This window comes from Pecten maximus, chromosome 3 (genome assembly GCF_902652985.1).
Source record: "Pecten maximus chromosome 3, xPecMax1.1, whole genome shotgun sequence".
Classification (NCBI taxonomy): Eukaryota; Metazoa; Mollusca; class Bivalvia; order Pectinida; family Pectinidae; genus Pecten; species Pecten maximus.
The window spans coordinates 38,495,538-38,745,842 of NC_047017.1; the positions used below are offsets into that span (position 1 = coordinate 38,495,538).

The window sequence follows — 250,305 nt, forward strand, 5'->3', positions numbered from 1 at the left end:
CACGTGATCTCAGTACACGTGACCTCACTACCAAATCACTACACACACCAGTCCAAGTTTATCACTATTGACATGTGATAGCGCGCAACTCACCCGAGAACCCGAAGCATACATCTTCGTCAGAAAAATTGTCAGAAACCTGTATAGTGTATAGATTTTGTAACTTGTAAACAATGTAGAAGGTAATATATTCGGCTACGTATCCCTTACTAATTAGCAATAATCATTATGTGTGTCGTACTTAGTGCATAGTCCAATCGTCTCGATTCAGAGAAGGCAAAATCGTTCGCGTTCGACTATTAAACTTTTTTTCGAATTCTTCTTAAACAATGATCGAGATACTGAATCAATGTGTCAACATGCACAGATAAACCATAAAATAGATTAGTAATGTTTACAAAATTGTAACTTACCGGCAAAGGCGGCCACAAGGGTCACAAATCCGAGGGTGAGTGTGGGCCACATACTGGTATCAGGAAAGTGTTTTGGACTGTAACGTTGGTTGTCTTTATATAGCACAGTGATGATTTCTACGACAATCCTGTCCCAGGCTCTTTATTCTCTTTGGCATTCATCAGCTGTCACCATCAGGGACTATTACGACTAGTTCGCCATGATTAACAATACTTAAATGTATAATTTTAAAATTGTCAAGTAATTTGGTGCTGACATTTAGATCTGCACTGTTGAAAGAGAGATTTAGTCCAGATTTATATCGGACTACTGGTACATAGTTCATTTGGATATTGCATCCTAATTTGCTTTCTTTCATTATTTTTGTTAGTGTTATTGTTTATATTTTGAAGAAGAATGACTATATATACGCTACATCCGGTTTATTATAATTTAGTTATGTATATATAGTTTATATTTCTATACAATCTGCTGGTACAACTGTACTATAGCATTGGGGGTATTTATAGGCCGACTAAAGATCCACAGACAACATGGTATAGTAATTCATAGTATTATCTCATTGATGCATGGATAGAGATATCAGAAACACTACATTTACATTGTTTATATTAAGTTGACATTCATTTTGCTGATAACCATGTTCTCGTTACCAGACAGAATGATATGATTACGGAACAGGCATGCATATAATAAAAAAATTAACAAAAATAATTAAATAAATAAATATATAAATACATTTTTACATCCGAATAAAACCAACAAGCCTCTCAAGGAAACATAGTAAATATTAGGGGGCACTCCATGCGTACTTTAGTAAATGATAATAATATAAAGTCATAAGGTAACCTACCCCAGGACTTTTGTGAAGAATCAAGGTGAAGTAGAATTTATCTACATGGATTGCGCCTGGGGTACAATGTTTGTTTTCTTACCACTATTCATTAGCGTTCTGGAATATAAAGCATGTTACATTTAGAACTAGGGTATCAGTGGCACTTCTTCCAAAACGACTGCGAATTTCGTTTGTTGTCAAATGAATGCTCATATAATTTGCTACAAAATGACCCGTTATCCGTTATAATAGACTGAAAATGGAAGGTGAAAGATTTAAGAAACAGTCACATGGATTTACATACGTAGAATGAAAGTCAAGACGAGTTGTATTGAATTAGTTGTGGGCCGCTGTGTTCAATATCATTTAAACATTAAGACCTTCATAGATAACTTCTGATGGTCTTGATTGAAACGCAAAACGAATGAGATCCCTGGGCAAAATTCTCATGGAATAAAAAACATATTAACGAAAATGTTAAGTTGTCAAAACTCTAAAAATCAAAGTTCGCGCTGACATATACAAGTATTTGATGCGTCCCGTACTAAAAGTCAGATGTAAAGGATTCCCTGAGAATGTACGTGATGACTGGTACGGACGACGACATAATTGCGTGAGAATATATTTAATGTTTCAAATTGGAGTAGATTATATCATACTGTACCACATATTGACCCTAGAAAATGTCTGTGTTTTGATTTGCGATTGTGGATGAAAACATGCATGATGATAATACTTCAACATATAAAAAATGACTTGTGTATTTCCGGTAACATAGCAACAGTACATGTATATCATTGTGTAGGTTTCAATGGACAATTTAATTCATCGATAAAACTATATCTATACTGCGACATTCCTTATGAAAACAGCAATATCAACCATTCAAACTGAATAACGAGAAGTCTGTTTTCGTTGGTTGGACGTTTCAGTGGCTGTTTACTACATTTAACAACTCTAGCAGTCTACAGTCGGAGCGAGAACAGGTGCTAACTATGATTCAATAATCGGCAAAAATAAACGACAGGCAAGTTGGGTTTAAATTCAATTACACACGAGGTATTTTCTCACGTGAGATTTTAGTTAATACCATATTATATCATCACATGACAGGAACCGGTTAAGATTTAGAATCCAACCAAATGGAAAATGAATTGTGACCGCTACCTGGGTCTCGATATTGTTACATGTAGTGATTATTCGAGTAATCATATGTGGATCTGCAGAAAAAAATAAGGGACTTTTTTTCACACGGACCCAAATGTATTATAGCATTTTCGAAAAGAAGAATATAGTTAAAATTTCTGTATTATTGTCATTTAAGGAACGAAAGCTGATGTTAAACAACTTAAGAGTTTGTTGAGAGTCTTTAGTGGCGAGAGCCGTAGACAAATATTACCGTAGTCCTGACCCATCAAATCAATTCAAGCCTTCTCCATCAACAAAAGGTCAAAAGTAAATTACATCTGAAACCAGGCCAGTAAACTAGGAGGACCAGAAAACTGTCATGTGCTGTGTCAGTGGGACAGTTAGGTCAGCGTCCGCATCGTTATACAAATGTACATTGTAGTGTTCAGACGGGTTTTTTTTAATGTCGTATGTATCAACATGTGATACTTTTGTCAATAACGTCTTAAAAACAGCAAAGAATCTCGAGTCGTAAAATCAAATTATAACTAATGAAGAAAAAAGTAATCAAGGTTACACGTTCATGCTTCAATGATAGAATTACGATTCCATGTGTTAAAATGTGTCATAAAAAGATGTTCATGGTTCATGGTTTTTTTATTTACTTATTTATTTATTTATTTATTTATTTTTATTTATTTATTTATTTATTAAACATTACCATTCTTATTGATTTATAGCATCGGGGATAAAATTGAACACTCGTAATTTAGATAATCGCCGACACAGATTTACCTGATTTCTATGTAATCACATGTGTTATTGGATGTACGTGTATATATTCTAATGTTTGTTAATCACATGTATTATTGGATGTATATATTCTTATGTTTGTTAAGTATCAAAATGCAAATCCGTGCCGAGTTATAGGCGTATAAACGTCCACTGCATTACAAAGGGGAGTCATCGGCCCAGCTATACAAAATGTACATATATTTATTGTATCGTCCTAGAGATATGTTGATATGTAGACACGTTTCCCCGATTTCTCTGGACAGTAGGATGACGAGGCTAGGTATTCCACAGGTATAGTACGATGGTGTCATTAAAATAAAACGACCTTGCTCTTTCCAGAGAAAGTAAATAGGGTGAAACAAAAACCCGACCCTTTGCAAATTTCAAGAGTATTTAATTTTTTGTTTCCTTTGACTTTAGATTGTATTGTAAAATAATACAAACGCATTGGGCATAGACGTTAACAATCGTACGAAAGTCGGGAATACAATACGTATCCATAGACTGGGAAGAAGTACATGTATACAATACCTAATGTTGATTCCACAATTTTGAATACAGAGTCACACAGAGTATGCCATTTTACATGTTTGCATTATTAAGTACCAGTAAACCAACAGAAACATTTCACATTACATATCCAATATGAATCACTGTATCGAAACCTCTGACCAGGGATTCGATATACCTCGGTACCTCTCATTTCTGAATGACATTTTTAAATGTAGTATGGATCTTTCTGAATGATATTTCTAAATATAATATGCATCTTTCTGAATGATATTTGTAAATGTAGCATGGATCTTTCTGAATGATATTTGTAAATGTAGCATGGATCTTTCTGAATGATATTTGTAAATGTAGCATGGATCTTTCTGAATGATATTTTTAAATATAATATGCATCTTTCTGAGTGATATTTTTAAATGTAGCATGGATCTTTCTGAATGATATTTTTAAATATAATATGCATCTTTCTGAACGATGTTTTTTAAAAATGTAATATGGATCTTACTGAACGACATTTTTCATTAAAATAAATAACATAAATAAGGCATTATTGTTTAGGTGTAATATCGTGTGATATGTGTGTGTGATAGTGTAAAACTGATTCCACAAGTCATGTTCAAGTCTCCAATACTACTAAAGCGTTTTGAAAATGAAGAGACGAATGAATATTGGTCAATTAACTCCCACAAAAACTTTTTAACATCCAATCCGTGTATTTACACCAATGTACATATCGTATCGTCTTTTTTATTGGGAGCAAATAACAAAAATATGGCCACTAGAATGGCAGGAAAAATTAACTAATTGAGTTGTATGAAGATCGCATCGATAATTAGATCCTGACATTACACACTATAATGACAATATGAAACAAGAAATGTCTTTAAAAAAGATAAACGACATAGTTGTAATGCTGGTGGTTATAATGTAAAACTGCTGGTGAAATAAATTGACGATCTAAAGCGTTTCAGCACGGATAACAAAATGATATAAGTTTGAATCATTTTTGAATCAGGAATATAATTTTATTAATATGTCATTTGAAAAGATTCATCGACTTATTCAGCTTGTATTCAATCTTAACTTTAGTTCGTTTCTAACTGCATGTCTGCATTTTGCATTTACCGCTTCATTGACCAATCACATACTTCATCTTGACCAGTAACGTAACGCCACCTGTCGCGTCATATCCGGGGCCAAAAGAATATTATACGGCTATGCCGAAAAACAAATTATCTTAAAGAATGAAAGCTACGTTTGTAGAGCATTGTACAAAAGACACACAGGACTTATTGTATGACGACAGATAATCTTAATTAGTTCTGTGAATTCCTGTCATGAAACATACGAGTTGTCTCTCTTTAATCTACTTAAAATACAGAAGAGAACAAATACTTTAAAATATGCATGTATGTACAGATTTTTTATAATACAATATTCCAATTACATTAATATATGAAATTGCAAAACTGATGTCCGTTTGTAGCACTCTTGTAGTGTTCGTATAATAAGCACTACCATGGTCCAAGGTGTTACTTACTGGGTGGTTCAATACAGATTAGTACTCCTGCTGGTGACAAATCAGTGTTACTTGTTTCCATCACTGGCACGCGCCGTTGTGTGAATGTTGTTTGTTGATATTTACAAGTAAACAAAGGCGACATTGGCGATTCTTCCAAAGAATAACTCTGTATCGCCATTGGCATTGAATCAGAAGACACAGGAAAACAATTTCCAGGAACCGCACAATCACTTTCTAATCTATCAGTTAGAATGAAGTCGTCACTAGAAGGAACCGACACTTCGCCTACAGACGTCGGTAGAGTTCCAACAGAGCACGCCGATGATTGAGAACTTCCGGAAAAGGCTTCGTCTTTGAATCCACTCCCATCTCCCCCTTGTGACTCCGCTTGTATACCGTTTATGGTTTCACCAAACAGTACTTCCGTTTCCTCATCTATTGACATTTCCATCAACAGTTTTATGTATGATGTAGACTTTCGAAGAATTTCGAGTTTACTCATTTTTGGGGTCGTCCAATCTGAGGGAAGCCTGCTCTTTAGGGCATTCAACAACTCATTAATCCCCTCCACTCGGCGTCTTTCTCGCTCATTTCGTTTTCTGCCAATTCGTTTAGGTGTTAATATGTTCATATCAGAAACGTTTGACATCACCAATGAATTATGTTCCAGATTAAAGTCAATCAACCGAACTCGATATACAGCTAATGTCTGAAGTATACGTCCGTTTGACCATATGAAGAGACGAATAGCATATTGATGGAATTTTGGAATGGGAATTGATAAGGAGGCGGAACGCGCTGGAACAAGCAACAAGAAGCACTTCTGTCAAACACATGTCGGACGCATGTTTCGCCGATAATCGGCGACTTGTAGGCGACCAAATATTCAGTGTATTCTAGCTCAGCTAATTATTAAATGCAATTTATCAGCAATCTTCTATATTAGTTTGATCTTGGTGCTAAATGTTGCAACGTTTACAGGTAAACCGATTTTCGGCACATTTGATGTCCAGTTAATACCTCGTGCTGTCTCGACAACTACGTGAGTTCGTTGTCGCACGTGACTCCCGCCATTATCACCTCGTTAGAACGTTTGTCAACTTCATACCTTCGCGCAGACGATATGTTGCCGAAGACCCGTTACGGTGACAAAACAAGTGTGAATGTAGGGGAAACTGTGGCAAACAGTCAGTAAGGTTGGTCCGCCATCATAGGTAAACACCTAGCTCCAATCGCCGAATATTTCTTTGAAGATTGAAATAATGATTATTCAAAGGTTAATCGAACTGACCACAAACTGTTTGAATACATCGACCGGTCGTACCTGTGAGCTCTCACTTATCGCGTCATTATCTCTCCATTGTGTGTGGAAGATTTTTGTGGACAGAAGCTTTGCCTTGTTGACACACAAAACTGTAACAATACATTTGACGACCTCCATAAATGTTTCAGTAGGATAGTCTGTAAGTGATTGTATTTTGTTGATTATAAATAATGTGTGTATTCAAATGTAACGGCAGTTATCAATACAGCGCGATATAAGTTGTAATATTACGAAAGCCGGTTGGGACCATTTTTGTAGAAGAAAATAAAAAAAAATTCGCGTTATATCGCGAAACTTTCGCGTAATTACGCGAAACTAACGCGTTATATCGCGAAACTTACGCGTTATTTCGCGAAACTGACGCGTTATTACGCGAAACTTTCGCGTTATTTCGCGAAACTTACGCGTTATTACGCGAAACTAACGCGTTATATCACGAATATATATTGATAGTTATAAGAAGTATCGGCTACTTTTAAAGAGTATTGACATGAGGCACGACAGTTTAGTGAGTTTTTATTTTGAGTTAAGCCTCCTATCCCAAGCTGAAATTTTGAGTTTTTTTTAACAATAGTGGATAGTGCTGTTTTAAACAATTCAACACGTAAACGAACTTTGAAACGATAGTGTTTAACAATAAGGAAATTAGTTCTCGGATATATACGATGTTGCATTATTCATTCTCAAAGAATTACAAAATTCTGGACAGAAAAAAAAAATCTTGGTTCTCGCCCTCCATCTTTACAGTCAGTATCTGATACTCTGAAACCATTTCATCGTCTGATATAACCTGCTGCGCATTATAACGCAAAAGTTTCGTGATATTATACAATTATCGACCTGTTTTCAGGTAAATATGATGATTTATAAACAACTCGAGAAAATGATATTTCCCGAGGCCGAAGGTCATCGTATTCACCTGAAAACAGGTTGATAGCTGCTTTATTATATGACAAAACTGCAACATTTTCATATTACAGAATGATTATCATTACCTGTCATAGGATTGAAAAAATAATAGTGATCGACTGGAGAAAGGTTCAAAATGACATTTAAAAAGTCAAAGTCAACAATGAATTTAAACTTCATTATTTATTATTGCTTAAAATTCAACAAAATGTAAATGCTAAAACATCTAAAAATTGAGTCTATTAAACTCTGTCCGGGAGTACATACCTACACGTACATGTAAGCATGCATTTTTGACGACACGGATAGTTGGACATTCCCTTGTTACTATATTTGGGTGTGTAATCGAGTTGTTGGATTGTTATGTCACCCTGGATTTGACGTCACGGATTGCGGGAGAGTCCCTGTTATTATATTTGGGTGCGTATTCGAGTTATTGGGTGGTTGTATCACTCTGTAGCGAGAGAGGGTACGGACAAAAGCCTCCCCCCCCCCCCCCCCCCCCCCCCCCCCCAGACATTAGCCTCTAGGACAAAAGCCCCTTCATACTAATCAAAAAGTGGACAAAAGCTCCTTTATATAAAAAAAAAAATTAATTTCAATATATGTACATTTTCATTGATGTTGTATTCTCATGAAAAGAAATATATCATTAATGTCTTCATGTGTATCAACAGTGAAATGTCTTTATTTGCACAGGTATCAATTTGTTTTTTTATATGATTTCTTTGATTTTAATCATTCCTAAAATTAAAATGATTACAAGACAGAGCAGATTTACTAATAGTATATAACGTATACCAACTAAATTTATATAGAAGGGGCTTTTGTCCGGGGGGCGGGGGTAAGGGACGGGGGTGTTTTGTCCTACACTGAGGCACGGATTCGGGGTTGATAATAATATTTGATCAAAGGGATAATGTTTAGAATTGCCCAATCTGGAAAGGGGGGAAATCACAGTCATATAATAATATTTCGCGTAATTACGCGTTAGTTTCGCGTAATAACGCGTTAGTTTCGCGTAATAACGCGTAAGTTTCGCGATATTACGCGTTAGTTTCGCGTAATAACGCGAAAGTTTCGCGAAAAAACGCGTTAGTTTCGCGTAATAACGCGAAAGTTTCGCGATATTACGCGATAGTTTCGCGTAATAACGCGATAGTTTCGCGTAATTACGCGAAAGTTTCGCGATATAACGCGTTAGTTTCGCGATATAACGCGATAGTTTCGCGTTATTACGCGAAATTTTTTTTTATTTTTTTCTACGAAAATGGTCCCAACCGGCTTTCGTATAATATACTGATTTCTAAAATAATAGAAAATAAATTATCAAATGAATAAATAAATAACATTGACCAAGGACCAAGTATGCCAGGCACAGTTAATCATTTTTCAAACAGTATCATTGGTCATGTATTCTTATATTACATGAATATTGTATAGACGTTCAGTTGATAGTTCAATACTACAGATCCCCAAAATATTAATTAGAAATGTTACAGAAGTGTTACAAAAGGCTGTACTGCATTACACGGGAAATGTGACTGCGAATGGTTTATTGATGATTTAGAATTGAGTTAGGTTTATTGATGAGTTAGAGTTGAGTTTGGTTTATTGACGAGTTAGAATTGAGTTTGGTGTATTGATGAGTTAGAATTGAGTTTGGTTTATTGATGATTTAGAATTGAGTTTGGTTTATTGACGAGTTATAATTGAGTTTGGTTTATCGATGAGTTGGAATTGAGTTTGGTTTATTGATGAGTTAGAATTGAGTTTGCTTTATTGACAAATTAGAGTTGAGTTTGGTTTATTGACGAGTTAGAATTGAGTTTGGTTTATTGATGAGTTAGAATTGAGTTTGCTTTAGTGACAAATTAGAGTTGAGTTTGGTTTATTGACGAGTTAGAATTGAGTTTGGTGTATTGATGAGTTAGAATTGAGTTTGGTTTATTGACGAGTTAGAATTGAGTTTGGTTTATTGATGAGTTAGAATTGAGTTTGCTTTATTGACAAATTAGAGTTGAGTTTGGTTTATTGATGAGTTAGAATTGAGTTTGGTTTATCGACGAGTTAGAATTGAGTTTGGTTTATTGACGAGTTAGAATTGAGTTTGGTTTATTGACGAGTTAGAATTGAGTTTGGTTTATTGACGAGTTAGAATTGAGTTTGGTTTATTGACGAGTTAGAATTGAGTTTGGTTTATTGACGAGTTAGAATTGAGTTTGGTGTATTGATGAGTTAGAATTGAGTTTGGTTTATTGACGAGTTAGAATTGAGTTTGGTTTATTGACGAGTTAGAATTGAGTTAGGAAACACACTGTTATTTCACTAACAAAAGTATACGTATTGTCTCCCGTCGTCCATTTCCCACGTTATATTAAAACATTCACTTTAAAATAAAGGATCACGGCACTCGATTTCTATTTGTCATACTCTTCATTAGTGAACGGGTTTTGTAAATGTATTACATAGAGGATATTTAACAGTGTCTTCAACAATGCTAAATATATTTCACGAGTGGGGCTAATATTTTGATATTTTTCACGAGTGCGCATTATTACATTTTTATGTCAAAATATATCCCATTGTCATTCTCTACGGATATATCTGTCCCCTCTCTACGGATGTATCTGTCCCCTCTCTATGGAGATATATGTCCCCTCTCTACGGATATATCTGTCCCCTCTCTATGGATATATCTGTCCCCTCTCTATGGAGATATCTGTCCTCTCTCTATGGATATATATGTCCTCTCTCTATGGATATATCTGTCCCCTCTCTATGGATATATCTGTCCCCTCTCTAAGGATGTATCTGTCCCCTCTCTATGGAGATATATGTCCCCCCCCCCCTCTCTACGGATATATCTGTCCCCTCTCTACGGATATATCTGTCCCCTCTCTATGGAGATATCTGTCCTCTCTCTATGGAGATATATGTCCCCTCTCTATGGAGATATCTGTCCCCTCTCTACGGAGATATCTGTCCCTTTCTATGGAGATATGTATCCCCTCTATGGGGATATCTGTCCCCTCTCTAAGGATATATATGTCCCCTCTATAAGGATGTATCTGTCCCCTCTCTACGGACATATTTGTCCCCTCCCTACGGATATATCTGTCCCCTCTCTACGGATATAGTTGTCCCCTCTCTACGGACATATTTGTCCCCTCTCTACGGATATATCTGTCCCCTCTCTACGGATATATCTGTCCCCTCTCTACGGACATATTTGTCCCCTCTCTACGGACATATTTGTCCCCTCTCTACGGATATATCTGTCCCCTCTCTACGGACATATTTGTCCCCTCTCTACGGATATATCTGTCCCCTCTCTACGGACATATTTGTCCCCTCTCTACGGATATATCTGTCCCCTCTCTACGGATATATCTCTCCTCTCTCTATGGAGATATCTGTCCCCTCTCTAAGGATATATCTGTCCCCTCTCTATGGAGATATCTCTCCCCTTTCTATGGAGATATCTCTCCCCTCTCTACGGATATATCTCTCCCCTCTCTACGGATATATCTCTCCCCTTTATATGGAGATATCTCTCCCCTCTCTACGGATATATCTCTCCCCTTTCTACGGATATATCTCTCCCCTCTCTACGGATATATCTCTCCTCTCTCTACGGATATATCTCTCCCCTTTCTATGGAGATATCTCTCCCCTCTCTACGGATATATCTCTCCCCTTTATATGGAGATATATGTCTCCTCTTTATGAAGATATGTATCTGTCCCTGTAGGTTGAGTGTATCCTCTATGAGAGATATACGCCAGCTATATATTTGTAGCTGTTTTTTTAGTGACAATTGTAATGATTTTTTTTTCTTTCAAAATCAAATTTTGTATTGATCTAGTTTTAAGAATTTCCTGACACACATATAATGATATTAGGTATGCTGTAGAAGGTTTAATAGGATTTCTAAGGAATTACAACTGAATCAAATGAAATAAAATCTGCATTTCAAATCGTGAAAATAAAAACATGATGCAATTTATAGCTCCTGTTTTTCAAAGGAGCCTTCTGAAAAGCTTGATATGATGAGATAGTCGGTAATCACGGAATCGTTTTATTCAGAAGTACAGAAGTACTAATGTAGTTTTCTCGAATGGTGAAACTGTAAAGATCGACTTCTATCTGCCTCTACTCATCCAACAGGAAAAACACGAAGAGAACAAAAACTTGTCGGCGAACACACGACGGAAAGGGAGCGAGAACACGACGATAAGAGAGCGAGAAAACAACGGGGAGAGGGCGAGAGCACAACGGTGAGAGGGCGAGAGCACGACAGTGAGAGGGCGAGAACACAACGGTGAGAGGGCGAGAGCACAACTGGGAGAGAGCGGGAACACAACGGTGAGAGGGCAAGGAAAACGAAGAGAGAGCGATAACACGACGATGAGAGGGCGAGAGCACAACGGAGAGAGAGCGAGAACACAACGATGAGAGGGCAAGGAAAACGAAGAGAGAGCGATAACACGACGATGAGAGGGCGAGAACACAACGGTGCGAGAGCGAGAACACAACGGTGAGAGGGCAAGGAAAACGAAGAGAGAGCGATAACACGACGATGAGAGGGTGAGAACACAACGGTGCGAGAGCGAGAACACAACGGTGAGAGGGCAAGGAAAACGAAGAGAGGGCGATAGGCGACGATGAGAGGGTGAGAACACAACGGAGAGAGAGCGAGAACACAAAGTGAGGGAGTGAGAATACAACGGGGAGAGAGCAAAAACACGATGTTGAGAGAACGCGAACACGTCGGTGAGAGAGTGAGAATACGACGGTGAGAGAGTGAGAATACGACGGCGAGGGAGTGAGAATACGACGGCGAGGGAGCGAGAGCACGTCAGTGAGAGTGAGAATACGACGGCCAAATAGTAAAAACACGTCGGTGAGAATACGTCGGTGAGAATACGACGGTGAGAGAGTGAGAATACGACGGCGAAGGAGTGAGAACACGTCGGGAAGAGACCAAGAACATGTGCGATAAATACATCCTTATCTGTACCGTGTACGGCGGAACCGAGTCACTCAAGAAATAAATATAGTAATTGTATCCTAATGCGGACCGAGAATGACGGAACCGAGTCACTCCAAAAATAAAGTATAGCAAATATACCTTAGCTGCGTCGTGTGCGACGGAACCGAATGATTACAGAAAAAAATATAGTTGAAATATCCTAATGCGGACCGTGTACGGCGGAACCGAGTCACTCCAGAAATAAATAAAGTAAAAATATCCTACGGTGGCTGCGAACGGACATCATATAAAAATATTATTGCATGGGAGCGAAATATTACTTATTTGAAATGTACTTGAAGCAAAGGGAAATTGCGTCTTTATGGAAATGCATGGGATTTATTATATCATAAAGACACCTTATATACTTACTCAAAGTCGCCTTCGGAGAAGGAACAACTATTTGGATAGGGTTTTAGCAATATTCTTTTATTCGTATGCATTTACAAACATCAGGTAAACTACAAGGGTATCGCTAAATGCATGAGAAACTACGAAACAATGTCAATATTCGGAAAGATGTGCGAAAAATACTTACAATTATGGACCAAGTAGGATGCATGTTCAAAACACAAACAGCAGCTACATATAATTCTTAACTGAATATCCCTAAAGTGATTTGTCGTCACTTCTGTATATGATGGAATGATACTCATTCGTTTTGATATTGCTATCACTGAATGAAAACTAAATACGTATGTGTACAGTTACACTGTCTTCATACCTAAAACTTGTGTTAGATTTGAAAGTTCTTTAGTATTACAACAACATCCATTTGATTTATTACGATATTTGCCTACATTTAAGATTAACCTGTTCATGCAGTAGTCGAATGATTGTCAGTTCAATCAGGATTTATTTCAGTCGTGTTATAATGTTACCACAAAACACGGTATAATTTGAAGGATATGTCCGATACTAGAAAAAATCAGTTCAACACTTTAAAATGTGCGATTATGCATTCGGTTTGAAAGTTATAATATTGTCTATATTGTCTATATATTGTCTCTAACTGCCTTATAAACCTACAGGGAGGTCATGGACTATACATACAGTTTGAATGACTCCCTTCATGAACATTTGCGGAAATAATTCGGCTGGGAATGGTATAAAACGGTGATTACCTGCAGTTTGCTCTTGTTGATACACAAATAAGCCTGATGTTGTATGCTGTTATATCACGGCCACGAAATAGTATTTGTGTTCCAAAACAATAATATTTGTGTTCCCACGCAATAACATTTCGTACGAACGCAATAATATTTCGTCCCCACTCAACAATATTTTTAATAAGATGTCCATTCTCAGTCACCGTATTATCGGGTCGTGCTCTTACAAATCTCATCAAACTGGGTTAGAAAAAAGGAAATAGGACAATCATCGTCCTATTTTATACCTCGATCGTTGCAACCGCATACATGTACATTCTGTAAATGTTATTCACACACTTCTACAGAAACCTAAAAATTCGCGTGTAATTTAATATGTGCTCGCGTGTAATCAAACTACTGTATATACTCGCTTGTAATGTCATGCTTTTGCTCGCAAGGAAAATGTGTTTTCTTTGGTGGTTATATTCGCTACTAGTATCTGAAAATCCATGATTAATGTGTGCTTTTGATGTAGAGATGTATACCTATCATGTATTATTAAGTGTACGTGTAAGGTAAAATGATGTACATGTACTTAATATAAGTAAGGTGCTACACCTTCGACAGATAGTATTTTTTAATTAAAAACACGAATAGACTCGTATGTATTTTTCTTCAGGAATAAAAGTTACACACTTGACATTATTACCACCCTCGGAAAGTTTCATCTTCTTATTTATCTTTAAAATTAAAAAAAAAAAATCAATTAATTGCGTCTCGAAGAAATTCCATTTCGATCCGCCTCCATATTGAATGAAATACTAATTACGCATGCGCTGAAAACAGAAAGTACATGTAGGAACCACATGGCGAAGCGAGGAAGGCAATATGCTAGCTTAACATCTCCAGAAAGAAGGAAGCATAAATTAGATTATGAAAAGAGAACGAAGAAAGGGAAGGATATCAATCGGAGACTGCACAGACCGGTGGAATTATAACCGACAATGGAATCAGAACTCATGCGGACATGACACAGTTGAGTTTTTGTTGGAGAGGAAAGTGTGTAACGTACACACATACGTACAATGTAGTGTAACGTTCGGTCTGTTGCCATTTTACTGAAACCTCTAAGCATATGATGCGATTAAATCAATGGTTAGGATTTCTTTTGTGATATGTAGTGATTGCAGATTCACTATTTATAGTTCACCAGCTTAAACCTGTTGATAAATCACACATGTATCAATCCAGCGAAATGGGGTCGAAAGGGGTAAAGCTAAGAAAGCGTTTCGGTTCGTGGGCAACAACAGGCACAGGATCGTGATTTTTCGCAACGGATAATATTGAAATATTTTCTGTTTGCATTAAAACATCACAATTAGTTGTAGTTATGTTAGGCAACAGGCAATATATATAGTTGTCCCAGCTGAATGAAAATAAGCCCACCATATTAGTTTTCTTCTGTATGTAAATCTCTCCCAGAATGCACTGCGATCAAGGTCAAGTGTATGCAAAGTAGATTATAATGTTCAAAAGTTCGAATCTTCTTGGTTTTATTCCGACAATTTTTGACGTTATAAAATTATTTTTTTTAGTTGTAGGTCTTAAATAGGCATATATATATATATGGACTAAATGTCATTTATTGTCAAAATAATAGCAATTTATTACACTCTGTCGGAGGTGTAGCATCTTTAAGTAAAACCGTGTTTATATTATGAATATTATAATCTTGCAAAAAATCGATTCGTAGGAAAACTCCGCTAGAGTGGGGGAACGTAATTTCGCACACTTTCGGTATGTATCTAAATACATTTCCATCAAATTAATTTCAAATCGAGAAAAAATACCTCACATTGTTAGATGTACAAATGCTTCGTAACATACAAGCGTGTAACCTGATATGCGCACACGTATCACTGCGCATGGGAGCCTGTTGTTAACTTGTGTTTATTGCTTGATTCAAAGACGATCGGGAACGTAATTTCGCACTCCCATCAAACTTCTTTAATTTTGTTGGTAAAATTAGTTTTCGGACATTTAGTATACAAACAACATCTTTAACTAAGATTAAGCCCAGTGCCATGATTAAAATAATCTTTAAAATCAAAATAATGTAAAATTGGAAAGTGTCAATTTACCGAAATTTTTGCTTTGAATAATGACCGCTCCCTTCGGAGGTAATGTAAACAAGGCGGTGAAAATGATGGGGTGTCTGCAGGTCAACACTGTTATTAGTTATACTTTAGTGGGTTTGTATTCAGTTTTGATTATAATCTGATCAAATGATATTTTCCCTAAATATTTGCATATTCACATCCAAATCAACAACTGGGATTATTCTAAATAAAATATTTGATCATCCGGTATTCATTTTATCAGAAGAGAGTCGCATCAGTTAAACTTTGTTATCAAAACGAACTTTATCTGAAAATGGAAAAGGTCCACGAAGTTTGACATTAGTGAACATATAATCAAAAAAGCACAGTCCTCGACCATTTGGAGGAAAACACGCCAAAAATCCTCAGGTGTGCGAATTTACGTACTGTTCCTCCACATAGCATGGCATCTTATCATGGTAAATGTATGGATTATTTTTCACAAGTGAAAAGTATCATAAAAAAACTTATATTGAATGAATAATTGTCCAGTTTCACTGGTAAAAATGTAATAACATGAATTATTATGACTTAGTGGTGCTTTTCAGTAAGAGTTATTGCCCTTTGGTACTTATCTTATCAAAGTCCCTGGCAATATGACGATCAGATTCACTTATTTCATATTTAATACATCAAGCCCATTGTCAAATCCTCATGTACCCTTCTCCCTCTTATTCAACAATTCTTTCTCCACACTGACTTTCTTTTTTCTTTTCTTTAATTTCTTCTATCCCTCGTTCTTTCTAACAACCACAACACTATCATTTCAGTATCCATATGCATTCTGAAACCTTATAAAAATCGGGGGTATTGTTTTTATACATCGATAACCCCGATTTTTGTAAAGTTCCAGAATATGTATGAATACTTATAATTAATTCATAGTGTTTTGGTCGTTACTCGAAATCCCTAACCCGAGTCCCTGTGATCATTGCACGGTATTCTGTACCAAGTGTGTCGTCCTCGTACTCATAGTATATACATATAGTACACAACACATAACACGCAAAACGTCTGAGCTTCATAAAAAGTTTATAAACAATTCAAACATGAAACATTCATTTTGAAATGATAAGGGGAACTTACACACTATCTTAGCTGAAACATAAGTACACACGTCATTGGATACCGTTACCCACGTTTATATAGGTATACCGGTGTTCTGGGTCATCATTAAGGCGCTACTTCATACCTATATGTCTGGCTTTACATTAACATTACATAACACGTGTAATTAACAAGAATATTAGCCTAATTAAACCCGTCTTTTATAATAAACTTACACATTTGTTCTGACACTTTGCATTAATTGAGATCGTCCTAATATAACCAGGCAATACGCTACCAATTTCACTGTCTGGGAGAGAAAAACAAAATCCTTGTTTTGTGTTAGGGAAGTAATTTCGGACTAATAGTGTATATTGTTTCAGACTGTTTTGTGTATAGAGGAATTAACGGTCACTCATGAAATGTACAGCCTCGATTTGGCGAATTATCGTTTCATTAGATCTGAGTTTGTGTGTCCTTAGGGAAGAAGGCGGTCTGTAGACTTTCGTAGTTTTGACACCGTTTTGAGATCCATTGGTTTACCCCGAAGAAGTTCATGTCGATTTTCGGACAGACTGTGTTGGCACAAACGCCCATCAATTGGATCTGAAATTATAAACATTTTGCACTTTGGACTTAATTGTGAAAATTACAATTTGTCTCGACCATATCATGTAGCAAATCTTCATATAGGAAATCTAGAAAATTGTGAAATGCTTATAGACCATCACACTTTGATTACAATATATAACTTACAATCGATTAAAAAAAAAAATTAAACCGGGGATCAGAATATCCCTTATTACAATCATAAACATTCTTGATCAATTATGAACACATATCGGAACCAAACTGATGTTTTAACACTGTTTAATTATTAGACCGATACCTGTGAATGGACTTCGGTATACAAACTGTGATATTTCGTTGACTAGACAGAAATCTACCTGTCACCTTCATTCAGATCAGTAAGCAGAAATGTACACGTATGTGTTACTTTGGAGTTATGTGTACGAGATTGTAATCAAATCAACAGGTCTTCCCGTCTACACTAACATCTAACTACACCGGGGCGGCAAACAGTGAAGAAGTCAATTCGGCTTCGCTTCGTTATAATTATATTGCGGTAAATTTAAAAGGTCATCACGTTATGGTTGAGACCTTTCGGTGAAGCTGAGGAATGTGACCACTACTACAGCGTTCTCATTTAATGTCCAAACAGTGTACATGGATAACTACAATTTTCCTACTTTTACTGTTTTATTAGACGTCATATTTTAAAAATAAAATTGAGAATTTTTTAAAGCTAAATTGCTCCAAGATTGTCAAATTTGGAACTTAAAATAAAGAAATGGCACGATAGGTATTGTTTCATATAACAAAAAAAACAAACAAACATAAAACATTAGTAGCTTCGAAAGGTGTTGTTTCCCTCGGCCTCAGGCCTCAGGGAAGAAGAGCATCTTTCTCATGATAGCAATTTACTGGATTCACCTAAACAAAGTCAGTAATTGTGTGATTTTAACCGATAATGATGATGTTGACTGATATTGATGAAGGCGTTGATGATTGATACATTTATAATGTGTTGCTAAGTTATCATGTGTTGTTAAGTTTGAAAAAAAATGAAAAATAACAAAAATATAAAAATGAATAAATAAAAATGCACCACCAGTACTACCCTACTGAATTTCCGGATTTTTTTACTCTGATTACTTAGAAACATTTTGTTGTATTAGACACACACATGTAATCTGACGGAAACAATACTTACATAGGATAACGTGATTCAACGTGTCACCACTCGTCACCTCTAACGATTTGGAAGCATTTTCGGTAACTTTCCTTGACAATTTAAACATCTATTACTCATGAACGAATTCGGGAATTTGAACTTAACTATAATACAAATGCATACCTTTAATATATAACTTACTTTTTGGTCAAAGCAAATATTGCAGAGGAATAGACAGCGTTCTTCTAAGGAAAGGAACTGGATAATATCAGGATGAGCGAACACCGGAGTGGCTCGTGTAAGGCTTGCACCGCAAACAAGGGCGAGGAATAACATCACATGTGGCATCATCATCGTCATACCTGTAAGGGAGAGAGTGAAGTTACTAAGACTGAGTTATTGTATTCTGATGTCATAGTGACACTAACACGTGACCTCACCATCGTCATACCTGTAAGGGAGAGAGTGAAGTTATTAAGTCTGAGGGACTGTATTCTGATGTCATAGTGACACTAACACGTGACATCATCGTCACACCTGTAAGGGAGAGAGTGAAGTTATTAAGTCTGAGGGACTGTATTCTGATGTCATAGTGACACTAACACGTGACATCATCGTCACACCTGTAAGGGAGAGAGTGAAGTTATTAAGTCTGAGGGACTGTATTCTGATGTCATAGTGACACTAACACGTGACCTCACCATCGTCATACCTGTAAGGGAGAAAGTGAAGTTACTAAGACTGAGTTGTTGTATTCTGATGTCATAACAGCAATACCTTACATCATCGCTGTGATTGTTTTTTTTTTTTTTTTTTTTTTGTTGTTTAACGTCCTATCAACAGCTATAGTCATTTTAGGACGGTCTCTCCAGTGATGAGTGTGTGAAGTGAATATGTGTGTGTATTTTGGGAGGCTGTGGTATGTTCGTGTTTCGTCTCCTTTTGATAGAGTACCCTACCCAGTCACATTTAGCCAAATTTAGTCGCCTCTTGAGATCTTGCAGGGGCAACAGGCACCACGCCCTACCTACAGGACAGCCGTTGTTACATGTATGTGATCGAACTGATTATGGGACTGTGTTACATGTTCGCTGGCCTGAGTTTAAGGTTGATGGGTTGTTGTTGTATCTTAGATAGTCCATTGTTCCTTTATATTTATATGCTTCATAAGATCGAAGACTTTGGACACCGCAATATGTGGATAATAAAACATTATAGATGAACAAGCTACATAAGCCATGTATTTAAAAACAACAAGACGACAGGCTTGATTATATTGGGGTGCTGTAGTCCGTCAGATTATATCTGTTAAGTTTGCATTGCACTTATATTTTTATTGACACATTGAGGTGTCTCATCATGCAATATCAAAACGTGTTCTTGAGATTTTATCTGTCTGTTTTAAAGGTGTGTTGTTGTCTAGAGACAATGTGTAGTACGACCCTTTAATGTCCTTACGATATAAAAATCCAGCATTGCTAGATCTTCAAATTCCGATGCATAACTCACCTGATACATCAGTTTCACGTGAAAGAAATAAACATAAAAGTCAATATTTTTTATTCATCACGTAACACGCCATATGTATTAATTTTAAATTTCAATTCCTCTTTTATGTAATAATTAAACGCAATCAACACATAACGTAAACCAGATTAGACTACCAGTCCAACTGAAATGATCCCTCGTGTACATATTTATTGTTGAATAGTTCGTTCATTAATTAGATCGGTTGATAAACCTCCCCCGAATTTGTTTTAATGGTCTTGCGGATTTGTTTGCAGTCAACATTTGACTAATCACAGATCTCTCGTGTACAGGTAAACAGTAACTAAGATCTCTGTCGTGTACAGGTAAACAGTAACTAAGATCTCTGTCGTGTACAGGTAAACAATTGGGAACTAAGATCTCTGTCGTGTACAGGTAAACGATTGGGAACTGATATCTCTGTCGTGTACAGGTAAACAGTAACTAAGATCTCTGTCGTGTACAGTTAAACAGTTGGTAACTGATATCTCTGTCGTGTACAGGTAAACAGTAACTAAGATCTCTGTCGTGTACAGGTAAACAAGTGGGAACTAAGATCTCTGTCGTGAACAGGTAAACGATTGGGAACTGATATCTCTGTCGTGTACAGGTAAACGATTGGGAACTGATATCTCTGTCGTGTACAGGTAAACGATTGGGAACTGATATCTCTGTCGTGTACAGGTAAACGATTGGGAACTGATATCTCTGTCGTGAACAGGTAAACGATTGGGAACTGATATCTCTGTCGTGAACAGGTAAACGATTGGGAACTGATATCTCTGTCGTGAACAGGTAAACGATTGGGAACTGATATCTCTGTCGTGTACAGGTAAACGATTGGGAACTGATATCTCTGTCGTTTACAGGTAAAGAGTTGGGAACTAAGATCTCTGTCGTGTACAGGTAAACAATTGGGAACTGATATCTCTGTCATGTACAGGTAAACAGTAACTTAGATCTCTGTCGTGTACAGGTAAACAGTTAAGAACTAAGATCTCTGCCGTGTACAGGTAAAACAATTGGGAACTAAGATTTCCGTCTTGTACATGTAAAGAGTTGGGAACTAAGATCTCTGCCGTGTACAGGTAAACAGTTGGGAACTAAGATCTCTGTCGCAAGTCCTTGGTGACTTCTTCGTGGTAAGAAGAAAACATTATATAAATATCCGAACACGGCATTCTTCTCTGGAACAAGCGCCGAGGGATGTCTGGGATACTGCATTCATAGTTTCATAGCAGTATCTAATTACAGGGCAAAGCCAGAAGTCACTTCGTGATGTCACAAAAGAGGTCCATTAGAGACTGGCATTTCAGCAGTGTTCTCGTTAGGCTCGGGGCTACAAACGATACATTGGAAACACAGAAACTACTCCCACGTGGTAGAGAGTGAATGATCCCTATTTTTATGAATTCTTCAAATAGTGCCGAAATTAGCATTTGCTGAACCTCAAGAGACCAGTACAGAGTGTCAAGAGTCACGTGTTTACCAGAGATTGGGCTCTCATTGTCCCAGTCTCGATTAGTACATGATTAATACCGCAGCTCTGACAAAGCTGCTGCCACAACGCGCATGCGCAACTGTCGGTCCCTTGTCGGCACCAAAGGTCGACACCAAAGTGAGACAATGCCAACGCTTTATTTATGAATTACAGTAGCTTTGTTTCGCAGTGTTTGACCAATCTCTCCACCTATGAATACTTTATATATATGTAGATCAGACGATTACACGCGCGATCATCATACGTGGTAATGTCGCGCCCAGGAGTAATGATTCCAAAACATATAGTTTTTTAATCAACGATATTCCTTATCATTTTCTCTATCAAACAAGTAATAGGAGTAGAAACATTTGGATCAGTTGTACGCAGCTCTCAGTTTCTGGATCTAATTTTCAAACCGTACACGCAATGTTTACCTCTGTCGTTGTAACAATGATATATACTGTGTATGTAGATATCGCTAATAGGAATGAATGCATGAATCAGTATTAACTTAAACCAACACATTCGCAATTTGTACATTTTATCAAATCTCTATCTCTCAAACAAAACCGTGATTCTGCGCAAAAACGCTAGCGTCATCAACTGTGGGGAAAACGCCCTCAAAGACTAGTTGTTCTATAGCACGTCTAGACGTGCAATTGTATCAATATGAACGCAGAATGGACGCACTCTATCAACAAACAATGCCAGTTCATTTGTGACAACTTATATTGTTCAATATTGTATCGCGGATGCTCAACCCAAATCGAGACAACAGTGTCGTGCTCCTTTCTCGCCATACTCACGAGAATAAAACATACTGTAACTCGGTGTCGACTCAGAATCACTACATGTATGTCTGTACTTGTAAAAGTAGAGTACGATTGACGATAAGGTAAACGTGCACGCGACTTTTGTTGTCGGTTGTGCTGAATTCTAATATTGATCATGATCTGAGATATCGACGAACAGTCAAATCAGATTTCAGTTATTCTCTCCATGTATCGTAGCACAGGTACAGAACTACATGTGCTGTAATAAGATACATTGTACCCTGTGGATTTCCTTATATGTCCTTTGAACTCTTCATGAGGTATCTGCCAACGTGCTGTAGCGTGTATTGCGCATGTGCACACCAAAATGGCGACGAGGACACAACTCGCTGGTAACGAAGAAGTTTTATTTTTTGTTACAGTTATCTACGATCGTTTCCGAAGTTTTTACCACTGGGAGAAAAATTGACTGTTTCATTATATGTATGAAAGTATTTTTATGTGGACGTCACGCCACTGCAATAATAGGTCAAACAGCTGGTGAAGGTTCCATGTTCGTGTGGTATTTGCAAAAAAAAACAAAAAACAAAAAACAAACAACAAAAAACCCCGAAAACTAGCTTGTCCACAATATCTTTATTCTTGTGCTAATCATCATTTGCACAAACATGTTTCACTAGTGTGATGCTCAGAGTCGAATTTGGACGTCAAATCATTTAATTGTGATAAGATATATTTTTATTTCAGCATGTCGGTTTAAGATACAGTTATATAAACTTAAATACACGTGACATCTTCTAGCCTTTGGTTCGGTTCATATACGTATGTGTGACATAAATCAACATTCCATACAATTACCGACAACTTTAAAATACTGCTATCAGACAATCTAATTCAGTACTCAGGGGAGGCAATCAAACATGTGGCTTTGAAGTACTATAATAGCCCTTCGTTGTAGTAACCTTTAGTTATACCAAAAGTTACTATAACGCATTACTGTGACATTTGGCATATGAGCAATATGCATAAATTTTTTTCATGAGTTATTCATCTCAAGAGTCATTTTGACACAATCTTTACCTAACATTTAATGTCCCCCTGTATAGAGTCCGACCAGATATTATTAGATTAATCATTGTGGTGGAGGTTTAAGTTTTGTGAGGTCCCCTGTGTAGAATCCGACCAGATGTCATGATTTGTTCTTACAATATAAACACGCGCCATTTGATAGTGGAACGGTCTTTGGCGGATGACAGTTGTCATTTTGGCTGAATTTGTGCCGCTCACCTTTGCGGTTTACATATATTTACATTCCTTTATCTAATCTGGAATTATTAAAGAATTCATTACCATGCAAAATAAACTGCAAAGGCCACTTTAACAAGAAAGTGTGCTATTTTCCGCCATATATATTTGTGTTTGAGTTTTTAATTTCCATGCGCAAACAGAGCTTCACAGCATTGATGTGGATTAGGCCAGTGGTTTTTTAAACGAACATTAATGTTTGTTAATTATTTCTTATCGCAATGCAGGGAAGGCAAAAATGCCTGTTGTCTACACTGTGTTGTAACTATCAGGCTTCTGGGTTGATGACATTCCAAACCGATAACATATCAAGACTTTGATATTTCCGTGAACATTAAGCAAATGTCTTGTTACAAACAATAAGGCAACGTACACTTCTAGGAATAGTGTCAACAGTCAGAGTGTACGTCTACTGTATACTGTACTAATCTTTCTAACCCATATACAAGTTATATTGATTTAAAGTTTTCAGATAGATGGTGTATGTTAAGTACGATCTTTAACAATCTTGGTTCCATGTCGTCAAATGAAAAGCGAAATTCTGGTTGAATTTACAATAACTAGATGTGATTATAAATCATGATTATTTCTGTACGCAGGGTATCGAACCCGGCACCTCCGGATCGCTACTCTCATCAAGCTGAAGAGTAGTTCTCACTAGCCAAACGGTATGTCGCGACTTCCTGATCGACCTACTAGAAAAAGAGAAATAGTGTATAACTTAGTTAGCTGTCATAGTCCTATTTCATTGGTAGATAATTAGTAAGCGACAACATTAGTAATTGTATGATTGTCACTTCATAACCAATTGTCAATCCTAAGTCAACATAGCCTTCGAATTAAATTGGCAATGATTTGATACGAACAAGTATGTTTCTTACCATGGACAGGGATATCCACATTTTACCAGGGTGAAATTTTCTTTTCTCCCATACTTCACAGGGTTATCCGGCGGTTGCTAGGGAAAAGATAAATCGATAGTACACAGGGTGGGTAAAGACAGCTGGCACGCGTTATATGACGCTGTCACAATAACGTAACGTCATCATTTTACGTTGAGTAACCAAGTCGTAAATGATGACGTCATAAATTTTGACGCACATTCCAAGGAGCAGTGAAGATGACGCGATGAAAACTTTCATAAAAACTTACGTTTGGTTGCAAGTATGTGAGAAAAATAATCAATCATGGGTCTGATCCGCTAACAAGGATATCTCAACCCTCGTGTAAGAGTTTGGCTGGCCAGCACTCGGCAAGCCTCGTGCTGACTGGCCAAACTCTTACACTCGGGTAGAGATATCCTTGTCCACGGAACAGACCCATGGTAGATTATATTAGTCTCTTTCCCTGGATAGGGATATCCACATTTTACCGTCGTGATATTTTCTTTTCTCTTACCCTGGACAGGGATATCGACATTTTACCGTTGTGAGATTTTCTTTTCTCTTACCCTGGATAGGGATATCCACATTTTACCCGTTGTGAGATTTTCTTTTCTTTTATACTTCATAGGGTTATCCCGCGGTTGCTAGGAAAAATATTAATCGAATCTTTCACATCCTTGGGTTTGAGACAGAGGAAGCTCAACCGGAGGGAGAGGATTCTCAAGTTGACAAACACGAGGCTTGCTGAGTATCTTACCCCGAAGGGATGGGTGATATGTTTTCTCTTATCCTGTTTACACTCTTATATAATACTGACGTTACATCTATATAAGGAAATGTTGGCGTGACGTAATTGAATCTTGTGTTTCCGAACAAGAAGCTTGCCGAGTGTATCTTACCCCAAGGGGTCTCACTTCCATGGGGGTGAATGATATTTACCCCTTACCCTGTTTACCCTTTTATGTACATGTATCTAATATGGACGTCACATCAGTTCAAAAAAAAATGTTGACGTGATGTAACGTGAGGTGATTGAATTGTCGATATGGCGTCATGATTATTGTCGCCGTGACGTCATGGTATATTGTTAATATGACGAAATGCAATCGTTGAGAACGTGCAAATAACACGTGTAGCTTTTCTTGTCCCTATGTTGCGACCAATAGAATATTACATGGGTCTGTTCCATGTACAGGGATATCTCAACCCGAGTGAAAGATGCTAATGTAAGTGTTTATGAAAGTTTTTCATCGCACCATCTACAGTGATCCTCGGAATTTGCGTCAAAATTGATGACATCGTAATTAACGACTTGGTTACTCAGCGTAAAATGATGACGTTACATTATTGTGAGCAGCGTCATATAGCGCGTGTCAGCTGTCTTTACCCCCCTGTGTGAGATCGATTTATCTAGCAGTCGCGGGATTACCCCGTGAAGTATGTGAGAATAATAGAAACGTTCACCCCCTTGGGTGTCAGACAGGGGAATCTCAACCCGAAGGGGGAGATTCTTAAGTTGCAAAACACAAGGCTTGTCGAGTGTTTGGCAGCTTAAAAGTATCTTACACCAAAGGAAATGTGGAACTATATTTTGTTTATTCCTGTAGTTGACAACCTTTCCTGGCTGTTTAGCGATTCAGTTAACAGTCCGGCTGTTACGCAGAAAAAAAGAATGCCGATTTAATCTTTTCATGACATTAAATGAAATCACAGGTTAACTTGTTTTTTTTTTATCCTTTAACGGGGTGTAAACTGCATTTTTAACTGATAATGTCTATAAAAGATGCAGTTAACATACAAGTTAACAATAAAAAATAAGAATTATTCCGTAAAGGTATCTCATATGGTCGTTACATCAATGCAAGGCAATATTGACGTGACGTCATGGTATTGTTGAGGTGACAAAATGCAATTGCTGAGAACGTGCAAAGAGCACGTGTAGCTTGTCTTTTCCCTATAGCATGAGTAAAGAAAATCGCACCTGGGTAAAACTGCGGAAATTCCTGTCCAGGGTAAGAGAAAAATATAATCTAACATTGGTCTGCTCCGTGGACAGGGATATCTCAACCTGACTGTAAGAGTTTGGCCAGTCAGCACGAGGATCTCACTTCCAATGCGATGAAAGATTCTATTTATCTTAAAATAACAGAAAAAAACCAAGAGATCCCAGAGGAATCTTGGCACCCACCACTGAATGATACATATCAATCAAATGAAAAACTGATCTTTGTCTCTACAAATGTGAAAAAGACCTATAATAGCCATTTAGTACTTAAATTTGAGAACTAGCAGTAACAGAACTTCAATTGTCAAAATCCAAGATGGCTGGCTATTGACCATGTTGTTCTCTGATCGGTCCCAAACTATAATATTCACAACTATTGACCAAGGGGGAACCTACATTTGATATTTAAGGAAAATCCCTTCATCACTTTCTGAGAAATAGCGATAACAAGAATTATTTACGGAGGGTTGGAGGGAGGGACGGCCACGGGCGTAGTACGGCAGGGCGATTTGAAAAGTCCACCATTTGATGATGGTGGGATAAAAACTAATTATGTTGTCGGACAATAAATGACGTCCAACCTCCGGAATGACAGTACAGGTGTCACTCGAGATCACGGCGTGGTGAGTGGTACCATTTAACGTTAAAATCAACGCCTATACTGAAGTAAATACTAGTTTACCAGTGTTGTAGGGAACTTATAATTATATACGCTAGTTTCGTTTTCCTTTGAGGCTGTGGACTGTTAACGACGTTTGCTATTTGAAATAAGATAAATGATACATTTCATTGACACTAATATTAACAACATATCGACAATGATTGATACGAATCGTGCGATATCATTCCAAGGGAAGATCACTTTGACAGATGAGACCGACATTTAGATTTCAAAGTGAGCACGCGCCACTAAGCCAGTAAGTATCGGACATAAGGAAAACCGTGTCTGTCAGAGTCTCTTTGGTTGGAGTTATATCAGATTTAGGTATATGCTTTCTTTTCTTAATTATATATAGTAATAATGTATATCGCTTGAACACCGCATCTAACAGATAAGTTGTACTTCGTTTTTGTAGTAACTACCTATATATAGTCCAAAAATATACACAGTGATGTAGAAAATACTGTTGTTGTTTTTTTATCAAAATTTTATCATTAGTAACATGATTCTCAGTTTTGATAGGTGTCGGGATATAACTTATTTTCAATTACTGAGTAAAAAAGGAATATTTACATTACTTCCACTTGAAGAAGACTATATTTTCTGCATTGATTACATACCTGGGACCCGTTTTAAATAGTTTCTATACTTCCAACTTCGACCAACAATGTATTAACGCATCTACTGTGCGAGTATTGCGAAAGTTGAAACTTAATTTATTTTCACTCTGTTTTGAACATCCCAGTACAGTTTAATAACACTAACATGTAAAACATCAACATCTTATTGGTGATATTGTCTTAAACCAAAATACATTTATACATCAATATGGGTACATGTATACATCATATTGGTACATTTATACATCATATTAGTACATTTATACATCATATTAGTACATTTATACATCAATATGGGTACATTTATACATCATATTGGTACATTTATACATCATATTGGTACATGTATACATCAATATGGTACATTTATACATCAAATTGGTACATTTATACATCATATTGGTACATTTATACATCATATTGGTACATTTATACATCATATTGGTACATTTACACATCAATATGGGTACATTTATACATCATATTGGTACATTTATACATCAATATGGGTACATGTATCATCATTTTCCTCAAAGAAGAGACATGCGTTTTAGTCCTAGCGTAGACAGGAATTTGTGTTACAATTTCAATCTATATTGTCCAGATACAAATCTTATCGGTTACCCCGTGTAGGAGTACTATATATCTGTTCCAAACTTGTCCTCCAAATATAACGATTTGATATATATCTTTGTCTAAAATGAAGTTCACTGTCACAGTCTAAACTGTAAGAAAAAATACCATATCATATATAGAAATAATAGTAGTTACGGAAAAACAGCCAGTGCTGTTCATGTCCAAACTCGAGAATAGACATTTTCTGAACACAGTCAAATACGTTGTTTTTCCCCCATGAAGAAACCAATACCAGCAATATATAAATATACAGAGAAAGAGAGAGAAATGATAAAGCAAACTCACCTGCAGTCGTGAGAGGAAAGCGTCCTATGTCTTGTGACAGTTTGTTGGGAGTGAGACTGACATACCTTCCGTATAATTAGCCACTGCAGCCGTGACGTCACACACCATCCCTCGCCAGGATACGTAGCTGCTGCCATACAATTTCTATGTAGATTAAGTACTGTTTATAGATCGCCATTAGTTGGATATAACAGGCATGAGGAACAATGGATTATCGAGTTTATATACCTAGTCACGAGTACTGGTCAATGTCTGAGAACGTTAGGAAGATAATCAAAGAAAAATTAGAGTTGAATCAATGGTTGTTTAATAATCATAATATTCAAATTAGAAGTTACGTGGTGGAATTTTAAGTGATCACCCCGAGATGGGATAACTTTTTATATATTCATACTTCTGCAGACAAATTTTCATCTGCTCAAAATGAAATTCAATAAAGGCAATGAGAAATGGTGATAACTGGGTTAATGATTTAAAAAAGGCCGACAAATTATACCCATAGAAAACATTGTAATTCTTTTTTGTGAATATAACCATATATTTTCTAATAATTAAACTTTGCGTTGATCTCACATTGTTTCAATACGTTCTTAATCACATGACTATAATGCATCATTCCGGGGCAATGTTGACCTACGGTTGTACGTTACGTCAACGCTTTTCATGCTGACTCAAATATCAGTCTGCTTCAAGCATTTACATGATAAAATTTTTAAGATTTAATTTCAGTAAATAAAATAAACAAACACTAATTTATGGACAGTTCACAGCCGGTAATATAACAAAACAAAGCTATGTGATTTAACAGAACAAAGTCCTGTGATATAACAGAACAAATCCCTGTGATATAACAGAACAAATCCCTGTGATATAACAAAACAAAGCCATGATATATAACAGAACAAAGCCCTGTGATATAACAGAACAAATCCCTGTGATATAACAGAACAAAGCCCTGTGATATAACAGAACAAAGCCCTGTGATATAACAGAACAAATCCCTGTGATACAACAGAACAAAGCCCTGTGCTATAACAGAACAAAACCCTGTGATATAACAGAACAAATCCCTGTGATACAACAGAACAAAGCCCTGTGATATAACAGAACAAAGCCCTGTGATTTAACAAAAGAAAACCACGTGATATAACAGAACAAAGCCCTGTCATTTAACAGAACAAAGCTCTGTGATTTAACAAAACAAAGCCCTGTGATATAACAGAACAAAGCCCTGTGATTTAACAGAACAAAGCCCTGTGATTTAACAAAACAAAGCCCTGTGATATAACAAAACAAAGCCCTGTGATTTAACAAAAAAAACACGTGATATAACAGAACAAAGCCCTGTGATTTAACAAAAGAAAACCACGTGATATAACAGAACAAAGCCCTGTGATTTAACAGAACAAAGCTCTGTGATTTAACAAAACAAAGCCTTGTGATATAACAGAACAAAGCCCTGTGATTTAACAGAACAAAGCCCTGTGATTTAACAAAACAAAGCCCTGTGATATAACAAAACAAAGCCCTGTGATTTAACAAAACAAAGCCCTGTAATATAACAGAACAAAGCCACGTGATATAACAGAACAAAGTCCTGTGATTTAACAGAACAAAGCCCTGTGATTTAACAGAACAAATCCCTGTGATATAACAAAACAAAGCCCTGTGATATAACAGAACAAATCCCTGTGATATAACAGAACAAAGCCCTGTGATATAACAGAACAAATCCCTGTGATATAACAGAACAAATCCCTGTGATACAACAGAACAAAGCCATGTGATATAACCTAACAAAGCCCTATGATATACCAAAACAAAGCACTCTGATATAACAGAACAAAGCCACGTGATTAAACATAACAAATTTAAAAAATCTATTTCAAAGAATGCAAAATAGAAAAAAAACGTACATGTACGTCGTCTGGTTTAAGAGATATTGCATTATTGTGTGCCATATAGGAATGAGCTCCCGTGATACCGTCGGTATCCGAGAACTGATAACCGAGAGCAAAATGTAACCAAATCGAGCCCATCTTTGTTTTCAAACTCATTAAGATAGCTAGAAATGTCATCAGTTATCACTGACAAACAATATCCAAGAATGTCTTTTTCGAAGGTTTGATAAATGTTGCTCTGATTCCATGGTCGGTTATTCACTGTACTCACGAACAGAGACCGTGGGAGGATAGGTACAGTGAATCTCATTTAGGTTCTAATAGAAACAAACCACATACTACCAAACATATCAATCTTTAGAACTTTTCTGTTTGAAACATATTTTGGGGTCCCCGTCCTGAGATTCGCAACCAAAACATGCAATACATGTGTTACTAATGGTCAATGAATTTAACGACAAATACACATCTTGTTTTTTCACGACAGCATCGATGTTTGATTTTTGAAATTTTTCAAAATTATGTATTTGAAATAGTTTCACCATCGAGAGGAAAGCTGTGGAGGCGGCCGTCATATTGTGGAACTGAAAACACCAAGACAGCCGTCTTATGATTGTTCAAAATTCCCGAAGAAACAACTTTCTGGAAACGACAAAAAGTGTTCCAATCGTCCCATGGCCTCTATCTGTGAGCGCCAGGACCGTTCTCTGATTCATTAAGAGACAAACACCTGCATTTTTAAATAAATAAAAACGACACGGTTTTTCTTGGCGACATCATGGTTCATTGATTTAATAAAATCACGTCATATCTAGTAGTCTTACTGACGCATCATCCACAAAGTAAGTCATCCAGTAAAATTAAAGAAATGATCGTAGTTATCATCATGTTAATGTAATTGAAATAGAATTGATAACCTGTGTCTGTTCGGGGTCAAATCACCTCATCCTTGGCATGATATTCTCCAACATCTTATAATGACATTCTCGGTGTCGCCTTGAACGAAATATTGGAACAGAATGTCAGTCTTCGACTGAGATAGTCAATCTCGAACACATAACAATTTCTATTGTTTTCTGGTTACAGTTGATGTGACAGAACTTTGGCCCGGGATGTGACTTTTTTTTGTTACAGTGTATTAACGGCGAGGGTCTTAATTTAGGCTTAATTGTTTTATTCAAGATTTAAAGTATTTCCATAAAAGTTTAAGATAAAACAAAAAACAAAAGAAAAGCAAAAAAAAAAAAAAAAAAACTGTCTAGTTTAAAGATTAATGAAAATCTACAGTATGATATAGATTAATATAAGAGTAAGAGTTTGGATGGCCAGCACGAAGCTTGCGGAGTGATGTTTAGCCAAACTCTTAAACACTCACTTACACACCAACAACCTACACACCCGCAAAGCCTACACACCTTCACAACCTACACACCCTCACAGTAACCACACTCAATTGCACTCCTTCACATCAATACACACACACTATTACACACTTATATACTGGTCCTCTGTCTCTAGAATATTAAAATTATTAATAAAATTGAGCTATACGATGTTGATCATTTGGATATGTCTGATTCTAAGTTTCAAACGAGATGTATATAATCTAGTATTAGAATTTAGCTTAGTAATTCCTAAAAAAAACTGGTGGCCAGTCTAACACACCCTCACAATCTACACATCCCATATACCCATATAACTTCAGCACACCCACAACCTACATACCGTCACATCCTACACACCGTCACATCCTACACACTGTCACAGCCTACACATTGTCACATCCTACACACCGCCACAACCTACACACCGTCACATCCTACACATTGTCACAGCCTACACACCCTCACAGCCTACACACCATCACAAACTACACACCGTCACAGCCTAAACATCCACAACCTACGCATTGTCACATCCTACACATTGTCACAGCGTACACACCATCACAGCCTACACACCATCACAAACTACACACCGTCACAGCCTAAACATCCACAACCTACACATTGTCACATCCTACACATTGTCACAGCCTACACACCATCACAAACTACACACCGTCACAGCCTAAACATCCACAACCTACACATTGTCACATCCTACACATTGTCACAGCATACACACCATCACAAACTACACACCGTCAAAGCCTACATACTGTCTCAGCCTAAACATACACAACCTACACACCGTCACAGCCTACACACCCTCACATCCTACACACCCTTACATCCTACACACCGTCACACCCTACACATCGACAACCTGCACACCGTCACAACCTACACCCCCTCACCACATACACGCCCTCACAGCCTACACACCGTCACAGCCTACATACCGTCACAGCCTACATACCGTCACAGCCTATACACCGCCACAACCTATACACCGTCACAGCCTACATACCGTCACAGCCTACACACCCTCACAACCTATACAGCGTCACAGCCTACACACCGTCACAGCCTATACACCGCCACAGCCTATACACCGCCACAGCCTACACACCCTAACAACCTACACACCCTAACAACCTACACACCGTCACAACCTGTACCCCCATCACAACCTACACACCCTAACAACCTACACACCCTAACAACCTACACACCGTCACAACCTGTACCCCCATCACAACCTACACAGCTATGCACTGTCACAAGCTACATGCCCTCACAAGATACACACTTTACGACCTTGACATCATCACAACCTACACACCCTCACAATATATACTGTAAGCAAGTACATTTTTTTTAACATCGCACTCATTCCTTTTTTCTTTTTTTTTTAGTTTTTAATTATTTGTTTATTTATCTATTGTTACATTTTAAACTATCTGCTTCTTTGGAAGTGTTGCTAGGCACACCAAATACGATCTCTCTTCTGTAGGCACAGCGTTCATCATGAGTGACATTTCATACAGTTTGATGTAAATATACAGTCATGTAAAACCATTCAATGGTTTGAATATTTCTGAAGTGCAATCCATGCCAGGATAGAACATGCAATTTTTTTCGTTCTCCGGTAATGTCAAAATTCTTGTATAGGTCTTTATATTATAACATGATATGACTCAGACCCTGTATGATTTCAGTGAAACACTAAGAAAAAAATAAAAACTTAAGATAAAAACGATTTTCAATAAAGGATAAGAGCAGATATGCCATAAATTTGTATCGAAAGAATGCTTCACGTGCATATAATGATACATTTCGTATCTTGAGGGGAGACCACGTGACCTTTGTGTAACTTACAGAATCTGTACCCAATATGTCGTGACGACAATGACGGGGAATTGGAGCGGCTATAAGGTCTCTCGCGATTAATTCTAATTAAGTAAGTCAAAGATTTTCTCTTTGTCATGTCAAATTCTTCTTTTTTGAAAACGATTTTAATTACTTTTACAAGAATATGATACCTTTTTATACCACAAAGAAATAAAAGTGTATCCCCTTTCGGCACATTCAAGAATCGATCTTTCTCTTCGTTGCTCAAATTGACAGCTCTTGATGGGTCTAATGAACCAAGTTTACGGTTGTGTGCAAATATGACAATCCGATTTCCTCAGTGACATTCATAATTAGAATCGTAGTGAGAAAAAACACAAGTGTGAATTTGGATGAAAGAAAATATATAGAACATGGCACTTCCGATAGGTTATACCAAATCTATCACAGAATACATTGCGTTCTCCCCCATTCACCTCTTCCTGAAGACATGTACACTTCATGTGTTGACTACAAAAATCGTATAATATCAGTTATAATGTTGAGTCTTCTTTTTAAACAAGAAATACAACTTATCCACGACATTTTCATGTTTTTCCAGATTTTGCTGTCTTTAACATAGTCTATTTTGTGATGTGAAATTTTAATCTAATTAACCTACCAATATCTTGTACCGATGATATATACTGAGCATTGTTTATTGAGGAGTTTTTAACCCGACAAAGAGATCGTCTGTTATTGGTGTTTGTGACAGAGCAACGCTCCTGGCGTTCGGCCTTATTTACAACAGAAATATTCATGAATCGCGGTCGTCCCTATTGATAAGTGGTAAGCCATTGTACAATACCAGTGATACCATACCTATTATATACGGCCTTCCATCGTACACTAGCTTGTTAATAAGGAAGTCAATCCACTGAATTCAGAGTACATCATCCTAAATGATTAGCAATTAGCGATTCTGATGTCGGAATTACACGTGGCGACATACATTATATAAACGTGGTGGTTCCTCCAGATAAATCATTCGATACTTGTCGCCAAACATTTCCCTGTTTACAGTTCGACTCGGTAGCCAAGAAAACTTTACCTATACGCGACGTTATCCGTAAAGCTCCATTTTATGTATAAGTTATGATATTCTAGAGACAGGAACCAGTCTACTTGTTATATAACATACCTTATACCAAACTAGGGAACGATTCGGCCCTCCTGTTATTGGGGAGCTGTCTTTTCTTTGAGAGGTGAACGGCGAAACATGTCGTGCACATACAACAGAAAACTGTAATGGTAGGATCTAGCAAAATATCCGAAAATAATACATTGTACCACGAGCTTCATTTCAGGATGTAATGCTTAAAAACACAAAACAGCTTTGTATTAACATACTCGTAACCATGGAAACAAAACGAGCCTGTGTCTTCCCGACTTGTTTTAATTTCATATGATATTGACTTAACGAAGAATTATTAGACAGCGTTGCAACTAAACCTCGTCGAGTCCTTCAAATCTATCTATGTATTGACGATGTGATGTGTTTAGATACCAGGAAATATCCCGAACAACATTAAATAAAGTGTTTCACAGACTCGTCCACACACCACGTATCAACAGCTTACAACCAAGTTACAACGATATCCGCAATCTGGCTATTACCCGTCAATTTTTCTATGACATTCGTATATTTCCCGTCCAAGTTTTATCTAATTCTGTCATAACCACATTGGTGACCAGACAACATTCGTACCACAAAGAACAACTACATGCCATGGTTAAATCTGTTGTAAAATTTATATTACGCAATGTTATTATCATCCGTGTCTAACTCGTGATTCTGGTAGAACGTAGTTAAATGGTTGTCTTTGTCACCTAACAATTCTTGGTGCTTTTGTCTTCGTGTAATGAAAACGTATTTAACCAGATGATTTTACTTGCAAAATATATAAAGGGGATATGACAAAGCGAACGAGTTATCGGAAACTGCTCGGCTCGACGCCAAAATCATAGCCTATCGTGTTATAATTTGTCTCCTCGGCTTTAACAGGCATAACACAGTCATCAACATGCATTGCATATGAAATAAGCCAATTCCTCTGATGCAATTTCCATTAATTTTGATCTTTTGAACTCGCTCGCATCAGCCCTGGAATAGCAATGACTACAAGGAGTGTGACTTCCTGCTAATACATGATGCTGAGAATTACTACGGAATATTGTGTATATGACAATGGAGCTAATTTCCTTCCAAGTAAACATGATGTTATACTATGGAAAATGATGTATGAAAGGACACGACACTGTTTAACGCTGTAATTAGATAAATAGGGACGATTCCACGGGGCGTTAAAAGTACGATGCTCTTTCGAGCATTTTGAATAAGAAATGTTTAAAGTGCATACAGAGCGTGAGTGTCAGTGCCACGGAACGAATCAGATATTTACCGTGGCTTTTTAGGTCAACTGAGACGAAGTCTCAGTTGACCTATTGCAATCGCCTTTTGTCCGGCGTCGTGCGTCGTGCGTCGTAAACAATTTACATTTTCAACTTCTTCTTAAAAACTGCTGAACTAAATTCAATGAAATTTTACAGGAAGCTTCCATGGCTGAGGGTGAACCAAAATTGTGAATTATATGGTCCCCACCCCCCAGGGGCCTGAGGGGCGTGGCCAAAAAGGGTCAAATTGACTAAAACCTCAAAAATCTTCTTCTCTACTCTCAGATAAGGTGGAATCAAACACTCTTCATAGATGAAAGGGTCTTAAGGTGCTTTACCAAAATTGTGAATTTCATGACCCTGGGGTCTCATGTTTGCCCCTGGGGAGGGAGTAAACTTTACTATAGTTTATATAGGGAAATCACATTTATGACTATTATTTGTTGGATTTGTATTGGAATTCATTCTAACTTGTATCAAATTATCAGCATGGGATGACAGTTTGATGGTATGTACATGTTGGCCCTAGTTGACCCCCAGGGGCTGGTGGGCGGGGCCAAAAAGGGTCAAATTGACAAAAATTTCAAAAATCTTCTTCTCTACTCTCAGATATGGTAGAATCAAATACTCTTCATAGATGGAAGGATCTTAAGGTGCTTTACCAAAATTGTGAATTTCATGACCCTGGGGTCTCACGTTTGCCCCTGGGGAGGGGGTAAACTTTACTATAGTTTATATAGGGAAATCACATTTTTGACTATTATTTGTTGGATTTGTATTGGAATTCATTCTAACTTGTATCGAATTATCAGTATGGGATGACACTTTGATGGTATGTACAGGTTGGCCCTAGTTGACCCCCAGGGGCTGATGGGCGGGGCCAAAAAGGGTCAAATTGACTAAAATTTCAAAAATCTTCTTCTCTACTCTCAGATATGGTAGAATCAAATACTCTACATATAATATAGTTATAGGGAAATCACATTTTTGACTATCATTTGTTTTATTTGTTTTGAAATTCATTCTTTCATTCAAATTTACTGAAATATTTCAAAAATCAGGTGACCGTTAAGGCCCATGGGCCTCTTGTTAGATTTAAACTACTACTGAATGAGACAACAAACATGTTTACCGTGGTTTTTTAGATTTAAACTACTACTGAATGAGACAAAAAATATGTTTACCGTGGCTTTTTAGATTTAAACTACTACTGAATGAGATAACAAACATGTTTACCGTGGCTTTTTAGATTTAAACTACGCCTGAATGAGAACACACATGTTTACCGTGGCTTTTTAGATTTAAACTACGCCTGAATGAGAACACACATGTTTACCGTGGCTTTTTAGATTTAAACTACTACTGAATGAGAACACAAATGTTTACCGTGGCTTTTTAGATTTAAACTACGCCTGAATGAGATAACAAACATGTTTACCGTGGCTTTTTAGATTTAAACTACGCCTGAATGAGATAACAAACATGTTTACCGTGGCTTTTTAGATTTAAACTACGCCTGAATGAGATAACAAACATGTTTACCGTGGCTTTTTAGATTTAAACTACTACTGAATGAGATAACAAACATGTTTACCGTGGCTTTTTAGATTTAAACTACGCCTGAATGAGATAACAAACATGTTTACCGTGGCTTTTTAGATTTAAACTACTACTGAATGAGATAACAAACATGTTTACCGTGGCTTTTTAGATTTAAACTACAACTGAAAGAGATAACAAACATGTTTACCGTGGCTTTTTAGATTTAAACTACTGCTGAATGAGATAACAAACATGTTTACCGTGGCTTTTTACATTTAAACCAGTACTGAATGAGATAACAAACATGTTTACCGTGGCTTTTTACATTTAAACCAGTACTGAATGAGATAACAAACATGTTTACCGTGGCTTTTTAGATTTAAACTACTACTGAATGAGATAACAAACATGTTTACCGTGGCTTTTTAGATTTAAACCAGTACTGAATGAGATAACAAACATGTTTACCGTGGCTTTTTAGATTTAAACTACTACTGAATGAGATAACAAACATGTTTACCGTGGCTTTTTAGATTTAAACAAAGGGATAACATTTAACCTAAAAGTAAACGTTTGCCCTTCCCTAGTACCCTGCCTTTATTAGGCTGTCTGCGTACATCCCCATCTTTCTCTCGTTAAACCGATAAAGAGTAAGGGTTTGATTGTGTTGACAGTCCTTTTATATTTGATTGTATCGACATTCCCTTTATATTTGATTGTATTGACACTCCCTGTTTATTTGATTGTATTGACACTCCCTGTATATTTGATTGTATTGACACTCCCTGTATATTTGATTGTATTGACAGTCCCTGTATATTTGATTGTATCGACATTCCCTTTATATTTGATTGTATTGACACTCCCTGTATATTTGATTGTATTGACACTCCCTGTATATTTAATTGTATTGACACTCCCTGTATAATTGATTGTATTGACACTCCCTGTATATAAGATTGCATTGACACTCCCTGTATAATTGATTGCATTGACACTCCCTGTATAATTGATTGTATTGACACTCCCTGTATAATTGATTGTATTGACACTCCCTGTACAATTGATTGCATTGACAGTCCCTGTATAATTGATTGTATTGACAGTCCCTGTATAATTGATTGTATTGACAGTCCCTGTATATTTGATTGTATTGACACTCCCTGTATATTTGATTGTATTGACACTCTCTGTATATTTGATTGTATTGACACTCCCTGTATATTTTATTATATTGACACTCCCTGTATATTTTATTATATTGACACCCTGTATATTAAATTGTATTGACACTCCCTGTATATTAAATTGTAATGACACTCCCTGTATATTTGATTGTATTGACAGTCCCTGTATATTTGATTGTATTGACACTCCCTGTATATTTGATTGTATTGACACTCTCTGTATATTTGATTGTATTGACACTCCCTGTATATTTTATTATATTGACACCCTGTATATTTAATTGTATTGACACTCCCTGTATAATTGATTGTATTGACACTCACTGTATATTTAGTTGTATTGACACTCCCTGTATATTTGATTGCATTGACACTCCCTGTATAATTGATTGTATTGACACTCCCTGTATAATTGATTGTATTGACATTCCCTGTACAATTGATGGTATTGACACTCCCTGTATATTTTATTATATTGACACTCCCTGTATAATTGATTGTATTGACACTCCCTGTATATTTTATAATCTTGACAGTCCCTGTATATTAAATTGTATTGACACTCCCTGTATATTAAATTGTAATGACACTCCCTGTATATTTGTTTGTATTGACACTCCCTGTATATTTGATTGTATTGACACTCCCTGCATATTTGATTGTATTGACACTCCCTGTATAATTGATTGTATTGACAGTCCCTGTATATTTGATTGTATTGACACTCCCTGTATATTTTATTATATTGACACTCCCTGTATAATTGATTGTATTGACACTCCCTGTATATTTTATAATCTTGACAGTCCCTGTATATTAAATTGTATTGACACTCCCTGTATATTAAATTGTAATGACACTCCCTGTATATTTAATTGTATTGACACTCCCTGTATATTTGATTGTATTGACAGTCCCTGTATATTTGATTGTATTGACACTCCCTGTATATTTGATTGTATTGACACTCTCTGTATATTTGATTGTATTGACACTACCTGTATATTTTATTATATTGACACCCTGTATATTTGATTGTATTGACAGTCCCTGTATATTTGATTGTATTGACAGTCCCTGTATATTTGATTGTATTGACAATCCCTGTATATTTGTTTGTATTGACACTCCCTGTATATTTGATTGTATTGACAGTCCCTGCATATTTGATTGTATTGACACTCCCTGTATAATTGATTGTATTGACACTCTCTGTATATTTGATTGTATTGACACTCCCTGTATATTTGATTGTATTGACACTCCCTGTATAATTGATTGTATTGACAGTCCCTGTATATTTGATTGTATTGACACTCCCTGTATAATTGATTGTATTGACAGTCCCTGTATATTTTATAATATTGACAGTTCCTGTATATTTGATTGTATTGACACTCCCTGTATATTTGATTGTATTGACACTCCTTGTATATTTGATTGTATTGACAGTCCCTGTATATTTGATTGTATTGACAGTCCCTGTATATTTGATTGTATTGACACTCCCTGTATATTTGATTGTATTGACACTCCCTGTATATTTGATTGTATTGACAGTCCCTGTATATTTGATTGTATTGACAGTCCCTGTATATTTTATAATATTGACAGTTCCTGTATATTTGATTGTATTGACACTCCCTGTATAATTGATTGTATTGACAGTCCCTGTATATTTGATTGTATTGACACTCCCTGAATAATTGATTGTATTGACAGTCCCTGTATGTTTGATTGTATTGACACTCCCTGTATAATTGATTGTATTGACAGTCCCTGTATATTTTATAATATTGACAGTTCCTGTATATTTGATTGTATTGACACTCCCTGTATAATTGATTGTATTGACACTCCCTGTATATTTGATTGTATTGACACTCCCTGCATATTTAATTGTATTGACACTCCCTGTATATTTTATTATATTGACATTCCCTGTATATTTGATTGTATTGACAGTCCCTGTATATTTGATTGTATTGACAGTCCCTGTATATTTGATTGTATTGACAGTCCGTGTATATAAGATTGTATTTACAGTCCCTGTACATTTTATAATATTGACAGTCCCTGTATATTCTATTGTGCGTGTACATACATCAAGAGTAGAAAATATCGTATCATGTTCGCGCCCCAAACGACTAAGGTACCTAAGGAAGACTACACTTACTGCGAGTCGAACGTAGGTCGGCAAGTCTGCAGCCAGACTGGTTTAGTATGTAATCTCGTTAAAACAACGGATTTGTAGTTGAATACAAGCTCTAATCTATGAACAGAAATATATTTAAAACCGGCGGCAATTCGTCTTTAATCAGAATCTGTTTTTTAGAATTAATGAGCTAGGAGGCAGCAAAATTTAGAATAACGCCAAACACGCGTGTTGTGTGCTAGAAAATTCCACAGAATCTTAACTACTTAAAATTGTACTATTGTGGATATGTCATCACAAAGTGCATCTTTACGTTTCCTGTAATTTTTCAATTTGTGCGTGTCAGTAATCTTCATTTTGTCTATATTTTTAATTAGCTCCTTGACACGTCATCTGTTCTCCAGCGTAATGAACCACTGATTAGCACTCAGGCCTCATCAGATGGGAGTGATTTGTAGAAATGTTCGACAGGACCGTCACATTAACTTAGTGCGCACTAATAACACGCCAACGATCCGTACAAAATTAGCACAGAATATCTGTCCATATATATAGTGTATGTTAATTTTGTACGGATTGCCAAATGAGTAATGGTTTCTAGCTTTACTATAAATTATCTCGCTGCATACCTTGTATACATGTGTTGATTACAGTGGGTTTTAACTACGGCCTTATTTAGAGTTTAATTAACACGATTACAGTGGGTTTTAACTACGACCTTATTTAGAGTTTAATTAACACGATTACAGTGGGTTTTAACTACGAGGTTATTTAGAGTTTAATTAACACGATTACAGTGGGTTTTAACTACGAGGTTATTTAGAGTTTAATTAACACGATTACAGTGGGTTTTAACTACGACCTTATTTAGAGTTTAATTAACACGATTACAATGGGTTTTAACTACGACCTTATTTAGAGTTTAATTAACACGATTACAGTGGGTTTTAACTACGACCTTATTTAGAGTTTAATTAACACGATTACAGTGGGTTTTAACTACCACCTTATTTAGAGTTTAATTAACACGATTAAAGTGGGTTTTAACTACCACCTTATTACGAGTTTAATTAACACGAATACAGTGGGTTTTAACTACCACCTTATTACGAGTTTAATTAACACGATTACAGTGGGTTTTAACTACGGCCTTATTTAGAGTTTAATTAACACGATTACAGTGGGTTTTAACTACGGCCTTATTTAGAGTTTTATCAACACGATTACAGTGGGTTTTAACTATGACCTTATTACGAGTTTAATTAACACGAATACAGTGGGTTTTAACTACGACCTTATTTAGAGTTTAATTAACACGATAACAGTGGGTTTTAACTACGACCTTATTTAGAGTTTAATTAACACGATTACAGTGGGTTTTAACTACGACCTTATTACGAGTTTAATTAACACGATTACAGTGGGTTTTAACTACCACCTTATTTAGAGTTTAATTAACACGATTACAGTGGGTTTTAACTACGACCTTATTACGAGTTTAATTAACACGATTACAGTGGGTTTTAACTACGACCTTATTACGAGTTTAATTAACACGATTACAGTGGGTTTTAACTACGACCTTATTTAGAGTTTAATTAACACGATTACAGTGGGTTTTAACTACGACCTTATTACGAGTTTAATTAACACGATTACAGTGGGTTTTAACTACCACCTTATTCAGAGTTTAATCAACACGATTACAGTGGGTTTTAACTACGACCTTATTACGAGTTTAATTAACACGATTACAGTGGGTTTTAACTACCACCTTATTCAGAGTTTAATTAACACGATTACAGTGGGTTTTAACTACGACCTTATTTAGAGTTTAATTAACACGAATACAGTGGGTTTTAACTACGGCCTTATTTAGAGTTTAATTAACACGATTACAGTGGGTTTTAACTACGGCCTTATTTAGAGTTTAATTAACACGATTACAGTGGGTTTTAACTACGGCCTTATTTAGAGTTTAATTAGCACGATTACAATGGGTTTTAACTACCACCTTATTTAGAGTTTAATTAACACGATTACAATGGATTCTAACTACGGCCTTATTTAGAGTTTTGTAACCCCCTGTTCTTTATCCACTTGCCTGACATTGCGGCGCCAATGTTAATAGGTAGAAAGGTACCGTTATGCGCCGACCTGTGATACACTGTGATACACGACTACCAAGCTGATTGTTAACATACATATAGTGTTTGTATGTCGATAAACTGTTTCATGACATTCCTAGGAGATGTAATTAGGTTATTTAGAATTTTGATTCACGCCTTCGCAGTATTTGAAGTCACATGACAACAGTGTACATCACACCCAACGGAACAATGTCACGTCTGCTAATTAAAAATTTACATTTATTTTCTTCTCCATTTGTTGCTCGGTGTAATTATCAATCGTCCTATTAAAATATCAAACAGGTCAAGTACTTTATTCTTTCGTCAATCGTCAATAAAATCATAAGGGCGATCGATGAACTTCGAAAAATATACAGTACATTTGTATATAGTATATATAGTATGAACGGAGAGTAGCGTAGTGGACAATGTACATCTGATTTTAATTATATTGTCTTGGTTAATAATTATTCGAGAGAGTAAAAGTTCGAAGTTGCGAAATTTCACCTAAAGGTTCAAAGCAGTGGCAACACATGTACGCACAGTTTTGCCTCGCTTTCGACGATAAATCGTGACAGCGAGACTACATGTACAAAATGTATATACTTTTTTGGGTGGCGACGTTGTCAATACATTGTATTTCACTTTAAGAATTTTGTGTTTAAATCCGTTGTTCAAAATGTGAAAGTTGGGCTGTAACAATTCTGGTTTATAGTTAGAATACATAGTGGACATATCAACACACCATTTTCCCATGCAGAATTTATGGTCCAGAGACTCTGGAAAAATTAGGGATGCTGGAAATTTGGACTTCGTTTAGATCTGTTAGTTAAAAAAGAAATATCGGTATTACTCCACCAAACAGGTAATTATGATATAACATTTTGGCACACTTGTTAAAAAGACCATAACATTTCTCGTTGCGAAAAGCGATCACATATCTATCTAACTGAAAGGGTTTTGACGCTCATAAGACATTTCTTGAAAAAGTCCACTCAAATATTAAAGTTCTATAGACCAAAAATCGATTCCTGGTATAAAATACTTCACCTCGGTCTCGGTAACGCTGCTGGGTGTCATCGCTTTTTTATGTAGCAATATAAAGGGCATTAGGTAATTAGCATATGAAGATTCATTATCGTTTTGTATGAATTTTAGTTACCACTAATGGGTCCTCTTACCAGGAATTTCGGGCATAAGGATGAATTTAGTAGCTATAGGTTCGCAATAATATTGTTCAACACGTAGTTATGAACTTAATCCATGATGCACGTTAGTATGCATGCTTGAACGGGACCGCTCGAGTCATCTTTGTGTTTAAAAAATTGTAATGAAAAGGCCATTTTCCCTTTCTGTGTGGTTCCTTATAGTTGCAGCGTATGTTACATTGATTCACTAAGCGCAAGAACAGACATATTAACAGGAAATAACATATGTACCTGTACTTTATAGTGTAGCCATAGAGACCTACCAATCTGATTACAATGCTGTTCACTTTTATGCTTTAGTCAGGCTTCACTGGTCACTGATCTGATGTAGACCACGGATCTAGTCACAGAAATGTCACCTATAAACCCACTACTGGTTGCAATACACACAAAATCTTTATTCATGTACTGGTATAATAGTTTAGGTTATATCTGATCCAAATGGTGGCAAAAGTAGATAGAAACTCATTCCGGAATTTTTCCAATTAATTTTTTATGTCAAGCTGCATGTGTATATCACTGAATGCCAGTTTCCCTCTAAGTGTTAAGGAAAGACCCAAAAAGCTTTGATCTGATGACAACATTCACATGTATATAATATATAGTTATATTATGATAACATTGTAGGGATGTTTTACTATACATGTATATGTAATTCTCATATTTTAGACTTAGGCTGTTACAACTTGTCTGAACAAACACACCAGCGTCTGTTGTCTTCCTATACAGGTGTGGATTATTAGTTACCAGGCACCATGTAAAAACAATAGTAGGCAAAAACAAATTACATTGTTTTATTGTCAACTTTCACCGTATTACAAAGTTTAAGAGTCATCATTACAACAGTCAATGTAGCTGCATAAATGGACAGCTCTTACTTACTAATCCTTACTAATACAATAGATTGACAGTATTCTACTACATTTACTGCTAAACAGAAAATAAGGGACAAATTTCAATGCTGGGCCCATCACTCTACACACAAGCTGTGATACAACGTCAACCAGAGATACTCAAAGTTTTGATTTGATTGGGGTACTATTCTTATAATGGATAAACTTCAACTTAAACATGACCTATCATCTATGGCTAGTGCTAATAATCACATCATGAATTGGTCCTACACATAAAAAGACATTAAAAGTTTGGAATATGAAAAACTTCAACATTATAATTTAATGTTCATTATGAAAGCTTGATGGTGGCTATTATTACCATTCCGGTCTTCTTACTGGGGGTAATCACCATAGTATACGTATGACACTCATAACATACCAACTTTTAAATATGTAAACACAAATAGCTCATGTGGACAAGGTATGGAAAAGACCGTAAGAGATTTGGTATTATTTGTTTTCAGTAAACTCTGCCTCAGCTGTATGTTTACATACAAGTAGACAGAAAATAATAATTAATAACACATCAATTTATGTAAACAAAGGAGAACAAGGAAATTTAAGATAACCTACTTAAGGTAGTGACATTTCTCTCCATGGTACACATATCAGTTCATACACAACACATAAACCCTATTTCCATCTAAACTTCACACAGCAATTTCCTCCAAATCTAATATACACTTTTTTTTACTACCATAACACTGAACAGGCCACACATCTCACACAGATTTATACTTAAAGAACTGGAGATCTGCTCAGAGAAAATACCTCTGTTAGATTCCCGATAACAATCATTTCATTAATTCATCTCACAGATTTATACTTCAATAAAGAACTCAAGCTTTTTTTAAGGAAAACATCTTAGTTTGGTTTCCACTGCAATAACATCAATCTTCAGAAAAACATGATTGGACAAATATAAATACCATACAGAAGTTTTCCTTAAGTGTGATGGTCTAAGATTAAGAAGAATGGAAGAAAATTAAAGATACAACTGGTCTTGGGTCACATGCAGTCCATGATCTTCTTGTTCCTCAGAAACCCTTTCAACATTTGAGTTAACCAGTCCTTTTCCAAGATGAAATGAACGACTTTTTCTCACATCACTTGGCTCCAGCCTCAAAAAAACGTTACATATCAAATGTTTAAATTGATGATCAAAGTTAGACTAGATGTTTCCTGGTTCTTGTCAACCTTTGGTAGCTAGTACCCACACAATAGCCTGAAACTCCTTATAGATCATGTATTTCTGAGTCTGGCCATCCTTGTAAAGTCCGAGACTGGCTTCCCCAAACCAACCGTTTGTGTTTTTAAAGATCACTGGGTGGCTTTTGCTTTGCCCTTGGCTGCAGACTTTTTGTCCTTTTTCTTCAGTCCATCCATATTACCTTTCAGTACATTGGTATAAGCCTGAAGTAACAGAAAATTGAGTCTTACGGTAAAAGTACTTGAAGAATTCTTAATATAACAAGACATGCAAAAGGTCTTATTGAAAATTATGTTAAAACACAAAAAGTCAACTTTTAAAAAAAAAACAGACAAAAAAGACAACATGCATACAATTTCATTTAAACCAAACTACTGAAAAATCTATGTATATGGGTCAGGAGGTAATCACACGATATAATTTATATCTGGTGCAATTTGTTATAAAAGAGGTGTTTACGGTACATGCACCCATTACAGCAAGTGAAAACTCCAGATTAATTTACCATTGGTCATCAAACATGTAAGATTTTATACAAATCTTAATTTACCATCAATTACAATTTTTTTTAACTTACAGTTACAGTTTACATTAAAGGTCAAGATTTATTTTATGGCACTTCCGAATCAGTATATTTACATGACAAGTTTCAAATGAAAATATACACTGTATTTTTTTCAGGAGTAATGTTCACATAACTGACATTTACATAGAATCATATCAACATAGCAGAATATAACATGTATTTTACTGCATCAAGACATCTACGTATAGAAATAAAAAAATAATGTGCACTTACCATGTGGAACTTATTTACATCTTTTGGATTTACCTGAAAAAGTAATCAAAGTGTCCATATATCATACTACACAAAATCTTCAATAATCAATCGTGTTATAACTGTGAAAATGTACCTGGTTATGTGTGGAGAAGGAACATCAAAATACTGTTAATGTTGTCACACTACAAATGAGAAACCTGTTAAACTACTGTTACACTACTAATGAGAAACCTGTTACACTTCTAATATAATGAGAAACCTGTTACACTACTAATGAGAAACCTGTTACACTACTAATGAGAAACCTGTTACACTACTAATGTAATGAAAAACCTGTATCACTACTAATGAGAAACCTGTATCACTAATAATGAGAAACCTGTTACACTACTAATGAGAAACCTGTTACAATTCTAATATAATGAGAAACCTGTTACACTACTAATGAGAAACCTGTTACAATTCTAATATAATGAGAAACCTGTTACACTACTAATGAGAAACCTGTTACAATTCTAATATAATGAGAAACATGTTACACTACTAATGAGAAAACTGTTACTCTACTAATGAGAAACCTGTTACACTACTAATGAGAAACCTGTTACACTACTAATGAGAAACCTGTTACACTACTTATGTAATGAGAAACCTGTTACACTACTAATGTAATGAGAAACCTGTTACACTACTAATGTAATGAGAAACCTGTTACACTACTAATGAGAAACATGTTAAACTACTTAAGAGAAACCTGTTGAACTACTAATGAGAAACCTGTTACACTACTCATGAGAAACCTGTTACACTACTAATGAGAAACCTGTTACACTACTAATGAGAAACCTGTTACACTACTAATGTAATGAGAAAACTGTTACACTACTAATATAATGAGAAACCTGTTACACTACTAATGAGAAACCTGTTACACTACTAATGAGAAACCTGTTACACTACTAATGAGAAACCTGTTACACTACTAATGAGAAACCTGTTACACTACTAATATAATGAGAAACCTGTATCACTACTAATGAGAAACCTGTTACACTACTAATGAGAAACCTGTATCACTATTAAGGAGAAACCTGTTACACTACTAATGAGAAACCTGTTACAATTCTAATATAATGAGAAACCTGTATCACTATTAAGGAGAAACCTGTTACACTACTAATGAGAAACCTGTTATACTACTAATGAGAAACCTGTTACACTACTAAAAAGAAAACTGTTACACTACTAATGAGAAACATGTTAAACTACTAATGAGAAACCTGTTACAATTCTAATATAATGAGAAACCTGTTACACTACTAATGAGAAACCTGTTACAATTCTAATATAATGAGAAACCTGTTATACTACTAATGAGAAACCTGTTACAATTCTAATATAATGAGAAACCTGTATCACTATTAAGGAGAAACCTGTTACTCTACTAATGAGAAACCTGTTATACTACTAATGAGAAACCTGTTACACTTCTAGTGAGAAACCTGTTACACTACTAATGAGAAACCTGTTACACTACTAATATAATGAGAAACCTGTTACACTTCTAGTGAGAAACCTGTTACACTACTAATGAGAAACCTGTTACACTACTAATGAGAAACCTGTTATACTACTAATGAGAAACCTGTTATACTACTAATGAGAAACCTGTTACAATTCTAATATAATGAGAAACCTGTTACACTTCTAGTGAGAAACCTGTTACACTTCTAGTGAGAAACCTGTTACACTACTAATGAGAAACCTGTTACACTTCTAGTGAGAAACCTGTTACACTATTAAGGAGAAACCTGTTACACTTCTAATGAGAAACCTGTTACACTTCTAGTGAGAAACCTGTTACACTACTAATAAGAAACCTAATACACTTCTAGTAAGAAACCTGTTACACTACTAAAAAGAAAACTGTTACACCACTAAAGATAAACCTGTTACACTACTAATATAATGAGAAACCTGTTACACTACTAAAAAGAAAACTGTTACACTACTAATGAGAAACATGTTACACTACTTACAAGAAATTTGTTACACTCCTAATTTTAAGCTGTGGAGGCGATAACTTATTTGATGTCATTTCTTTTAATGGTATAAATTAAATCCACCACTTACAACTGTTGTGATTTTCTTGTTTCCTAAATTTGCTCTGATCAAACATTTATATTCACTCGGCTCTGGAAGTTTCCCTTTCCTTGGCTCTGGTTTGGTTCTACCATCATCTTCAAATAAAAACAGTTCCAGGTTATAATTAACCACAGGAAATTCAAATAGATGTTGTACACTGTGATGATGAATCATTATTTCTTCAGATATCATGGCAATTATGGTAATTTCATAAATATATTTGAGCATGAATTTAGTTATAACCAGCTTAATGGTACATTAACACTGCAATATTATAGTCATTGAATCTCAAATTATCAAGAACTTAAAGCAGAATGTACAACTGCTCCTACAATGCATACAACATGCTTACTACCCTTTATTTTGTTATTTTCTAACCATGCAGTTACAATGAATCTATATTGTGGTACATGAATGTATATGCTTATGTATCTTGACTGCAAGTTGCTTGTAAAGATGGATGCAAGGATGTGTTTGAACTCCAGTGTCCTTGATCATAGCAGAGGAGAATAATCCTCTGAAGTCAAATTGGTGTACAGCTAAGTGATAAAGTGTGTTTTAACAGTAACCAGACAAAATAGCATTTTCTCACAAAGTCATCGATATATTCATATTTTAAAGAGGCATTCCTTTTTTTGAACAGCAGATATATATATGAGTTGCACAGTAATTTATTTTCTACTTTTTACACAAATTGATAAACGGTACCACTATTCAATATTGCCATTGACAACAATGAAATCTTTTTGTCAGAAAAACAATGGTGAACACATTCCAAAAAAACGTTTTGTTTTACTGTGGCTGTTTATTTACAAATGTAGCTATATATAGTTTATCATGTGAATATCTCAGCCTATAAATGAGAAAATGCAATTTTGTCAGGTTATTGCAGTTTACAAGCACTTTATTACTTAAATGTTTACCTGTACTGCTTCAGTACACCAATGTGTCTCCAGTTCAGAAAATGTTTCTCCTTTGTAATGAGCAGAGGGTGTGTGCACAAGGTAAATACATTTGCTTTATTATTTATCCAACATTTTCATCTGGACCGAGTTGCTCAAAAGGTGATTAGCTTAATCACTTACTTAGTGAAAATTTCATTTCTCATTTATATAATTACTTCAAAACCACTGTGCCTGTATTTCCTAATTGTTGTTAAACTGTTGTTGGCTTTATCACCTTTTGAACAACAGTGGGCCCTGAATTAGAATTCAACGCCACTTAGTGGATTGGTATTTAATGTATCTGAATGTTATGTACAATTGTTCTTTTGTTATATACATGCACAAAATGTGTACACTTTTTCTTTCTCTTTTACATGTACATGTACAGAGAACATATGTCTTCTACACAGTAGCCTTTGTACTGTATACGTGGTATCTAATCTACTTTATATAATTAATATGCGGGTCTAAATAATACATCGACTTTGATTACTATACTCCTTCACAAGTAAGTTCATTTTTGTTAGATCAATTTGAAATAATACAAATCTTACATCTCTTCATCGTCAGCATTACAGAGCCAGATGATCGACCTTTCTGAAATAACCGAGTGAGTTCGCTGAGAAACTGAAAACGAAACACAAAATATATTAAGTAAAATAGAAATTTATGTTAAAATATCGGTAAAAGATTACCAAATAACACTGAACAAAGTCATTCAATGTTTTATATATATCATACCGCATCATTTTCAAGGAGCACCATGTTGTCGTCCACGTAAAAATCAGCAGGAAGTGTCAATCAGTCCCAAGGGTCCTGCCAGCCACAACCGTTCCAGCACCGGAAATGATAAGCGAGACACGAAAAATCCGGGATTGAAGCGATGCGAACGTTTCGAATAAAAAGTACAGATAGCATTATACACAACTCAAAAAAACAAACAATTCAGTTTTCAAAAACACGCTTCCAACTGCACGAAGGATGAAGAAGCTCTATTCGAAAGCGGAGACGTGTATGTGATATACTGAACACGTCTCTGTCGAAAGGTAAGGTATTGAATATTAGTTAAACTTCCGCATAAAATATTCATTAAATACAATGTTCCTATTTTCATTCTTTAAATTATCAAGAAATAGAAGAAAAAAATGCACCAAACATTACATCTAAAGCGAAAGATGTCAAATATCGATTTATTTGTAATACCAATGAAATATACTTCCGGTATTTAAGGGTACACCACGATTTTGAGGTTGTATACGAGTGGTCAGTCACTTTGGAAGGGAAGAATAACTCTCCATTTCCTGTTGGGTTTGAAGGTGTAGGCTATTGTGCTGACACGATGTTCTATCACGTAAGTTCATCTGTTCGTTGTGGTTTTGAAAGACGTGGGCATTGATATGTGACATTGTCACAAATATTGAGTAAAACTTAATCATAAAATCATTAAAAACTTTTACAGATTAAATTCAATTCTCGAATAAAGGGTAGATCAAAAGGCGAAACCTTGTTTGACATTTTCTTTTCCTTCTAATAGCTTTACAAATCAGCTTTCTTTAAAATCAATTTAATGTGTTACAATGTTTCCTTTTCTTGATATTAGACCTATGTCCGTTCTCGACATCAGTGATAAATGAACAGGTTTGTTCAGTTTTCCAGTACATATACATATGCATGTAAATTATATAATATATTGTTATATATTGTAAAGAAATGTGTGTTTGGTATGTTTTATAACTTATTTAATAATTTGTACAAAACTATAAACCACCTGACGAAAAAAATAGGGCGAACAAGATTTGGCGCAAAACGACCCTTAGGGCGAACAGGATTTAGTGTGAAAGGCCCATCACCAAAAGCACACAATCACTGGGCATCCAGTAGACCCTTGAGAGTGTGTTTTTGACTCCACAAATTGATATCTGACTCTTGGGTTTGAAGGGACTTGTCTATTTGACATATGGTTCGACCCTTCAGATTCTCATAAATAGTTATTGACTTTTGAAATTGATAAAAATCATTGATTTTTGTTTTATATGGTTTCATAAGACACACAACTATTTATACATGTTTGACATTTTTCTTTAGGTGTCTTTAGAGCATGAAATTCTTCTCCATCCAAGATACTTTGGACCAAATCTGCTGAATATAGTCAAACAGAAGTTGTTCACTGAAGTAGAGGGAACTTGCACAGGAAAGTAAGTGAAGTCACAAGTATAGCATTCTGAGACATTATGAACTACATGTATATATGCATAGTCCTATATAGTATCTTTCACGAGGGTTTATTAGGATAAATTATGTCCATATCAATAAAATTACAAAATATTAAACTATAGCAAAAATTAACATAGAATATAGATATGTCAATTACTTTTTATTAATGATAAAAATCATATTTTGTTATCAAGATTACAACTCTATTGAAAACTAATTTGCAAAAATTGGAGCCTAAGTTTCAATATTCATGGAACCTATTACAGTTTTATGTAAAATCAACTTAAAATCTAAAATAATATGGTTATAATTGCCTACTGTTATTGCTATTGTAAAGTAATAAATGTATATATTACAGCTCATCTCATGACAATGAATACATATATACTGGGTAATACGATCAAGTTTAACTAAAGAAGTCTATATTCATTATACGATTATGTTTCTCCCTTTGCCAGGTATGGGTTTGTAATAGCAGTAACCACAATTGACAACATTGGTGCAGGTTTGATCCAGCCCAGTCGTGGCTTTGTTGTCTATCCTGTCAAATACAAGGCCATTGTGTTCAGGCCTTTCAAAGGGGAGGTGTTGGATGCTGTCGTCACTCAGGTCAATAAGGTATGTAAAGAACCAAGGGAACTCTCAACATGGTACATATAGAATATAAACTGATATGTGTATGAGTATTAAACAAATTAACAGGTCAGTAACGCCTGAGAATATATGTGTGTTTTTGCTTAAATTATATACATAACATGTCAGAAAAAAAATAGGTGAGGAGAAATTAGTTTTTAATTTTTTCAAATTTTATTAAACTTACCAGTATATGGACAAGGAAGCTAAAAAAATAGTCCATTTTTGAAAATGGCCTAAAAAATCTTCAGGTGTGTGGGACCAAAAATATAGGGTCAATGTATTGCAAATGGTTGCCATAGATAATAAACAGAAGTGTTATATAATCAAATTAAGAATAACTAATGCAATATCAATTATGTGATAAAGAAATCTGAATGCATTATTTACTTGTCTTGTTTAATTTGTACTGTATGTTCAGATATAACATGATATAGATTATCTCCCTTGGTGGGTTTTACTTTTGGTTTTTTCAATAATTATAGCACAGTTTATGATTAATGTGTACATGTTGTCTAGAGTAAAGGACTCCGGGATCCCTGGATTTAAAAGAACGAACATATCTGTGTACCAATTTAATTGTAACTGAAATTAATTTTTGTTATAACCAATTACCTTCATCATTTACATGTATATAAAGTCAAATCCCAATTTTCTACAAAAATTTTGAATGTGTCTGTCAACCAGAGACATTTGTAGTAACTGTGAACAACAAATCCACACAAAGTCTCTTTCATTGCCTGGTAATTCTGTTTTGTTTTTTGTTTTGGTTAGGTTGGATTGTTTACAGAAATCGGACCACTGTCCTGCTTTATATCTCGTCATGTAAGTCACATCTTGTCGCCTTTCCTCCCACACATACAGGCTGATTAATTAGTACACAGCATGATTATTTACACTTGAAGTTTTAATCAGGAAATAAACAAATAAAAATACATTAATATCATTAATTTTGTGTTCAATGACAAAGACTAATATTAGTTTTTTCGGCAAATATGAAATAAAAGAAACACTTGAAAATTGTCTTTAAGTAGCTCTGATTGTGAATTTGAAGAAAAAGGTTTGTGTTCGGTATATATATGCTTTGCAGTGTTTAGAAAAAAATCCTACAATTTTATCATCTGAAAATTCTAGGTTTGATCGGTATACATCAGGTGTTGTTTCCACATTCTATCAATATTCTTTGTTATTTCAGTCCATTCCAGCTGACATGGAATTCGATCCTAATTCCAACCCACCTTGTTATAAGACTAAAGATGAGGTATGTTAAGGTAACTTACTCTGTAAATCCCTAGAATTTCCCAAAAACTGTATTTTCTCTGTCATAAATAATCAGTAGATATGTTTCAGAAATGAGAATGAAGTGCAATAGTTTAAGTTGAACAGCATCATGATTATGTTTTTGGCAATAAATATAATTGTGAACTGATTATAATACTATCAAGCTAAACTTTATATCTGAATTCTGTTTTCACATTGTTATTTATATACCGTATATCCACATTTCCAGTGTGTGTACATTATATAACCTTACTAACGAAAACATCGTTTACAAGTGTACATGTGTAAATATCAAATTTGACGCGTTGCACACATGTGCAATTAGTGTGAATGAATAATGACTATTTTTGTTCATGTTTTGACTTATTTTCCAATGAAATATATGAATGGAATATGGTAGAATTAACTAAAGTATAACAAGAATGAAAAAATGATGTTACTGTGGAATTATATTTTGTTTATTTGTGTAGTTGACAGCTTGTCCCACTAAATAGGAGTCAGCTGTTTAGCGATTCCATTAGTTGTCAGGCTGTAACGTCTATTCGTATAAGACCAAAAAAAGAATGCCAATATAATTTTTTGGTAAACTTATATAAAACACCGGTTAAAATGTAAATATAAGGAACAATTGTTGTTGTTTTTTTATCATTTACTGGTGGGTAAAGTGCATTTTTTTTACAGATATTTTTAATGATGCACATTACTGGTGTGTAAACCACATTTTTTTACAGATATTTCAACTTGATGGGCTAACATGCCCCATATGTAAAAAATAAAATACAGTTTACACAACAGTAGACGATAGAAAACAAGAATGATTCCTTAAAATTATTGTGAACATTTACTGAAATAAAGACTTTCAAAATGTAACCAAAGATATTTTTTATTGGTGTAAAACCTGATACTGTGTGGAATCATTTTCTTGATTTAGAAAACATAAGACTTGACGTTTTTGTCAATATTTACACAGGATGTGGTCATACAGCAGGATGATGAGATCAGAATAAAGATTGTTGGTACGCGTGTGGATGCCAAGGACATTGTAAGTACCAAAACTTTTACAGTAGATTATTCAAACTTGTCCCAGGTACTGTCAGCTGGGTTCACGGATAAAATTTGAATCTCCAAATAAAGAATAAATGTACTCTACCTCTTTAAGACTACAGCAACAACTATCTCAAATAATAGTCAAGAAATAGATGTACCCAGAGGAGGATGAATTGAAGAGTGCTGTAAACTTGGGAAGGGAGACAAGTGATATAGGTTACTTATTGGTGGATTAGATGTCATAGTTAGTGTTACTATAGTAGGTTTGAGTAATTGTTACTATAGTAGGTTTGAGTTAGTGTTACTATAGTAGGTTTGAGTAATTGTTACTATAGTAGGTTTGAGTTGGTGTTACTATAGTAGGTTTGATTTATTGTTACTATAGTAGGTTTGATTTATTGTTACTATAGTAGGTTTGAGTTAGTGTTGCTATAGTAGGTTTGAGTTGGTGTTACTATAGTAGGTTTGAGTTGTTGTTACTATAGTAGGTTTGAGTTAGTGTTACTATAGTAGGTTTGAGTTAGTGTTACTATAGTAGGTTTGAGTTAGTGTTACTATAGTAGGTTTGAGTTAGTGTTACTATAGTAGGTTTGAGTTAGTGTTACTATAGTAGGTTTGATTTATTGTTACTATAGTAGGTTTGATTTATTGTTACTATAGTAGGTTTGAGTTAGTGTTACTATAGTAGGTTTGAGTTATTGTTACTATAGTAGGTTTGATTTATTGTTACTATAGTAGGTTTGATTTATTGTTACTATAGTAGGTTTGAGTAATTGTTGCTATAGTAGGTTTGAGTTAGTGTTACTATTGTAAGGTCACATATAGTTTTACTATAGTAGGTTTGAGTTAGTGTTACTATAGTAGGTTTGAGTTAGTGTTACTATAGTAGGTTTGATTTATTGTTACTATAGTAGGTTTGATTTATTGTTACTATAGTAGGTTTGAGTTAGTGTTACTATAGTAGGTTTGAGTAATTGTTGCTATAGTAGGTTTGAGTTAGTGTTACTATTGTAAGGTCACATATAGTTTTACTATAGTAGGTTTGAGTTAGTGTTACTATAGTAGGTTTGAGTTAGTGTTACTATAGTAGGTTTGATTTATTGTTACTATAGTAGGTTTGATTTATTGTTACTATAGTAGGTTTGAGTTAGTGTTACTATAGTAGGTTTGAGTTAGTGTTACTATAGTAGGTTTGAGTTAGTGTTACTATTGTAAGGTCACAGCTAGTGTTACTGTAGTAGGTTTGAGTTAGTGTTACTATAGTAGGTTTGAGTTAGTGTTACTATAGTAGGTTTGATTTATTGTTACTATAGTAGGTTTGATTTATTGTTACTATAGTAGGTTTGAGTTAGTGTTACTATAGTAGGTTTGAGTTATTGTTACTATAGTAGGTTTGATTTATTGTTACTATAGTAGGTTTGATTTATTGTTACTATAGTAGGTTTGAGTTAGTGTTACTATAGTAGGTTTGAGTTAGTGTTACTATAGTAGGTTTGAGTTATTGTTACTAAAGTAGATTTGAGTTAGTGTTACTATAGTAGGTTTGAGTTATTGTTACTATAGTAGGTTTGAGTAATTGTTGCTATAGTAGGTTTGAGTTAGTGTTACTATTGTAAGGTCACATATAGTTTTACTATAGTAGGTTTGAGTTAGTGTTACTATAGTAGGTTTGAGTTAGTGTTACTATAGTAGGTTTGAGTTATTGTTACTATAGTAGGTTTGAGTTAGTGTTACTATAGTAGGTTTGAGTTAGTGTTACTATAGTAGGTTTGAGTTGGTGTTACTATAGTAGGTTTGAGTTGGTGTTACTATAGTAGGTTTGAGTTATTGTTACTATAGTAGGTTTGAGTTAGTGTTACTATAGTAGGTTTGAGTTGGTGTTACTATAGTAGGTTTGAGTAATTGTTACTATAGTACATTTGAGTTATTGTTACTATAGTAGGTTTGAGTTATTGTTACTGTAGTAGGTTAGGGTTATTGTTATCCCCCGCGAAACGCGTTTGCGGGGGATATTAAATTGGACTCCGTCCGTGCGTCCGTCAGTGCGTCTGTCCGTGTGTCCGTCCGAGATTCTTTTCCGGGCTATAACTCCATAACCGTTCAACGCAGCTCCTTAAAACTTTCTGTATATCTCAGACTAGTGCCCTAGTTGTGCCTTTTGCTATTGTGGACCTTCCATTTTCAGTATTTTTCCTGTCACCATGGAAACTTAGTCAAAAATACCAAATTACTGTTTTCTTTTCTTTCCGGGCTATAACTCCAGAAACTTTCTGTATATATCAGACTAGTGCCCTAGTTGTGCCTTTTGCTATTGTGGACCTTCCATTTTTGGTATTTTTTCTGTCACCATGGAAACTTAATCAAAAATACCAAATTACTGTTTCCGGGCTATAACTCCAAAACTGTTCAACGCAGCTGCTTGAAACTTTCTGTATATATCAGACTAGTGCCCTAGTTGTGCCTTTTGCTATTGCTGACCTTCCATTTTCAGTATTTTTTCTGTCACCATGGAAACTTAATCAAAAATACCAAATTACTGTTTCCTTATAATTAATAACTCTTACTTTGAGCTTGATATATACATGTATTTGGGTTTTCATACCAACGGTGGGGTGCAGGGGATAATGCCAAGCTTTGCGGCTCCTTGTTACTATAGTAGGTTTGAGTTAGTGTTACTATTGTAAGGTCACATATAGTTTTACTATAGTAGGTTTGAGTTAGTGTTACTATAGTAGGTTTGAGTTAGTGTTACTATAGTAGGTTTGAGTTATTGTTACTATAGTAGGTTTGAGTTAGTGTTACTATAGTAGGTTTGAGTTAGTGTTACTATAGTAGGTTTGAGTTAGTGTTACTATAGTAGGTTTGAGTTAGGTTTACTATAGTACGTTTGAGTTATTGTTACTATAGTAGGTTTGAGTTAGTGTTACTATAGTAGGTTTGAGTTAGTGTTACTATAGTAGGTTTGAGTTAGTGTTACTATAGTAGGTTTGAGTTAGTGTTACTATAGTAGGTTTGAGTTAGTGTTACTATAGTAGGTTTGAGTTATTGTTACTATAGTAGGTTTGAGTTAGTGTTACTATAGTAGGTTTGAGTTATTGTTACTATAGTAGGTTTGAGTTGGTGTTACTATAGTAGGTTTGAGTTATTGTTACTATAGTAGGTTTGAGTTAGTGTTACTATAGTAGGTTTGAGTTAGTGTTACTATAGTAGGTTTGAGTTGGTGTTACTATAGTAGGTTTGAGTTAGTGTTACTATAGTAGGTTTGAGTTAGTGTTACTATAGTAGGTTTGAGTTAGTGTTACTATAGTAGGTTTGAGTTAGTGTTACTATAGTAGGTTTGAGTTAGTGTTACTATAGTAGGTTTGAGTTAGTGTTACTATAGTAGGTTTGAGTTATTGTTACTATAGTAGGTTTGAGTTAGTGTTACTATAGTAGGTTTGAGTTAGTGTTACTATAGTAGGTTTGAGTTAGTGTTACTATAGTAGGTTTGAGTTATTGTTACTATAGTAGGTTTGAGTTAGTGTTACTATAGTAGGTTTGAGTTGGTGTTACTATAGTAGGTTTGAGTTATTGTTACTATAGTAGGTTTGAGTTAGTGTTACTATAGTAGGTTTGAGTTGGTGTTACTATAGTAGGTTTGAGTAATTGTTACTATAGTACATTTGAGTTATTGTTACTATAGTAGGTTTGAGTTATTGTTACTGTAGTAGGTTAGGGTTATTGTTATCCCCCGCGAAACGCGTTTGCGGGGGATATTAAATTGGACTCCGTCCGTGCGTCTGTCAGTGCGTCCGTCCGTGTGTCCGTCCGAGATTCTTTTCCGGGCTATAACTCCATAACCGTTCAACGCAGCTCCTTAAAACTTTCTGTATATCTCAGACTAGTGCCCTAGTTGTGCCTTTTGCTATTGTGGACCTTCCATTTTCAGTATTTTTCCTGTCACCATGGAAACTTAGTCAAAAATACCAAATTACTGTTTTCTTTTCTTTCCGGGCTATAACTCCAAAACCATTCAACACAGCTCCTTGAAACTTTCTGTATATATCAGACTAGTGCCCTAGTTGTGCCTTTTGCTATTGTGGACCTTCCATTTTTGGTATTTTTTCTGTCACCATGGAAACTTAATCAAAAATACCAAATTACTGTTTCCGGGCTATAACTCCAAAACTGTTCAACGCAGCTGCTTGAAACTTTCTGTATATATCAGACTAGTGCCCTAGTTGTGTCTTTTGCTATTGCTGACCTTCCATTTTCAGTATTTTTTCTGTCACCATGGAAACTTAATCAAAAATACCAAATTACTGTTTCCTTATAATTAATAACTCTTACTTTGAGCTTGATATATACATGTATTTGGGTTTTCATACCAACGGTGGGGTGCAGGGGATAATGCCAAGCTTTGCGGCTCCTTGTTACTATAGTAGGTTTGAGTTAGTGTTACTATAGTAGGTTTGAGTTAGTGTTACTATAGTAGGTTTGAGTTATTGTTACTATAGTAGGTTTGAGCTAGTGTTACTATAGTAGGTTTGAGTTATTGTTACTATAGTAGGTTTGAGTTAGTGTTACTATAGTAGGTTTGAGTTAGTGTTACTATAGTAGGTTTGAGTTATTGTTACTATAGTAGGTTTGAGTTAGTGTTACTATAGTAGGTTTGAGTTATTGTTACTATAGTAGGTTTGAGCTAGTGTTACTATAGTAGGTTTGAGTTATTGTTACTATAGTAGGTTTGAGTTAGTGTTACTATAGTAGGTTTGTTATAAAAGAGTAAAGTATCCCTAAACGTCACACTCTGGCTTGGTTTTGTATTTATTGTTATGTTTATATTGTAAAGTTTATATTTAGAGTTTAGGCCATTATCTAGTTCTTAACCAAATGTCATACTTCAAATGTAAAGGTCATGGAGCATAATCAGACATTTATAATAGATGATTGTGTATCTACTCTCCATTCCTTACCTTCATGCTAAATACATTGTTGTTCTCCGTGAAGCATCAGTGTATTGCCACTTTGATACAAGGTTATTATCATGGAGTTGGGATATTGAACCTGTTTCATTTAAGTATTCCTTATCATGTACCTGTATGTGTTTATAGTTGACAATGGTCACTACCTTTAGTACGATATATTTAATAGTTTTATTGTCCACTAACTAAAGGGAATATTTCTCCTTATGCTGATTACTATGTCTCTCTTACTTGATCACATTTACTAGAATTAACTTTATTGCCTATGTTCTGCTTTGTGATTAAATTAACATGAACAGCTTGAAATATTATGTTTGGCAGAGTTAATTACCTTTGCTGACTCTTGTCCAATAAAGGCTTTGTTTGGATCTGAGTTACCTCCCCTAGTCCACATTACATTTATGTTCTGTTATTTTTCTACAGTTTGCCATAGGGACATTGATGGATGATTATTTGGGTGAGTACACTTCCTTATTGTTAATTTTTGCTGATTGTTATCTTTGTGTTGGAAAAATAAGGTATTGTTTTACAAACATTTTAATACATGTACCAAATAACACAGTGCTAAACTTCCATGATCTGAAATAATCTGGTTTTACTGTACAGAAACATCTCTTTCTGTAAAAAAGGAAACAAAAACTGAGTAGATAAAAAGTTATGTTACTTTGAAAAGTTTCTTATTGATTCATATTTTTGTCAAATAAATTTTTTGGATTCAGTGCCTTTTCTAACCGTTTTGGGTGGGATCTTTTTACCTCATGTTGGGAAGGAAATTAGTGGATTTTTTTCTGTAGTAAACTGCGATGACGATGTCAAATGATCACATAACTACCCTGTTATCAGTGTTATTACACCATCACATAACTACCGTTATCAGTGTCATAACACCATCACATAACTACCCTGTTATCAATGTTATTACACCATCACATATAACTACCCTGTTATCAGTGTCATAACACCATCACATAACTACCCTGTTATTAATGTTATTACACCATTACATAACTACCCTGTTATCAATGTTATTACACCATCACATAATTACCCTGTTATCAATGTTATTACACCATTACATAAGTACCCTGTTATCAGTGTCATAACACCATCACATAACCACCCTGTTATCAGTGTCATAACACCATCACATGACCACCCAGTTATCAGCATTAAAACACCCATCACATAACTACCCTGTCATCAGTGTCATAACACCATCACATAACTACCGTGTTATCAGTGTCATCACACTATCACATAACTACCCTGTTATCAGACTCATAACACCATCACATAACTACCCTGTTATCAGTGTCATAACACCCATTACATTACTACCCAGCTGTTATCAGTGTTATAACACCATCACATAACTACCCTGTTATCAGTGTTACTACACCATCATATAACTACCCTGTTATCTGTTATTTCACTATCACATAACTATCCTGTTATCAGTTTTATTACACCATCACATAACTACCCTGTTATCAGTGTCATAACACATCACATAACTATCCTGTTATCAGAGTCATAACACATCACATAACTACCCTGTTATCAGTGTCATAACACCATCACATAACTACCATGTTATCAGTGTCATAACACCATCACATAACTACCCTGTTATCAGTGTCATAACACCATCACATAACTACCATGTTATCAGTGTCATAACACCATCACATAGCTACCCTGTTATCAGTGTCATAACACCCATCACATAACTACATGCACCCTGTTATCAGTGTCATAACACCCATTACATTACTACCCTGTTATCAGTGTCATAACACCATCACATGACTACCCTGTTATCAGTGTCATAACACCCATCACATAATTTTAAGTTACAAATGATTGTGATAAAAAAATGCTGTGAAACCTTTGAAATTATGAGAGAAATTTGTGTAAATATTTTAAATCAGTAAGTTTCCATAAAAAAAGTAAATATATTCTTCCAAAACCTAGATTGCTCTATGTCTGTGTCTGCCATAAACATGAGTATTGAATTGTTTTCTATACAATATTGTAATGAATTCCTTATCTTGAACCATGTCAGAATCATATACTGGAATTCCACTGCCAGATAATGTGATTACTGTGCATCTGTAGGTGTGTATGAGGTCAGATACTGGAACAGGAAATCAGACCGTGTTGGACCTCCAGTGTGTAATAAAATTTACATAAAATACAGATGTGAATATTCCACCGAAAGTCGACAGAATTTGTAGTGTGTTTGATCAAGTCCTGTGGTCAGATACAAGGTGTACAGATTTGACTTAAATTTTATAAGAACTTTAGTGCCTAGGAATGGTGGAGTTCTATACATGGGGGTTGTAGTGGCCGAGCGGTTAATATGTCATGACACTTTCATCACTAGCCCTCAACTTCTGACTATATATGTTGGGTAGTTGCCTGGTAATAACAGTAGGCCTTTGGTTTTTCCTTGGGTACTCGGGGTACTCCGGCTTTGGTCCATCTCCAAAACCTGGCACGTCCTTTAATGACTCTGGCTTTTAATAGAATGTTAAACAAAATAAACCAAATCTGTACATGGACCTATCAGATGCCAGGAGACATATATGTGACATATAGTAATTTCAATGTCTGATAATATAACTATCAGTATGATAATCAGCCTGCCTCCTGTACATGGACTAGTCAAATCATCAGATTGAGGTGCACAAATATGAAATATATTAATTGTGCCACATATAAAAGGTTAATCAGATCCAGAGAATGTTGAGGTGTGATATACTTACTGAACACAATGATTAAGGAAATGTTGGGTTAGAGGTTTCCCTATCAATTACAATCTGATTGATTATACAAAACATAATACTGAGTGAATTTTAAGTTCAAGGCCACATTTGCAACACAGGGATTGCTATCTAGATGAAGTCCAATAAAAAAAATCTAAGGTCAGAGTTCAGGACCTCGTAGAATGATTTATCTTACTACTCAATATAAATAGGTTGAAAGTTAGAAGCCATCACCTCATGTACGGAGAGGCATTAATTCTTCTACTCCAGTACATAACATTCTCTCTATTTGCATTTTTTAAAAGAACTCTCTGAATGTTTTTTCGTGTTGATTGCTAAGGTCAGGGTTGAGTAGTTTACACCACTATGGACAAGAATCAATACCAGAATAAGAGGCATGTGGCCAGAATTTCCCTGAAATTGGCTAATGAACACAGCTCCCCAGAATCTTGGCGTAGAGTGATTGGTTTGGATGGAATTCATTGAAGGTGATGACTATGATGCCCAGAAATAAATGGCTGACATGTATTTGCATGTCAGAATACATGAATGGACAAATATTTGAATTGCAGCTCTTTGTAAGACTTTGTCAGTTGTGCGATTGTGAGGTTTTTCATACAACAGGTTTGTGGACAGTATTTGCCTTTGTGAACAAAACTAGTGTAGTACTCACACATGTCCGCTGATGTATTATGAGAATTTCTTCATGCTTACATGTACCAGCTGCCAATATTGCCCTGCAGTGACAATCCACAAATTTTGATTGTTGTGCAGCATCATAATAAACAAAAAAGACAACACCCACATGACTTTTTAAGGCAATATTGGAATTATTTTTCCTCCATTGCATATGAAAAATAATGTTTCCACATATTCTCTTCAATTTATTTAGTTGGGTTCCATCTTTCATCAGTGTTCCGCCACAACTCGCCACAACTCCTAATATGCTTGATAGTATGAAACTCTCTACATGGTGTTGTTTAAGCAATGAACAGTGGTTTTAATGTTGTTATTGTCGATATGGCAGCAAGATGTATGGTGGGCAAATGGCATGGGAACCCGTTAGGTTTCCCATGCTACATTTATATTTACATTGTCTTACCATTTCCGTCAACTTTGAAAAAAAACTGAACCAACAAAAAAAAATCCCACCTTTAATGTCACATGACCCACTGGGTGTTATAGCCTGAGGCACTGGGTGTTATAGGCGTATGATGGCAACTGCCTTTTAGCATTGTGTCAATGGGGAAATGCGGAGCAAATGTAAATATATACTGTTAACCGCACACTTACCAACGTTCAACGCTTTAGAAAATATCATCTTCCCCTGGTTGGTTAATCAAATGAAATGGATTTCATCATTGGTTAATAATTAATCCTCCAATATAATATACTACATTATGAATATATAGTGATATAGTGTATAATAATGAGATGTATTTTTCTCTGTTTTTTTTTTTTTTTCTTTTATGTAAAGTCCTGATTTCTGAGTGTATTAATTTAGCTACAGTGAGTCACACTTGACTTTGCAAGTTATTGACCGACTTTTTACATTTAGATGGAATTATTATATAATGGGCCGGACTTTTTACATTTACTAGATGGGATTATTATTTAATGGGCCGGACTTTTTACATTTAGATGGGATTATTATATAATGGGCCGGACTTTTTACATTTAGATGGGATTATTATATAATGGGCTGGACTTTTTACATTTAGATGGGATTATTATTTAATGGGCCGGACTTTTTACATTTAGATGGGATTATTATATAATGGGCCGGACTTTTTACATTTAGATGGGAAAATATTAAACTAGAAAGTAGACATTTATGGATAGAAATGCTGTTATGTCCAATATTGTATCTCATATAGAACTGGATGTAGGTAGGGTTTAGGGTTTATGGCAGCCATTAATTGATTAATAATTCTTAAAAAGACTCTTGGTGTAGAGTGAGTTTTGCCACCTGCTGTTACTAGTCTAACAACAAACATGCCTTTGACTCCGTAATGTTGATTTAAGGAATATTATATCAGATTTGTCATTAAAGCCGTGACAGGAAGCCAAATGTGATATTTAAGGTAACAGATATGGATTTTGGTGTGATTTAAAACCATCATAAAAGTCCAGAAATAGAGCCATCCATTTATAATGTGCTATACTTGGACACGTGGGAGGAACTTGGTCAGAATGTCTAGGACAAGCTAGTGAGAGATGACTGCAGGTGGTTTGTACATTGATAGCCAATTATGGCATGTTTATCAGTCCTGTCATAGTTTTAGGTGCAGTCTATTATGGGTATACAAGTAGCTGCGATGATATCAACTTCCCCATCCACACAGCATTAGTATTGCTTGTTCATACATTTATAAAAGTAATGTAATTGTATTTTTTGTTTATAGTTCATTTATTTCAATGTTAAATGAGGCTCATTATTTATTGAACAACATTAAAGTGTTTTTATTTATCATAAAAGTATTTCCTTTATTGTGATTGGTTGGTGCTGAATGCCCAATGACATCATCAGAAATGCACACAATCAATCAAGTCCTACCCTCCCCTGGTGTCCTCACAGTGGAATCTTTCAACCTTTCATGAAGGCATACAGAGGTTTGTCTGAAGGGGTGTAGACAATGTTTGAGAGGAAAGCCTTGGGATCAATTGGCATGGATAAGAGAAACTTCTCTCATTTAATCCGGTTAAAAGATGTAGGGACGAGCGTATTGCTACTGTTATTTATCTAATCATGAGAATTAGAGTTAGTGCAATCTAATTTGTCTCTACTGGCTACACAATTGATTGGGACCAGTGTTGGCCAGGACGTTATGGCAGTGCTTTTTCTCTTGGCTCTTAAGGGGTACGTATGTTAACACCACATGGCCGGTTGATAGATTGGCTGAAGTGGCCCTCTCACAGAGTCTGGCAGGGGGAGCAAAGTCTGGGTTGATAGACCTCTCAGGCCCAGGAGAGAGCAAAGTCTGGGTTGATAGACCTCTCACATGCCCAGGAGGGAGCAAAGTCTTGGTTGATAGACCTCTCACAGGCCCAGGAGGGAGCAAAGTCTGGGTTGATAGACCTCTCACATGCCCAGGAGGGGGAGCAAAGTCTGGGTTGATAGACCTCTCACATGCCCAGGAGGGGGAGCAAAGTCTGGGTTGTAAGACCTCTCACAGGCTCAGGAGGGGGAGCAAAGTCTGGGTTGATTGACCTTTCACAGGCCCAGGAGGGGGAGCAAAGTCTGGGTTGATAGACCTCTCACAGGCCCAGGAGGGAGCAAAGTCTGGGGTGAGTCAGACCTCTCACAGGCCCAGGAGGGGGAGCAAAGTCTGGGTTGATAGACCTCTCACAGGCCGAGGAGGGGGAGCCAAGTCTGGGTTGATAGACCTCTCAGGCCCAGGAGAGAGCAAAGTCTGGGTTGATAGACCTCTCAGGCCCAGGAGAGAGCAAAGTCTGGGTTGATAGACCTTTCACAGGCCCAGGAGGGAGCAAAGTCTGGGTTGATAGACCTCTCACAGGCCCAGGAGGGGGAGCAAAGTCTGGGTTGATAGACCTCTCACAGGCCCAGGAGGGGGAGCAAAGTCTGGATTGATAGACCTCTCACAGGCCCAGGAGGGGGAGCAAAGTCTGGGTTGATAGACCTCTCACAGGCCCAGGAGGGAGCAAAGTCTGGATTGATAGACCTCTCACAGGCCCAGGAGGGGGAGCAAAGTCTGGGTTGATAGACCTCTCAGTGCTGGGTGAAGCAAAGTCTGGGATGATAGACCTCTCAGTGCCAGGTGAAGCAAAGTCTGGGGTGAGTCAGACATCTCACAGGCCCAGGAGGGAGCAAAGTTGTAGGTGACAGACCCCTCACGGAGCCTGAAGGGAGCAAATTTTGGGGTGATAGACCTCTCAGGGAGCTTTGAGTGATTAGAGTCCGGGATTGAAGACATTCAGAGAACTAGGGCTAGCAAAGTCTGGGATGATAGACCTCTCAGAGAGCCAGGGCTAACAAAGTCTGGGATGATTGACTTCTGAAACCACCAGGAAGGAGCAAAGTTTGGGGTTAGGTAGACATTTCACAGAGCCAGAAGAGAGCAACGTCTGGGGTAATGTACTTCTCACAAAGTAATGGAATGTATTAGACTCTGTAAATAATTACCTTAAGTAGCAGGGAGTATTGGTAGGAAGGATACCTAAGTAAGAGGTTGCTGGGGTGTAGGTGTAAATTGGCATTGGTTAGAGGATAGATGTGAATCTCTTAAGCCAGAGGTGGATGATAGCTATGAGTGACTGTGGTTAGAGGATAGCTGTGAAGCTCTTAGGTTACAGGTAGAGGATAGCTATGAGTGGCTTTGGTTAGAGAATAGCTGTGAACCTCTTAGGTTACAGGTAGAGGATAGCTATGAGTGGCTTTGGTTAGAGGATAGCTGTGAAGCTCTTAGGTTACAGGTAGAGGATAGCTATGAGTGGCTTTGGTTAGAGGATAGCTGTGAACCTCTTAAGTTAGAAGTAGAGGATAGCTATGGGTGGATTTGGTTAGAGGATAGCTGGTTGATTAGGGAGTTTAGACTGAATTGATATGTTAGTTAGAGGAAGGGGATTGCTGTAAATGTATGGGTGGCTTTGCTAAAGGGTTCCTGTAATCTCTAAAATTATAGGGTTTAGGATATGCCTGGATCCAGGGGGGCCCTAAATGACCCTAGTTGTTGATGGGCCGTAAAACATAAACAAACAATGGATCCAGGGGATCAGAGGTTCCAAGAGTCAGGTGGTGGCTAAGACAGTAACACAGATTTAATATGAAGGTGGGATTCAACAAGACACAAAGACACAGAACAATGAGATATAAATATCTATGTTTGATCATACAGAGTAGGTAAGGAGCTAAAGACCAACAGTCAGACATCAACCCACAGTGTAAACCAGACCCTGCACACAAGATGTATCCCTATAGCTTTGTTTACCCAACCTGGTCCCATTGTTTATATAATGTCAGCTTAGTCATTTTATAGGGATATCATTTGTTTTTATAATTCACATTGGCATTTTTCTAAAAATAATATCTTTAAATGAATTACAATAAATTCCTGATGTAAGATGCATTGTTTTAAAATCCTTTGCATTTTGATATACATATACATGTATACGTGTGTTATTTGAAGGAAATATAGCAAGCCATAGTAAAAGAAACACATACCATATATATTAATCATTTCCCTTCAGAAAGAGATAAGAGAAATGTATGCTACAGATGGAAGAAAGAAATTTCATAAAAACGGAAAACAGATATAGAAACATCTGCCTGTGACCAGTAAAAGTACACTGAGGAAGTGTTTAGACAATGTTAGTGGTGTTAGTGGATGCCAGATATATGGGATGAATGACATATGTCTACAGAGATACAGATCTCTGGCTGACCAGATGTTAATGTAGATCTGTATCAGTGTGTACCACACATCTGTATACCTACCTAGCACTTCAAGTTAGGAAACAAGATGTATGACCTTGACCTTGACATGGGAACCTTCACTTTTGTCAGGAAGGAAATATTAGCCATTGTATGTAATACATTTGTAGTATACATTGGTTATACACTACACATACAAGATATTGTACAATTGTCAGTAACCTAAAGTGGACATGATGACCTTGAACTGGCACCATCCTGTAAAAATCATGTGAAACTAGTCGCCATACCATTTCTATACTGTACTGTATACAGGCCTTGCTCATATAATAGCCTGTTAACTTTATGTTGCTTCCTGTATATGTATACAAAGATAATTGTTTATTTGTGATGTATACTGGTCTTTTAAGGGAGTTTTTAAATATCCTATATCATTGTTTTGAAGAATCCTTGTTTCATGTCATATACTATGTGCTGTTTAATAGTTATAAAAAACAGAAATACCATGCATATCTACTTCACTGAAATAACTAATTTCTCACCAATGATCTTATGCCCCTGCATTTTTAGGTCGAAGGACGAAGTCTCAGTTGACCTATTGCGATTGCCTTTTGTCCGGCATCCGTCTTAAACTATTTACATTTTCAAGGCCTTCTCAATCTCAACTGGCCCAGAGACCTGATATTGTAGCATGCTGGGATGAAGGGCTACCATTTTTCAAATGGATGACCCTGACCTTCATTCAAGGTCACAGGGGTCAAATATGCTAAAATCTTCAAGTGACTTCTTGATAGCCAAAAGTCCCAAATATTGGGTTTATAGCATGCTGGGATAAAGGGTTACCAAGTTTGTTTAAATGGATGACCTTGACTTTCATTTAAGGTCAAATGGGTCACATATGCTTAAATATTCGAATGACTTCTTTGGGCCTCTTGTATTGAGTCATATAATACTGCCCTTCTCTTTTATTTTTTGGAATCAACTTCACTTCTGAAGAAAATTGAATAAAACTTGAAACATAGGTGAACTCAGCTTGGAAACATGGTATTCATCAGCTTTATTCAAGGTTCTGACTAAATGCAGACATTATTACACTGATGAAGTCTGTTCCTCTATTTAACCATTATGTATGTTATATATTACAGGACTGGTGAGTTAACCTGGACTCTCCGACACGCATGCTTCATCTCCATCAGTGGACACTTGTGGTTTGACAGGGATCATTCATTACATTATCTATAACAGAGAAGGATCAAGGATTGACATGTGTCACACCACATTTCTACAAATGAAGGATTGATACATGTCACTCCCCACATTAACATCAGAGGAAGAGGTATGATTGGCACATGTATGTGTCACTCACAAAATCTACATCTGAGAGGTCTAGGATTGACGTGTCATTCAAAATCTACATCTGAGAGAGGTGTAGGATTGACGTGTCATTCAAAATCTACATCTGAGAGAGGTCTAGGATTGACATGTGTCATTCAAAATCTTCATCTGAGAGAGGTCTAGAATTGACATGTGTCATTCAAAATCTACATCTGAGAGAGGTCTAGGATTGACGTGTCATTCAAAATCTACATCTGAGAGAGGTCTAGGATTGACATGTGTCATTCAAAATCTTCATCTGAGAGAGGTCTAGGATTGACGTGTCATTCAAAATCTACATCTGAGAGAGGTCTAGGATTGACATGTGTCATTCAAAATCTACATCTGAGAGAGGTCTAGGATTGACATGTGTCATTCAAAATCTTCATCTGAGAGAGGTCTAGGATTGACGTGTCATTCAAAATCTACATCTGAGAGAGGTCTAGGATTGACATGTGTCATTCAAAATCTTCATCTGAGAGAGGTCTAGGATTGACATGTGTCATTCAAAATCTTCATCTGAGAGAGGTCTAGAATTGACATGTGTCATTCAAAATCTACATCTGAGAGAGGTCTAGGATTGACATGTGTCATTCAAAATCTACATCTGAGAGAGGTGTAGGATGGACATGTGTCATTCAAAATCTACATCTGAGAGAGGTCTAGGATTGACATGCGTCATTTACCACGTCTACAACTAAGAAATATCTAGGATTGACATTATGTGATATCACTAATCTTCATCGACATCTTCATTTCACCATCTGGCAGTAATTGTCTACAGAAAAAAAGTGATGATTAACATGTAATGCATTATATCATTTTTATGATCATACATCGGATGAGGAATCTATGGTTGACTCATTTCATTGACCACACCTACATCTGAAAAGGACTGATCAACATATGTTACCCACCATGTAATAAAAAGGGAGTAATTAACAAGTCATCACTACATCTACATCTGAGAAACAAATCCGTTTGTTTCTTGTCACTCACAGTAGCATTATCTTCACAAAAATACAAAAAATATCATTAACAACTTATACCATATCATTATTAACATTGGAGCCGTATCAAGGATTGGCATGTAGATTGACATGTTAATTTCAATTACTATACAAGAGGACTGATCTTGTCTTGACACATGTCAATTGCTGGTTAATCTTGCAGTGACACATGTCTATCGTCACATCATCTTTATAAGTGAACTGTATGTGTTAACTTGGACTTAGATGATGTTAACATCATATAAAGCGAGTCGGTCAGAAATGATGTTAACATCATGTAAAGCGAGTCGGTCAGAAATGATGTTAACATCATGTAAAGCGAGTCGGTCAGAAATGATGTTAACATCATGTAAAGCGAGTCGGTCAGGAATGATGTTAACATCATGTAAAGCGAGTTGGTCAGAAATGATGTTAACATCATGTAAAGCGAGTCGGTCAGAAATGATGTTAACATCATGTAAAGCGAGTCGGTCAGAAATGATGTTAACATCATGTAAAGCGAGTCGGTCAGAAATGATGTTAACATCATGTAAAGGGAGTCGGTCAGAAATGATGTTAACCATGTAAAGCGAGTCGGTCAGGAATGAAAGGATAATTGTGTTATAATCAATATAGACAATGCAAGGTAAAAGAGATAATGTTAGCATCAAGTGTATTAAAGATCTGTTTAATTTCATTTCCACTGGCCGACAGCTGGTATATATGTTTTATTCGTAGGTAATTTTACAATATTGATATGTAAAAGCTTTGTATTGTAAACATAATTAATGTTTTTATAAATAAATATTCTCAGTCTTATCATGTTTTCTTATGTTTATAAGATGTACATTAAGATATACATGTATATACAAGGGCTGATTGATATGTTGTGAGTCTCATATTGAAGTATTTGAATTTTGCCGGACATATTGTGTTACTTTTTACATTTATATATACATGTAATCCCCTTCAGCATCTATACACTTTTGCCAGCGGTGTTTAAGGGCCTCAATGCCACTTTTATAAGATCCTTTTCTTGGCTAATCAGAGAGTCATCCACTGCATGTATGACTTCATCATTGGACGGAAAGTGGGTGCCTGAAATAGCTGTTTTCAGTTTTGGAAATAGATGAAAGTCTGATGGAGCGATATCAAGTGAATAAGACGGATGGTCAATCAATTTAAAGCCACAATCGTGAATGGCAGCCATGACAATTACAGACCTGTGAATAGGAGCATTGTCCTTATGAAATAACACACCTTTAGTGAGCTTTATGCGGCGCTTAAGTTTAAGTTTCCCGTAACTGCCACAGAAGTGAAGCATAGTTTGTGCCTTTGATGGTTTGTCACTTTTCGGAGATAATCTATCAGCAGAATACCATCTGCATCCCAAAACACCGAGGCCATAATCTTCCCAGCTGATGGAACAGTCTTTGCCCTCTTTCACAGGGGGAGAGTCGGGTTGCTTCCATTGTTTCGATTGTTGTTTGGCTTCTGGGGTAAAATGACGGACCCATGTTTAATCCAAAGTGACAAGTCTCTGAAGAAAGTTGGCAGGATCTTCCTCAAAAAGGTTAAGATTAGCACGTGATACTGTGCGCCTGGTGTACTTCTGATCAACTGTAAAAAGTCTTGGTACCCATCGGGCCGAAAGCTTTCCCATTGCAAGATCCTCGGTCAGAATGGAATGTACTCTTTCCTGTGAAATACCATCTCTACTGGCTATATATCTTTCTGTGACTCGTCTGTCAGTCATAACAATATCATGAACTTTATTGACCATTACTGGGGTTGCAACATTCACAGGCTTTCCAGGACGGGAGTCATCCTCAAGGCTCTGTCGGCCACGCTTAAATTCCGCCACCCACTTTTCACTGTACCATATGAAGGGGCATCTATCTTAGTGTTGCTACCATATCATTATGCATACCCTTAGGTGTTAAACCTTTTTATGCAAATATTTGATCACTGCTCTTTCACCGATTTTGTCTATTTTGCAAAAGCCGCTTGTCTTATTTACTTAGAGTGCTTCCTCATCGACATAAACTAACCAAATGAGACATGTCCTTGGGTACACGGTTCTATATATAATAGGACTCAAAAAGAACATCCCTGAGTGCCTCCTTTAATACAAGGCTCACAACATATCATTCATCCCCCGTACTAGCGGAAAAAAGAAACGTTTTATTTTCGATAGTTATTATTTTACATGATTCTTTGATGTGTTCGTGGTGTGTGATTCTCGATTATTTCATCATTGCTGAATACAGTAATACGCTGCTCCTACTTTCCTAACATTGACCCCATCAAGGTGTTTATTGCCATATTAGGGATATTATTCCACTCCTAAATAAGAGCCTGCGTGAATTGACCGACGTTATATGGAATGTTTGACGCTCTTCCTAACCCTCCTGTCTAGCTGGTACCACAAATGCTCGATTGGGGACATATCTGGACTGAATGGTAGCCGATCAAGAACTGGAACGTTGTTTTGAGCCAGATAGTCACAACAAACCATAGCAATATGGGCCTTACGTTGTCCTGCTGCAAAGTAAGGTTACGTTGATAGATAAGGGGAAGAACGTATTGTCTCCAAACCTGATCCCAATATGTTACTACTGTAAGACTACCACCGATAACCGCAAGAGGCGTTTTTACGCCTTGAGATATCCTTGCCCATACCATAACAGAAACCCCCTCCGAAACTTTTGCTTTCCGTTACGCAAGTGTCGGAATATCGCTCACCATGACGTTGAAGTCGTCCATATGACCTGTAAATGATAAAGCGGGACTCGTCAGTGAGCAACACGCGTCTCCAATGGGCCAAACGAAATCGATTAGGTGCATGTGTAAGCAGCCACTGCATTCGATGTTGGCGGACCAACAGGGACGTCTTGGCTTCTAGCCGTTTTGTTTTTGTTTTTTGTTTTCAGTTTTAAAATCATTTCATTCATCCTTTTGCATATTATATAGAGGATATTGAATGGTTTCCCGTTTAATATAACATATATTTCACGAGTATGACAGAATATCGATATTTTCACGAGTGTAACGGGAAACCATTCAATTTTCTTTTTATTGCATTTCTTCATAGTGTCAAAAAGTGCGGGAATCAGTAATGACGTCATCTGTTTGTGACGTTACCCCACGTCAACTTGACGGCGCCATTTTGAAAGGACTCATCAACGCAATATTTAAGCGTTTTCTATTGTTATAGGCGAATCTGTGCATGAATAGCTAACGTTAAGTGAGTTTTTTGTCAAAAGCTAGTCTGAAAATTTCAGAAATACAGCAAAATAACCAATTGATCTATATCCGCTTCGATTGAAAAAATCGGCAAGTTTCAACGAGTTGAATACAAAGGTCCGCTCTGATTGGTCAAAAACGGAAAACTTTTATCTTCACTGCAAAAGTTATATTTTCACTGCAAAATCTGATATTTTCACTGCTCATCGCTGCAGTGAAAAAATAAGTTAATTTTTCTTTGTTTTCATGGTAAATACTCAAATGTGATTAGTCGAAAAATTCTTTTCATTCTTCTATGAAAGAAATTCCCGAGAATGGCGCGAAAAATGTGACGTCACAATACGACAATTGACGTTGCGTATTGATTTGAGAAAAAAAATCCCATTTAAAACCAGTAAAATTTTACATAAAACATGTTTTAAATTAGAAAATCATTTTCAAAAATTAATTATAAGCGTTGATGTCAATTTTTTTAAGTTTCATCGGGGTATGAAACAAATTTTGTTTGCAAACTTCTGTAAGAATCCGCTACGCGGATTCATACAGTTTGCAAACAAAATTTGTTTCATACCCCGATGAAACTAAAAAAATGACATCAATGCTTAAATGAAATACATAGAAAAAAACATCAATTATAGATACAGTTTTACAGCAACACAATATCATTTTTTGAGAAGAGCATCAAGGGTGACAATTATTTGGTATACATACATAATGTAATAGTAACATTTTAGAAAATGCGTACATGTATATATATTGAAACCATGTTTAGTGGCTAATAGAAATAAAGTTTGTATTGAACAATTAAGATAAAGATGTACCATTGTTGAATTATAAATAGCTTACAGTATTAAGAGGTTGATAGGTGTACATATATAGTATTGAAGAGTTATGATATATAGCCTTTTTATATTATATGCAGATCCAGATATAGCTTTTAATGAAAGGGAGACAAGTCTCAAAATAATACTCGGGTAGCTTGCATTTCTGCTGTTTCTTAAAACAATTATATATGTATTCTATACTATACAATCATGCAACACCTCCAGTTTATGCAAGTGATTGTCAACTTACTATACATATATATGTCATAACTCTTCAATTTCTAGCCGTTCTTGGACACACTGGCTGACCATGAGTGCCGACAACTTATTGTGCCGTCTCCGTCGCCAACTAAAACGGAGATGGAAGAGACGTATGCCTCTATCTTGGCGTTGCGACTGGGACAGCCAACCAATCTTTCTGTGACTCTGAGACGCCTAACTAAACGGGATATTGTTGTCTCGTGTACTCCATATTGTTTGGTTCCATGACGTTGCGAATGCCCCTGCATTATCAGAGCAATGGCCCTACCCTATAAACTTTACTCAAACGCGGCATTTCGCTGTGCAATCACACCGAACAGAAATGTGTAACTGACCTGTACTGTTCCAATGTTCGATTTGTAAAGATTTACCACCACATATGATGCAAGAGTACCCCGAATGCACGCTTTCTTGAAAAAATCTGCTGAAAGCATGCAGCGTCGAGTTTGGGCACGGTCGACTGAATTTTAACATTTAAAATTTTTACAATGCACGGAGCCAGCTCAGTGTGAAATTTAATTGAATTTATCTAAAAGTTATATGAGAAAAACCGAACTTGTGTTCCTTTTTTCCGCTAGAATAAAATTTGTTTTTGGTGAATATGTAGGACGAAGTTCCCTTTATGAAAGGTCTGATGTCGGGGTCAAATTCTGTTGAAGTTGAATACTCTATGATAATGCAAAGCTGATAGCAGGAAAGGAAGAAGTGTGTGATCAAAGGTCAATTATCTAATTAAGAGGTCAAGGTCATATTTTTTCTGTCTATTTTTCAATTTTTTTTTGATATTATGAAGTAGATACATTAATTGTAACAAGGAATTTGGTAGCTGGAGGTCAAGATCACTGGATCGGAAAAGATCACTGGATCGGAAAAGGATCAAATGATTTGTCACTTGATTATTTTATAATAAATAAATTGGATGGAAATTGATATGATGTAAAGGTGATTGGAATGTTGGAAAGTTCGGTAATTGATCAAATATTTAGTTGATCATGTCAAAGATCAAGATACATTGTATATGTTTTATCTCCTCACTAATGAACAATACCTGTAACATGCATATATAAAGCAAAATTTGTTGTAAATTTCCCACTTTTCCAAAATATGCCTTCACCATATAATCTTTGATACATGTATCTGCTTTTTAGCACCCATTCCTCTTTCAATAGCAAATATATTTGCTTGCGATGGAAGATTTACAAAACCAACAACAGCAAAATCTAGTTTCATAAAAACAACAACAGCAAAATCTAGTTTCCTCTGCGTCACATCGCACCATCTAGGTTGACATCTGTTTATATTTTGATGATAATTGGTCAAGGTTAAAGGTCAAAGTAAGCACTTAAGCATTTAAAGTAAAAGGGTTGTGGACAAGATATCGTATGGTATAGAGGTACCGTATATCTATCTATTTGGGCCTCCGTTCGCTTTGTTTTCATGGGTAAGTGATGTAATTTGTGTCCCTTTAATAAACAGATGTGGCGGTGGATCACCATACTTGGAGATAGTGATTGCTTGGTTATCCAACAAACAATTACTGTTTTTATTTTTGGTTTTCTTTTCTGAAATCGATCTTAACTCTGAAGATTAAAGCAGATTGAAAGGGTCGTTTTCTGTAATCAGAGACTGAAGCTAAATAGTGCCAACATTTACTGAGTGTTGTCAAGCAATTGGTAAGGACATTGTTAGTGTATTGAACTAGAATTATATTTACTGAAATAATGTACCAATATCGCTGGGAAATTGTTTGCCTCAAAAGATACAGAAGTGACCAGTTTGGCTTCGAACTTCAGAAGATGGTTTGTCCAGAACCAGTTAAGTCTGTTTTGAAGGTATTCACCTTCAGAGAGTGAGTAACCCTAGAGCTGGTAGTCCCACTTTACATGTATGAAGTCTCTCCTGCTATGTTGGATGTTTCAGGTTACACGTAGGTACACGTTTGTGGCTGTGGAATTTCAGGTCATTTTACATAATGACACCAACTTTCTTTTTCTTTGAAGTAGTTGTAATATATATCGCTGATTGATCTTGTTTGATGAAGAATCGTTTATGGTCTTTGGGGCTTTTCTAATTGCTGTTTACAATTTTTCTGTATTTTATTAGCCATCGACAAGTAGAAGTCTTGGTTAAGTTGACTTTATAATACCCTATATATATTTTCAATCGCCCTCAGAAAGCCTAGTTGTCATCGATATAGGGTCTGGCCTGTGTACATTCCCTAGAGAAACAGGCTTGGTCCTTGTAGGCTCCCTAGAGAAACAGACTTGGCTCGTGTACACTCACTAGAGAAACAGGCTTGGTCCTTGTAGGCTCTCTAGAGAAACAGATTTGGCTCGTGTACACGCCCTAGAGAAACAGACTTGGTCTTTGTAGGCTCCCTAGGGAAACAGACTTGGTCTTTGTAGGCTCCCTAGAGAAACAGACTTGGCTCGTGTACACTCCCTAGAGAAACAGACTTGGCTCGTGTACACGCCCTAGAGAAACAGGCTTGGTCCTTGTAGGCTCTCTAGAGAAACAGACTTGGTCCTTGTAGGCTCCCTAGAGAAACAGACTTGGCTCGTGTACACTCCCTAGATAAACAGACTTGGTCTTTGTAGGCTCCCTAGATAAACAGATTTGGCTCGTGTACACTTACTAGAGAAACAGGCTTGGTCCTTGTAGGCTCCCTAGAGAAACAGATTTGGCTCGTGTACACGCCCTAGAGAATCGGGCTTGGTTCGTGTACACTCACTAGAGAAACAGGCTTCAATTCAACTTCATTCCGTAATTTTAAAAGACAAAAGCACCCACTCTTGCATAATGATTCTTACTACGTCATGAAAATCCTTTTGGTATTTTGTAAGAAATCCCGAATACAGTTCCAGACTTCACCTACAACAATAGCTCCTGTATTTTGCGCGTCTTCCGTGTGATACTTTATGGAAACCTTTAATGTTGTCCAGATAAACAACATGGTCATCTAAAGCGTCTTATAGTAACTTATAGTAAAGTGGTACAGGAATGCCGTTTCCTATATACGTGTTGGCACTCAGATATTCTTCCGTATGTTTTAAAAGTTCAGCCTTAACTATTTTTTGCAATATTTTACTGGCTGCAGATGTCAAACTGATTGGGCGTTGTTCTGAGGATTTCTTATTTTCACTTTTTAAAATAAGTATAATATTGGCTAACTTCCATGATGATGGGTTGTGCCATATGCTGTAGTGATTTCTTGAAAAAAGTTTCGTTAAAGGGATTTTTAGATCTGATGTTACCTGGACTAGGAGCTTTGGGTGTAGCCGTCGGGTCCTGGGCTTTTGTTTGGATTGGTATGTCGAATAGCCTTCCTCAATAGGTAATGTTACTCTGTGGTGTATCCGTGTCCCGACGGTCATTTGGCACAAAATCTGTTATGATATATCTATTTAAGGGTACGTCGATTTGAGTGTTGTTTAGGCTCAATACTTTTTAGTATTTATTTTTGGTCGTATATGTTTCCAGAAACGTCAGGTATTCCCTTTGATGTTTTCAGCTATATTGTGTTCATTGCCTTGTTCCTTGCTGCACGAAAGCGGTTGTAGGCTTCTGGTGAGGTTTGTCCATACTTACTATTTCTTCCTTATTATTTTAATGTTGGTTAATTCAGAGCGCATGTTAAATGTTTTTACTGGTACCATTATGTGTTTTACTATTACAACAGGTAGCTTTTTAACAAAGACAGTCGATGTTTCCTCATAACTATCCATGGTATCTAGCTGGTCCGAGCTGACTTGACTTCACCACAAACACAGTTTCCTTTATGTCTCTATGGGCTCATGTTTGGTCTCCTGGATGCAGTAATAGCAGTCTGATATGGTCACTCTTTTACGCACCTCAATGTCATTTTATTGGTAACATCAATTCCAAAACAGCTAACTGATTTTCCTCTCGATAACGCGTCGGTTTCGTGAAATGTTGAAAAAAATGCCTGGATAATTTCTTGTGTGTATGTGAAAGATTCCACGTATACAAAATCAAATATGGATTTTCATGTTTTTTTTATTTCCTCTAATTCTGTCTTTGATAGAGCGTTCATTTCAGAGTAAATTATTTACATATCTACATGTTCCTCTGCACCTGAGATCCGGAGATTTTAGCTTGTTTGTATATATTTTCCTGGCTGTAGATATAAGTAGTATCTTCGTTCTCGTCGAGGACACACATGGGTAATTTTCTATAGCCTCGTTATGGTGTTATTTCCTATTTCAGATTCCAGATGTTATGCACCCCTGAAATCTACCTTCATTATCTTCCTTTTGTTGATTAAAATGGGACTAATTTCCCAGCTCGTCGGAACTTTTTGTGGTTTTATTTTGATGTAGAGTTCTCTCTGAGCTTGCTCTTTTTGAAATTGCTGCATTTTAATCATTACATCTTCCTGTTTGGTGAGTGACATATTTACTACTGATTATGACTCATTTCAGTTTTCAAGATGCAACAATTCATTCGTCGTTTCTGCTTGTAGATGGTATTGTTTTGTTCGGGATTAACGCCCTTAATAGTAACATCGGATCCAAGGTCATATGACGGCAAACCCACTTTGAGAATGTTTCTTACCAATCATTTGAATGGTGTCGTCTATGTGACGTAGATTTGTATGGCGGGTGTCGTCTATTTGACGTAGATTTGTATGGCGGGTGTCGTCTATTTGACGTAGATTTGTATGGCGGGTGTCGTCGATTTGACGTATATTTGTATGGCGGGTGTCGTCTATTTGACGTATATTTGTATGGCGGGTGTCGTCTATTTAACGTATATTTGTATGGCGGGTGTCGTCTATTTGACCTAGATTTGTATGGCGGGTGTCGTCTATTTGACCTAGATTTGTATGGCGCGTGTCGTCTATTTGACCTAGATTTGTATGGCGCGTGTCGTCTATTTGACCTAGATTTGTATGACGGGTGTCGCCGTGACCTAGATTTGTATGGCGGGTGTCGTCTATTTGACCTAGATTTGTATGGCGCGTGTCGTCTATTTGACCTAGATTTGTATGGCGCGTGTTGCCGAAGAAACAGAAAACTCTTATTCTTAAGGAGAGCATTTCTTTAGCAATATTATTCTTATTGCACCAATTAATAGACTCGGCGATGTCAAGACATTTTCAAATCAAAGTAGTAATTATTTTAGAACATCCTACCACTTAATACCTGTAGTGGAAAGTTGTCCTCTTGCCCCAGGTGATCATTACTCACGCCCCTACGCTGAGTAACATCTTTGGCAAGGAAACATGCGATATTTGTAGGCGGCCACTGGTCAGTGCTTTACGACAAATAAAGATAATCAGGACGTTACCACAGTCCAGTACCTACAGTGATAAACCGGCAGTGACAGGCAATTTCTGTCTCTGACCCGATGGCGACCTAATAGTTGAGGGAGGGGGAGTGGTTCGATAGACAGAAACGTGAAGTCTATTCTCATACGTCGGTGTGATATGTAATAGAAATTGTTAAAGAATAAACGTTATTTGATTAATATTGTGGTTTTCAAGAAAACATGGTCCACTGGAAAATAGCACGTTGTCCTAATTAAATATTAGCGCAAGCAGCAGGCAGGTGGATGGTTCACTGAACCTGTAGCTACTGATAGATATACCAATTTGTACCTGACGAGGTTCAGGATTCTTCTAATATTTCTTTGATATTGTACACATATATTTCATTCATTTATATACTAATAAATATTTAGGCGATATTCTTTGGTATATCCAGATACCTATTGGCACTTAATGGGCGGTGCAATGGTACAATTACACACTACATATTCATCTTGTGCTTGACAACATGCACTGGAATGTATACATGTACTACCATGAGGTTGACAATTATATGTGAGAACTACTAGAAACATATTAAAGGAATTATCACATCTATCTCGACCTCGTAAAAACCAATAAATAGTTTACCATCTGTTAACAGAAAGCACACCGAGGAGACTCAGCGCTGTCTAACAGACTGTAATAACAATGATAACATATCTTAATAAAATCTAAATGGTTGGATAGAGAATAATAAAACGAATGTGGATGTAATCTCTACATGTAAATGCTATAGGATCGAATATACCGTTACATGTTAGACCAAGGCCATTGGGTATAGTTAAAGGTTAGTTTCCTATAGAATGAATATCCTATGGTGGTGTGTACGTTATAAACCATTATTATATATATACCAGTTCATTGTACTTTGTATATTGTATAGTTTATCGTCATGTTTTTACACAATTTAGTTTGTAGTTTATTATCGGGATGGTTAGAAAACTTGGTATGTTCTGTCTCTAAGAAAATACATATGCATCAGATTTGAAAGGTTAACTTTGATTTGAAAATGCGCTTGGAGATCGATTGTTTCTTATTCATTATGATGCGAAAGTTGGCAATTTATACTTAAATGAAATTAAATCAATGAGCGTTTTGCTATACTATAGAACCATGCAGTTATGCTTTATCATAGAACCATGCAGTTATGCTATATTACAGAACCACGTAGCTGTGCTATATTATATAGCCACGCAGTTGTGATATATTATAGAACCATGCAGTTATGCTATATTACAAAACCATTCAATTATGCTATATTATAGAAACATGCAGTTATGCTATATCATTGAACCATGCAGTCATGCTATATCATTGAACCATGCATTTGTAGGGGGCGTAATTTAAGCGCGGTCGACAAAGCCTTGAAGATGACTTCCGTCCTGGAAGTCCTGTCAATGTTGCAACACCAGAAATGGTCAATAAAGTTCATGGTATTATTGTGACTGACAGACGAGTCACAGAAAGATATGTAGCCAGTAGAGATGTCACTTCACAGGAAAGAGTACATTCCATTCTGACCGAGGATCTTGCCATGAGAAAGCTTATGGCCCGATGGGTACCAAGACTTCTGATATTTGATCAGAAGCACACCAGGCGCACTTTATCGCGTGTTAATCTTAACCCTTTTGAGGAAGACCCTGGCAACTTTCTTCAGAGACTTGTCACTATGGATGAAACATGGGTCCATCATTTTACCCCAGATCCAAACAACAATAGAAACATTGGAAGCACCCTGGCTCTCCCCCGCCAAAGAAGGCAAAGTCTGTTCTATCAGCTGGGAAGATTATGACCTCGTTTATTTGGGATACAGATGATATTCTGCTGATAGTTCATCTCCAAAAGGGACAAACAATCATTGGCACATATATATTATGCTTCACATCCGAGGTAGTTACGGCAAAATATTAAACTTAATCGCCGCGGAAAGCTCACTAAAGATGTGTTATTCCATCAGGACAATGCTCCTGTTCACCAGTCTGTAACTGCCATGGCTGTCATTCACGATTGTGGCTTTGAATTGATTGAATATCCACCTTATTCACCTGATTTCGCTCCATAATATTTCCAAAACAAACTGAAAACAGCTATTTCAGGCACTCACGTTCTGTCCAATGATAAATCATAAATGCAGTGGGTGACTTTCTGAACAGCCAAGAAAAGGAGTTATATAAAAGTGGCATTGAGACACAAAAGTGTATAGATACTGAAGGTTGATAAATAATACAATATGTCCGGCTAAATTCAAATCCTTCAATATGAGGATCACAACAGATCAATCAGCCCTCGTGACGCTGTCTTTATTACATCACTTTGATCATCACGTAATAACCGGCCGAACATTTGAAGCTGAAAGAAGAACCATGAGGAGATCGAGACCGAAGCTGATCCTCTGAATTTCGTTCACGAGTTTATTTTCAAAATGTGTCCAGCAATGCTTGTCTAAGCCTAATTGACTTTTTTTATGATGCTGGATTATTTTTTTACTACAAGTGTAGGGTAAGTCCTAAAATTGAAATTCACAATTGGAAGAGTGTGCTTAGAATTTGAATTAAAGGATCGAAGCAATATGTGTCTATTTCCTGATTTGACATTAGCTGTTATTAGTTTTGCCATTAATGGAGACAGTGTGACAATTTCATATTTGTTTGCTTGAAATCGTCCATAAACAATCTTTTTCGGTTTGTCACGAGGACAAAACGCCAGCTAGGAAAAACACACACACAAAAAAACAAAAACAAAAACAAAAACGAAAAAACAAAAAACAAAAAAGAAAAATGTCTTAGTCAGCTACTACCGTGAATATTTAATCCTCATACACTACCATTAATTGTTTCTCCACAAAACACCTAATAACAGTGACAATTACCTATTGTGTCCCAGCAAGTCTAAATCACCTCGGAACTATAACACTAGTTTATTGTCTCATTCATCCATCACGGACGTCTATATTTGATTTGTATATTGTTTTACAACAAATTGGTCTATTCGAACGTCGTTACCCTAAATGAAACGTGTCTGTTACAAATGGCCGTGGAATCCAGTACATACGCTCGGTAGGGTTCTACAAGGCTGGTGACCTTGTGGTGTGTGTAATTTGGTCATACAATGGTAACTGTCATCATCATTCCAATAGTAATATATAACAATCTCGCTAGGTAACGAGAGTAGGGTTTGTACCTAGAGGACAGTCCACGAGCCCACTCTTATGTTTCCACAGTCAGCACCTTCATCATCTAACTCGCATATATTTTGGTATGAAACGAGATTCTGTAAAATGAATCAAATTCGCAATATCCCGCCATAATGGATTGCGTCGACACCACGTATTGTTGTTTCCGCCATTAATAGCCGCCATTGGTAACAGACAAGGAATGTGACACCATTTCTCGATAGCTTTCGAATGTCTGCCACGCGCCAGAAGCTGCACTTCCGCACGTGGCGTGAGGGTACGATTCACGCGGCAAGGGACACTCGTGTCATGTTGGGTAACGCTTGGTTCAGCGATAGATGGTTGTCTATGATTGTTGTCTGTACAATCCTTCTTGTTCAAAGGATATTCTAGCATTTATTCCATTCCTACATTTTATTACAGGTCCATGTGGGATATCAAGTTAATGCTTTTTCCGACTTAACACTTATGCATGTGTATTTTGAACAAGAGTTTCACCAATGTCTTTACTAAATACATAGTTCGTGACTCCAAACTGCTTCAATGGTAGAGCTAGACAGCCAATCTGTTGGCATTTCTAAAATTCCGTAGAAACTTAAAATGTCTAAATATCTTATCAAAAACGGTAATCGTTTTTGCTGTAGGAGATGACCTTTTAGGTCAGGTTTTACTATACAAAACTGTACTGAACTTTGATAAAACTACCGGAAAATAGTTAATTGAATATATCCGTTTATAATTCCTTGCAACAAACTTGTTACAACGACAACTGTTATTGTTATCACCGATGATAGTGAGATAGTTGATGTTTAGTGCTTAAATCTTTCTCGCACTTTTCTTACATTTAACACAAACAACAATAACCAGTATTGTCTGGCGGGGGCCGTTTCACTATTTATTCTCATTTAGTGATATCGCTTATTGAATAAGTGAAATCAGAGACATATATATCACATATCTACGTCTCTGGTGAATTCACTAATTCACAGTAAAGATTTTACTCTTCAGTTCAACGAATCTCAATATTAGAATTCGTTAATATTTACTCATGTTACTGTAAAATCCATTTGACGTTTTGCTTTTTATAGGGGACCTACTCACTTTATAAATTATTTGGCCATAAAGTAGGAAGAAAAAAGAAATGCTTCTTTTAGAGGACCTAGTCACATGATTAATTGTTGATTAATAAAATATGAATAAAAAGATATTTTGCTTCCCTTACATTGAATTGCCGCACAGAAGATTGTATATAGTCTACACAACCTTGACGCCAACGACACGCACACAGCGCTATCTCAATAGGGTGTTAATTAGAGAAAGAAGTAATGATACAGTCATACCAGGAATTGTCGAATATCCATTTACTTATATAGATAATCCTATCTGCATAGCCTAACTCTCACTTCCCTCATTATTTATATAGCACTCCAATCACTTTACAATTTGTTGAGACGCATAAATCGATGCCGCAGTATACTATCTCTGTTTCCGGGTCTCGCGCGGTAATTTCCCGCCATCACCGGCTCTCTATTCCCAATAACATGAATGCTTCATTAACCCACTTTTTTGTACGGCATCCTTAAGCTGTTAATTACAATGAACGTTTACGTCATTGTGACGTCAATTTAAATAGGTTGACTAACATAATGGCATTTATTATGTTTTGTATTAGCTTTGCTTGATGAAAATGTAATAAATATTAGAAACATTCAATTATTGAGTATAATTATATGCGAATTTAATTGCTGGAATTTATGTGAGGAGTATTTCATAGTTTGATTCAAATCGTGCTGTGTACAAAAGCTATTACGTTGCTGACATTTTCCCTTTAAATTATGATATAGAAGGACATCCCTACATTATAAAACAGTAAAAAAAGTCATGTTTGAATTGAGTGTTTTATCTTCAATCTACTCATACACATGCCTGTGTTGACAAGTTTCCCCTCGTAATGGCATGTGCCCTTTCAATAATTAATAGTTATTGTATACAGCAACACATTTTCACCTAATCACGACTAGATAAAATACATTTAAGGCCACATAACTCTACTAGATAAACATCAATGTGATGCAATGGTTGCTATATAATTAATGATAAGGTCTATTACTAGAGTAAATATGGATTTGTATCATGTATGGAAGCCGATATCGGAAACTTCAGACTGGTGTGTCACACACTTCGGTGAGGCTAAACTGGCTTACCACAAAATCGTGAACATACACCAAATCAGAAATGTATGTATGGTCGGGCTCTTTCCATTTTAATCAATTTACAAAAATGTCCTTCAGTCATAAGCTTGTATTTCAGAATAATTTCACTTTAAAGGTTTTAGATACAAAAGGAATAGGGCAACAGGTAAATTCTATAAAACCTCTCTTCACTGCATACATGCATCACGTTATTTACAGAAATATATTGAATAATATGTGATATTTTGACAATTAATCATGAAACTCAGAATAAGAGGTGATATTATGACTATCAAACTCAGAATAAGAGGTGATATTATGACTATCAAACTCAGAATAAGAGGTGATATTATGACTATCAAACTCAGAATAATAGGTGATAATATGACTATTAACTATCAAACTCAGAATAAGAGGTGATATAATCACAATCAAACTCAGAATTAAAGCTAGGGAGTCACTGGTCCGTACACTCGATATGTTAGATAAAACATAAAACATATATTGGCATCAAGTGTTGGACTTCCATTGAGAAAAGTCTTTTACATAATATTTTTCATGTAGGTTGTGACTAGGCATGGTATCATACTGCTTGATTCGGACAAATTTTTATTTCAGTTTCCTTTGACAAAGTTATAGGCCAATTTTGAGGAATTGGGTGAATCATATTAATGTTGAAGGGATATTGATACTGACCGATATCGACAGGGTAAGATCGTCGTTTAAATCATGTTCCGATTCAATATACATGAATGTTATGATGAGTCTACTCGAAACGTCTTGTGAGACAACTCGTTGGTGTCTGCACGTGCGCGCGGTGCTTTGGTACACGTGTTGATATGGTTACCGCCATCCGGGGGTGAAGGTCGAGCCAACTAATCATCTCGCTCTGATTACCTTTACATAATGACATTCTCTCGCCGGATATGGACGCATAACGTTGTAAACATGCAGTAAAACTGAGAATGAATTTTCTTTATAGACTCCCAGAAATTGCCGTTTTTGAAATCAATTTCGAGTCTATTGTTCCATTTTCGTCCCAAGCGCCATTATGAATGTGTGGTAATCATGCTCAGACACTGTTCATAACCACCTTAACTTATGGCGGACATGACACTTCCAGCGCTACGTTTTACACCAACACGACCCTACACAAGTACTTATATGTCCTTGACAGGATAATTTCAGCTGATGAAAAAGTACCATTCCCGGTTTTGTCTTTGTTATGAGTTTTCTGTGCTGCCTACTTTATGACGACTTAATATAATAAACTTTACATAAACCAGCATAACCGAAGCAGGTCTTATCTATCAACTTGATGGACGGTTGTGCATGTGATCGTACTTTCGTGTTGTAACTGATAGATGCAGAATCGTTTATTTACTGACTAGGGGTACAGGAGAAAATGGATAACACGCAGACCGAAATCAATCATACGGGGAGTTTTAAAATGTGTTCAATGGAGACTAATTATAATCCGGTAACGTTGACATCAGCATGGATATTTATACACATCTATCTCTGTCTGGTTCAGTGCTAGAGAGTGACATCCAGTTTGTCACTGATGTTTATATACATTATCTGGTTCAGTGCTAAAGAGTGACATCAAGTTTGTCACTGAACTATTTTGTTTTCGGTTTTAAGTTAAACGAGAAAATCACATTTTAATCATTACATGCTAGTATTAGAAACCGTCAATCGATCTGGCGATTCTGACCAGACTCCGGATATGACCACCTCCATTGCCCCGCGCTCAGATCTAAACCCTTGCACGATCAGCGCTGCCACCTTGTGGGCAGAATTCAAATCAATCCAAAGAACATGCTCTCGTGACAGTTTGTCCTAATTTCCACGTCTGACTCAGACGAGCGTTTGAATAAGGTGTTTTTAGTAGACTTACTGGTAGACATGGGAATCCAGGTCAAAGCTTTTTCTTCGACATTAAGACACCGGCACTTTTCACCAGTCGCTTCATGGGTTCGAGCCTGACAACGCCAAGTTGATCAATCTGCTATTTTCTGCGCCGTCCTAGAAACGTTAAGATCTGGCGTTGATGAGTAGCACGGTAACAGGCTGTGTACTGTAATACGGAGATGTATGGAATACAGGGTTTATGTAAAGTCAGCCGAGTGAGATATTGGCATGTTTAGGGTACATATCGATACTAAGCCTGTATCAAGATATAGGTTCCAATGATTGACCAAGCTCCTAAACAAACAATGAAATAATTCCACCCATCTGAAGTACATGTACTTTTACTTCGTAACATTTACTTTATATCGAGGGTACGATATTTTGATTAACTTATATTGTGACTTTTAACATAACACAGATATTTTTATAACTGAGAGTGGCCGACCTTCTTTTACCTTAGTTCTAGTGAAACTTGATGTGGTCCGAACACTTGTTCATGTACCAAGCTATAAAACTATTATTCTACAAGAATAAACAAATATAACAGAAAATACAGTTAAGGGCAAACGACTTAAGTTGATGAAATGCTGAAGACGTCCTTGTAAATTGTCATTAGGATTGTCTCAGGAAAGTAATTCCATGGAAAACGAGATGTGTCGACAGTAGTTTGATCATATGCTGAGTAATCATACGTTAAGGTATTACCACGGTAAGAAAATAGACCACGGTCAGGAGAAATCTTTATTAAACTTTGACCTTCCAAGTGAGAGTTTTTGTTACACAAACCATGACAGATTCCCACATATCAATAACGTTTTATAAACATTCAGTTTGTAGTAAAGTATTCTTGAACGAAAACACAGAGCAGACTTCAAAATACTGGTATGATGCAGCACAACCACAAAATGCATTTCCATTTTACAAGTTGTCTTCAGAACTTTTAGCCGTCCAAGGTCTACATGAAACCAGTGAGATTGGTGTTCTGTTACCATAATAATAATCATAAATGCGTTTTGGGCATTTGTCAAACGTCAGTTTGATAAATATTTTAATATATCTACATATATTGCCATATTACGACTCAGAAACGAGGATATAAATCCACAAAAGGACCAGGCATTGAGCTACAACACCTCAAAAGCTTGGTTGTAAAGATCCAGTCGGTATATGTCCCTACGTGTATCACAGAGGGGCTAATATTGACTGTTCACAATTACGGCATCAAAACCTGCTTTGAAAAGGTGGAGGTGGAGTAATCGGTATCAATGATGGATAATTTACGACTAGACAATTTGGTGCCTTTAGCCCGGATAACACATATTGAAAAAATAAATATTAATGATCGAAACACGCTTTTCAGGGATTTCTTTGTGGCGCAGTGGTCGTAGTAACGTGTACAAATATTTCTTGTCCAGACGATTTGGTGACGTAGATCTTGATATCGCGGCCAGAACAGAACACGAGTTAAAAGTGTATTTGGTGTTTCTATATAATGATATAAAATGTTAAGGTATATACTGATGATGTGACAGTCGTTGTTCTAATGGTATAATATGTGAATTACCAGTCTTTAGTATATTGTCTTCAGTATACATATAAACAATTATAGTAATTATTAAAATCATTTCTTACTTTCAGAGTGACTTTATATTCTCTGGTGCTTTAATATGGTCCGGCAGTTTTAATTCGTATCTAAGGAGTCATATTATCCTGTTATTTAAATTCACCAGTTAATCATTTCGCGAATTTGTTCGACAAATATTATTGACATGCAGTTTTGATAAATTATTTACTTTTCTGATGAAAAGTGCAAACTGTTCGATATAACTCGAGCCAGGTTACGGAATTGAGTAGTTTACACAGACCAGCCCACCTCGTGAATGGGGGTTCATAACGTATATAACTTGTGACAGCATTATCTATTTTTCTACAATGGAATTATTGTCTGACCTTCAGTTCTCGTTGGTGTTATGGAAGGTTGTTTCGCAGTCTGTTATTCTATTTCTTTTCAGCTTAAATATAACTCAATGTATATTTTATATTGGAATTTATCTTTTGTGAGAGAACATTTTGTTTGTTCGTTAATTCCCAGGCGATTTCTTTTCCGAGCCCTAAAACGAAATGATATTATACATAGATGAAAGATGTCGGGACAACTTCTGTTGGGTCCCCCAAAGAAATGTAGCAGACAATCAATATGGTTCGGACATCTTCAAAAAAAAAAAAATAATAATAAAAATCCCATATCGCTATACATGTACATGTATATCCTTCCGCGTTTTATATATTTACAATTTAAAAGGATGTATGCATCCGCAAAATAGTACATTTGATAAAAGAGCTCATACGTAATTTGACAATCGGACACAAAATCAAAATAAACTGTGATAAAACTCAACCCAAGACATTCTTCAGATAATATTTTTTCAGAATGATGTTCTGAAATCATTCCTTGTCCTTTTCTATTCCGTTGGCTATAAACGTGATATGCCAGACGCCCGGACAGATCGTACTTCATGTAAATGATTAACATTTAAGAACAGTATTAATTTACAAAGCTTTGTTTTACTTCATCAGTAAATTTATCTCCGGATCTACGTTTGACGTGTGTTTGAATCAAGTATCATTTGTTGAAGAAATTCCTGTTCTGACCAATTCATTGCTCCATTTCCCGCTCTCTCGTGGTAACTGCACTTTAGTCTATCCGAATGCCAAGCTGTTCACTGTCTATAAATCCGTATCACAGAATGACGCTGTCGTTAATACATCAATACAATAGCTGGTACGGTTTATATTGCGAATATGTGTTTTCATTTTCACAATTATAAATGTATGTAACGCAAAACCAACCGGTCAAAATTTAATAAGGTACCATAATAGTATTTGACTGATATTAATGTGTTGATCAAACTCCGCATTAACGATATTTTATTTTTTTACCTTCCCGTGTACGTAGATATGTCAGGCTGTTGGTTAGAACATATTTGTCGTGTTCAGCAGCATTATCTACGTAGGATAATTGTGTTTATATTTAGGTATATCCGCCTACCCACTGTTACTGTGTATAGAAGTTTATGACTATATTATCACTTTGAACAATTGACCTGCCTACATTCCCCGTATTAACATTGACTATTCAGTATCAGTATGACACATGGGATACCTTTGGGCGACAAAAGAACACTGTTCTTGGCTGTTCTCGAACAATGTTCTTATCACCCTAATATCAAACAAAGTGCAAAACATGTTTCGAGGACAAAATACTCACACCATCTCCACAACAAGAACAGGAAGAACAAAAATGGCGGCTTTGTGACAGTGTAAACGGCCAAAACGTCTGTATTTTAACCATATTGTGGTTAATAAACACCGTTAAATTCGGAAATTGTTATATATTTTTTTCATTTAAATGGTGTCTGGTCAACAAAAATAACCGAGTAGAAATGAAAATTGATCTAAGCATACTGACCCGGGCATTTAACAGGACGTTAAAAAGGTAGATAACGTATTAAGAAGGGTGAAGTGTGTTTTTGAGATTGCTCACTGCCCAGTGTTATGGTTTGTGGACGCTATGTTTTGTGTTCCTGTCATGTTCCTGGCGAACATTTAAAGGAACGTGGTCTATATTGTACCCGAATCAACGAGAAGGTGTTGCCCAAAGACAGCCACAGAGATCACCACGACAGATCATTGTGGTCTTACTATACAACAACAAATCCGAGTCATCAGACAGTTTTAATATTCACGTAGTGTGGATCTATGTTTAAAACTACACTGTATGTATGCATAATGTAGTCACGTGTTTGATATTTTGTTTTCCAAATCATTGAGGGAAAATACATTTGTATCATAAACCTTAACTTCAAGCTATAGCTAGTAGACACGTTTAATCACGAAAATAATGTCTTTTTCATTCGACCCGTCGTCCAGATGTGGCATTACGGTATGTTGATATTGACGTAACGGGAATGGATTTTGTTAGTTGTGTCGCTTCGTTAGAACTGTGATATTTTGTGTATATATGAAAGTGTTTTATCAAATTATAAATAAATTATTGATGTTTAGTGCGTGTCCAGAATATAGCTTATATATATATAGCATGAGAGTATCTAGTTTGGGATAGTTGTGAGTGATAATGTTTGGGTATTTTACATTTGCGAATTGATATTGTAATTTTATGTTAATGTATGTGCACCATTGTAATTACAAAAGTGTGATAGTTAATATATGTTTGGTTGTATCAAGTATTTTGGGGCAGGTGGATGGATGACAATGTAGAAGCCATTGGCTGGTACATTATTGGAAGGCGGTTTAGTTATATTTCCCTAGTAGTGTTTTAAAGTAAAGGTTTAGGGATATGCAGTGTTATTTATAGTTGTTGTTAATTGTCATTAAGTAAGGTTAATCCCGTTTTATATCGTATACCTACTATCTTCATTGCATGGTGCCTTAAAGTCAAATGAACCTGGGTTGTAAAATCGAACCGTTGCACGAAATACACAGTGGCCTCATAACCAACGCATTCTATCATCATATGACATAAGCTGTTAAATTGTCTGATTGAAATATGCAGACAGAACACAAGCTGTCCTTCCCTATCCTTCTTCGCTGGTGATCTTAAGCGGATGTGAAGCCATTGGCGCCTGCGTCGTTACTGAGTTGATGTTTAGCGCTAAGAACCAAGGCTACTCTGCACTGTGATACATCAATGCCAACCGGAAGCAGCCTAGTAGCAGTGGAAGCCTGAGTAAATTTTAATTTGTGTCACCAAGAAATGTTTCTAGGAGATTTGTGAAATGTGATCGCGTCCCTGAGGTGGCGGAATGTGGTCGATACCGGTAGATCCTTCCTGTCATCACAGACAACAAAGTCTCATTAAAATTGATTCGGAGCGCCCGGCGCTCCGCAAAAATGCTGAGAGTTATAAGATGATAGGGAAGTATTTCATTTCCCTTCCGTCAATATAGGAATGGTTTGTAATTGGTTCAAGAGGTCTACTCATTAATTATTATTTTCTGGGAAGCCTTCGTAAAAAAAAAAAACAAAAAAAAAACAAAAAAACCCCGAAGTTTTCGCATTCATGGCCACAGAGAGAGAACATTTTTAACATTGTAATGTAGGTTTAACTGCTTCATAACATACTACTACCAACATAACACTGCTAACAATGCTGGATTCATCATACAAGGAAAAGAAAGAAACGCCGTTTTAGCCTGAAGCCATCATGTTCGTTCGAGTGCGGCTGCATCTCTTTTTTATAACGATATTTTTACAAATATAGGATATACACATATATAATTGTATATCTCAACAGCAGTTTACCTGATATAGGCGGTATACAACCTAATTACCATGCTAGAGAGTTACTTAAGTAACATTTTGAGTAAATATGACTTTATTTCATTTTATGTATTACACACTAAATCTAATTATTAAAGGCTAAAGAGGTGTGTTTCATCAATGGATATTGACGACGGATTTTTTTTTTATCTAAATGGACATTGATGACAAATCGTTATAATATAATGGAATTTCGGTTATCTGTATCGCCCTGGGCATCTTACGAAAATAGAGAATACTGACAGGGAGCCGTAATCATATCTCACAATTGATAAACCGTAGACTACGATAAAATTATACAGTAGATCTACAGGGCGACATTTGAAGTTCTTGAATGGTTAGCGTCATCTGCTTGATTTGGGCAATACAAATCTAGGTCACGATGACACCAGCCATACAAATCTAGGTCAAATCTGGCATCCCACACGTCTGTAAAGAGGACATAAAGAAGACATATAACAGACAATATTTCCCCGATCCAGATTCTTAAGACTTGTGACGAATTGATGAAAACGGGAATTAACACTAGATCGAGAGAAGGAAAATGTTGTTTTAGATATATCGGATTGTTCGCGATGAGGGTAAAATAAAATACATGAAGTAGCGGGAAAGTATATTGACTACGTTATCTTGTCACAGCTGACAATGAAAGTTTACAGATGAAATATCTATTCTCGAAAGCATCCCTGTACAACAGAAACAATAAAGAAACACAGGGATTGTGACAAAGACATCGGCCTTGTGACGTCATCAGTTGCTATCTATCACCCTACATAACTAACGGATCAAAGAGTAACACAACGTTATAAAATGGACTATTGACTTTAAAGAAGGAATATGATAGAGGGCATCTCTCACCAACATCACACAATACTTAGAGCAAATAATCGTTTTACTGTCAATTACACTGGTTAGTTGGTTTCGTGTTTTTGTCACAGTAAGCGGTTGTTGAGATGATAATGTTACGACATATGGAGTTAATAAAACAAAATCAATAGTGTCTATATATATAAACAATAAAATGTTTTACTATTTATACAAAAGACAGAAATATTGATCTATATTCTCTTTGATCATTTCAGCGGTTTATTACTACATGTATTTCATAGATTATGATATACGGAAATACTGCAAATGTACATATTTTAGCGGTGGTCTAACTATTCTAGCGCTTTTCGCCACACTTGTAGCATTGCGCTAAATTATGATTGCGCTAACTAGCGCTTTCTATAAAATATTGTATAGAAAAAAACTGCGGAGGCTTCTGTTTTTATTTAGCTTTAGTAGTGCGTAAAAATTTCAGTGCGTCGAAATTAGTATACTAGCGGAAAAAAAAAAGAAATTTTATTTTCGATAGTTATTATTTTGCATGTTCTTTGATGATGTGTTCATGGTTTGGGTTTCTCGATTATTTCATCATTACTGAATATATTTTGATGCTTATTTGTTGTCCTATCACAAACGGTTTTTTGCGTGAATACCGTTAACAGAAGAGTACCCTACGCCGTTTCCTGATCCAAATCAGTAGTGTGTGTGCCCCTGGCATCAGTCGCTGCTCTTACTCTCCTTAACATTGACCGCATCAAGGTGTTTATTGGATATTATTTCACTCCTGAATAAGGGCCTGAGTGAGATGAGTTAAGCAATGTTATATGGGACGTCGATGTGCTTCCTTACCCTCCTGTGTAGCTCGTCCCACAAATGATCGATTATGGACATATCTGGACTGAATGGTGGCCAATAAAGAGCTGAAACGTTGTTTGAGTCAGAAAGTAATGACAAACCCTATCGACATGGGGCCTCGTGTTGTCCTGTTGCAACGTAAAGTTACGTTGATGGATAAGAGGAAGAACGCGTGGTCGCAATACCCGATCCCCATATCTTACTGCTGTAAGATTACCATCCATAACCACCGGAAGTGTTTTAATGCCTTGAGATATGCCTACCCATACGATAACATACCCTCTAACTAATCTGTCGCTCTCAATGCAACAGTCAGAATATCGCTCACCACGACGTCGATAGACACGTTGTCGTCCATCTGACATGTAAAGCGTAAAGCGAGTCTCGTCAGTGAACAACATGCGTCTCCAATGGGCAAAACGAAACCTGTCAGGTGTCTGTGCAAGCAGCCACTGCATTCGACGTTGGCATCGCCTCTGCGTAAGTGGCGGACCAACATAGGGACGTCGTGGCCTTAAATGAAACTCACCCAACCGATCTTTGACACACTGGCCGTCCATGAGTGCCGGCAACTTGACGTGCCGTCTCCGTCGCAGTCTGAAATCGGTAACGAAGATGCGAGAAACGTATGCTTCTATAATGGCGTCGCAACGTTATGCATAAAAACATGCAGCGTCGTGCGGGGTCACGGTCGACGGAATTTTAACTAAAGAAAAGTCTCATAGTGCATGGAGCTAGCTCTGTGCAAAATTTAATTGAATGTAGACCACCTGCCTAAAAGCTATATACGAAAAACCGAACTTTCGTTTCTTTTTCCACTTGTATATATAAAGTATTAGTTACACGGTCACGTGGGCATTGTAATTTCTGTTTGAGGATACCATAAATGTAGGGATATAACAATGTCAGGTAAATGAGCCCAAGTGGCTTTCACTTCAACCAGAAATATGATAATATTTTGCACAAAGAACGGTGGATGTGGCCTTTATTGAGTCTTCCTCACTTATAGAACTTTAATGTTTGAATGGTGTTTTTTTGAGAGTTAATATAAGCCCCTAAACATCTATACCAAGGACTCCGTACTGAAGACAGCAACATTACATTAGTCTTCAGATGACACTGCTGAGCCCTATATTGGTGTAATGGCTGTAATTAGTACTCGGGAATTTGTCCAGTCTAATATGCAGTAAAACTACATTAATGCTTTTCTTCACACGCAACAGACAATGTGATCATAGCCATAGACCTCGGCGCTACGAAAGTCCAGCTGGGTAAAATGAAAAGTTGAAAGGCCTTATGGTAACTCAACAGAAACAATTACATGTCCACTACACAGACTATTTAGTATTGACTTGACTTCTTCGTAACACACAATCAAAGCGATTGTTCCTTGTGACCTTTTGGAAGTCGTTTTGAGTCCTAATATAACCATAATTAAAAATATAAAATATAATTAAACTATTTAAGTACGTTCGAGTGGATAGTCATCAATTTCCAGGTATTTGCCATGTTACAAGTGAATGCTATTTACATCCAATATCGTAGGTAGGAAATAACACACCATCATACTTTCAATACAAAAGGTACACTGACATTTGCTCAAGCGAAAGCCGAAATAACTGAATTATTATGATGCTTCAAGAAAAAAATGTCCTTTCAGAAACTATGGTAACGTTGGTCACGTGGTCACTGGCGACCTACTCACTGTACGATTAGGATGGAATGTACATTTCAATATACCTAAGGATTCCATGGAATACATGTACTTCGCCAGTTCTTAAGTAAAATGAGAGCATCCTGCATTGACGTCACATTCAGAATCAATTTTAATTCGATTGATTTCAATTAATGGTGAAATGACTGAATTATCGGTGGGTAATGTCCTTGTATATTTTGGTACATATATCTCCCAGAAAACATGCAATACTGTCTGCAGAGCCAAACGGTGTCCTTCTCCCGGCAGACTTGTTTCTGGTTTCATACGAGGCCGAAATGAGAATTAAAATGACTTATTGGAGCAGGTTACAAAACATTGTGCTTCATTTGAGATGTATAGATGATTTATAGTATTTAGATAATGATACATTAATTGACCGTCTTGAAATGAAAACCAATGAATTCCATACACGACCCGTACGATACACCATGGCGTGCACACGACATCTATTCTATCGTACGATACACGATGGTGTGCACACGACACCCATCTTCTCGTACGATACACGATGGCGTACACAAGACTTCCATCCTCTTGTACGATACACGATAGTGTGCACGAGGCATCCATCCTCTCGTACGATACACGAGGGCGTACACAAGACATCCATCCTCTCGTACGATACACGATGGCGTACACAAGACTTCCATCCTCTCGTACGATACACGGTGGCGTACACAAGACTTCCATCCTCTAGTACGATACTCGATAGTGTGCACACGACATCCATCCTCTCGTACGATACACGATGGTGTGCACACGACACCAATCCTCTCGTACGATACACGAGGGCGTACACACGACACCCATCCTCTCGTACGATACACGATGGTGTACACACGACACCCATCCTCTCGTACGATACACGATGGCGTACACACGACACCAATCCTCTCGTACGATACACGAGGGCGTACACACGACACCCATCCTCTCGTACGATACACGATGGCGTACACAAGACACCCATCCTTTCGTACGATACACGGTGGTGTTCACAATTTCTATGTGTGGTGTGCTCCTAGATTTATAATTGGCTGTCATCGAGAAGTTGTTATGGTTTTTTGTACTTCATTCTTTTGCGTTTTGTTTTGCCCTTGTTTTGAGTTAGATTTACGGCTTCGTCCTCGAGTCGGTATTCTCTATAGTTCGTTCTCAGGGGCCATGCTAGGTATTGAGTTATCGATAAATACAATCTTAAGTCCTGTTTCGAAATTGCCTTCCCAGCGTTCTACTTTCCGATTTCGCAATCTATGTTCAAAATTAGAAAACTACAAATGTACTTGTAACTGCGAATAGCGAATAACAGTCATTCGATGGAAGGTATATAAATAAGATAAAATTACTTGACGTTAGTATACTGATAGTGTCGTACCTATTTGCATACAATTTACGCCGGGGATCCTTTAGAAATACGAGACTGTAAGATTGGTATTTTTCCCATGTGTGATGGTTTATATTGGTGACATATTTACATTCTACAAGTTGTGTTTCTGTGTATCTTGTTCAAGTAGAAGCTGTTGTTCTAGAGAGCCCCGGGGGTATCCTTACAGCAGTGATCATTTCAACCAACACGTGTTGTTATTCGAATATACATTGATTTTTCCTCTGTTGTGATTCGGCTACAATTCAATTTTGATCCCCGGAAAAAGTTTTATTACATCACGAGTAAAATATACAATTATCAGTTTGTTATTCACACAAATTCTACGCTTTACGATTTCCAACATAATTAGACAAATTCCGAAGGAGAAGAACATCTATGCATATAGATTAGATAGATTTGTGACTGGATTTTGTTTGCATACCAAGAGGGAAAATTATAGGGTTGAATTACCATTTGTACTTTACATAGAATGGCCTATATTCAGCGACAAATACACGTGGGCGGTTCGTCCCCCCACCCCAAACACACACATCCCGGCTTTCTGGGCTCCCTAAGCTTCGCTGATTGGTGGTGCCATTGTAAGGACTTACTGGCACGGCCTGCATTATGCCGAACATACGTCCTGACCGATATCTCCACGCGACAACTGATCTCACCTTCACTGATTATCGCGTAGTTATGACTTTATTTAAATCGAACATGAAATGCTATTTAATATACTTTATGATACAGTTTTACCGACAACAAATTCAAAATTGCAATGTCTGGCTAGATAGATTGCAGACAAATACGATATTCCTCGGTGGAAAACATCACCGTGATCTTTGATAGATATAGGCTCACACAATAAACGACAAGAAACACATATAAAAGAACGGTTTATGGAAATGATTATACTGTCGCCATATTTAACATTGGAATGGAAGGTATACTCGTTCTATTGATCCTAACGAACATGTCTGGCAAACGCAGATTTACTACGTAGATATGGAAATTAATTGGCATCTAAGGATATGACTCGGACGGCTAAGTTGATAGGTTAAATGTACGTCTTAGTAGTTGTAGTCTCGTAAGCAAACAGGCACTCACTAGATACGACGTTGGCGTTCGGTACATGGAATACACATTTTAACTGCATTTAGTGTCATCCCTGATGACTCTTATTGACCAATACTGACAATTCACGCATGTATCAACCGCACTGTTATTAGCCAGCACTGACAATTCATGTCTGTAACATCCGCACTGTGATTGGTCAGCACTGACAACGCTCGACTGTAACATCCGCACTGTGATTGGTCTCGACTGACAACGGTTGTCTGTATCATCCGCACTGTGATTGGCCAGGACTGACAACGGTTGTCTGTATCATCGGCACTGTGATTGGCCAGGACTGACGATTCATGCATGATTTGCTAGGACTGATAATTCATGGCTGTATCACACTTTGGCTTCATAACCACCGATAAACAACATCCACTGATAGAAAGCGAAATAGGAAATGAGTAGGAAATTCTTACCTTTAAATCAGTTAAAATGGAAGTATATAGATAGAGAAAAACGCTGTAAAGACTACTGTGCATAATAAATTTAGTTTTATTTTCCTTAGTAACCAATATGTTTGTGCATCAATCGACACATAACTCACAACAAGCACAAGGTCACCTTCGAACATGCCATTCCTCTCATACCTCACATACCTCAGTCAGAGAAAAATGTTACGTATATCAAATATGGAATAAAACGACTTTGAATCCGGTTTTTAAATCTAGAGTTTTGTTCTAAAATACACCCTATATTAACATCGATTCCCCAATATCAAAATATCATATCTCTGTCAGAAGGATATGTTGATAAAGTGATCGTCATGGAATTGGTCATACACGATGATCAAACATTAGCTGGAAGTTTCAACAAATGTCTCGGTAGGTGTAAATAGAACTAAGTGTTTGGAGGGTCTTGTGTGAATAGCGCGCATGTTCCTTCGAAGCTCAACCTCCCCTCCCCTCCCCTCCCCTCCCCTCCACACACACACATCATGGAACAATCCTTATTGGCTCTACTTCTTGGCCTTAGACTAATGACAATTTGACAATTCTACGTCATACAGCAAATACAATGTACTACGTCATCAACAAACTTTGACTGAATACAATCCTAATAGAAATAATTGATTTAGAACTATAATCGAAATGTTCACAACGTGCAACCAGAACTGACGCAACGCTGAAGGAGCACTTTTAAGGAAATCGCTTTCATCTATTATTGGGGTGAAATATTTCACTATCAACGGTACATTTATTAATGGTGGGTAATGTGATAGTATATACCTATGATATACATACATCACGTGATGCTTCATACTCCATCACCAACTGTTATGTATGGAGAGCGCGACCATATACCGGAAATATTGTAATAACGAGCTTTACATCATTCACAATAGCGTTAACATAAAGTGTTCACGTACTGTGGACTCTTATTCAAACTAGTTACGTTATTTTCCTGATGCTCACATACAGCAGCGTGTCGCAGCATTCTCTTTGTTTTCCATATATACACACGCAGCAGGATTCAAGCTGTTTATATTTATCGCAGCCTTGTTCAAAACATTCCGTATCTGAACCGTTATCATGTAATAGCTATGTCACAACACCGCTAGTAGTGTCATGTGATTTCAAACTTGTTTGGTTTTACACTTCAACATCCCAGCTTTTGACAGAACTGTATTCCGAAGACGTTTTGAATGAATCTAAATAAACGAGATATGGATATTTCGAAAAGTGATATCTCCATTAGATTAACGTTCAGGGTCGATTGCTCAAAGGATATTGAACTTAATACATTGGGATGTTAAAACATGCCAATCGCCAACAATAAAACTGTCATTATCAATATAGATCTATCTGAATGGTAGGAAATCGTCAGCACTGAAAGGATACAGCATTTTCTCCAATCTTTGTTTTCGGGTTCTATATTTGAACCAACCAACGAAACAATATAAACAAATTTTGAGCGACAGGGACCAAATATACATTTATCGACAACAGGCGTTGTCAGAAATACTGTAATTAAAATGTATCCTCTACCGCTGGGCGACTGAAAAAAAGCTAGCACGTAATTTTGGTGGGAGCATTCAGTCATCATTCTTTATCTGTCATCCTTAGGCCCGACTCACTTCCGGTAAATATTTGATTGGGTAACCAATGCAGATTACGAACAAGTACAAATGGATTCAACACCTTCAAATGGCTATATGTGAATCGAAATGTTATGTTATTGCCTAGAAACACGACATTAATATGTTAAACAGCACAATGTTAAAAATAGTCTTCAATGAAATGTTTCGTTACCACAGTAATATAAATAATATCCAATGATATTCCTCGGAGCATCACAGTGACATAAATAATCTCCAATGAAATGATCCGGTACCACAATGATATAAATAGTCTCCAATGAAATGATACGGCACCACAATGATATAAATAGTCTCCAATGAAATGATACGGCACCACAATGATATAAATAGTCTCCAATGAAATGATACGGTACCACAAAGATACAAATAGTCTCCAATGAAATGATACGGTACCACAATGATATAAATAGTCTCCAATGAAATGATACGGTACCACAATGATATAAATAGTCTCCAATGAAATGATACGGTGCCACAATGATATAAATAGAATACAACAATATCCACTTGAAATGTTATGGCCTCTATCTGTTGGTGAATGACATAGCTGAAGCTGTTGTACGACTGCGGGTGGTGCTCCTTTTTGTGAAACTACAGGTAAGAATCTTCCAGAAAGTCTTCCGGAAATTTGCGTTACACAACGCGTAGCACACCGGGTTTACTGTACTGTTGATGTAACACAGGAAATAGGCTGAAACAGACAAAAGGACACAGTCAATATCTGACAACTAATTACATAATCTGTCGATAATTATTAACTATAGTTCAATAAAGATTCACTTTTAGTCATCATGTTTTGAATTTCCTAAAACCATCACACAGGACACGATGATTCGTCGTCGATTTTATGACGCGAGCTTTTGGTGTTTTCATTGTTGAGAGCAGTGGCGAGCAAATATTAAAGCTTCGACACGGGTTCCGTAAAATATCATTTGAATGAAAACAATTAATGTACAGATTTTTATTACATAACTTAGAAAAAGTACCAAAGTATAATTTGACAGGTTTTAAAGTCAAAATATGAGTGACAAAATGATGATAAAAAAAAAGAAGAAAACGAACGCAGCTTTATGCTGCGCCATTTTCAGTTCAGGACATGACATCTTTGTACATATGACGTCATAATCGATTTATAACTGTCACAGCCAATGAAAAGCGCTTCATGGTATACAACACCATATAGTGACATATGCAAAAATAGTACATGGATGAAATTTGGAGGACAGGCAGATTATGTGATGAAATGGTGTTCGTCGACAAATTGAACCTAATTGGCAACGTATTATATATGCTGCATTGCCGACAAATGCTTAAACATCGTTCATCAACAAATGTATTCATATTAGGTCGAATATCATTGAGCATCTCGTTGGTAATGTTCGCTCGAACTTCTCCCAATGCTATACCGCTATAAAAGTCAGTATAGGTTAACGTTAGTTTGAAATGAACATCACTTCAAACTCGTCCTTAATGGATTTGATAGATGAAAGGTTATCGTAAACACGTGTTATAAACTGATACAGATCTAGTACAGACATTGATGTTTCCGACCTAAACGTAAATAACCAGTATGTCTGTAAGTCAAAATACTCATCTACACACTAAAGGCACGTGCTTGTATTGTGTTACGTCAATAAGAACACAAAATTCCTTAAAAGAATTACGGCACGTTTGGATTCATCTTTACTTCTGTTGCATAAGTATCCCGAAGATTTAAAAAGTATATAATGTACATGTGTCTAAGCATTGCCATTATAAACCGCTAAACCAAGAATAAAAATAAATTTCTACTGACATTATTTTGATTCTAAAGTTCAAAAATACACGAAAATTCCCATACAATATCTTAATGAATTATTCAAATCCAAATACCGGCCGGTACCGTATTTTTTAAAGTTAAAATAGAATGTTCGTTCAAGCTGTTTTAAAACCCGATAATTCGATGCAAGCTGTCCCGAACTGTATGTCTACCATGACTTGATTTGTTATACACAACGTCATCATGATATACACCAAATTTAGTACCACACAACAGTATACACCGTCACCATGATATACACCAAATTTAGTACCACACAACAGTATTTGTTGTACACACCGTCACCATGAGACACCAAATTTAGTACCACGCAACAGTATTTGTTGTACACACCGTCACCATGATAGACAACAAATTTAGTACCACGCAACAGTATTTGTTGTACACACCGTCACCATGATAGACAACAAATTTAGTACCACGCAACAGTATTTGTTGTACACACCGTCACCATGAGACACCAAATTCAGTACCACACAACAGTATTTGTTGTACACACCGTCACCATGATAGACAACAAATTTGTTGAGAAACTAAGCTAAACAAAGTCCCAAAACATAATGGTTCCCCTCAAAACAATTTCAATTGAACAAACAAACAAAGAAATATGTATGTTATTCATCCTTTATTATAAAAGAGCTAATCTTTTTAAAGTCAATTGAAATCTACAGTATTTGAAGGAGTTGCCACCAGTTTTCAAGTCCAATCTATTTTCATGGTTTTACAGCCAAAGAAAATGGCCCATAGAGGACCACACAATGCTCTAAATCAACCATTTTGGTTGTTATATGATTGATAAATGCAAACTCTGAACGTTGGTTAGGACGCCAACATGACGGGTAAGTCCCCATTCTACTCCTACGACATACTGACCCGAAACAGGAGAATACGTGTAGCTTTTGTCACAGAAAGTATGACTATCATGTATATCGAAGATAGTATCTGCTATGTCGGGAAGAGTGTGTCTTAATCAAGAACAACATACTGGAGCAGAGGTTATTGAAAAGAAGAAGAAATGATAATATCCGGATTATGATAATCCAGCTATGAATTTATGTTTCAGTTTAAATCATCAGCTTGAAATGAAAGTGATATACACCTGCGTTTTAAATCGATAAAACACTTCACATAAAATAACAGTTGTTTGACCCTAAGAGCTCAAATATATCCGATGCATATTGAGTATTTCTCCTAAACAATGGATTATTCTTTTTTATTTTACGCTAGTGGACATTAAACGCTTTTCACATTGACCGCACGCGCCAAGTGAATATTCGGATTTTTCCTGTACCGCGCAGTAAATAGACTACCGCTGCTGGGGCAGTGAACTCTTTCATCCTCCGCCACCATCAACGTGAAATACGGAGTGAGGAATCACTTCACGCACCAGTGTCTAGCGCGTCATGATGAATGGAGGCTGTAATGCGGGAAGCTGTCCCGGACAACAAGCGAGTCGTCTACCATGTCTAGCTGACAGGCTGATGCAGAAATTATTTACATTGCGACACTTTGATCGAGACGTGTGAATCTATATGACAGCTATATCTATCAGGATAATTCCCCATCCACGTTAGATTATAGCCTGATGGCTATACAAGTATGTCCATTTCCACACCAGTAACAAACGGACACAGCAGTTACCATAGTAACAAGTATGTCCATTTCCACACCAGTAACAAACGGACACAGCAGTTACCATAGTAACAAGTATGTCCATTTCCACACCGGTAACAAATGGACAGAGCAGTTACCATAGTAACAAGTATGTCCATTTCCACACCGGTAACAAACGGACAGAGCAGTTACCATAGTAACAAGTTTGTCCATTTCCACACCAGTAACAAACAGACAGAGCAGTTACCATAGTAACAAGTTTTTCCATTTCCACACCAGTAACAAACAGACAGAGCAGTTACCATAGTAACAAGTATGTCCATTTCCACACCGGTAACAAATGGACAGAGCAGTTACCATAGTAACAAGTATGTCCATTTCCACACCAGTAACAAACGGACAGAGCAGTTACCATAGTAACAAGTTTGTCCATTTCCACACCAGTAACAAACGGACAGAGCAGTTACCAAAGCAACAAGTATGCATTCGTTTGTTACCGTAATTTATATGTAGAAAAAAATGTCTACTTCATTTCCGGTCTGATATTTTAAATATACTATATAGATATTAACTTGGTACATTTAAAGTAATGTACCGTCAGGTACCGTAATGACGAAAGGAAGCAATACCATTATACCTGTCTAATACAGGGAGCAGAAATGTATTCATTTGTTTTTCATACCCTCGCCGAATTTTCTAGACATATAGGACCAACATGTAGTCATTAAAATAAAGTAATAACACTTCTACATTAATTCCCTTTGTGCGCAAGATGTAATTAATGTGGATCTGGCCTGATAATCTAACTATCACTTGAACACGATAAGGTGCCCTGCGACAAGGACCGCCAAACACACTTGCATAGATTCAGGTTCAAATGATGCATGAGTATCATGTGTTAGAAAGACACCGTTATTTCTATTTTTGAAGGTCGCAGTAAACAAACTCTTTGTAAATTAAATTTAACATCTTTTACCATGAAATGCAAACATATCATGTCGGAGACAATACTGTGTGTAATTCGGTAACGCGATCGAGCTGGTTTATACCAGCAAATCGTGCCTCTGTTCCACTGCCTAGCCATCCTTTCGAACGACCGCCGAAAGCCATTCGGAAGTAAGCGACGCCTCGTGCATCACTACCTTTGGCATTAACCTTGCCCTTGTGTCACTAAACATGCATCCATGGGCAATAAACAGATCTGACTGATTGCAATGCAGTCTTCCAATCTACTGACCGGCCCATAAAACCCTAGAATCTTCCTAAATGAACGGAAAGAGGATTACCCGCGCTTATCCACTCTTATTGTATATTGGAAATGAGCAATGACTCATTTGTTTCAGAAATATGTTAACCTATTAATCCAAATTGGAATCGAGATGATTAAATTCTATATAAACAGAAAACCATTTTCTCCCTAGCAGCATGTATACTTATCGGAATGTCATTGAGTTTTTACCAGCAAAAGTTTTCATTTTTCCCTTCGGCTACATTAGTAAGCTATACTCGTCAGAAGAACAATGGTATATCGATACAGTGTTTTGATCAGCGTGATATATTGTAGTGGGTTTCAACTCGTAATCGTTTCAATAAGAAATCGTTGGTATCCTGTTTATGTTTAGATCTACAAATGTCGCGATGTTTGGTATTCTTTCGGCACGCCCCTACCAACATATCGGATTAGCTGTCTTCCATCCATCGTTAATCAAGCTCCTAAAGACTTTCCATGTCAAAAGCAATTTTTAGAAAACTCATTTTGATTCATTTCGTTTTCTTTTAAGAACTATATGAATCATTTTTAATACGTACTCTGTTGAAATTCTGAAATTTAATGTCAGAAAAGATAGATTGAATCTTTTAGATACATTATTATGGTTTTTACTAAGAATGAACATGTCGAACCCACTTAGGCGAGGCAGATGAATCGTCTAAATATTAACACACAAAAATGGTTTTGATGTTGGAACCAAAGTATAATCAATTTCAAAGATGATTTTTGTTTCACCTACCACAGTAAATCATGCAAAACTCAAAAACTCAAAAACTGACATCATTTTACATGCGCACAGGCATGATAAAGTCTCGTTCAGACAACACACTAAAATACTTCTCCGGACACAATATCTAACGAGCCTCGGTGACATATGTGTCGAGGATACGGTGGCCGGTGGACATTATTTAACGAACATGAAACGATTTTTTCTGTAGGTTTTATCACTAATTCTCCTCCAGAACTTTTACACGACAGACAAAGGTTACGACGTTCTTTTTTGGACACGTCCTGAAGATTTGTCGTACCAAGACGGTGATTAGATCTAACTGGGCCTAATTACCGCAGATACTCTCCTGCCTTAACGCACACATGGACGATATCGGCTCAGGACCGAGAGGGTTAAGTGCCGTCTCAAGTGCAGCCAATCCTAGACCGGGACGACGGCACCAGGGGGCGTGTGGGTCTGTCGGGTATTCTACGAATATTCACTGACACAGAAAGAAAATAATGACAAGTTTATACAATATACAGAGTAGATATACGAATTTATACTATATATACAACGGATATATGAAAGTGTATACGATAAACACAATAGATATACGGAAGTTTATACGATATACACAATAGAGAGACGAACGTTTATACTATGGTAGCAGAGTACAGTAAAAATGCCATATTCAGAAAAATAAGGCACATGTTTTATATATTTTTTCTATGTTTTTCAGACCTGTGAATACCATAGTAACCACTTCGAAAAACCTTAAAAATTGCAAAATATCATGCTTTTTAAGCCTAAATGACACAATTCTCTTAGATTTTTTTTTTCTGAAACCTATTTGAAACTATTTACATCTCTCCCTTCTTCAGCTTAGTAAACTCTGACTGCGAATAAATTAGCGTATACGCAGTGAAAAAAGGCTCAGCGTATTAATATGCGCTGCAATCGGTAACACCAAAGTTATGACGTCGTTTACTTGTGACGTTACCGGAACGTCAACAAGACGGCGCCATTTTGAAAGGACTGATCTACGCAATTTTTCGCGTTTTCTCCTGTTACCCGATGATCTTTGTACAAAAAAACTAATGTCAAGTGAGTGTTTTCTCAAAAACGAAACTGAATATTGCGGAAATGATTGCATATCTAACTTCTTAACGAGGTAAGGTAACAACAAATTGCTGAAGCGTACAGTTCCAAGAGAACATTTGACTACGTCACTACTCAATCGTTGTCAATACACGATATGCTTGAGAATCATAATCAATCCGAAACGGAAATTGTGGAATGTGAATATATCAATTAATTAAAAACATAAATAGAGGTTACACAACGAGAAGTTGTTGGATATGGAATTTATTTCACACTTGCAAGTTATTTTGTAAAAGTTACAAATGACACGAGCGTTAGAGAGTGTCTTTTGTAACTTTTAAAAATAACTTGCAAGTGTGAAATAAATTCCATATAAAAAAATCACGAGTCTTGTGACCTTTTTCTACCACCAAAAATATCGGCTTGAATCGAAGGGAGACGTGGTAGTATGCCCGCAGTTGGCAATGCACATTTCCTATGGTTAGCGCGTTAGCCCTCCATAGGATATGTTCCATATACAAATGTATCCTATGGAGCGCTAGGAAATGTGCATTGCCAACTGCGGGCATACTATACCGTATACGCAGTCAAAATGAGGTACAAGCCTTAATTAAATACCCCAAAGACAGAATTAATCTTGTTTTGACATATGTTATACAGTAAGTTTTCCCGCTACCTTACCTTGACTGTGAGGCACCATTTTTACACTTTCAGAAAAGTCGAAATTTCAAAATCCGAAGCAAATTTATTTATTTTAGTTTTAGCAAATGTGAAGCCTGTATTTACTACTTCACAATTAATATACCAATTAAAATAAATATTTATTTTTTAAATATTTTTTTTTTGCATCAAAAGTCATCATGGCTAGGCAGGCTTTCTGTGGTCTGCTACCTATATACATAATAGACATACAAATGTTTAAACTACTGGTATATACATGTACACAACAGATACGAAAATGTATACTATACCAGTATACACAGTAGATGTACGATTTTTTGTACAATATTCACAATATATATCCGAAGGACGTCACTACAACAATTGTGTAACCTCAGAGTACATTGATAATACCCCTCCCCCCTCCCTCTCCTTCCGATTGGTACAGAGCTTATAAATACATTGGGGTTGGCAAGATATCTGTACCATTGTTTTTGACAAAAAACATAGAGTCAGTCTACCACTGGTCGAATCGTCATATCTTGGTAGTTATTTATATAAACATTACACTCCAATATGAAAACGTAGTCAAACAGTCAAAACACCAGGGACAGGAATTAGGGAGGAAAGATAACGCTATAGGGAAAGGGCGATGTTTGTGTGTGATTTCCTCTAGTAAGTCCGCCGGGATTGGCTTGTGCACAATAACTCGTTCCTCAATAAAATTTGCATTACCACAACCAGAAAGCTATAGTGCAACTTTTAACTGTAATGGAGATATATTGGTGTAAAAAAGTGCAATAAATGTGAAATGTGGCGTAATGGAAATGTGTCCGTGTCTGTACCGGGTGTTGATATAGTCAGTCGGCTTCACATTAACACTCATACCATCAGTTGAACGGTTTGCTCTCCAGGCCATCAATGTCTTTGGAATTTCTAGTCAACCCGAAACAAAGGTTAATTTCTTATTTAGAAGTACGTTGTTTAACGTCTGGGATTTGTATTCATGTCGTCGGTAGATATTAAAATAGTCATACGGGGGGAGTATATAAATGTTAACACCAATGATGGCCATTTAATTCAGATTACTGACGTTTCATCAAGATAACAAAAATCATAAAAACAGCGATGTTCACAAAACTGGTCAAGTCGGGCCTATCGCCATCGATTATTACATCTGTCAAATACATAAAAATGTAGACTACAATAACCTAACAAACTGGTATAGAGTAAAACCAATGATACTGCTCTGAAGGAAGTTTGACGGGAGACGAGTCTACTGCTAATGGAAGTCCCGACTCAAGGATAGCACATTAGTTATCTACATGTGTGAGTTGGCATCAGTGGTAAGGTTTGTATACAGAGCCAGGGGCTATGGACATGATACATGATGTCTTGTTTGATGTGATACAGTCACTGACATCCAATTACATGTCTCTGGTGCACGTGATTGGTCTACCTTGTACGTATATCGCATCATTTCCACGAGAAATCTACAAACGATCGATGTATCAAAACTCACCCTACACCACATCTAGGTCAGATTTTACGTTAGATTGTGTGGACGAACCATTCATTTTATAAGTGTTGTCAATTATAAATGACTTAATTATTGATGGTTATACATATGACAAGTTTACTTTACATAGGTAAAGACAGAACCGTGCTATAGTTGATAATTCATATAATTAGCGATATCCATTACAATATTGTAGTACATGAAGATAGTGCATGTTTAATTACAACATCCACAATAGAAAACACCCATTGTCAAAATAAAGGGGGAACTAAAAAAGCAAAAAGACACACAGGATTTTAGTATCTTTCGAAACAAATTGAAAGTCGAATACAGTAGAGACGAAATTAATTCAAATGCACCATAGAGGCAAAATAAGAAGACAACAAAGAGAAAGAAAATTAAACTATTCACAAAATGCAAAGGAAAAAAACCAAACAAAAAACAAAACCAAACCAAACAGTACAAAAAACAAGCAAAGCAAAAAGCAAAACAAAAACCTACAAAAAATGTATTACTTGCATAGATATATTGCGTAATATGTCCTGGATAATATGACCGATATCTTATAACGTCGCCTTGTCCTGGGTAATATGGCCGATATCTGCCAAATTCGTATTGTCCTGGGTAATATGGTCAATATCTACAAACGTCGCCTTGTCCTGGATAATATGGCCGATATCTTATAACGTCGCCTTGTCTTGGATAATATGGTCGATATCTACCATTCACCTTTAATAATACCTTATATACATTTATTAAACAACAAGCATTATTTATTTAAATGATCCACGGATGTTACCTGACTCCATGTTAACTGAAATCAAATATAGTAACTTGGAAATGAGGCATATCATGAAGGATTTGTTTCATCTCTAAACAATCTGGATAGCTCTCTCACTCTGCATCCCAGCGAACCAAGTGTGGAATTCACATTTATATTAATAAAAAGTTGTCGTGTATATATACCTGTTATATAAATAATAACATTTAATGCTATCGTATAATTGAATTTTGATTTCAAACCCGCCATTACAGCGTCTGTCTCCAGTTAACTATCCTGACATTCCTCTACACAGGTCAACAGGGACCGTAACGTGGCCTATATCATCCTGACATTCCTCCACACAGGTCAACAGGGACCGAAACGTGGCCTTTATCAACCTTATAAACATCAAATCGAATTTCATTTTTTTCTATGACTTTCTTTGTGAACGTTTTATCTCAAAAAAATCGGTTTCATTCCGTTCTACTAAGTGTGGAATTATGATATGATGGCTCTATTGGATCTATGCTACCTCCAGAAGGCATGGACCAAGTTGGTTCGGAGGAGATATCATTGTTCCTGCTATTACATAGGTCAGAGTGTCAGGTTTCCATATACCGAAAGTTTTTATAATATCCTAGTACAGAATACTGTATAACGTGAAATGTTCGTGTGTACTTCTTTTCGTGGTTTGGAGCTTTAACATGTTCAAACTTTCGTGGTTGGCCCATTATACATCAGCAACATAACAATAATAACTATAGTAATAACATAACTATAATATGTAAAAAAAAAAGTTTTACACATGTACAACAATAATACATACAACAATAATATAACAATAATACATAATGATACAAAAATAGTATAACAATAATACATACAACAGTTATATAACAATAATACATACAAATTATATAACAATAATACATACAACAGTTATATAACAATAATACATACAAATTATATAACAATAATACATACAACAGTTATATAACAATAATACATACAACAGTTATATAACAATAATACATACAACAGTTATATAACAATAATACATACAACAATGATATAACAATAATACATACAACAATGATATAACAATAATACATACAACAATAATATAACAATAATACATACAACAATGATATAACAATAATACATACAACAGTTATATAACAATAATACATACAACAATGATATAACAATAATACATACAACAATAATATAACAATAATACATACAACAGTTATATAACAATCATACATACAACAGTTATATAACAATAATACATACAACAGTTATATAACAATAGTACATACAACAATACATACAACAATGATATAACAATTATACATACAACAGTTATATAACAATAATACATACAACAATGATATAGCAATAATACATACAACAGTTATATAACAATAACACATACAACAATGATATAACAATCATACATACAACAGTTATATAACAATAATACATACAACAATACATACAGCAGTTATATAACAATAATACATACAACAGTTATATAACAATAATACATACAACAGTTATATAACAATAATACATACAACAGTTATATAACAATAATACATACAACAGTTATATAACAATAATACATACAACAGTTATATAACAATAATACATACAACAGTTATATAACAATAATACATACAACAATGATATAACAATAATACATACAACATTTATATAACAATAACACATACAACAATGATATAACAATCATACATACAACAGTTATATAACAATAATACATACAACAATACATACAACAGTTATATAACAATAATACATACAACAGTTATATAACAATAATACATACAACAGTTATATAACAATAATACATACAACAGTTATATAACAATAATACATACAGCAGTTATATAACAATAATACATACAACAGTTATATAACAATAATACATACAACAGTTATATAACAATCATACATGTACATACAACAGTTATATAACAATCATACATACAACAGTTATATAACAATAATACATACAACAGTTATATAACAATCATACATACAACAGTTATATAACAATAATACATACAACAGTTATATAACAATAATACATACAACAATAATATAACAATAATACATACAACAATAATATAACAATAATACATACAACAGTAATATAACAATAATACATACAACAGTAATATAACAATAATACATACAACAATGATATAACAATAATACATACAACAGTTATATAACAATAATACATACAACAATGATATAACAATAATACATACAACAGTTATATAACAATAATACATACAACAGTTATATAACAATAATACATACAACAGTAATATAACAATAATACATACAACAGTTATATAACAATAATACATACAACAATAATATAACAATAATACATACAACAGTTATATAACAATAATACATACAACAATGATATAACAATAATACATACAACAGTTATATAACAATAATACATACAACAATAATATAACAATAATACATACAACAATAATATAACAATAATACATTTTCCTCTGTTAGTTGCACCGATTTAGATCGATTATTTAATCACATAAATGTCTTCTTGGAATACTTTATATAATATTCAACATATACAAGCATTTCAAATAATCGAACTTTTGTTGGCAAATAAAAACAGATGTTTTAAAACCACCATTCGACCACGTGTGATGTTTTCTGTGGCACGCGGTCCATGATAATATTACTCGTTATACGTTATATAGGGGCGTGTTGGATAACATGACTTCCCAGAGAGAAGATCAGGTTTACCAATTCCACCCAATACGACAGGCACGTGTACGTACGAATTATTTTCAAATAAAACCACACCATGCAAAAAAATGTAAGCCTTACGTTACACATAGCGTATATGGTCCCTCTCTCTATTCAATAAAAAAAACTTTTACTTCCCCATGTACTCCACAAACGATAGTGATACACTAGTTATCTTTGCTATTGAATATCATTGGTACAGAGAATGTACACATGTTCTGATCTAAATGTCCATGATAAAACAGCACATGGTCCTGTGAATGTCTGGTGAGGACTAATTGTACAGTATATATGTAACATATCATGTCTGTATGTAGGCACGACCGCCATTCTGTCGCTAATCCAGGTCTCACGGGAACTAGTGTTTACGGGATCTAGGGCCCAGAAACCCATTATCGGAACCTGTAAATTGGTTTGATTGACACGTTCAAGGGAACGATCTGTTTAATCACCGGCACGTGCTATGACGTCACATCGTATGTCGGTCTGACTATTGAGTAATAATACTAAGATGTGTATCTGCCGTGTTCAATCTGATTGATTCTTAGCACAGCGGTCGTATATTTGTTTCGTACATAACAAAGCGTTTGTACACAAACTGTACTTTGTCGGATGTGAACATAGACATTTATTAGTCCAGTGGATGGTAGCGTTGAGAACAATAGATGAACATTGTCATTTAGTTCAATGGATGAACAATGTTATTTAGACCACTAATTGAACAGTGTCATTTAGACCAATAGATGAACATTGTTATTTAGACCAATAGATGAACAGTGTAATTTAGACCAATAGGTGAACAGTGTCATTAAGACCAATAGACGAACATTGTTATTTAGACCAATAGATGAACAGTGTCATTTAGACCAATAGACGAACAGTGTTATTTAGACCAATAGTTGAACAGTGTCATTTAGACCAATAGACGAACAGTGGTATTTAGACCAATAGTCGAACAGTGTCATTTAACCAATAAATGAACAGTTTCATTTATTTATTTTAGCGAGGTGGATATTTTCGCCATTTTTTTTAGTTTAACAGAATACTTGCTTTTATACGCGTCAATCGTCACTTGATCTCGTTGCGCCATACTGGTTTCTTCAGTTGTGCAGGATTTCTTTAACAATGGATCACGTATTAAACAGATTGTATTTGAACACATGGAAGAAAATTCGCGAAAATTAGAAATCCTCTCTTATAGCCAGATCGCGAAATATTAATTTGTTAAGATTTCGTTTAAAATGGAAATCGCGAGATTTTTGATCGCGAAAAAAAATCGGCTTTACCGTAGTATCATTTAGACTAATAGATGAACAGTCATTTAGACCAAAAAATGATCATTATTGTTTAGACCAATAGATGAACAGTTTTATTACGACCAAAAATTAACAGTTTTATTAAGACCAAGGAATGAACATTTTTATTAAGACCAAGGGATATCGGTTAACCTATTTGAATAGACACACAAACAAGAATAATCATATCTGGGTATCACCTCAGGACCGAAAAGATAAAAGAAAACTATCATCACACAACGGACGTCAAAAGCCCGAATAATCTGGTAGACCAGGTGGTCATGATACAACACCTAACGTATTCACCTAACATATTCACCTAACGTATTCATCTAACATATGCACCAACCAAATTCACCCAACGTATTCACCTAGCACGAGATTATATTGACCCGTATTAGTATGGATTTTTTAAAATAGCAAACCGCCAAAGGACGACTGAGGTATCTACTCGCACCATGCATTCTGAATATTTTACAACTGAGGACAAATGCGGCTTTAAAAAGCATTACCAACTAACTTCGACTTGACAGCTACGATCTAACGACATCGACTTGACTACCACGATCTAAGAAGATCGAATTGACAACCACGATCTAACGGCATTGAATTGACAACCACGAACTAACGAGATCGAATTGACAACCACGATCTAACGGCAATGAATTGACAACCACGATCTAACGACATTGAATTGACAACCACGATCTAACGACATTGAATTGACAACCACGATCTAACCACATTGAATTGACAACCACGATCTAACCACATTGAATTGACAACCACGATCTAACGACATTGAATTGACAACTACGATCTAACGAGATCGACTTGACAACCACGATCTAACGACATTGAATTGACAACCACGATCTAACGACATTGAATTGACAACTACGATCTAACGAGATCGACTTGACAACCACGATCTAACGACATTGAATTGACAACCACGATCTAACGGCATTGAATTGACAACCACGATCTAACGACATTGAATTGACAACCACGATCTAACGACATTGAATTGACTACCACGATCTAAAGAGATCGAATTGACAGCCTGAGCACACATGTTAATGTAACGATTAAAACCTAGGTTGGAATCGGCTAGTCACGGTTTCTAATTTGTCAAAATAACAAAGATAACACTAATGGGAATAACGTATCCTTGTTTGGTCAAATTTCAAATGTAGTATGTATAGAATTGTACCGAAAATGATACAGCGATCTAAACAGAAGTCTACCGGAATTAATTAAATCTTTCATCAAAACGAGTTATTCAGACACTATAACGTATTATCTAATAACCATTTTATCAGTTACAACTGGCAATGCCAGAGGTCTGTGATTGGGTTTTAACTTGGTATTATGAGTTTTATTTGTCCAGACACTATATAGTTAATACGTAAACCTAAGCCACGACAGACGAATCCGCGCACGTTCCGTCTCCGAGACGATAAAGATATTAAAAATTAAAAAAAAGTCTGTGCCACAAAGTTATAACGTCAATCGTTATCTTACGAAACCACGACTCATCACCGCCGTACATGTCCGCAAGCTTATCACCACTCAATAATAATTCGAGCGAATTAGGAGTCAAGTAAACGTCATCAGGATCTTTATGTATCATCGAATAACCAAACGGCATTAATTTCTGAAGTTGGGCGTGCAATATTCTGGTTATATCACAGAGAAAATAATCGAACTTGGCGTTCGCCTCAAACACTTTCTATCGTCCGTAACCGGCAATGATGTACTGTTACGTCTTCTTATAGATGGAAGTGGCAGACCAATACCTTTCCAGACGTTATCCTAACATGTGCAACTCTAAAATAAACACAAAGGTTTGCCTCAAAACAAAATTTTATTGAAAATATCACTTATTACCTGAACAAAGATACACGAATTACCCTAACCCTAATTCCATTGAGCTTTATTGTATTGCAATAACTTGATAGACTTTGCTAATGTTTTTCCTGTGTGACAAGTTTGGGTGAGTTATACAGGGTTAGCATGGTCAACCCCAAGGACGGGACTTATCATTACAACTACATTGATAAGTTAGAGAAAAGTGTAAGTCATGCATCAGAAGCACCATGCTATATTTGTTTTTTACTCGTGATCCCCTGATGGTATGGACGGAGTGTTACGGTCAACTCGCATTTATATCAAGAGTTTGTGATTTTCTAGCATAATGCAGCATACATTGTTCATCAACAGCTCTCTTATATTGTTTTTAAGACAGTTCTTCAGAACCCAACTCAATAATCGAGATAATTCTCCAGTAACTTTTAGTAGTATTTAAAGATAAATACATCTGTATGTGGTTAATCTTTTCATAAGAAATCCTTATGGCCTATTTTCAGGGTCAATAAGTTTACCAGCTATCCAACTTAATTGCTCTAGTTAATGACCATACCGTCATTCATGTTACTCAACAACTAACAAGTAAGGGTCAAAGATGACAATTTTGTTAAAACAAACAACCTTTAACTTATAGAATTCATATATGCAAATAATTATTACAAAGCAGTTTAAATAGCCAGGCTAGGTTCATGTTTTGATCATTGATGTTATGATCCAGTTAAGGACTATCAAATGTTCTTTTCAATATCTCATAGGTCAACTTAAATATTGATATAACTTAAATCCTCCGACAAATTGTCACAGTGTCATCAGGATCAAGTATGGTTTTTATCACCTGTTTATCGTCTACAATACTGCTTTGCCAATCGCTGTTCACATGCCGTCTTTGCCTTCTGTTATCTGGTTCCAATCACTTCTTTGTCTATGGACCAATTCAAGAAATTATCTAAACAAAGCTAAATGAAAATAAAATCATCAACAGACAAATCCGAAGAGACCTAAGCTGACAACAATGAAACATCAGGACCAATGAAAGCAAATACAAAGCGATCGAAATCGCGGAGATGTACACGTAAGTGTTGCCGGGGAAATGCCAAAATACGAAATTTGTCAACGAGAATCCACACAATAATGCATATAATGCAGGTCATATCTATAGAATCTGGTTTTTAAATTGGTTACTAGAAGAGTGTGGCTTTTATGCGAGAAACAGTAATATTATGTGGACATAGAAAGTATAGGACCCGCATCGATTGACAAATAACATTTAATTTACATTACATCATTTTGGTTGTCTCCCCCTGATGTCAACGTGACACCTGTGGAACCTCGGAAATACATTCTCCAGAATCTAGTGTAATCCTATCTTTTTAGATTAACAATTAAAAGTTCACTCAATATATCAAAGATAGCCCATCCATCATTCTGGCCTTCTGGACCTCAGTCGTAGTTATATTGTTTTACGGACATTATCACTAGACAGGGGCACACGATGTAAGGAACAGACAAGAAAAGGTTTAAAGACTCACTATCACATCATTTGAACATAAAAGTAATTAGCCTTTTTCTATGACCCAAATTTGCTTGCCTTAATTGACGGAAGGGGAAGCATTTGTAATTCACCGGATGAATAATTTATAAAGTACGGGAAAATTGGCAGCTATCCTCCAATACCAGTTCACGTACGGGGATACCTACCAAGTGAATTGATTGGTACAAGGGCCACAGGTACACTTACACATACAAATGCCAATATATACGGGGTCAACGCCATATACTCGGGGTGAATTACCATGCATAAGGGGTCAAAGGTAATCATAAGAGGGTCAAAGGTATGGGGTCACTGTTAAACAATACCAGCAAGCTTCTATTCTGCGCATTCTGCATCATATTCGTTTAAGGCTCCACAATATTCACATTATATTTGTCAATACGGCGTCGGAGCGTGTTATGAATATAAAATAGACTCTTCTCCTTCTTTTTGCAGCAAGGTGTGTAATTGGAAGAGAATGCGATATGACAGATATTGATATCTCTATAACAGAAATGATATCCACTGCTCGCCCTGCACCCCAGCATTCACACGGTGGCATATTCAAGATACGACCACGACCGCATAGATTAGGTTACATGTTGCATAACCAAACAAGGTACGGGTCGCTAAACTTCAATCTTACAAATGAGCTTGTGATTCAAACTGACCAAACAATTACTCATTTTATTGATTCATTTCTAACAACAGATTTTTTTTTCATTTTGATAATTATTTTTGAAATAGTCAGCAGTACTAAACGGCACTGCTTCATAACGTTTGATTCTATTTGATAAAATCATTATTACATTCGCCAAATTCCATGTATAAGAACTTTCGCTTCGCGAAAATTTAGTACCTTAGACCATATATAAATATTGATGCACTGGACAAGTTGTTGATATATATCTCAATCAAAAGTTGGCAGGAAATCGTGCTCATTAACTACCTATTATTCCTGTCCCACTAAGACTACAACAATACATATGGCTGTTATGCTGGCGTTTGCACATGTTTGCTCCTGCGAAAAGTACATAAATTCAACCTCGTGTATCGCCCTGGTAATAAACAGGAAGACAATGCCACTAAATTCTGGTGAGGCAAAGATTCAGTTTCGAGAGGCATCGAATACCGCATGGAATAATTAACATGCACAAATGAAATGATTTTAAAATCAGTTCAAAAATATAATAGGGAAATGTTGAGAACAGGCGCATCATAAATATTTTTAAGCTGACGAACTGAAATATTTTTGTTTTAAAACCCAACGATTTATGAATGTTCTAAGTTTGTGAGGGTTACCATGGTAGCAATTAAATAAACTCGTTCAGTCATTTCCTGTCTAAGATTTATTATTGTGTATATGTTTTTCTCTGACAACGCAGATTTACATGGCGATAGTCTACAAACTCAGACTCTATCTCGCATTGATCTTCACACACAATATATTCCGGATCCCCATCTGACCGCCTTTTTTGTTATAATGTTTGCACTTCCGGACGTATATATCTGTACGTGGGCATACGACAAGAAACTTTAAGCTTGAGGAGGCTTGCGATCTGACAAGAGATATGTCTGTCATGATACTAGTACTTCGCAAATCCCTTAATATACCTTTTTGTGGCAAAACCGGCTAGTCAGGTTTTTTTGTTTTTAAACTGTGGCCCTATAGAACGACTTGCTCCTGTGTTCAGACTTTTAAATGCAACATCCAGTCAACATGTCATCCGCGAACCTCTCATCACATGACCTTGGAAGTTATGAGCACGAAATTGCTAGCGATCACAAACCAATGCCAAAATATTGTGGTTCTGATCACATTATGTAAATCAATCTAGCGGTAGTATTCTCTTAACTCAAAATAAGGAGTACCTGAACAAATCTAGGTTTGTCGGTAATGGATATCTAATATTATATCATATCTGTAAATTAACATAAAGTATCAATTTTCAATGATTCAAACAATTCAAAGCAAAAATATGTATTCATTTGTGATCTGTTTTAACACGTACAATTGTTTCATACAGACAATCAGACCAGTTTTTTGATTGAAAGAATATTCGTCGATAGTTTATATCCTTTTTATTCGTATAGCTGCGAAATTGTTCACAAACTTGTAAATTTCGTCAAAATGATAAACATTGGATTGATCAATAAGATTCTATTAGAGAAGTACTGTAAACTGTTCCATCTGATCCATGTCAACCATTTCATTTGATGCATTCCTAAAATGATAATATGACCTTAGAAGCCAGCCACCAAAGGTCGACAGTGCAATGGTAGGAGCAGAATAGGAAGAACCTACGGCAGGCCATGACCAATATTATACATCAATGATTGAGATAGACTAATGTGTAAGGAGATAAACCCTTAACCAAGTTACAGAAAGCGATACTTCCGTACCCGATTTACGAGTCACATGTATACTACAGTACAATATGGTTAGGAGAAAAACGCTCCTGTATATCGTAATCAAATTGTCCCCGTATCAGTCACTGATCATTCTTATCTGTTTTCAATATGGTTTCGGCTAAAGCAATTTCCGCCTATCAGCATAAAACTCTCATATTATGATATAGCTTATTGTTCTTCAAATAATAACTTAACTTCGCCGTATCTTACGTAAACTTAATCAAAAACACTATTTGTTAGGAAACTGGCGTCGATAACAAAACAGTGCCGGGATATGATATGTTTGATTGTCTTATAAAACAATAAAAAATGCATTGCCCTCTTCAATTCAGCTCGTCACATATATTGCAAAGAGTCTGTATAGCGGTATTTATCTTTAGAACTATGTCAATATAAATAATATATGCCTCAGATCATATCGTATTCTTATTGAAAAATAATACATGATAATAATATTTTCTAGGAAATTCTGATCGTCCATTATCGTTCGATATCGGTAATGCCAAAGAAACAAATCCTAGAGTCGCGTCAAACGATTGCATTATTGTCTGTGTTTTTGAAATCATTGGACGTTACTATGTTAATACGAATACGAAAATGCCAAAAAGTGATTTTGACTCAATAAAGATGAAATCGGGGTGAATGTAAACCACGGAAAAATACAATATACGTAAGACCATGCGTTCCGCAAGTCCACCGTTATACTGACATTACCAGGTAAATATACACTTGCGTAGGTCAAGTTCTAGTCCTGAATAGAAGGGGCAGTGTAGAAACAAAGAAACCAGACTGCTAGTGAGGATAACTAAAGTGATATTAACTGACGGAGATATTCGGAAATTTAACCTTAATTACTAGTAATCGACTAATTTTGTTCTCATAATTAATAATGAACTTACCGGAGAGGAGTGCGATATTTTCTAAACAGCGTTACCATTAGAAAGTTGTATTCCGACAGAACTGCATTGCACAGTTAGCATATACATGCCAATGTAGTAACTGGTATAGATGTAGATCAATGATTGTCAACTAGAGGATATTTTTTTACTGTTACAGATGTAACTAGATGATACCTTTACTGTTACAGATGTAACTAGTGGATACCTTTACTGTTACAAATGTAACTAGAGGAAACCTTTACTGTTACAGATGTAACTGGAGGATACCTTTACTGTTACAGATGTAACTAGAGGATACCTTTACTGTTACATATGTAACTAGAGGATACCTTTACTGTTACATATGTAACTAGAGGATACCTTTACTGTTACATATGTAACTGGAGGATACCTTTACTGTTACAGATGTAACAAGAGGATACCTTTACTGTTACAGATGTAACTAGAGGATACCTTTACTGTTACAGATGTAACTAGAGGATACCTTTACTGTTACAGATGTAACTAGAGGATACCTTTACTGTTACAGATGTAACTAGAGGATACCTTTACTGTTACAGATGTAACTAGAGAATACCTTTACTGTTACAGATGTAACTAGGTGATACCTTTACTGTTACAGATGTAACTAGTGGATACCTTTACTGTTACAGATGTAACTAGAGAATACCTTTACTGTTACAAATGTAACTAGAGGATACCTTTACTGTTACATATGTAACTAGGGGATACCTTTACGCTTACAGATGTAACTAGGGGGTACCTTTACTGTTACAGATGTAACTAGAGGATACCTTTACTGTTACAGATGTAACTAGTGGATACCTTTACTGTTACAAATGTAACTAGAGGATACCTTTACTGTTACATATGTAACTAGTGGATACCTTTACTGTTACAGATGTAACTAGATGATACCTTTACTGTTACAGATGTAACTAGATGATACCTTTACTGTTACAGATGCAACTAGTGGATACCTTTACTGTTACAGATGTAACTAGAGGATACCTTTACTGTTACAGATGTAACTAGAGGATACCTTTACTGTTACAGATGTAACTAGAGGATACCTTTACTGTTACAGATGTAACTAGAGGATACCTTTACTGTTACAGATGTAACTAGATGATACCTTTACTGTTACAGATGTAACTAGTGGATACCTTTACTGTTACAGATGTAACTAGAGGATACCTTTACTGTTACATATGTAACTAGAGGATACCTTTACTGTTACAGATGTAACTAGATGATACCTTTACTGTTACAGATGTAACTAGAGGATACCTTTACTGTTACAGATGTAACTAGTGGATACCTTTACTGTTACAGATGTAACAAGAGGAAACCTTTACTGTTACAGATGTAACTAGGGGATACTTTTACTGTTACAGATGTAACTAGAGGATATCTTTACTGTTACAAATGTAACTAGAGGATACCTTTACTGTTACAGATGTAACTAGAGGATACCTTTACTGTTACAAATGTAACTAGAGGATACCTTTACTGTTACAGATGTAACTAGATGATACCTTTACTGTTACAGATGTAACTAGAGGATACCTTTACTGTTACAGATGTAACTAGAGGATACCCCTACTGTTACAGATGTAACTAGAGGATACCTTTACTGTTACAGATGTAACTAGAGGATACCTTTACTGTTACAGATGTAACTAGAGGATACATTTACTGTTACAGATGTAACTAGAGGATACCCTTATTGTTACAGATGTAACTAGAGGATACCTTTACTGTTACAGATGTAACTAGAGGATACCCTTACTGTTACAGATGTAACTAGAGGATACCTTTACTGTTACAGATGTAACTAGAGGATACCTTTACTGTTACAGATGTAACTAGAGGAAACCTTTACTGTTACAGATGTGACTAGAGGATACCTTTACTGTTACAAATGTAACTAGAGGATACCTTTACTGTTACAGATGTAACTAGAGGATACCTTTACTGTTACAGATGTAACTAGAGGAAACCTTTACTGTTACAGATGTAACTAGTGGATACATTTACTGTTACAGATGTAACTAGATGATACCTTTACTGTTACATATGTAACTAGAGGAAACCTTTACTGTTACAGATGTAACTAGATGATACCTTTACTGTTACAGATGTAACTAGAGGATACCTTTACTGTTACAGATGTAACTAGATGATACCTTTACTGTTACAAATGTAACTAGAGGATACCTTTACTGTTACAGATGTAACTAGAGGATACCTTTACTGTTATAGATGTAACTAGAGGATACCTTTACTGTTACAGATGTAACTAGAGGATACCTTTACTGTTACAGATGTAACTAGAGGATACCTTTACTGTTACAGATGTAACTAGAGGATACCTTTACTGTTACAGATGTAACTAGAGGATACCTTTACTGTTACAAATGTAACTGGAGGATACCTTTACTGTTACAGATGTAACTAGAGGATACCTTTACTGTTACAGATGTAACTGGAGGATACCTTTACTGTTACAGATGTAACTAGAGGATACCTTTACTGTTACAGATGTAACTAGAGGATACCTTTACTGTTACAGATTTAACTAGTGGATACCTTTACTGTTACAGATGTAACAAGAGGATACCTTTACTGTTACAGATTTAACTAGTGGATACCTTCACTGTTACAAATGTAACTAGAGGATACCTTTACTGTTACAGATGTAACTAGAGGATACCTTTACTGTTACAGATGTAACTAGAGGATACCTTTACTGTTACAGATGTAACTAGAGGATACCTTTACTGTTACAGATGTAACTAGAGGATACCTTTACTGTTACAAATGTAACTAGATGACACCTTTACCGTAACTCCGTGTAAAGACTCATCCACCACATCTTTACTAATCATTTACCTACATTAAAGTGACCTTGTAACATGCGGCTTTTATCCAGAGTCAGCACTTTTCTAAAGAATTGTATGTCCATTTGAAAACATTTAAAGAAAATAATACAATTTTAAAGGTACCATTATATAGTTCTAGAATGGATTCATTTTCTATCCTGGCCGTTCATCACTAACTCACACAACCTCCCAATCTGGTGATATTTTTACGATAAATAAGGCTGTCTTATATGACATGATAACCTAGTGCCGTCATCAACTATACAACAGTGCAGTCATGCCGCTATAAAATGGTTTTCCTCGCGCTTGTCAACCTAACGGCGATTATATTTTCCAGGAAGATAAAATTTTACTGTCATTTCTAGAATAAAACCAATTCAAAATTGAAATTGACTTACATCAAATCTTAGGGGTTATTCAATGAATAAACCGCATACGATGGAATGTTTTCACGGAAATCAATTCTAATGCTATATATCAAAATTGATTTCCTCAAAAAAGTATATTGCTATTATTTGTGATTGATGTCGGATTGATAGAAAGATGCTAGCAGTGTGAAGTCGCCTGTACTTTTATGGCCGAGAGTGGTGGTCGTTTTTGTTACAGTGACGGAAAACTGAATAATTATTATACATTTGCAGATGAATGTAAAAGAAAATTCAACATTTTTGTCATTCTACGTATTCGATGAATCACTAAATCTAACATGCCCACAGGTCTTTTGAATTGAGAAAATATTAACATTTTTGAAAAAAAAGAGTTTGACGTCAAGCATAAGATCAAATTAGTTTCAAAATTGTCTTTAGTTAAAATCAAATTTAGTACGCGTTAATTTTTAAATGGTTTTGAAATATTAAATGCTGTTTGCCCGCAGGTCGGTAGAAGTACTTTTGTTTTGTCATTTATTAGTTTTCACATAGGAACGACAACCGAAAGTCACTGCGGGTAATCATTTTAACGATTTCTAACAAATCGACAGAGTATTACTGTTGTAAGAGGGGAAGAGACACAGAAAAGGAAATACAGTTTTACTGTGTAAACGTATTTACAGAAATTCAGCGGAAATAAACGCAATAATAGAACTGTTGTTTTTTGAGATTTTGAAAAAGTTTGAAGCTAGAAGTCATATATTTTCGTGAATAGATTGAAGCTTATAATAGTTTTATCTACTTATTATATTTTTGAGGTATCCGTTTTTCGACATTTATTCTGTCCTAGGAACTGGCTAATACTGAATTACTGGAATATAATTATCATAGGTACGGATCTCTGTATAAAACATGGTCCAGCACCAGAATGTATACTGATAGCAGTATTCAATAGTTTTTGTGTATAAAATGATGCCATTACAAAAGATATACATTTATTATTACTCTACAACTAAAACATTTCCTTTGACGGACGTTATTTCAGTATGCAGTGAAATACTGTTGAAGGCTCAGCAAGCTCTAAATATGTTAAGAAATCGGTGTACGTTACTGTATCAACAGAGACAAGGTATCATAACAATTGTAGAAATCGGGAAAGACGGACAGGACGCAGCTGGTGCAGACTACTCTTTGTCAATGCCCCTTAGAGCTGACGACACATAAGAATCCCGTATTTCATTGGTAGATGTCCCTACATCAGTTTCCTCCTACGATCCCTCAGTGGGACATATATCAGCAGGTCAGTTAATTTAGGAAGCCGTCTGGAATATACTTACCGTAATGCTAAAATAAAACGCAGAGGAAACATTTTACAGAACATGAAGATTTCTTGTTGTACTTACCGAAGTTGTAGAGTAGATGTGGCACACAACCTTTACAGAATATTTCTACCAGCGTCACAATGTTGTATGGCGTCCATGTCACTATAAATGCCAACAATATGGCACTCAGTGTCTTTGCGGCCTTTTTTTCCTGTTTCTTTTCCGATCGTTTTTTCCTTGCACGTTGTTGCTTCACTTTGTATGCAACCTGTGCCGCCAACTTCGCGTTTTGCGCTGATCTCTGTGCATCGTTGGAACGCGTTCTTCGACCTAATGCCGGCGTCCCTTTAGGTGGGGGTAAACAATTCTCTCGAGTCCGTTCTAAACTTTGAAATGAAAATGTAGATTCTTCCCGTGCTAAGCCCTCGTTCGATAAAGAATCGCTATCATCCTCTGATATTTTTGAATGTCTGTTTGGTGACACGATGTTCGTGTCCTCGTCATCTGAAAGCATTCGTATCGAAGGCCCGATTTCAGAATCGGATTTTGTATTTGGGAAATTAATAACTATTGTATATAGATCCTCACATTCTTCTATAAGAGGTTCGTCACAATCTCTGCTTTGTTGCGGTGTCAAACCTTCCCGTCGATTGTTCGGTGCAAAATGGTGACCGGTCATCACGTGGTGTCCTGGAGATCAAAGGCGTGAATCTCGCAGCCTCCATCGCCATCAGCGGAATGACCAAATTACTGGTGTTGCCACTTTTCTTTTTACCGCTTGATGTTCGTCCATTCATTTGTTTATTTATCGTTCGATTTTGATCAGTGGTGTAAATCTGGGAACGCACTGACGAAGAATGTGCATCCGAAAATGAACTGTTAATAGCTGTCGGAGACGCAGGGTCGCTAGCGCTCGACTCGTCCGCCTCATAGTCACGGTCAATCTTACAGCACGAGCACCTTGACCAGATGGATTTATCGGGTTCGACTAGCATATCAGCTAGGTCGTAAACGTCATCGAATTCATTTTCGTAACGCCGAGCATAGAAGTCGTAATCATCGATGTCCGACGCCTTTTTCTTTTTAATCATTTCTTTCATGCCCTGTAACATTGGCATACGTTTCTGTCTTTTTCGCGTTTCTTTGTAAATCTTAAAATACAGAACAGTCATAATAGTCACTGGAATATAAAACGCAATCAAATGGGTACCAATCGTGACGTAGGCATTTGTGTATAGAAACTGGATATAACAATCCGTTTCCGGTACAGTTCGTTTACCTTCGAGGTATGGCCACGCGAATATCCAAGGCGTCCATAACAACGCAGATATCACCCAGGAGAGTCCTATCATAATAAGCACCTTCTTGGTTGTTCTTTTGGCTCGATACGTAAGCGGCCTCGTCACTGACAGGTACCTATCGAAACTGATGAGCATCAGGTTGGCCGCGGAAGCGTTACTCATTGTATAATCTATAGAAAGCCAAAGATCACAGTAGAGAGACCCGAGTGGCCAATAACCCATCAAAGTGTACACTGTATATAGCGGCATGGACACAAACCCTATAGCCATGTCGGCAACGGCCAGGTTCAACAGGAAGTAATTACTTATCGTCTGTAGTTGTTTGTCGATCTTGAACGCGATTATTACTAACAGATTACCGATTATCGTCGCCGGAGCAAGTGTTATTACAAGTATTGACAGAGCAACGATTTCCGGAAGTGTTTGTAGGGGTCCGGGTGCTGACGTCTGGTTGGTCCAGTTTCCAACATCTGTGACGTCAACGGTTATCAAGTTTGAAAACGAGGACGACGTAACCAGCTCACTGGCGGAGGATAGCTGATCGACTTGTGCGGAAATGTTTAGTGGGGTGAGATTGGAAGACGTGGTAGTTTGTAGAATTGCTCCAATAACTGTCGTCAACGATTTTTCCGTGGTTTCATATACTCCTGCGGGATCTAAGATCCGAGTGACGTCACTTGACCAGGAAGTAGACGAAGCAGAAAACCTTCCGGAGTTTTCTGCTGTGGCATTATTTACCGCCATTTTTCTATCGCCTCCATTTTAGTTTAGTTTTAAAATATTTCCACACTCTCCGGGCTTTAAAATAAACACTCTCACAATATCTTTTGAGGCCTCATTTGGTGTTTCCTCATCAAATTATAGTTCCGTTCTCGTATTTGCCTCAAACATGACTCTTCGATCAATGTCGAGTTTCCTGTAGGTATCCTTTATTTTACCTCATCCAATAGCCGTATTCCATATCCTTACCCACAACAGTTGAATACTTCGTTGCATATTTCGTCCACGTTAGCTCAATAGCGTGAAACAGCCCTACGTTTGGCAGAGTATACAGGCTTTCCTGCGTTCTTTCCAATTGATCGTCTGCTTCTTCGATAACGGTCTTCACTCGTAACACGCAAAAGCATCTGGAAAAAATGAAATTTGAAATTAAGATAAAATCTATCAATGAACTATTGCCAGTGTTATAGCCAAAGTCGCATGGTTCAGACTGTATCTCCCACTGACAATACAAAATCGATAATAAGTCTCCTTTATCTTTTCCCGCCAAATTGATTCATGAATGGGGATGTCGATTTCGTCGACCCACACTAAATCATTTTTGGGTTGGTCAGGAAAAAAGGCGCAATGTCATGTTTATAGATGTTTGTAAAGCGGATTTAAAAACTTGCAATCTAACATCATTCAGCTTATGTCGAGACCAGACTATCACGATCCTATATTCTTTCACAGTTAATGTATTTTAATAAAGGATTCGATACATCAACCAGGCCAGTGTTGAGGAGACGGAGCGGGAACGTTTCCAAATCGTGGGACAACTTCATTACAGCAGTAATGATTAACTATAGTCTGTATGATGTAGCAAAGATGTAGTATAGCAGATTAATTGGCGATGTCCAAACAAACGACAGCAAGTTCATAGGGAGACCTAGGCTAAGACGCGGTGGTCAATATACATAGATTTCACTCTGCACGTGGCGGACAGAAATTGTCAGCCATATCAACATCAAATGTTTATTCTAAACGATAATATATTTCAAAGAACGAAAGCTACTCTTGTTCTGGTATCGTATATTAACACTGTATGTATCGGTACTAAGAGGTTAGTCCACACGAGTATGTAGTATTTAGGGCTACCAGTAAATCATTAAACAAGCACCTTGATAAAGCTTCTTTTTTCTCAAATTTAGAAAAAATTATTTCCTTAATTTATTGGAATAGATACTTCTGTTCTAAATGTTTTTCTATATAACTACATCCCGCTTCCATGGCTAAATGATATAAGAGACCCACAATCCCATGGCATTTCCATGATTGAAGGGTATTTTAACTTCGCTAACCAATAATTTTCAGTACGATACACTTATGAAACACCCTTAACTAGCAAAGATCGGATACTTGTAGCAACGGGGAAAGGTGGTTTATAAACACTTGGCCGATTTCCCTCTCTCGTTGGGGAGGATATTGGGTTTAGAATGTCATATTATGCTATGTGTGGTGTTATGTTAAAGCGGTGTTCTAAGTCTTCTTTCCATTAGTCTACTCTAATGTAATCTCTTAAGAATGTGACTTAGACATTACACAGGAAGAATAATTAGTAAGTACAGATGTAGCTCTGAATTGCTGATTTTTGATAATTCTGGACTGTTGTTTCTACAACAACAAAAAATTGTTTTTGGTAAAACTGTATTAGAATCAATTAAATATTACAATTATCAATTTCCAAACACATAAATTTGATTAAATGATAGAGTTCCTGTACATTCATTTCTGTGTGATAACATTGTTTCTTAATTATGTGGCCGAAGTTTTAGCTATGTGGTAATACTGTTTAGTTACATATGATAACATTGTTAAGGTCCATGCTGATTTTTCTGAGCTCTCATCTTGATTTCTACACTTCTGGCCTTCGTATCGCTGACGAGTTACAGAAGGATGAAGCAGCTGTATGATGTAGCTTTATATTCTTTATATGGCATTTAATTTAACTGCATTAATATTTACAGGGAATGTGCAAATCATTTGTGTTACTTTTGTAAAATCATCCATATGCATTTGGTGATCGATGATTTCTTTCTTATAAATTTCACTTACAGTAACGTGTCCCCAATTGAGGTCGAGGTCAATGTGGACGAGGAGGTAGAAACCACTGATAACGAGCTGCCTATGTTATAAGTGAAATCGTCAGGAGCTATTGAAGTTAACGTGAGGGGGGATCAGTAAGGACAATAGTCATATTTGTCTGTAGGTACACGTAATACAACATAACCAAAAGGGTCAATCGGTTTTCGAGTTACTGAGAATGATTAATGATATTTCATAAAATGAAATATTGCACTAATGCATATCCAATATGGTGCATACGTGTATATTTGATAGCGAGTCTGATGTTTACTTTATTGCTCTTAAGTCTGTCTGAAGAATTTAGTAACAAATTAAATCAATGAGATGTAAGCAAGGTTTCAAAACCTGTCGTCATTAGATTATATGAAAATGGTAGTCACCTTTAGGTGATATGCTGAAATACGCTAGATATGTTTGGTTTCGACAGTGAATTCTAAGTAGCAACCCTGTACTTAAGCAGTGCGACAAACTTCGTGAGCTTCAACATTAAACGCCCACAAAATCGTAAATCACATGTAAGTGAAAATTTAATAGGAATAACTTGAGAATATTGGGCTGGGCAGTTTTCTGGTTAACCAACGACTGTCGTACAAACCTGCGTTATGGATTCTCGAGGACGGGAATATGACAATCTAACTTCATATATTGCAGTGTAAATATTATCAAAATTTTCTCATATATTTTTTTGAAAATATTATCAAAACTACGCCATATATTATAATGACAATAGTATTACAAATAAGCTCATATACCTGTCATAATAATGTTATAACTGAGGAGGAGTGGGATTTTGTTATTTTCTGTATTCTGTGCCCAATCAATTTGATGTTTTAAGCACTAAAACATCTTTGATAGTAAAGGAAAAGTGGATTGGAATAGCATCACCCTGTTGGGGTCAAACAATTTTCCATGAGGTAATATAGCTGTCCTTGATATTAAGGGTACATTTTCTTTCCATCAACCGATTAAATATAAATCTTGAACCATTTCAATAACTGGACAGAAAGTGTGTGATTATGTGTAAAAAAAAAAACAGGGGTAGAATGCAAAAGAAATATTATTGAAAAATCGGGAAAGTTATCTCCCTTGGTTGTAAATCGTTCTGCACGTGAGCTCGTAAATGTATATAATCCCGCGGGTAGTCAGAGAGTGGTCTCTTTGATCCTGAACCCCGCAATGAAAATGTATAACCACAAAACGTGAGTACTCATCACTGCACTGTCGGGTTTTTAGATACGAGAGCACTTCATTAGTCTTCAAGGGAAGACTTGTGAGCTGTCATACACAAGTTTTCTCTACAATATTTCGCAAAATTGAACAACCACATTTAATTGTGATACGTGTGTATAGTTTCAGGCTATAACGAATCTAACCCACCGTGTCAGCACATAAGCATTAAAAAGACAAAGATTTTACATCACCATGACAACGTTTTAAGTCATAACACACAAATATAGCCTCCATATCTTTTGGTGTAATACAGTATCTCCATATAAAGGCCTTTGATGTCTTTTTTGGTCGGAACCAAATCGATCTGTGGAAATTTGATGACGTCAGAGAATTGATTAGCAATCACATCTAACCGTACATGTATGGCTACTGTCAAGTATATACGTTTACGGCATCATACATGATGATTAGGTCACTATGATGGGTGTCCTTTCAAACCTTTATGTCCGATAAACTACTTCAGAAATGGGATTTCCTTTCCCCTTATTTAAGTATTGTACTGTATAAAAACAATCATCTGGAGTTTGTTGTGATATATACACAGTAAGTACTTACGTGTAGTAACCTAACATTTTACTGGTGTCATGAGTATGATCTCGAGTGTAATACTACACACGACGGTTCGTACTACAGCCGTGATCAGGGTAGATTGTTTCTAAAAACAGAAACCGGATGTGAAGACCTATCGATCGTGTTGAACAAATGCACACAGCTGTTTTAGACAATGATGAGCTTCTGTACAATATAGCCTTATCAAATTTAAAGATACGATATGTCCCAAGGTGTAGAGTCCATGATTCCCAGTTAACTACTGACGATTATCGATATCAGTTTCGTCTGAGTAAGAAAATGTTTCACGCCGTAATTAACACGGGGAACATCAGTGATCACCGTAGAATGGACAGTCTGCAGACAACAAATGTTCTGTTACATTATTTTTTAATACAAACGTTTACCACGTGATTGCCAGTGTTAATATCACGTGATTAAGTTCACAGAAGGGGAGATTCTGGTATTAGAAATCTACATCAGGTTTGAAGTTACGTTGAAAATCAGCATCAACAAGATCAACATAGGGACAGTTCAATAGCATTATTAATAACAGGGTCAAATAAAAGGTCATCTCATTTTGACCTAGTGTGACCAAATGAAACTTCAGAATCTCAGATATATAGTCCCATCACCGAATGGTTTGGTATTGTATTGTTTAATTAACGTCCTATTAACAACTAAGGTCATTTAAGGACGTCCTCCCCTGTGTGGGTATGATTTAGTTCTGTATTATTTAATTTACGTCCTATTAACATCTAAGGTCATTTAAGGACGTCCTCCCCTGTATGTTAGATGCATGCGTGTGGTGAGTGCGTGTGTTTATGGATGCTGCGCTATGGTCGTGTTTGCCTTCTTGTGATAGCACAGTACTGACTTTATAGTGGTACTTCACTGAAGCATACTGCCAGATGAATTGTGCAGTCGTACACCCCGCCCGGTCACATCATCCTGACAATGTTATCAAATTGTTCCACTCCCAAAATGCTGAGCGTTAAGCAGGAGTAGAAATCATAATTTTATAGACTCTAGAAAAGCCTTCCGTACAGCTGCGAACTCTCGACTTAAACCAGCGCCAAGGAGACATTAGGAAGAAGACTTGTTTAGAAAGAGGAAAAAAGATAAGAGGACAACAGGTACTAACTGCTCACCTCAATGAACAGGTACAATTATTATGCCCTAACTGCTCACCTCAATGAACAGGTACAATTATTATGCCCTAACTGCTCACCTCAATGAACAGGTACAATTATTATGCCCTAACTGCTCACCTCAATGAACAGGTACAATTATTATGCCCTAACTGCTCACCTCAATGAACAGGTACAATTATTATGTCCTAACTGCTCACCTCAATGAACAGGTACAATTATTATGTCCTAACTGCTCACCTCAATGAACAGGTACAATTATTATGTCTTAACTGCTCACCTCAATGAAATAACAAGATATATACCTATATGCATATCGCTTTCACTATATTGCAGAGTAACGTGATTGGTCTGTCTTAATAATCACGTGATAACATATGTTGAAACGTTCATCACGACTTGAATATAATTATTACAATAATTATTTAACTGTCGGGAGTAATTGGCAGTGATGTATTTACAATCCTCTCTATATTGTAACACGTCCAATAAACACATATAACTCCCTAACACATTCAGTATGATGAGGTGTACATGTATCTAAAGCAATTTACGCTTTTATATAATTTAAAACAGCTCGATACTTAATAGCGAATTAAACAAAATGAACAAAGATGTTCTACTTATCTTATACCTACACGGTATACCGTTTACTCAAGATGTCAGTACACGTTTTCCAACTAACAACATCCGTCATTGATAAATCAATGACGAAAAATACACCAGCATGTCATGAAAGGTAAACGAATATTCAATCACCAAGCTCGTAACACATGTAAGAATTAATATCTGGATGCCTCCATCACCAAGGTAACGACAAAACATAATATATCAATACCTTCATCACCATGGTAACGACGTGTAACATAATAATATATACCAATACCTCCATCACCAAGGTAACGACACAACATAATATACCAATACCTTCATCACCGAGGTAACGACACAACATAATACCAATACCTCCATCACCAAGGTAACGACACAACATAATATACCAATACCTCCATCACCAAGGTAACGACACAACATAATATACCAATACCTCCATCACCATGGTAACGACATTAAGGTCTTCACATAATTTTGACGAAATTGCAATATCTCCATAGCAACGGTCACGGCACGTATCTAGCACCAAGGCCGCGACACAAATGAAGAAAGTCCAAAAATGTCCATCAAATCAGAACATCCATCTCCATCGACATTCAAGGGTATCCTAATATCTCCATCGCCAAGGTAAGGACACATTTAAGGGTATCCTAATACCTCCATCACCAAGGTAAGGACACATTTAAGGGAATCCTAATACCTCCATCACCAAGGTAAGGACACATTTAAGGGAATCCTAATACCTCCATCACCAAGGTAAGGACACATTTAAGGGAATCCTAATACCTCCATCACCATGGTAAGGACACATTTAAGGGTATCCTAATACCTCCATCACCAAGGTAAGGACACATTTAAGGGTATCCTAATATCTCCATCACCAAGGTAGAGACATATTTAAGGGTATCCTAATACCTCCATCACCAAGGTAAGGACACATTTAATGGTATCCTAATACCTCCATCACCAAGGTAAGGACACATTTAAGGATATCCTAATACCTCCATCACCAAGGTAAGGACACATTTAAGGATATCCTAACACCTCCATCACCAAGGTAAGGACACATTTAAGGATATCCTAACACCTCCATCACCAAGGTAAGGACACATTTAAGGATATCCTAATACCTCCATCACCAAGGTAAGGACAGATTTAAGGGAATCCTAATACCTCCATCACCAAGGTAAGGACACATTTAAGTGTATCATAATAACTCCATCACCAAGGTAAGGACACATTTAAGGATATCCTAACACCTCCATCACCAAGGTAAGGACACATTTAAGGATATCCTAATAACTCCATCACCAAGGTAAGGACACATTTAAGGGTATCCTAATACCTCCATCACCAAGGTAAGGATACATTTAAGGTTATCCTAATACCTCCATCATCAAGGTAAGGACACATTTAAGGATATCCTAATACCTCCATCACCAAGGTAAGGACACATTTAAGGATATCCTAATACCTCCATCACCAAGGTAAGGACACATTTAAGGGTATCCTAATACCTCCATCACCAAGGTAAGGACACATTAATGGTATCCTAATACCTCCATCACCAAGGTAAGGACACATTTAAGGTTATCCTAATAACTCCATCACCAAGGTAAGGACACATTTAAGGGTATCCTAATACCTCCATCACCAAGGTAAGGATACATTTAAGGTTATCCTAATACCTCCATCATCAAGGTAAGGACACATTTAAGGATATCCTAATACCTCCATCACCAAGGTAAGGACACATTTAAGGATATCCTAATACCTCCATCACCAAGGTAAGGACACATTTAAGGGTATCCTAATACCTCCATCACCAAGGTAAGGACACATTAATGGTATCCTAATACCTCCATCACCAAGGTAAGGACACATTTAAGGTTATCCTAATACCTCCATCACCAAGGTAAGGAGGACACATTTAAGGATATCCTAATACCTCCATCACCAAGGTAAGGACACATTTAAGGTTATCCTAATACCTCCATCACCAAGGTAAGGAGGACACATTTAAGGATATCCTAATACCTCCATCACCAAGGTAAGAACACATTTAGTGTATCCTAATACCTCCATCACCAAGGTAAGGACACATTTAAGTGTATCCTAATACCTCCATCACCAAGGTAAGGACACATTTAAGGATATCCTAATACCTCCATCACCAAGGTAAGAACACATTTAGTGTATCCTAATACCTCCATCACCAAGGTAAGGACACATTTAAGTGTATCCTAATACCTCCATCACCAAGGTAAGGACACATTTAAGGATATCCTAATACCTCCATCACCAAGGTAAGGACACATTAAGGATATCCTAATACCTCCATCACCAAGGTAAGGACACATTTAATGGTATCCTAATACCTCCATCACCAAGGTAAGGACACATTTAATGGTATCCTAATACCTCCATCACCAAGGTAAGGACACATTTAATGGTATCCTAATACCTCCATCACCAAGGTAAGGACACATTTAAGGATATCCTAACACCTCCATCACCAAGGTAAGAACACATTTAAGGATATCCTAATACCACCATCACCAAGGTAAGGACACATTTAAGGGTATCATAATACCTCCATCACCAAGGTAAGGACACATTTAAGGGTATCCTAATACCTCCATCACCAAGGTAGGAACACATTTAAGGAGTATCCTAATACCTCCATCACCAAGGTAAGGACACATTTAAGGGTATCCTAATACCTCAATCACCAAGGTAAGAACACATTTAAGGATATCCTAATACCTCCATCACCAAGGTAAGGACACATTTAAGGGTATCCTAATACCTCCATCACCAAGGTAAGGACACATTTAAGTGTATCCTAATATCTCCATCACCAAGGTAAGGACACATTTAAGGGTATCATAATACCTCCATCACCAAGGTAAGGACACATTACAGTGTATCCTAACACCTCCATCACCAAGGTAAGGACACATTTAAGGGTATCCTAATACCTCCATCACCAAGGTAAGGACACATTTAAGTGTATCCTAATATCTCCATCACCAAGGTAAGGACACATTTAAGGGTATCATAATACCTCCATCACCAAGGTAAGGACACATTTAAGGGTATCATAATACCTCCATCACCAAGGTAAGGACACATTTAGTGTATCCTAATACCTCCATCACCAAGGTAAGGACACTTTTAAGGATATCCTAATACCTCCATCACCAAGGTAAGGACACATTTAAGGGTATCCTAATACCTCCATCACCAAGGTAAGGACACATTTAAGTGTATCCTAATACCTCCATCACCAAGGTAAGGACACATTTAGTGTATCCTAATACCTCCATCACCAAGGTAAGGACACATTTAAGGATATCCTAATACCTCTATCACCAAGGTAAGGACATATTTAAGGGTATCCTAACACCTCCATCACCAAGGTAAGGACACATTTAAGTGTATCCTAATACCTCCATCACCAAGGTAAGGACACATTTAAGTGTATCCTAATACCTCTATCACCAAGGTAATGACACATTTAAGTGTATCCTAACACCTCCATCACCAAGGTAAGGACACATTTAAGTGTATCCTAATACCTCCATCACCAAGGTAAGGACACATTTAAGGGTATCCTAACACCTCCATCACCAAGGTAAGGACACATTTAAGGGTATCCTAATACCTCCATCACCAAGGTAAGGACACATTTAAGTGTATCCTAATACCCCCATCACCAAGGTAAGGACACATTTAAGGATATCCTAATACCTCCATCACCAAGGTAAGGACACATTTAATGGTATCCTAATACCTCCATCACCAAGGTAAGGACACATTTAAGGATATCCTAATACCTCCATCACCAAGGTAAGGACACATTTAAGGGTATCCTAATACCTCAATCACCAAGGTAAGGACACATTTAAGTGTATCCTAATACCTCCATCACCAAGGTAAGGACACTTTTAAGGATATCCTAATACCTCCATCACCAAGGTAAGGACACATTTAAGGGTATCCTAATACCTCCATCACCAAGGTAAGGACACATTTAAGGGTATCCTAACACCTCCATCACCAAGATAAGGACACATTTAAGGGTATCCTAATACCTCCATCACCAAGGTAAGGACACATTTAAGTGTATCCTAATATCTCCATCACCAAGGTAAGGACACATTTAAGGGTATCATAATACCTCCATCACTAAGGTAAGGACACATTTAGTGTATCCTAACACCTCCATCACCAAGATAAGGACACATTTAAGGGTATCCTAATACCTCCATCACCAAGGTAAGGACACATTTAAGTGTATCCTAATATCTCCATCACCAAGGTAAGGACACATTTAAGGGTATCCTAATACCTCCATCACCAAGGTAAGGACACATTTAAGTGTATCCTAATACCTCCATCACCAAGGTAAGGACACATTTAAGGGTATCCTAATACCTCCATCACAAAGGTAAGGACACATTCAATGGTATCCTAATACCTCCATCACCAAGGTAAGGACACATTTAAGGGTATCCTAATACCTCCATCACAAAGGTAAGGACACATTTAAGGGAATCCTAATACCTCCATCACCATGGTAAGGACACATTTAAGGGTATCCTAATACCTCCATCACAAAGGTAAGGACACATTCAATGGTATCCTAATACCTCCATCACCAAGGTAAGGACACATTTAAGTGTATCCTAATACCTCCATCACCAAGGAAAGAAACACATTCAATGGTATCCTAACACCTCCATCACCAAGGTAAGGACACATTTAAGGGTATCCTAATACCTCCATCACAAAGGTAAGGACACATTCAATGGTATCCTAATACCTCCATCACCAAGGTAAGGACACATTTAAGGAGTATCCTAATACATCCATCACCAAGGTAAGGACACATTTAAGGGTATCCTAATACCTCCATCACCAAGGTAAGGACACATTTAAGGGTATCCTAATACCTCCATTACCAAGGTAATATGTACCAATCCTCCTCTATTACAAGGGTCAACAGCATGTACCCAGTATATATAATACTTACTTGTCCGTGTGTAGGCTATAAGGCACAGGAAGCACTTGTTGGACATGAGCTGTACATCAGTAATATACCACATCGTAACCAAAGTGACTTCACCAGCATTTGTATGCCCAGGTCTCAACGTGTACCAACACTTATCAAAACCACGTTCACGGGAATGTCCGATACGTGTACGTGTATGTTCTGGCGTTAGTATGTTACATGTATCATCAGTACGAGCACGAGTATGTCTGGTTCAGATTTCTAGTCGGTAATAATGTCCAGTTACTTATCCACCAGAAACCCTACAGCCTTTGGACACCGAGGACAACAAGCTGACATAGAAGTATAAAGCACATGCCATTCAACACATATTTTGGATAAAAAATCAAATATTTACTCAATGATTAAGTGTTCTTTGGTAATGGTGAATACTGTGTACATAGCCGTATATAACTGATTATGGTGTAGGGGTCGAACGGCCTTGAAATAAGTGAGTTCGCTTAACAAGTGAAGTGTTTAACAAAGTAACCGCAGTCAACTTTTTAAAGTCAGATTGGAGGATTTTGTTGCCATTAATTGGGAACAGATCATATATAGCTCATCATGGAAATAAATGGATTATCGTAAAGTTACGAATAGATACAAAAGCTAGGAATAGATAAGACCTAAATCTGACGACTAACGACAGTCACTGACGGCCTCGGTCGATGGAGTGTGACAGGGATTACTAACACAGATTTGGAACAAAACGCTTCGTAAACGAAAGGTCAACATATATAGAGGTCAGCATATTACCTGTAGTCAATAGACGTTCTCCTCTCGCTAATGAGTTCAATCGAATACCTGTGTTGACCGTAGGAGTTTAACTGATGGCCACTTACCGACATTTAGTCGATAGCTCTCCGAGGTAAAGATTGAACATTCGTTGTGGGTCCGTAGATAAATCGACGAAGTATTGAATAAAGGCAGCCGTACTGGGGAGAGTCCCCTGGGGCGGGGATCAGATAGAATTGTCAACTGAAGGCGGGTCCGGTGAAAGGCCATAACCAGACTATTGGTATGGGACAATTTAGACCGTTATTGATGGTCAAATGCAATGATTTATACACTTCACAATCCAATCGAGACGGTGAAAAAGTCGTTGAGAGGGGAAAGTGCATGTGAGGCGAGACATGACCAATTGAGAAAGGCAAAGCAACACGTGGAATGCAAATATTTAACCACAGGCCATGAGCATGATACTTATATAATGCCTATGGTTTTGTGAGCAGGTGCACCAGAACATGATGTAAGGACGTAACATGTCTGGTGAAAAAAGAGAGGATGATTGTATCTGACAAAACAACGGCCGTGTAAAATGCAAGGGAAAAGAATGAAAGGTAACGCTGGACAGCTGGTAGTATTGAGACGAGAAGAATTGTTATACTAAAATGTACGACTACTCTGGACAGCTGGTAGTATTGAGACGAGAAGAATCTACGTACTAACAAGGGCCCGTTGGAGGGCCACAACATACGACCGCCGAAATATTTGACACTTGGAAGGGGGTAGTTTCACAGGTTGTAATGCTTTAAAATGAAGTATCATTGTTGGAAAGTTGGAAGGAGATATTGATACACATAATGGTGTGTAGTCGAAACCGAAGGGCAACTTTAAATGATGAGATGTATAAGCGTATATGTTGCAAATATGGGAAACCTTGGTTTAGACACAACAACACAAAAATTAGTTCACATGTTTATATACAGAATATATACATTAAAAGAACCTCTTTGCAAAGAATCAGCCTCCTAATACCATTATTAAGTGAATAGTGAGCAATTACAAAATCATCAAAGGGGAATAACTCTGCAAATACGGGGGTAAGGGGCATGATTTTGGTATGCGACACTCCAACTCATCAAGATGTATATTTGTGTCAAGTATGGAGAGCCTGGGTCGAGTAGTATTGGAGTTATGGTCTGGACAGGTAAAATCATCAAAGGGGAATAACTCCACAAATACGGAGGTAAGGAGCATGATTTTGGTATGCGACACTCTGGCTCATCAAGATGTATATTTGTGTCAAGTATGGAGAGCCTGGGTCGAGTAGTATTGGAGTTATGGTCCGGACACCATATGTGCCCGCCCGCCTACCCGCCAACATGATAACATAATACGTCCCGTCTTTCGCCAGGCGTATAAAAAGTATGACTACCAATATGCCAACAAAAAGGTCTTAAGAATAAAAAAGTATATGATCTGAGGCGACAAAGCAGAGATTGGTCCAGGTCAATGTTGTACAGCTTTAACATGGTGATTCTATAACAATAATAACTCTCTATGTTGATTCTGAATTATATTTATCATGTCGACATTAAAACGATATCGTAATTCTAAATCAAAATCGACAAACCGATGGTAAATAATACGAAAATTATAAACATACATGGATACCAGTGACAAAGTTCAGGGAAATTAAGACCAGTGGTTCCTGGGGGATAGGCGTCTTCTGCTTCATCAACGACACCCGCCTAGTTACAGGCTGGGGTCAATGTTGTTGGTGCTCAGTGAGGCAATCGAGGAAACTGAATTAGTCCCTTAGCCCCACCCCACCCCGTCCGGACACAACCCCTTCATCCATCCCCGTCCGGACACAACCCCTTCATCCATCCCCGTCCGGACACAACCCCTCCCCTTGTAGACACTATCGATGTAAAGCCAGGTAACGTCCAGAGAGATATGTTACACAAGTTTCCGGTTTGTCCATCATACTAAGGATTAAATTCTACTTGTTATGAAATTATATTATTGTATATTTATGGATTATTATTCCAGTATGTCAATTAACGTGCACGCTTTATAAATTGTCGTATTACTTTAGTCCGTGTAATTTGATTGATGTACACATCGCGCTGAACACCTATCATAACTCCGGGAAGTCCCACGGTGTGATATTATTGACAGAGTAAACATTGCCCGGTCGATGTTCTTCGCCAGCCGGATTTATAGGAAACCATCTGATTTGACTTCCGTAAAATAAAATATCAAATATTTGATAAGGAAACTCCACAACTTATCTCTGAATAAATACGTGCAGTATGAAAGTGTTAGGTGGTTCGGTTTCGGCTGACACTAGCATGTGATGGAGTGTGCCTGGTTCGGGGACACTTCACAAGTCATTGTCATGTCTGCTAACACGGATTTATGTCAACAGAACCATTTCTCGATAGCTTTAGTGTGAAATATATTTATGTGCATTGGGGTGTCAAAACTGTCGGGTTTTAATGTATAATCAATTTCGGGTGGCAATCCATGCCCATATTATGTTTCTGAAACCGCCAAGTTCCGTATGAACTGTTCATGTAAACAAAGCTAATAATCTATGTAAGTTTATCAAATGTATCAATGATAAAGTATGTTCTTTGTAATAGCTGTAACCATATTGCTGTGAACAAACTGTACATATCATTTATGTGTGTGTGTGTGTTGTATTATCTTTATATATTATTTTATATGAGAATAAATTAATCTTGAAGTCTTAAAACAAACTGAAGAACATTAACTGTCTTTCGCTACAGATCGGCATGTTCTGTAATATTGTGGCGTTTTATAGTTCTGAACGCTTGCTATTACATTGTTGTTTAGAGACTGTGGCCAGGGGAGAGAACTCTTAGCCGTCCTTACAGGAGTTAAACCTAAATGTTAAAACATTGTCAAGGGAGACATTAGGAACAGTTGTATATAAAGAAGATAAAAGATAGTATTCCATGTAGTCGCCTCTAACGAATCATGCAATGGGGACAACAGGTACAATTCTTCTGCTCTATCTGTATGGCATTGACGCCCCCCAAAAAGCACGTCGAAAGAGGCATTTAGTCCGATTTGTGGGTTATTATCATACACCAGCTGACTTATTATTGCGACAAGCACAAACAAGTTATTATTGTGACAAACAGAGGATATTAGTATCCAGTATGTCATCCCTGGACCACCATTTGATATAACAAGTTATTATTGTGACAAACAGAGGATATTAGTATCCAGTATGTCATCCCTGGACCACCATTTGATATATATTTGTAGCTATGTTTTGAAGATTTTGGCAGACGTAGATACATGCACTCGCGTTTAAAATTAAAGGCAGATGTATTGCCCAGAGGTGACTGACAGTCGACCTTTCTCTACTGCCGATCAAAGATTCTAATTCTGTAGCCATTTTTAGCCAGCGGTGGCCTCAACAAAGCTGGTCGCCGCTTCAGATCCATCTGACCATGGCGCTGATCCTTCAGGCAGAGATGCAAGTCTAAGCAATTAATTATTCAATAGGTGTCCATGTTTTAAATAGAGAGTAGGATCCGTGTGTAATATAAAGTTTCCAGAACAATTACACGCATTCATCTCGTAGACAAAACATAAGAACGCCCCTGATCCTCATAGAAATAGTAGAGACCCCTGAGACCGGTTCGTGCCGTTTGACTTAGCGTGTTTCCCTCTATCGGGTTCTTACTGTGCCGATTAGATAGTGTACCATATAACGGGAAGCGTGACTCTCAAGTCAGTTTTCAGTAAGATTTGTGTTTCGACGATATAATCTTTAAACATGAAAATCAATATGATTTCAGAAGATTTATTTTGTTGGTTTTTTTCTCTCTTTTACTACGAAACAAAAAATCTCCGAACCTTTATAAAATTAATACCAGAGAGTGTCACAATTTTTTCTATAGAATGTCATTGCACATCTGAAGTTGTTTGAATAATTATTGTATACTATGGACATATATGCTTTTTACCTTCGTTCATTATGTATCGAAATAAACCATAAACAAACGAAGATTCCGCGTTTTCACACCTTAGATCCAAGCGGTACAATCCAGAAAACGGAACGACGGACCGGCTCGGAACGGCTGGATCAGTACAACTATACATATTCGTACCGGCTGGATCAGTACAACTATACATATTCGTACCGGCTTGATCAGTACAACTATACATATTCGTACCGACTGGATCAGTACAACTATACATATTCGTACCGGCTGGATCAGTACAACTATACATAGTCGTACCGGCTGGATCAGTACAACTATACATAGTCGTACCGGCTGGATCAGTACAACTATGCAAAGTCGTACCGGCTGGATCAGTACAACTATACATATTCGTACCGGCTGGATCAGTACAACTATACATATTCGTACCGGCTGGATCAGTACAACTATACATATTCGTACCGGCTGGATCAGTACAACTATGCAAAGTCGTACCGGCTGGATCAGTACAACTATACATATTCGTACCGGCTGGATCAGTACAGCTATACATATTCGTACCGGCTGGATCAGTACAACTATACATATTCGTACCGGCTGGATCAGTACAACTATACATATTCGTACCGGCTGGATCAGTACAGCTATACATATTCGTACCGGCTGGATCAGTACAGCTATACATATTCGTACCGGCTGGATCAGTACAACTATAAATACATGTATTCGTACCGGGATAAAGGGTACGGACCCGAACAGGAACACAAGTCAAGAGAAGATCAGAACACCGTAATTTTCTAAACATATTGGTAAAGTTAGTGATAAGCAATTAGTGAAATGCTGGCTTTATGGTCCCAAGGTTATCGTATTTAGATAAAATGTTGCTCGGCTACTTAACATTACGGAAATGTACACTGAATATAACGTATTTGTATGTATTGGTAAATATAAGTGTTTGTTTGTACATCTACAATAGTTTTTTTTATGCCCCTGTCACACTTTACCGGATTGGGCCACCGGACGTGAAACGGATAACATTTTTGGATATCCGGTGATGTTCGTCAATATCCGTTTTATGTCCGTTTTATGTTCGGTTCATTCGTTTCATGTCAGGTGGTGTACGGTGCGTCCGGTGGTATCCGTTTGAAAGTTTTGTGCATGCACAAAACTTGAAACGGACAGTAACGGATAAGAATATTCGTTGGCTGTCCTGTGCATGTCCGTTTTGTCCTGTATATATCCTGTCATTGTTCGTTTATATGCGATAGGTGTACGGGGGGCATGCGTTACCCAGTCCGTTAATGGAACTTGAACGCATACGCCACGCATAAACCGGACCTTCAGCGGACACATAACGAACACATAACGGACAAACACAGGATGCTTGCAGGATCAACACCGGACACGACGAATAGACAAACGGATTGAAAACGGATAACACGCACAGAACGGATGAATACAGGATACCTACAGGATACCTACAGGGGGAGGAACTGACTACCGACAGAAACTGATTAATGATCGCAGGCATATAAAAATGGTTCTTGGAAGCTTCCAAATTAGATTCTCAGACAGTTGTCAGCATGGAATGTCAGACTAAAGTTTCTGTACAGTTTAGGGCCGCCTTGCTGCAGGCAGAAATGCATATGAACAATGTTCAGATGGACCTTCACCACTTTTATTTTTCTACCGCGAGGCATTTTGGCGAGGCAGTCAGCACTGTAACTTTTTGACAACTGATCGCCGGAGAAATGCATACATTGTATATCTTGTTTTTTTCTGCACGCGCGCGTTAATGTCCGTTAGGTGTTCGGTTTGTCCGGAATGCATCCTGTACACGTCCTGATTCACCGGTTCATATTCGTTTGCTGTTCGTTACTCATTCGGAGACACCCGGTTGGTAGTACGGTAGCCGTACGTTACATGTTCGTTATTGGTACGTTTTATCCGTTCCATATTCGGTGCAAGTACGTCGTCAGTTTGGATTTTTCTACCGGACTGACAACTTTGCCACCGTATACCACCGGAAAACAAAAATTTCTATCCGTTGATGTCCGGTACACCAATCCGGTCAAGTGTGACAGGGGCATTATATACAAATAGTTCCCCCCCCCCCCCCCCCCCCCCGACTTATAGCTATGCTATTGTTTTATATTCATATATAACATTATATAGGTAGCACACCACAGTAAGACAGCCTGGCCATGGGCAATTTTTTTGTTAAGCAAATAACTCCTGTATTATGATATGTATAAAAAATGAAAAAATAAATGTACACTATAATTGGTATATCCAGTATGAAGTAGTACATACAGGCTTCACATTTATTAAAACAAAAATCAATAAATTGGTTCCGGATTTTAAATATCCGGATTTTCCGAACGTGTGTTTACACAGGAAATTTAGTTTGGCCTACAGCGCAAAATGGAAGCCCACAGAAAAGGTAAGATAGCGGAAAAACTTAATTTACAACATATGTCCAAACAAGATTAATTCTGTCTTTGGGATAGAGATATTTAATTTTAAATAGGTTTCAGAAAAAAAATTGTGTAGAGAATTGTGCCATTTTGGGTCAAATATCATAATATTTTGCAATTTTTGAGAATTTTTTAAGCTGTTACCATGGTATTCACAGCTCTAAAAATCACAGAAAATATCAGTTTACTTATCCTTCAGAGCTCTATTAAAATTGCAAATGTTGTACAGATTTCAAATATATATACTTTATTAGAGGTTATATGTAAGGTTAACTGGCAATGTTTACATATCTAAAGCATGTGCCATATTTTTCAGAATTTGGCATTTTTACTGTACACTGCTACCATAGGGATAGCCAGTGTTGAGGAGCCCTGGTTTCACATCCCCTGAACAATGTTGTGTCCTCACGCAGGAGAGCTTGCTCACTGCACACAACTTATCTCAGGATAGAACATTATATATTATCACGTTCTGAACAGTATTATTACACCTACTATAGTGTATACTCAACTTACACCTACTATAGTGTATACTCAACTTACACCTACTATAGTGTATACTCAACTTACACCTACTATAGTGTATACTCAACTTACACCTACTATAGTGTATACTCAACTTACACCTACTATAGTGTATACTCAACTTACACCTACTATAGTGTATACTCAACTTACAAGGTATTTACGTATGCGTATATTGTGACGATAAGATTTAAGATTTAAATGTTCAATATTACATCAAAGTCAAGTTGGTAACATTACAATACATATTAAGGGGTATTTATGATAATTGATATATTGCACATACCAACATGATTATTGCATGTAATAATCCTATGCTACTTGCTTCTACCTTGAGGTGACTAGATTAATACGCTTGATTTTTTTGATAATACTAAATCAATCAATAAAATATTTTATCATAGTGTCACATGTTAATATATACACATATCAATTACAACTTTTCAAAATACATAAAACTGTATCAACATCCAGCCATTACTGGCTTACGAGACACTTTGTGTCATTAAAACTATATTTCATCAAATACACAGGGACATGCATCTAAAATATTACTATCAGACTTCGATTTAAAACGCTCTCCGTCCGAGACTGTATGCTAGTTTACACGACGGTCTCCACTCGCCCAATTAAGTACTTTCCGTAAAAATATCCTCGTTTCCTACAGGGAGCGAAATTTTAGCCCACCATTCATTATTTAATCTCACTAGGCATGCGTTTTAGGGACGGGATGAACAGAAATAGTTTTTTTTCTCTATGTTTTTTTTTTCTATTTACTTTTTTTTTTAGTATGCTTCGCATCTCATCAGTAAAAAGGATAAACGATTGTAAACCTCAAAACTCGATCTATTTCTATTTCTAGTTTGTCAGAGATGTTCAGGTTTGAGCGACTGTCAGAAATTTACGAATTTGAACGGCTGTCCGTGTGACCGAAACTTTATTTCGTTAAACACAAATGTATCTGAATGTGACAATTCTGATAGTTTAATCGACAATGCGTGTTCGAATATTAATGGCATAGGATACGCTGTAACGATACAAGACTAGCTGATCCAACAGACGAGAAACTGAATGTGAACAATTCTGATTACATATACAATGTATGCATATCATGGAAGAGTATATTATAGATGATAAAGACACTAATATAAATGTTATCAAGACAAAAATCATAACTTACCTGAATGACAGGTCGACCAGAATGTCTTATATCCCACGGGGTTATAAATCCTGATAAAGAAAGTATAGAAGTGTTCCGTAACCACGCGCGGGTCTATCGTCTATAATATCCCCGTGTGGATGCCGAAACACGGACACTCAGCCTCTGTATCACAGGTAGGCAATAACTACATGTAGGCACGCTTTATCGACTTTTTTATTTTGTACTAATTTAGCGCACAATTCCACGTGAACCTGTCCTTAATTTGCAAACAATTAACACCTCTCGTCACAGTTATAATGAGTCGCGTGGTCGATAGCCGCCGATCATGACGTATACACATGGTCACCGGTAACTGACCCTGCTTTGATACCGTTCTCTATCCTATCACTGTAGCTAAAACTATAATGATTATATTAATATAACAATACTATATCTGTATAGAAGATAGTTTTCTGTGGTTTTCACCTTCACGAGAGTAGCTTACATTTCAATAACCACGTAAATAACAGTGTAGGAAGTATGACACATCAAACGGTCACATACAAGTGTAGCACTGACTACGGGTTAACCGGACCTCACCGACACCATCCGGTCACATAACACTGACAACGGGTTAACCGGACCTCACCGACACCATCCGGTCACATAACACTGACAACGGGTTAACCGGACCTCGCCGACACCATCCGGTCACATAACACTGACAACGGGTTAACCGGACCTCGCCGACACCACCCGGTCACACAACACTGACAACGGGTTAACCGGACCTCGCCGACACCATCCGGTCACATAACACTGACAACGGGTTAACCGGACCTCGCCGACAGCCACCCGGTCACACAACACTGACAACGGGTTAACCGGATCTCGCCGACACCATCCGGTCACATAACACTGACAACGGGTTAACCGGACCTCGCCGACACCATCCGGTCACATAACACTAACAACGGGATAACCGGACCTCGCCGACACCACCCGGTCACACAACACTGACAACGGGTTAACCGGACCTCACCGACACCATCCGGTCACATAACACTGACAACGGGTTAACCGGACCTCGCCGACACCATCCGGTCAAACAACACTAACAACGGGATAACCGGACCTCACAGCCATGACTCGGTCACATAACACTGACAACGGGTTAACCGGACCTCACAGCCATGACCCGATCACATAACACTGACAACGGGTTAACCGGACCTCACAGCCATAACCCGGTCACACAACACTGACAACGGGTTGACCGGACCTCACAGCCATGACCCGGTCACATAACACTGACAACGGGTTAACCGGACCTCACAGCCATAACCCGGTCACACAACACTGACAAAGGGTTAACCGGGCCTCCCAGCCATGATCCGGTCACACAACACTGACAACGGGTTAACCGGACCTCGCCGACACCATCCGGTCACACAACACTAACAACGGGTTAACCGGACCTCGCCGACACCATCCGGTCACACAACACTAACAACGGGATAACCGGACCTCGCCGACACCATCCGGTCACATAACACTAACAACGGGATAACTGGACCTCGCCGACACCATCCGGTCACATAACACTGACAACGGGTTAACCGGACCTCACAGCCATGACCCGGTCACATAACACTAACAACGGGATAACCGGACCTCACAGCCATCACCCGGTCAAATAACAAAGACAACGGGTTAACCGGACCTCGCCGACACCATCCGGTCACATAACACTGACAACGGGTTAACCGGACCTCACAGCTATTACCCCGTCACATAACACTAACAACGGGTTAACCGGACCTCACAGCCATGACCCGATCACATTACACTGACAACGGGTTAACCGGACCTCACAGCCATGACCCGATCACATAACACTGACAACGGGTTAACCGGACCTTCACAGCTATTACCCCGTCGCAAACACTAACATACGTTTTGTACAAGGGGACGTTGTACATCAAAACAATATGTAAATACATTAGAACCACTTTGGTTTTGGTTTATTTTGTTTGATGCCCTGTTAACAACCAGGGTCATTTAAGGACGTGCCAGGTTTTGGAGGTGGAGGAAAGCCGGAGTATCCGGAGAAAAACCACCGGCCTACGATCAGTACCTGGCAACTGCTCCACATATATTATAGGTTTTGAACTTTTTGTTACTGTGTACTGCAATCGTCCAGTTATTTGCACGAAACTTGACCCATCTTATCCCGTAAGAGTTCACTAAAATAGTCCAAGCCGTGGAATAGCCTAATCAGTACCATAAAATGATATTTTTTGGCGTCCAAAACCGATTTTAAATTACGATATCAATTTAAAGACGTTTCAGCTTTATCAAGGCATATTCACTTACATGTTCCAGTGAAATTCCAGCATGCCTCCACCTTTGGCCTTGGAGTTAAATGTCAGTACCAGACGTGGAGCGCCTGACATCTGCCCCTAATTTCTGCTGGTATTAATTGCGTTCCTACATAAAGTCTATGTCTTGTAACAGAAATGATGGTATCCTGTCTATTTTTGTCGAATTCATGGCCGGCCTGTCTTACTGAGGGCTATGGTAAGGTTTACTTTACGTGTGCTCTTAGTAAAACCTTGAGGGTCTGACTCTGACATAAAGGATGCTCAGAGGATGAATGCTGGCCTAGTTTGTTTCATATAAATACCCCTATTTTATATAAAAAGCAGAAATTAATTCTCCAGGATGACAAAAATGAGTATGATTAAACTTTCTTTAATTGTAATCGATCACAGCTACCATATCGATTCCAACTTAAGACCTCTCCTTTGAAGGCATAATGGAAAAGCCATCGAAATGAAGGTTTGGATTTTTCTTTTGTCGATTTAATTGGTTGTTCTTGAGAAAAACTTAATAATACTGCAGCTACAAAGTCTTTCACTTTGAATTGGCCTCGTACTGTAGATAAACCATCTTTAATTTGGTCAATGTTTAATTGCATCAACACATTTTAACGCGATTTTTGATAAATCGTTGTTTATATGTGTATGATTCGACAGAAATTCATATGAACTGGAAATGTAGTCGTGGAAACATGGGAAAACGAAACAGAAAGAAACAAGTCAAAGTTCAGTAAAAAATTTCAAGCGCAACACCAATAACATCAAATGGGTGTATGTAAAAGAGACACCACGATGACTAAAAATAGTAACACGTGTCTCTGGAAGTCATGTCCAATAAACATGTGGTATGTTAATATTTCGTTTTTCATAGTGAACACTTATACACGTATACAGTTATATCGTCCGAGTGTTGTATGAAACAAAACACCAATTTGAATTACGGATTCGAAGTATATCGGAATGTGGAAGTTGTTATGGTGAACGTGTATCAACAGGGAACATCTACATAAATATGCTTACATATAGTTAGGTTTTAACTTATTATCGAAATCTAACCATTTAGTCCCTTTAATCAAACTTATTACCAAGATACTTTATCAAACTTGTTACCACGATACTTTATCAAACTCATTACCAAGATACTTTATCAAACTTGTTACCACGATACTTAATCAAACTTGTTACCAAGATACTTTATCAAACTTGTTACCACGATACTTTATCAAACTTATTACCAAGATACTTTATCAAACTTATTACCAAGATACTTTATCAAACTTATTACCACGATACTTAATCAAACTTGTTACCAAGATACTTTATCAAACTTGTTACCACGATACTTTATCAAACTTATTACCAAGATACTTTATCAAACTTGTTACCACGATACTTTATCAAACTTGTTACCACGATACTTTATCAAACTTATTACCAAGATACTTTATCAAACTTGTTACCACGACACTTAATTAAACTTATTACCAAGATACTTTATCAAACTTATTACCGCGATACTTTATCAAACTTATTACCGCGATACTTTATCAAACTTATTACCGCGATACTTTATCAAACTTGTTACCAAGATACTTTTTCAAACTAATTACCTTGATAATTCATCAAACTACCAAAAGGTTTACACAATTTTGTAAAACAACTAAGTCCGTTTAGAAATACCTGTTTTGTGGGAATGTCAAAGGGAATGTCTTTTTGCATATTATTATAAAATCACTGTTATGTGATTAAGTGAACTATTTAAAGATACCAATACGAAACCCCGACTTTTCAGAGTACTTGATAAACCGTACCTCTTCATCTCTGATATGCAATATAAAAGAGACGTTTTCATTTTCAAATACAGATTTAGATTATCAGGGATATACAATGGGGGACACATACAGTGGGGGACACATACAATGGGGGACACATACAGTGGGGGACACATACAATGGCGGACACATACAGTGGGGGACACATACAGTGGGGGACACATACAATGGGGGACACATACAATGGGGGACACATACAGTGGGGGACACATACAGTGGACACATACAGTGGGGGACACATACAGTGGGGGACACATACAGTGGGGGACACATACAATGGGGGACACATACAGTGGGGGACACATACAATGGGGGACACATACAGTGGGGGACACATACAGTGGGGGACACATACAGTGGGGGACACATACAGTGGGGGACACATACAGTGGGGGACACATACAGTGGGGGACACATACAATGGGGGACACATACAATGGGGGACACATACAATGGGGGACACATACAATGGGGGACACATACAGTGGGGGACACATACAGTGGACACATACAGTGGGGGACACATACAATGGGGGACACATACAATGGCGGACACATACAGTGGGGGACATACAGTGGGGGACACATACAGTGGGGGACACATACAGTGGGGGACACATACAATGGGGGACACATACAGTGGGGGACACATACAGTGGGGGACACATACAATGGGGGACACATACAGTGGGGGACACATACAGTGGGGGACACATACAGTGGGGGACACATACAATGGGGGACACATACAGTGGGGGACACATACAGTGGGGGACACATACAGTGGGGGACACATACAGTGGGGGACACATACAGTGGGGGACACATACAGTGGGGGACACATACAGTGGGGGACACATACAGTGGGGGACACATACAGTGGGGGACACATACAGTGGGGGACACATACAATGGGGGACACATACAATGGGGGACACATACAATGGGGGACACATACAATGGGGGACACATACAGTGGGGGACACATACAGTGGGGGACACATACAGTGGGGGACACATACAGTGGGGGACACATACAGTGGGGGACACATACAGTGGGGGACACATACAATGGGGGACACATACAGTGGGGGACACATACAGTGGGGGACACATACAGTGGGGGACACATACAATGGGGGACACATACAGTGGGGGACACATACAGTGGGGGACACATACAGTGGGGGACACATACAATGGGGGACACATACAGTGGGGGACACATACAGTGGGGGACACATACAGTGGGGGACACATACAGTGGGGGACACATACAATGGGGGACACATACAGTGGGGGACACATACAGTGGGGGACACATACAATGGGGGACACATACAGTGGGGGACACATACAGTGGGGGACACATACAGTGGGGGACACATACAGTGGGGGACACATACAGTGGGGGACACATACAGTGGGGGACACATACAATGGGGGACACATACAGTGGGGGACACATACAGTGGGGGACACATACAGTGGGGGACACATACAGTGGGGGACACATACAGTGGGGGACACATACAATGGGGGACACATACAATGGGGGACACATACAATGGGGGACACATACAATGGGGGACACATACAGTGGGGGACACATACAGTGGGGGACACATACAATGGGGGACACATACAATGGGGGACACATACAGTGGGGGACACATACAATGGGGGACACATACAGTGGGGGACACATACAATGGGGACACATACAATGGGGGACACATACAGTGGGGGACACATACAATGGGGGACACATACAGTGGGGGACACATACAGTGGGGGACACATACAATGGGGGACACATACAATGGGGGACACATACAGTGGGGGACACATACAATGGGGGACACATACAGTGGGGGACACATACAATGGGGGACACATACAGTGGGGGACACATACAATGGGGGACACATACAATGGGGGACACATACAGTGGGGGACACATACAATGGGGGACACATACAATGGGGGACACATACAATGGGGGACACATACAGTGGGGGACACATACAATGGGGGACACATACAATGGGGGACACATACAATGGGGGACACATACAGTGGGGGACACATACAGTGGGGGACACATACAATGGGGGACACATACAGTGGGGGACACATACAATGGGGGACACATACAGTGGGGGACACATACAGTGGGGGACACATACAATGGGGGACACATACAATGGGGGACACATACAATGGGGGACACATACAGTGGGGGACACATACAGTGGACACATACAGTGGGGGACACATACAGTGGGGGACACATACAATGGGGGACACATACAGTGGACACATACAATGGGGGACACATACAGTGGGGGACACATACAATGGGGGACACATACAGTGGGGGACACATACAATGGGGGACACATACAATGGGGGACACATACAATGGGGGACACATACAATGGGGGACACATACAGTGGGGGACACATACAGTGGGGGACACATACAGTGGGGGACACATACAGTGGGGGACACAGTGGGGGACACATACAATGGGGGACACATACAGTGGGGGACACATACAGTGGGGGACACATACAGTGGGGGACACATACAGTGGGGGACACATACAATGGGGGACACATACAGTGGGGGACACATACAGTGGGGGACACATACAGTGGGGGACACATACAGTGGGGGACACATACAGTGGGGGACACAGTGGGGGACACATACAGTGGGGGACACATACAGTGGGGGACACATACAGTGGGGGACACATACAGTGGGGGACACATACAGTGGGGGACACATACAATGGGGGACACATACAATGGGGGACACATACAGTGGGGGACACATACAATGGGGGACACATACAGTGGGGGACACATACAGTGGGGGACACATACAGTGGGGGACACATACAGTGGGGGACACATACAATGGGGGACACATACAGTGGGGGACACATACAGTGGGGGACACATACAGTGGACACATACAGTGGGGGACACATACAGTGGGGGACACATACAGTGGGGGACACATACAGTGGGGGACACATACAGTGGGGGACACATACAATGGGGGACACATACAGTGGGGGACACATACAGTGGGGGACACATACAATGGGGGACACATACAGTGGGGGACACATACAATGGGGGACACATACAGTGGGGGACACATACAATGGGGGACACATACAGTGGGGGACACATACAGTGGGGGACACATACAGTGGGGGACACATACAATGGGGGACACATACAGTGGGGGACACATACAGTGGGGGACACATACAATGGGGGACACATACAGTGGGGGACACATACAGTGGGGGACACATACAGTGGGGGACACATACAGTGGGGGACACATACAGTGGGGGACACATACAGTGGGGGACACATACAGTGGGGGACACATACAGTGGGGGACACATACAGTGGGGGACACATACAGTGGGGGACACATACAATGGGGGACACATACAGTGGGGGACACATACAGTGGGGGACACATACAATGGGGGACACATACAGTGGGGGACACATACAGTGGGGGACACATACAATGGGGGACACATACAGTGGGGGACACATACAGTGGGGGACACATACAGTGGGGGACACATACAATGGGGGACACATACAATGGGGGACACATACAGTGGGGGACACATACAGTGGGGGACACATACAATGGGGGACACATACAATGGGGGACACATACAATGGGGGACACATACAATGGGGGACACATACAGTGGGGGACACATACAGTGGGGGACACATACAGTGGGGGACACATACAGTGGGGGACACATACAGTGGGGGACACATACAGTGGGGGACACATACAATGGGGGACACATACAATGGGGGACACATACAGTGGGGGACACATACAATGGGGGACACAGTGGGGGACACATACAATGGGGGACACATACAGTGGGGGACACATACAGTGGGGGACACATACAGTGGGGGACACATACAGTGGGGGACACATACAGTGGAAGTGGTAAGCATCTCCATTTCAATGTTAGGGTTTCTTTCTTTAAAGTTGAAGATCGATGGTGAATTAAGTCGGTCGTTTTTTAGCAATTGCAGTCTTAAAAGGACAGTGTAGATCATACATGAGAGTCTAGGCTTGTCTTACTAGCAACAGAGTCCAACTTGTCTACAAGGAGGGTAAAATAAATAGTTGAAGCGATGAAATTGTACAACATGGAGTGATATTTTGTCTTTCCCTTTTACTTCGGAGTGAATCCTACACATTAGCCTGAAGCTATGAATCCCTTTCGTATCATTTATATGTTGTATGTATATTGTTAATTGGAAATTGACAAGTAAAACACAGTATAAACTAATGTAAAGATTCAGAATGGTTTACATACACCTGAAGACCAGGGGCCTGTTTCATCAATATTTCTTAACTTAAGAACTGTGTGCCTTCTTTAGTAAGTTTGATCCCAGGAACACACATCCATCCCTTAACCCAGTCATATGTTGATAACGGTGTGGTTAAGTGACGTAAGTCACCTCGATATATTGCAAACCAGTAAACACAGGCACATTTAGCGGAACTCCGAAAAACAACAACCATTCATAAACACCGAGGAACTCCGAAAAACAACAACCATTCATAAACACCGAGGAACTCCGAAAAACAACAACCATTCATAAACATCGAAAATAGACATATTCCCAGTCACGTAAGACAGCTGGTTCTGTGTTGTAAACAAACTGCGTTATTTTGAACTGATGTTACATTTCCAAATATAGACTAACGATGAGCCAGTCAACACGTGTAGCCGGCGTTAGAGTATTAATTAGTATCTCCGAGATCTTTGTCAACAAAAACAAACAGGGAGAGATACAGACAAACAGGAAGACTGAGGTCGTTTTTTTCTGAATGGTCTTTATAAAGATATTGTTGACTTGTAAATAAGACCGATTGGGCCAAGGGTAGACACATCAACACGTTACCACAAATCCCCCTCCCTCCCCAATACCGATAATCGGCCATGTTGATCCGATTTTATTCAATTTATGAAACAGATTATTTATACATGAATGATGCCTTGTATTATCACGTGTTGTATGTAAAATAGATTATGTCTGCTTTCACTACTGTTACATGAAATGTTAAATTTTGACATGAAGGCACCGAGTTGTATAAACATCAACAATGTGTTTGATTATAAGCGTATACCTGGTATCGACACATGTTTACAAAACTTACTTTGATACCGTTACAGTATTTACTGTATTGAAATAAATTGATAACGGAAAGATTATCTATAAATGATGTTTGTATTAAACTCATACCGTTTCTAACACTAGCACTAATACAATCTAACTCTGACGGAAAGAGCAGTATGATATCATAAAAATCAAAACAAAGAGTCCGTTCAGATTTAACATTTACGTGCCAGCTTGCAAATGCAAAATGGTGACAAGCCAGCCGCATAGAAACACGATTAGCTAGCAGGTATGAAGACAAAAATAGGTGTGTCACTTCATTTTATTACGAAAATTAAGTTCCAAGCAAAATTAGATTATTGTGCCATACACTCACACTGCCAGGCAGTAAATGGACAGGCACGGGGTAGGTCGCTGGTAAAGATTCCAACTTCGAAGCATACTTCTTGTTCGTTTATAATTTACAATCAATTACTGCTTAAAAATATTTCTCTTTAAGTTCATGTTGTCCTAGGAAACAGAAATAAATTGGACAAATGTTTTAGCCAAAATTAAAATCGTGCGATACTTAATACGCGCATGTGCTTGTGTCCGGGCAGTGATTGATTTTATTTGACATATAACTACATATAAGTAGTTAATTAGATATTTTATGTCAGCTCTTTGATAATAATATAATTTGCTTCAAGAAATAAAGGTATGTGATTTTTTAAACTTTTACTTAAGATATCCCAGTAAATTGCAGGATAGGAATAAGTATAAGATCAATGATTACCACGGATGGCAGCGCCATAATAAAATTGTTCAGTGTCATAGTAATTTTTTCAGTGCCATAGTAACATTTACAGCGCCATAGTAAAATTGTATAGCGCCATAGTAAAAAGTCAGCTCCGCCGATCGTCGGTTCCAAAACTCGTTAACTCGTAGTGAGACCCAAACATTTACCGCCGCTTAGTTGTTGTAGCTTGATATATGATTTGTATTGTGATGTTGTGTGTAAATATTTGAATATTGATAAAATATTGTTTCAGTACAAAAATAACTATATGTGCATATAAAAACACATGCTGATAATTTTGATAGATTTTATTAACGCCATACCACATTTTGGGAAATTACGCAAAAAAGACGGATGTATCATTTCCTAGAAACAATCAGCTGGTACATGTACGAAATACGTAAAACGAAAACAATTACACTATTTCATTCTTACTCGCGGCCCAAGTACGCTTTTTAAGATTCTTGGGATGCCCCGAGCAGTTCCATCCCGGGAGACGGTGTCGTTAGAGATGTTCTCATGAATGGTGTGATGGGAAACATAACAGATAGAGTAAGGGAATACCCCTAGATCTACATCTCATGGGCTCTTTCATCGCCAATAAAAGTCTACATTGATTGATAGCGTTTGATTGAGTGGGATCTGTAAATCAAAGCTTGTTCCTCCCCATGTCCAATACACTTCTACATATCCGCCTATCTCTCCCCAATCGTGTTAGATCTCCGATATACAGTATGACGTTATTTTTGACCTCTCCTTCACCCCAAACGGTACCCTAATTATTTCCAAAGTGTCGAATGCAAATATCTTAATTGACGTGAAAGCGATTAAAACCGACGTAAAAAGAGATATAAATCGACCGGTAAAAAAGTGAAGCTGATAATTCATAAATTACTGAATTGTTGCCGTTTAAGATTCCATGAACACCAAGCGTAAGATCTAGCACACGCGGGTCGTCCGATTTAATACCCGTGCGCATGTCAGACATGTTTTTGGTGATAAGCAGTATAGAGGCGCGACAGCCTCAGGGGAGGTATCCCATTCATGACCGCGAGAATAGACCGTCAATGACGGGGGTGCTTTTATTAATGGACTAATGATGAGTCCAAATCGTATGCACAAGGAAGGAATGGTCTAACTTACACCTAACTCGACACAGCAGTGTTCAACGGAGGACAGGATCCACATTTTAAAAATGCACGTGTCTGTAAGGTTCCTATCATGGACTACATAGAATGCCGCCAGCAATGGTTCAAACCAAATGTGGACCAAAACCACTTGTTGCTGAAGAAGACATATTTAGAAAAAATACTGTTATATTTCCCAGGGAATAAACTTTGAACATTGAACTTTGAATTATTACAACAATAATCAGAACCGAATATATTCGAATGGCAAAATATTTCTTTGAAAATCGTGTTGCTTTGATCAACACATATGCATAATATATGTATATATTTAGGTAAAAACAAAGGTAAGAAAAAATATCTGGATAGAATCGAGTGTATGCTTAAGCATATACGCATTATTGCTACGCCGCTGACACTGAATCTCCTTTGCTCTATAATGCATAAGACCAAATTTCCTCAAAATCTATCCAGTCGTTCAGAGTAACTAATCCCCGTTGGCCCCGGACCCGGCCACAACAAAGACAGGCCATTCGTTTACACAACATCAGATCTCCTTTACCGAAAAATGCTCCAGACCAAATTTTATCAAAATCCATTCGGTCGTTCAGGACTAGAAGCGATTTAAAAGATTAACCTCTATTTCCTCTATTGCGCCTCGCTTCTCCGGCTATACAACATTGGAACCTATTCATACAATAATGCATCAGACATAATTTGATTAAAATCCATTTAGCGGTTAAAGACAAGTAGTTATTTAAAGGAAATATTGAAGGACGCCGGACACTGTGCCATAGTATAAGCCATCGGACCAGGTGAGCTTAACAAACAGATTCCAAATGAGTATATTACACCGATCATTGTTTTAATACGAGGTCGTTCTGATGCTGTAACGGTTCAAATGCTTTCACGTGCTCGCCACGTGTTTAAATCGTCCGTACCACAGTCAGGCGTATTTATTGCTGGGCAATTGATAGCATATCAAACTCTTCCACTTATTAAACTCTTCTACTGATTATTGATGACTGACACTCATGGAGCTGCCGACACAACACCGTTACGTTGAATATAGCTATTAGACAACAGGCATTCATGCAACTTCCGACACAAACGTATTTCATTGAGTATAGACAAATAACATTCATGGAACTGTAACCACAAAATTGTTTCATTGAACATCGACGACTGGCTTTCATGGAAATGCTGACTCGAAATTGGTTAAACGAATATAGTAAATTGACATTGATGGGAATCCTGACACGACAGTGTTTCATTGAATAAAAACAATTGGCAAACGTGCATCTACTGCTATAGGCATTTTACATTGAATATAGACAGTTCCCATGCATGACCTATGCTTTAACTTAACACAGCCATCAGCTATTATATATCACATAATGTTGCACTAGACGTCCACATTCGTGAGTGGTTCGTTAAATTTTCACAGTGACTCCATCAGTCCTCCCGACAGCGAAAATTGTTAGTTCATCCTGTGTTTTACCCACTATTGTCTTACATTTAATACTACCCCACTAGTCCTTTATAAACCTGTGCATTGTCATACTTATAGATAATAAAGGTTTTTTTAATTTTTCTGTGATGAACTTTAACCTGTACGGAATTTGCATCCATGATTGGAAAACAATTTATATTAACGCGAGTTATTTTATAATTTCCGTAATCAGCTGGTGTGATACGTCAGAATTCCTCACCATTCAAACGTCATCAACAGAGCATCAGAATGGAGCTCTCTAGAGCGCGGTTCGGAAGATGCTGGGAATATCCTGGGTGCAGTATAATTAATATAAATGTACCATCACCCCCACCTGTAGGAGAAATTATACTAAGTCCTGGTTTGTATCAGCATATAATTACAAGTCACTGGGGAATTAAATTTGCTGCGCTTTGAAGATTTCAATATTCTAAGATTAGAACATGTGAGAAATAAAGGTAGATATTAGATAAAAATGGTTAAAACATTACTACTTAACTATATTTATTCCGTTTTGTTTTTCGACAAAACCGTCCTCTAACTACATGTATCATGATAGCAAACTTTCAGAAACTGCATTGATTATGGGAATAAACAATTGTCTTGTCCTGTCTTGTCTTGTCTTGAAGGACGTATAGAAGGACGTAGCGTCTGTATGATGTCCCTATCATCACTGACATTAGGATCACTGATCCGGCCGTCAGATCGGTCTGCGCTAGCAGGACTGTATGCTGTAGTTGTATATCCGTTTCCTGGTAAACAGTGTAGATATTACTAAATTCTAATTTACCCTTTCTTAACTCCTGTGTGTCTCCGTTTGCACAATGGTTTCTCCGGTCCAATATTCTGTTAATATACAGTTCAGTTAGACAAACATGCACGTGCTGTAAATGTATTCCAGTAAATTCTGCCGAATACATCGTTATACGCATGTTTTATGACTTCATAGGCTAGTTAGGTATGTCGTAACATTAAACACTCAAATAAATAATTAACGACTTGCCGAATTCAATATAAATTATAAATTCTTTTTTTGGTTTATCGGTATCATTTTATTAATTGTTTTGTTGTTACTGTTATCAGACAATAAACCCTATTATATATGTGTTTTCGCTTATATAAAGTAATTACGCCGGGAACAAATTGCGTAGAAAGTTAGATTTTTTCTACTACAACATCTTAATAAAGCGTCTGGTGGACAGAGACAACATGTCTCATTAATCTGCCAATCAAATCCCTCGTGTCCATCTGTGTCAACAGACCGTTTGTTACGGCCGTCAGATCGGTCTGCCATTAATTTACAATCAGATTGGTCATCCTGATAGATGAACGGGGACAGTAACCCGGGGCAACTCTCAAATTTATTTTTATACAACACATTAACCCAGTCATGGTATATCACATATTTAACGGAAAGTATCGGAAGACAACGGATAATGCCAAGCTTTGGATTCGTTTAGTTATCACTTAAGCTTGTTTGTTTGTTTGTTTAACGTCCTATTAACAGCCAGGGTCATTAAGGACGTGCCGGGTTTTGGAGGTGGAGGAAAGCCGGAGTACCCGGAGAAAAACCACCGGCCTACGGTCAGTACCTGGCAACTGCCCCACGTAGGTTTCGAACTCGCAACCCAGAGGTGGAGGGCTAGTGTTAAAGTGTCGGGACACCTTAACCACTCGGCCACCGCGGCCCCTATCACTTAAGCTCTGTATATGTTACAAAAGTTTTTAAAAAGAGAGAAGTTCAACGTTTTCTTGTTACCTTGGAAACAAACTAAGACTCGCCATTTTGTTAAAAACTTTCTACGTGTATTTTACTTCAGAAAATGGCTTGTATTGCCGTATTTTGGCCTTTTCCCACCGCCAAAAGACGCCAGGTGAAAAAGCTAAAAGACAAAAAAGACGAAAACCCGCCTGAGCTAAACAATGAGATGACGAAAACCCACCAACGCGGGAAAAACGCATCAAAGCGAAAAGACGCCAAAAAGGGATAAAAAAAAAAGCAATTTTGACTTCACCGCTTTACCTTTGGCGCGTTTTCGTCTTTCCATCTTTCAGTTTTTTCGTCTGGCGTCTTTCCGCGAGCAACATATACACAACTCATCCTGTCGCAAAGAGTTCGACTAAGTTAATCATGAAACTGAATTCGGACTTGATTGCAAGGTCCTCACTAAGTAACGCGGTGATAACAAATAATAAGGGGGTCACTCTAACGAAATATCAGGGTTTGTTACAATAGCATAGCATGTACCGTTAGCTTTCATTTTCTATATCGCCAACATTTTGGGGGCAATTAGTGATAGTTTGGCGAAGTTTAGCGTGAGCTTGAGAAAGGATAGACTAGTAATTAGCCATCGTTTGAACAGGACACTCTAGCAGCAGTAATTACCAGTAGGTAGCCGGTTTATTTGCGGAGTAAATCCGAAGGCAACTGCTGTGCGAAAGGTTACTATTATCGAACACGAACCTACTGCACTAGCTATTCCCAAGGACATTTACTTAGTAACATACCATATCAGTTACTACAGACCGCAGACGACAGTGTCTATATCATTTGATGTCCTTATGTTCCTACAAATGAACACTGAGTTTAATGTTTCAACAGTACTAGTAATCGCATTTACTCTTTGATGAACTCCGGAAAAAAATCCTTTAAGGAAATCATTTGTTTGAAGATTTGTGTCATTTATACCTAAATTTATCATCCATAACAGTCTCTCAATGACGTCACACGAGATCTCAGAATCCGATTACATTTTACAATGTCTATTCGCGGAATACTTTGTCCAATATGACGGATCTATGTGACGTCATTTAGACCGTCCGATATTTATATTTGTGTACGGAGTCTGGCAGTAGACTGCATGGTTTTAGAACAAGATCACAGATATATTTAATTGTTAAACTGCTGTTAAATTGTCTGGTCCCTGTTGTAAGCTGCATGGTTGCAATTGTGCACCGGGAAAGGGAGGGGGGCAGAAGAGATCCTTGTAAAAAAGTTGATTGGAAATAGAAAATCATCGAACCTCGAAACTAAAAAGCATGATTAAAGATGGCAAGCAAATGAAGGTCAGTACAGTGATATGTTGTACTGGTCCATATTTGATTCAATTAGTCCCTTTTATTAGTTTAAACAAGTTTCGATTAATATTTTAATTTCCATGCCAAGTATAACCATATCTTACTTTTCAAATAACTGAACATGACTTTGATTTCCGGGTAGTAATAGGGTTGGTGTTGTGTTTCCGTTCTCAGACAGCCTTGGTTTTTATTTCCGGGTATTGGTAAGTCTGATGTGTTTTCATTCCCAGGTAGCCTTGGTTTTTATTTCCGGGTATTGGTAAGTCTGATGTTGTGTTTTCATTCTCAGGTAGCCTTGGTTTTTATTTCCGGGTATTGGTAAGTCTGTTGTGTTTTCATTCCCAGGTAGCCTTGGTTTTTATTTCCGGGTATTGGTAAGTCTGATGTTGTGTTTTCATTCCCAGGTAGCCTTGTTTTTTATTTCCGGGTATTGGTAAGTCTGATGTTGTGTTTTCATTCTCAGGTAGCCTTGGTTTTTATTTCCGGGTATTGGTAAGTCTGATGTTGTGTTTTCATTCCCAGGTAGCCTTGGTTTTTATTTCCGGGTATTGGTAAGTCTGCAATATTGTGTTTACGTTCTCAGGCATCTTTTTGGTTTTTATTTCCGGGTAATGGTAGGTCTGTGTTGTGTTTTCGTTCTCAGCTAGTCTTGAAAATATGCGCTAGCAGTGAAAATATTATTCTGGATAAATGTTTATCAAGTCGCCGAGAGATAAGATTGGGAGGAGGATGGCTACACTATCGCTTTATCATTTGGCTATCAATGGAGCGACTAACGCCCGGCCACACATCAAGAACGACATGTCGTTCAAATATTCATTTTTTTCGGATTTTTACTAATTAAACAAACGAAATCGACAATAGACCTGCGGATCTGTTTGTTTACTGCTGAATTCGATCCGTTATTATTGTGCTATATGCTCCAGCTGTTTAAATGTCATTTTCACTTTTTAACGACAAAAAAACGGAATTCAAACCGCGCTTCGCTAAAATGTTTTTGCCATAAACAAACACAATCACGCACCAAACTCCCGCCATATTCGGTTAGGTGCATTCACAGCGCTCGAGTTACTCTTGACAAGTATTTAAATAACATATATCTGTTCACGTTGGTCATTGTTGTCAAAAACTGTTAATGTGTTCATATCCGGAACACATTAAATTACAAATTTGTTTGATATGGTGAGAAAATAATCTTGTTCAAAACTGGGAACTAAAAACGCAGGTATGGAGGTGTGGATAGTTGTGTCACTCGATATTTACGTTTTCATATCAAAATATGCTTGATGATGATCCGTCGGCTTTTTCTCTTGATTTTCTTTTCAGAAAATCAAAGATTTATTTTTAGTTTGTCAATTAAATATCAGGAAGTGAGATGAAATTATAAGATAGAAGGCGTTAATGGTACATGGAGATGGAAGTTATGCATGGAAACGGGAGTTATGTATTGAAGTGGAACTGATGCATGGAGACGGGGATTGAGGGTGGAGACGGGAAGTGAGGATGGAGACGGGGATTGAGGATGGAGACGGAAAGTGAGGATGGAGACGGGGAGTGAGGATGGAGACGACAAGTTGAGGATGGAGACGGGGAGTGAGGATGGAGACGGGGATTGAGGATGGAGACGGGGATTGGGGATGGAGATGGGGATTGAGGATGGAGACGGGGATTGAGGATGGAGACGGGAATTGAGGATGGAGACGGGGAGTGAGGATGGAGACGAGAATTAAGGATGGAGACGGGAAGTTGAGGATGGAGACGGGGATTGAGGATGGAGACGGGGAGTGAGGATGGAGACGGGGATTGAGGATGGAGACGGGAAGTTGAGGATGGAGACGGGGAGTGAGGATGGAGGCGGGGAGTGAGGATGGAGACAGGAATAATTGAGGGTGGAGTCGTGAATTGAGGGTTGAGACAGGAGTTTTGCGTGGAGAACAAAATATGTAGATAGGGGCGTTACCTGTGCATGAGAATAGAAGTCGAAAATGGATTTTTGAACTTGTGTATGGAGGAACGATTTGTGGATTGACAGTTATACAAGGAAATACAGAAATAGTTACCAGTACGCAGAAAAAATGAGGAAGAATGATGCGAGAGGAAAGCACAGCTACACAGAACGAAATGAGTTTAACCAGACGAGGTTTGACAACAATACACTCCTGACAACAAGACACTCCTAACAACATGAGCTATAAATATGTTAATGACAGAAAACGGAAAAGTAAAAACATTTCCACTTTTAGATTTCTGCCACAAAGTGTTAAAAGAGGGCAAAGCTGTATTTTTGTGTTTCAAACAAGATGTAATGTCGATAAAACACAGGTAGTTGATGATAAGGACACATACGTGTGATATAGTAATTCGTGTTGTCCACCTTTGCGTTCACTTCTCAACCGCCAGACAAACAAATCTGATGACAGGAAGTCCGGAACATATTGTTTGGGGATGATGGTCACGCTACACCGTCAGCAGTCCTTGTTACTGTTCTCATCGGAATCGTATTTGATGTTGAGCTAAGGACATCGCCCGGCACTGCTTACAGAACGGAAGTGACGTCAGAAAAGTGGAAATTTTGTATAGTCTATATAATCCCTCGGAAATTGCTCTAATGCGCTTGGCATTCAAGGAATAAACAGACATGCATGCTCATAAACAACTATAGGACACTCACATTGCGTCCGCGGGACCCGAAATAATAACCTCGTGGTCAGTATATGGTCAGTAAGTCGGGATAAACACCTTTAGCCCGTCCCTACATGCATATACCAACGCCCTTTACATATGATTAACCTACCGTAAATATCATTAGAATGGAATAGTTTAAGGATAAGAATCAGTATTGATGAGAACAAATGTCACTGTCCTTACATCAACTCCAGGATTGTCACAATTCCACATGTCTATACACCTAAACTCAGTCGATGGCATGAAAACATTGTAAGTCGTCATAAATATAAACACTACTGTATGATGACATGGGTGGGGGGGGGGGGGGGGGGGGGGGGGGCATTTTACTTCTGAAAATGTGCTAAACACGCACAGGTACAGGTATATGTCGTGTTTTTATTACTCGTTGTGTGTTAGCGCCGTCTTTATTTCAGAAAACGGCTGCGCCTCGGAAAATAGTTCATGTCTCGAGGGATAATAAAAGTGCTATTTCCCTCACACCCATACCACAACTGTATAATATAGTATTGTACAGGTATGTAGGTTATGATATAGTATTGTACAGGTATGTAGGTTATGATATAGTATTTTACAGGTATGTAGGTTATGATATAGTATTGTACAGGTATGTAGACTATGATATAGTATTGTACAGGTATGTAGATTATAGTATAGTATTGTACAGGTACATAATGTATGTAGGTTATGGTATAGTATTTTACAGGTATGTAGGTTATGATATAGTATTGTACAGGTATTTAGGTTATGATATAGTATTGTACAGGTATGTAGACTATAGTATAGTATTGTACAGGTACATAATGTATGTAGGTTATGGTATAGTATTTTACAGGTATGTAGGTTATGATATAGTATTGTACAGGTATTTAGGTTATGATATAGTATTGTACAGGTATGTAGACTATAGTATAGTATTGTACAGGTACATAATGTATGTAGGTTATGGTATAGTATTTTACAGGTACAGTATGTATAATACTGAATTGGACACAGTTTGGTATAATTCCTGCAAAAATATTCTGAAATTCCATGGTTTCACTATTTTGAACTGACAAAGAAATTTTACAGATAACTCAAAACATTATATTGCATAATAGAGGCGGCTTGGGTGTATCGACCAAGATAGGAACATCTAATCTATCCCCAACTAGCCGGCACGCTGGCGAATCTACCCACTATGACAGGGAGCAACAGGCCGTCTTTACGAGATCTGACCACACACCAGGAGTCATGGGCAATCACAACATGGCGCTACGGGGGTAAAGATCCACTATCACGTGATCGAGGTGGAATAGTTTGTAGTAGTAAGATAAACGATATTTCGTTTATTTTAACCTCATATCCAAGTGAATAATTTCTCGGTTTAAAATAGACATGTACATCTAAAACCACCCATATAAGTTATGCAAGGACTTTATTTTTGAGAGTATCTTGAAACCAATTCCGGAAAAATTACAATAGTTTGTAGATACAAATGTAGGTATAATTACGGAGATATTTGTGATTGATAAAACAAACACTCAGGATTATAAAACACTAGCACACCTTTAACAATTTTCTGCTTCATGTTTCAGGAAAATACGTCAACATTCATTTAAAAACGAAATGTTGGTGATAAGTAACGCTGATAGTGTAAACAACCGGAATAGTAATTCTTCTATAAATAGTTTGATAGGAACCGAACCACTTTACAATTGTTTTCTGGTCCCTTTGATACCCGTACATTTTTCAATGCAGTCACCCATTCACGCTGTTAAGGATGCACTCTGATCACATGACAATAAAAATATGACGTCATTGTGCCGTCATGTTGACCAAGATTACGTTATCGCTTTGCATGTTGTATGAGAGTGCGAGTCAACCTCCAAGCACAGGCGTCTGTTTCTTGTTAGTGTTTAATAGCCACTGCTCCTTCAACAAGGCGTAACAATTCAAGATGGGACAATGCATTGACTGTGGAACGGAAGTATGCTATTTATCTTAGAGATGTTTTAAAACGGACAGTCTGATTGGTCGACATTCATAGTTATCATCGTTTAGAGAAATGTCGACTAATCAGATTGTCCGTTGCAAAACCGCTCTAAGATATATAGCATGCAGGCCTCCGTTCCACAGTCGATGCATCGTCGGTATCATGGCCACTTTTGGTCAATTTTCACATCTTTAGATCATTGTTAAACGACAAAAAGAATAGCATGCATTGATATTTAAGGATTCTTAACTGAGGTACGTTTCTGAACTTTGAGTGCATTTAATATTTTAGTCGGGTTGAACTTAAATTCAAAAAGAATCGAAGCTTCTCCCCACTTACGACTTTTCAAGGGGCTAATACTTTTGTCTATAAATATTAAGCAGAAACAGACGCATGCGCTCCAAGTAAAGTATACAAAAAAAAAACATTTTAAATATAGAATTTGATAAGACAGACACAGTTAAATTTCAAACTATTCTCTGAAATATGAACATTTATTTTGAATCATTCTTATTTTCAATATGAATGCTGATGTCCTGTCATTTTGAACTTTCACCCGTACTGCTTTTATCGGGTGCATTATGTCACGTGTATTTTTTAAACCTTATCGGTACACTTGTATAGATACACTTGTATATGTACACTTGTATAGGTACACTTGTATAGGTACATTTGTATATGTACACTTGTATATGTACACTTGTATATGTACATTTGTATAGGTACACGTGTATAGGTACAAACATTTGTATAGGTACATTTGTATAGGTACAAACATTAGTACTGATGTACAATGTATCTTATAATTCATTTTTCAAGCGCTGTTGATTTTTAGACAAGTAGTTACGTATACATTGTCTGACTGGTATCCTGCCCAAGTCTGATCACCATGCATAAACATCGATAACTACATCCATTGGGTTTGCTTCATCTCGAGACAATGCAACACAAGTGTCAATATACGCGCCTATAGTCAGATAGTGTTAGTTTATGGATTAAAGAACTGCAGAAATTAAAATTTAATTGACATCTATCTACCATGGGACTGTCATTCTGATGTTTTTTGACTTAATAAATTTGAGAACAAACGAGTAGTCCAGGACTTATTTTATGTTTCTGTAATTCAGTGGGCGTCCATATGGCCTATCGGAGAGCACTTTAATGCTTACATATTTTCATTTGCTCCACATTGAAATTAACTAATATTACCAAATAAAAAAGAAAAAGTTACAGATTTTAATTCTCACATAACTTCCATTGGTGTAATCATATGCGTTGTTTTGTCTGACGTCACCATGACAAGTGTATTTTTGTGTCACGAAAATCAAGATAGTTTTGTTGTAAAGAAGGTGTAAGGTGAAATTGTACTTTGAAATGCGATAACCTGTTACCTGTTGGATATAAAATTAACTTGATTTAAAACGGAAACATAAGTATAAAATGCATTCTATGGAAACTTATGGTCCCTATAAGTTATGGTCCCTATAAGTTATGGTCCCTATAAGTTATGGTCCCTATAAATTTTGGTCCCTACAAGTAATGGTCCCTATAAATGATGGTCCCTATAAATTATGGCCCCTATAAGTTATGGTCCCTATAAATTATGGCCCCTATAAGTTATGGTCCCTATAAGTTATGGTCCCTATAAATTATGGCCCCTATAAATTTTGGTCCCTGTAAGTTATGGTCCCTATAAATTATGGTCCCGTCCCTATAAGTTATGGTCCCTATAAATTATGGCCCCTATAAATTTTGGTCCCTGTAAGTTATGGTCCCTATAAATTATGGTCCCTATAAATGATGGTCCCGTCCCTATAAGTTATTTGTCCCTATAAAGTATGTTCCTATATATCATGGTCCCTATAACTTTCAAAAGAATGCAGTTTTCCAAACGTGTCAACAGTTCAACAGACAATGTCGTTGTCAAATGTAAAAAAAAAATATTAAATTATTCCGATACCAGGAAATATTCCAGCGATGTAACATATGTATGTGTGTATTTCTGTATTTGTGCCACCGTTACAACTCAGTATATACATGTACATATGTACCCCCAGGAAAGTTTATGTTATTACCGCACAAATCACACACATCAGACACCGTATAAATAACCCCCCTTCGCTGACAGTTTTCACGATAAAATCTGGTGGTTTTCCCCGTCCCAAGAGAAAAGCATGTCAGCTTCAATAATTGTATCACTCCGACGATTTCAAATACTATTTGTTACGGCATTTTTGATTGGTCGATATGCGCGTTTTCCTGAGCAAGTCACCTAATGAATGTTAAAAGAATTAAGGTAAAATTAGATCAGTGAGTTCGTGAAAAAAAATCTCGTCATACTTGTAGGAATACACGACAGACAATTTCTAATTCAATATTTTAAATATCAAGCATTCCATGAACAATGTGATATCGTTAACCTCTAGGAAAGGGAGATAATTGTTTTTTAACGACGTAAAAATGGGTTGTTGCACAGGTTTACATGGTATATAATAACAAAACAACACTTAATTCACTCTACAAGTGTTACAAAAACGAATGGAGTGTCACTTTTTAAAACAGAATGACAATTCAGAATTAGCTGACATGAAGCGGAAGTAAAGGTCCGGAAGTAAGGTACATGTATAGGAATTATCCATGCAGCATACTTCGCGGTCTGAAATTTACTCTGTATCAAGTAAAAATAATCCAGTCGAGTTTCCTGAACGTTTATATACGAATATATACAATATTATATTGACGTCATCGCTAGCCTTCCATTAGACACATGTTTGATTGCAAGGTGGTATATGGTCAAATGGTCATTCATGGAAGAAAATCTAGAAATGCTACAGTACCTTCATTCATCTGCCGGAACAAGAAATACTACTGTACCGTACAGTCATTGGACCGGAACAAAAAATACTACCGTGCCGTACATACATTGGACCGGAACCAGACATTGGACCGGAACCAGAAATGCTACCGTACCTTACCTTCATTCATTGGACCGGAACCAGAAGTGCTACCGTATCGTACCTTTATTCATTTGACCGGAGGATGTGTTCAATTTTTCTCTGTTACTGTCACACAATTTTTATTATTTGATAATTTAATCATTATTGTATTTCTGGTGAGTATTTTTCGAGTATTTACTCTATAATTTACTACAACATAAATCAGAAAGCTTTTAAAAGATCCGATATCATCACCAAATAACTGATAATTGGTGTTTAAAATACAAAGAAATTTTATCACCAATTTAACGTTTGATCGCTGTATTTGCTAATGTCTTAGCAATGTTTCATCCGTCTAACAATTCCATTCTCAGTAGAATTTGACGGATTGATATCTATTTGCCTCCTAGTGAATACAGTACCCCTGCAGGGCCAACTGTAGATCGTCTATATACGACAGAGGATAATAACCGAAAAATATCAACTGACTTCCCGTTTAATCAAAGTTAAATGTCTATTACCTGATGTTATATACCACAGGTTATGTAATCCGACCAGACGTACAATCAGTATTTTTCGTGTCGTTGTGCCTAACAGTGTCCAGTTTACAGACGGTTTTATCAATACATAAGATGGTACTTACATTAATCCGTCCCCAAATGGTCACTGTTGATTGTTTACTCCAGACAGACCTAGATGTTTATCCCAGTCGAGTCTGCTCGCTTTCATAAATCCATCTCACAGTAAAAAAATCACATATATAACTTGAGTAATATAAAGTTTTCCATGTTTGCCGATTTTCAGACTGCACTGCATTCCTATCGGAAGTGTATAGTAGTAACGGGTCACTGGGGTAGATCAACCATTGATATCAATACAATCGTTCCGTATACCTTCACGGGAAGGTTATAATCCGTTAAGAACCCTACAGTATCAATACGTCCTATATGATTTAGAGATGCGGGTCCCAGAGATTACGACGAAGTCCCGATTACGTTAATATACAATACTAACGCTCCAGGGATCGATTTCCTACACATCTGTTTCGCGATCAGTTCCCGTATCGATAGAGCAGATACCTCCTCGGCGACGTGTATCTCACTCGGCCGAGTACGCCCGTGATACACAGAAAGGTATACTAAAATACTCGGGGAGTGTATAGTGGTGCTTGGCTGAGTACTACCGTAATACAATAACAAACAAGAAAGCGTTTATTCGAAAAAGAATTTAGCGGTCCTTGTTTGTGGACGTTCTTAACATTGACGTTAAACTCTTGGAAGACTTTGATGATAAATGATATAACCATTTATAATACAAAACACATGAAATTGCTTCTCGTACCCTGGCCGAATGCGCTTGGAAATAGAATTGTAAACGTCAGTGTTAGGCGGACAGAAGTTGGTGATAACAACAATAAAATAAAAACGAGTAATGCACGTACATTGAACGTCCGTCCATAAAAAACTCTCCGAATACACAGGGCAAAGTAATCAGGCGTGTTCAGGTAATAACACATGTGTTCTTACCTACATATATAACTCATGTGTTCTTACCTACACAGATAACTCATGTGTTCTTACCTACACCGATAACTCATGTGTTCTTACTTCACAGATAACTCATGTGTTCTTACCTACACAGATAACTCATGTGTTCTTACCTACACAGATAACTCATGTGTTCTTACCTACACAGATAACTCATGTGTTCTTACCTACACAGATAACTCGTGTGTTCTTACCTATACAGAAAACTCATGTGTTCTTACCTACACAGATAACTCATGTGTTCTTACCTACACAGATAACTCATTGTTCTTACCTACACATAAACTTCATGTGTTCTTACCTACACAGATAGCTCGTGTGTACCTACACATAACTCATGTGTTCTTACCTACACAGATAACTCATGTGTTCTTACCTACACAGATAACTCATGTGTTCTTACCTACACAGATAACTCATGTGTTCTTACCTACACAGATAACTCATGTGTTCTTACCTACACAGATAACTCACGTGTTCTTACCTACACCGATAACTCATGTGTTCTTACCTACACAGATAACTCATGTGTTCTTACCTACACAGATAACTCATATGTTCTTACCTACACAGATAACTCATGTGTTCTTACCTATACAGATAACTCGTGTGTTCTTACCTACACAGATAACACATGTGTTCTTACCTACACAGATAACGCATGTGTTCTCTTACCTACACCGATAACTCATGTGTTCTTACCTACACAGATAACTCATGTGTTCTTACCTACACAGATAACTCGTGTGTTCTCACCTACACAGATAACTCATGTGTTCTTAACTACACAGATAACTTATGTGATCTTACCGGGTGTTCTCATCTGCACAGGTAGTTCATGTGTTCTCACATACATACGTAACACGTGTATTCACATTCCAATATAACACACGTGTTCCCATGTACAAACACAGGTGTTCTCTCGTAAACAAAAATACCATAAAACGGTCACCTGTACATTATTGATAAACCCCGTGATTTACGATGTATCGTGTTACACGCACGAAGATCACGAATTACCGCTGTCAAACACGTGATTATTATGTTTTGATGAGAGAGTATCGATTTAAGAAGAGTTTATTGTTTTTTACCTTGCTGTATGTACACAGATAAGTGTACTTGTGTGTGTTATAAATCCCGCTATTAACACCTTATTCGTTTTTAATACTTCACCTTCGACGAAAAGAAGAGGAAATCGACATAGATATAGATTTTCAAATATATGAACATAGATCTATATCAAAGATATAAATTCTTAGTTGAGGTTTTATCATCGGGACTATTTTCTAAGTTAATACTAAAATTTACATCAGCTATGTATATGTATATGTATAATTGAATATGTCGAGAGTCGAGTTACATGTACATTGTATACTGGTGAGATATTTGTTTTATACAAAAACTGACTCTTTAAATGAAGTTGTTACACGAATTAATTACTATACGAGCATACTGACAACTCGGTATGTTCCATGCTAGGTAACAAAGCCATCCTCATAGGTTATTACGTGATAATTGATAATTTGTAATATTAACATAGAATTAGTATTTTTAGAATTAGAGGGGCGATATTCTCTTTGAGGTGTTTATTTATTGTTTTATTTGTGAATGCTCCGTTTGAAGTAACAATACTTAGATCCATGTTATCAGAGTCATAACACATTACATAACTACCCTGTTATCAGAGTCATAACACATTACATAACTACCCTGTTATCAGTCATAACACATCACATAACTACCCTGTTATCAGTGTTATAACACGTCACATAACTACCCTGTTATCAGTGTTATTACACCCAATATATAACTACCCTGTTATCAGAGTCATAACACATCACATAACTACTCTGTTATCAGAGTCATAACACGTCACATAACTACCCTGTTATCAGTCATAACACCATCACATAACTACCCTGTTATCAGAGTCATAACACATCACATAACTATCCTGTTATCAGAGTCATAACACATCACATAACTACCCTGTTATCAGAGTCATAACACCATCATATAACTACCCTGTTATCAGTATTGACACCATCACATAACTACCCTGTTATCAGTATTAACACCATCACATAACTACAATGTTATCAGTATTAACACCATCACATAACTACCCTGTTATCAGTCATAACACCATCACATAACTACCCTGTTATCAGAGTCATAACACGCCACATAACTACCCTGTTATCAGTATTGACACCATCACATAACTACAATGTTATCAGTATTAACACCATCACATAACTACCCTGTTATCAGTCATAACACCATCACATAACTACCCTGTTATCAGAGTCATAACACCATCACATAGCTACAATGTTATAGTGACATCACACCATCACATAACTACAATGTTATAGTGTCATAACACCATCACATAACTACCCTGTCATCAGTATTAACACCATCACATAACTACAATGTTATCAGTATTAACACCATCACATAACTACCCTGTCATCAGTGTCATAACACCGTCACATAACTACAATGTTATCAGTATTAACACCATCACATAACTACCCTGTCATCAGTATTAACACCATCACATAACTACCCTGTCATCAGTATTAACACCATCACATAACTACAATGTTATCAGTATTAACACCATCACATAACTACCCTGTCATCAGTGTCATAACACCATCGCATAACTACCCTGTTATCAGTATTAACACCATCACATAACTACCCTGTTATCAGTATTAACACCATCACATAACTACAATGTTATCAGTATTAACACCATCACATAACTACAATGTTATCAGTATTAACACCATCACATAACTACAATGTTATCAGTATTAACACCATCACATAACTACCCTGTTATCAGTATTAACACCATCACATAACTACAATGTTATCAGTATTAACACCATCACATAACTACAATGTTATCAGTATTAACACCATCACATAACTACAATGTTATAGTGTCATAACACCATCACATAACTACCCTGTTATCATTGTTATAACACTTATTACCTAAAGATGTATTTTGAACACATATTTAACCACGTGACGCTATAACTTGTTGTAGGTTCCAATTGTTATAATTATGACGGTACAACCTCTGGCCTAAACTTGGAATGTATCACCAAAGAAAGAGGTAAATTTTGAGAATATGAACACTTTACATTTGATATCAGTCTGATTAAATCATGTCGCGAAAGTAACACGATATCAAGTGAAATTTAGTTAATTTACGCCTTGAAACACGATATGATATTTATTTGCTTTTGTTTGGTCGTTTGTTTGTTTTTAACTTGAAATATCCCAATCTCAATATTTATTCATATCAGACAGAACCATCTTCAGTAATTCGACGTAAAAACATCCTGAAATTATTGTGATGAACGAGAAGAGAACTCTTCGTCGGTGTGTATAAAATGTCGCCGTGTCCATTCCTAAAAGAGGACAGGTGCTGTATGTGACAAATGTTTGCGTAGATGACAAATATTCCTATTGATTAGATCATCTGATAATCATTACGACCTGTACAGGTGTAATTGCTTGGCATCTGCAACCTATTTATTTTGATAATAACATCTTACCCATTGATTTTTTCTGTGCGGTATTAATGATATTATTAATGACATTCAATTTGTTTTTTAGTTTTAAAGAGATTTAGGGAACCTTAGCTCGTCTGTCGTTTTATACTTGGAAATATCTTTTGGAAAACAATATTATGTAGGGTTCATGTCTTTTCGGGTAATTTTCGAGAAACCTCCATTTTCGCTATTGTCCTTTTACCTACAAATTCCTTAATGCATAAAACCGAACTGAATACATGTATGAAATATCTGCAAAAAATCAGAAGTTAAATTAATAACACCCTCCCCACTTCCAACATCCCTTACTTTGCACATTACAAATATACATTTCGCGAAAAACTCAAAATGTCTCAATTACAGCTATACTTTTCTCAGTTATATTCATTAACGTTATAATTAAATAGCTATATTATCTACATAATCAATTTTCAGACAGGCCAATGTCTTCACTATACATGCATTTCATTGCAAGTTGTAATTTAAGTAATTACATTACTTATAACCATAAACGTAAACATTTCGTAAAATTCAAAGAACATTACCATAGTTCTGTCTTTGAGGACATGCTATTAATTGAATTTTACAAGATTTACATGGTGAAAACAGAGACGCTTGCATCATCTTAACGTTTGGTGTTATTCCCCTTGCAGGTTGGCACAGACCGCTGGGGTTCGATTTCCCGACCGAATGTTCAATTTATTCAAGTTCAGGACGTGAGAAAAATGTGGGGTCACCTGCCTGACCATGTGGGTTTTCTCTGAGTACTTCGGTTTCCTGTCACAGACCCCTTGCGTGCTTCAACCCGGGCAAGCAAAAGTAATTGATATCAGTTATAGCTAGCTTCGCAATTGTTTAATAATACAAAAAAATTTACAGATATGAATAGCGTTTTTTTTTTCTCACAGCGTAAATTTGTCTTCTGAATGTATCAAACTGTTGTTAGAGAATGGTAATTTATTTTAGACATTCGCAGCAACACTGTGGTGGTGAGCCACAAGACTCTGTGTAAAATGGTCACTGTAGACAATATCATTTATCCCTAATCGCATTCTCTCAGACTCTGTGTAAAATGGTAACTACACACTCTGTGAAAGATGGCCGCTATAGACAATATCATCTACAAGACTCTGTGTAAGATGGTCGCTACAGACAATATCCTCTACAAGACTCTGTATAAGATGGTCGCTATAGACAATATCATCTACAAGACTCTGTGTTAGATGGTCGCTATAGACAAAATCATATACAAGACTCTGTGTAAGATGACCGCTATCGACAATATCATCTACAAGACTCTGTGTAAGATGACCTCTATAGACAATATAATCTACAAGACTCTGTGTAAGCTGACCGCTATAGACAATATCATCTACAAGACTCTGTTTTAGATGGTCGCTGTAGACAATATCATTTATCCCTAATCGCATATTCTCAGACTCTGTGTAAGATGGTCGCTATAGACAATATCATCTACAAGACTCTGTATAAGATGGTCACTGTAGACAATATCATTTATCCCTAATCGCATTCTCTCAGACTCTGTGTTAGATGGTCGCTATAGACAATATCATCTACAAGACTCTGTGTTAGATGGTCGCTATAGACAATATCATCTACAAGACTCTGTATAAGATGGTCGCTATAGACAATATCATCTATCCCTAATCGCATTCTCTCAGACTCTGTGTAAGATGGTCACTGTAGACAATATCATCTACAAGACTCTGTATAAGATGGTCGCTATAGACAATATCATCTATCCCTAATCGCATTCTCTCAGACTCTGTGTAAGATGGTCACTGTAGACAATATCATCTACAAAACTCTGTATTAGATGGTCGCTATAGACAATATCATCTACAAGACTCTGTATAAGATGGTCGCTATAGACAATATCATCTATACCTAATCGCATTCTCTCCTTATCTCTCTGCGTGGTAGCCTCAGAAACGTTGACCTTTCACAGAATCTGAGAATTTGTCAGGATGATAAATTGTTCATAAGGTACATCATTGCTTTATCTTAATGTTTAGTAGCATATACCGACATCTAATATTCATTAATCATCTCAGAGACACTGAATTAGGGACACACACAAACGTGTTTGTGAGAGTTAGTAGCCCCTTGTCCTCTGAATTGGTCATTGTTCACTGCGGACGGTTCAGTCCAGGGCCATGTTATAGCGTCATCAGGCTGAAATATCACATCTTTGAACAAGACAACGCCATGCTGTTTTAATAAGGAGTATAGACAGATATAGGAAGCTAGTCCGCCGTATTAGTACCATACTTTAGATGAGTATGAAAAGGTGGAGGTAACTCAGACGGATGTAAAGACCTAATAATCTTTCTGGGGAAAAACAATTGATGATGACGGCGACGACGACGACGTTGATTTGCTACCGGGTCATGAACATCGTGCCACATCTTCTTAGCGTCAGGAAATTACCGAATGAATAGTTTACTCATTGAAAAGAGGAATTTATCGTTATATGACGGTAGCGGATCACTTTTCACAGTCCTGTTAGATAATCGTTGGCCATTGTTCGATGAAGAATCCTCTGTAAATGATATTGGTCAAAGAGACAAGATCTAAACAAAACACCGAATTCTTTTGTTGTCTTTGTTCTGGTCCTTGATCCGAGACTCAGTGTGATTAACGTCTATAGCGGGGTTTCAGTATCGATAAGTTTGCAGTGATATTTGATTATATCCTAGCTATTGATTTCCTCTCCATAATCGTTTTGCAGCTCGGGAGAATAATGTGGAAATGGATATGAGAGTTATCCAGAGATAGATATGATAGTTATCCAGATATTGATATATGAACTATTCAGCGATGGATATGAGAGTTATCCAGAGATGGATATGAGAGTTATACAGAGATGGATGTGAGAGTTATACAGAGATTGATATGAGAAATATCCAGAGATGGATATGAGAACTATCCAGAAACTAAAGATGGTTATGAGAACTATTCAGTGATGGATATGAGAGTAATCCAGAGATGGATATGAGAGTTATCCAGAAACTAAAGATGGATATGAGAGCTATTCAGAAATGAAAGATGGATATTAGAGCTATCCAGAAATACAGCTAGACTGAGCTCATTGATCAAGCCGCTTTAAAGTGCCTGGACCAATAAGGACTCACCATGACCTACATTCGAGAAGCATGATGGGATTTTCATCTGCTTTTGAAGGCAATACCTCTTAAGTGTTCTTAGCAATGTAAAGACTAGTACCGATTTAAGCCTAACAAGCCGCTTATTTGAGGTCACTATTGTCTGAGAAATGTTGGTCAGTGCTACAACAACCACACTGTAACGCCAAAGAGATAAACTCTGGTTAATATTCCACAACTTTAGACATTGTGTTGACCATTAGGATGGTAACTTAACAGACACATTTCTTTTTCATTTATATCTATTTCATTTTTTATAAAATCTTGCCTGCAGTCAGTTTTCCAAGAGAGAGTTGCCCAGCTGTTTCAAATACCATTGTAGACACAGACTTCAGACCTGAGTTATACCGTCTACACGTCTCGGGCAATATACACTACTCCCTTTGTGAATAGCATTGTGGTGTAAAGCAAAATTCTTGCTATTTTATAAAATCTTATATTATAGTAATTAAAGATAATTAGTATGCAATTATTCATATCGAAATAAACATTTTACACCATTTGATTTAAATGAGTAAATTCGAATGTCTTAAGCTGTTAATAAATAATGCTGCAGGTAATTGAACAATTGATTGTTAATTTCATGCAGTGGCAGTATTGTAAGTTTGTATATGTTGAAATATATATTTAAATGTCATATAACGTGTGTTTTTCTCCACATGTGCGTGCGGAAAACAGACATACATGTCAAGTTTTTTTCTCTTCTAGTTGCTGTATTAACAACACAAACGACACTAGAAGATGCTTTCTATTGTTAACTGATAATACAAGTACGCAAGATTTTCATTTGTATAAGCCGTACGTACGATTAGATATTCTGTAACAGCTTCAAAACTTGATGCCGCAGATTTCTACATCTACAACATTTACATTCTCACGACATTGTCATTTATTTAATTACATAGCCTTGCAGCCCTCCTCTAACTCACTTCCCGTTTCCATGTATCAGTGTAACGAACTTACTGAATAGTGCACGTGCATTGACCATGCAAAGCGAATGGTACATTGTACGTATGCGGGATCGATATGGAAATGTTGTGGGCATTTTTCTCTTCACAGACATGCATATCAATTATCAACTAACTGCAATAGAGCACTATTGTGTAAAATAATACATGTTTAGAATTGGAGTTTAGTCCGAAAAGGCTTCGGCTTAAATGACTAATTCATCTTCCCAATAATATATGCACAAACGTTTGGTTGAGTGCTTAATCTAAATATAGAATTGTTCACATAAAACATGGAATTAAAAAATCCCTATTTGATGATTGGCATAAAACGCAGATGCCTATGTAAATATCAACGCTTGGATTCTACTCAGAGTGTCTTGTAACAACTCGACCGGAAGTCATGATATTAATGCGCGTGCGACCTGATTGTTCACGTGTCAGTGGTAGAAAGTTTGCACGCTATATGTAGTTCGAGTTTATAACATGTCAGCTGGTCAGTTGTCTGTCTCACTGTCCGAATTATTCGGTCAAGTGGTCACTACTAGTCAGTTTTCAGATAGATTGACTTCATTGATTTGTGTTAGATGTGGTTTGTACTTTACAAGGACAGACACAATTGGGTCCTCTCACATTGTTAAGTTAAGTGCCCATGGTGCTCGATTGGATTGAACGTTTAATTCAAACCATTTGAAATCATTCATAACACCATGGCGGAAGTTCCACTTTGGATCAGTATTGTAGAAATATTCATTATCATTCATTCTCATTGTGCAAGGAAGTTTCTCGTCGTCTATTCCGAACCCGTTCAATCTCGTCTTCTAAAGAAGACATGGCCACAAGAAAAAGCGCCTAATTGATAATGATTCACTGTCGAAAAAATTAATACATTACGTTAACACGTGGGTCAAGCCGCGAATTTGTCAGTGACCGGTCCGAGAAGGAGAGGGTCATGGAAGTCAAGTTAAGTCACATTCCACTCGATTTGGTCAATCGTGATTCCTTACTAAACTACAGATTTGTACTTCATGAATGCTACATTTTATCTCTCGAAAAGTATGCTCAAAAATTGTTTGTATCTCGAGGAAAACATATCACGAGAAAGCATAGTATCGTGAAAACATATATATCTTTCGAGGAAACACAAGTCTACCGCTAAAGCATACGTCTACCGCTAAAACATACGTCTACCGCTAAAACATACGTCTGCCGCTAAAACATTCATCTACCGCTAAAACATACGTCTGCCGCTAAAACATACGTCTACCGCTAAACGTTTGCGATAAAACATTCACTGTATCTAGCTAAAACATTACTCACTGGTTTGCGAGAAAAAAATTCCATAGGTTTTATTTTAATATACAAAAGGAAAATTATGTAAATCATAGATTAGCGAAATGATATATCAAGTTCGTGAAGTTTATCACATTCAATTTCGTATGAAACCGATCAGATTCCTGGTCAGCTGACCGTGTAAAATTCTTTCTCCAGTAACCGACATACTGTTCGGAGTTGGCAGGTAATTCCATTGGCTCCGTGGGAAGTTGGCCATACTTTCCGGAAAGGAAGATCAGTACTTTTGGTTTTTTATTAAATAACTAACGAAGTGATTTTCTCTAAAGTACGGCGAGATGAATACAAACAAACCAGAACGGAACGAGCGCTGGGTGAGTACATTACGTAAACCGAAATAGATTTGTAAAGATTAGGTTGAATTGTATATATAGCGGTGTTTTATGTACCGATGGATGGTTATGTAAGTGGGCACTGATTGGTTCAAACAGGACTTTTATAGGTTTGTCTGATAGCCAACCTTTACTATCTGTAAAACTTTATACTTTCTCTACTGTACATGACTAGGGTTCCGACACCGTGTACAGTTTCCAGACCTGGGCCAGACACGTGTGTGTTGGCCAGATAAGCTTGGTTGAGGATCAGTTGTAATACCAGGATACAATTTATATCCTTTATTGAATTGGTAAATATTGCTCTATGTTGACTATTTAAGTTTATTTACTTTTTTACATTTATGGTTTATTTACGCCAATGCTACAGCCTATTAAATGTCAGAGTGCATTAGATAATTGCTTACTATAGGATACCAAAACAGAAGCTAGTTGTTTGTTGTCCTGAGTCCACTACGTATACATGTATATATGTCTCTGTTCTCTCAAATTACGACTAATGTAGGTATCACAGAGATTCGTTACACATGTTCGGTACGCTGTAATCGGCGAGTCCATCAAGTCATCTTCTCTCCGTTATTTGACAAACACATTATTTGTTCATATTTCAATTCAGTAAACCTGTTATAGTTGACTATCGGGTGGGTGTACAATTTAATAACGGACAGACAATGGTATGTAAATTAAACCAAAACGCATTAGGCTGCTCTAGGCTAATCCATCATCAGAGGTATGGAGTTAGTCTCGCGGACAAACATATTGAGATAAAAGGCTCGAATTCTGATGGGTTCATTCTTTGTAATGATTTTTTTTTCAAAATTCCGAGAGCACCATCCAATGCAAACAAACGAACGGCTAGTGCACGCGCAGACCATGCGCGTGGTTCTGCTGCACCTCGAGTCGAATGGTCCTCGTAATTTTGATTAGCTGTTAATGCGAGAGGGTGACGCTGTAAAGTGGGATCACGCGCAGGGTTGAGTTTTCCCGCCCAATCGTTAACGCTAACAGCCAACACGTGTTTATTGTCTGCTCGTTTGAGATACAAGAACAGCCACAATAACAGCATCTCATAGAAATGTTTACATTGTTAAAAACAAGTTTCTAAATCCTCAAATATCTTGTTTGGGAACTTAAAGCAGATCAACGAATACAAAAATAGCGCTGACATTTCATGAACTAAATGAAATTATGTTATCTGATGTTTGTTTACAAAGTGCAGAGCATCACCACTGGTCTAGAGAAAACTGATCGACTTACAGTAAGATTAGTTCATTCTTTTACAGCTAAATGAAATACTACCATGTTATTGTTATTGCAGCCAGTGTTCACCACCTAGTGCACAACGCCGGGGATCTGATGATGGCTTATGTCACCTCTTTCATTATTTCGCTGCGATATAATAAAACATCATAATTCACTCTCCTCGTCCCGTCTTTCGCAACGACGGAACGAAAAAATATCCTTAACGTAAAATAACCAAAACGCGATGTTTAAGCAACCCGCATATTTCTCACTCGCCAATCATCGTTATGTTGTCCTTCCCAGCGAACTAACGAAGTTCTTTTATCTAACGTTAGAGCGAATATTGGCGTTATTTTACAGCGGCTATACATTATAAAGGAAGTGTCCTATCGAAAGGATAATGGTTATTAACGGGGAGAAATATATCGGATAACTCATGGGTTCGGTGAGGTCGTAAGACTTTTTCGTTATTTCGATCTGTGATTGCGAAAATACAATGTTTAGCGCGGTGAAATAACGAAATGTCACAAACCCCATAGACTCCCCATCCTATCGACAGGAAGGAAAACTACACAAGGATGCGTTATATCAACTTATTAATCACGATTGTTGGCCCAGATGGAAGCGCTCGAGGGGTCTTAATGTGGACCCACGTGGTCGGGCAGGTGACCATACCTTTCTATTTTATTTCTTTATTTCTTTATTTATTATTTTTTTTCGCCTGCAGCTGAAAGCAAATTACTTTTTTCAAATCATGTACATGTACATAGTAATTGAGAAATAAAAGTTTGCTATGACAGTGGCATATATTATAAAAACCTAAATAAAAAATATATCAAAAGTCCGAATTAAAGAAATACGTTTTTTCAATATACCTTTATTTAAATATTATATTACCACAATAATATAAAACACAATTTATGAAAATACAGTTTGATACCACAATACACGTAATGGCAGTTTGTAAATATATAAATTTTGAATTTTGTAACTAACAGCATTTACGGGGGCAAAGCCCCAAAATTTTTTGATTTTTTTCAATCGTAATTGTAGGTTATTTTGCTCTTCACAGAAGCAAGAATCAAACTTTTTTTCATCGCTGAAACATATCAAACTTTTTTTTCTAACACCATAGCTGGAACATTTTTTTTTTTTTTTTTAGAAAAATCGGAAACAAACGGTTTTTTTTCACAAACATTGTATGTATATATATTATTGATAACATCGAATAAAACTATTTCGAAAAAGAAATGTATCATACTTTAAGTACCATTTGGCATTTCAGATGACTAGAACACAAGGTTCTTGATTTGCTAACATTGTGTAATACACCAAGCAACTTTACAAAGGTTTTTTGTTACTCAAACAATTTTACCATGGAAGACCAGGGGGTCAAATCCCACTACTACAGAAAAACGGTGACTCATAATCTGTGTTTGGTCATTCAAATACATATCAAGGTCCATTATTGAGGTTAACGATCCACTGAGCATGCGCAAGACCTACATCCGCCTCTGGTACGGGGTAAGGATATAATGGAGTGTCCTATCGGAAGGATGATGGAATTCCATGTCTACCGAACTACTGTAGAATAATTACCTATCGGCATGTATTCGAGACGGACCTACAAGTCTCCACAAAAAGGAAGCTGTCACAATAAACCTCACTAACTGTAGTGGTTTGGCCGTGTTAAGCCATTCCACCATGACAGGGACTAGGTATTGTCACGCATTCATATGTAAACTGGTTACATCCCACATGATCAGCGCCGACATAAACTCTTTATCAAAAAGTATAATTAATGCATGGTTATATCATTGTTTGTCTATTTTTAAAATCTGCCACAAAGAATGCATCTGATGTACTCTTCACGGGGAATGATGTTTCGAGATTTATTGAGAAATAGATAATGCATTGCTAGTATTGTACAATGATTTATTTTGGTGAGGACAAGGACAAACGAAGGTGGTGAACGTATACCGTAGAACAGTCATCTTCATCGTTCTGCTCGGAATGATAAGCCATATTTTGTATGTCATTAACTAACCATTTATCGGCAATATTCACTCTTTTTACCATCACTCTTTTCATTTGAATCGAGGTGTCATTACATGAAATATCCAAACAATATGGAATTGATCATCAATTTACCTACTCGACCTACCCATATTAACATTTCTTTAGACATTTTCAAATTTGTACCGTGCATCGTCTGAATTTGCGAAAAAGAACGAAACCTCTGTATGGTGCAGCTTTATACTCATTATCCGGTTTTTATTCTTTCTTTGAATTCATTCTTAAATGATAATTTTTATTAATTTTATATTCATATTAAAAGATAATATTCGCCGGTATAAATATTTCATTTGTACAAAACATGATTTCAACATTGTTTAAATAAAAACATTACATACATAGGATTTGCTTTTTATGTTATTATTATCTTCTATTCAAATTTCATGTATGACAATGTCATCGCTTTGCTTAAGGTATGGGAATGGTGTAAACGAAACAATATGACAAAACACAACTATAGGGGATGGTATAAACGTGTGTGCTGTATAGAAGTTTTGATTGAAACTCGTTAGTACAATCCTCTACGTCAGAAAGTTATCGTTTGTCGTTATTGGTCCGTGTATGTGTAACTGAAAAATGACGCCCCTTGTACTGGAGTGTTGTAACCGCAGTGTATACAATTGTTACATGGCTATTTGGGAAACAGTCGAAACTATCATTTCGAGGTAGGAGGGGTCATAAGGAACAGTACCTGAAGCCGATGGGTGATAGTTTAAATGTTCCCAAATTAGGATTTCAATGCTGTATGTAATGATGTTACGGGTATCAGTGAAGCCTCTTTTGTATCAATTCCTCAAGATTTCCCAAAACCTTGTACTCACAGGGAACACCACGCATAGGATGCTTCACTCACAGGGAACGCCACTCCACACAGGGAACGCCACTCCACACACGGAACATCACTCCCCACAGGGAACGCCACTCCCCACAGAGAACGCCACTTTCCACAGAGAACGCCAGAACGCCACTCCCCACAGGGAACCTCACTCCACACATGGAACACCACTCCACACAGGGAACACCACTCCCCACAGGGAAAACCATTCTCCACAGAGAACGCCATTCCCCACAGGGAACACCATTCTCCACAGAGAACGCATGTGTGTTGTTACTGAGTCGCGGTCAACGAACGCTTGAACAGGGCCATCGAGGGGGTATTTCGGTGCATAAAATTCGCGCCAGGTAACAGTTCCGTCTGACCGCGAAAATAGGTTTGAATGCTTCACCCCTACGGCCGAAATTGGACGAAAAGCCGGATACAGTCTAAAATGACTATGAGTATTGGGTATTAAAAGTAACAGTTCCGCTTACAGGTCCTGAATTTTATTGTTATCTTGATGACATCAAACTACGTCGTCCGACACTTGCCCGGATGTAGTTCGTCACGAGGTTTAAAATATCTCACTCGTTATTGATTAGTGATAAAAACTAAACAAAACTGAATAGATTTTTTTTAATTATAAAAAGATGGAGGGTAAGCATAATTAATGTGTGCAATTTACTCTAACATAGATACGGGCATCACAATAGTCAGCACAATTTATAGGGAAATACCTAATAAGAAATAATTGTTATTTGCTTGGAATGTCGAAGCACACTAAGCTAGATCTCCTCTATAAATCAATATCATTATACACAAAGATAATATATAGCTTCTCTCTTCCTGAAGAGAGTTGTCCGCCAAACCCAAACCGGAAGTAGTGCAATGTGATGATTTTATTTTTATATATCTCACTTGGTGCTTTATTACAATACCAAGAGGTGGCCTTTCACTCCCAAAGAGTTTATCCTACCTCTGACCAGAACCAACCAACCGGAATTGGTAAGGGGAACTGTTACGTGTACTATGCTAAAGAGTAAATTTCAACAAACGGAACCGGAAAGACGAATGGTCACTATAGGCTAAGTGGAAATTCCAACAAAGTGACCTCTACTGGGCCAAGGGGACTGTGATTATGCATAATATGATCATGCGCTGTAGGTCGCGAGGAGAATTAACAAACGTGGTATCCCTATGCCCCATTCCCTGTAAAATGTACAGTTGATGCACTGCTGAAGATTGTCAACAATGACGCGATATTTTTCTAGAGAAATTCAAATTCAAAATCTCAACCTTTGGACATAAATTTGACTCGCGGCGAATTGAGAGTTATACGCCTTGCCTTGGAGGCTTTGGGGTATTACAAGTCAATGTTTCAGCTAAAACCTAAAATTCGTTCATGATTCTTAGAAGTATAGACCTGGCAAAAGTAGCCTTCCATCACCATGGTTATCACCATCGCAAACTAACAAAAAGGCCCTGGTTAATGTTCTCTACAATATCACACACAACTCTCGGGTTTGTGTTCATTACCCAGAAACCTTTGCCGCATGGTCATTGAATGTGGGTCGGGTCTAATAAAGAAATTGACATGCGGATTTCCGGATGATTAATTACTCCCTAATTGATCTGAACAGTCTTAAAAATACACACACCATTGATTAACACACTCATTAGGTTGCAGAGGTAAGATAGCAGTGTAGACGGGGATATTTGTATCTCCGGTAATGTCTCGTTAAGGAAATCTAACCCATGGAAACTTATTTCAAAGCTGCAAAATGGCATATATACCACTGAGAGAGAATGGCTAGTAATTCGGATGTTAATCTATCACGGGGTATCTGGAAATCCAAATTCAAAACAAAAATGAAAAGAGTTTACTCGATTTGTTTTCTTTTTGAAATTATCAATTTCACGAGCAATTAAGAGTCAAATATGTTATTTAACAGCCATGATGTCTATAATATTTATTTCCTATTTTAGTTCTTGTTGTTGTATGGTCGACTTACATACCAACGGTAAGGATGGTTTGGTATTGTTTAACGCCCTATCACGGTCATATGTACAAGGACGGTCTCCCTTGCATGTGAAACATGTTGGTATACTATGTTCAAGTCTTCTTTTATCGAATCACAAAGTTCTGATCAATGATAAAAAACAACAAAAACAAAACAAAAGCAAACACAAAAACAAAAAACAAAGCAAACAACCCCTGATCAATGATCAATGATAAAAAACAACAAAAACAAAACAAAAGCAAACACAAAAACAAAAAACAAAGCAAACAACCCCCCCCCCCCCCCCCCCCCCCCCCCCCTCCCCCCAAAAAAACAAACCAGGACGTTCAGACAACATGACGTTTTTGATTGTCCGAGCCAGATCATTATAGTATGTAGTTTTAAGGTCAGTAGTTTCAGTGGTTTCAATGGTTTCAGTGGTCAGTGGTTTCAGTGGTCAGTGGTGTCAGTGATCAATGGTTTCAGTGGTCAGTGGTCAGTGGTTTCAGTGATCAATGGTCAGTGGTTTCAGTGATCAATGGTTTCAGTGGTCAGTGGTATCTGTGGTTTCAGTGACTAATGGTTTCAGTGGTCAGTGGTATCTGTGGTTTCAGTGATCAATGGTTTCAGTGGTCAGTGGTATCAGTGGTTTCAGTGGTCAATGGTCAGTGGTCAGTAGTATCAGTGGTGCTGACAGAGCCTTAACACTACCATGTCCACTAAGTCATTGAGGGTAACATACCTCAGTAGGTTGTTTCCATATTGTTTTTAACGGGGAACAAATCCAAGTATTGTCCTAAATAGGGCTACACACTGGCTATTGGTCAGTCTATTGTGTAGGAGAATTGATGAAGAGCACTTGCCATGTTGCCAGCTGATCTATGTATTATACAGATAGGGAGGACTCTCGCGGTCTATATTATCCCCGCCACACTTTATTACATTAGCGCCGATTCGATTTGTCAATGGCGCCATTGTGAGGGGAGAATCTGACCATGGTAGAGTTAGGCTGTCATCTGTGTCAGCGTGATGTTTGGACACAAATTAGCAGCACTTGTCGGGATATCGGCTGGGATGTGACAAGCCCTTACTTCCTGTGCAGCCTCGCTTTCGATTGTCCGCGCCTGTGTAAAGCGGTTTTTATTTATTTCCTGTCAATCACATTTTGGCTTGTCAAGCCCATTACGCTCGATCCACTCTCAGCAGCTTTGTTTGGTCTTTATATGCCTTATTGAATCACGATCGACGGATTGCAGGCATTTGGTAAGAATTCAATATTACGACGTGTAACAGTTTAGGTTCAATAAATATGCTGAGGGATTAGTGATTTAATATATCATAATGGCTGACGACAAAATTAAATATGGCGACTCACTCTTCATCACCGTACCCTGGGAGTTAGTGAGTCTTCTTTATCCCTCAATATACCTTGGAACCACGTGGTTTCCTGAATCTATTTTAGAGCGTGCACACGCGAAAAAAAACCAGCATTAATCTAGAGGAAGAGAGATGCTTTAAAACCATGCTCAACTTTATATCAGAACTGCATGTATAAAGAAGCTATGCTCTTCAGATAAATTAGAAAGTTTCAAAAGAAGTTGCATTGTTTAGGATTTGACAGAAGTACCAATTAACAATGGTGAACATGTTAACAAAATCCGAACGTGGACGATATCTGTATTGACTTAATTACGTTTTATAATTAAACTTGTTTTAGTAAAAAATAAGGAACTAACTTGACTTGAGATTCATTGTGCTATAATCGTAAACAAAGTAAATGGAATGGTCCTATATTATATAACCTTCCGCCAGTTTGTTGGTGGTACAGCGGTCGCGGTGTTCCAGACAAGCAACACATGCCTAAGACACATGCGTCCACATAACATTTTGTGTGGTCTCTTACTCAAGCATAATCACGGGCAATTCTGTTTCATTTCTTATTTATAAAAGAAATTGAATTCTTTCGCCTGTAATTGTTGACATCCACAAAAGTAATCTACGTTGAATAGAGAGCGTATTCTGACGTAGACAACCTGGAGTTTGGCCGACAAAGCCAATGGGAATCGGAAACGTGCATATAAATAAGATGTTAGGGTAGACAGTGTGGTCAGTGAGGGACATCGGGCACTGAGTCACGTGGGCGAGATTTGTCGAGACTTGACTAACGCCTATACAACGACAAGCAGGCTGAATAGATAGTCTTACATATCTGATGGATTACTACCCGAAATAAAACAATTCATACTCTGATGTAACTGGCGTAACATGTATTCTTCAATACCCTTTTAATGCCTATTTGCATAAAAATAACATTTTTGCATTTTGAGACCAGAGTCATCAGATAAAATGTAATGCTAAATAAAGTGACTTACCAGTATAACTGTTCTACGCCTACTCCGGTATACCGTATACTGTCTGGTAAAGTACCTACAATAACAATGTACGATATCAATGTTTATGCACGTGCTTTAACAATGGCTAGATGTTCGGGGGTTCATAAAGCTTTTTCAAACGGCAATTCTCAATCAATGATCAAACCCGCCATATTTTATCTCTCAGATATTGGTAGACTATTGCCCCCTACCTTTAATGTCAGTATTTGAGAAGTGCACTTTTACCAGTGTAAAGTGCATATCCATTATGCCGTCAAAATATATTTATATCTTGCTTAGTAGCACCCAAAGTTAATCCTCCTCTGTACACAAAATCTTCTAACGATACAGATTGGCCGACGTAACGTTATCTGATTATAAACCCGCTTAGAGACGCCAATCATTCTAGTTTAATATGTGGCGTACCCATTTGTGTAGGAATAACGTGTCAGTTAATGGCAAACATATATAAATGTTTCCCTTCATTGAGATATACGGAAATGTCATTCAACAGTTGTAAGAAGCTTAATCCTATGTCATTTCAGCGGGATCGCACTATAACTGTTTTTTTTATTGGCCCTATAGCCCATAGATATCGTCTTCGAGTGACCTTAGCTGTAGCGGTGACACAATCGTAGGGGCAGACATAGACCTGTGACAACTCGAAACATTTTTCAGTAAGTTTCAACGACAATATACTTGATATACTTAGTACACGTATGTACTTTTTGCAAAGCTTGACAAAACTTCGATACAAATATGTCTTCCCAAATCCCAAATCTTAATATCTATCCCGATCATATCCTCGTCTCGTAACGTTAGCGGATGTGGTCACGGCTTTGTCGCAATCTAATTGTTGGACAATATGAGTCCTGGTCGGTTCTATTATGAACGTTTCAAGTTATATATGACGTTCAAACTCACTATAACGCAGCATTGTGTCGCTGTCTCGGTAGATTGTACTATATCTGGAGACACTATGTAACCAGGAGACAGTATAGGAGAAGGGACATCACCACCATATACAGGGTCTAGGGCCGTCATGTGTGTATACGAGAGGAGCCACAATATACAGGGTCTAGGGCCGCCATGTGTGTACACGAGAGGAGCCACCATACACAGGGTCTAGGGCCGTTATGTGTGTACACGAGAAGGGCCACCATCTACAGGGTATAGGGCCGTCATGTGTGTACACGAGAGGAGCCACCATCTACAGAGTACAGGGCCGTCATGTGTGTACACGAGAGGAGCCACCATCTACAGAGTATAGGGCCGTCATGTGTGTACACGAGAGGGGCCACCATATACAGGGTATAGGGCCGTCATGTGTGTACACGAGAGGAGCCACTATCTACAGGGTACAGGGCCGTCATGTGTGTACACGAGAGGAGCCACCATCTACAGAGTACAGGGCCGTCATGTGTGTACACGAGAGGGGCCACCATATACAGGGTCTAGGGCCGTCATGTGTGTACACGAGAGGAGCCACAATATACAGGGTCTAGGGCCGTCATGTGTGTAAACGAGAGGAGCCACCATCTACAAAGTACAGGGCCGTCATGTGTGTACACGAGAGGGGCCACCATCTACAGAGTACAGGGCCGCCATGTGTGTACACGAGAGGGGCCACCATCTACAGAGTACAGGGCCGTCATGTGTGTACGCGAGAGGAGCCACCATCTACAGAGTATAGGGCCGTCATGTGTGTACACGAGAGGGGCCACCATATACAGGGTATAGGGCCGTCATGTGTGTACACGAGAGGAGCCACCATCTACAGAGTACAGGGCCGTCATGTGTGTACACGAGAGGGGCCACCATATACAGGGTATAGGGCCGTCATGTGTGTACACGAGAAGGGCCACCATCTACAGGGTATAGGGCCGTCATGTGTGTACACGAGAGGAGCCACCATATACAGGGTATAGGGCCGTCATGTGTGTACACGAGAGGAGCCACCATATACAGGGTCTAGGGCTGTCATGTGTGTACACGAGAAGAACATCACTTTGGATATCTGGTGGACCATCATACTTATAATCTGATCGGTTATCAAAGACACGTATATCATTTTTTTATCATTCGGGTACTCATTGTAAATGTTCACATTCGAAACAGTGTATTTAAGGATTAAACTGTCTTTTTTTTGGTGTCTATGGTCGATATAGATGCGAGAGCTTTGCAAACAAACGTCATAGTGTGCGCTAGCACAATATGACACGTTTGTTTGCAAAGCTCTGGCATCTATATCGACCATAGACAACAAAAAAGACAATTTAATGCTTATATTTACATTCTCGACATATGTTTTTGGTATGATTGAAAATTAAAATTGAGTTAGCATAAAAAATGTCAATATTCAGCGACTTCGTCAATGGGGTTCGACAAATGGAACAGCCTATTTTTTCAAAATTCATTTGTCACGTGCAGATTGGCAAACCAAAAAGTGCATTGAAATAATACGAAAAAAAACAGTCTGTTCAATTCTTTTTATTATTTGTGTAACAATATTGTATAAAATTTCTTTTTAATATTTTTTAATTAACATAAAAAACGACGTAGTCCTAGGTTTTTTTTCACAGAGCCATGATTGTTTACGTTAGTTACAAGTAGTTCCGGTGGGTGAATATATTCTTGCGCGGCATGGATTGATGTCACGTTTTGGGTGTCAATTATGCTCACATAGACTGCAAATCTTTTTACTTAGTTTATATCGTGGCTTTGCCACCAAAATGAAAATCGTGCGAACAATCGAGACTCGTAGTTGAACAAAATGTATTCAAATTAGTTTTCGTACTTAGACGTTTGGGCTGTAACTCTATTTTTCTAAATCATAAACCAGTTTTCAAAATATGATAATGCTGGTTTACAATTATCAAAATAAGTTAATAATCAGAATTGATTTAATATAATCTTCCTAAGTAGAACATAAAATGTATTATACTGTAAGTGCAGGAGGTTGAGAACTGTAAACCACATTGTCTGTCTGTCTCTTACGTCAGATATCTATATCGCGATTTCAGATCACAGAAATAAAGCCGCAATGGCTGATCTATGGCGACTGATTGTTTCAATTTTCCCGTTTGTGTAATTTTTTTGTTAATTCATTGATTACAGCCGACCGAAATCACTACTGTAGAAAGTCAATTGCACAAATCAGACGCAATGCCCAGCTTTATTTGTATTGAAACATTCCTTATTGATAATTACTGGATTTGGAGATAATTTGATAAACAACATTCATTGACGCTCGATTTCCAATTTCATAGTTTTACGATTGCCGAGGCCGTGGGTATAGCTAGTGGTGATATCAATAGTCTGGTGGTGCCTTTATTACTAATGATCACGTCACCCAAGACAGTGACAGATCAGTTTTCGATTGCTTTAACTCATTCCGCCATTATCATGGAGACCCTGACTTCAGGAGATACGACCAAACGAAGAACGTCCTAGGGCGGCCCTCTTACGGTTATAATCACGTCAAAATCCGTAACCGTCCTAGGGCGGCCCTCTTATGTTCATGCACAGTACATTTTGAGTATCAGCACTCAGTACTGAAATGACAATTGAGTTAAAACCAAATGCTGTGACTGATTTATAGAAGAAAGTGATTACAGTATTTTTCTGGTATTATACATTTCTCCGTGATAGAAATGACACAATTAATGTGTGAAAAAGCCACATCAACACCATATCTGGAATATTTGTATCAAAGATATATCACATCTATATTTCTGGAATTGTACACAAATTTCTCGAGGGTTGATATGAAAGAAATTGTGTGCCCCAAAATTGTTGGGGAAACGCAGAACTTCATCTGCAACTACAAAATATTATTGGCAGAATTACGATTTCCAAGGTAATACAATTAATGTTAGGATGTGTCTCTTAGTGTTAGGGTGTGTACATCTACATGCATATCTATATTTCATGTAAAATTAGAAATATCTGTTAAATTCTCTCTCTGGCGTGTTTTGAGGAATGGTTGACCGGCGATCAAAGCCATGCACCAGATGCCCAAAGTCAATCAGACATACTGGTTGCTGCCGCGAAGGCAAACACAAGGATTGTGTAAAATAGCAGTATCATATTCGACTTAGAGAGTCAACGTGAGTCTATTAGACGAAAATAAGAGAAAAATAAAACGTGAAAGGCACCAATAACTGGCAGTGAAACTTCTCGGCATCCGATAAACAAACCCATGCTATTCTGTTTGTCATCTAAGGATGTAACTCGTTCGATTTTAAGCTGCTTATTACATATTCTAATTATGTATTGTCATAACTGAACCGATTTGACGGAAATTGAATGAAGATAAACCCATAGGGGATTATGAAGTTTAGCTTGATATAATATAATATCAACAAATTAGCATTGCATTGCATTGTAAGTCCAAAAGTATAAACCTCATGCCCTTCTAAATTGGTTTATATATTCATTAGAGGTGTAGGACTGATGTTATGGCAAAATCATGCAGAAAAAAATGTGATTTTTTTCGCATTTTACCATTTTGTGGACTTAACTTTTTTGGCACCAAAACCCTCTAAAACGATTTTGGGGTCAGTTTTTGGAAAGTTTGCAAGTCCAAAAGTATACACCTCATGCCTTTCTAAATTGGTTTATACATTCATTAGAGGTCTAGAAGTGATGTTATGGCAAAATCATTCAGAAAGGAATTGTGATTTTTTCGCATTTTACCATTTTGTAGACTTAACTTGTTTGGCACCAAAACCCTCTAAAACGATTTTGGGGTCAGTTTTTGGAAAGTTTGCAAGTCCAAAAGTATACACCTCATGCCTTTCTAAATTGGTTTATACATTTATTAGAGGTCTAGAAGTGATGTTATGGCAAAATCATTCAGAAAGGAATTGTGATTTTTTCGCATTTTACCATTTTGTAGACTTAACTTGTTTGGCACCAAAACCCTCTAAAACGATTTTGGGGTCAGTTTTTGGAAAGTTTGCAAGTCCAAAAGTATACACCTAATGCTTTTCTCAATTGCTTTATACATTCATTAGAGGTCTAGAAGTGATGTTATGGCAAAATCATGCAGAAAAAAATGTGATTTTTTTGCATTTTACCATTTTGTGGACTTAACTTTTTTGGCACCAAAACTCACTTTGAAGTTTTGGGGGTAAGTCCAAAAGTATACACCTATCACCCTTCTAATTTGGTTTATACATTCATTAGAGATCCATGAGCGATGCTGTGGCAAAATCATGCAGATACAATTTGTGATTTTTTTTTTTTTGGCATTTTACCATTAAGTGGACAAAAAAACCCACTTTAAAGATTTTGGGGGTTAGATTTGGAAAGTTTGTAAGTCCACACCCTTCTTATTTGGTTTATACATCCATTAGAGGTCTAGGAGCGAAATTATGTGACATACAATTTCAAAATGACATGCTTATACATACATAAAGAAATGAATGCATAGTGTGATTGCTGCCGCCGGTGAACTTTCGCAATCATTGATTGCACTTGTTTACAGCCTTGCTACCAATGCCCGGCCTAAACACCCGACCCCCTCCCCAAACACACACTCTACAACACCTACCATGTTTAAACTCCCCGTCCTCCCCAAACACACACTCTACTACACCTACCATGTTTAAACTCCCCGTCCTCCCCAAACACACACCCTACTACACCTACCATGTTTAAACTCCCCGTCCTCCCCAAACACACACTCTACTACACCTACCATGTTTAAACTCCCCGTCCTCCCCAAACACACACCCTACTACACCTACCATGTTTAAACTCCCCGTCCTCCCCAAACACACACCCTACTACACCTACCATGTTTAAACTCCCCGTCCTCCCCAAACACACACCCTACTACACCTACCATGTTTAAACTCCCCGTCCTCCCCAAACACACACCCTACTACACCTACCATGTTTAAACTCCCCGTCCTCCCCAAACACACACCCTACTACACCTACCATGTTTAAACTCCCCGTCCTCCCCAAACACACACTCTACTACACCTACCATGTTTAAACTCCCCGTCCTCCCCAAACACACACTCTACTACACCTACCATGTTCAAACTCCCCGTCCTCCCCAAACACACACTCTACTACACCTACCATGTTTAAACTCCCCGTCCTCCCCCAAACACACACCCTACTACACCTACCATGTTTAAACTCCCCGTCCTCCCCAAACACACACTCTACTACACCTACCATGTTTAACCTCCCCGTCCTCCCCAAACACACACCCTACTACACCTACCATGTTTAAACTCCCCGTCCTCCCCAAACACACACTCTACTACACCTACCATGTTTAACCTCCCCGTCCTCCCCAAACACACACCCTACTACACCTACCATGTTTAAACTCCCCGTCCTCCCCAAACACACACCCTACTACACCTACCATGTTTAAACTCCCCGTCCTCCCCAAACACACACTCTACTACACCTACCATGTTTAAACTCCCCGTCCTCCCCAAACACACACACCCTACTACACCTACCATGTTTAAACTCCCCGTCCTCCCCAAACACACACTCTACTACACCTACCATGTTTAAACTCCCCGTCCTCCCCAAACACACACCCTACTACACCTACCATGTTTAAACTCCCCGTCCTCCCCAAACACACATTCTACTACACCTACCACGTTTAAACTCCCCGTCCTCCCCAAACACACACTCTACTACACCTACCATGTTTAAACTCCCCTGTCCTCCCCAAACACACACGCTACTACACCTACCATGTTTAACCTCCCCGTCCTCCCCAAACACACACCCTACTACACCTACCATGTTTAAACTCCCCGTCCTCCCCAAACACACACTCTACTACACCTACCATGTTTAAACTCCCCGTCCTCCCCAAACACACACTCTACTACACCTACCATGTTTAAACTCCCCGTCCTCCCCAAACACACACCCTACTACACCTACCATGTTTAAACTCCCCGTCCTCCCCAAACACACACCCTACTACACCTACCATGTTTAAACTCCCCGTCCTCCCCAAACACACACTCTACTACACCTACCATGTTTAAACTCCCCGTCCTCCCCAAACACACACTCTACTACACCTACCATGTTTAAACTCCCCGTCCTCCCCAAACACACACCCTAATACACCTACCATGTTTAACCTCCCCGTCCTCCCCAAACACACACCCTACTACACCTACCATGTTTAAACTCCCCGTCCTCCCCAAACACACACCCTACTACACCTACCATGTTTAAACTCCCCGTCCTCCCCAAACACACACCCTACAACACCTACCATGTTTAAACTCCCCGTCCTCCCCAAACACACACTCTACTACACCTACCATGTTTAAACTCCCCGTCCTCCCCAAACACACCCTACTACACCTACCATGTTTAAACTCCCCGTCCTCCCCAAACACACACTCTACTACACCTACCATGTTTAAACTCCCCGTCCTCCCCAAACACACACCCTACTACACCTACCATGTATAAACTCCCCGTCCTCCCCAAACACACACTCTACTACACCTACCATGTTTAAACTCCCCGTCCTCCCCCAAACACACACTCTACTACACCTACCATGTTTAAACTCCCCGTCCTCCCCAAACACACACTCTACTACACCTACCATGTTTAAACTCCCCGTCCTCCCCAAACACACACCCTACAACACCTACCATGTTTAAACTCCCCGTCCTCCCCAAACACACACTCTACTACACCTACCCTGTTTAAACCCCCCCGTCCTCCCCAAACACACACTCTACAACACCTACCATGTTTAAACTCCCCGTCCTCCCCAAACACACACTCTACTACACCTACCATGTTTAAACTCCCCGTCCTCCCCAAACACACACCCAACTACACCTACCATGTTTAAACTCCCCGTCCTCCCCAAACACACACTCTACTACACCTACCATGTTTAAACTCCTCGTCCTCCCCAAACACACACCCTACTACACCTACCATGTTTAAACTCCCCGTCCTCCCCAAACACACACCCTACTACACCTACCATGTTTAAACTCCCCGTCCTCCCCAAACACACACTCTACTACACCTACCATGTTTAAACTCCCCGTCCTCCCCAAAACACACATCCTACTACACCTACCATGTTTAAACTCCCCGTCCTCCCCAAACACACACCCTACTACACCTACCATGTTTAAACTCCCCGTCCTCCCCAAACACACACCCTACTACACCTACCATGTTTAAACTCCCCGTCCTCCCCAAACACACACCCTACTACACCTACCATGTTTAAACTCCCCGTCCTCCCCAAACACACACCCTACTACACCTACCATGTTTAAACTCCCCGTCCTCCCCAAACACACACTCTACTACACCTACCATGTTTAAACTCCTCGTCCTCCCCAAACACACACCCTACTACACCTACCATGTTTAAACTCCCCGTCAGCCCCAAACACACACCCTACTACACCTACCATGTTTAAACTCCCCGTCCTCCCCAAACACACCCTACTACACCTACCATGTTTAAACTCCTCGTCCTCCCCAAACACACACCCTACTACATCTACCATGTTTAAACTCCCCCGTCCTCCCCAAACACACACCCTACTACACCTACCATGTTTAAACTCCCCGTCCTCCCCAAACACACACTCTACTACACCTACCATGTTTAAACTCCCCGTCCTCCCCAAACACACACCCTACTACACCTACCATGTTTAAACTCCCCGTCCTCCCCAAACACACACCCTACTACACCTACCATGTTTAAACTCCCCGTCCTCCCCAAACAGACACTCTACTACACCTACCATGTTTAACCTCCCCGTCCTCCCCAAACACACACTCCACTACACCTACCATGTTTAAACTCCCCGTCCTCCCCAAACATACACCCTACTACACCTACCATGTTTAAACTCCACGTCCTCCCCAAACATACACCCTACTACACCTACCATGTTTAAACTCCCCGTCCTCCCCAAACACACACTCCTACTACACCTACCATGTTTAAACTCCCCGTCCTCCCCAAACACACACCCTACTACACCTACCATGTTTAAACTCCCCGTCCTCCCCAAACACACACTCTACTACACCTACCATGTTTAAACTCCCCCGTCCTCCCCAAACACACACCCTACTACACCTACCATGTTTAAACTCCCCGTCCTCCCCAAACACACACCCTACTACACCTACCATGTTTAAACTCCCCGTCCTCCCCAAACACACACCCTACTACACCTACCATGTTTAAACTCCCCGTCCTCCCCAAACACACACCCTACTACACCTACCATGTTTAAACTCCCCGTCCTCCCCAAACACACACCCTACTACACCTACCATGTTTAAACTCCCCGTCCTCCCCAAACACACCCTACTACACCTACCATGTTTAAACTCCCCGTCCTCCCCAAACACACACCCTACTACACCTACCATGTTTAAACTCCCCGTCCTCCCCAAACACACACTCTACTACACCTACCATGTTTAAACTCCCCGTCCTCCCCAAACACACACCTCTACTACACCTACCATGTTTAAACTCCCCGTCCTCCCCAAACACACACCTCTACTACACCTACCATGTTTAAACTCCCCGTCCTCCCCAAACACACACCCTACTACACCTACCATGTTTAAACTCCCCGTCCTCCCCAAACACACACCTCTACTACACCTACCATGTTTAAACTCCCCGTCCTCCCCAAACACACACCCTACTACACCTACCATGTTTAAACTCCCCGTCCTCCCCAAACACACACCCTACTACACCTACCATGTTTAAACTCCCCGTCCTCCCCAAACACACACTCTACTACACCTACCATGTTTAAACTCCCCGTCCTCCCCAAACACACACCCTACTACACCTACCATGTTTAAACTCCCCGTCCTCCCCAAACACACACCCCTTCTACACCTACCATGTTTAAACTCCCCGTCCTCCCCAAACACACACCCTACTACACCTACCATGTTTAAACTCCCCGTCCTCCCCAAACACACACTCTACTACACCTACCATGTTTAAACTCCCCGTCCTCCCCAAACACACACCCTACTACACCTACCATGTTTAAACTCCCCGTCCTCCCCAAACACACACTCCTACTACACCTACCATGTTTTAAAACTCCCCGTCCTCCCCAAACACACACTCTACTACACCTACCATGTTTAAACTCCCCGTCCTCCCCAAACACACATCCTACTACACCTACCATGTTTAAACTCCCCGTCCTCCCCAAACACACACCCTACTACACCTACCATGTTTAAACTCCCCGTCCTCCCCAAACACACACCCTACTACACCTACCATGTTTAAACTCCCCGTCCTCCCCAAACACACACCCTACTACACCTACCATGTTTAAACTCCCCGTCCTCCCCAAACACACACCTACTACACCTACCATGTTTAAACTCCCCGTCCTCCCCAAACACACACCTCTACTACACCTACCATGTTTAAACTCCCCGTCCTCCCCAAACACACACCCTACTACACCTACCATGTTTAAACTCCCCGTCCTCCCCAAACACACACCCTACTACACCTACCATGTTTAAACTCCCCGTCCTCCCCAAACACACACTCTACTACACCTACCATGTTTAAACTCCCCGTCCTCCCCAAACACACACCCTACTACACCTACCATGTTTAAACTCCCCGTCCTCCCCAAACACACACCCTACTACACCTACCATGTTTAAACTCCCCGTCCTCCCCAAACACACACTCTACTACACCTACCATGTTTAAACTCCCCCGTCCTCCCCAAACACACACTCCTACTACACCTACCATGTTTAAACTCCCCGTCCTCCCCAAACACACACCCTACTACACCTACCATGTTTAAACTCCCCGTCCTCCCCAAACACACACCCTACTACACCTACCATGTTTAAACTCCCCGTCCTCCCCAAACACACACTCTACTACACCTACCATGTTTAAAACTCCCCGTCCTCCCCAAACACACACCCTACTACACCTACCATGTTTAAACTCCCCGTCCTCCCAAACACCACTCTACTAACACCTACCATGTTTAAACTCCCCGTCCTCCCCAAACACACACTCCTACTACACCTACCATGTTTAACTCCCCGTCCTCCCCAAACACACACTCTACTACACCTACCATGTTTAACTCCCCGTCCTCCCCAAACACACACTCTACTACACCTACCATGTTTAAACTCCCCGTCCTCCCCAAACACACACCTCTACTAACACCTACCATGTTTAAACTCCCCGTCCTCCCCAAACACACACCCTACTACACCTACCATGTTTAAACTCCCCGTCCTCCCCAAACACACCCCTACTACACCTACCATGTTTAAACTCCCCGTGCCTCCCCAAACACACACTCTACTACACCTACCATGTTTAAACTCCCCCGTCCTCCCCAAACACAACTCCTACTACACCTACCAGGTTTAAACTCCCCGTCCTCCCCAAACACACACCCTACTACACCTACCATGTTTAAACTCCCCGTCCTCCCCAAACACACACCCTACTACACCTACCATGTTTAAACTCCCCGTCCTCCCCAAACACACACTCTACTACACCTACCATGTTTAAACTCCCCGTCCTCCCCAAACACACACTCTACTACACCTACCATGTTTAAACTCCCCGTCCTCCCCAAACACACACCCTACTACACCTACCATGTTTAAACTCCCCGTCCTCCCCAAACACACACCCTACTACACCTACCATGTTTAAACTCCCCGTCCTCCCCAAACACACACTCTACTACACCTACCATGTTTAAACTCCCCGTCCTCCCCAAACACACACCTACTACACCTACCATGTTTAAACTCCCCGTCCTCCCCAAACACACACCCTACTACACCTACCATGTTTAAACTCCCCGTCCTCCCCAAACACACACCCTACTACACCTACCATGTTTAAACTCCCCGTCCTCCCCAAACACACACCCTACTACACCTACCATGTTTAAACTCCCCGTCCTCCCCAAACACACACTCTACTACACCTACCATGTTTAAACTCCCCGTCCTCCCCAAACACACACTCTACTACACCTACCATGTTTAAACTCCCCGTCCTCCCCAAACACACACTCTACTACACCTACCATGTTTAAACTCCCCGTCCTCCCCAAACACACACCCCTTCTACACCTACCATGTTTAAACTCCCCGTCCTCCCCAAACACACACTCTACTACACCTACCATGTTTAAACTCCCCGTCCTCCCCAAACACACACTCTACTACACCTACCATGTTTTAAACTCCCCGTCCTCCCCAAACACACACCCTACTACACCTACCATGTTTAAACTCCCCGTCCTCCCCAAACACACACTCTACTACACCTACCATGTTTAAACTCCCCGTCCTCCCCAAACACACACATCTACTACACCTACCATGTTTAAACTCCCCGTCCTCCCCAAACACACACCTCTACTACACCTACCATGTTTAAACTCCCCGTCCTCCCCAAACACACACTCTACTACACCTACCATGTTTAAACTCCCCGTCCTCCCCAAACACACACTCTACTACACCTACCATGTTTAAACTCCCCGTCCTCCCCAAACACACACCCTACTACACCTACCATGTTTAAACTCCCCGTCCTCCCCAAACACACACCCTACTACACCTACCATGTTTAAACTCCCCGTCCTCCCCAAACACACACTCCACTACACCTACCATGTTTAAACTCCCCGTCCTCCCCAAACACACCTCTACTACACCTACCATGTTTAAACTCCCCGTCCTCCCCAAACACACACCCTACTACACCTACCATGTTTAAACTCCCCGTCCTCCCCAAACACACACCCCTTCTACACCTACCATGTTTAAACTCCCCGTCCTCCCCAAACACACACCCTACTACACCTACCATGTTTAAACTCCCCGTCCTCCCCAAACACACACCCTACTACACCTACCATGTTTAAACTCCCCGTCCTCCCCAAACACACACACTCTACTACACTACCATGTTTAAACTCCCCGTCCTCCCCAAACACACACTCTACTACACCTACCATGTTTAAACTCCCCGTCCTCCCCAAACACACACCCTACTACACCTACCATGTTTAAACTCCCCGTCCTCCCCAAACACACACCCTACTACACCTACCATGTTTAAACTCCCCGTCCTCCCCAAACACACACCCTACTACACCTACCATGTTTAAACCCTCCCCGTCCTCCCCAAACACACACCCTACTACACCTACCATGTTTAAACTCCCCGTCCTCCCCAAACACCACCCTACTTACACCTACCATGTTAAACTCCCCGTCCTCCCCAAACACACACCCTACTAACACCTACCATGTTTAAACTCCCCGTCCTCCCCCAAACACCACACTCTACTACACCTACCATGTTTAAACTCCCCCTTCCTCCCCAAAACCACACCCTCTACTACACTACCATGTTTAAACTCCCCGTCCTCCCCAAACACACACTCTACTACACCTACCATGTTTAAACTCCCCGTCCTCCCCAAACACACACTCTACTACACCTACCATGTTTAAACTCCCCGTCCTCCCCAAACACACACTCTACTACACCTACCATGTTAAACTCCCCGTCCTCCCCAAACACACACTCTACTACACCTACCATGTTTAAACTCCCCGTCCTCCCCAAACACACACCCTACTACACCTACCATGTTTAAACTCCCCGTCCTCCCCAAACACACACTCCACTACACCTACCATGTTTAAACTCCCCGTCCTCCCCAAACACACACCCTACTACACCTACCATGTTTAAACTCCCCGTCCTCCCCAAACACACCCTACTACACCTACCATGTTTAAACTCCCCGTCCTCCCCAAACACACACCCTACTACACCTACCATGTTTAGAACTCCCCGTCCTCCCCAAACACACACTCTACTACACCTACCATGTTTAAACTCCCCGTCCTCCCCAAACACACACCCTACTACACCTACCATGTTTAAACTCCCCGTCCTCCCCAAACACACTCTACTACACCTACCATGTTTAAACTCCCCGTCCTCCCCAAACACACACCCTACTACACCTACCATGTTTAAACTCCCCGTCCTCCCCAAACACACACTCTACTACACCTACCATGTTTAAACTCCCCGTCCTCCCCAAACACACACCCTACTACACCTACCATGTTTAAACTCCCCGTCCTCCCCAAACACACACCCTACTACACCTACCATGTTTAAACTCCCCGTCCTCCCCAAACACACACCCTACTACACCTACCATGTTTAAACTCCCCGTCCTCCCCAAACACACACCCCTTCTACACCTACCATGTTTAAACTCCCCGTCCTCCCCAAACACACACCCTACTACACCTACCATGTTTAAACTCCCCGTCCTCCCCAAACACACACCCTACTACACCTACCATGTTTAAACTCCCCGTCCTCCCCAAACACACACCTCTACTACACCTACCATGTTTAAACTCCCCGTCCTCCCCAAACACACACCCTACTACACCTACCATGTTTAAACTCCCCGTCCTCCCCAAACACACACCCTACTACACCTACCATGTTTAAACTCCCCGTCCTCCCCAAACACACACCCTACTACACCTACCATGTTTAAACTCCCCGTCCTCCCCAAACACACACCCTACTACACCTACCATGTTTAAACTCCCCGTCCTCCCCAAACACACACTCTACTACACCTACCATGTTTAAACTCCCCCGTCCTCCCCAAACACACACTCTACTACACCTACCATGTTTAAACTCCCCGTCCTCCCCAAACACACACTCTACTACACCTACCATGTTTAAACTCCCCGTCCTCCCCAAACACACACTCCTACTACACCTACCATGTTTAAACTCCCCGTCCTCCCAAACACACACTCTACTACACCTACCATGTTTAAACTCCCCGTCCTCCCCAAACACACACCCTACTACACCTACCATGTTTAAACTCCCCGTCCTCCCCAAACACACACCCTACTACACCTACCATGTTTAAACTCCCCGTCCTCCCCAAACACACACTCTACTACACCTACCATGTTTAAACTCCCCGTCCTCCCCAAACACACACTCTACTACACCTACCATGTTTAAACTCCCCGTCCTCCCCAAACACACACTCTACTACACCTACCATGTTTAAACTCCCCGTCCTCCCCAAACACACACTCTACTACACCTACCATGTTTAAACTCCCCGTCCTCCCCAAACACACACTCTACTACACCTACCATGTTTAAACTCCCCGTCCTCCCCAAACACACACTCTACTACACCTACCATGTTTAAACTCCCCGTCCCTCCCCAAACACACACTCTACTACACCTACCATGTTTAAACTCCCCGTCCTCCCCAAACACACACTCTACTACACCTACCATGTTTAAACGCCCACTATACAAACTACATTGACCAAAAATTACCCACGGACATCCCTCTATGGAAAGCTACAAGATCCTTAACAAGCTCAGCTAATCAAAACGTATCGTTGACATTGATTTACATTTGTATATATAAATTTATATTACATATCTATCCTGCTTATTTCACGCAATAAACTCTGTAAGATTTGTTGCAACATATTCTGTTATAAGAAATCCAATGTTAAAATATTGTTAACTCGTTAAACCCGGCGGTGATTGAGTACAGCAGTAGTGATATCTACTGGTCGGGGATGACTGATGTGTAGAAGTGTTCATTGTTTTTAAGAGTGATGCTCCTATGGTCCCAAATACCGTATTACTCATAATTCTTTATTACGATATGTCATTAGAAATGTTATAACTCGCAAACTTACAAACTATGATAGATGTTGTAGGCATTAATAACTATGTATTGTTATATCCCCCCCCCCCCCCCCCCCCCCCCCCCCCCCCCCCAATCACAACCCAGATATATATACGGTCTACCAAGGTGTCCTCGAGAGACAGTAAACCGAAGATTATATATAGTATACCAAACTTCCGTCAGAGCTTCACGATCAGTTGGCAGTATTAAGAACTCGAGAGGGTTTACACACATTCACCTCCAGCATAGCGTTCAGTGGCAAACGGACCAAGTACAGAGGAAGTCCGCCACTGAGACAAAGAGTGTGCCTCAAAAACATGCAATGGCAACTACTGAAATGTAACTTGGGATCTAGGAGAGCAGCGACAGACAGGAAAATACTAGCACAAGATAGCAGATTAACTATATCCACCAGAACATTCACATTGTGTTCCAAGAATATATAACAATGGTTACTGAAGATATATAACAATGGTTACCGAGGATATATAACAATGGTTACCGAGGATATATAACAATGGTTACCGAGGATATATAACATTGGTTACCCAGGATATATAACAATGGGTACCGAGGATTTATAACAATGGGTACCGAGGATTTATAACAATGGGTACCGAGGATTTATAACAATGGTTACCCAGGATTTATAACAATGGTTACCGAGGATATATAACAATGGTTACCCAGGATATATAACAATGGTTACCCATGATGTATAACAATGGTTACCCACCAGATGCCTACATTTCTCTATATACTAACCATAGGTCATCACGCCCTTGGTACATTGTGTACGAGGTAACTGCCGTCTGTATCCACTGCATTCATCGATTTTCCATTATATCGAAAAACTATTATGACGATGGATAGAAAAAGAAGCAGAAAGACTTTTTCTCAAGTGTAATACATACAAGATCTATTTGGTCGGCCATAAATACATTTACTGATATGAAGATGGGACACGCCGACTCTGGTTCAGAGCGACTGTTTCTTGGTATAAAAATTCGGACGAGTATAATATGCACTGTTCTGATTGACTTTGTATCCTTTATGTTTTTAGGTTTTATGTAACTATGTTTGACAAAATAAAATAAATTACTACATTCCCCAATCTGTGGACCATCTTCAGCATATCGATTCAGGAAAGAAAGTGCTGGATTTAATTCATTGGTTTGGTGGTGGTCGTCGTTGGGGGCGGTGGGGGCGGGGGGTCTAAATACAATATAGACGTTATCGACCTAACCGTTCAGGCATGTTAATATAAACTCCACGCTGAACGACTGTAAAACAATACTGGCTTTTACCGATTGATCTAATAAATAAACTTTGCATCCCGGCATAGGTTTTAAAATAAATATATCCATTGCTTCATCGCTGAAACTTTTTCTTAGAAAATGCCATCGATCAAATGTAATGTCATATGTATATTGAAGCATGGAAACTTATTGTTGTCGGAGTATAGTACGAATTGCAAAATAAAATTAAGATGACAGAACGTTTTGCAGAAAAAAAAAGAATATTTTTTTTTTTCTCGTTATTCTCAAATCTAATAAACGTTTGACGGCGGTTTGTTAATGCCTTTATGATAAAATATGATCGTATGATAATACATCACGCGTGCTCACATACTATTAGTGAATATTATGCCAGACATCTTAAAACGGTTATACCATCGAGCGGGGTTAATGCCCATATTGTAAAACCATCGTCTTCAATACGATCAACTTTGCACTCGATATTCCCCAGTCACGTTTTGTTCTGGTTAAATAAACACTGACCACAAAGCCCTGTATTGGCGGCGGCTAGGTTACATTACAGACGATGATTTGAGAACATTTACAAAAAGGATCTACACATGTTCCAATTTATTGCCCCTTATACAAATACATGAGAAATAAATTTGATTTAAACGTATTTTATGGCATAAATATTGGAACATTGTAAAGGCTCTCTCGGCAACACATTTTACACAGATTGAGAAATAGCGTAGTCCTATCACAAGGAATACTATTTTACATATAACATATATAATACATGCAATAATACAACAAGTACAAGATGCTAAGTTGATGATATATCACTAAACTTTTCTCTATATTTTATGTACATTAGTACATTTCTAAAATTGTAGTGTTTTTTCTACTGACAGACTTTCATTTCCAATGAGCAGAAAGTTGATATCAATAGCAATATCTAATTTAGAATAATTAATATTTCAGAGAAGAGAACGTCGTTACATATCATAACGAAGGCATATGAAAAAGAAGTTAAAGGTATTATGACAAGGATTTCCAAAGCACATTCAGAGTTCTTCCTCAGATTTAAAAAGTTAATGATTTAACGGATTTTTTTGACATGAATTGACTAATCTGCTCTTTTCAGGTCAATTTGACCTGAAAATCTTGACCTGAAATTGACCTGAAATTGACCTGAATTGACATTTTGCCTGTGTAGGACCCCCAGCGTTGGCCTATCGGCGATTAAGACGGGGCATCATAACACGACCACGTGGTCACAAATTGAATTTTTGAAATTGAAAAATCAAACCGAACAAGAGGACACACATTGAAGAGTAAGACGAACTACTACTACTAAAACATTCAGTTTTATAATCGTGGACATCTGGAACAGTCTTCCCAAATGTGATGTTGTTTCACCAACGATAAAAGACATTTAAATTAACCTTGGTAACCACTGGAAGGACCTTGAACTAAAATACAACCATTTCGTTGGTTATCATTATAACACAATATCCGAAAGAGACACTAGCATTTTAAACCAATAATTCAGATATGGATATAGAGGCATATTGCCTGCACACATTAGGTATCAATATCATATCATATCATAACTCCATATATTATTGTTGTAAAATTCATTTTTTCCCTTTAAGGTGAGATTAAAACAGCCTATTTGAATTTGAAGTGAACCACTCGATCAATAACTATGTGCTAAGGTTAATATGTAGCGCGTTTACTGTTCATTTAAAAAAATATTTTGATTTACCATTTCTGAGATTCATCTGCACATGAATACCATGTGATTAATTGTATCCGTTATACATATCGCCATAAAATGTTTCTCTGCTTGGAAGTGCGCTGTGATTATAAAGTTGGTCGATCATACAATATATTTATGATAATTATACTCACATTTGGAAATTTATTTTGATTTTCATATTGACATATTTACATTCTTGAGGTTTGCTTTTAATGAACTTCACAAAAAGTGTGGCTTCTTATCCATGAACTACAAAAACAGCCACTTACATGCACAATCAGTTGATAGGAATTCGCTTGTCACGTGGTAATTTTGATTACGCTATAGGAAATACATGTAGATGTAATCGTATTCATACCGACATGGATGTCCTTCCATTCATTCCTATATATCTATAAATTCCGTTTAGTCTCCCCTTCAGTTTAACGTTGATCCACATATACAATTTTATGGTGTCATTTAAGCACCAGATTGATCTACGTTCCGCCAGCGTCTACCATGATAACACATACATTATTCTAGGTTTGCGTCAGTCGAGTATAGACGTAGCAAACAAAATCAGCATACAATTGCTGAAATATTTTGGTAAAATAGACACGATAGCATATGAACGAACTATTGAATGGTAGTAAGTTTATCTAAGATATCAATGTGCATGCAATCTGGATGACATATTAAGATCCTCATTTCATGATCTAGTAACCGTCATCCAGACTGTGTACGTAATGTCAATCTGATAATCAAAAGAAATGTTTAATATATTTATAGCTTCACTGTTCTTATCTAAGCACCACCAGACGAGGGATGTACGCAAATGGATCATTGTTACATTTCTCTTTCCGTCCATATTTTAAGATGTCCTTTTCGTTCTCACGCCACATGCAACATCAAGCTTCTAAACAGTTTGTGAAAAAAGACCGTTGTCAGAAACACACACACAAAAACAGCAAAAGGCTGCCTTTTCCTCAGTAAAACAATAGTAAAGCAAAATCTGATAATTTATTAGAAGTATTTTAAGCATCGTGTTAAATGAAATGTCTGTCATATCAAATGCATTACCACGTCAGATGCGTACGTGACGAGATACCATGCATCACGTGTTTGAGAGAGATTAAGTCTGTGCACACAACAAAACCACTCCTCAATCCATTGTCCCTTTTATTGATAGCATTGTTTTCGTAATTTTGAAGTTTCTGATTTTGTTGTAAATGATTTTCTTAAACATGTTAATGGATCATGCAAACGATTATTTTAGAATACTTTGCCGAGGCCATAAGGCCATAGTAAAGATATTTTTTTTCAAAATTCAGGAAAATTCGGAAACATATCAGTTATAACTTACAATACTCCGCTTTAACGGCACAAATTGTCGGATATCAATGTGTTTATTCATTTTCCTGCTTTTGTTTTCCAATAAAGATAATAATAATTTGAGGTTCCCATGTTTGGGCCTCACTTTGAAGTAATAAAATCAGCGAAACTCTCTTCCATTGAGTAAACTGTATGAATTGCTTTGGTAGGGGAATCTGATGAGAGGTTCGATCGTTCTGCGGTAATCGATATCCTTACTTGATGTATAAAACTGTTATCGATCATGACACAGTAATTAATAGGGCCAACGCGACATTCCGGGCAGTACGATACTCGGATAGTAAAATTAAACTGATACAGAAGGTCTTGATGGAGCGATGAACAGTCAAAGGAAATCGAGACGTTATACAAATGTAGCAAAAACTTTTATTAAACCAAAGGCAATATATAATTTTTTATGTTACTCTCGAGTCGACATGTTTTGAATTTGTTGAGACAAGAAAATGCTTTAAAATCGGCCATCAAAGAAAAGTCTTTTGAACACTGTTCTATGAGGAATTCGTTCCCAAGATTTTTTTTTTCGCTTCGCTGTTTGTGTAAATGTGCAGATTTCCGACATAACTGGAAATGATGATAACCACTCCTTATGAATCCAATAGAATAGACCAATGATATGCTGTTTAAAAATAAGTGTTGGCAAACGTCATTCTATCAGCAATTCGGTGTTCTCATTACAGGGTCGACACCCTTTCGTTTCTATGGAAGTTTTGCCGAAATTCTGAGGGACACGGCATCTCTTACAGAACCCCATGTTATGTACCCAGCTCCCTGACGACCGTGAGACCAAGCTCCCTGACGACCGTGAGACCACTCTCAATGCGAGTGTACATAATAATGACAAACAAAACACCAATGATTGATTTCCGTGGAAAATCCAATATGACGTGATGTTTCTGTGTTTGACCGCTAATTGGGACTTGCGTAACTATTCTTCAGTCGGGATACTGAAGGCGCCGTACGAAGATAAAATCAGAACCTACGTGTAGCACAGGAGCTTCATTTGTTCGGATGGAATTTCAGTTTGACCTGTGTGAGATAAACCCGCCCCCGGAACAGGTGCAAGCATTGCTATCTCTAGTATCCTTCGGAATAACATTGGACTCTGTCTAAATATTTTCTTAAGTTTTCACCCTTATCCAATTACCAGGTGTGAAGTTGTGAAAGACATTCTGAATATGTTGTTATTTGATTCCATATTTTCTAGATTAATATTTTTACGATAAATCAATTATCGGATACGTACATTGATCATTTTGTCTAGAGGTCATCGTTTGCAGTGATGATCTTGTCATCGACTTTTGTTTAGTTTACGAAGTCATCGTTTGCAGTGATGATCTTGTCATCGACTTTTGTTTAGTTTACAAAGTCATCGTTTGCAGTGATGATCGTGTCATCGACTTTTGTTTAGTTTACAAAGTCATCGTTTGCAGTGATGATCTTGTCATTTAACTTGGTTTAGTTTACGAAGTCATCGTTAGCAGTGATGATCTTGTCATCGACTTTTGTTTAGTTTACAAAGTCATCGTTTGCAGTGATGATCGTGTCATCGACTTTTGTTTAGTTTACAAAGTCATCGTTTGCAGTGATGATCTTGTCATTTAACTTGGTTTAGTTTACGAAGTCATCGTTAGCAGTGATGATCTTGTCATCGACTTTTGTTTAGTTTACAAAGTCATCGTTTGCAGTGATGATCTTGTCATTTAACTTGGTTTAGTTTACGAAGTCATCGTTAGCAGTGATGATCTTGTCATCGACTTTTGTTTAGTTTACGAAGTCATCGTTAGCAATGATGATCTTGTCATCGACTTTTGTTTAGTTTACGAAGTCATCGTTAGCAGTGATGATCTTGTCATCGACTTTTGTTTAGTTTACGAAGTCATCGTTTGCAGTGATGATCTTGTCATCGACTTTTGTTTAGTTTACGAAGTCATCGTTAGCAGTGATGATCTTGTCATCGACTTTTGTTTAGTTTACGAAGTCATCGTTAGCAGTGATGATCTTGTCATCGACTTTTGTTTAGTTTACGAAGTCATCGTTTGCAGTGATGATCTTGTCATCGACTTTTGTTGAGACACTTACCCATCCATCTGCCTTGTATCACTAAAATGGACATACGCCATCTTTTTATGGACTAGAATCACAATTTGCAATATGCTACTTTTTCTTCGTTATAAAAATTAAAACAATGGAAGGTTGTAACAATGCAATATCCCCTCATACATGCATATGTCGATTACCTGTTGTAGGGAGAAGAGGCGATTTTACCAACCTCTGAAGTAAAAGTGAGAATGATCGGAATGTGGACGGGTGTAGCCTGAAATCTGTATAATGAACGTGGCACTTTTCCGTTGAGTATCGGCTGCTTCCGTTCCATGGTAGGTTAGGAAAGTTTAGTGTATAAACCTCTCAGAAAAGATAATGTCCTGACGCACGAACACGTTTTAGTCTCCCAGTGCAGCCTCGAATGCACCCAGAAGTTACTGCCGAACAGGAGTCGCACATCCGGGCATCTTATGATGTAGTTCCGGTGCACCCTTGGTGTTCTAATGACGGCTGGTAACCATTTCACAATGGCTGCTCTCGTGAGACGTCTGTTGATGGTCTCCATCATTATTAAATTCTAATCTCAGCCTGATGACGGTAGCAACATTACTGTTAACTAAGCAAATACCATTGTTACGCTTATGACAATGTGCTGAAATTAACCCAGACTTCGTTCAACGTTTGCACGAATGGTAGCGATATACTCAAGGGGGTATTTCATATTTGTTAATCGCGTAATTGCCAAGTGATTTTCTTTTACGTACAAATATCTTGCAATAAAATGTCTAAACAAATCTTCAGTATCATGGACATGTATTGATAGAACCGACACCATTTTCAAACATGTGATGCTTAAATAAGCTTATTTTCAAATTGTTGATAAACTTCGGCTCACTCAGAGAACTTCAGATAATAAAAACGATATTTGGCTATCCAAAGCTTCATTACAACACATGAACAAACAATAAATGCTACACAATGTATCTTAATGATTTTTTTCTAATTACAGTTTCCTGACACTTTCGTTGGTAACATCAAGCTTTTATGTGAAGGATATTGGTTGACGTCCAGCGTTGAATGGTTGATGATGAGACCGACTGGCCTGTTATCAGTTTAATGTGACGAAAAGAAGCGTCACGCTGTCGTGCCGTGCCGTGCCGTGCCGTGTATAAAGTCTCGATTAAAATGGTGTTTTAATGACCTGTATTGATACCGTCTTTAAACAACCTTGGCCTCTTTGGTATTGCGATGGTTTGCAAAGACATAATCATACCATGTAACATAGTTGACAATATGCAAATTCTGTTGAGCCAATTGCATTCATGTTGTCGTATCCGCCGTCAATATGACGATAACTCTCCGTATCTATGGCGACGGTTGCTATAGTTACTCAGGAAACGTATTTCCCGTTAGTCACATTTGATACACGAGTACATTTTTCTATATCTAAAGTAAACAATGACTTTCGACAACATTACTTGTTGAAATTTATTAATCTGACTACTCACGATAACAAGATGTCTTTATTTTCAATATAATTAAATAATATCTTAAGTTTTGTTTACTTTGCACAATGCTGGAGCCCGTTGGGTTCACTGTTCTGTTGATTCGTGGTCAAACATTCATCAACCAATCTAGTTTGCGTTGTAAGCTTCAGACAGTAGAATTCGGAGCTTCACCGATAAAATATTATCTCACTCTCGAGAGTTGTGTCCTGTGGCCATTGGTAAAAATCCAACAAGGCAGCGCCCATAGCACGAATTAAAACACTAATAATAAAATGTATTTTGGAAAATCTGTTGGTTAAGTGTTTATGTCGTGCTTACTTCATTTATTCTTTTTGTCAAATATCTCTAAAATGACGCTTTGCAATCGAGAAGTGGGAGGTGAGCAAATGTCTTTTGGACAACGTTTTGATTTCAATATCCATATCAGAGACAAAGAGACAATGCCATTTGATTGGTCAATATTACATAGCCCATGCTTACATGCATTATAAAAGGTCATCTGAACAAAGATTCCAGCGAGGATCCAACAGATCTTCGGGTAACGACGAACAGCAAGCAAAACGGAGTGAGAAAACTTATTTCATTTTGCTAGTCATACGCATCATGGTGGTCATTATAACTCAGCTTAACGAATGTTGAAAACTGAAAGCTTATGCATAAAACACAGAAGCATGCAGGACGGGTGGTGTTCCATCAACCATGACAGACCCCCGAATATGTTACGTGAATGACTGACATGATTAACAGTCAATCATGGATGATGATCATGGAATTTTTACTGAAGCGTGAAGTAGACATATTTGAAGTATTGTATTAGTCCGCGATGTTTACGTATGGTTTATTGTATGATGTACCTCATTTACAGACGTACATTGACCAAACATCCACAAGGCAAGCTGATAAAGTACAATGTACTACACGGTACCAACCAGATAACCATGTAGATTTTAATTAACATCTTATGTCACGTGGGATTATAAAGATGTAATTTGTTGATACAGACGCCACAGCCGATGCATTGTTTTACCAGGAAAAAGAAATTTCTTATTCCCGGAATGCCAAGCATGCCAGTAATGTTAATGATTTTGCAAGACTAGTCAGGAGGGGCTATAAACCTGTACAGGTCGGCATGTTTACGTGTTGTACACCGTCTCTGGGCGACCTAGCAGGATCTGGTACACTCCGGCCGTCTCTGAACGACCAAGCAGGATCTCGTAAAATACGGCCGTCTCTGGACGACCAATCAGGATCTGGTTCACTCCGGCCGTCTCTGGACGACCAATCAGGATCTGGTACATTGCGGCCATCTCTGGACGACCAAGCAGGATCTGGTTCACTCCGGCCGTCTCTGAACGAACAAGCAGGATCTCGTAAAATACGGCCGTCTCTGGACGACCAATCAGGATCTGGTTCATTCTGGCCGTCCCTGGACGACCAATCAGGATCTGGTTCATTCTGGCCGTCTCTGAACGAACAAGCAGGATCTCGTAAAATACGGCCGTCCCTGAACGAACAAGCAGGATCTGGTTCACTCCGGCCGTCTCTGGACGAACAAGCAGGATCTCGTAAAATACGGCCGTCTCTGGACGACCAATCAGGATCTGGTTCACTCCGGCCGTCTCTGGACGACCAAGCAGGATCTGGTTCATTCTGGTCGTCTCTGGACGACCAATCAGGATCTGGTTCATCGGCCGTCCTGACGACAATCAGGATCTCGTTACTGGCCTCTGGACGACCAATCAGGATCTGGTTCACTCCGGCCGTCTCTGAACGACCAATCAGGATCTGGTTCACTCCGGCCGTCTCTGAACGACCAATCAGGATCTGGTACATTGCGGCCGTCTCTGGACGACCAAGCAGGATCTGGTACTCCGGCCGTCTCTGAACGACCATCAGGATCTGGTTCACTCCGGCCGTCTCTGGACGACCAATCAGGATCTGGTTCACTCCGGCCGTCTCTGAACGACCAATCAGGATCTGGTACATTGCGGCCATCTCTGGACGACCAAGCAGGATCTGGTTCACTCCGGCCGTCTCTGGACGACCAAGCAGGATCTGGTACATTGCGGCCTCCTTTGAACAACCAATCAGGATCTGGTACATTGCGGCCTCCTTTGAACAACCAATCAGGATCTGGCACATTGCGGCCTCCTTTGAACAACCAATCAGGATCTGGTACATTGCGGCCTCCTTTGAACAACCAATCGGGATCGTCTGTTAACTCCAGTAGGAAGCGTCGATTACTCTGCTTCATTTGATCTAGAAACGTTAACGTCAGTCATATTTCTGATTCGAACTTAACAACATGTCCTTCATATCATTACTCCAAAGTATTTTACTTTGCCATATCACATACATAACTAACAGAATAGGTCATCTCTTGAGTATAAAATCATAACGGTAGATGTGTTTTATATTAACTATTATTTTTCCTCGGGGCTCCATCCCTTTGTTACAATATAAATTGCAATGACCTCAAGGTCAAGGTTTGTAGTTCGCGAGCAGTTAACAGGATGGAGGGTTTGGCGAAGGCCATTGGAAAATTCAAAGTGTTCAAAGAAACAAAATCTGGCCAGCCGTTACAGTTTAATTTAAATTCCACCCCGGTGTCTCATGATGACGAACGTCATTTTATTTTCATAAGAGTGTAGAATTCATCAAATACAACTCACAGACGTAAAACAAACGTATCAGTTCACTAATAATCAATCTCGCTACGTCATACCGACATCTCAGATTTAAAGTTCAGACGTTGTGTGAAATATAGTAAACAGACATTCACTTACATGTATAAAGATAGATCCTTAACGAAATCTCTTCATATCTTTGATTACTGTACATCTGTTGCTATGGTTGATCGTGACGTAATTGCTATTGTTTAAAATAAACCTGCTGTGTGTGATGCATTTGTATGTATAGGTCGGTACCCTGCTGTGGTGAAGTATTTAATATGGTGTAATCTGAGAAGGCATTCTACTGTTTGTACATGAAAAACGATAATTGGCAGGCTATACGCCATTAGTATGTTAAGTTGTCAGATACTGAAATGACACAATCAGCGTCAGACCTCCGATGCACTCCGTCATTATTCCTGTTCAGCTGTTCGATAGATACTCCCAGTCTGACATGTGCACTGTCAGTATGTTTTTGACGAGATTGGCATTGATTACTTATACAAAGATATGCACGCGCTCCAGTTTTAATAACGCTATCGTCATATTGCTAACCAGTATGTAGCTGGTATCAGACCGGACGATAACCATTTGAAGACCGATGTGAATTACAGTGTGCTCAAGTCTTAAGGAGGGATTTGTTCATGCAAATACCAAACCGTCGATCAAACAACAAAAACAGAAATAAAACATTCTCTTTTTCTACTTCTACATTGTTCAGTCAGAATCAATCGGTGAAAAGATATTTCTACAAAATGATATTAATTCATAAAGCAAAATTTCACTTGAAGAAAATTATTATTTAAAGAAATTCAAGAGAAGCAATTGATATTTCAAAAATGAATCATGTCAATTTACAATTACTACAGAAGTAGGAACTTGATAATACAGGAGGCAACCAGCAACAGGCAGGATATCCGATGAGCGTTTTACTGACAAACTGATGAATAAGCAACATTTATCGAGCTAAATATAGCAACCAACAAGTCGTTTTTAAAGGTTTCTCACCAACTTACATGTTTAAAATTCCCTATCGGATCATTACACATATTAAATATTAATTAATTAACTTAGCTTCTCTACAGCCGGGACCCACCAGCTTCAGGTCTTCAAACAAACCCGCTACAAACTGAGGTATTTAATAAGGCTAAAGAGCGCGTGTACATTCCTTCCCGGTTCATCTGGCTCGTTAAAGCGCTTGACATTAAGATTCTTCTGTATATGACGCAAGAGAAACCACATCTTGGAATCGGTATTCTGAGTTTGAAGTTAATATAAACAATTTATAACCCGGCTAATGAATTAATTTAATCCCTTTGAGAGTTTTTTATTGGTCAGTTACTTCAGAATTTTTGCGATAGTTTCAGTAATTATTAGAAGGGTTATAATACGACAAAATACATCCGTCTTATCCCAAAACAACAGAGAGTAGAGACATAACTGTATTAACGAAACCATAATTCTAAACCGACAAAACGAAGGCAAGATACGAACAAAAAATAAAGATTTACATGGCGACCCCTGAAAAAGTACAGGGAGAGTAGGACCAGGTGTTGAGGGAGAGTAAGCGTCTTTATGGGCGACACCCACCACACAAATGTAGGTCACAACGACACCCACCACACAAATGTAGGTCACGACGACACCCACCACACAAATGTAGGTCAAATATCCGGGTTAAGTCACAGTGAGAGCTATATATACACGGAGAATTGTATTCCTTAATCGGTTGGGACTACAGGAGCATCCACATGAATGAACTGAGTGAAACTTTCGCGAGTTTGATTTTAAGGACAACAAAATGTACTTATTTCATATATTTAGCAGATGTAGTTCAAGCTCCAACTAAACAATATAAAACATTTAAGAAACAGCAATCAGGACAAATGAGAGTTCACTGCTCACAAAATGTCGACCATTACAGTCGGAGTTTCCTCGCCGAAAAATCTCTTAAATTACTATAATGGAGTTTAAGGCTGAAGTAAAATCGGTTCCTGATGCTGGCGTTAATTCGGGCGGTGTCTTTGTGTGAAGTGCAAACTATTTTAACGTTAAAAGAAGTGATGTTGCTGCCAACGGCACATTCACAGTCGGATAATACAGAAACTTTGACCTGATGAGAAGGGGCTTTGACAGATTCCTCGTCACAGAAAAAGCTCAATATTCCTCTTTTGTGTAATCCTTATGAACGTTGACGTCCACGAAGCTCAGTATGAAATTTTCTAATAACAAACTACGGCTATATAAGATATCTGTTATGCACTCTCTTGAAGTTAATTGTTATTGTGCCTGTTGACATGGAGCAAATGGGGGCTCTGTTGTCTCCAAACTAGATTATATTGTATCAATATTTCAATGTCCAAAGACAACGAAGTTATCGGTAGGACTCCCAATAACGATTAAGCCCTTGAGTCATCAACAGAAACACGCCGTCGTCGGGAAGAAATATGGGCCCGTTCGTATAACTCTTCGCGGCGGGAAGAAAAACGGGGCCTATAAATAATAACCAGATGCAGGCGCCTGTGCCCACATCAACAAAATCTACCACGACATCAACAGACTAGGACAAAATATACCACGACATCAACAGACTAGGACAAGATATGCTACACAGTATCAACACCGAAGTACATTTACCACGACATCAACAGACTAGGACAAGTGACATCAACAGACTAGGACAAGATATACCACGACATCAACAGACTAGGACAAGATATACTACACAGCATCAACACCGAAGTACATTTACCACGACATCAACAGACTAGGACAAGATATACTACACAGCATCAACACCGAAGTGGCAATACACTACGACAAATCATAAAAAAGAGGTTACAAAGATACATAGAAAGACAAAACGATATAACAGAATCACACTAAGCACATGTATAACGCAACCTTAAAGCATGTATCAGCATGTACATATCTATAAAAAAAATGGTCGTGTTGGTGGTACAAAAAATGAAAGGAAAATAAGTCACAGATTGGTAACCTATTTCAAAGTAATTTGAGTCGCTGTATATTTTGTAAGTAAGTCGTAATGCCCGCTTTGATCAGGGTAGGAATGTTTGGTCAGTACGGTGTATATAGATCCTGATAAACATGTACTGGAGTACGAGAGGGCAGTTTGATACTGACGAGTGTTAGCGGGACTAGACACTCACGCTTTCTATAGCTGTTGATGATGGCGACTTTTAACGTCATCAAAAAGCGGGTTTCTGTGATCTGACGACAGGACAAGATAGTTCGATCTTCGTTCCTAGCTGACGGAAATAAAAACAACTTTGATGAATTGTATAATTAATCTGTACAGTTTAAATCAAGCCACCCCGATGACAGTCGGATACTGGTAGATAATTATCAGGATTTTACATTAAAAATCAATTTCGATATTGAACTGTATTTCCCAGGCGAGAGTTGACCATCATAGATACAGCTGGTGCCACTTTCATTAAGTTTTCACAAAGGTCTCGCAGATTTATCGCCAGACCATCTCCATTTCTAGAAATCATATACATTGTAATATTAATGTTAAATACACAGCGTGTGATTTGTTGTGCTGGGTCAAACCCGTCATTAAAACGCCCCTTAGAGCTACCAACAGAAGGTTTGCAACACGTGCACAAAAATGTCCAATCTTGTCTTAATTAGGTTAAAGAAAACGTCATCAGAAGGAGAATGTCATCCCCTGACGTCATGTGACGATCAGTAATCAGGCTATAACATATATATAATTATATTATATGCAAATTTATCAAATTTCCACACAATTTTGTAAATGTACATATTTCCCCGTAATCTTAGTTCGGCGTTGTAAGACTTCCTGTAAATTATCATTTCGCTAATTGAAGTCTCTGTATATTGTTCTTTACGACACTGATGATGTGTCAACTCATCGCTGAAGTAATTTGTTAAAATTTAAATTATACATCAACATGATAAAAATTGTTTTCACTTTGTGTGACAGTGATGTCTTTCAAAGCGGAATAGACTTATCTTTGGGTGATAAAGGGTTTATAAACATATCATTTCACCAGTCAATAATTTCTTTAAATATTACTGCCGGAGTGAAGGACGGCCATTCTCGGTTGTATGATAGAGTTTAATGTTTATAATAAGTATTACTGTTCCTTTAACGACCCTACATCTCCAACAACGAGCAATTATGATCGATTTAAAACAATAAGAAGCTGTGATATATTTTCATACAACATCAGGAGTTATATACGCTATTACCAGCCAACAATAGCTTTAGCTTTTAAATCTAAAGTGAATCAATAATTAATTGAATTCCGAAGAAATTCTTTCGTACCAGCCTCTGTGTTTTGTATGAGCGATCATTTTGTTGGTGTTAATTAGATGTTTTCTATTCCGTGGGCGCCATTTTATGCCTTTTATGAGAAGCCAAGTAAACGCTTTCGGCGATGTAGAATCTATAACCTATTTAGGCTTCATAATCATATGTATACTTGACCATTACATATATCTGTTAGATGTAAACTTCAACAGTACATATATCTGTTAGATGTAAACTTCAAAATTATATATATCTGTTAGATTTTTTCTTGACCATTACACATATATGTTAGATGTATATTTAATCATTACATGTATATATATATTATATGTATGCTTCACCATTACATAACCTTCAATGTATACCACGTCATGTATAACCTTCAGTGTATACCACGTCATGTATAACCTTCAGTGTATACCACGTCATGTATAACCTTTATTGTATACCACGTCATGTTTAACCTTTAGTGTATACCACGTCATGTATATCTTTCAGTGTATACCACGTCATGTAAAACCTTCAGTGTATACCACGTCATGTAAAACCTTTAGTGTATACCACGTGATGTTTAACCTTCAGTGTATACCACGTCATGTATAACCTTCAGTGTATACCACGTCATGTATAACCTTCAGTGTATACCACGTCATGTATAACCTTCAGTGTATACCACGTCATGTATAACCTTCAGTGTATACCACGTCATATATAACCTTCAGTGTATACCACGTCATGTATAACCTTCTGTGTATACCACGTCATGTATAACCTTCAGTGTATACCACGTCATGTTTAACCTTCAGTGTATACCACGTCATGTATAACCTTCAGTGTATACCACGTCTTGTATAACCTTCAGTGTATACCACGTTATGTATAACTTTCAGTGTATACCACGTCATGTATAACCTTCAGTGTATACCACGTCATGTATAACCTTCAGTGTATACCACGTCATATATAACCTTCAGTGTATACCACGTCATGTATAACCTTCTGTGTATACCACGTCATGTATAACCTTCAGTGTATACCACGTCATGTTTAACCTTCAGTGTATACCACGTCATGTATAACCTTCAGTGTATACCACGTCTTGTATAACCTTCAGTGTATACCACGTTATGTATAACTTTCAGCGTATACCACGGAATGTTTAACCTTCAGTGTATACCACGTGATGTTTAACCTTCAGTGTATACCACGTCATGTATAACCTTCAGTGTATACCACGTCATGTTTAACCTTCAGTGTATACCACGTCGTGTTAAACTTTCAGTGTATACCACGTGATATATAACCTTCAGTGTATACCACGTGATGTATAACCAACAGTGTATACCACGTTATGTATAACCTGTGTACACCACGTCATGTATAACCTACAGTGTATACCACGTCATGTTTAACCTTCAGTGTATACCACGTCATGTAAAACCTTCAGTGTATACCACGTCATTTATAACCTTCAGTGTATACCACGTGATGTATATAACCTTCTGTGTATACCACGTCATGTTTAACCTTCAGTGTATACCACGTCATGTAAAACCTACAGTGTATACCACGTTATGTTTAACCTTCAGTGTATACCACGTTATGTATAACCTTCAGTGTATACCACGTTATGTTTAACCTTCAGTGTATACCACGTCATGTATAACCTTCTGTGTATACCACGTCATGTATAACCTTCAGTTTATACCACGTCATGTTTAACCTTCAGTGTATACCACGTCATGTATAACCTTCTGTGTATACCACGTCATGTTTAACCTTCAGTGTATACCACGTGATGTATATAACCTTCAGTGTATACCACGTCATGTTTAACCTTCAGTTTATACCACGTGATGTTTAACCTTCAGTGTATACCACGTCATGTATAACCTTCAGTGTATACCACGTGATGTGAAACCTTCAGTGTATACCACGTCATGTATAACCTTCAGTGTATACCACGTCATGTATAACCTTCAGTGTATACCACGTCACGTTTAACCTTCAGTGTACACCACGTCATGTATAACCTTCAGTGTATACCACGTCATGTATAACCTTCAGTGTATACCACGTCATGTTTAATCTTCAGTGTATACCACGTCATGTAAAACCTTCAGTGTATACCACGTCATGTTTACCTTCAGTGTATACCACGTCATGTTTAACCTTCAGTGTATACTACGTGATGTATATAACCTTCAGTGTATACCACGTCATGTTTAACCTTCAGTGTATACCACGTCATGTTTAACCTTCAGTGTATACTACGTGATGTATATAACCTTCAGTGTATACCACGACATGTTTAACCTTCAGTGTATACTACGTGATGTATAAAACCTTCAGTGTATATCACGTCATGTTTAACCTTCAGTGTATACCACGTCATGTTTAACCTTCAATGTATACCACGTGATGTATATAACCTTCAGTGTATACCACGTCATGTTTAACCTTCAGTATATACCACGTCATGTATAACCTTAGTGTATACCACGTCATGTTTAACCTTCAGTGTATACCACGTCATGTAAAACCTTCAGTGTATACCACGTCATGTTTAACCTTCAGTGTATACCACGTCATGTATAATCTTAGTGTATACCACGTCATGTTTAACCTTCAGTGTATACCACGTCATGTATAACCTTCAGTGTATACCACGACATGAAAACCTTCAGTGTACACCACGTCATGTATAACCTTCAGTGTATACCACGTCATGTTTAACCTTCAGTGTATACCACGTCATGTTTAACATTCAGTGTATACTACGTGATGTATATAACCTTCAGTGTATACCACGACATGTTTAACCTTCAGTGTATACTACGTGATGTATAAAACCTTCAGTGTATATCACGTCATGTTTAACCTTCAGTGTATACCACGTCATGTTTAACCTTCAATGTATACCACGTGATGTATATAACCTTCAGTGTATACCACGTCATGTTTAACCTTCCGTATATACCACGTCATGTTTAACCTTCAGTGTATACCACGTCATGTAAAACCTTCAGTGTATACCACGTCATGTTTAACCTTCAGTGTATACCACGTCATGTATAACCTTCAGTGTATACCACGACATGAAAACCTTCAGTGTACACCACGTCATGTATAACCTTCAGTGTATACCACGTCATGTTTAACCTTCAGTGTTACCACTTCATGTATAACCTTCAGTTTATACCACGTGATGTATATAACCTTCTGTGTATACCACGTCATGTATAACCTTCAGTGTATACCACGTCATGAAAACCTTCAGTGTACACCACGTCATGTATAACCTTCAGTGTATACCACGTCGTGTTTAACCTTCAGTGTTACCACGTCATGTATAACCTTCAGTTTATACCACGTGATGTATATAACCTTCTGTGTATACCACGTCATGTATAACCTTCAGTTTATACCACGTCATGTAAAACCTTCAGTGTATACCACGTTATGTATAACCTTCAGTTTATACCACGTCATGTTTAACCTTCAGTGTATACCACGTCATGTATAACCTTCAGTGTATACCACGTCATGTTTAACCTTCAGTTGATACCACGTGATGTATATAACCTTCAGTGTATTCCACGTCATGTATAACCTTCAGTGTATACCACGTCATGTATAACCTTCAGTGTATACCACGTCATGTGTATTTTTTAGTGTGAAGGACCTCATTTGTAATTAATGGTGGTTAAAAATCCACTTTTGCAGGAGTAAAAACATCATAACATTTTATATGTATATGTGACCTTTATAAAAACATAATGTGACCTTTATAAAATCTCACGATATCGATAAATATACTGTTGATGTTTAAACAATAAACAATAAATTGTGCATACCAGCAATGAGCCGGTCAGGTGCATACGACTGCGAACGAACACAGATTTGTCGATAGCGATCGTCAAGCCGACTACTACCCCGGGTAAGAGTAATAATTGTTACACTAACAGTGAATTAGTACTAAAGTGGACATTGTAAATGAAGTTGTTCTTGTATATAAAATTACATATCGTTAACCAAATATTAACCAATGTCCCGTCTGATTATGTGGACTTCCTTATCTATCTACATTGAATCTTTAAAAGTAAGAAATGGAGGAGGCGTATAACGGGACTTCCGGTTATGTGAGAAACATTAATTGAGTTTGATTCTATAAGGACATTACGTGACACACTATGTACGGTAATAACAGCCATACTTACCACTACCCGTTGTATGACAACTTCGTTTTCCTTCATTGTCAACTTTTCGCTTGTTTTGTGCTGTGTGTTAAAATCACATCATTTCCCTTGGTAATGGAATACAAATTTCTCATCGAATATATTCTTGTGGCAACTCTATACAGCTGACAAAGCTCTTTTTCTTTCTGCACGATATGTTAACCAATTCATACATTAATTTTTATACAAATTACTTTTCCAGCTCAACAAAGTGAAATTCGATGGAAGTCCAACTTTAATTTGTTCCGAACCCAGTCATACGCACACATCTTGAATGAAACTGACAAGCGGTGATCCAGAGGCAGCGCGTGCCAGGCGCATGATATGTTGGTCGTGCTCTGTGAGATCCACATAGCAGGACTAGGCGTGCAGACCGGACTTAATGGACAAGCATCCCCATAGTGTTAAGTAGGGGGATGTAGCACCAATGATTAAGAGGATATAAACAACACTGTTAATTACTTCACTATTTCCCCTCATGCGCGCGCGCTATATGGCCACACAAATATACTGACCAAGCAGTGATGACAATTCTCATATCGATGAGAAGGTATAACAGAATGATTTGGAAATAATGTCGATAGTGATCATGCCAAAGTCAAATTAAAATAAATTTCCATGGCAACAAGATAAGTGCACGACACGTGCATTTTTCAGTGGTACTTTAACTTTGTTTACAACATATATTTTCTTTGGCTTGGTATTAAATATCTTTGTAGCTTTGCATTTATTAAACTGGAATCTCAACAATTTTACACATATATTATTTAGCTATACACGTGCCGTAAAACATCGGTATCAATGGATAATAAAATAAGGTGTCCATACTTATAAATCTTATCGATTAAGGTTAAGATTACAATAAATCTCATTAATTAAGGAACAAGATAGCAATGATTTGAATCACAGGGATATATGGTTCTACTGTCTACACCATATCATATCATCGAGTACAACTCAAGTAGGGTTACGTCCCCAGTGTAAAGTGAGGGGTTACAATCCCAGTGTAAAGTGAAGGGTTACAACCCCAGTGTAGGATGAAGGGTTACAATCCCAGTGTAAAGTGAAGGGTTACAACCCCAGTGTAAAGAGAAGGGTTACAACCCCAGTGTAAAGTGAGGGGTTACGACCCAAGTGTGGAGTGAAGGGTTACAACCCCAGTGTAAAGTGAAGGGTTACAACCCCAGTGTAAAGTGAGGGGTTACGACCACAGTGTGAAATGAGGTGTTACAGCCCCAGTGTAAAGTTAGGGGTTACGACTCCAGTGTAAAGTGAAGGGTTACAATCCCAGTGTAGGGTGAAGGGTTACAATCCCAGTGTAAAGTGAAGGGTTACAACCCCAGTGTAGAGTGAAAGGTTACAACCCCAGTGTAAAGTGAGGGGTTACAACCCCAGTGTAATGTGAGGGGTTACGACCCAAGTGTGGAGTGAAGGGTTACAATCCCAGTGTAAAGTGAGGGGTTACAATCCCAGTGTAATGTGAAGGGTTACAACCCCAGTGTAAAGTGAAGGGTTACAACCCCAGTGTAAAGTGAAGGGTTACAACCCCAGTGTAAAGTGAAGGGTTACAACCCCAGTGTAAAGTGAAGGGTTACAACCCCAGTGTAAAGTGAGGGTTACAACCCCAGTGTAAAGTGAATGGTTACAATCCCAGTGTAAAGTGAAGGGTTACAATCCCAGTGTAAAGTGAAGGGTTACAACCCCAGTGTAAAGTGAAGGGTTACAATCCCAGTGTAAAGTGAATGGTTACAATCCCAGTGTAAAGTGAAGGGTTACAATCCCAGTGTAAAGTGAGGGGTTACAACCCCAGTGTAATGTGAGGGGTTACGACCTAAGTGTGGAGTGAAGGGTTACAATCCCAGTGTAAAGTGAGGGGTTACAATCCCAGTGTAATGTGAAGGGTTACAACCCCAGTGTAAAGTGAAGGGTTACAACCCCAGTGTAAAGTGAAGGGTTACAACCCCAGTGTAAAGTGAAGGGTTACAACCCCAGTGTAAAGTGAAGGGTTACAACCCCAGTGTAAAGTGAGGGTTACAACCCCAGTGTAAAGTGAATGGTTACAATCCCAGTGTAAAGTGAAGGGTTACAATCCCAGTGTAAAGTGAAGGGTTACAACCCCAGTGTAAAGTGAAGGGTTACAATCCCAGTGTAAAGTGAATGGTTACAATCCCAGTGTAAAGTGAAGGGTTACAATCCCAGTGTAAAGTGAAGGGTTACAACCCCAGTGTAATGTGAAGGGTTACAACCCCAGTGTAAAGTGAGGGTTACAACCCCAGTGTAATGTGAAGGGTTACAACCCCAGTGTAGTGTGAGGGGTTATGACCACAGTGTAAAGTGAATGGTTACAATCCCAGTGTAAAGTGAAGGGTTACAATCCCAGTGTAAAGTGAAGGGTTACAATCCCAGTGTAAAGTGAAAAGTTACAACCCCAGTGTAAAGTGAGGGGTTACAATCCCAGTGTAAAGTGAAGGGTTACAACCCCAGTGTAAAGTGAAAAGTTACGACCCCAGTGTAAAGTGAGGGGTGACTATCCCAGTGTAATGTGAAGGGTTACAACCCCAGTGTAAAGTGAGGGGTTACAACCCCAGTGTAAAGTGAGGGGTTACAACCCCAGTGTAATGTGAAGGGTTACAAGCCCAGTGTAGTGTGAGGGTTTACGACCACAGTGCAAAGTGAAGGGTTACAATCCCAGTGTAAAGTGAGGGGTTACGACCACAGTGTGAAATGAGGTGTTACAGCCCCCGTGTAAAATGAGGGGTTACGACCCCAGTGTAAAGTGAGGGGTTACGACCACAGTGTAAAGTGAGGGTTACAACCACAGTGTAGAGTGAGGGGTTACGACTCCCGTGTAAAATGAGGGGTTACAACCCCCGTGTAAAATGAGGGGTTACGACCCCAGTGTAATGTGAAGGGTTACAACCCCGGTATAAAGTGAGGGGTTACAACCCCAGTGTAAAGTATGGGGTTACAACCCCAGTGTAAAGTGGGGGGTTACAACCGCAGTATAAATTGAAGGGTTAAAACCCCAGTGTAAAGTGAAGGTTTACAATCCAAGAGTAGGGTGAAGGGTTACAACTCCAGTGTAGGGTGAAGGGTTAAAACCCCAGTGTAAAGTGAGGGGTTACGACCCCAGTGTAAAGTGTAAAGTGAAAAGTTGCGACCCCAGTGTAAAGTGAGGGGTTACAACCCCAGTGTAAAGTGAAGGATTACAACCCCAGTGTAAAGTGGGGGGTTACAACCCCAGTGTAAAGTTAGGGGTTACAACCCCAGTGTAAAGTGAGGTGTTACGACTCCCGTGTAAAGTGTGGGGTTACTATCCCAGTGTAATGTGAAGGGTTACAACCCCAGTGTAGGTTGAAAGGTTACAACCCCAGTGCAAAGTGAAGGGTTACAACCCCCGCGTAAAGTGAGGGGTTACTATCCCAGTGCAAAGTGAGGTGTTACGACTCCCGTGTAAAGTGAGGGGTTACGACCCCAGTGTAGGGTGAGGGGATACACCATAGACCCAGTGATATACCATAGACCTTGTGATACACCATAGACCCAGTGATACACCAAAGACCCCAGTGATACACCAAAGACCCCAGTGATATTCCATAGACCCAGTGATACACCATAGACCCAGTGATACACCAAAGACCCCAGTGATATTCCATAGACCTTGTGATACACCATAGACCCAGTGATACACCAAAGACCCCAGTGATACACCAAAGACCCCAGTGATATTCCATAGACCCCCAGTGATACACCATAGACCCAGTGGTATACCATAGATCTCAGTGATATACCATAGACCTTGTGATACACCATAGACCCAGTGATACACCAAAGACCCCAGTGATACACCAAAGACCCCAGTGATATTCCATAGACCCAGTGATACACCATAGACCCAGTGATATACCATAGAACTTGTGATACACCATAGACCCCAGTGATACACCATAGACCCAGTGGTATACCATAGATCTCAGTGATATACCATAGACCTAGTGATACACCATAGACCCCCAGTGATATACCATAGACCCAGTGATACACCATAGACCCAGTGATACACCATAGACCCAGTGATACACCATAGACCCATTGATACACCATAGACCTAGTGATACACAATAGACCCCAGTGATACACCATAAACGCCTTGTGATACACCGTAGACCCCCAGTGATATACCATAGACCCAGTGATACACCATAGACCAAGTGATACACCATAGACCCAGTGATACACCATAGACCTAGTGATACACAATAGACCCCAGTGATATACCATAGACCTAGTGATACACCATATACCCCAGTGATACACCATAAACGCCTTGTGATACACCGTAGACCCAGTGATACACCATAGACCCCAGTGATACACCATAGACTCAGTGGTATAGCATAGACCTCAGTGATATACCATAGACCCCAGTGATACACCATAGACCCCAGTAATACACCATAGACCCCAAGTGATACACCATAGACCCCAGTGATACACCATAGACCCCAGTGATACACCATAGACCCCAGTGATACGCCATAGACCCAGCGATACACCATAGACCCAGTGATACGCCATAGACCCATAGCGGTACACCATAGACCCCCAGTGGTACACCATATACCTTGTGATACACCAAAGACCCAAGTGATACACCATAAACCCCAGTGATACACCGAAAACCACCAGTGATACATTATAGACCCCCAGTGATATACCATAGACCCAGCGATACACCATAGACCCAGTGATACACCAAAGACCCCAGTGATACACCAAAGACCCCAGTGATATTCCATAGACCCAGTGATACACCATAGACCCAGTGATATACCATAGAACTATAGTGATACATCGTAGAACCCAATTATACACAGTAGACCCCAGTGATACACCATAAATCCAGTGATACATTATAGACCCATATTGATACACCGTAGACCCCAGTGATACACTATAGACGCAGTGATATACCATAGACCCCAGTGATATACCATAGACCTAGTGATACACCATAGACACCAAGTGATACATCATAGACCCCAGTGATACACCATAGACACCAAGTGATACATCATAGACCCCAGTGATATACCATAGAACTATAGTGATACATCGTAGAACCCAATTATACACAGTAGACCCCAGTGATACACCATAAATCCAGTGATACATTATAGACCCATATTGATACACCGTAGACCCCAGTGATACACTATAGACGCAGTGATATACCATAGACCCCAGTGATATACCATAGACCTAGTGATACACCATAGACACCAAGTGATACATCATAGACCCCAGTGATACACCATAGACACCAAGTGATACATCATAGACCCCAGTGATACACCATTGACACAGCGATACACCATTGACACAGCGATACGCCATAGACACAGTGATATACCATAGACCTAGTGATTCACCATATACCCCCAGTGATACACCATAGACCCCAGTGATACACCATAGACCCAGTGATACAACATAGACGCAGTGATACACCATAGACCCCTATTGATACACCATAGACCCCCATTGATACACCATAGACCTAGCGATACACCATAGACCCCCGGTGATACACCGTAGACCCCCAGTGATATACCATAAACCTAGTGATACACCATAGACCCAGTGATACATCATAGACCCCAGTAATACACCATAGACCTCCAGTGATACATCATAGACCCAGTGATATACCATATATCCCAGTGATACACCATAGACCCAGTGATACACATCGACCCAGTGATTCACCATAGACCAAGTAATACACCATAGACCTCAGTGATACACCATATACCCCAGTGATACACCATAGACCTCCAGTGATACACCATAGACCTCAGTGATACACCATAGACCTCCAGTGATACACCATAGAACTCAGTGATACACCATAGACCTCAGTAATACACCATAGACCTCAGTGATATACCATATATCCCAGTGATACACCATGGGCCTCAGCGATATACCATAGACCCAGTGATACACCATGGGCCTCAGTGAATATTATATGTAGATGAACGTCGGTATGGCGTTATCTCTGTTGTACGACATATAATTGTCCCTAAAATTAGTTGTCTGGTCAAAAGTTTCGAGTCGTGACAATTCCAGTATGACGTCATCAAATGCGTCTTTTATACAGAGAGACAATGCAATTAAAGGTAATTTGGAGTATTCCAAAGCATCCACATAGCTATTACATATATAGAAAGTGCAGGAAATGACTGTGGACGGTATTGACCGGACAGGAAGCGCCAAGTCAAAAGCGATTTTATCGGTTTAAGATTCGTTAGGGAAGTTAGGACTGTTCACCATTAATCTCGTTTTAATATATTTGGGGGTGAGACACGTGTCTATATATACATATGGGGGTGAGACACGTGTCTATATATACATATGGGGGTGAGACACGTGTCTATATATATATTTGGGGGTGAGACACGTGTCTATATATATATATGTATATACAGTACAGCTGTAATGGAGGTTAATTCTATCTAACTCATTATCACAACAGCAACATAATTACATGTTTATCGGGAGTTTATAATTAGTATAAGAAAATAAAAGATTCCGATTGGTGCAATATTACAAATTAGCTTTAACTCTCATCCGAGACTTCTTCCTGTAACAAGAGGCCCATAGGCCTGTATCGCTCACCTTGTGTACAGGTGATTATGGCAAAACACTCTTCTTTCTACAAAGGAAGAAAGACATACTATATTTCCTTATTGGGATGCCACTTCTCAGGCCCGTGGGTTATTTATTCATATATCTATTTAATGGGTTTTACGTCCGCTATTACGGCCTTTCAGCTGACGAAAACAGATAGATAATTGAGTAGAATGGGAACAGTATGGAATAAAAGGGGAGAGCAGGATGGAAGAGGGAAGATTTCTGTCTAACTAATGGTGTAATTAATTTTTGAAAACGACTCCCAGATTCGAATGGCTCCTTACCTGATGTTCAGTAGCAGTTATGCCTACCCTAGCGAAGATACCCTCGAGGGCCAGACCCACCTTTTATATAAAATGAGTTCCCCTTCACCCAAGGATGCTTCAAACCGAATGCTTACATATTACTCCATTTCAAGTATTTGATGGTCCTACTCTGACGTTACGTATCCGCCAGCGTAATCCGTCTGGAATGCTATGGGAGGAAGTTTGAAATATGTCCGTCCAGTTTGCAAAATCAAGACTACGGGCAGATATGGTACAGAGAAAGATTGTACATCGTGGCAAGGTGATGTCAGTCTTTGCTGTGCACACCTTTCTATCTTTCTGACTTTGCTGTGCACACCTTCTATCTTTCTGACTTTGCTGTGCACACCTTTCTATCTTTCTGACTTTGCTGTGCACACCTTTCTATCTTTCTGCTTTTGGCTGTGCACAACTTTCTATCGTTCTGACTTTGCGTGGCAAACCTTTTCTATCTTTCTGACTTTACTGTGCACACCTTTCTATCTTTCTGACTTTGCTGTGCACACCTTTCTATCTTTCTGACTTTGCTGTGCACACCTTTCTATCTTTCTGACTTTGCTGTGCACACCTTTCTATCTTTCTGACTTTGCTGTGCACACCTTTCTATCTTTCTGACTTTGCTGTGCACACCTTTCTATCTTTCTGACTTTGCTGTGCACACCTTTCTATCTTTATGACTTTGCTGTGCACACCTTTCGATCTTTCTGACTTTACTAATGTAGCTGCTGACGTCTACTCTAGAGATTCCCTATCGGTGGTAACGGAACTGTCCACATTCTTCATATGATTGGGTAAAAAGGGTAAAAACAAATGACGTGCTCGTCACGGCCTTGTTCCTCTTAACTCCACACCTAGTACCAGTATATATACTGTCAAAAATCACTTGTTAATTTTGAGTTCTTTGTCCGCCCAAAATACAATATGGCTATTTATGATCCCCGAAGTTCAGATACCAAAGGGTGTTGATTTTGTTCAGTTTATCACCAGGCCTGAACGTATAAGGCCAACGGACATGACTTTCCATTTCACGCCCTGGCGAAATAGGGAAACCATCGGAACTGCTTCCATATAGTCCTGAAGATCGGAACGCTTCCATATAGTCCGGAGAGTGACGCTTTCACATAGTCTGGAGAGTGACGCTTCCATATAGTCCGGAGAGTGACGCTTCCATATAGTCCGGAGAGTGACGCTTCCATATAGTCCGGAGAATGACGCTTCCATATAGTCCGGAGAGTGACGCTTTCACATAGTCTGGAGAGTGACGCTTCCATATAGTCCGGAGAGTGACGCTTCCATATAGTCCGGAGAGTGACGCTTCCATATAGTCCGGAGAGTGACGCTTCCATATAGTCCGGAGAGTGACGCTTCCATATAGTCCGGAGAGTGACGCTTCCATATAGTCCGGAGAGTGACGCTTCCATATGGTCCGGAGAGTGACAGAGTTCGCTCACAATCATGACGATTTTCTTTTATTTACGTAAAGGGTGCAACAGTAAAGGAAATGAATTTACATGTAAGTACATAATAACAGTGTTCTGAGATAATGTCATTGTCTATATCAGCCTTGTAAAATACTACCGGTTACATCTTCAGCAAATGAAATGATTCCTCTCTAATCTCATTCCTGTGTCTCTGCGTTATGACGCTTTCCGGAGACCTCTGACCCCGTAGGTTCGTGTAGAAAATAGGCAAACGCCTCGAACACCAATAGCCAAAGACACGGAGGATATAGCATCATTAAGGATGAGAAAGGCTGATTTTAGTAATAGTTGTATACGTGTTTATTATTAGTCTTCCCTACACACGATGTTTACATGTTCCAGTTCATTGAATATTTAAGGAGTTGTTTACATTATCATAATTTTTGTGACAGAGGTAAATGATGACATGGGACGAAATTATTACCGTATTTGGAAAAACAATGCATTCTATGTATTGTGCGACAGGAAGTGAGACGTTGCGCATGCTTGTTGATATCTCTGGTTGTGATATGCCAAAGTCTACTCAGATAGCCCTGGTGGGTCCATTGTAATCACCCTAACTCTAAGATACCCCTGGTGGTTTCTTTGTCACCACCCTGGTGAGTCCGTTGTCACCACCCTTATTCTCATTTTCAGGATGTGGCTTAACCTGAATTTGACCTAGATCTGAATGCCGAATACCAGGTCTTATCATCTTAGTGCTATTTCCAAATGTTTCTATACTATATTTTGGTCATACGGTTTGTCTTCGGTTTATCGATTTTGAGAAAATTTACGGATTGGTTTGAATGCATTCTATTTGGTTTGTTTTGTTTAACGTCCTATAAACAGCCAGAATGTATTCTAATAACTAAAACACGCGCATATAACAAAGATACAATATTAATTACAAGAATACAATAGGAATGACATCACTATATAATTTATCAACGTTCCACACGCCATATGAGAGTCCAGTGCAAACAGATGATGGCGCCGTTAGAGTGCCACATGTATATCACAATATGAGTGCATTAGAATGTCTCTTTCTCAAGTCTAAATGTTTGATATCAATTGCAGTTTTCTCATTATTTAAACGAGAAACCTCGGAAGATCCTAAACAGTCTATCATGTGATAACTCATTTCTATCGCTTTGGAAGTCACCTGTTGTCATTTCTATCGCTTTGGAAGTCACCTGTTGTCATTTCTATCGCTTTGGAAGTCACCTGTTGTCATTTCTATCGCTTTGGAAGTCACCTGTTGTCATTTCTATCGCTTTGGGAGTCACCTGTTGTCATTTCTATCGCTTTGGAAGTCACCTGTTGTCATTTCTATCGCTTTGGAAGTCACCTGTTGTCATTTCTATCGCTTTGGAAGTCACCTGTTGTCATTTATATCGCTTTGGGAGTCACCTGTTGTCATTTCTATCGCTTTGGAAGTCACCTGTTGTCATTTCTATTGCTTTGGAAGTCACCTGTTGTCATTTCTATTGCTTTGGAAGTCACCTGTTGTCATTTCTATTGCTTTGGAAGTCACCTGTTGTCATTTCTATTGCTTTGGAAGTCACCTGTTGTCATTTCTATTGCTTTGGAAGTCACCTGTTGTCATTTCTATCGCTTTGGAAGTCACCTGTTGTCATTTCTATCGCTTTGGAAGTCACCTGTTGTCATTTCTATTGCTTTGGAAGTCACCTGTTGTCATTTCTATTGCTTTGGAAGTCACCTGTTGTCATTTCTATTGCTTTGGAAGTCACGTGCGCTCGTACTCATAGAGTACAATTTCTGATTCGTGTTGAAATACTCTTACACCTTAGTTATATTGTTACCTTTCCTATGTAACCTCTAACAGTTAACTGGAGAACAACAAACAGCATGGAACTTACATCGGACATGTAGATAGACTTAAAGTCACGTAACCTAAAATTGTCATGTGGTGAAGACAATATTTAATTAAGATCTGGGAGTAATGCCACACTCGGGTCCCCTGGTACTGACAGGGCCGACATTAGATAGGATTGATAACCCTATCGTCTGTGTAACATGTTTGTATTTAATTCATAATAACCAACAATCACGAACTACCGGATGATCTTCCGTGAGTAGTTCCTGTCAACAGGTCTTCTGTTCTTTCTCTGCTTTGGAGAGTATTCAATTTAAATTTAAGAAATCAGATATGAAGTGTGAGATTGGGGATGATTACATCTCTAGATTTCATTCGATAAAATCATACAAAGTGTCGGTAAATATTGTTATACACTTGGATAGGTTCAAAGATAATCACCAATACTCATGCCCCTGTGGTTGTGAACACCCACGCTAGGATGTTCGAAACCTACTAATGTACCTGATTAGGTATCCTTAGCTTATGCTTATTTGGCAACAGTGATATCATGATAATGTTTGCTAATGAAAAGAAAAAAGCTGAATTTGTATTGGGTAGTGTTGGTTCAGTGACTACCATTGTCTTGACTCGTCTGATCCCAGATTTGTGTACATACCTGCGATGATATATGCACTGTTTAATGACATCAGTATTCTCTGTTACACTTCATATTATATGTAAAAACGTGACAGTACAGACGACACAACAAGATTTTTAATATACATATATTATAGACAGTATAGACAGTATAGACAGTATAGGCAGTATAGACAGTATAGACAGTATAGGCAGTATAGACAGTATAGGCAGTATAGACAGTATAGACAGTATAGACAGTATAGACAGTATAGGCAGTATAGACAGTATAGACAGTATAGACAGTATAGAGTGTATAGAGTGTATAGACAGTATAGACAGTATAGGCAGTATAGACAGTATAGACAGTATAGGCAGTATAGACAGTATAGACAGTATAGGCAGTATAGACAGTATAGACAGTATAGACAGTATAGAGTGTATAGAGTGTATAGAGTGTATAGACAGTATAGACAGTATAGGCAGTATAGACAGTATAGGCAGTATAGACAGTATAGACAGTATAGGCAGTATAGACAGTATAGACAGTATAGGCAGTATAGACAGTATAGGCAGTATAGGCAGTATAGACAGTATAGGCAGTATAGACAGTATAGACAGTATAGGCAGTATAGACAGTATAGACAGTATAGGCAGTATAGACAGTATAGACAGTATAGACAGTATAGAGTGTATAGAGTGTATAGACAGTATAGACAGTATAGACAGTATAGGCAGTATAGACAGTATAGACAGTATAGGCAGTATAGACAGTATAGACAGTATAGACAGTATAGACAGTATAGACAGTATAGACAGTATAGACAGTATAGGCAGTATAGACAGTATAGACAGTATAGGCAGTATAGACAGTATAGACAGTATAGGCAGTATAGACAGTATAGGCAGTATAGACAGTATAGACAGTATAGGCAGTATAGACAGTATAGGCAGTATAGACAGTATAGACAGTATAGACAGTATAGACAGTATAGGCAGTATAGAGAGTATAGACAGTATAGACAGTATAGACAGTATAGAGTGTATAGAGTGTATAGACAGTATAGACAGTATAGGCAGTATAGGCAGTATAGACAGTATAGAGTGTATAGACAGTATAGACAGTATAGAGTGTATAGACAGTATAGACAGTATAGAGTGTATAGAGAGTATAGACAGTATAGACAGTATAGACAGTATAGGCAGTATAGACAGTATAGAGTGTATAGACAGTATAGACAGTATAGAGTGTATAGACAGTATAGACAGTATAGAGTGTATAGAGTGTATAGACAGTATAGACAGTATAGACAGTATAGACAGTATAGACAGTATAGACAGTATAGACAGTATAGGCAGTATAGACAGTATAGGCAGTATAGACAGTATAGGCAGTATAGACAGTATAGACAGTATAGACAGTATAGGCAGTATAGACAGTATAGACAGTATAGACAGCTGCACTCTTATGATTATCTGTGTTTTAATCAGATTGTCTCTATAGAGTCAGTCTAACGAGGTTTTTCTATAGAGACGGTCTAACGAGGTTTTTCTATAGAGACGGTCTAACGAGGTTTTTCTATAGAGACGGTCTAACGAGGTTTTTCTATAGAGACGGTCTAACCAGGTTTTTCTATAGAGACGGTCTAACGAGGTTTTTCTATAGAGACGGTCTAACCAGGTTTTTCTATAGAGACAGTCTAACAAGGTTTTTCTATAGAGACGGTCTAACCAGGTTTTTCTATAGAGACGGTCTAACGAGGTTTATCTATAGAGACGGTCTAACCAGTTGTCTCTATAGAGACGGTCTAACGAGGTTTTTCTATAGAGACGGTTTAACGAGGTTTTTCTATAGAGACGGTCTAACGAGGTTTTTCTATAGAGACGGTCTAACGAGGTTTTTCTATAGAGACGGTCTAACCAGGTTTTTCTATAGAGACAGTCTAACCAGGTTTTTCTATAGAGACGGTCTAACCAGGTTTTTCTATAGAGACGGTCTAACCAGGTTTTTCTATAGAGACGGTCTAACCAGGTTTTTCTATAGAGACGGTCTAACCAAGTTTTTCTATAGAGACGGTCTAACCAGGTTTTTCTATAGAGATAGTCTAACCAGGTTATTCTATAGAGACGGTCTAACCAAGTTTTTCTATAGAGACGGTCTAACCAGATTTTTCTATAGAGACGGTCTAACCAAGTTTTTCTATAGAGACTGTCTAACCAGGTTTTTCTATAGAGACGATCTAACCAGGTTTTTTTATAGAGACGGCCGAACCAGGGTTTTCTATAGAGACGGTCTAACCAGGTTTTTTTTATAGAGACGGTCTAACCAGGTTTTTCTATAGAGACGGTCGAACGAGGTTTTTCTATAGAGACGGTCTAATGAGGTTTTTCTATAGAGACGGTCTAACCAGGTGTCTCTATAGAGACGATCTAACGAGGTTTTTCTATAGAGACGGTCTAACCAGGTGTCTCTATAGAGACGGTCTAACGAGGTTTTTCTATAGAGACGGTCTAACCAGGTTTTTCTATAGAGACGGTATAACCAGGTTTTTCTATAGAGACAGTCTAACAAGGTTTTTCTATAGAGACGGTCTAACCAGGTTTTTCTATAGAGACGGTCTAACCAGGTTTTTCTATAGAGACGGTCTAACCAGGTTTTTCTATAGAGACGGTCTAACCAGGTTTTTCTATAGAGACGGTCTAACCAGGTTTTTCTATAGAGACGGTCTAACCAAGTTTTTCTATAGAGACGGTCTAACCAGGTTTTTCTATAGAGATAGTCTAACCAGGTTATTCTATAGAGACGGTCTAACCAAGTTTTTCTATAGAGACGGTCTAACCAGATTTTTCTATAGAGACGGTCTAACCAAGTTTTTCTATAGAGACTGTCTAACCAGGTTTTTCTATAGAGACGATCTAACCAGGTTTTTTTATAGAGACGGCCGAACCAGGGTTTTCTATAGAGACGGTCTAACCAGGTTTTTCTATAGAGACGGTCTAACCAGGTTTTTCTATAGAGACGGTCGAACGAGGTTTTTCTATAGAGACGGTCTAATGAGGTTTTTCTATAGAGACGGTCTAACCAGGTGTCTCTATAGAGACAATCTAACGAGGTTTTTCTATAGAGACGGTCTAACCAGGTGTCTCTATAGAGACGGTCTAACGAGGTTTTTCTATAGAGACGGTCTAACCAGGTTTTTCTATAGAGACGGTATAACCAGGTTTTTCTATAGAGACAGTCTAACAAGGTTTTTCTATAGAGACGGTCTAACCAGGTTTTTCTATAGAGACGGTCTAACCAGGTTTTTCTATAGAGACGGTCTAACGAGGTTTTTCTATAGAGACGGTCTAACCAGGTTTTTCTATAGAGATAGTCTAACCAGGTTATTCTATAGAGACGGTCTAACCAGGTTTTTCTATAGAGACAGTCTAACAAGATTTTTTGTATAGAGACGGTCTAACGAGGTTTTTCTATAGAGACGGTCTAACCAGGTTTTTCTATAGAGACGGTCTAACCAGGTGTCTCTATAGAGACGGTCTAACGAGGTTTTTCTATAGAGACGGTCTAACGAGGTTTTTCTATAGAGACGGTCTAACCAGGTGTCTCTATAGAGACGGTCTTACGAGGTTTTTCTATAGAGACGGTCTAACCAGGTTTTTCTATAGAGACGGTATAACCAGGTTTTTCTATAGAGACGATCTAACCAGGTTTTTTTATAGAGACGGCCGAACCAGGGTTTTCTATAGAGACGGTCTAACCAGGTTTTTCTATAGAGACAGTCTAACAAGGTTTTTCTATAGAGACGGTCTAACCAGGTTTTTCTATAGAGACGGTCTAACGAGGTTTATCTATAGAGACGGTCTAACCAGTTGTCTCTATAGAGACGGTCTAACGAGGTTTTTCTATAGAGACGGTCTAACGAGGTTTTTCTATAGAGACGGTCTAACGAGGTTTTTCTATAGAGACGGTCTAACCAGGTTTTTCTATAGAGACGGTCTAACCAGGTTTTTCTATAGAGACAGTCTAACAAGGTTTTTCTATAGAGACGGTCTAACCAGGTTTTTCTATAGAGACGGTCTAACCAGGTTTTTCTATAGAGACGGTCTAACCAGGTTTTTCTATAGAGACGGTCTAACCAAGTTTTTCTATAGAGACGGTCTAACCAGGTTTTTCTATAGAGATAGTCTAACCAGGTTATTCTATAGAGACGGTCTAACCAAGTTTTTCTATAGAGACGGTCTAACCAGATTTTTCTATAGAGACGGTCTAACCAAGTTTTTCTATAGAGACGGTCTAACCAAGTTTTTCTATAGAGACAGTCTAACCAGGTTTTTCTATAGAGACGATCTAACCAGGTTTTTTTATAGAGACGGCCGAACCAGGGTTTTCTATAGAGACTGTCTAACCAGATTTTTCTATAGAGACGGTCTAACGAGGTTTTTCTATAGAGACGGTCTAACCAGGTGTCTCTATAGAGACGGTCTAACGAGGTTTTTCTATAGAGACGGTCTAACCAGGTTTTTCTATAGAGACGGTCTAACTAGGTTTTTCTATAGAGACGGTCTAACGAGGTTTTTCTATAGAGATAGTCTAACCAGGTTATTCTATAGAGACGGTCTAACCAGGTTTTTCTATAGAGACGGTCTAACCAGGTTTTTCTATAGAGACGGTCTAACCAAGTTTTTCTATAGAGACGGTCTAACCAGGTTTTTCTATAGAGATAGTCTAACCAGGTTATTCTATAGAGACGGTCTAACCAAGTTTTTCTATAGAGACGGTCTAACCAGATTTTTCTATAGAGACGGTCTAACCAAGTTTTTCTATAGAGACGGTCTAACCAAGTTTTTCTATAGAGACAGTCTAACCAGGTTTTTCTATAGAGACGATCTAACCAGGTTTTTTTATAGAGACGGCCGAACCAGGGTTTTCTATAGAGACTGTCTAACCAGATTTTTCTATAGAGACGGTCTAACGAGGTTTTTCTATAGAGACGGTCTAACCAGGTGTCTCTATAGAGACGGTCTAACGAGGTTTTTCTATAGAGACGGTCTAACCAGGTTTTTCTATAGAGACAGTCTAACAAGGTTTTTCTATAGAGACGGTCTAACTAGGTTTTTCTATAGAGACGGTCTAACGAGGTTTTTCTATAGAGACGGTCTAACCAGGTTTTTCTATAGAGATAGTCTAACCAGGTTATTCTATAGAGACGGTCTAACCAGGTTTTTCTATAGAGACAGTCTAACAAGGTTTTTCTATAGAGACGGTCTAACCAGGTTTTTTTTTATAGAGACGGTCTAACCAGGTTTTTCTATAGAGACGGTCTAACCAGGTGTCTCTATAGAGACGGTCTAACGAGGTTTTTCTATAGAGACGGTCTAACCAGGTGTCTCTATAGAGACGGTCTAACGAGGTTTTTCTATAGAGACGGTCTAACCAGGTTTTTCTATAGAGACGATCTAACCAGGTTTTTTTTATAGAGACGGCCGAACCAGGGTTTTCTATAGAGACGGTCTAACCAGTTTTTTTTATAGAGACGGTCTAACCAGGTTTTTCTATAGAGACTGTCTAACCAGATTTTTCTATAGAGACGGTCTAACGAGGTTTTTCTATAGAGACGGTCTAACCAGGTGTCTCTATAGAGACGGTCTAACCAGGTTTTTCTATAGAGACGGTCTAACCAGGTTTTTCTATAGAGACAGTCTAACAAAGTTTTTCTATAGAGACGGTCTAACCAGGTTTTTCTATAGAGACGGTCGAACGAGGTTTTTCTATAGAGACGGTCTAATGAGGTTTTTCTATAGAGACGGTCTAACCAGGTGTCTCTATAGAGACGATCTAACGAGGTTTTTCTATAGAGACGGTCTAACCAGGTGTCTCTATAGAGACGGTCTAACGAGGTTTTTCTATAGAGACGGTCTAACGAGGTTTTTCTATAGAGACGGTATAACCAGGTTTTTCTATAGAGACAGTCTAACAAGGTTTTTCTATAGAGACGGTCTAACCAGGTTTTTCTATAGAGACGGTCTAACCAGGTTTTTCTATGGAGTCAGTCTAACCAGGTTTTTCTATAGAGACGGTCTAACGAGGTTTTTCTATAGAGACGGTCTAATGAGGTTTTTCTATAGAGACGGTCTAACCAGGTTTCTCTATAGAGACGATCTAACGAGGTTTTTCTATAGAGACGGTCTAACCAGGTGTCTCTATAGAGACGGTCTAACGAGGTTTCTCTATAGAGACAGTCGAACCAGGTTTTTCTATAGAGGCGGTCTAACCAGGTTTTTCTATAGAGACGGTCTAACCAGGTTTTTCTATGGAGACGGTCTAACCAGGTTTTTCTATAGAGACAGTCTAACCAGGTTTTTCTATAGAGGCGGTCTAACCAGGTTTTTCTATAGAGACGGTCTAACCAGGTTTTTCTAAGGAGACGGTCTAACCAGGTTTTTCTATAGAGACGGTCTAACCAGGTTTTTCTATAGAGGCGGTCTAACCAGGTTTTTCTATAGAGACGGTCTAACCAGGTTTTTCTATAAAGACGGTCTAACCAGGTTTTTCTATAGAGACGGTCTAACCAGGTTTTTCTATAGAGACGGTCTAACCAGGTTTTTCTATGGAGACGGTCTAACCAGGTTTTTCTATAGAGACGGTCTAACCAGGTTTTTCTATAGAGGCGGTCTAACCAGGTTTTTCTATAGAGACGGTTTAACCATGTTTTTTTATAGAGACTGTCTAACGAGGTTTTTCTATAGAGACGGTCTAACGAGGTTTTTCTATAGAGACGGTCTAACAAGGTTTTTTCTATAGAGACGGTCTAACCAAGTTTTTCTATAGAGACGGTCTAACAAGGTTTTTCTTTAGAGACAGTCTAACAAGGTTTCTCTATATAGAGACAGTCGAACCAGGTTTTTCTATAAAGACGGTCTAACCAGGTTTTTCTATAGAGACGGTCTAACCAGGTTTTTCTATAGAGACGGTCTAACCAAGTTTTTCTATAGAGACGGTCTAACCAGGTTATTCTATAGAGACGGTCTAACCAGGTGTTTCTATAGAGACGGTCTAACCAGGTTATTCTATAGAGACGGTCTAACCAAGTTTTTTTCTATAGAGACGGTCTAACCCGGTTTTTCTATAGAGACGGTCTAACCAGGATTTTTTTATAGAGACAGTCTAACGAGGTTTCTCTATAGAGACGGTCTAACCAGGTTTTTTCTATAGAGACAGTCTAACCAGGTTTTTTCTTTAGAGACTGTCTAACCAGATTTTTCTATAGAGACGGTCTAACCATTTTTTTTACCATAGAGACGGTCTAACCAGGTTTTTCTACAGAGACAGTCTAATCAGATGAGTACATGTACATGTATATGGAGAAGGTGGAACCATTGATGTGTATAGAGCCGACCTTACCAGGTGTGTCTGGCAACCGAACAGGTGTGTATATTGGCGACCTCACCATTTGTGTCTTTGAGCGACCTCAACATTTGTGTCTATGGGCGACCTTACCATTTGTGTCTTTCTGCGACCTCACCATTTGTGTCTATGGGCGACCTAACCATTCGTGTCTATTGGCGACCTAACCATTTGTGTCTATGGGCGACCTCACCATTTGTGTCTATGGGCGACCTAACCATTTGTTTCTATGGGCGACCTAACCATTTGTGTCTATGGGCGACCTAGCTATTTGTGTCTATGGGCGACCTAACCATTCGTGTCTATGGGCAACCTAACCATGTATGTCTATTGGCGACCTAGCTATTTGTGTCTATGGGCGACCTAACCATTTATGTCTATTGGCGACCTCACCATTTGTGTCTATGAGCAACCTAACCATTTTTGTCTATGGGCGACCTCACCATTTGTGTCTTTGAGCGACCTCACTATTTGTGTCTATGGGCGACCTTACCATTTGTGTCTTTCTGCGACCTCACCATTTGTGTCTATGGGCGACCTTACCATTTGTGTCTTTGTGCGACCTAACCATTCGTGTCTATTGGCGACCTAACCATTTGTGTCTATGGGCGACCTCACCATTTGTGTCAATGGGCGACCTAACCATTCGTGTCTATGGGCAACCTAACCATTTATGTCTATTGGCGACCTAGCTATTTGTGTCTATGGGCGACCTAACCATTCGTGTTTATGGACAACCTAACCATTGATGTCTATTGGCGACCTAGCTATTTGTGTCTATGGGCGACCTAACCATTCGTGTCTATGGGCAACCTAACCATTTATGTCTATTGGCGACCTAGCTATTTGTGTCTATGGGCGACCTCACCATTTGTGTCTTTGAGCGACCTCACCATTTGTGTCTATGGGCGACCTTACCATTTGTGTCTTTCAGCGACCTCACCATTTGTGTCTATGGGCGACCTTACCATTTGTGTCTTTGTGCGACCTAACCATTCGTGTCTATTGGTGACGTAACCATTTGTGTCTATGGGCGACCTAACAATTTGTGTCTATGGGCGACCTAACCATTTGTGTCTATGGGCGACCTAGCTATTTGTGTCTATGGGCGACCTAACCATTCGTGTCTATGGGCAACCTAACCATTTATGTCTATTGGCGACCTAGCTATTTGTGTCTATGGGCGACCTAACCATTCGTGTCTATGGGCAACCTAACCATTTATGTCTATTGGCGACCTAGCTATTTGTGTCTATTGGCGACCTAACCATTTAATGTCTATTGGCGACCTAACCATTTGTGTCTATGAGAAACCTAACAATTTTTGTCTATGGGCGATCTCACCATTTTTGTCTATTGGCGACCTAACCAGTGTCTTGAGACGGTAAACGTGAATATTGGATGTACTTGATTTAGGATAATCGTGTTTGGAATTATATAAGTACCAGTGCACTACGGATCATTGACGGGCCATCAGATAAACCCTATCTGACATGTTGCTCGTGCCCTGTTGGACATATTATCATGTCAAAGGTGCACTTCTTCTACAGTGACACGGGGTGGGGGGAGGGAGCGGGTAGCCGTCATCTACACAGGAAGCGAGAGAGAGGAGGAAGTGGGGAGGTGGGTTAGTAATAGTATCCGTAAATAAGGCAGTAATAAGGGATACATTAGGGAGACAACAGTCCCCACACAAATCTCAAGTATATAAAGCGGTACGCTGTTAGGGCCTTATAATTACCTCCAATTCTATCGCGAAAATCCAAGGTATTTCCTCCAAACCTACTGCATATTGAGTCCCCTAGAATAAAGACAACATGTCTGAAAAAAATGTGATCATTGTATATTTCTTCGATAAATGACCATTAAATGATATATATATCTTAATACGGTGGGGTTAACAGAAAGTTTACGACTGTAAATCCCGGTAAAATAACAAGGTACTTGGTTATTTGGGTCAGGCGATACCGGCCGTTCCATTCCCCCAGACCTCATCTCTAACGCTCACACAGATTTAGCCTTTCAGTAATTAGAAAAGTAATCAACATTTCACTACTGACGGATTTACTTGCCGAGGAAATCGTTTCCTCTCGATGTTTTTTTTTTTTTTTTTCTAATCAACACTTTCCATGATTAATGAGCACGATTGGAACTGGTACAAAATAACAATTATACCACAGATTCATCACGCTAAGATTTGGACGTTATCAATATTTGTGATTTTACAAGCATCGATAGGAAGTACTAGTACATTTGACCGTGTACTGACATTGACAATGAACTATCATTAGTAATTAGAAGGTCACCGGTTTGTAGTGGAACGTCACTACCAAAACGCCATACTTACCTTACACGTAAAAAAACAGTTCAATTTCTATACAGATCCATATTAATCCATATGGTTTATATTAAATTTGTATGAGGATCCTTGTTAATACGAATGGTTTATCTTAAATTTGTGTGAGGATCCTTGTTAATACGAACGGTTTATATTAAATTTGTATGAGGATCCTTGTTAATACGAATGGTTTATATTAAATTTGTATGAGGATCCTTGTTAATACGAATGGTTTATATTAAATTTGTATGAGGATCCTTGTTAATCCGAATGGTTTATATTAAATTTGTATGAGGATCCTTGTTAATACGAATGGTTTATATTAAATTTGTATGAGGATCCTTGTTAATACGAATGGTTTATATTAAATTTGTATGAGGATCCTTGTTAATCCGAATGGTTTATATTAAATTTGTATGAGGATCCTTGTTAATACGAATGGTTTATATTAAATTTGTATGATGATCCTTGTTAATCCGAATGGTTTATATTAAATTTGTATGAGGATCCTTGTTAATACGAATGGTTTATATTAAATTTGTATGAGGATTCTTGTTAATACGAATGGTTTATATTAAATTTGTATGAGGATCCTTGTTAATACGAATGGTTTATATTAAATTTGTATGAGGATTCTTGTTAATCTAAATGATTTATGTTCAATTTGTATGAGGATCCTTTTGAATTCGGATGATTTATGTTGAGTTTGCTTGGGTTGATGTAGTTCCCCATTACTCTTGAAATTTCGGTTCAAGTCCAGATGTAGTGCAGAAATTTTGGTGAAATAATAGATACAACTTTCAAATGCAAAATGTATCAGTCCATATATGTATCGGTATTTTGAGTGTTCTTTTTTGTCATATTACACTTTCCGGACGTAAATCTATGCCTTAGTTTACGTGTGTACAGTGGAACCTCGTTAATCTGGACACTTTAGTTTACGTGTGTACAGTGGAACCTCGTTAGCCTGGACATTTTAGTTGACGTGTGTACAGTGGAACCTTGTTAGCCTGGACATTTTAGTTTACGTGTGTACAGTGGAACCTTGTTAATCTGGACATTTTAGTTGACGTGTGTACAGTGGAACCTCGTTAATCTGGACATTTTAGTTGACGTGTGTACAGTGGAACCTCGTTAATCTGGACATTTTAGTTGACGTGTGTACAGTGGAACCTCGTTAATCTGGACATTTTAGTTGACGTGTGTACAGTGGAACCTCGTTATTCTGGACATTTTACTTTACGTGTGTACAGTGGAACCTCGTTATTCTGGACATTTTAGTTGACGTGTGTACAGTGGAACCTCGTTATTCTGGATATTTTACTTTACGTGTGTACAGTGGAACCTCGTTATTCTGGACATTTTAGTTTACGTGTGTACATTGGAACCTCGTTAGCCTGGACATTTTAGTTTACGTGTGTACAGTGGAACCTTGTTAGCCTGGACATTTTAGTTTACGTGTGTACAGTGGAACCTTGTTAATCTGGACATTTTAGTTGACGTGTGTACAGTGGAACCTCGTTAATCTGGACATTTTAGTTGACGTGTGTACAGTGGAACCTCGTTAATCTGGACATTTTAGTTGACGTGTGTACAGTGGAACCTCGTTATTCTGGACATTTTACTTTACGTGTGTACAGTGGAACCTCGTTATTCTGGACATTTTAGTTGACGTGTGTACAGTGGAACCTCGTTAATCTGGACATTTTACTTTACGTGTGTACAGTGGAACCTCGTTATTCTGGACATTTTAGTTTACGTGTGTACATTGGAACCTCGTTAGCCTGGACATTTTAGTTTACGTGTGTACAGTGGAACCTTGTTAGCCTGGACATTTTAGTTGACGTGTGTACAGTGGAACCTTGTTAATCTGGACATTTTAGTTGACGTGTGTACAGTGGAACCTCGTTAATCTGGACATTTTAGTTGACGTGTGTACATTGGACATTTTAGTTGACGTGTGTACAGTGGAACCTCGTTAATCTGGACATTTTAGTTTACGTGTGTACAGTGGGTGTGTACAGTGGGACCTCGTTAGTCTGGACATTTTAGTTGACGTGTGTACAGTGGAACCTCGTTAGTCTGGACATTTTAGTTGACGTGTGTAAAGTGGAACCTCGTTATTTAGGACATTTTAGTTGACGTGTGTACAGTGGAACCTCGTTAATTTGGACATTTTAGTTTTGACGTGTGTACAGTGGAACCTCGTTATTCTGGACATTTTACTTGACGTGTGTACAGTGGAACCTCGTTATTCTGGACATTTTAGTCTACGTGTGTACAGTGGAACCTCGTTAATCTGGACACCTTAGTTTACGTGTGTACAGTGGAACCTCGTTAATCTGGACACTTTAGTTTACGTGTGTACATTGGAACCTCGTTAGCCTGGACATTTTAGTTGACGTGTGTACAGTGGAACCTCGTTAGTCTGGACATTTTAGTTTACGTGTGTACAGTGGAACCTCGTTAGTCTGGACATTTTAGTTTACGTGTGTACAGTGGAACCTCGTTAATCTGGACATTTTAGTTTACGTGTGTACAGTGGAACCTCGTTAATCTGGACATTTTAGTTGACGTGTGTACAGTGGAACCTTGTTAATCTGGACATTTTAGTTGACGTGTGTACAGTGGAACCTCGTTAGTCTGGACATTTTAGTTGACGTGTGTAAAGTGGAACCTTGTTAATCATGTGTAAAGTGTAATCAGTTTAGGAACTGATGTTTCTATCGCTGAATCACATGTGTCTATTTTTGGTTAGAGTTCATAAAAAATATCTGCCCTTCTACTGTTACTAAATCATGTAGAATTTACGTGTAAATTTTGGAAATTGTGTTCGAAGGGAGGTAACTCTAGTAATGGGAAGGGTTGTAAATGGACAATAAGCGTGCGCGCAATGTTATCATAACTTACATCAATCGTTAAATGCATATAACACAAAGTTTATTAAACATTTTGATCTTAAACGACTAAGCGACGACGTCCTATTCATTCAAGCTACACTTACCTGATGGTAAAACGGCGTCCAATACATTCCATCTACACGTACAGATGTACCTGATAGTAAAACGGCGTCCAATACATTCCATTTACACGTACCTGATGGTAAAACGGCGCCCCATACATTCCATTTACACGTACCTTCCATCTACACTTACCTGATGGTAAAACGGCGTCTAATACATTCCAGTTACACGTACCTGATAGTAAAACGGCGCCCCATACATTCCAGTTACACGAACCTGATGGTAAAACGGCGCCCCATACATTCCATCTACATGTACACTTACCTGATGGTAAAACGGCGTCTAATACATTCCAGTTACACGTACCTGATGGTAAAACGGCGCCCCATACATTCCATCTACACTTACCTGATGGTAAAACGGCGCCCCATACATTCCATCTACACTTACCTGATGGTAAAACGGCGCCCCATACATTCAAGCTATGATGGTAAAACGGCGCCCCATACATTCCATCTACACGTGCCTGATGGTAAAACGGCGCCCCATAAATTCCATCTATACGTACGTGATGGTAAAACGGCGCCCCATACATTCATGCTACGCGAACCTGCTGGCCAAATAGCATGTGAAGTTAGCTCAACATACATGTACGAAATTCGCCATTCAACATTTTCATTTTGTGTGTTTTCATTGTCCAAGGAGGGGACTTTTTAATGTTCAGGGGCTCGACATACGACATTCAAAATCCAAATGTTGAATGTCGTATGTCGAGCTGCATAACATTCAAAGTCTGAATGTCGTATGTTAAGCTAACTTCACAGTCGGAAAATCTGCAATTTTTTTCCAAAGAGTTTGGGCAAAATACAAGAGACCAAAATAGACACGAATCGTTCACCTGTCTGGTATCACATGA

At 38.2% G+C, this 250,305-nt stretch overlaps 4 protein-coding genes and 1 long non-coding RNA gene across 7 annotated transcripts in view; 1 reads left to right on the forward strand and 4 right to left on the reverse strand.

Moving 5' to 3' along the window:
- Positions 1-530, reverse strand: part of LOC117324122 (neuronal acetylcholine receptor subunit alpha-2-like) — a 4,537-nt gene extending 4,007 nt beyond the window's left edge. The window contains exon 1 of the mRNA XM_033879787.1: positions 414-530. Coding sequence (XP_033735678.1) covers positions 414-465 — 52 coding nt within the window. The 5' untranslated portion in view covers positions 466-530. The remainder of the gene's footprint in view (positions 1-413) is intronic.
- A 16,207-nt stretch (positions 531-16,737) lies between these two features.
- LOC117324123 lies at positions 16,738-28,818 on the reverse strand. Its single transcript, XR_004531895.1, has 3 exons — positions 28,684-28,818; positions 18,706-18,866; positions 16,738-17,375 (listed from the first exon to the last, which is right to left on the reverse strand). It is a non-coding gene; the product is annotated as an uncharacterized LOC117324123 (long non-coding RNA).
- A 16,435-nt stretch (positions 28,819-45,253) lies between these two features.
- On the reverse strand, positions 45,254-51,309 carry LOC117324124 (signal recognition particle 14 kDa protein-like). The gene is made up of 5 exons (XM_033879788.1): positions 51,192-51,309; positions 51,005-51,077; positions 49,495-49,601; positions 47,380-47,412; positions 45,254-46,783 (listed from the first exon to the last, which is right to left on the reverse strand). The coding sequence occupies exons 1-5, from the start codon at positions 51,213-51,215 to the stop codon at positions 46,691-46,693; spliced, it is 330 nt and encodes a 109-aa protein (XP_033735679.1). The 5' UTR covers positions 51,216-51,309; the 3' UTR covers positions 45,254-46,690.
- Positions 51,310-51,700: 391 nt separating this feature from the next.
- Positions 51,701-71,931, forward strand: LOC117324125 (DNA-directed RNA polymerase II subunit RPB7). Of its 3 annotated transcripts, none has more exons than XR_004531897.1 (9): positions 51,725-51,801; positions 52,536-52,645; positions 53,123-53,282; positions 54,072-54,122; positions 54,493-54,558; positions 55,549-55,620; positions 61,013-61,046; positions 69,895-70,739; positions 70,784-71,931. XR_004531897.1 is itself a non-coding variant. In XM_033879790.1 (8 exons), exons 1-8 carry the CDS (start codon positions 51,790-51,792, stop codon positions 69,906-69,908), a joined length of 519 nt encoding a protein of 172 aa, XP_033735681.1. In that variant the 5' UTR covers positions 51,701-51,789; the 3' UTR covers positions 69,909-71,931. The 3 variants fall into 3 exon arrangements, 1 of the variants encoding a protein (XP_033735681.1); XR_004531896.1 differs by having other exon boundaries at positions 69,895-70,133; positions 70,434-71,931; XM_033879790.1 differs by having other exon boundaries at positions 51,701-51,801; positions 69,895-71,931.
- A 27,827-nt stretch (positions 71,932-99,758) lies between these two features.
- Positions 99,759-172,422, reverse strand: LOC117324126 (muscarinic acetylcholine receptor M1-like). The gene is given in 4 exon segments (XM_033879791.1): positions 99,759-102,073; positions 126,329-126,858; positions 126,860-128,675; positions 171,978-172,422. Coding segments are annotated over 3 exon segments (2,130 nt in total). The 5' UTR covers positions 128,293-128,675; positions 171,978-172,422; the 3' UTR covers positions 99,759-101,906.
- Between the last annotated feature and the right edge of the window lie 77,883 nt (positions 172,423-250,305).

Coding starts and splice junctions, on each gene's coding strand:
- LOC117324124 (XM_033879788.1), bottom strand. CDS start 51,215: ATGGTGCTCCTTGAAAATGATGCG. Junction 49,602..51,004: donor AATGCTGACGATGAAGAGAT/GTAAGATTTGTA, acceptor TTTTATTTGAAG/ATGATGGTAGAACCAAACCA. Junction 47,413..49,494: donor ACAAGAAAATCACAACAGTT/GTAAGTGGTGGA, acceptor TTACTTTTTCAG/GTAAATCCAAAAGATGTAAA.
- LOC117324125 (XM_033879790.1), top strand. Junction 52,646..53,122: donor GAGGGAACTTGCACAGGAAA/GTAAGTGAAGTC, acceptor TCCCTTTGCCAG/GTATGGGTTTGTAATAGCAG. Junction 54,559..55,548: donor GTTATAAGACTAAAGATGAG/GTATGTTAAGGT, acceptor ATATTTACACAG/GATGTGGTCATACAGCAGGA.